Here is a 270,351-nt window from a genome sequence, read left to right on the forward strand (position 1 = left end):
TTTAAACGTTTGGTAGAAGTTAGTAGTGAAGAAGTTACTAGTCATCTGGGCCTAGACTTTTCTTTGTAAGTAGGTTTTTAATTTTTTTTTGAGACAGAGTCTCACTCTGTCGCCCAGGCTGGAGTGCAGTGGCATGATTTCGGCTCATTGCAACCTCCACCTACAGGGTTCAAGTTATTCTCTTGCCTCAGCCTCCCAAGCAGCTGGGACTATAGGTGCGTGCCACCATGCCTGGCTAATTTTGTATTTTTAGTAGAGAAGGGGTTTCATCATGATGGCCAGGCTGATCTCAAACTTTTGACCTCATGTGATCCGCCTGCCTTGGCCTCCCAAAGTGCTGGGATTACAGGTGTGAGCCACTGCACCTGGCCCATATTCACAGGTTCTGAGAGTTAGGACATGGACATCTTTGAGGGGCTACAATCTGCCGACCACAATAGGCCAGAACCCTGAACAGTTTACTTTTTAGGCATCATATTTGCTAAAAACAAAACAAACAAAAAAACCAAACAAAGAAGTAAAAATCAAAACAAACAAAAAACACAGAGCCATTTTTTGGAAAGACAATAATAGGAAGTCAAAATAATGTTAATTTTGGAGTTATTATTGTTTATTTTATTTTATTTTATTTTTGAGATGGAGTCTCCCTCTGTCCCAGGCTGGAGTGCAGTGGCGTGATCTCGGCTCACTGCAACTTCCGCCTCCCAGGTTCAAGTGATTCTCCTGCCTCAGCCTCCGGAGTAGCTGGGATTACAGGCGCATGCCACCACGCCCGGCTAATTTTTGTATTTTTAGTAGAGACGGGCTTTCAGTACGTTGGCCAGGCTGGTCTCGAACTCCTGACCTCATGATCCACCCGCCTCGGCCTCCCAAAGTGGTGGGATTACAGGCGTGAGCCACCACGCCCGGCAGCTTGAAGTTATTCTTACATGCTTTTGCAGATGTTAAAACGTTTGTTTTTTAAAATTCTCAACATTTAGATCTAGGACAGAGCACAATTTAAATACTTTCTAAAATTAAATTTGGCTGTTACATAAGATTCAGCATTGTTTACAGCAGCTTTTCTGTTTCATGCGTTATAATATAAGATAAAGTAGAAAGAACACCAAAGGTTTTCCTATGGTAAGTCATCAACAAACTAAGTGCGGGCCATTAGCAAGTAGCTCTTGATATCTTACAGTGGGCTGAACAACAAATACTTTCTCTTGAAGAATTTGGATCCCTGTTAGCTAAGCTTAAAGTTCCCACTATTTTATTTTATTATTTTATTTATTTTTTTTTTTTTGAGACGAAGTCTCACTCTTGTCCCCCAGGCTGGAGTGCAATGGCGCAATCTTGGCTCACTGCAACCTCCGCCTCCCAGGTTCAAGCAATTCTCCCTCAGCCTCCTGAGTAGCTGGGATTACAGGCATGTGCCACCACGCCAGGCTAGTTTTTTTTTGTTTTGTTTTGTTTTGTTTTGTTTTGTTTTGAGACAGAGTCTCGCTCTGTTGCCCAGGCTGGAGTGCAGTGGCGCGATCTTGGCTCACCGCAAGCTCCGCCTCCCGGGTTCACGCCATTCTTCTGCCTCAGCCTCTGGAGTAGCTAGGACTACAGTCACCTGCCACCACGCCCGGCTAATTTTTTTTTTATTTTTAGTAGAGACGGGGTTTCATTGTGTTAGCCAGGATGGTCTCAATCTCCTGACCTCGTGATCCGCCCGCCTCGGGCTCCCAAAGTGCTGGGATTACAGGCGTGAGCCACTGCGCCTGGCCACACCTGGCTAATTTTTGTATTTTTAGTAGAGACAGGGTTTCACCATGTTGGCCAGGCTGGTCTTGAACTCCTGACCTCAGGTGAGCCACCCGCCTCGGCCTCCCAAAGTGCTGGGATTACAGGCGTGAGCTACCGTGCCCATCCAAGTTCCCACTTTTTTTTTGAGATGGAGTCTCGCTCTGTCGTCCAGGCTGGAGTGCAATGGTGCGATCTCGGCACACTGCACCCTCCACCTCCCAGGTTCAAGTGATTCTCCTGCCTCAGCCTTCCCAGTAGCTGGGATTACAGGTGCCCACGACTACGCCTGGCTAATTTTTGTGTTTTTAGTAGAGACGGGGTTTCAACATATGTGTAGGGTCCAGCCCTACGGAGCTTAGCAGGTGTTCTCCCCCTGTGTGGAGACTAGAGATTGTAATAAATAAAGACACAAGACAAAGAGATAAAGAGAAAACAGCTGGGCCCCAGGGACCACTACCATCAAGACGTGGAGACCGTAGTGGCCCCAAATGGCTGGGCTCGCTGATATTTATTGTATACAAGACAAGGGGGCAGGGTAAGGAGGGTGAATCTTCTAAGTGATTGACAAGGTGAAGCAGGTCAGGTGATTACAGGATAGGGGGCCCTTCCCTTTTAGGTAGCCAAAGCAGAGAGAGAAGGCAGCGTACGTCAGCATTTTCTTCTCTGCTCTTATAAGAAAGATCAAAGACTTTAAGACTTTCACTGTTTCTTCTACCGCTATCTACTACGAATTTCAAAGAGGAACCAGGAGTACGGGAGGAGCATGAAAGTGGACAAGGAGCATGAGCATTGAAGCACAGCACCACAGGGAGGGGTTTAGGCTTCTGGATGACTGCGGGCAGGCCTGGATAATATCCAGCCTTCCACAAGAAGCTGGTGGAGCAGAGTGTCCCCTGACTCCTCCAAGGAAAGGAGACTCCCTTTCGCGGTCTGCTAAGTAACGGGTGCCTTCCCAGACGCTGCCGTTACCGCTTGACCAAAGAGCCCTGAAGTGGCCCTTATGCGGGCGTGACAGAGGTTCACCTCTTGCCTTCTAGGTCACTTCTCACAATGTCCCTTCAGCACCTGACCCTATACCCGCCGGTTATTCCTAGGTTATATTAGTAATGCAACAAAGAGTAATATTAAAAGCTAATGATTAATAATGCTTATAACAATGATTGATAATTGTTCATGACCATCTCTATATCTAATTTGTATTATGACTATTCTTATTCTAACTATTTTCTTTATTATACTGAAACAGTTTGTGCCTTCAATCTCCTGCCTCCACACCTAGGTAATCCTCCGCCCACACATATGTGGGGGAAAGGAAGCGAGATCAGACTGTTACTGTGTCTATGCAGAAAAAAAGAAGACATAAGAAACTCCATTTTGATCTGTACTAAGAAAAATTGTTCTGCTTTGAGATGCTGTTAACCTGTAACTTTAGTTCCAACCCTGTGCTCACAGAAACATGCGCTGTATTGAATCAAGGTTTAAGGGATTTAGGGCTGTGCAGGATGTGCCTTGTTAACTATATGTTTGCAGGCAGTATGCTTGGTAAAAGTCATCGCCATTCTCCATTCTCTATTAACCAGGGACACGATGCACTGTGCAAAGCCACAGGGACCTCTGCCCGAGAAAGCCTGGGTATTGTCTCCCCGACTGAGACAGCCTGAGATATGGCCTTGTGGGAAGGGAAAGACCTTACCGTCCCCCAGCCCGACACCCGTAAAGGGTCTGTGCTGAGAATTAGTAAAAGAGGAAGACCTCTTTGCGGTTGACATAAGAGGAAGGCCTCTGTTTCCCGTATGTCCCTGGGAATGGAATGTCTTGGTGTAAAGCCCACCAGTCATTCTATTCTGAGATAGGAGAAAACTGCCCTATGGCTGGAGGCGAGATATGCTAGCGGTGATACTGCTCTGTTACTCTTTGCTACACTGAGATGTTTGGGTAAAGAGAAACATAAATCCAGCCTACGTGCACATCCGGGCACAGTACCTTCCCTTGAACTTATTTATGACGCAGCTTCCTTTACTCACATGTTTTCCTGCTGACCTTCTTCCCACCATCACCCTGTTCTGCCGCAGTCCCCTTGCAGAGATAGTGAAAATAGTAATCAATAAATACTGAGGGAACTGAGAGACCAGCGCCGGTGCAGGTCCTCGTATACTGAGTGTGCCGGTCCCCTGGGCCCACTGTTCTTTCTCTATACTTTGTGTCTTATTTCTTTTCTCAGTCTCTCGTCTCCACCTGACGAGAAATACCCACAGGTGTGGAGGGGCAGGCCCCCTTCAAACATGTTGGTCAGGCTGACCTGGAACTCCTGACCTCAGGTGATCCTCCAGCCTCGGCCTCCCAAAGTGCTGAGATTACAAGCGTGAACCACTGTGCCTGGCCCTCACCCCAGTTTATAGATGGGGGACCTAACGCACCCAAAGGGAACTGTGTGAGTTCTCACATCCAATGAGGGGCTGAACCGTGATTGAAACCCAGCACCGTCTCACTGTGGCATCTCTGCCCTTGAGTTATCTCCCAAAGGCATCCCAACCAGACTTTTCATAACCGGTCCCAGAATCTCACCAGTGCTCCATAGCTGTGGTTGAGGCACTGTCCCCAAGCCTGGGTCCTGAGACCCTACCAGCAGAGGAACCACTGCCTGTCCAGCCCCTCCTACACAGCTCAGGGGCTGGATCCCCACCAGTGTGATGTGCTGATTGAGCTAACACCACTCCATGGCTGTCTACACAGGCACTGAGAGATGCAATCCGTTGGCTTGAGAGCCGGGCAGCTGAGCCCAGGAGAGCAGGGGCCCCTCCCAGCCCTTTGGCCTCTTCCAGACTTGCCCAGTTGCTCCTTCTCCCTCCCTCCTTTCCTGGGGTCACTTCTTCTTCCCTCCTCAGTCTCTCCTTCCTCCATTCCCTGGGTGCCCGCCCCTGCCCTGGGGTTCTGGACCTCCTTGGAACCTTGGATTCACTCTCTGCCTCTCACCCACGCTCTTTCTCTGGGGTGTCTCCTCGTGCTTCTCTCATGGTCACTTCACCAGGACCGACTCCTCCCCGGAGCCTGGAGGCACCCACTTGCTGGTGGGAGAGAGTGTCTGGCGTGGGGCCAGTCTCCCTCTCTGGGTCTCTGCCTCACTCCTCACTGCACCCTCTCATGCCTGTCAGTCTCGCTACCTCTCCCCCTTTTTGCCTCGGTTTCCCCATCCGTCTGTCCCTTCTTAAGCTCTCATCCTTACAATACGCTAGAAGGCAGGCTCTATTATCCTTTAGGATTTAGGTCTCTTTAGATATAAGGGCTCACAGGCTTGGAGGGTTTTAAGTGACTTACCCGGCGGCGGAGTACTGATCTTAGTAACGCCCGCCGCCCCGGACTGCCCCGCCCCTCCCTGGCCCCCCTCCCCGCCCCTCCCTGGCCCCCCTCCCCGCCCCTCCCTGGCCCCCCCTCCCCGCCCCTCCCTGGCCCCCCCTCCCCGCCCCTCCCTAGCCCCCCTCCCCGCCCCTCCCTAGCCTCCCTCTCCGCCCCTCCCTAGCCCCCCTCTCCGCCCCTCCCTAGCCCCCATCCCCGCCCCTCTCCCGCCCCTCCCTTGTCCCCGCCCCTTCCCGCCCCTTCCCGCCCCTTCCCGCCCCAACTCAGGTTCTGCCCCACCCCGCCCCAATTCAGGTCCTGCTCCGCCCCGACGTAGGCCCCGCCCTAGCCCCGGGCCCCGCCCCCGTCCGACGCAGGCCCCGCCCCCTCTCCGCCCCGCCCCAGCTCGGGCGGCCGGAGGACCGTGAGCTAAGGCGGCCGAGCCCGCGGCGGCGGTGGGGACGATGTGGTTCTTTGCCCGGGACCCGGTCCGGGACTTTCCGTTCGAGCTCATCCCGGAGCCCCCAGAGGGCGGCCTGCCCGGGCCCTGGGCCCTGCACCGCGGCCGCAAGAAGGTGAGTGCGGCCGAGCTCCGTAGGCCGCGGCCGACCTGGGCCTTGCCTATTCCGCGCCGCCGGCCCCGTCGCGTCGCGCCCGGCCTGACGTGGCGGCGGAACCAAGGGGTAGCAGGCCGGGGAGGGAGCGGGCAGTGCCTACGTGGCGGGCGGAGGGACCGAGGGACCGACAGGCGGACAGGGCCGGGGTCACGTGGGCCCGGCGAAGTGTCCCTAAGGCTGACCTGGGGAGAGACCTGGCTGCGGGCCCTTGTCTTCCGGCCACACAACAGCTCTGGGACCATCTCAGGCCCCGCTGCCCTCCCCTAGGCCACAGGCAGCCCCGTGTCCATCTTCGTCTATGATGTGAAGCCTGGCGCGGAAGAGCAGACCCAGGTGGCCAAAGCTGCCTTCAAGCGCCTCAAAACTCTACGGCACCCCAACATCCTGGCTTACATCGATGGACTGGAGGTACCTGCTGCCTTGCCTGCCCGTCTCTGCCCCTCACTATGTCTTGGTTACCCACTCCTGTCTCCCCTCCTGCCCTGTTTCCACCCTATGTGCCCCAGCACCCCCAGATTTGGTTTCCTCTTCCCCATCTCTCCCCACTTCAAGTCGCTTATCTCTCCTTCCTCTCTGCCCCTCCGCCCTTGATAACCCTGTGTCCCCTTCCCCAGACAGAAAAATGCCTCCACGTCGTGACAGAGGCTGTGACCCCGTTGGGAATATACCTCAAGGCGAGAGTGGAGGCTGGTGGCCTGAAGGAGCTGGAGATCTCCTGGGGGCTACACCAGATCGTGGTGAGGTGGGGGGCAGTGGTGATGAGAGCAGGGATGGGGGGTTGCAGGTGCTGGGGCGTGATGGCTCCTTCTGCCCCCAGAAAGCCCTCAGCTTCCTGGTCAACGACTGCAGCCTCATCCACAACAATGTCTGCATGGCCGCCGTGTTCGTGGACCGAGCTGGCGAGTGGAAGCTTGGGGGCCTGGACTACATGTATTCAGCCCAGGGCAACGGTGGGGGACCTCCCCGCAAGGGGATCCCCGAGCTTGAGCAGTATGACCCCCCGGAGTTGGCTGACAGCAGTGGCAGAGTGGTCAGAGAGAAGTGGTGGGTGACTGGGGGCAGCGCGCCCCAACCTGCCCTGTCCTGGAGGCCCCTGCAGCCTCAGGACTCCTAGACTAGTTGGCACTCCCCTGTTCCCTGCTGCCTGGCTGGGGAGGGAATCAGTGTCCTAGGAGTGAGGGACACTTCTCTGCCCCCAGGGTCCTCAGGGCGGTAGGGCAGGATGGACACAGCATTCGGGGTTGGGTGATTCTGAACTTGAAAGCTCTGTGACCTGGACAGATGTGCCTAGTTCTCTGAGCCTTGGTTTTTTTAATCTGTTAAGTGAGGCTAATGAAACCTGCCTCTTGGGACTGATGGCTCAGCTGAGGGACATAGCCAGGCCCTGGCATGCAGTGGGTGCCTGGTGCCCAAGGCAGGCTGGAGGCCTGTGCAGGTGGTTGGTGGGGCCCTAAGAGCTCTGGGTCACTGCCACAGGTCAGCAGACATGTGGCGCTTGGGCTGCCTCATTTGGGAAGTCTTCAATGGGCCCCTACCTCGGGCAGCAGCCCTACGCAACCCTGGGAAGGTAAGTTTCTTGCCCCTGGCTCTTTGCCCTGCCTCAGCCCCTCTGCCAGCTGGCTACCCCTGCCCTGACACTGACCCCTCCCCTACAGATCCCCAAATCGCTGGTGCCCCATTACTGTGAGCTGGTGGGAGCAAACCCCAAGGTGCGTCCCAACCCAGCCCGCTTCCTGCAGAACTGCCGGGCACCTGGTGGCTTCATGAGCAACCGCTTTGTAGAAACCAACCTCTTCCTGGAGGAGATTCAGGTGAGCCCCCAACCGACCCTGGGCTTCGACCCTACCTTTTTCATTCTGCCCCTACCCTGCTTTTCAGGGTACCTCACAATTGACCCTCAGGAGACAAGCATGGACTGTGGAGTTAGGCCAATCCGGGTTCAAACCCAGGCTCCAGCTCATACTCACTCTGTGACTTCCCTTGGCTGAAGTTCAGTCCCAATAATAGTACAGGTTGAGCATCCCTAATCCGAAAATGCATGATCTACTCCAAAACTGGAAACTTTTTGACCACCAACATTACAATCCAAGGAAATGCCCATTAGAGCATTTTGCATTTCAGATTTTTTTGGATTACAGATGTTAAATTGGAGCCAGGCGCGGTGGCTCATGCCTGTAATCCCAGCACTTTGGGAGGCTGAGGCGGGTGGATCACCTGAGGTCGGGAATTCGACACCAGCCTGACCAACATGGCGAAACCCCATCTCTACTAAAAATACAAAAAATCAGCTGGGCGGGCACCTGTAATCCCAGCTACTCAAGAGGCTGAGGTAGGAGAATCACTTGAACCCAGGAGACGGAGGTTGCAGTGAGCCGAGATCGCGCCACTGCACTCTAGCCCGGGCGACAGTGTGAGACTTCGTCTCAAAAAAAAAAAAAAGAAAGATGTTGAATTGGTATAATGCACATATTCCAAAATCCAAAAACATCTGAAATCTGAAATACTTCTGGTCCCAAACATTTTGGACAAGGGAGACTCAACTTGTACCTACTTCAAAGGGACCCAGTGAGGAGTCAGAATTGAAAATGTGTGGTGTAGTGTTCTGCGCCCAGCAGGCATTTAGGGCCAGCTCTGGTTACTCCAGTCACTCCACGTGTACATTCTGGCTCTGGTCCCCAGGGGTGTAACACCCTGTACTGGCTGAAGGGGGGTGGGCAGCATGTTGTGGAGGAAAGTGAGGCGGACCTAGATCACTGTCCTCAAGAATCTAGCAAAAAGTAAACAGACCAGATTCCTACCTTTGGGAACTCTTGCTGGGGAAGAGACAGAAAACATAAAAATCATAAATAAGAGCCGGGTGCAGTGGCTCACGCCTGTAATCCCAGCACTTTGGGAAGCTGAGGCAGGTGGATCACCTGAGGTCAGGAGTTCAATACCAGCTGACAACATGGAGAAACCCCATCTCTACTAAAAGTACAAAAATTAGCCGGCGTGGTGGCACATGCCTGTAATCCCAGCTACTCAGGAAGGCTGGGGCAGGAAAATCGCTTGAACCTGGGAGGTTGAGGTTGCAGTGAGCCAAGATTGTGCCATTGTATTCTAGCCTGGGCAACAAGAGCAAATCTCCGTCTCAAAACAAACAAACAAAAGAACACCATAAATAAGAAAACCAGCCAGTGCAGTGGCTCCCGCCTGTAACCCCAGCACTTTGGGAGGCCAGGGCTGGCGGATTATTTGAGGTCAGGAGTTTGAGACCAGCCTGACCAACATGGAGAAACCCCGTCTCTATTAAAAATACAAAAAACTAGCCAGGCATGGTGGCGCATACCTGTAATCCCGGCTACTCCGGAGGCTGAGGCGGGAGAATAGCTTGAACCTGGGAGGCAGGAGGTTGCAGTGAGCCGAGATCGCACCATTGCACTCCAGCCTGGGCAACAAGAGCAAAACTCAGTCTTAAAAAAAAAGAAAAGAAAAATCCAGTGCAGGAAGGAAAGTACTGGAGTGGGTATTCAGGGACGGGCTCTCTGAAGTGTGACATTGGAGCTGGGGCCTGAAGGACATGATGGTGGGAGCCAGAGGGATGGTACCTGGAGGAAGAGTTCCAGGCAGAGGTGACAGCACGTGGAGAGATACTGAGGAGGGAGCTTTGCCTCTGAACCTTGGTTTCCACATGTGTATAGTGAGGAGCATCTGGGTGCACTGGCCTGCAGGGTTGCTGTAGGGAGGAGGGAGGGAGGCTCTGCTCTATGCAATGCCCGGACCCAGCCGTGTGTGGGGAAGACAGCGGGGGCTGAGAATCAGAATCAGGAGCAGGGGAGGAGAGTGGCAGACACTCCACAGACCCTGACCCAGCAGAGGTCATGGAATCTTGACTCAGATGCTGTGGGGCGGGGAGGGCCTTTGGAGGGTGGAAACCTGGAAGGAGAAGCTGCTGGAAACGCTGAGGCCCCGTTGCCTCCTGGGCAGTGTCGGGGCAGCAGGAACTTTGTTACGTGGAGTTCTCCTCATACGGCTGGCTCTGCCAAGCTACCCTTCTCCTTAAAGTGTACCCCATAGGAAATAGGGTTTCGGGAGCCTCCAGGAGAACATGGGAGGGCAGTGCCCAGGGGCCCCTCTTCCCATTGTTAGGTGGAGTGGTGGGGAGAACCCAGCTGCTACTCTCTTGATGTATGACCTTGGATGTGATTTAGCCTCTCTGGGCCTTGGCCCCGCTGAACCATGTGATCAGAGCACCAAGCCGGCCTCCCACGCTGGTCTGAGCTGCTCAAGGGCCATCTAGGTCCTCCTTGTCCCAAGCCAGAGGTCGCCTCTCCCAGGCCAAGCTGCGGCTATGGGGGTGGTGGTACAACAGAGAGCACAGGGACTTTGGAACACAACACTGGGTCATGACCCCTGCCTGGCCACTCTTGGCTGCTGACCTTGACCCTCCGTCTCCTCCTTTGTGAATGGGGGGAGTGACAGCATCTTTTGAAGGGTACAGCACAGGAGAGGTGCCAAACCACTGAGTCAGACCCTCCTCTGACTGCTTCTTAGCTGTGTGACTTTGGACAAGCTCCTTGCCCTCTGTGTGCCTCAGCTTCCTTATTGGTAAAATGTGGATTACATTAGCACCTACCTGGTAAAGTTGTGAAGAGGACTGAGATAATCTGTGTAAAGGTTTTAGCACATAATCTGTGCTCCAGAAATATGAATTGGGGGTATTATGGCCTCAAAGGGGGGTTAGGAGGACTAAAGGAGACTGTTGAGCTTACAGGCTGGTCCATTTTGGCTCAGTGGGAGGATGAGGTCTGGGAGTAAAGTGTACCTAATCCTTGCCTTCCCACGGCCTACCAGGAACTTCCTGCCCAATCCAGCCAGGGCAGGGGAACCAAGTAAGCCCCTTCACCTCTTTGATCTTCAGTTTCCTCCTCTGTGCTCACATCCTGGGTGGCGAGCAGTAGAGGCAACACTGATAAAGGGCCTGATGCCCACAGTGATGCCTCTGCTGCCCCTAGTGGCTGCTCTCCCAGCAACAGGTCAGGTAGCCGCAATGGCAGCAACAGTCCCTAACCCACCGAGCATCTGCCGTGTGCCAGCCTGTTCTGCAGCTTTTATGTGCATTTTCTGGTTGAATCCCAGAACTATCCTGTAGATGGTAGAGCTGTTATCCCATTTTACATGGCAGGTAAGTGGGACAGTTGGGCTTTGAACCCAGGCAGCCAGGCTCCAGAGCCCATAAGGCCCATAAGCGTCACTTCTTGTCCTCACCCATGGCTGGGTTTGGGCTGCAACCAGGCTGATCTCTTCCCCGGGTCCCGTCCTCACTCCCCCAGATCAAAGAGCCAGCCGAGAAGCAAAAGTTCTTCCAGGAGCTGAGCAAGAGCCTGGACGCATTCCCTGAGGATTTCTGTCGGCACAAGGTGCTGCCCCAGCTGCTGACCGCCTTTGAGTTTGGCAATGCTGGGGCCGTTGTCCTCACGCCCCTCTTCAAGGTGAGTGGAACTGTGGGGTCCAGAAGGCTGGCTGGGTGCACAGGAACTGCCAAAGAGAAGGCCCTGGGGTAGGGCAGGCTGTTTAGGGCAGACCCAAGCCCATATGAGCAGGCGCTTCCTGCCAGTGTCTATAAATAGGTACCTGACCAGCTGTGCCCTGGGGAGGAGAGACTCTGCTGCTAAAATCCTTTTTTCCACAAACCTCTGGCTTCACAACCCTCAGCCCTTCCTCCATTTCTCCGGGTCTGACCTGTGCACCTTGGTTCCCAGGGCCCAGGGGATTACCTACTCACCACCCCACTTTGCCATCCTCCCTCCTGACTGCTTAGCACTCAGCTCACCTGACTTCTGGGGGCTGGATCTTCCACCCCTTCCTCAGACCCCAGCCCGCCTTTTTATGGGCACCTGGCATTCCCTGCCCTCCTCACCTTGGGGAGAACCCTTTCATCTGAAAGACTTGCCAGGAGGGGAGAAGACAACAAGCAAGTCCTGTATAGCTGAGAACCCCCAGAAATTGCAGGCAGAATTTCTGCATGTGGCATAAAGGTACCTGTTTGTAGGGAGGGGCCCAGAGCTTTCATCAGCCTCCTGAAAGAGGCCTTGGCCCAGAAAGGTTAAGGGCAAGGCTGAGATGGAATATGGGTAGAGGAGCTGCTGAGGAAATGCCTGCCCCCCACTCCGCCATCACTTCATTCCCACCCTGGGATATCAGCCCCAGGAATTTAGATGAGCCCAGCAAAGTCAGCCCATTCCTGTGAGCAGCTGAACCCGTCTTCCTGCCCTTTCAGGTGGGCAAGTTCCTGAGCGCTGAGGAGTATCAGCAGAAGATCATCCCTGTGGTGGTCAAGATGTTCTCATCCACTGACCGGGCCATGCGCATCCGCCTCCTGCAGCAGGTGAGGCCTCTGTACCAGACTCCGCGGTGGTCCACCCCACCCAGACCCCACCCTGGTGGCTGGGGAGGCACCTCCCCTGGCTGCACAGGGACCCCAGAAACCCCCCCCCCCCACCGAACGTACACACAACTGAGGGACCCACTGAGGCCAGGCTCTCAGAAAGTTGGCCACATACAGGGCTCCTTGGCAGTTTTGGGAATGGCCAGCTTGCCCAGGCTGCAGCGCTCTAATGCCCCCTCCTCTCCTGGCTCAGTCACTCTGGCCCTCTAGAGTGGGGATACAGTCTTTCTCCTGCCAACCCCAGGGCAGCTGGGAGCATCAGACAGGATGGATGGGATCTAGGAAGTACCAGTGGCTCCCAGTGCCATTCCCTCTGTGACCACCAAACACACCAGTCCTCCTCGTGGCACTGTGGGCAGGTGGGGAGGAGCAGGGCAGGGGTGATACCCTCGTTTATAGAAGAGGCTCAGGCTGGGCGCAGTGGCTCATGCCTGTAATCCCAGCACTTTGGGAGGGCTGAGGCAGGCAGATCACCTGAGGTCAGGAGTTTAAGACCAGCCTGGCCAACATAGTGAAACCCTGTCTCTACTAAAAATACAAAAATTAGCCAGGTGTGGTGGTGGGTGCCTGTAATCCCAGCTGCTCAGGAGGCTGAGGCAGGAGAATTGCTTGAACCTGGGAGGCAGAGGTTTCAGTGAGCTGAGATTGCGCCACTGCACTCCAGCCTCGGCGACAGAGCAAGACTCTGTCTCAGAAAAAAAAAAATAGAAGAGGCTCTGAGAGGGTGGCCAGATGAGCCGGACTATAAGCCAGGCCTTCCTAGCGCCCTCCTGGCCTTTCCTCACTCCTCCACCTGGGCCTGAGGCCAAACACCTGGGTGATGGCTCAGGAGGTTGACCTGGCTGGCCAGTGCCTGCTGGGTGGAAAAGCTAAGCCAGGAGCGGTTCCATGGCTATGGGGATAGAGTGGGAAGGGCTGACCATGTTGACACATCCCAACCTGGGCCACAGATGGAGCAGTTCATCCAGTACCTTGACGAGCCAACGGTCAACACCCAGATCTTCCCCCACGTCGTACATGGCTTCCTGGACACCAACCCTGCCATCCGGGAGCAGACGGTCAAGGTGGGTGTGGCCAGGCCCAGAGTGGCTACCCCTGGTTTTCCAAGGCTTGGAGGGGCTCACCCTAGACACAGAGGCCTTGGCTTTGGCCCATGGGTCCAAGCAGGCACTGTCCTTGCTGTGTGGATTCAGGCCATGGGTGCAGCTCGGCAGCTGGCGGGGGAGCACGTCCTCCATTCAGCAGACAACGAGCATCTGCCTGTTCCTGGCCCAAGCCCCATGCTGGGAGGCAGCATGCATGAGGTGCCCAGCCCCCTGCACTCATGGAGCTTCCTTTCCAGGGCACAGAGAGTGGGCTTGCCAGACAATACAACAGAATTAGAAAATATGTATTGTTGGCTGGTCGCGGTGGCTCACGCCCGTAATCCCTGCACTTTGGGAGGCTGAGGCAAGCGGATCACCTGAGGTCAGGAGTTCGAGACCAGCCTGACCAACATGGCGAAGCCCTGTCTCTACTAAAAAATACAAAACCATCTGGGGATGGTGGCGCATGCCTGTAATCCCAGCTACTCGGGAGGCTGAGGCAGGAGACTCAATTGAACCCGGGAGGCAGAGGTTGCAGTGAGCCGAGATCATGCCGTTGCACTCCAGCCTGGGCAACAAGAGGGAAACTCTGTTTCAAAAAAAAAAAAAAAAAGAAAGAAAATATGCATTGTTGGAAAGTGTGGGGAGAAGAGTTTGTGGTTTTAAAAACAGTGGTCAGGGGCTGGGCGCGGTGGCTCACGCCTGTGATCCCAGCACTTTGGTAGGCCGAGGTGGGAGGATCGCTTGAACCCAGGAGTTGGAGACCAGCCTGGTCATCATGGCCAAACCCCATCTCTACAAAAAAATACAAAAGTTAGCCGCGTATGGTGATGCACGCCTGTAGTCCCAGCTACTCGGGAGGCTGAGGCGGGTAGGTAGCTTGAGCCCAGGAGGTTGAGGCTGCATTGAGCTGTGATCGTGACACTGCATTCCAGCCTGGGCAACAGAGTGAAACCTCATCTCAAAATTTAAGAAATTATTTTAGGCTGGGCGTGGTGGCCCATGCCTGTAATCCCAGCACTTTCGGAGGCCGAGGCGGGTGGATCACCTGAGATCAGGAGTTTGAGACCAGCCTGGCCAACATGGTAAAACCCCATCTCTACTAAAAATACAAAAAATGGCTGGGCCCAGTTGCTCACACCTGTAATCCCAGACTTTGGGAGGCTGAGATGGGCGGATCACAAGGGCAGGAGATCAAGACCATCCTGGCTAACATGGTGAAACCCCGTCTCTACTAAAAGTACAAAAACAATCTAGCCGGGCATGGTGGTGGGCGCCTGTGGTCCCAGCTACTTGGGAGGCTGAGGCAGGAGAATGGTGTGAACCTCGGAGATGAAGCTTGCAGTGAGCCGAGATCGCGCCACTGCACTCCAGCCTGGGCGACAGAGCAAGACTCCGTCTCAAAAAAATAAAATAAAATAAAAATACAAAAAATTAGCTGGGCATGGTGGTGGGCGCCTGTAATCTCAGCCACTCAGGAGGCTGAGGCAGGAGAATTGCTTGAACCCAGGAGGCAGAGGTTGCAGTGAGTAGAGATCACACCACTGCACTCCAGCCTGGGTGACAGAGTGAGACGCCATCTCAAAAACAAAAAAGATATGGAGACGAGAGTGGCTCTGAGGCTTGTGGCCTGAGCAACTGGAAGGTTAGGAGTTGCTATTTACTGAGATGACGCAAGCATGTTGGGCCCCATCTTGGCTGTTTCTGTTAGGCAGCTGGATGGAGATGTCGAGTTGGCCACTGGTTATGCATGTGTGAAATTTAGGGAAGTCTGGGCTAGGGGTATGTGCCTGGGGGTTGTCAGCTCACAAGATGGCATTGAAAGCTGTGAAATGGCTGAGATCACCTAGGGCAAGAGTGTTAGAAAAGAGCCCTCTAGATTGGCTCTGGGTGTGTGAACGTTAGAGTCTCAGCAAAAGGAGCAGCCAGCCAGGTCAGAGGAGAACCAGGAGGGGCTGGTGTCCTGGAAGACCAGAGACCAAAGTTTCAGGGAGGGAAAACTCAGGGGTGTCAGAACTGCTGAGGGTCAAGTTTGGTGAGGATGGAGAACTGGCTGTTGAAATTAGTACCAGGGAGGGCATCAGTGACCTCACCCTGAGCCAGTTTGGCAGAGTGTGGGGCTGTTTGTGTGAGTCTAGGTGGAGTGCCATCAGGAGAACAGAGCAGAGAAAATGGGAAACAGGAGTGCAGATGGACTTTGGAGGTTTTGCTGTAAAGGGGGACAGAAATGGGGTCCCTTTCTTCAACATGCTGGACAGGGCCAGGCCCAGGCTGGGAGGTGGGTGGCCTTGCAGGCTTTGATGGGTGTGCTCTGGGATGAGGGCTGCCAGGAGGCTGTTCCTGCACAAGGCCCTTTGCCCGCCACAGCCCACAGTTCCCACTCATTTCTGCCCCACAGTCCATGCTGCTCCTGGCCCCAAAGCTGAACGAGGCCAACCTCAATGTGGAGCTGATGAAGCACTTTGCACGGCTACAGGCCAAGGATGAACAGGGCCCCATCCGCTGCAACACCACAGTCTGCCTGGGCAAAGTCGGCTCCTACCTCAGTGCTAGCGTGAGTGTCCTGCACAACTGCTGGAGCCCGGTCCCTGTTGCAGGACCACAGCCTCCTCCAGGGCCAGGAGTCTTGCGTGTGGGGGCCTTCATTCTCCCAGAGACCTAGGCCCTGCATGCTGTTGGCCCCATATCTGGGTTCCCAGAGGAGGAGTGAGTTGGCCGAGGTCACACAGCCAGGAGGGATCTGGCCCCATGGCCTGTGTGCATCCCCTCAGCCAGGGTTTGTAAGTTCAGTTGCTTGCCGTGCCCAGACAGTTAACAGGAATGAATGGTCAGCTGGGCAGGGAGGAAGGGAGCCTGTGTCTGAGCCCTGGGGACAGCTGCTGTTGTGGTCCCATGCCCTGAGGCAGTGTGGAGCCCAGTGATTTGGGAAGAGAAGCCCAGGTCAAGTTTTAGGTAAACTCTCCCCATTTAAGTGATTCATTCACATTTTTCAGATTCTGGGGGCCTATGGGTGGTCCCATTCTGGGAAGTAAGGGCTGGTGGTTCTGGGTCCCAACATTGACCCTACACTCAGGAGCCCTCTTTCCTGCTCCGTCGTAGACCAGACACAGGGTCCTTACCTCTGCCTTCAGCCGAGCCACTAAGGACCCATTTGCACCGTCCCGGGTTGCGGGAGTCCTGGGCTTTGCTGCCACCCACAACCTCTACTCAATGAACGACTGTGCCCACAAGATCCTGCCTGTGCTCTGCGGTCTCACTGTAGATCCTGAGAAATCCGTGCGAGACCAGGTGAGGCACAGCTGGGCCTGGGCCCTGGGCTGGGGCTGTAGGGGATGTCAGGCCCTAGCTGGCCTGGTAGGTTCTTGGGAACCCCAGAGACCCCAGCTCTGCCTCTTGTTACCCCACAGGCCTTCAAAGCCATTCGGAGCTTCCTGTCCAAATTGGAGTCTGTGTCGGAGGACCCGACCCAGCTGGAGGAAGTGGGTGAGTGGCCTACACTCATGTTCCCTCTTTCCCTGCCATGTCCTTGACTGTGACCTGTTTGTGTCCCGCCCCCACTGGAGTTTCTGAAAGGTCCTAGTGAGCAGACTTGACTCAGCTCCCCCTTCACAGATGGGAGAACTCAGGCCTGGAGAAGGGAGGGGCGGCTGCAGGGCACTGTCAGTTCCTGCTGTCCTGTCATCCATGGGTGCCTGACGTGCCCATACCCACCTCTCTCATGCCACTGCCCAGAGAAGGATGTCCATGCAGCCTCCAGCCCTGGCATGGGAGGAGCCGCAGCCAGCTGGGCAGGCTGGGCCGTGACTGGGGTCTCCTCACTCACCTCCAAGCTGATCCGTTCGCACCCAACCACTGCCCCCACAGAAACCAACATTCCCCAAAGACCCACGCCTGAAGGTGAGTGTCCTGGCCTGGCTGCATCAGTGGCTGAGAGGGCTGAGAGCTGCAGGCACCCAGGAACTCTTACTGTCTGACTCCCCCGGGGATGGTGAGGGGGATATAGGAGCTGGGGTAGGCTCCAGTCACCCTGTGGGCTACCTTGGTGCCCCTTCCCCCCAGTAGCCCCCTTCCCTTAGCAGCCTCTGCCCTGTCCCAAGACCCCCCTGAAAGCTCAGTGAGCCTCTGCTCCCCAGGAGTTCCTGCCCCGGCCCCCACCCCTGTTCTTGCCACCCCTACAACCTCAGACCACTGGGAGACGCAGGAGGAGGACAAGGACACAGCAGAGGACAGCAGTGCTGCTGACAGATGGGACGATGAAGACTGGGGCAGCCTGGAGGTGTGTGGGGCTGAGGGAGCCTCCCCAGGGGATCCCAGCTCAAATCCACAGGCTGCCATTCAGGGAGCTTCTATGGGGCCTGGCTGGAGCTGGCCTGTCCTCATCAGCACAGCATCCCTGGCACGTAGGCCTCATGGAGTGGCCATTGTAGGCCAGAGCCAGCAGCAGGCCCCATTCAACTCCAGCGGCCCCAGGGAGCAGGCTGGGCAGATGGTGCCTGGGGCATTCCCTGAACTTCCTCACTCTCACCTGCACCATCCCCCTTCCCCCTTCTCCAGTGCCCACCCAGCCATGGGGGTCAGCAAGGAGAGGCCACTCCTGGGTCTAGAACCAGACCAGTTCTGCTTGGGGGATGGGCTCAGGTTGGGCTGAGGGAGGACTGGGGCTGTCCTCAGAATGGGGCAGAGCTGGGGGCCCAATTTCCCCATCTGGCTGACAGCAGCAGTTTCTGGCCCCCAAGGCTGTTGGAAGGGGCATCTAGATCTCATTCCCCAGCCTTAAAGAGGGGTGAGGGTAGGCCAGGGTCAGCGTCCATTTAATAGATGGGAAACAGGGCCTGAGAAGCAAATGAGGAGGAAGGCAAAAGACAGTGGTGGGGTCCGTGGCTGGGACGATGCTGGGGCGGGCTCACTTGCCCTTTAGCGTGGGGTGGGAATCAGTGGTCCCTTCCCACACTGCAGCAGGAGGCTGAGTCTGTGCTGGCCCAGCAGGACGACTGGAGCACCGGGGGCCAAGTGAGCCGTGCTAGTCAGGTGAGCTGGGTCTGGCGGGGAGGTGTGTGTATGGGGCTCTTTCCTCCTTGGGCCCAGGGCTACTTCCCCCTCCCGCTCTTCTACAGGTCAGCAACTCCGACCACAAATCCTCCAAATCCCCAGAGTCCAACTGGAGCAGCTGGGAAGCTGAGGGCTCCTGGGAACAGGGCTGGCAGGAGCCAAGCTCCCAGGAGCCACCTCCTGACGGTACACGGCTGGCCAGCGAGTATAACTGGGGTGGCTCAGAGTCCAGCGACAAGGGTGACCCCTTCGCTACCCTGTCTGCACGTCCCAGCACCCAGGTACCCAGCACGGGTCTGGTGAGAGGGTAGAGATGGTGGACCTCAGCCAGAAGTGGGCCCCACTGTAGCCCACACTTCTCTTTACAGCCCAGGCCGGACTCTTGGGGTGAGGACAACTGGGAGGGCCTCGAGACTGACAGCCGTAAGTGCTTCCCCTGGGTGGGCTGAAGACTAGGGCTCCCCAACTAGCCCGCCCCTACAGGCCCCCTGCAGGCACTGGCTGGAGAGCTGAGACCGGGGCTCCCCTTCCTGACCCCAGGACAGGTCAAGGCTGAGCTGGCCCGGAAGAAGCGCGAGGAGCGGCGGCGGGAGATGGAGGCCAAACGCGCCGAGAGGAAGGTGGCCAAGGGCCCCATGAAGCTGGGAGCCCGGAAGCTGGACTGAACAGTGGCGGTGGCCCTTCCCGGCTGCGGAGAGCCCGCCCCGCAGATGTATTTATTGTACAAACCATGTGAGCCCGGCCGGCCCGGCCAGGCCATCTCACGTGTACATAATCAGAGCCACAATAAATTCTATTTCACACCCCTTGTGCCGGGCTCAGTCTAGCCCCTGGGAGGCGGCTGGGGTCTGGCCCCGCCCTGCACAGCCCGCGCCCACGTCAGACGTGAACATCAATTTGCTTCGAAAGCCAAGGATAAAGAGGCACGATCTGATTTATCAGTTTCTAGGAAACACCCTCTGGGAGGAAGGCAGGCAGCGCCCGCCGGAGACCTTACAACCGCCCGCTAACCGGGGAGGGGGGCCGGTAGGGGCGCCTCGGGTCTCAAGGCGCCGGGAGGGTCTGCGGGCCCCGAAGGTCCCTGGGTCCGAGCCATAAGTCGGGGCAGAAGTGAGGCCGAGCTCGCGGAAATCCCTCAGTGATCACCGAGGTCTGGGCCGAGGGCGGCGTCAGCGGCGGCGCTGGGGAACGCAGGCCCCGTGCGGGCGGCTGCGCGCGAAGCCGGCTTTGCAGACGCAGCGGAAGGAGCCGCTGGTGTTCACGCAGCGCTCGCTCTTGCACAGCAGCCCGCGCTGGTTCAGTTCTCGGCACTCGTCGATATCTGAAGGTAAGGGCGACAGGTGCGGCTTCGCTGAGCCTCCAGGCGGCTCCTCACCACCGGCCCCGCCCCTGCCCCCACCCCCGAAGCCCGGCTCACCCACGCAGCGGGCGCGGGAGGCGTCGAGCTGGAAGCCGCCGGGACACTCGCACACGGCGCCGCCCGGCCGCGGCACGCAGCGGCCACTCACGCAGCGACACTCGTCTGAATCCTCCTCTGAACTGTCCTCATCTGCGTGGCCCGGGACAATATGGACTTCAACACTGAGCCCCGGCCAAAGGCTACCAACCCCGCCACCGCCCGACCCGGCAGCACTCACCTCTTGGGGGCTTCCCCAGCAGCAGGGGGCTCGTGTCCCAGAAGGAATTGCTCTCGCTCTGCGATGTCGGGCACTGGGACCCTGGGAGGAGCAGAACTGGTCAGCGACGTCCGGGTCCCCGGGCCCTGGCCCCCATCCTCGCTCCCGGCCAACTCCTCCCCGACTGCCTTACCCGCGCCGCGCGGCGGGCACGGTCGGCATTGGGCGCCCCAGCCGCGGCCCTGGCGGCAGCAGCAGTCGTCGAAGGTGAGGGCAGGCCCGGCCAGGGGGCCAGCGCACATGCCGTCCTCTCCGCGCTGGCTCCAGCACACGTCGCGCCGCTCCGGGGCACGCTCTGCGGAAGACACCTGGCATCAGGGGAAGGGCCCAAGACAGGGACCGCCCGCCTCCGCCCCACCCCGCCTGCGCGGGGGCCACGTGACGGACAGGGCCCCGGAGTCGGCCAAGGCCAACCCTCGCCCTCACCGGCCGGGCTCTCGGAGAGCTGGCAATCGCGGCCGGAGGGCCCGGGCACCCACGGCGGGCGACACTCGCAGCGGTAGGAGCCCGGCAGGTTGACGCAGCGGCCAGGGCGGCAGGCTGCCGGGTCCTGGCACTCGTCCACGTCTACGAACAGCGAGGGGGTGGGTGGGGGCTGTCACAGCTCGGCCCGGGCCCCGCCCCTCCCGCGTACCCCACTCCCCGGCCCGGGCCTCACCCATCTCTTCCGGGCTCAGGCACTGGCGCTGCGCGGGACTGTACTCGGCTGGGGGCGTGCAGGCACAGCGGTAGCCGCCACGCGTGTTCTCACACACTCCGTTCCGGCAGTTGGACTCGTCCAGGCACTCGTCCACGTCTGCAGGGAGGAAAAGCGTGGGTAGCAGGGGCAGGCCCGGGATGGGCGCTGTGGCGCGTCTCCCTGCCGCTTCCCCACAGCCGCCGGGGGGCGGGGCTCACCCACGCATTCCAGCAGGTTCCCGTCGTAGTAGAAGCCCTGCTTGCAGTAGCACTCGTAGCCAGGCTGCGTGTTCACACACTTGCCCTCCTTGCAAATCTCCGACCCGAACAACATGCACTCGTCGATGTCTGCGGGGTGACAAACACTGGCCGCTCCGGTCCCGCGGCTGCAGCCCGGAGGCGTGGGCTGGGCGCACTACCAGAGCGAAGCCATCCCCGGGCGGGGCCTACGGGAGGGGCGGGGCCTGCGAGGAAGGTGCGGGCGGGGCTCACCCGGCGCGGGCAGCTGACCCAGCGAGCCCCGGCGAGATCTGGGCGAGCCCAACCCGGGGTGAGAGGGCGCAGGGCGCTTACCACGGTGGGCTGGGATGCCGTAGTTGACGATGTTGTTGTCCTGGGTGTAGCCCTTTCCGTCTGGGCAGAGGCTGTGGAACTCGGCTGCAGGGGCAGGGGCAGGGGCAGGGGCAGGGGCAGGGGCAGGGGCAGGGGCAGGGGCAGGGCGGCCGTGGGGAGGGAAGAGGAAGGACTGAGCGCGGGCGTGGGCTTAGGGCTGCAGCCCGCCGCCTATTTCCCAACCGCCAGGGGGCGCCATTTCCCACATTTGGCTTCCAGATGAAGAAACTGAAGATCTGGGAAGGGGCCTGCCCGGCTCCTGACCTGAGCTGTAGACTGGGCAGGGGTAGATTTCGCAGTGGTCGCCCCAGCCGGCCCCCAGAGAGCAGCAGCACTCCTGCTGGGTCACGTTGGTGGCCAATACGCTGTCGCAGAACACTGTGTCATCGAAGTTCAGGTAGCACTCCTTCTTGTGGTGGGGCTGCTCCACCTCTGAGGGGCAGACGGCAGCTCAGGGTCGTGCACAGACCCCCCTTGGCCCTGTCCACCCTGCCCACCCACCACAGGTCTTTCCCCCCACATTCCCTGGCTCCCCTTAGCCTCCTCCTGAGAGTTGGCTCTGTTCTCAACGTGGTGTTCTGGGCCCTTCATGGTCTGGCCCCACCAGACTCCCCCAGCCAAAAGGGATTTCTTCCGGTTCCCCAAATTTGGGAGGGTGGGGTCAGGACACATCCCTGAATCCCAGCTGCAGCTCAGGGGAGTTGTCCAGTCCGAGGGAGGAGCTGGGAGGACACTCACCCTCACAACCGTGCTGGTCCTGGGTGGGAGTGAAGCCCTCATCGCAGACACACACATAGGAGCCCTGAAGGTTCTTGCAGGCCCCATGGGGAAGGCACAGGCCCGGGTCCTGGCTGCACTCATCTATGTCTGCGGGGCAAGAATAGCGCAGCTGGAAACCCAGCCGCTCTTTCCCTGGGGCTGCACCTCAAGGGCCTCACACAAGTTCAGAACCTGAATTTCCACTTTGGTTTCAAAGTATTTACAGCAGGAAGTCTGCTGTGTCTGTGCATGTGTCTGAATGTGCATGTGGACATTCGCTGCTGTCCTTCATAACACCTTCAGTGGCTCCCACTAACCTTACAAAACCCAAAAGTATCAGAAGCCCAAATGGAAAGGCCTCAAATGCCTTTTGAGGCCTCAAATTGCATTTGAGGCCTTTCAAACTGAGCTTCCAATACCTTTAGGTCTCATCACGCCTTACTCTAGACCACCCTCCACTCCCCAACTCTGTGCTTAGGGCACCCTCCCCTCCTCTGTAAACACAGCTAGCTCCTTCCAGGTCTCTGTGCTTTGCAATTACTGCTCTTTGGTCCTGGAATGACTTCTCGTGCCTTGCCTTTCCCATGCCTAGGGAACTCCTACTTACGTTTCAGTCCAGTTCAACATTCACCTCCCCACTGCAATTAATCATTAGTCTATACCTTTCTTGGCACCCAGGACCCTGAACTGTCAGAATCAGTTTACATGTCGGCCTCCCCTAGCTGGGAGCCCTGGGTGATTGCTGATTACCTAGTACAAAGCACAGAACCTGGAAAATAGTAGGTGCTCAATAAACTTTTTCTTTTTCTTTTTTTTTTTGAGATGGAATCTCACTCTCTGCCCAGGCTGGAGTACAGTGGCATGATCTCAGCTCACTGCAACCTCCGCTTCCCATCTTCAAATAATTCTTCTGCCTCAGCCTCCCGAGTAGCTGGGACTACAGGTGTGCGCCATCACGCCCGGCTAATTTTTGTATTTTTAGTAGAGATGGGGTTTCACCATATTGGCCAGGCTGGTCTCGAACTCCTAACCTCATGATCCGCCCGCCTCAGCCTCCCAAAGTGCTGGGATTACAGGCGTGAGCCACCGCCCCCAGCCTGAGCCACTGCACTCAGCCTAAACTTTTGTTGGATGAATGCATGTGTATGGGTGAGTTGATGGGGAAGACCAATACATTAATATCTGTAAAGAGCTTAACAGAGTGCCTGGCACACAGTAAGCACCACGATAGCACTAACTGTCATGTTTACTGTGATCATTGTTATTCTAGGTGAAAGACTGGAAGGCTGAGCAGATGGATGGGTGGGTGAGTGGAAGGATGAATGGAAGGATGGATGGAAGGATGGATGGATAGAAGGATGGATGGATGGATGGATGGATGGATGGAAGGATGGAAGGATGGAAGGATGGATGGATGGATGGATGGATGGATGGATGTATGGAAGGATGGATGGATGGATGGATGGATGGAAGGATGGATGGATGGATGGATGGATGGATGGATGGATGGAAGGATGGATGGATGGATGGATGGATGGATGGATGGAGAAAGGCCACAGTGTGTCTAGGGAATTACTGCTCCCTGCCACATCCCTCAGGAACCCTCAGCCAGTCCCCCATACCTTGGCATTTCCTGCCACCCACCAGCCGATGCCCCTGGGGGCAAAGACATCTGTAGGAGCCATTGGTATTGATGCAGTCACCACCAATGCAGGCTGCAGGGAAGTCACACTCATCAATGTCTGTAGGGGATGGAAGGGGTGGAGAATCTCAGGGGCTGATCACCAACCCCAGCCTGAGGCAGCCAAAGCTTTCTCCCAGAGCCCTGGGTCAGTCCCACGCCCCTATGCCCCAACTGAGATCTGGATTAGGACTGGACCCTGGGGGGTGGGGGTCCTGGGGTAGGGAGGGACAGGTCAGCACCCCAGCTCTAAGATCCCTCACCCTCGCAGTGGCTCCGGTCCCTGGACAGATGGTAGCCAGAGAGGCACTGACACTGGAAAGATCCTGGCGTGTTGCTGCAGATGCCATTGTCACACACGTCCCCAGCCTCACACTCGTCCACATCTGCAGGGCACAGGGGGTGTCAGAGGACCAGGCTGGGTGGTCTTGGGTTTCTACTACTGTTTTCTCACTTCTGCGCATGTCCTGGAGCACCAGAGCTGAGGCCAGCAGCACTCAGAAGCACAGGCCTCACCCTGCTTCTGGGTGGCACACAGTGCCCTGATGACCAGGTCAGGTGCTGCCAGGGTCCCTAGGCCAGGTCTGATGCTAAAGAGCCTCCCCAGCCTCCCCCGCCCTCTCTCCCTGCCCCAGCCGCTTTCACTGCTGCTCCCACCCTTCCCTCACCTGCTGTGGCTCCCTTTTTCCTCTGGGGATAAACTCCCTATCCTTGTTCTTCCCACTTTCTTCTGCTCATGCAGTAAAGGAACTTGACCCTCCCCCGGGACACACTTTCCTGAGGCCTCTCTCGTGGAGCCAGTTGTTGCCCACATCCCAGACCCCTCCAAGCCAGAGCTCTGCCTCTGAGGTGCCGCCGGCCTCCTGCAGCCTCAGCCCTCCTGTGGCTCTCAGCACCCACCTTCCTCATTCCTCCTGCTCTGTTTTTCTCTCCATCCTGGGAGTTTCGAACATCCGCGTGGACAACCAGGTCAGCCTCTGACCTCACATTCCTGGATCTCTCGGCTTCCGTGAACTTCCCCTGACTCTCAGGGTCCCAAGGGGATTTTCATCACTCAGATCTGCTCCACCCTGGGGCCCTCAGAGGCTGCCTTCTTTCCACTGTTCTCAAGTCCTCACCTCTACCTTCTCTCTCACAGGGCTTGGTGGTCTCCCTCTCAGTCCTCCGAGCTTGCCTGACACCCCCAGACTCTGATAGTTCCCAGCTGGAGCCCAGGGCTTATCATCCCTAGGACTCCCGTCCCTGATCCATAAACACCTCTCCTTCCTCCTCACTGTCTGGCAATGCCCAGTCTCTGGTCAGAGCTGTGGCCTGTGGATCCTGGGTGCGGGGTGGGACTGGAGCAGCCACCAAGCTGAGCATGCTGGAACATACCCACACGCTTCAGCCTCAGTCCAGCAGAGCCTCGTGTGGCTGGCACCTCCCTCTCTGACTCCTCTAAAGCTTTGACTTCCATAAAGCCCCTAGGCAGCCCCATGCCCTGGGATACTTCCAAACCGCCACTGTTCTCCTGAGTCCCCTACTCAACCCAGGCCCTTCACTGTGTATTGAGAGAATTAAAGGTAATCCCCCTTAACCCACTGAACATCGTTATCTACATCCATTCCCCTCCTGCTCCTGTTACAGCAAGAGATGTCCCTTCTGCTGGCTCTCCTCCCTCCTCTCCTGACCCTGCTGCCCTCGTCTCCTGGTCTACTCTCCTGGCATCACCTCCTCAGCCTATACCAAAGCCCCACTTTGGAAGAGCAAGAGTCCCCAGGTCTTGTTCTTCTTCACTTTCTGCCCACATATCTCTGGCCTCTGTCCCCATCATATCCCAAAAGCTACCCTGCCAAGGCTACCAGGGACCTTCTTGCCAAGGAAGGCATCACTAGGATTTCCATGTAGGATTAGGGGGCAGACCCCTAAGTCTTGTCCTAAGACTTATTGTCTCACCAGTTATTATTTTACAAGAACCTCTCTACTGCACTTGGCTCATCCTCCTCCTTCCCTGGAAATATGTCCTCCCCAGCTTCCCAGATGGTGCCCCTCAGGCGCCCCTGCCATCCCTCCCCCACCATCTCCTCCAACGCCTTCCCCAGCCTGCCCCTGAACTGTCAGTGTCCACAAGGCTCTGCTAGATGCTCTGCTTACCCAACCCACCTTGGGTTGGCTAAGCAGGCCCACCCAAGACTCCATAGCTCCCCCGGTCCATGGTCCATCATTCCAGGTGGGTATGCTGGCATCTCCTGCTGAGAGGCTCACAGGCACAATCCATTCAATTTGTCCAATGTGGAGCTCAGCATTTTCCCTCCCAAACATGCCCACACATGAGGACCCATTCCCAGTGAGCAGCACCACCCCCTCACTCACCCAAACTGGAAATGGGGAGGGGTCATTATCACCCTCGCTTTCACTTGACATCCAGTTAAAAACCCAGGAGGTCTAATATTTCTCCAATATCATCGTCTCATGGCCATCCTGAGCCCACCACTCATCCTGTCCACCACTGTCTCCGCCCTAAGTCTCTGCAACAGACCTCCCTCCACAATCAGCAGCAGGGAACGTTCTAAAACAAATGGCAAATCTTGTCACTCTTACACTTAAAATGCTTCAGGTGCCCTCTAACACCTTCTGGGTGAAGCACAACCTCCTAGGCAGGAATTAGGGGGCCCTCCAAGGGATGGGGACCGGGCCCTCCCCGGCCAGCCTCAGCCCCCATAGCCTGATCATTCCTTACAGTTCCCCAACACCCCACCCTCTGTCTCACCTCTGATCTGCCAGTGCCAGCCCCTGTGCCTGCCATGCTGTTCCTCTCCTCCTTTCTTGCCCAATTCCTAGTGATTCTTTAAGATGACCCAGGCCTCCTTCCTCCCATCCCGCTGTGTCTCCAGGAAGCAGCCCAGCTCCATCCAGGCCCAGCACTGCATGCTACAGTCTGTCTTTCCTTCTCCAGTTTTCAATGAGTCCCAGCCCCCAGCCCCACCTCTTGGCGTATAATAAACAGGAGTGCAGGGGCGAGTACTATCGTCTGCCCTCATTCTTTGATATCTTTTTTCCTTCAAATTTAAGTAACATGCTTTGCAAACGCAGCTTCGAGCTCTGCCCCCTGAGACCCTTCCTACGTGGAAATTCTAGTGGTGCCTTTCTTGGCAAGGTTCGTTGAGAAAATGAGTGAGCAGAGTCACCCGGGGATGAATGAGCCACCTTCCACCCACTGTTTACAGACAGCGTGACCCGCTCCCCGGCTTCAGCGCGTAGGGGGCGGCGGAGGCCCGGGGCGGGGGTGCTGGCGCTCACCCAAGCAACTGCGGCCGTCGGGCGCGGGCGCGTAGCCCTGGGCACAGGTGCAGCGGAAGGAGCCCGGGAGGTTCTCGCACCAGCCAGGCGAGCAGGGGCTGCCCTCGGCGCACTCGTTCACGTCTGCGGCGGAAAGACCTAGCCTCGGACTCTGCCCCACCGGAAGGCGGACCACGCACCTCGCGGGGGTGTGGGTCTCTTCCCTGGAACGCGGGGTTGAGAGGGCAGCCTCTACTCCCGGAAGGCCCCGCCCCCAGACGCCAATCACCACCGCTACCCCGCCCCGCCCCCAGCGGAGCCAGACTGGGGGAGGCACCCGACGGCCCCACCCACTCGGTTCCGGGCCCCGCCCTCACCGCGACAGGCCCCGCCCCCCTGGCTGCGGTAGCCGGGCTGACAGGCGATGCACTTGAAGCTCCCGGGCTTGTTCTCGCATTTGCCATCCGGGCAAGAGCTTGGGTCCCGGCACTCGTCGATGTCTGCACGGGAGGGAGAAGGAAGAGGACCCATCTGGGGACAACGCGGGTGGCCCGGCTCCCAGCCTCCACAGCAGGGACTTCCTCCCACACAGATCAACGAGGTTCCCGGACCCCAACCTCTGAGAGACCCAGAGCCGAGCATAAAGGCCGGGTGCGGTGGCACACGCCTGTAATCCCAGCACTTTGGGAGGCCGAGGCGGGTGGATCACCTGAGGTCAGGAGTTCGAGACCAGCCTTGCCAACATGGCGAAACCCCGTCTCTACTAAAAATACAAAAATTAGGCGTGGTGGCAGGCGCCTGTAATCCCAGCTACTCGGGAGGCTGAGGCAGGAGAATCGCTTGAACCCGGGAGGCGGAGGTTGCAGTAAGCCAAGATCTCACCACCGCACTCCAGCCTGGGCGACAGAGTGAGACTCCGTCTCGGGAAAAAAAAAAAAAAATGCAGGCACCCCAGCCCCACCCCAGGTGGAGAGACAGCTAAGGAGCCCCTTCTTTGGTCTGAATGGGGTCCCCTCACCTTCGCACACAGGAGGCCGGGAGGCTTTGAGCCGGTAGCCGGGGTAGCAGTTGCACTTGTAGTGACCGGGAAAGTTGATGCAGAAGCCGCCGTCGCCGCACAGGTGGGGCTTGGCGCATTCGTTCAGGTCTGTGCGGGAGGAAGGGGCCACGAAGGGGGTGTAGGAGGCGGCGGGCAAGGGGAGGGATTACACGGCGGTCTGGAGGAGAGCCCGTCCCACCCAGGGCCGCCCCCGCCCTGGCGGCGCTCACCCACGCACGAGCGCCCCCCGGCGCCCACGTGCAGGCGGTAGCCGCGGTTGCAGTGGCAATTGTAGGAGCCGCCGGTGTTCATGCAGATGCCCCTCCCCGGGCCACAGGGCTCTGCCTCGCACTCGTTCACATCTGAGAAGAACGGGTAGGCCGAGAAAAGTCAAAGGAAGCGTCGTTATCTGGGGTCCCCCCCCCCCACCCACCTGCACGCCCGCCGCCTGCCCTGCGCTCACCCACGCAGTAGCGGTGCTGGGGATGTGACCGGTAGCCGGGGTTGCAGTGGCAGGAGTAGTCAGGGGGGCCCGGCACGCATTCTCCGTGGCCACAGATGTTCTGGTTCAGTCGGCACTCATCAGTCTCTGCGGGCATGGCCAGGTCAAGCGGCGGAGCAGGGAGCGCTCACCTTCTGCCATATCCCCAGGGCAGACCTCAACACCCCAGTCACACCATGACCTCAGGTTCCTGTACGCCCATACTCCAACTCCAGGATGTCCTATTTCTCTCTTTTAGATAACCCCAATATCAAGACCCCAGAAAGCTCCAAACTAGGACTCCAGGCCCCTGACAGCCGTATCACCCCACACCCAGGCCCGGATACTTCCATTCCCGGTTCACTCCAAGACCCTGACCCCACTCACCTCAAACCAAACCACATCCCCTCAGGGCCCCTCAGTCGTCCCAGTACTCCCACCCAAGGGACTAAAACTCCTTTCTCCCCAGTCGCCTCAATACCTTAAACTCTATAGCCTCGGTCACACCAGTGTCCTCTAGCCCAGTGACTCCATAAGCCCTTGCCCCGGGGACCCGACCCCCTATTCCAGAAGAGTTGATTACCCCCTCCCAAGACTAGCAGGAGCTGGTTTCCTGGGAATCCTAACTAGTGCCAAAGCTGTGCACAGGCAGTCAGATCCAGGAACCACCCCCCTCACTCTCTTTGTCACCAAGCCCAGGACTCCCTGCCTCCAGCCTCTCCCTCCTTTGGATCCTCACTGCTCACCAGTTTCATTTCCCACACCCCTTCCCCCTCACTCTCTTTGTCACCAAGCCCAGGACTCCCTGCCTCCAGCCTCTCCCTCCTTTGGATCCTCACTGCTCACCAGTTTCATTTCCCACACCCCTTCCCCCTCACTCCTGCCATGCAGCCTGGGCCATAACAGTGAACTCTGCTCTGCCCCAAACTCACCTGGCCAGTGGGCTTTGCAGGCTGTTCTCTTTGCCTGGAGTACCTCTCCTTAAGCTTCCTTAACAGCCCCTCCTTTGAGGGGCCTTGTCCACATTCCCAAAGCCCCCAAGAACAGCCATCTCCCACCTGAGCCCTAACCCCAGGAGCTCATGGAGGATCAGGGTTTCAGCTGGGTTGGCAGTTCCCTTGTGCTTTTGAAGCCCACACAGGCATGGGCTTGAACGCGGCTCAGCTGTGTGACCTGGGGCAGGTTACTGAACCTCTTTGAGGCTCAGCTTTCTCATCTGGAAAATGAGGCTAACAACGCTCACTTTGCAGAATATGAGAAGGTTAAATGGTATTTAGAACGTAAAACTCTTCAGACAGTACCTGGCACAGAGGGACTGCTCAGTCTGAGCTAGCAATTATGATGCTCAAAATCCTGCAGACACTGCCCATAGCCTCTGGCATTAAACTCAAGCCTCCTTGACAAGGCTCAGTGCACTGGACTTCCCCTGGTTCAGAGACACTGGCCTGTGTGTGGGTTCTCCCTCCTCCACCAGTGTTTCATGCTTCCATGCCTTTGCCCAACTTAACTTCCCTTGTGATATCCTTTTCCCAACCTGAATGCCCCTCCCTTCCTCATGTCTCTGGCATTTCTAACCATCTTTCTTTTTTTTTGAGATGGAGTCTCACTCTGTCCCCAGGCCGGAGTGCAGTGGCACGATCTCGGCTCACTGCAACCTCCATCTCCCAGGTTCAAGTGATTCTCCTGAGTAGCTGGGACTACAGGCATGCACCACCACGCCCAGCTAATCTTTTTTTTTTTTTTTTTTTTTTTTTTTTGTATTTTTAGTAGAGACTGGGTTTCACTATGTTGGCCAGGATGGTCTCAATCTCTTGACCTCGTGATCCACCCACCTCAGCCTCCCAAAGTGCTGAGATTACAGCCGTGAGCCACTGCACCCTGCCACAGTTTCCCAGTTTTCACAGGAAAACTCCCCAAGCCGGAAAAAAGAAAAAAAAAAGAGCATGGTGGCGCACACCTGTAATCCTGGCACTTTGGGAGGCCAAGGCTGGAAGATCACTTGAGCCCAGGAGGTCAAGGCTGCAGTGAGCCATGATCCTGCCACTGACTCCAGCCTAGGTCACAAGGTGAGACCCTGTCTCAAAAAACAAACTAAACAAATAAAAAGAAAGAAAGGAACCCAAATATTTCTTGAGCACCTACTATGTGCCAGGCACTGTTGAGGTGCTGGGGATACTGCATGAACAAAAACAGACAAAAATTTCCTATCCTTGCAGAGCAGACAGGCAACAAGCCGATCAATAAGCAGAATCTCCTATGTCTTATAAATGCTATGAAAAACTAAATCAGGGCCAGGCGTGGTGGCTCACACCTGTAATCCCAGCACTTCGGGAGGCCAAGGCGGGCGGATCACAAGGTCAGGAGATCAAGACCATCCTGACTAACATGGTGAAACCCCGTCTCTACTAAAAATACACAAAAAAATTAGCCGGGTGTGGTGGTGGGCGCCTGTAGTCCCAGCTACTCAGGAGGCTGAGGCAGGAGAATGGCGTGAACCCGGGAGGTGGAGCTTGCAGTGAGCCGAGATCGCGCCACTGCACTCCAGCCTGGGCGACAGAGCGAGACTCCGTCTCAATCTCAAAAAATAAAAAATAAAAATAAAAATAAATCAGAGTAGAAGGAAGGAGTTCTGAGGGTTGTGATAATAAGTAGGGTGGCAATGATAGAAGGCTTTCTGAACAGATTTTGAAAGATGGTTATGGGCTGGGAACAGTGGTTCATGCCTGTAATCCCAGCACTTTGGAAGGCCGACACGGGCGCATCACGAGGTCAAGAGATCAAGACCACCCTGGCCAACATGGTGAAACCCCGTCTCTACTAAAAAAAAAAAAAATTAGCTGGACGTGGTGCCACATGCCTGTAATCCCAGCTACTCGGGAGGCTGAGGCAGGAGAATCGCTTGAACCCGGGAGGCGGAGGCTGCGGTGAGCCGAGATTGCGCCACTGCACTCCCGCCTGGCGACAGAGCAAGACTCCGTCTCAAAAAAAACAAAAAACAAAAAACAAAAAAAACTGGAAACCTGCTAGACAAATTCTAAAAGACCTGTAACACTAGTAAGTATTTGTTGAATGAATGAACTCCCTCAGAATGGGCTAACCAGCATGCTACCTGGATCGTTTAGGGCAGTGGGATCTCTGGTGCTCACCAGGCTTCCCCAGTGCTCAGCCCTGGATACACGCTAGCCTATTATCGCTGGGGAATGCCTGGGGGCGGGAGGGAGGAGAGAAAACTAAACTGGGGGCGTGGCCTAGGCAGGGCGTGGCTTTGCTGGGCGGGCCTTACCTGTGACCTGGGTGGGAGCGATCTCTACGGCGCTGCGGGAAGGAGGCAAGTCCGGCAGGAACCAGCGCATGGTCGGGGGCGAGGGACGGGAGATCAGCTCTGCAGGCGGCAGTGCACTCTGGTCAGAGACGATATTGACTGAAGCCTCCCTTTCCACTTCAGTCTTGGCCCGGCGCCCCACCCCAGCTTGACTGTCCCCGAGTACTTAAACTGTGAACTCCCCACCCACCCAGTGATTTGGCCCTTGAGGACTCATCCCTACAGTGCCCAGCTCACCGGGGTAGGGCCGGGCAGGAGTCGTGGTGGCAGTTGGGTGGCTCTGCTGCACTGACCTCTCCTCACTCACCGGCTGCGGGTGACAGCAGCATGAGCCCTCCTGTCCCTCGCCTGCCCACCCCTCCCATCTGGGTTCTCATACTCACTGAGTCCGTGGTCACCCCTAAAAGGGAAGAAGATGGGGCCATGAAGTGTTGGGGCAGGAGAAGGGAGTCAGATCTGGGATCAGCAGCTGAGTATTTGTAGTTAGGGTCTCTGGGAGTTCAACAATCATGTCTCCAGGTCAAGGGTCAGGGGTTAGATTCTGGGGTTAGGGTGTGTTTGCATAGTAGTCACATGATCAGGTTGATGGGCCTTGGGTTACAGGTCAGGCTGTAGAAGGCTTAGGAGGTTATAGCTCAGGGTCAAATATCTGGGTCAGGGGTCAGAGGGTCAGGTGGGAGGTCAGTGGATGGGTCAGGGATAAGGAATTGGGGGTGAGACTGTGAGGTCAGATCTGTGGATCATGGGTCAAGGGGTCAGGCCTAGGGGCTTGGCATGGGTCAGGGATCAGAAGGGGTCAGGCTAGACCTCTCTCTTCCTCTGTGTCCTCAGGTGGTGGAGCCTGGCTAGGGCTCTCCGGAAGCTGCTGGGGCTTGGGTGGCCCGTCAGGGTGCAGGAAAAGGGAAAAGTCACTCTCGCCCTGAATGGTGAGCGTCTGGTGGGAGGTGAGAATGTGGTATCCCTTCCCAGCTGGGCAGATCTCCTTGAACGCAGCTGCAGTCAAGACAGCAGACACAAAAGTGAGCATTTCCTGGACAGGTGCATGGACCTATGAACCCCTACCCCCGGGTAACCCTGACTCACCGGTGCCATCTGTTGGGCAGCGCTGACACCGCGCGCCCCAGGCCTTGCCGACACTGCAGCAGCAGAGCTGGCGGGTCAGGCGGGTGGTCAGTGGGTGCTGGCACTGGTGCTCAGGGCTCACCAGGCGGAAACACAGGCTCTTCTCCTCCGGTTTGTCTGCTGCAGGGGCCAGTGGGGGGCATGGGCATCTGAGCCTGCACATTGCCCACGTCCCTCTGCCCAGCTGCTGCAGACCTTGCCTCTCTGGCCCAGACAACCCTTGATCCCCCATGTGGTCTCTGACCCCATATGACCCTGAACTCATGTGACCCCTGAAACTTATGTGACCACTGACCCCATTGACTCCCGATTCTAGCTATCCTGGACTTCACCACTCCTACTCATCAAGCCTATGTTCTGCATGACTCTGACTCTATGTAATCCCTGACCCCATGTGACTGCTAATGGCAGATCTCATGTGACCCCGGACCCTGCTGATCCCTGATCCTATTGGCTCTGGGCCTTGTTCCTCCTGCAGTCAACCCTTAACCCCACTCCGATCTCTTGCGATCTCTGATCCTTGCTCCCACCCTTGCCTTGTGACCTCCCAGGAACCTGAGCCCCAGGTCTCACCAATGCACTGTGTACGGGAGGGGCCTAAACTATGGCCAGGTGGGCAGACACAGCGATAGGAGCCAGGGTTGTTGAGGCAGTCACCATGGCGACACACGCCCGGCATTGCGCACTCGTTGATGTCTGTGGTAAGTGGAAGTTTGGCCCCTCTGGTCTGGGGCCATGGGGTGACAGCAGGCTGCTCCAAGAACCTCAGGGTCTTGCCCCAGCCCCACCTCCTCTCTCGCCCACCTTGGGACCCTCCCCACCCCCAGTGATGGTTGGCCTGCCCCTCCAGCCCACAGAATCTCCTAGCTGGCCATACCCTGGCAGTGGGTGCTGTTGAGCCTCTTGTAGCCCTGGGGACAGTCAGCGCCCACTTCCCCACGTACAGGCCCTGGCTTCTGCACTCCTGTGTCTGCAGAGAGAGGATAGCTTGGCAGGGGAGGGTGAGAAGGGAACTGGGGAGGGGCACAGCAGATGTAGAGAGGAATCTGGTGACCTGGGGACTCCCACTGCAGGGACGGGTGGGGTGGGTGGGGAGGGGCCACCAGATAGGGAACGCCCCCTGAGCCCAAGCACTCACACTGCAGCTGGGGACACTTGTGGCACTTGCTCTGGCCCCAGGCAGTGCCGATGCTACCGCAGCAGTCTTCCTGCTTGGTGAGGCCGGGGAGGGGGTTGCTGCCACACTAGGGGAAGGAGGGGGAGGTGGGGTCACAGAGCACCCCGCCCCGGTGCCGTCTGTTAGGGTTGGGCCTTTTCCTCTTCCCCCGCCCCTCAGTTTTCTGCTATCCGAGTGAGTTGGGGCAGAGCAACCCTGAGAGAAGGAAAGGCCGATCCCGACTGTGGATTCACTCACGGGCTGCTTGGGCAGAGTGTCCTGGAAGCAGCGGCCCAGGGGCTTCTGGGTGGGCGGCCGGGGGTGCGAGGGCTTGGGGTGCGGCAGCAGGTGCTGGGAGGGGGCTGCGCCCTCGGCGTTCGAGCTCTCAATGCGGTGCACCTGGACCGAGGCCTCGGGCGGGTGATGGACGCGCACATTCACCACGGGGGGCGGGGCCTGCACTGGGGGCGGGCGCGGTGGCCTCAGGGCTGCCCGCACCGCGCCGCGGGTCACCGCGCTGAGCTCCTCCAGGGCTGAACCTGCCCTGCCCTGGCCACCCTAGTGCCCACCCACTGGCGACCTTCCCGGGTTTGCCAGTTGCCTGGTACCTTCTGCTGAGATCTGTCCCGGGCCTAGGGGCACCAGGAAGGCTGCGTGCTGGGCAGGAGGCCCCTCCCCGGGCCCAGGAGGGTCAGCGATCACCTGGACGGCGTAGATGGCGTGCTTGCTGGCCACAGAGTCGCCCTCCGGAGCCAGGGGCGGCAGCGCCCCTGTGGACAGGGCCCCCGCCCTGCTCAGGCCTGGGCCTGAGCCGCCGGTACCCCCGCCGGCTCCTCCTGCGGGCACCTGGCAGAAGCGCCCAGTGAAGTCCGGGGGACACAGGCACTGGTTTCGCGAGGAGCACTGGCCGCCATTCATGCAGGGGAGAGGGCACACCACTGGGGAGAAGAGTGGGGTCAGGCCCTCACCCACATCCTGTCTCTTTCCCCTCCTCCCTACTTCCTTGCCACCCACTGGCTCTGTCCTCTTGGGAAGCCAGGTTTTGAGATACATCCTACATAGGGAAACTGCCCTCTCTAGGTTCCCCAACATCCTTACACCCATGTTGGGTTCTGGAGTCTCAAGTCCAGGATTTAAATCCTCCCTAAGCCATGTGCCAGCTGTGCGACCCTGAGCAACTCACGTCCCCTCCCTGTGCCCCAGCGTCCTCATCTGTAGAGATGTGTGGGTTAGATAAGGTAAGGGCTGTACAAATGCTTACCCCAGGGCCTGGTACACAAAGGGTGCTTAATAAGTGGTAGCAAATAATTATGGTGATCTGGCTTTCCCCTTGGGCCTTCCAAAGGTATTGGCTCCGTCCCTGGCACCTCCTCCTCTTCTCCCATAAACCCTTCCCTCCTTCAGGCCTCAGTCCTCTCTGCCTGCTCTCCACCCTCTCCCTCTTCACCATCCTGGGGCGCCCACCTCACCACTGCCAAAGATGTCCACATCTCAAGACACAGACACAGCCCCCAGCCTTTCCAGGGCTCTCTCAGGCACCTCTGCCCAGGACATACTGTCAGAAGTCAGCATCCTGCCTCCCCACCTCCTCTTCACCTGGCCACCAGGCATCCACAGCTGAGCCCCCACGGCTCCGTCCCTCCTGCTCTCCCCTGCCCAGTTACAGCCTCTAATGTCCCATGAACCTGCCTCCCCTCCTCCCTAGGGCCACTGCTCCTGCCCTGGCCCAGGCCTGGCCACCCAGACCCCTCCTTGGCTTCCAGCCTCTCTCCTGCTGGTCCACAATCTCAGTGTCGCAGAGAAACTTGCCTCAGGCAGAAGCTCACTCCATGGACCAGAACCTTTTCAGCCCATCCCCCTCTGCTCCTTCCCTGTGTACTGCACAACCCAGGACCCATCTCCCTCTTGCAAATGTGCCTGCCTCCTGCCTCCTGGCCTCATCCATGCCCTTCCCTCCACAACAGGGCCCCAGGTCCCCCGCTCTCTACATATGCAGATCTCATCCTTCCTAGCTCAGTGTCTCCACCAGGAGGGAGGCTTTCCTCCTATCCGGCCCCCCTGAGCTCCCTCTCCTGCCTTACCACCCACTGGCCAGCTCTGCCTGGCACCTGCTTGGCTATGTTCTTGTCTGTCTGCCTCCTTATAGAGGGTGCTCTGGAAGGCAGGGCCAGGCTGGCCTCAGCTCTGGGTCCCACAGGGGATTCGGGGGAATGAATGAAAGAATGACTGAGGGAGAGGATGGGACCTCTGTCTGTTTCTGTCCCATACTCACCTTCATCCTGTGCTACTACCAGCCTTGGGGCTCTGACTCATCCGAAAGCCCCAGCCCTTCTCCTGCCCACCCCATGGCTGCCCTCACTTCCCAGGGCAGGAGGGCAGGAGGGCGGGGGTGCTGCTCTCCTGGATGCCAGAAGGGCCTCACAGGGACAGCCCACATCCATGGCCCTCAGGGTCAGGCTAAGCACATCCCAGCCCAGCCCATCCTGCCTGGCCTCTTGGGGCCAGGCCTTACAGAGCAGAGGGGTGTGTCCTGGGCTGGGGGAGGTAGGATTCTCTTTTTCCTGTCTCCCAGTGAGTCACTCATAGCGGTGAGAGTGACCTCCCAATGACACCCGCCCACTGTGGCCTGGGCACCGAGCCTGGGGGATGTGGGCAGCACAGATGGAGACAGCAGCCTGGGCAGGATGGCCAGGGAGCCTGGGAGATGGACACACGTACACTCACATCCACAGTCCTCTTGTCACACACACACAGAGACTCATCCTGACACCAACACAGGTTCACATAAACATTCCCATACATTTGGCCGGGTACAGTGGCTCACACCTGTAATCCCAGCACTTTGGGAGGCCGAGGCAGGTAGATCACTCGAGATCAGGAGTTTGAGACCAGGCTGACCAACATGGTGAAACTCCATCTCTACTAAATACAAAAAAATTGGCCAGGCGTGGTGGCGCATGCCTGTAATCCCAGCTACTTGGGAGGCTGAGGCAGGAGAATCACTTGAACCCAGAAGGCGGAGGTTGCAGTGAGCTGAGATTGCGCCATTGCACTCCAGCCTGGGTAACAAGAGCAAAACTCCATCTCAAAAACACAAAAACAAAAACATTCCCACATACTCTCTAACAGCGACTAGAGACACACACCCAAGACAACACAAAGATGGGTACTTCACAGTGTGCCACGCCATGCCCATGGCATGACCCCAGACACAGGGGCAATATGCGCACAGACACACGCACGCACACCCCATCTCATGACAAATGTGAGCCACATGAGTGGGGTTCCTTAGCTCTGTGAGTGGGCGAGTGAATATAGGAATGTGTAAGAGGGGCTGTTTTGCTGGTGCCATCCTGGGCCTGGCCTAATTACCCTGTCCAGGAAGGTAATTACTGCTGGGACACCTCCCCGAGCCTGGCCCATGGGGCCTAGCAGGAGGATGACTGAGCCCCAGGCCTGGCCCTTTAAAGAGAGATGCTGGGGAGGGGGTGGACTCCAAGCTGAACTGGGGAGGGTGTAGGGGCTTGGGGGAGGATGAGGGGGGCCCTGAGGGCCTCTGAGGCAGGATGTTAGGAGCTTATGGGGAGGCATTGGAAAAGGAGAGGCTGAGAACCCCGAACTAGTCCCTACCTTCAGGCCTGCACCCTACTTTTAGGCCTCAACACCCTCCCTACTCAGACCTTGCCAGTAGCCGGCTCCCATCCCCAGCCCTGACCTTAGCTCCTCCTCCCAGGGAATGCAGGTGTCTACTCTGGCAGGCCTTACTTTAGACATTTTGTAAAGACTTTTCTTGTTTCTTCCAGCAAGTCTGCTTCTTGGGGGAATATTTAGCCCTTCTCTGAGGCTTCCTGTCCCTGGCTCACATTCCTCAAAAACCCTGTGTGCTCCTGCTCAGAACTCAGCACCTTCTGGGAAGCCAGTGTCATCCAGGACCTCTGCATTTCCCCACCCCTTAGGCCCCAACCCTAACGCAAAGCTTCAAAGTCCAGGCCTCCATGCAGCCCTCCAACTCTGGCCCCCAGAGTTCCAGCCTCCCAAGTTCCCTGAGGCCCCTGGTCCCCCAGGCCCTCGGATCTCTGCCCTTTATACCCTCAGCCCCCAGTCTCTAAGGCCAAGACCCCACTAGCTCTCCCACCGGGCCTGGTGCCTGTCCTTCCCCTGCCCCCAGCCGTGCCCCCGGCCCTCACCCACGCGGAAGCCGGAGCCCGTGAGCGTGTCTGTGCTGTGGCCGTTCTCTCCGATGAGCGTCATGTTGGAGCCCTGCTGACAACTGTCCCGACACTGGCCCTTGAGACAGGTCCGCTTGCAGATCACCGGCGCAAAGACCACCTTGAAGCGCTCGCGGGCCAGCGCCCCGCCCCCGCCTGCGCCCCGCTCGCCGGCCGGCCCCCCCTCGACCCTGCCGCCCAGGCCCAGCAGCAGCAGCAGCAGCAGCGCCAGCAGCCCCGCTGCCCCCGCCCCGCGCATCTCAGGGGCCAGGCCGCCAGCAGCCCCTCGGGGCCCGGGCATGCGGGGCCGCAGGACCCGGGGGAGGGGGGGCGCGCCCGGGCGGGGCGAGGGGCCCGCGCCCAAAGGGAGTAGAGGGCCGGGAGCCCCGGGAGAGGGTAGGGGGCAGCGGGGGAAGCGGGCGAGAGGGGACCGCGGGGGCCCGGCGGCAGGCGCGGAGATGGAGACTGGACCGCGGGGAGCGCAGAAACTTCCCAGCCCCAGGACGAAGCCCAGACCAGGCCCTGAACTCAGGCAGGAGCGAGGAGGCCGGAGCAAGTTGAGGCGGAGAGGAGGAGCGAGGGAGAGGAAGGCCGGGCGGCCGGCCCGCTCCGCGCCTCCCCCTGGCCGGGCTCCTCTCCCGCGGCCGCGGGGAGGCAGGGAGCGCGCGGGGAGGGCGCAGGGAGAAGTGAGCAGTTGTTTTCCCTGGCTGGAGCGCGGCGCGGCGGCGGCGAGGGGGGCTGGGACGCTGGCCCCGGGCCAGGGACACAGTTTTTTTTGTTTGTTTGTTTAAAGCGTCGTCTCTGCCGCCTGGAGAAGCGAGGGTGTGCAGGCTGGCGGAGGCTGGGGGGTGGGGGGTGGCGCGGGGACAGTCCCCACCCCAGATGCCCGCCCCCGCCGGAACCCACGGCCGCGCTGGGCCCTTTCCAGAGGGCCCTCACCTGGGACCGTCGGGCCGGCCGCGGATTCCTCCGGGCGGGGCGGGGCGGGGAGGCCTGCGTAGAGCGAGATACCGAGGCTGAGGGAGAGAGGTGGCCCTGCCGGGTCACACTGACGATGGAGGCCGGGTGGAGCCGGAGCCCAGACCTTCCAGCTCTTTCCCAGCCTCCCTTGCAAACGTGGGGGTCTCAGGGCCCCAAAGTAACTTCTCGTTAGTGCTGGCCCAATCCCCTCTGAGGAAAGGGCTAAAGGGTGGGGACAGCCTTTGGCCAGGGCTCACGGAGGTCCCAGGAGGAAGTCTGTGGGGTCCAGAAGAGGAGCAGAAAGAACAAAACTAGAACCCAGCTTCCCTGCCAGCCCCCTCGGAATGGCTTCCTGGTGCCCACCCTGCCACCTCCCCCCTTTCCCTTCGTCTGGCCGTGCTGGCGGGGCTGGCTCTGGGCCTCAGACACTCTGGAATCGCCAAGGTCTGAGCTCAGGGCCTGGCCCCCTTCCCAGGCTAACAGCCGGGAGGAGGAGGGCGCTGTTCGAGGGCCCAGGGGCTGGAGAGGGGCACAGCAGAGCCCCAGGGCAGGGGCTGGCAGCGGCTGGGGGTGGGGGTCTTCAGGTTGGCCATAGCTGGAGAGGAGCATAGTTCCAGACCAGGCTTGTCCACTGGTCTGGAAGGAAAGGCTGCAACGTGCGGGGGCCCAGGCCTTACTGTGGGGCCTGCCAGGAGACCCCAGGGTTCCGTCTCTGACTCACAGAACTCAGCAGGAGGTGGGGACGGCTAGGGCACATCCAGGAAAAGCGCTGCCAAGTCAGGGCGGCACCAGACCCTCTCCCGGACAGCACCCGGGGCAGCAGTCTAATTGGGGAGAGGAGGTTCAGGGACTCACTTTCAGGCACACCTGTCCAAGGAACTCTGTTTTTACTTTGAGCGTAAGTTGATGTGGGTAGCTTTAGGGGGACGCTTGGTAAGTCCCCCTTACTAAGCGGTGCAGGGCTGGGAGGAACAATCACATGTCCCCAGGGATCCCTGCTGCCAGAATCCAGGATGGGGTGTGAGGGGCAAGCCCCTGCTTCTTGGGGCCCTGGTCCACACTGAGGCAGGGAATAATGCTAGGTGCTGACCACCTGCCAGGCACAGGGCTGAGCATTGTATACTCATTTTTTCCTAACACTCATCTGAACCTGTCCTGACCCTGCCTAGAGCTGGCTGTGGCTCACCATGGAGCACAGCACAGTCAAACAGTCCAGGGTTGGATTCTTACTGTCTCTAAGCCCCAGTTTCCTTGCTTGTGAGATGGGTATCTATTCACTCAACATCTATGTTCAACTACTGGTAATAAAAAATAAAAAATTTAAAAATAAATGTAAAAAATTCACTCAACAAACTGAGACTCCACCACGTCCTAAGCTCTTGGCCACAAATAGAACCAGTCCTGCCTTCCTGGAGCTGCCGTACTAGGGGAGCTGGATATGTGCCAGATCAATTCACACAGAACTGTGGCTACAACAGAGGCTGGTACCGTGACAGAGAAGGGCAGGGAAGCAGGACAGGAGAGGGCTGGGACCTGGGAGACAAAGAGAGTCTTCCACTGGAAGCTGGAAGATGAGTAGGAGTGAGTCATACCTGTGGGCATCTGACCTCAGGGGAGGCTGCACGGGGAGGCTATCCAGAGAACTGAGGGAAGGCCAGTGGAACAACAGGGTGTGGTGGAGAGGGAGAGCTGAAGGTGTAGTGGTGGTGGGAGGGGCCAGCCATGGTGAGGAATTTGCTTTTATTCTCATTGCAGTGGGACTGTATCAGGGCAAGAGCGGGCACCCTGCCTTCATCCCAGGAGAGAGATCTCACTTGGCCCCGGGAGAGATGTATTTGGGAGGGGAGATGTAAAGACTGGGTGAAGTAGGGGTGCTGGAGAAGTAGGTGGCATGAATGGCCCCCAGGTTCCTGGCCTGATCTCTGGATGGGCGAAGAAGAGGGGAGGCAGAGGAGCTGGAAACATGGGGCAGGGTCCACAGCTCTGTTCTGGTCCTGCTGAGTTTGAGATGCTTGTGAGTCATCCAAGTGGAGGTGCCCGAACCCAGGAGTCTGCAGCTCAGACAGGATGTCTGGCCTGGAGACAGAGGCTTGGGGTTATACAGGGGGCATCTATGACAGCGGGAAAGGGTGGGCTTACTATGGAGAGAAGCCCAGGGTGCCCAGGGAGATCACTGTTCCCAGGTCAGGGAGAGGAGGCGGAGTCAGGCAGGGAGAGGAGGCGGAGTCAGGCAGGGAGAGGAGGCGGAGTCAGGCGAAAGACCAGAAAGAGCAGCTGGAGGGAGCAGAGAGGAAAACCAGGAGTGTGGCGGGGAAGAGCCAGGAGGACGGTGTGGCCCTCGGTGTCTAAAGCTGCTGCCAGTAGGATGGGGGGATGACAGCCCTTCTTCAGGGGCTGATGAGGGTACTCAGTGAGAAGGATCAATGAAAGTGTCCAGCCCAGTAATGATGCCCAACTCAAATGATACCCAACCAAATTCCTTCAGCTCTCAGGGCCTCCGCAGGAAATAGCTGAAACCACTGGGGCTAGCAACAGAGGGACATCACTCCAGTGCACATTGCTCCACTGGCATAACCAGGGACGGTGCCTGAGAGGTGTGGCCTGAAGCACAGCAGCAGCCCCTGGCCCTCTGCAGCCTGCAGGGAGGGCACTGGGGGAACAATTATCACCCTAATCTCTTCCTAGCCATGGGTCTCCAGCTGGGCCAACCGTGGGCTGAACCCAGAAGAAAGCCTGTGGGCTGAGAGGTCTGGGGGTACAGCAGGTGGAGCTTAGCTTTCCAGCGCAGCAGGGAGGTCAGGAATGCAGAAGGGGTCTGCAGGGCAAGCTGACAAAGCCCAACACACATGGTCTCTTTGGCCTGAACATCTTTTCTAACCTCATCACTACATGTGGCACCTCATTTGCCTAGAATCTGCCAGCACACTTTTTTTTTTTTTTTTTTTGAGACAGGGTCTCACTCTGTGCCAGGGCTGGAGTGCAGTGACATGATCTTGGCTCACTGCAGCCTCAACATCCCTTAAGCAGCCTCGAGGGATCCTCCCACCTAAACCCCCCTCCCACCGCCGCCTCAGTAGGTGGAACCATAGGTGCACAACCATGCTTCGCTCACTTTGGGATTTTTGGGGTTTTTTTGGATTTTTTTGGAGACAAGCTCTTGCTCTGCTGGAGTGCAGTGGTACGATCTCGGCTCCACTCTGCAACCTTCATCTCCCGGGTTCAAGCGATTCTCATACCTCAGCATCCCCAATCAGCTGGGACTACACGCTCATGCCACCACATCTGGCTAAATTCTTTTGTATTTTTAGTGGAGATGGGGTTTCACTATGTTGGCCAGACTGGACTCAAACTCCTGACCTCAAGTGAGCCACCTGCCTTGGCCTCCCAAAGTGCTGGGATTACAGGCGTGAGCTACCACACCTGGCTGCCGGCATACTTTTATTCCTCCATGATGTACATTCTCCTATAAGTCCAAGGAGACCATGATCTTCCTGATTACTTCAGATCATTCCTGGCAATAACAGGTCTTCCCACTGCTACTCTGCATCATCTGGTCCCTCCTCCTCCTGGTGCCGGAGTCACCTTTCAAAACCTAATTCCACCATGACTCTCCTCCTTAAAATACCTCCAGTGATTTCCCTTGCTCACCCAAGCCTGCCAGGTCCACTGTGCCTCAGAGTGGCTGAGCTCATTCCTCCGTCTGGGGATGCTCTTCTGCCAACTTCATGGTCCTCATGTCAGGGTTCCTGCAGATGCTTTTCTCTAAAACAGCCATCCCTTGGCCAGGCGTGGTGGCTCACGCCTGTAATCCCAGCACTTTGGGAGGCCTAGATGGGCAGATCAGTTGAGGTCAGGAGTTTGAGACCAGCCTGGCGAACATGGTAAAAACCTATCTCTATTAAAAATACAAAAATTAGCCGGGCTTGGTGGCGGGCGCCTGTAATCCCAGCTACTTGGGAGGCTGAGGCAGGAGAATCACTTGAACCTGGGAAGCAGAGGCTGCAGTAAGCTGAGATCACACCACTGCACTCCTGCCTCAGTGACAGAGCAGGACTGTGTCTCAAACATAAATAAAATAAAAATTAAAAAATTTAAAAAAATGAAATAGCCATCCCTAGCCCTCTGGGTCATATCACCTGTGTTTTTCCCTGGTATTCCACAAAATCTGAAGCATTCTTTGTGGATTTGTTGACTTGCTTATTGTCCAGCTTACCGCCCTCTCAGGGAGGGACAACCTTGTCTCCAGATCCCAGAACAAGGCTTGGCACAGATAGGGTGCCGAAGTTTGTTGATTGACTGCACAGAGAGGCCACAAGAGTGCCTACCATCTACCATGCACTTTACACTGTGGGGTCACGTCGTCCTCCCAGTGACCCTGCAAAGGGAAAACCAAGACTCTGAAAGATGAAATGACTAGACTCAGCTGGGCGCGGTGGCTCACGCATGTAATTGCAGCACTTTGGGAGGCCGAGGCAGGCGAATCACGAGGTCAGGAGATAGAGACTATCCTGGCTAATATGGTGAAACCCTGTCTCTACTAAAAAAAAAAAAAAAACAAAAAAATTAGCCGGGCATGTTGGCGGGCGCCTGTAGTCCCAGCTACTCGGGAGGCTGAGGCAGGAGAATGGCATGAACCCGGGAGGCGGAGCTTGCAGTGAGCCGAGATAGCGCCACTGCACTCCAGCCTCGGTGACAGACCGAGACTCTGTCTCAAAAAACAAAAACAAACAAACCAACCAACTGGACTCAGGTCACCTGGTGATTGAACCCAAGCCTGCCTGATCCAGAACCTATATATACAATGATCCTGGGGAGAGGAATGAGAGGTGTCCTGAAGGCATCAGGAGCCCTGACATTTGTTCACAAATGTCCTGAAGATAGGTGGGTAGGACCCTGAGGGCAATGAGGGGCTTTGCTGGAATGGGACAAGGAGGAGGAATAGGACCCAGGCCCAGGGAATGTTCGGGCTAGTCAAATGTTCTTGAGGTTCTTGGGTTCTTGAAGCCCAGAGAAGATATGGGACTTGACGAAGGTTACACAGCCAGCCATCAGCAGAGCCAGAACCTGAACTCAGGGCTCCTGATGCCATGTTAAGGGATTGGCTAGACAGGGTGACAGCAGCTGCATGATGAAAATTCTGTCTCAGGAGGCAGCATTGCAGTGGTTGTTTTCTAGCATTAGATCATACTGGCTGTGTCATGCACCAGCTAAGTGAATTGGGAAAATTCTTCAACTTCTCTATGCCTCAGTCCTCAACCCCCTACCCTTCCTTTTTTTTAGAGACAGTCTCTGTATATTGCTCAGTCAATATAGAGTCAAACTCTTGGCCTCAAGTGATCCTTCCCGCTCAGCCTCCTGAGTAGCTGTGATTACAGGCACACGACCCTGCACCTGGCTTTCCTCATTTTTAAACAGGGAATGAGGCCAGTCTCAGTGACTCACGCCTGTAATCTCAGCACTTTGGGAGACCGAGGCGAGCAGATTGCTTGAGGCCAGGAGTTCGAGACCGGCCTGGCCAACATGGCGAAACCCTGTCTCTGCTAAAAATACAAAACATTAGCTGGGTGTGGTGGCGCACACCTGTATTCCAGCTGCTTGGGAGGCTGAGGCACAAGAATCGCTTGAACCCAGGAGGCAGAGGCTGCAGTGAGCCGAGATGGCGCCACTGCACTCCAGCCTGGGTGACAGAGTGGGACTCTGTCTCAAAAAAAAAAAAAAAAAAAAAATAGGCCGGGCACGGTGGCTCACACCTGTAATCCGAGCACTTTGGGAGGCCGAGGCGGATGGATCACAAGGTCAGGAGATTGAGACCATCCTGGCCAACATGGTGAAACCCCATCTCTACTAAAAATGCAAAAATTAGCCAGACGTGGTGGTGCGCGTCTTAGTCCTCAGGAGGCTGAGGCAGGAGAATTGCTTGAACCCGGGAAGCAGAGGTTGCAGTGAGCCGAGATTGCGCCACTGCACTCCAGCCTGGCAACAGAGCAAGACCCCGTCCCCCCCACCAAAAAAAAAAAAAAAAAAATTAACAGGGAAGTCTGGATGTGGTAGCTCACACCTGTAATCCCAGCACTTTGGGAGGCCGAGGTGGGTGGATCACTTGAGGTCAGGAGTTCGAGACTAGCCTGGCCAACATGGTGAAACTCCATCTGCCAAAAATACAAAAATTGGCTGGATGTGGTGGTACATGCCTGTAATCCCAGCTACTCAGGAGGTAGAGGTTGCAGTGAACCGAGATCGTGCCACTGCACTCCAGCCTGGGCGACAGAATGAGACTCTGTCTCAAAAATAAAAATAAAAATAAAAATAAGCAGGGAATCAGTGGGCTGATATTTATGAAGCCCTTAGCAGATGCCTGCCACATAGTAAGCACTCAGGATATGTGAGACCTTTTCATCATTGTCTGGATCTGCAAGCCAAGATGGGCAGGGTGGTGAGAGACGGGCTGCTGGTGGAGAGCCACCGTGCCATGAGGGCTGACTGTGTGTCAGAGGCTGTGCCGCCTCCATGTGTTGTCCCTCTGAGTTCTGAATGTCTTTGGGAAGCTTCTAGGCTTTGAAGAAAGAAATGGCTCTTGGCGAGGGGGTGGGTGGGTAGAAGGGAAGGGGGTCACACTCATCAGTTTTTTTTTTTTTTTGAGACAGAGTCTCACTCTGTTGCCAGGCTGGAGTGCAGTGGCACAATCTCAGCTCACTGCAACCTCCACTTCCTGGGTTCAATCGATTCTTGTGTCACAGCTTCCTGAGTAGCTGGGATTACAGGCAGCCACCACCACCACTCCCAACTAATTTTTGTATTTTTAGTAGAGATGAGGTTTCACCATGTTGGTCAGGCTGATCTCCAACTCCTGGCCTCAGGTGATCTGCCCGCCTCGGCCTCCCAAAGTGTGGGATTACAGGCACGAACCACTGCGCCCGGCCTTGCTCATCAGTTTTAAAGATGAGGGATGGAAGTGATGAAGGCCTGGAGGGGACAAGGTTGCCCTAAAGCATTTCTCTCCAAAGACACTTTACTGAAAGTGGCTATTAAACCCCTCTAATGTGCCACTTACTGTGGGTAGTAAAACGATGGACACTGAGAGTTGGGATTGGAAATGAGATGAAACTACCTTCACGCTTGATAAATCAGGGGGCCCTTCTGCCCTGCCACTCTTCCCCGCCTTTTGAGCACGGGAGAAATCTACTGGTAAGAGCTCAGGCTCAAGAGGTGCACTGGCTGCCAGCCGGGAGCCCCAGCCCTGCCACTCCCAACTGGGTGACTGTGGATACATCTCTCACTACTCCAGGCCTCAGCCTCCTCATTTGCAAATTGGGAATGATGATAAGACCTAGCTGCCAGTGTTGTATTAAGGAATAAGCGAAATACTTCATAAAGAGCTCTTAACACAGTGCCTGGCCCAAAGAAAACACACACACCAAGTTGAGTGTGATTATTTTTATTGTTGTATCATCCAGCCACTTCCTGTTTCACAGAAATGTCAAGGTGATTCACATTGCAGTGAAAACCAAAAAAAAAAAAAAAAAAAAAAAAAAAAAAAAAAAAAAAGAATAGCTGACCCCTTTTCAGTGCCTGTGTGAAAATACAAATGATGAGTTACATTTTTCAGAGGCACAGCAACATGGCATAGGCCACTTGTTGTCATGTGAACCATCCCCACCAAATCAGCCAGCCCAGGGGGAGCTGTAATTGAGCTGTGCATGACTGAGCTGCTGTGGGGTGCTCTATCACCCAGAAAAGAGCCTAACTACAGCCATGTCATCGGTGCCACAAGGAGGGACCAATTTGGACTGGCTCACATGAAACTGTGATTCCCTTCCCTCCCCCTCCCCCTCCTCCTTTCCCTCCTTTCTCTTCCCTGACTCCATGCTCTGTTGCCCAGGCTGGAGTGCAGTGGCAGGATCTCCACTCACTGCAACCTCCGCCTCCCAGTTCAAGCAATTCCCCTGTCTCAGCCTCATGAGTAGCTGGAACTACAGGCTCGCACCACCATGCCCAGCTAGTTTTTGTATTTTTAGTAGAGACGGGGTTTCACTATGTTGGCCAGGCTGGTCTCGAACTCCTGACCTCAAGTGATCTGCCAGTCTTGACCTCCCAAAGTGCTGGGATTAAAGTTGTGAGCCACCATGCCTGGCTGAAGGTGTGATATATTGTCGGCAAGGGAAGGGTGTGAAAGAGCCCAAGCCCATTGCTCCACAGACACTGGCCTGTCCACTGTGACTGCCGCGAATAGGTTTTACCACCAACACCTGTGAGCACCTTCTATGTCAAGGACTGTGAAGCATCTGAGATCTTACCCACTTGCAAGCTACCAAGGTAGCCCGTCAGGTTCAAGAATGCTGGCAGAATACAGGAGAGTCCTGGGTCAGAGACAAAGGACTTGATCGCTGTGCAGCAAACAGCATGAGCACCAGCATATTTCCGTTAGTTCCTTTTGACCCTAAGTCCCATGGGGGTGATGCTGATGGGCTCAGGCAAGTGTGGGCACACAGAGTGAATTACATTGTGAGAGAGGACCCTAAGCTTAGGAAACTCAAAGCCAGTAAGCATGGCTGTCCTTTGCTCTGGAGGGAGATACTATCTCCATCTCCCATGGCTGTTCCCTAGATAAACATCTTTGAAGCTGGCGCGGTGGCTCAGGCCTGTAATCCTAACACTTTGGGAGGCTGAGGCGGGCAGATCACCTGAAGTCGGGAGCTTGAGACTAGTCTGGTCAACATGGTGAAACACCGTCTCTACTAGAAATAAAAATTAAAAAAATTGGCTGGGCGCGGTGGCTCATGCCTGTAATCCCAGCACTTTGGGAGGCCGAGACGGGCAGATCACGAGGTCAGGAGATCGAGACCATCCTGGCTAACACGGTGAAATCCTGTCTCTACTAAAAATGCAAAAAAAATTAATCGGGCATGGTGGCAGACACCTGTAGTCCCAGCTACTTGGGAGGCTGAGGCAGGAGAATGGCGTGAATCCAGGAGGCAGAGCTTGCAGTGAGCCAAGATCGCACCACTGCACTCCAGCCTGGGCAACAGAGCAAGATTCCGTCTCAAAAAAAAAAAAAAATTAGCCAGCTGTGGTGGCGCATGCCTGTAATCCCACTCCAGTGGGTGAGGCACAAGAATCGCTTGAACCTGGAAGGTGGAGGTGGCAGTGAGCCGAGATTGCGCCACTTCACTCCAGGTTGGGTGACAGAGACTCCATCTCAAAAAACAAACAAACAACAAATAGGCATAAGTGGCCCCATTTTTATTTTGAGTCAGGGTCTCGCTCTGTCACCCAGGTTGCAATGCAGAAGCCTGATCATGGCCCACTGCAGCCTGGATCTCCTGGGCTGGGAGCAATCCTCCCACTCAGCCTCCTGAGTAGCTGGGACTACAAGTGCATGCTACTGCACCAGCTAATTTAAAAAATACATATATTTTTTAGAGATGGGTTCTTACTATGCTGTCCAGGCTGGTCTCAAGCAATCCTCCTGCATGTCCTCCCAGAGTGCTGAGATTATAGGTGTGAGCCACCGCACCTGGTCTACTGGCCCTGTTTTACAGATGAGAAATTGAAGTCCACAGCGATGAAGTAAACTACTCCAGGTGATACAGTAAATAGATCCAGGATCAAACCCAGGCCTGCCTCATTCCAGTTCTGCGTCTTGTCCACCCTACAGTGGAACTTAAGATGGTGAGAGGCCCTGAGAAGAGAAAAGGGACAAGAGTCCTCTTCAGCAGTGGGAGAAGAGGGATGCAGGAAGGATGGGAGATGTGTGTGCATCTCTATATGTGTTGTCTGGATTTGGGGGGTCAAGGACCAGATTTATAGGACCTTGGAGACCATAACAAGGACTTTGGATTTTTGTCTAAGTGTGATGGGAGATGCCAAATGGCTTTTTTTTTTTTTTTTTAGATAGAGTCTCACTCTGTTGCCCAGGCTGGAGTGCAGTGGTGTGATCTCGGCTCACTGCAACTTCTGCCTCCCGGTTCAAGCAATTCTCCTGGTTCAGCCTCCCGAGTAGCTGGGATTACGGGCGCCCGCCACCACACCTGGCTAATTTTTGTACTTTTAGTAGAGAAGGGGTTTCACTATGTTGGCCAGGCTGGTCTTGAACTCCTGATCTCAAGACATCTGCCCGCCTCGGCCTCCCAGTGTGCTGGGGTTACAGGCGTGAGCCACAGTATCGGGCAGCCAGATGGTTTTTAGTACAAGAACGACACTGTATTTTAAAATAATTATTCAGTTTCCTGCTTATGTGGGGATATATAAGGTTGTCATGAGGAGTAAATTGGAGAGATTAAGTGAGAGGACTCATGTAAGGCTCTTTGTAGGTGCGAGGCAGAATAGACAGTTGAGTGGATATTGGCCATGATGGTGACATAGTCGGCGCACTGAGGAATTCAGGGTAGGGCTGGGAGCTGGAGACGGTAATAACCTGGGGGTCTGTGCATACAGGCTGGAGTCCAAGAGATGGTTCAGAGACAGTTCCTCTAGTCAGCCTAAGGCTAGGTGCTGTGGCTCTTCGCTGTAATCCGAGCACTTTGGGAGGCTGAGGTGTGAGGATCACTTGAGTCCAGGAGTTGGAGACCAGCCTGGGCAACATGACGAAACCCCATCTCTACAAAAAATACAAACCAAACCAAACAAACACACAAAAAACGGTGGCTCTATTCAGCCTGATAGAAACGACTTGTGGTACAGGCCCTAAGTCAGGTACGCTGCTGCCCAAGAGCCTGACTGGTAGATGGAGATGTGAAAGGGACACAGGGCTCTCCAGGTAAGCAGGAGGCAGCAAGAATGAGAGTTCCAGGGGTTCTACGTGGAAGGAAGAGGGGGCCAGGAGGAAGGGACTTCAGGTCAGATTGAGGGGGCATGCGCCATCCGGAAGAGGAGAATGTCGATGTAACTATGAAAGTCCAAGTCCTAGCTGCTTTTCCACTGCCCTGGTGTACAACCTCAGGCCCTGCAGACTGCACATCTGAGGATCCCTGCCTGCCCTGTCTGGCTTCTCTGAATCTAATAAGGGAGAAGATGCGTTTGAAAAAGAACACGGAAGAGGGAGAGAGAAAAAAAGCACCAAGGTCCATATTCAGAGAGCCCTGGTAATTTTAACTTGCAAATCACCCAAGAAGAGCCTAATGGTCCCAAGAGTATGTAGGAAGGCCCCAACCCGACCCGGCCCAGCACGCAGCACCCAAGGGCGGCTGGAAGCGTAATGCGCGTGGCCAGTACAGCGCTATTCAGTCTGCAGGCTTTTTGAGGATTTCAGCTTCAAAGAACGGTCGGCTTCGGGGCGAACTTTGCTTCAGTCCCATGCCTCGGGAGGCAGCGAGGAGACAGACTGGGACACCGAGCATGCAGAAGGGGAGTGGTCTTGAAATACGCGGAAAGCGAGAATGCACCCCTCCTGGCCAGCCTTGCCGGGCGAAGTGAGAAGTACTGAGGCCTGAGGAGCCTCCACGCGTGCGCAAAGGGCCGCTCGCTGTGATTACTGGGGTGGCGATGGTTGTGATGACGCCGCTGCCCCGCCTGCGCCGAAAGGGAAACCCCAGGGGAGGCGGAGGCCAGCGGGGATTTCTGAAGCCAAGTGGTCCCCTTCATCCACGACGGACAGGAAGGGCGACCCCCTGAGGCCACTTCCAGGTCTTGCGACCGGAGCAGAGTTACCAAGGAGACGCTCCTCCCGAGGCCTCGCGCGTCGGAAGCTTCTGTCCCCTGGATTCCGGTTGACGGACGCGTCCCCCGAGCAGGTTCTTGGTAGCAGCCGACACGCCCCACTCCGGGCACAGCGAGGTCTGAGGACCACGCTAAGGCGTCACGTCCGCCCCGATCCGCGGCCGCTATGGAACGGGCGGAGCCGCAGCGGAGGGCGCTCCGCTTTGACGTCACTTCCTGTGAGCCCGGAGGTGACAACGGCAACATGGCCCTGAACGGAGCTGGTGAGGACCTGGGCGGCAGGGCCTTGTGGCTGTGAGGTACGGGAGGCAGCCCGCTCCGGCAAGACCCCCAGTCCCTATGCCTCTCTTCCCCAGAAGTCGACGACTTCTCCTGGGAGCCCCCCACTGAGGCGGAGACGAAGGTGCTGCAGGCGCGACGGGAGCGGCAAGATCGCATCTCCCGGCTCATGGGCGACTATCTGCTGCGCGGTTACCGCATGCTGGGCGAGACGTGTGCGGACTGCGGGGTGAGGCGAGACTCGGGCGAGTGACCGGGGATGGGTCCGCGGGCCAGGCCACTCAGCCCTTCCCCGGCCCTCCCCTCTGGACCCCATTGCCGGCGTCTCATTCCGGCCCCGTGTGCTTTTTGGTCCGTAGACGATCCTCCTCCAAGACAAACAGCGGAAAATCTACTGCGTGGCTTGTCAGGAACTCGACTCAGACGTGGATAAAGATAATCCCGGTAAGGGTAAAAAATAATCCGGGAGAGGGGCCGGATATGCTTAGGGGGGAAGCGTGGTTAAGTGGTGATAGAGGCCCGAGAACAGTAGGCCTGAGAGGTGATAGTGGAGTCTCTGGGTGGGGTAGAAGTAAAATTATTTCTCCTTTAGGCTCTAAAGAGGACCCTTAACTCAATAAGAGCACCAAGCACCTCCTGTGTGCCAGCCACTGCGCGAGAGTCTGAGCTCAACCAGGCCCAGTACTGATGGAGAATTGAAGCTAGGGCATAAATGTGATACAAAGTAGAAAGTGGATGAGTTACCTTATAGAGGGACAGGGAAAACACCTCAAGCACAGAAAGAGCAGAGCAGAAAAGGAGATGGCTCAGGGCTGAGGTGGGCCAGGCATCCTGACCATTCCACCCACTTTCTCCTCTTTTTAGCTCTGAATGCCCAGGCTGCCCTCTCCCAAGCTCGGGAGCACCAGCTAGCCTCAGCCTCAGAGCTCCCCTTGGGCTCTCGACCTGCGCCCCAGCCCCCAGTACCTCGTCCGGAGCACTGTGAGGGAGCTGCAGCAGGACTCAAGGCAGCCCAGGGGCCACCTGCTCCTGTTGTGCCTCCAAATACAGATGTCATGGCCTGCACACAGACAGCCCTCTTGCAGAAGCTGACCTGGGCCTCTGCTGAACTGGGCTCTAGCACCTCCCTGGAGACTAGCATCCAGCTGTGTGGCCTTATCCGCGCATGTGCGGAGGCCCTGCGCAGCCTGCAGCAGCTGCAGCACTAAGAGAAGCCCCTGAGAAAAACCCTCTAGAAAAACAGCTGTTCCTCTGTGTGGTTTGTTCTTTTCCTGGTTCCGAGTGTGCATGCCAGCCCCAGCTCCACTCACCTTTTTCCAGCTTTTGGCCTCTTCACCTCTCCACTCTCTGCTCTCCTTGACGCCCTGAGATGAGTTGAGCTTGTTTCTTCTCAGTTTCCCCAGTCAGGATGAGGGAGTAGGTAGAGGACTATGTGATGCCCCTTTTCTAAGGAAGAAGCCATAGCCTTTTCAAAGGTAGCAGCCAGAGGGGTGGACCCTAGCCTTGTCTCTGGCAGCACCTCTGCAGCCTCTTCCGCCATCTGGTGTCCATTCCCCACCTGGAAGTGAGGTTTTGGGTTCCGCTCCCCTTGATAGATTCCCCTCCTTCCCCTGAGCATCCTGACTCTATCAGCCTATCCCATCTCATGCCCACCCCAGGTACTCAGACACCGACAGGAGTTTGTGGTGACCCCAGCGTCAGGTGGCACGTTAGGCACCAAGTGTGGACTTACCAGTCTCTTGACTCCACCGTTAGATCATTTTCCTTGGGAGGGTAATGGGCAGAACACTGTGTGGGGGCGGGGCGGGGCGCGGCGGGGAGACGGGGTAGCAAAAAGAACCGTGAAGAAACCACGCCTGCCCCCTTCGGCCTTTTCCCCCCCTCCGCCGCATTTTTCCATCTCCCCTTGAGTGAGTGGATGTCCCGTTGCCTTTTCTCAGCTTTGCGCGACGTGGTCCCACAACTGTTGCCTTTTTAAGAGAGGCCCGGCCCATCCAGAGGGGGTGGGGCAGAGGCGGAGTCTGAGGAGCTGGGGAAGGAACAAAGCGAGGCCTGCGGGCGGCGGCTGGGCTCCGGCGGGGCCGCGGGGTGCGGGGCCTGCGGGCGGCGGCCCGGGCGGAGCGTTGGAGGGAAGGAGGTGGCATCGCCGTCTGCGCCGGCCCCGGCCATGAACGGGCTGCCCTCGGCAGAGGCGCCGGGCGGGGCGGGCTGCGCTTTGGCCGGGCTCCCACCGCTGCCGCGCGGCCTCAGCGGCGTCCTTAATGCGAGCGGGGGCTCGTGGCGGGAGCTGGAGCGCGTCTACAGCCAGCGCAGCCGCATCCACGACGAGCTGAGCCGCGCCGCCCGCGCCCCGGACGGGCCCCGCCACGCTGCCGGCGCCGCCAACGCGGGACCCGCAGCCGGCCCGCGTCGTCCTGTCAACCTCGACTCAGCGCTGGCCGCGCTGCGCAAGGAGATGGTGAGTGGGTGGGCGCCGGGCCAGCTGGGCGGGGGGCTGACGCGGAACGCAGGGGACCGGGACAGGCGGCCTGGGTCTCAGAGGACTTGCAGGCACCAGTTGGGTTGCAAGGGTTATGGTAACAATAATTAGTGATAGTTACCAATTATGGCAGTAGTTACCATATATTTTCAAATGTTTTGCTGACGTTACTTCATTTCATCCGGCTAAGTGGATAACCCCATTTTTTGGGTGAGGGTCATGACTAAAGTTGCATAGCTTGCAGGTGGTGCCTGATGTCCACAAAAACTTTGTTTAGGAAGGTGGGGGGAAGATGGGCTGGGGCCCACTATTCCAGGGGGCGGGGCTGGGCTGGGGTGGCCTGGACCCCAACTCCAGCCCACCCTCAGTTGTCTGCAGGTGGGGCTGCGGCAGTTGGACATGTCCCTGTTGTGCCAGCTGTGGGGCCTGTACGAGTCAATCCAGGACTACAAACACCTGTGCCAAGACCTGAGCTTCTGCCAGGACCTGTCATCCTCCCTCCATTCGGACAGCTCCTACCCACCGGATGCGGGCCTGTCTGACGACGAGGAGCCTCCCGATGCCAGCCTGCCTCCTGACCCGCCACCCCTTACTGTGCCCCAGACGCACAATGCCCGTGACCAGTGGCTGCAGGATGCCTTCCACATCAGCCTCTGAAGAGCTGGGGGGCAGGGGGCATGCACCCATGCAAAAGGCTCAGAAACTCCCCCTCCGGCAAGCCCTCAGACTGCGGAGCCTGCGCCTTCCCCCATACCGCCTCACCTCACAGGAGGGCCAGGCATGTATTCCTCAGAGGCGAAACTGCCAAACCCTTTCTCCTGTCTTGGGTTGGCTGGCACTGGGGCGGGCACCTAGGGTACAGCCTCTGCTCATGGCACTGGGTCTCCAGTTCTTCCACATGTGTGCACCCCCAGCTTGGCCAACCCTCAGCCTTGCGGTGGGGCCCGAAGCATCTTCCCTTCCGCTTGGCGTCTCTGGGATTGGGATGAGTGCCTGGCTCCCATCTCCTCCTCACCTTTTGTTGCTAACGGCAGCTGCTGGCCCAGGGGCATCCCACCTCCGGGCTCTGGGTTCCTCTGCCCTGGAAGGGCTCCAGGACCCGTCCCAATACCCACCCACAGCCAGGAGGGCCAAGGCCCCGTGCTGGATATTTAAATTTAGGGGCCGGTCTCCAGGGCGCGTAGATAAATAAATACACTCAGCGTCGTTGTGCTCTGCCTGGCTGGCTCTGGGGCGGGAAGACCCCGGTGTTTGTGGCAGGTCAGGTGCGGCCCCGCGCTCTGCCAGCAGGTGGCGCCCGAGACCCCCGCCCCGCCCCGCGCAGAGTGAAGGCTCTGCCGTCCCGCCCGGGCGGGGTTGGGGGCGCTGCCGGCTGGCCGAGCCTGGCTCAGCCGCCGGGTGACTGCGGTCGAGTCACTTCCCCTCTCTCGCCCGCGACCTCCGAGTCCCCCGCCCCCTCCTCCCAGTTCGCTTCGGGCTTTCCCTGCCTGCCGGGAAGGAAGGAGAAGGAGCCGCCCACCTTGAGGAGGGAAACTTTCCACCCCGCGCGGGGCGGGGTTGAGGCGGCGCAGGAAATGGGTGGCCGGAGTCGGCGGAGCAAGGGGCCCTGGCGGGGGCGGGGGAGGCGCCTCCGGGAACGGCCTGGGACCTCACGCCCCGCTGGTGGGAGGGAGGGGTGGCAGAGGCCGAGGGGAGTGAAGTCGCGGCACCTCGGGCCTTCCCGGAGGCCAGGCATGAGACTCCGCGGCGGTGAAGTTTGATTGGGGTTCCAGGGACCCGTATTCCCCGCTCAATCTATGAAGACCGCAGGCTCTCCCCACAGCACTAGCGGTCTTTACAGTTATCTGTGGAAGGTTTCTTCTTAGGAAACCGGGGACCCACACCGCTGGGACTGAGAACCAAACCCAGTTGTCAAGCCCACCGGAAGAAGCCAGCACGTTCGGAGACAGTGGGTACTCAGCCCCCTACACGCGCACACGACACCCCACAACCTCCTGAAAAGAGGCGAAGCCGCACACCGAGGTGTGCGGACGAACAGCACATCCCCGCGCCCTGCTGCAGCCATTTGCCTCTTGGAGATGCAGCCCAGATGGCAGTCTTGGCACTCAGACATCCCGTTAAACCAAGTAGCAGTCACGCACCCGGCTCCTGTCCATTTACACACCTTGCAGAGCAGCGGGAAGGGGCAAACTGACCTGTTGCCCCAGGGCAGCTGACACCTGCAGAGGCTCATTACCATGCAGGGCCGGTGGGTAGGCGATAAGGGCTCTAATCTAGGGGTTCACAGCTGCTAACGCTCCAGGCAGGCTTTCCTGGGGAGGGAGAGTAAACACACACAAAAATGACACGTTTTCCCCATCCATTATAGCGCATCCCATTTAATAAGGAGGCATGGCAAAATCAGCCAGGCTTTTTGCTAAGTGCCTTCTGAGGTTCATCCTCTCAGGGATTCCCTAAAAGGCGGAACTACAATTATCCTCATTTAATAGACGTTGAAACTGAGGCTCAGAGTGTTAGCGCTTTGCCCAAGGTCACACTTGGTGGGAAGTCAGTTATGATTCTCCAGCTACTTGTCGGGGTTTGGGATTATCTTCCCACTTGACAGCAGAGTCAGGTTCTGAGGTTGGGCCACCGAGGTTACTGACGCCTTCCTGCTCTGGTTAAGACGTGGGTGGCTGCACCTTGGAGTTGAGGAGAGCTGGTCCTCGTCCACATTCACAGTATGACTCTGAGCAAGTCCCTTCCCCTTTCTGGGTCTCAGTTTTCCCAGCCGGTGAAAGGGGGCCAGCAGTACGTACCTCCCAGGGCTGCGGGCAGGAAGGGAGGCGGCCCAGGCAGCGCTCTCTAGGGTGGCACCAAGTTGCTGGTTGCCCTCTCTCCACGCAGCCTCTGCGCGCACCGAGCGGGCACTGCGGTCGGGCGACACCCCTTCCACGCCCCCCTCCCCCGCCCCCGCTCCCGCTCCCGCTCCCGGGTCGCGGCGCGAGGCCCCGGAAGCCGGGTCGCCCCGCCCCCGCGCTCCTGCCCCGGCCCCCGCCCCGCGCCGGAGCCCCGCCCGCCTTCCGACGGGGGTGCGGCTCCAGGAAACGGCGCGCTCCCAGCTCCGCGCTCGGCCACCCGACGCGCCCCAGGCGACCCCGCAGACTCAGCCAGACCACCCGGCGGGCCCCAGCGGCGGCAGCGGAGAGCGCGGTCCCGGGTCGGAGCCTGGGACACCTCCGCACGGACGGGGCGGGCGGCGCGGACAGGCCATGGGGACCCGGGCCGGGCCAGCGGTGGCGGGCCAGCGGGAGCCCCGGGCCTGAGAAGTGGGCGGCGGGGCGGCGGGGGCCATGACCTCGGTGTGGAAGCGCCTGCAGCGCGTGGGCAAGCGGGCGGCCAAGTTCCAGTTCGTGGCCTGTTACCACGAGCTGGTGTTGGAGTGCACCAAGAAATGGTGAGTGGGAGGGAGGCCGGGGGGCTCCCCCGAACTTGCTGGGACCTCATCCGGCCCTTTGAGGCTGAGAGGACTCTGCCCCCCAGCCCAATGACCAAATGGGCCCCCACCCCAGCTTGGGCCCTGGTTCCGTTCCCAGGCTCGGAGATTCAGAAGTGCCCTTGCAATTTGTGGGACCCCTGGAGTTGGGGGCGTGGGCAGCTTTCCCTGCGCGGGGGTCAGGACTTTCAGGCCTGAGGTTCTGCCTGTGTCCACTCCTTCGTCAGCTGCGGTCAGGGCTGGGGGAGGGAGGCCGCATGTCTTGTGCCAGAAAGGTGGTTCAGAGTGGCATTGGAAAAGGGATCAAGTTTTGAGGTCTGCAGGTGGCTAGGGCTGGGGCAGGAGCCTCCCTGACCTTACTTAGTCCAGTTAAGAACAGAGATGTTGCCCCCTCCTCCCCTGCCATCTTGTTGAGCCAGAAGAACCCCTCCAACTCCCGCCTCTTCAGCCAGAGTGCTGGGAGGCTGGAAACATCTCCACAATGTCCTTAAAAGGGGAAACTGAGTGCTGGGAGGATTGAGGAGGGAGGCGGGGAGCAGCTTAAAGGGGCCTGAGGACCTAGGAGGTTGTGGGTCCGGGAGGAGAGGGTTGTGGAGGGCAAGGTGGCAGGGTGAGGGGTGATTCACTAGAGGGTGCAGGCCCCAGCCTGGACTACCAACAGGCTCAGGGGCATCTCGTTCACATGCCGCCACCCATAGCTGCCCAGGCCCCTGCGTCACACCCTAAATATATGGGCTTGCTGGTGTCAGCTTCCCTTGGCTGGATTAGGGCACAGCTGTGGGGGCCTCACCCGCCAGGCGGGGCTAAATTTAGGCTCCCCAGGGGAAGGGCTGGGGCAGGAAGGGACCATGGGGTCCAGGGGGAGGGGAGTAAGCAGGAGGCTGGGGTCCCTTGGGCAGCTGCCATATCCTTGGCCTTGCCCACACTGGGCCTGCTAGAGGGCCATTCATGTCTTTCAGCAGAGCCCGGGAGAGCTTGGGGGCTGGCACTTGAACTCTGGCCTCTGGCTCCTGCTCCAGCATCCTGCGGGAGGCCAGGGAAACACTGGGCACAGCAGGCTGAGGGTGCCGGCAGTGTCAACGCAGCTGAGTCACAGGCGGCTGTGGGTAGGGCCTCCTGGGCTGCTTAGCCTGGAGCCCAGGCCGGGAAGCTGCCCCTGCCCAGGTTGCAGCTTCCCAGGAGGGCGTGCCCAGCCTGAGTCAGGCTGCCCAGCCAAGCCCTGCCCTCCCTAGGCACCCCCTGTCCGCTTCCCCTTTCTGGGAAGGCCCCTTAGTTACCCTTGCTCTGCCATCGCCGGCAATTTGGGCTTGGGGAAGGGAACTTGGCTCTGGGCTGGAGGGCTCTAGGCTCAACCGTGTAAACTTGTTTGGCTCCAGACCTCTGTGGGCCTCAGCATCCTCAGGGTTAACAGAGAGTCACTTATCCTGGCTTGGCCTCAGACGAACAGTGAGCTGGGCAAACCCCAGCATCACGAGAGGGTGCAGGCATGGGGCTGGGTACAGGCAAGGCCAGTTCGCATGCTGCCCTCAGCCGGATCGTCCCCTCAAGCATCACCCCTCCTGGGCAGCAGTTGAACATCTAACCCCAAGGGGCCCTCTGCCCCCAGGCCCAGCCATGAGTCCGCTCAGTGCCTGGGAATGGGCCCTGCGCAGCCATCTCTGTCCTCTGGCTTTGCCTCTGCCTCTCCTCCATGTCTGACCTGGCATATGCTGTTCAGCTTAGATGTCACCCCCTGGAAGTCTTTTCTGATTGCCCTCCAGGCTCCACTGTTATCATCTTGCTGAAAGCTGATCGTCCTTGGGACCCCTGCGCCCAGCAAAGGGCTGGACATGGTGGGCGAGGGATGGCGGTGTTGGTTAATGACAGGCTGACCCTCTGCTGCTTCTCCGGCCTCACCCCCAACTCTCTGCCCCTCTCTCTGATGTCACCCTCCAGCCGCAGACCCTTGGACTTGCCATTCCCTCTTTCTCCAGATCCTCACACAGCCCATCCCCCTGCCACTCATCTCTGCCCAGACACCCAACCTCAAGGAGACCCCCAAGGGGTTCCCTCACATCACCCTGGAGTTCGCTTGTTAATTTATTTTCCTTCTTGACTGGTAGTCTGCCCCCACCTCCATTGCCCTCACCGGAAAGGTCTTGTCTCTCTTTTGCCCTCCTCTGTCCCCAAAACTGGGCTGGGTTTATGGTGGGCGCTCCACAAACATCTTTGTGCGAAGGGACTTCTTTTATCCCTCGTCTTTGTCTCTCCCTGTGTCGGAGTCTGCGTGTGTGCACGATGCTCACATGCGCATCTGTGTCTGGCATCTCTTGCCGGGTTCTTGTGTTTCTGTGTATCTTGGTCTCTGTATGTGCCTGTCCCTTTCTCTCTTGCTGTCTTTCCTCATAGTCCCTGCCTGCCCACACTGTCTGGGCCTTTGCCCTTCTGCTCTGGCCCCACCCTACCTTAGCAGCTCCACCCTGCACCCTGTGGCCCCAGATAAGGGGCTGCCCAGGCCCTCTCCTGGAGGAGGGGGAGGTGGGCAGAAGGAAGACCCTGAGGGAGCTGGGGGAGGACGAAGAGGAGATGGGGAGGCAGGTGAGCCTGACCAAGCAGCCTGCTCCCTTTCTCCCTCCCCTTCCCCCTCCCCCAGGCAGCCAGATAAGCTGGTGGTGGTATGGACCCGTCGGAACCGACGCATCTGCTCCAAGGTGGGGAAGGATGGCAACTGGGGATCCAGATTAGGGATGGGGGCCAGTGGGAGGCTGATGGGGGCTGATGGGGGAGTGGAGTGAGGTTCAAGCACAGATCAGAATCCACAAAGGGGAGGGGAAGATGGTGTCAAGGTTGGTGATAGGGGGTGCAGGTGGGAGGGAAGAGTTAAGATTGGGGAAGGACTCAGATTGTCCCTTGTAGGCCCACAGCTGGCAGCCGGGCATCCAGAACCCATACCGGGGCACCGTGGTGTGGATGGTACCTGAGAATGTGGACATCTCTGTGACCCTCTACAGGGTGAGTCTCTAGCCCTCCAGCATGGATGGCAATTGCAACACAGGTCTCCTGGTAGGTTGTTCATCCAGATAGAAGAGGATGCGGGGGGTGAGGCCAAGAATTAGGGGGGCCTGCTCAGCATCACTGGCCCAGGAGGTCTCCTTGGAGGAGGCAGCATTTACCCAACACATGCAGCATGAGAGGCAGCTGGGACCAGAACCTGGGGTGCATCCCAGGAGGAGGTAGCAACCACCGCGTGCACCTGTAATCCCAGCTACTCGGGAGGCTGAGGCACGAGAATTGCTTGAACCTGGGAGGCAGAGGTTGCAGTGAGCCAAGATCGCACCCCTGCACTCCAGCCTCGACGACAGAGCAAGACTCTGTCTCAAAAAAAAAAAAAAAGCCACCACTACCAAGCACCTCCTGAGCCAGACAGGCTCTGCTCCCTTTGCTGCTGCCCCAGCAGCCCTGTACTCACCAGCACCCTTCTTCCCAGGACCCCCACGTGGACCAGTATGAGGCCAAAGAGTGGACATTTATTATTGAAAATGTGAGTGTCTGGAGTGGGCTCAGGTCTGGAATCTTGGAGACCCTGGGACAGCACTGATGCCCCTTCTCCTGGTCTCTCCCCTGGCCCACAGGAGTCTAAGGGGCAGCGGAAGGTGCTGGCCACGGCCGAGGTGGACCTGGCCCGCCATGCAGGGCCTGTGCCTGTCCAAGTCCCACTGAGGCTGCGGCTGAAGCCGAAGTCAGTGAAGGTGGTGCAGGCTGAGCTGAGCCTCACTCTTTCTGGGGTGCTGCTGCGGGAGGGCCGTGCCACGTGAGTGCCTACCTGCCCTCCTTGATCCTGGCCTGTGACCTCTGACCCCACCCTCACCTTTAACCTCTGCCTCCCAGGGACGATGACATGCAGAGTCTTGCAAGCCTCATGAGTGTGAAGCCTAGTGATGTGGGCAACTTGGATGACTTTGCTGAGAGTGATGAAGACGAGGCTCATGGCCCAGGAGCCCCAGAGGCCCGGGCTCGAGTCCCCCAGCCAGGTGGGCTCACAGCCTGCTGCGGATCGAGACTGCCAAGACCTGGGGAAGGAGGGTTGCCCAGGCCACCAGCCACTTGCTGTGCCTGCCCTGTGATGGGAACTCATTACTGCCCAGGCAGTCCCAACCAACCCAGCAGCCTCAATCGTCCCAACCTGGCTGCTGGTCCCACAATAGCCTTGGTGTTCAGCTGAGTCCTGGAGAATGGGTTCCCAATGTCTCGCTGGGCTCCTGGGTCCTCTCCTCATCCCTTTGTGGTGCTTGCCAGGCCCGTACCTGACCCAGGACAGCTGGGTCAGAAGCCCGGCTCCTGATCCCTCACCACCAGCCCTCCTGGGCCAGCTGGGGCTTCCTCATCCCTCCCTGCTGCTTGTCCAGGCTTTTTCTCTGTCCACTGTTGAGGTTCTCTCTTTCTCTCCACATCTGTGGGCCTGTCTCTTCTCGAAGGCCGGGGCGGTGCCCTGAGGCCAGGGCGTTTCCCGGGTAGGACCTGCACTGTAGTTGGGGGAGGGGGTCAGGCCTGCGGGGCCCTGCCCTGGGCTGACTCTGCCCTTCTCCCCTCTCCTACCACTCCCAGATCCCTCTCGAGAGCTGAAGACGCTTTGTGAGGAGGAGGAGGAAGGCCAAGGACGACCCCAGCAGGCAGGTGAGACCCAGGCTGGGGTTGGGGGTGGAGACTGGACCCCAGGTCACTGGGCCCAGGCCACAGTGTCCCCCTCTTTATTCTCAGTTGCCAGCCCTTCTAATGCTGAGGATACCAGCCCAGCCCCTGTGAGTGCTCCTGCACCCCCGGCCAGAACCTCCCGAGGCCAGGGGTCAGAACGAGCTAATGAAGCTGGGGGCCAGGTAGGCCCTGAGGCCCCAAGGCCCCCGGAAACCTCACCAGAGATGAGGTGAGCTTTGGAACCAGCCCCACCCCCCATTGCCCCCTGATAGGAGCTGCAGTTCTCACCCCCACCAACCTGCCTCCAGGGCCCCAACAGTCTGAAGGGTGGCGGATGGTGCTGAGAGTTGGGGCCAAAGCAGCCCCCCAACTCCCCCTCCTGCTCTCTTCTCAGGTCTTCAAGGCAGCCAGGCCAGGACACGGCCCCCACTCCAGCCCCTCGGCTCCGGAAAGGCTCTGATGCCCTCCGGCCCCCAGTGCCCCAGGGGGAAGATGAGGTCCCCAAAGCCTCAGGGGCTCCTCCAGCAGGATTGGGCTCTGCTAGGGAGACCCAGGCCCAGGCATGCCCTCAGGAAGGGACAGAAGCCCATGGAGCTAGGCTGGGCCCGAGCATTGAGGATAAAGGTTCTGGAGACCCTTTTGGAAGGCAGAGACTCAAGGCTGAAGAGATGGACACTGAGGACAGGCCAGAGGCCAGTGGGGTGGACACTGAGCCCAGGTCAGGAGGCAGAGAGGCAAACACTAAGAGGTCAGGAGTCAGAACTGGGGAGGCTGAAGAGAGTTCAGCAGTTTGTCAAGTGGATGCTGAGCAGAGGTCAAAGGTGAGACATGTGGACACTAAGGGACCAGAGGCGACAGGGGTGATGCCTGAGGCAAGATGCAGGGGGACCCCTGAGGCTCCTCCAAGGGGCTCTCAGGGGAGGCTGGGAGTCAGGACCAGGGATGAGGCTCCCGCAGGCCTGAGCCTGCCCCCAGTGGAGCCTGCAGGGCACTCTGGGCAACTTGGTGACCTCGAGGGGGCCAGGGCTGCTGCAGGCCAGGAGAGAGAGGGTGCAGAAGTGAGGGGCGGAGCCCCTGGTATTGAGGGGACAGGCCTGGAGCAGGGCCCCTCTGTTGGAGCAATAAGCACCAGGCCCCAGGTGAGCAGCTGGCAGGGGGCCCTGTTATCAACTGCCCAGGGGGCAATATCCAGGGGTCTGGGAGGCTGGGAGGCAGAAGCTGGGGGTTCAGGGGTCCTGGAAACAGAGACTGAGGTGGTAGGGTTGGAGGTGCTGGGAACCCAGGAGAAAGAAGTTGAGGGGTCAGGGTTCCCAGAGACTAGGACACTAGAAATTGAGATATTGGGGACCTTGGAGAAAGCGGCAGCAAGATCAAGGGTCCTGGAGTCAGAGGTTGCTGGGACAGCACAGTGTGAGGGACTGGAGACCCAGGAAACAGAGGTGGGGGTCATAGAGACCCCAGGGACAGAGACTGAGGTACTGGGGACCCAGAAAACAGAAGCTGGGGGTTCAGGAGTTTTGCAGACAAGAACTAAGATAGCAGAGACTGAGGTACTGGTGACCCAGGAGATATCTGGGGATTTAGGGCCACTGAAGATAGAAGATACAATACAGTCTGAGATGCTGGGGACCCAGGAGACAGAGGTGGAAGCTTCTAGGGTACCAGAGTCAGAGGCTGAGGGGACAGAGGCTAAAATATTAGGGACCCAGGAGATAACAGCTAGGGATTCAGCGGTCCCAGAGATAGAAGCAGAGATAGCAGAGTCTGACATATTGGTAGCCCAGGAGATAGAGGTGGGACTTTTGGGGGTTCCGGGAATAGAGACTGGGGCAGCAGAAGGTGCGATATTGGGGACCCAAGAGATAGCATCTAGGGATTCAGGGGTCCCAGGGTTAGAAGCTGATACAACAGGGATCCAGGTGAAAGAGGTTGGGGGTTCAGAGGTTCCAGAGATAGAGACTGGGACAGCAGAAACTGAGATATTGGGGACCCAAGAGATAGCATCTAGGAGTTCAGGGGTCCCAGGGCTAGAATCTGAGGTAGCTGGGGCTCAGGAGACAGAGGTGGGGGGTTCAGGGATCTCAGGGCCCGAGGCTGGAATGGCAGAGGCCCGAGTACTGATGACCCGAAAGACAGAAATTATAGTTCCAGAGGCTGAGAAGGAAGAGGCTCAGACTTCGGGGGTCCAGGAAGCAGAGACTAGAGTTGGGAGTGCTCTCAAATATGAGGCTTTAAGGGCCCCAGTCACTCAGCCAAGAGTTTTAGGATCCCAGGAAGCAAAAGCAGAGATTTCAGGAGTACAAGCGTCAGAGACTCAAGTTCTGAGAGTCCAGGAGGCAGAGGCTGGGGTTTGGGGGATGTCAGAGGGCAAATCTGGGGCTTGGGGGGCCCAGGAAGCAGAGATGAAGGTTTTAGAGTCTCCAGAGAACAAATCTGGTACTTTTAAGGCCCAGGAAGCGGAGGCTGGGGTCTTGGGAAATGAGAAGGGGAAAGAAGCTGAGGGAAGCCTCACAGAGGCCAGCCTGCCTGAAGCACAGGTGGCCAGTGGGGCAGGGGCTGGGGCGCCCAGGGCCTCTTCCCCAGAGAAGGCTGAAGAGGACAGGAGGCTGCCGGGCAGCCAGGTAGGGATGGGGGCCGCCGAGGGCCCAGTCTGCTGCTTCCCACTAACCTGGGGCTGAGCGAACGGCGGCTCTGCATGGACCCACCTGGTGGAATGGGATCGGGTGGGGTGGGGGGCTCAGCTTGAAGGAGCCCCCTCATCCCCTCCTCTCTCAGGATGCCCTGGCTCTCTTACCCCATCTTCCCTGGGCCGCATGGAGCTGGATACCTCTAAGCTGATTTTCTGGGCTGACTTTGAGGTGTGGCTGCTGGTGACCTCTGATCTTGTCTGGGGGCCACTGACCTTTTAGGTGACCTTGGCAGATAACCCTGGATCTGGAAACCCTTTTACCTGGCCCCAAGGCTCTATCCAGTGGTCTCTGGTGACCCCTGCAAGCTCAGAGATGGGGCTGTTGTGTGCCAGGCATGAGCTTCTCCAAGAGGCAGAGGGCACAGATCCCATTTATACATTCCCTAAGCCCACCCCTGTGTCCCCAGGCACCCCCTGCCCTGGTCAGCTCCAGCCAGTCCCTGCTGGAGTGGTGCCAGGAAGTCACCGCTGGCTACCGTGGCGTCCGCATCACCAACTTCACCACATCCTGGCGCAACGGCTTGGCCTTCTGTGCCATCCTGCACCGATTCTACCCAGCCAAGATGTGAGCTGCCAGAGGGGTGGGAACGAATGGGGGAGCCATCAGGGAGGGCAGTGTGGACCCAGCCTCTGACCAGCACACTCTCTGCAGTGACTATGCCTCGCTAGACCCACTCAACATCAAGCAGAACAACAAGCAGGTGAGATGGGGTGGGGGGCTGCCTGGAGGGAAGGAGGGTCTGGAGAGCCAGGATTTCAGTGTCAGATTTGGAGAAAGTGGACTGCCGGGCCCAGCAGTGGCTTCTGGAAGTTCTGCCACTTTTTACCCCTTTGGCCATTAAATTGTTTGTTTTCCTTATTTTCGTTTGTTTGTTTTAAAGCGTTTTTCCTCCCTTAGATGGTTTTTCAAAAACCACCCTTTGGTAACGGGGTGGACGGTGTGCCGTTGCTAAGCAACGCGAGGGCCGGCCCTGTTGCTGGATTTCCCTCGCTAGGAGGGGGCGGTGTTGCTAGGCAAAACCCGGGGTGCCAATCCCGGGGACCCCCTCCGTGGGGCGGCACCGCAGCGTTGCCGGGTGGCGCGGGCCACCGCCGCCGCTGACCCCGAGTGCACCCTTCCCCTAGGCCTTCGATGGCTTCGCGGCTCTGGGCGTGTCGCGGCTGCTGGAGCCCGCGGACATGGTGCTACTGTCGGTGCCCGACAAGCTCATCGTCATGACGTACCTGTGCCAGATCCGCGCCTTCTGCACCGGGCAGGAGCTGCAGCTGGTACAGCTGGAGGGCGGCGGCGGCACCGGCACGTACCGCGTGGGCAGCGCCCAGCCCAGCCCGCCCGACGACCTGGACGCCGGAGGCCTGGCGCAGCGGCTGCGCGGTCACGGGGCCGAGGGGCCCCAGGAGCCCAAGGAGGCCGCAGACCGCGCGGACGGGGCGGCCCCGGGGGTGGCCTCCAGGAACGCGGACGCGGGCCGCGCCTCCAAGGACGGCGGGGCCGAGGCCCCCCGAGAGTCGCGACCCGCGGAGGTCCCGGCCGAGGGGCTGGTGAACGGGGCGGGGGCGCCGGGCGGCGGCGGCGTGAGGCTGCGACGCCCCTCGGTCAACGGGGAGCCCGGGCCGGTGCCCCCGCCCCGCGCGCACGGCTCCTTCTCCCACGTGCGCGACGCCGACCTGCTCAAGAAGAGGCGCTCGCGGCTGCGGAACAGCAGCTCGTTCTCGGTGGACGATCCGGACGCGGGAGCCGCGGGAGCTGCGGCTGCAGTGAGTGTCAAGGCTCCTTCTTTCTTCCCCCGCCACAGCGCGGGGTCCCGGGAAGATGGGCAGAGAACGGGCGAGCCCCCAGGGGCCCCAAGGACAGAGCTGGCGCGAGGGTGACGGTTTCAGAGTGGCGGGGCTCGGCTGGACCCAGGAGGGGCTATCTGATCAGAGGGACCCTGGTGCTGTGGAAGAGTCATCTGGTGTGGTAGTGAGCTCCCCGTTAGGGGACGCATTTGAGCCAAGGGCCACCAGGCAGGGTCCCCAGCTTTGCCGCCAGCCTGGGATAAGTGCTTAGGGTTTTTAGTGCTTGGCACTTGGTGTGGGGAATCACAGGCTGCAGAAGTTCCCGGAGCATCCACGTTCCTGGCACTCTGCCCAGTGCTTGGTAGGCTGGAAGGTGGGTTTGGGCATTTCTTTCCCTGCAGGTGGCTCATCGTTAACCAGCAGCCACCCTGCCCCATGAGCTGGGTGCAGACTATCTGTACTCAAGGGGGATTCTCCAGGGCCTCCCAGCCCCAGGACTCTGGCGTACATCTTTAACCCCAGATGCTGGAGACCAGTCTCCTCTTTTCTTACAATGGAAGGTTGGAGATGTGAGATCGTGAGGGCCCGTGTCCCTGCTGTCATCCCCTATGGGTTGTAGGTCATCTCCTAGAGTGTTGTGTCACTGTGTTGAAGGGGACATGGTCCCAGAAAGAGCAGGGATTTGCTCAGTGACCCACAGCTGCTGGAGTCCAGGACACAGGCTTTCGAGCTGGAGTCCCAGCACTGCCCCATCCTGCCTGTCAACCAAGGGGCAGCTCTGCCAGGCTGTCCAGCTGGACCTTCAGCTGTCCAGGAATGACCTGTGCATTTGAAGGAAAGGAGTGAATTCATTGGGAAAGCCTTTCTGGAAGAAGCCACCATTTGAGCTAGGTTGATAAGATGGCCAGGTTTTTCCCAGGTGAAAAATGAATGGGGTTCTCAAATGGTGGGAACTGCATTAGCAAAAATGTGGCAGCAGGAAAGTTCAGGCCTCGTTTAGGGAACTGCCAGCCATCTCCTGGAAGGTCCATAAGTGGCAGTGAGGCCAGGCTGAGAGCAGGAGTCCTGGGTGTAGGGTCAGAGGCACAAGCATTGAGCCTGTGAGTGAGAGACAGAGGGCATGGGTGACACCCACCTGTAGGAGATGTGATACGCAGGAGTCAAGAGGACAAGGCCAGCTTTGGCCCATCTGTTGGCCTCATTAATGTGTGTCAGTGGCTCTTTAAATCTTAAAGGGGAGGTGCCAGCCTATGCCCGTCTGGGCCCAAGTTCCAGCATCTGGTCTTTCCAAGTCAGGCCTTCCCCCAGCTCTTGTCTCACAGGAGATATCTGACCCATGGGGCTGGAGGGGACTCCTCATTGGCCACCCCCATCCCTCATGCCCATTGTGTGCAGTGGGAGGTGGTCTGGCCTGGCCCCGCCCTTGGGAGCTCCCAAAGTCTTGGTCTTCCTGGAGGAGGGGCCAGGCATGAGGGTATTGAAAGAGGAATTTGAGGTCGGGCACCGTGGCTCATACCTGTAATCCCAGCACTTTGGGAGGCAGAGGTGGGCGGATCACGAGGTCAGGAGATCAAGACCATCCTGGCCAACATGGTGAAACCCCGTCTCTAATAAAATACAAAAAATTAGCCGGGCATGGTGGTACAGGCCTGTAGTCCCAGCTACTCAGGAGGCTGAGGCAGGGGAATTGTTTGAATCCTGGAGGCGGAGGTCTCAGTGAGCTAAGATTGTGCCACTGCACTCCAGCCTGGCGACAGAGCAAGACTCCGTCTCAAAAAAAAAAAAAAAAGAGGAATTTGAGTTAGACATGAGGAAGCACTGGAATTCCCACGAGGCCTGGCATGCGGAAGCTCCGCTGCTGCTGAGGCTGGATTTCTCCACTCTCCTGCCTCTGCCTGTCCCATCAGCTCAGCACTCTTTATGTGCCTGGCCTGCCCATGGACTCTTAGAGTGTGTATGAAAGTATTTTGCAAGGTGGCATTGAGGCCCCCTGCAAGTTGCTGTCAAAAAAGGGGAGATGTGTATTTCCCTAGATTCCTTTCTAGAAGCCCTGCAGCTCCCAGGTCACACAGGGCTGGGCTTTCTCCCATTTTACATACAAGGACACAAACAGAGGCCCCATGGGTGTGACTGGCCCCGAGGCACACAGCAAGTTGGTGGCCAAGCTTGGGAACAAACTGCTGGGTTAGACAACCCTGGGCCCTAGACCAGACCGTTTAGGAGCCTCATCTCTGACCCTCAGTTTCCTCATCTGTAAAGTGGGGAGGGTCATGGTCCCTGCCTCACAGGGCTGTTGGGAGGATTCAGTGAGTCAATGCACATAAAGTGCTTTAAGTGCCCGGCACAGAAACACTTGGTAGATATTAGCTGCTGTTATTAGTCAGTGTACCCTGACTGTATTTTCTGGGCCCAGCTCTGTGTAAGGGGGAGACATGGGAAACCAGCAGCTGTGACGGGGTGAGTGGGGGTTCGAGCTGTGATGGGGGAGGCCATGGGAGCAGCATCTGCCCAGCCTGGGGATCAGAGGAGGCTTCTGGAGACATGGAAGTCAGGGAGGGAGGCGGGAAGAGTGTGGGGGCCCCAGCAGGGGGGGTCTCTGGAGGAAGTAGGGCTGGGCTGGGTTGTGGAGGTCACGTTGGTACCAGGAAGCCCAAGATGGAGGCTGACTCCAGGCTGCGAAAGCTATTTTGGGAACTGAAAGTCGGCCACTGTGGCCAGGGGGCGGTGTCTAGGCGTGGCTCAGGGTGGTAGGAACATTGAGGCTGGGGCCGCCTGCGGCTTTGGCATGAGGCTGGGGGGCTGAGGAGAGATGTGAAACAGTTACACCGGAGGTGAAGGTGTCAGAGAGGCCTCTCAGTTTCAGCTTGAGTCAGCAGGCAGGCCATAGTGGTGGCTGGTGGGAAAGTCACCACTGCCCCAGGCCAGAGAGGATGGCCTCTGAGCCAGGGATGTCCAGGGCTGCCTCTCAGAGAGGTACAGGTGGGAGTGGACACGGGCAGGTCAACCACTGTCCCTGCCCCATGACCCCGACACAGGTCAGATGACCCAGATGTAGGGGGCCAGGGCAGGAGCAGTTGAGGGGCCAGGCTATCAGCTGAGTCGAAAGTTGGGGACCCCCAGGGCTGACAGTCCCAGCAAGTCACTAGGGGCGGGCAGGCACATGGGGTCAGCCCTGCCCTTCTACGCTAAAATTCAAAGATCCAGCCAGCCTGGCTTGTCCTGTGTGTGTGAGCATGCAGCAGCCGCTCCTGGGTGTGGGAACTGAAAAGGCAGCAGGGCACCCCCTTTTGGCCGGGAGGTGGAGGTGCTGGCTCAGGAGGGTCCAGGTCTGGGGAGCCCTGAGGACAGAAGGGGAGGGAGCCTGGTGGGGCCTCTGCAGGAGGCAGGGCTGGGCTGGGTCACACGGATGGGGCCATATGGGGCAGTGCAATGGTCACTGCATGGGGCCCTGGCCATGATGGAGAAGCCAGCACTAGGTGACAGAAGTCAGAGGTGGCCTGAGGGAGTTCCATGGAGGAGGAGTCGAGGCCGGGCGTGGTGGCTCACACCTGTAATCCCAGCACTTTGGGAGGCCAAAGTGGGCAGATCACCTGAGGTCAGGAGTTCGAGACCAGCCTGGCCAAGATGGTGAAACTCCGTCTCTACTAAAAATACAAAAATTAGCTGGGCGTGGTGGCGGGTGGCTACTTGGGAGGCTGAGGCAGGAGAATCACCTGAACCAGGAGGTGGAGGTTGCAGTGAGCCATGATCCTGCCACTGCACTCTAGCCAGGGCGACAGAGCGAGACTCCATCTCAAAAAAAGAGAGTAGGGAGGAAAGGCCTGGGTTGGGCCCTTCACAGACTCTCATCCTGTGAGGCCGGAGCTCAGCCCAGCCCCAGGAGGGGAATTGGGAGGCTCGGAGCCTGGGCGTGGATGAGCCCAGGGCCACAGGGCCAGGAAGGATGAAGGCTGTGGCCTTTGCTTGAGGAGGCATTTCCCTTGGAAGGAGGTGGGCCTGGGGGTTCTGTGCATGCAGGACTAGAGAAGGGGCAGGGGCGGGCAGGAGCTGGGGTCAAGGACCCCTCCTCCCCTCTGTATGAGTGGCTCTGGCTGGCCCCAGGCCCAGGCTGGTGGGAAACCCCTCCCAGCCCTCACTGGCCCCTTCTTCCACAGGAAGGCCAGGCCCCTGACCCCAGCCCTGCCCCGGGCCCACCCACAGCTGCAGCCTCTCAACAGCCCCCTGGTGAGTAGCAGGAGTGGTGACTATCTCAGTTCAGGCTGCTCACAAAGCCTGGACTGGGGACTTCCTGGGGGTGGGTGGTGGTTAGGGGGTGCCTTATCATCATCTCTGTCGGCAGGTGGGAGTTCCCCTTCGGAGGAGCCACCCCCAAGCCCAGGGGAGGAGGCTGGGCTGGTAAGGAGGGCTAAGTGGGAGGAGCTGATGGGTGAGCACCACCTATTCAGGGCCTGGGCTGAGTCCACCCTGTTCTCTGCCTTTTCCACCCCCAGCAACGGTTCCAGGACACAAGTCAGTATGTGTGTGCAGAGCTGCAGGCCCTGGAACAGGAGCAGAGGCAGATAGATGGGCGGGCGGCTGAGGTGGAGACGCAGCTGAGGAGCCTCATGGAGTCAGGTGGGGCATACATCTGGGGATCCCTTCCCCAACACATGCCACTAGGTCTGTCCAGCCCTGCAGCTGTTCCTGACCTTGGGAGGAGCTGGGAGGAGGCACGGCTGGCGTCAGCGTTCTCATTTTACAGCCAGGCATACTGAGGCCCTGAAGTGGCTTCCTTGAGGCACACAGTTCTGGCTTCTGGGATGTCAAAAGGGAGCAAACCCCCTCCCCCAACCCCCACCTGCCCTACCCTGACACCGGGGGCAGGGGGCAGGCCTGGTGACTGTCCCTGTCCAATGCAGGTGCCAACAAGCTGCAGGAGGAGGTGCTGATCCAGGAGTGGTTCACCCTGGTCAACAAGAAGAACGCTCTCATCCGGAGGCAGGACCAGCTGCAGCTGCTGTGAGTGCTGGCCCCGGGCCAGGAGAGCAGAGGGACTCTTAGCTACTTTGGTTAGAGTTCTTCACTACTTTCTTCTTCCTACAGAGATCTTTTTGACAAACGATTCCTCTTCCATCTTACTGTTTTTGTCTTAAACAAATTGCTGTTTAAAGTGTAAAACTGGCCAGGCACGGTGTCTCATGCCTGTAATCCCAGCACTTGGGGAGGCCGAGGCAGGCAGATCACCTGAGGTCAGGAGTTCAAGACCAGCCAACATGGTGAAACCCCATCTCTACTAAAAATACAAAAATTAGCCAAGTATGGTGGCACGCGCCTGTAATCCCAGCAATTTGGAAGGCTGAGGCAGGAGAATCGCTTGAACCTGGGAGGCAGAGGTCGCAGTGAGCCGAGATCAGACCATTACACTCTAGTCTGGGCAACAGAGCGAGACTCTGTCTCAAAAAATAAAAATTAAAACAAAAATTAAGGATAAAGCTCTTAAATTAGAACTATTTTTACTAATAAGAAAACCGGCTGGGCGCGGTGGCTCACGCCTGTAATCCCAGCACTTTGGGAGGCCGAGGCGGGCAGATCACAAGGTCAGGAGATTGAGACCATCTGGCTAACACAGTGAAACCCCGTCTCTACTAAAAATACAAAACATTAGCCAGGCGTGGTGGCGGGCGCCTGTAGTTCCAGCTTCTGGGAAGGCTGAGGCAGGAGAATCGCTTGAACCCTCCCGGGGTTCAGAGATTGCAGTGAGCTGAGATCGTGCCACTGCACTCCAGCCTTTACAGTAAGGAAAACAGAAGCCCAGAGAGATCTGATCTGGTTCCCATGTGGGGTCCGAAGCCACTCTGCGGCCATTGCCTTTGTCATCCTGCCGGGTGGAGACAGCTTTGCCTCCCTTTTGCGTTTGGGATCATTTTTCAGAATAACTGTAGCCAGTGCTTCCTGTTTATGAGTACTGTTCATCCAAATAATCCTTCGGGGGTCCTTCTGGGGGGTGTGTGGGAGGAGCAACACAAACACCCAGCAATTGGAGAAAACAGAAGAAAAGAGATAATGTGGTCTGGAGACTAGAGGATAGCTCTGCGGTCAGCCCTGCCCTCGGGAACTGCTGGGGAGGTGGGATGGGGTCAGGGAGTGGCCAGAGCCCGGGGCACTCTCTCCCTACGCCCCTTTTCCTGACCTGCCACCCCGCCCCCCGCCCCCCCCCTCCCCCCGCCACCTTCCAGCATCGAGGAGCAGGACTTGGAGCGAAGGTTCGAGCTGCTGAGCCGCGAGCTGCGGGCCATGCTGGCCATCGAAGGTGGGACATGGGCTCAGGGGCCGGGAGGCAAGACAGAGCCAGGGTGGAGGCGGCACAGCGCTGGGCCCGCGCCTCCTGACGCTTAACCGCTTCGACCCTCAGACTGGCAGAAAACGTCCGCTCAGCAGCACCGAGAGCAGCTCCTACTGGAGGAGCTGGTGTCGCTGGTGAACCAGCGCGATGAGCTAGTCCGGGACCTGGACCACAAGGAGCGGATGTGAGTGGCGCTGGGCGGCGCTGGGAGTTGGGAGGGTCCGGGACATGCTCCCGCAGAGGGCTGGGTGTGGACCCCGCCCAACGGAGCGCTTACTCGAACCCGTTCCCCCCAGCGCCCTGGAGGAGGACGAGCGCCTGGAGCGCGGCCTGGAACAGCGGCGCCGCAAGCTGAGCCGGCAGTTGAGCCGGCGGGAGCGCTGCGTGCTGAGCTGAGGCCGCCGGCCCGGGTGGCCCATAACTTCTCGCGCCCCCGGCGTCCGCCGCCGCCCCGGGCCTGCGCTGCGGAGGACCCGGCCGTCCCGGAGGCCGCGCGCGTGTCCGCTAGGGGCCGCCGGCGCCCTTCCCGGTACGGGGCAGGGCGGATCCCCGACCCCACGGGCGGGGCGGCCGCCGTATTTATTCGTCACCGAGGGTGTGTGCGCGCTCGCGGCGGGTGCGGGGTCCTCCCCGACGGCACGGCCGGGCCGGCGGCCTCGGGGAGAGGGATGCCTGGGCACTACCGCCCCGCGCCGGCTTGCCCTCCTGTTCTCCAGAGCAATAAAGTTGGACGAGACTACCCCAGCGCCGGCCTTTTCTCCGCTCCACCTGGGCTCTCAACAGGCGGAGGGGAGTGGGCCGAGGCTGAGGCGGGCGGCTCTGCCATCCTAAGCCGGAAGGTGCGGTTTCGAGGTTCCCAGGGCCAGCGGAGGCTGGACCTCGGCCTTCCCGGGATGGTGGCCGGTGGCTCAGGGAAGACCCATTCGAAATAGTTGAAAACAGCCGAAGTCGTTGCTCATTTTATGATTAACAGTATTCCCTGAGGCCTCCCGCCCACCCCCACCGCGGCCCCATCTCCAGATTCTTTCCCAGCCACTCCTGGCTGCTTCCTCCTCAGGTGCCGCCACCTTACGGAGCTGAACTCGGTCACCTGACGCTTCAGCAAGCAGGGGCTTGTCCTGAAGCTTGGGCCGCGGGCGGCAGGGTGCTCAGAGCCAGTTCATCCTGCCCTAGGATGCCACCTTGGTCCTCAGCAGTCACAGGACCACTGGGCCTGAAGAACTTCCCCATGGCACGGACCTGCGGCAGCTCAGAGAAGGTCTCCACTGCCAGCAGCATGGCCAAGAGTCCTAGAAGCAAGTAACCTGGGGAGGAGAAGGTGCTGGGGCAGCGCCTGGATTCTGGTGATGCTCCCCGCCCACCTCCCAGCGCGGTGACTTGCCCTGGCAGCTGGCACCACTCACCCCCTTCTCAACACTGCCACCAGAGCTCTTCGACTACCCCTCCCACACCGTGCCCTGGAGTGGGGTCCCTCCACCTGCAAGGCCCAGCCCCCCAGTGATTTATGGGAGTACTAGTCCAGGCTCCTCTTCCCCCTTCCCCAACACGCTCTTAGGTGGCTGGACTTACCAAGAAGTGCGAGCTGGCCCAGGTGGTAAATCACGGGGTGCAGGCTGCGGCCGTGGCCGGGCAGCAGGTCCTCCACGCCAATGGTGCTGAGCGAGCTGAAGCAGAAGTAGACGGCCCCCAGTAGGCTGCAGTCGCCCTGAAGGCCCCACAGCACCAGCGCTGGCAGCAGCACAAAGCTGCTGGCCACCAGCAGTCCCAGTGCAACTGCCTGCAGCAGCGCAGCCCTGGCTGGTGACAGCTGCCAGTGGACCGCTACCCAGGCACGTGGGCGGCTGAGCACAGGCAGCAGGCAATGGCGCAGGGTGGCCATGAGAGCTAAGGAGGCTGGCAGCCCCAGGGCTGCATAGACCATGCAGAAGGCCTTTCCGCCTGGCGATAGTGGGGCCATGTGGCCATAACCTGGAGAAGAGAGAGTCAGTGGACAGTGAGAGCTCTGAGTGCCATGTCTGCTGGGGTCCCTGCCTACCCCAATACCGCCTTCTGCAGAAGGCTGCCCTCTGGTGGCCTTGAACTGGCCAGGCCCAGGTTCTAGCTGGCTCTGCTCCTCTTCGTCAGGGGATCCCTTACCCTCTCTAGGCCATTCTTTTCTTTTTTGGAAAATGAAAGGATGAAAGAAGACAGTTCCTCAGGCCTTTTGTAGTTGGGACAATTCTGAGAACTGCGCTGCCCTTAACAGATACTCCCGATTCCACAGCTGGTGGAATATCATCCACTCTTTCCCCAAATGTGTGTCATGTCCTGTGTGCCAGGCTTTGTACTGGGATCTGAATCAGCCCAGGCCCTGCCCCTTCTGGTGGGGGAGTCGGGCAGGCAAATCATGAAGGGCTGCAAAGAGGCAGCATGGGCGAGAGAGGGCATGTGCCAGGCGGGGAGGGGTGGGAGTGCGGGGTGTGCTGGGAGAACAGGATCAGCTAATAATACAGAGCTGCAAACGCACATGCCTACCGGAGCCAGATGGGAGACAAACAGGAGTGGTGGGGACAGGGGTACACTGGAGAGTGTGAGCTGTATCCAAAGGGCAGGCCCCATTCTGCTCCAGTCAGGATGTTGCCTTGCAGGGATTCTGGCTCAGTGTGAGTGGGTTTCCTGATTTTCCAAAAGAAGTTGGAAATATGGGCTGGGCACAGTGGCTCACACCTGTAATCCCAGCACTTTGGGAGGCTGAGGTGGGTGGATCACTTGAGGTCAGGAGTTTGAGACCAGCCTGGCCAACATGGCAAAACCCCGTCTCTACTAAAAACACAAAAATTAGCCGGGCATGGTGGTGCATGTCTGTAGTCCCAGCTACTCAGGAGGCTGAGGCAGGAGAATTGCTAGAACCCGGGAGGTGGAAGTTGCAGTGAGCCAAGATCGCACCACCGCACCCCAGCCTGGGTGACAGGGTCAGACACCGTTTCAAAAAAGAAAAAGTTGGAAATACAAATTCCAATTCAAAAAATACTGAGACACTTTGTGGGGCAAAAAATACGAAAACCCAGGGCTGTGGGTCTCATTGCTGCTTTTCCCTGGGCCTGTGCCCACGCGATTTCTCTGCAGGACTCCCTCATCCCTGTCTGTGCCCTCCTGATCCACAAGCATCTCATGCCAACTTCCTCCCCTATCTTCCCTCACTCCCCCACCCGAGGCCATGGTCCTGATCTGTCCTTCCCAGGTTCCTTCTATTTGCTTCCATCCAAGAATCCATCCCACTGTATTGTATCCCCTATGTGGCCATAGGCTGTGGCATCTGGGCAGCTCTCCTGGGTATCAAAGGGTGCCTGGGGTGGGACTGGGAAGGCCACACCCTTCCTGGCAGCTGAAGTGGAGGCACCAGTTGGGGTGTGTTGGTGGGGAGCCCCAGCTGTGATGTCAGGCCTCACAGGGCCTGGGCTCCATCTGGCTCTTTGGGGCTGAAGGAAGGGCTGCATGAACCCCAAAGCCCCCAGGGAGCCACGGCCTCTTGGAGCCGCGCCCTCTTGGAGCTGCGCCCCCCGACTTGGCTGCCTGGCTCTCTTACCTGTGGTGGTGAGGATGCTGGCAGCGAAGAGCAGGGCTGAGGGAAGGTCCCAGGTCCTACCCTCTGAGCTGTTGCCCAGGCTGGACACCCCATGGGCCTGGGTGGCCAGGGCAGTGCCCAGCAGCTCTTCCAGAGCTCCAGGTGGCAGGCAGGCCCTATGCGCTGCCTGGAAGGCTGCCAGCTCTGCCCTGAGCTCAGCCTGAAGCCTGCATGCAGGAGGCCCCTCCAGGGCCTGGAACACCACAGCCCCAAGCCCCAGGGCCAGCAAGTGGGCCACAACCAGGAGCCCGTATCGGGCCCAGGGCCTTAGACCCCCCATGGCAGGCCGCTGGGGTGCTGTGGGAACTGGCGGCTCCACCTCAGGCACCTGGGAGGGGCTGGGCAGGGCGGGGCCAGGAGGAGGTGCTGTGTGGGTGGCTGGGACCCGGCTGGGGTGGCTGGGGTGTGAACAGGAGGGAGGTGAGCTGCATCACCCTTCCCAGGTCCTGGAGGCAAGACATTTGCCCATTTCACAGCAGCTGGGATGGTGGGGATGGGTGGAGGAAGGCGGCTGCGGTGAGGGGAGGAGGCGGAGGAAGCTGAAGCCTAGAGAGGACCTCACACTTATTCAAGGTCCTGCTCACTCAGGCACCCATACCGCATTCATTCATTCATTCATTCATTCATTCATTCAAGTGCTTAGGGAAGAGGACAGGCACAGGTCCTTTCCTTCCTGGTGTTTACACAAGAAACCTCTTAGCAAAGAAACATGGCAACCTCACATTGTCATGAGTTCCATGAAGGAAACACCCTGGGTGATGGGAGAGCTCTGCGGGGAGCGGGGAGGTTATCTCACTGGGAAAGCTCCGCTAAGGAGGTGACATTTCAGCTGGGAAGTAAGAGGCCAGTGAAGGTAGGAATGAGCTTGGGGTATGAGAGGAACAGAGGGCTGGCTGTGGCGGGGGACAGTTGGGGGTGAAGGGGGGATAAGGACACAGGCCCTTGAGGACAAATGTGGTCCAGGGAGACCTACGCTGGGCTACTGTAGGCGTCGTGGATGGAGTGATTTTGGCCTGGGTGGTATGGTGGGAGAGGAATGGTGGCAGCTGGGAAGGATCAGGTGGGGGTGGGAGGTGGGGAAAGGACTCCAGGGTGCCCAGAGCACCCGGGCAGATGATACCCTTGCACCCGATTGCCAGTTCTTCCCGAGAACGCTTTGTGCCTGCCCTCCTGACTCCCGGCCCCTGAACTGCAGACACAGAGTCTGGGCTGCCATGGGGCACCTGGGAGAGGGGAATGGGGAGCCTGGGTTCCAACTCCTCTAACCTCAGAGGGGCTGAGGACAGAGGCCGAGGAAGGGACCCTGCCCTAGGGTATGGTGTGGGAGTGCCAGAGCCCCCATGGCAGTGTGAAGAGAACTGTCAGGGGTGCCAGATGCCATGGCAAGTCACCATACTGGGAGGTGGGTGGAACTTACTACTCTTTTTTTTGAGATGGAGTCTCGCTCTGTCGCCCAGGCTGGAGTGCAGTGGTGCAATCTCGGCTTACTCAACCTTCGCCGCCCGGGTTCAAGCTATTCTCCTGCCTCAGCCTCCCGAGTAGCTGGGGCTACAGGCACCCGCCACCACGCCTGGTTAATTTTTGTATTTTTTTTTTTTTTCAGTAGAGACGGGGTTTCACCATATTGGCCAGGCTGGTCTTAAAATCCTGACCTTGTGATCTGTCCGTCTCGGCCTCCCAAAGTGCTGGGATTACAGGCGTGAGCCACTATGCCCGGCCTACGGTTTGTTTTTTTTTTTTTTTTTTGAGATGGAGTCTTGCTCTGTTGCCCAGGCTGGAGTGCAGTGGCGTGATTTTGGCTCACTGCAACCTCCACCTTCCAGGTTCAAGCAATTCTCCTGCCTCAGCCTCCAGAGTAGCTGGGACTACAGGCATGCACCACCACACCTGGCTAATTTTTGTATTTTTAGTAGAGATGGGGTTTCACCATGTGGCCAGGTTGGTCTTGAACTCCTGACCTCATGTGATCTGCCGGCCTCGGCCTCCCAAAGTGCTGTGATGACAGGAGTGAGCCACCGCACCTGGCCGAGAAGAGCCTTGAATGACTGACCAAGGCTGGTGGATTTGGTCCCAGGAGAGGCACGCAGTACAAGGCATCCAACTGCCTATTGTTGGGGCATCAGGACACCAGGGTTGTATGATAGGTTGGGTCACCTGGTTACCTCCAAGAAAGGTGACATGTGGGGAGACAGCTTTTGAGTTTATTTGGCTTCTGGCTTCATTGGATCCCGAGGCTAAGACTCCAACCCTGGCTGGGGCAGCAGGAAGGCACCCAGAGAGCCCTGGCCCCAGATGACTCCCAGGGCAGGAGGTCCATGCTGTAAGCCCTAGGGCAGGGGCCACAGTAGCAGGACTTGGTCAAAAGTGCTGGTGACAGCTGAGGCCGGCCCCTCTTCCCTGCACCTCCCCTCCTCCCTGCATCACCCCAGCAGGCAATTCCCTGAGACAGGCTCTGGTCCTCCCAACCAGCTGGGTACAGTGTCGGGCCCCAGTAGGGCAGGTAAGCTGGGGGGACCTACAGGTTTCAGGTGTGGGGGCGCAGGCCCCCCTTCCAGTGTGAAGGCTTCCTGTGCAGTGTAGTGTTCCTGACCCCCAAAGGGGGGTGGGGTCCCTGGGGAAACTGAGGCAGCTGCAGAGGCTGACTCAGCTCCTGTTCCAGTGTATGGTGTGACTCCTCCTAAGGCAGCTGGAGCTCGGGGGAGTGGCCTGGCCCACTCAAGGCCCCGCCTCCGGCACCCACGGGGCCTGGGCACCCATGTCTTTGGTCTGTGCCCTGCAGTCCTGGGGGCCCCCCCGGAAGGGGTTGGCAGGTGGGGAGTCCCAGAAGGGGTCTGAGTCTGGGAACAAGGTCCAGGGTGCCCGGCGGGGTGCAGGCTGTGGTGATGGCAGGGGAGAAGGCCGTGGCCCAGCTGACACAAAGCTCCAGGGATCAATGCGGCTGCGAAGGGGCGAGGGCCGAGGTCGGCTGATGAGGCCTAGGGGTGGTGAACGTGGGGTGCCTGGGGTGCCAGGAGCAGAGCGTGATGTCCCCGGTGGGGGTGAGACAGTGCCTCCTGTGAGGATATAGGAGGGGCACAGGGTCAGGCAACCCCCAACTGCTGAGGTCCCCAAGACACTGTCCTGCTCTGGGCCTCAGTTTCCCCATCTGCACAGTGACCTACTTGACTCAACTTCCACGGTCCTTCCTGCTCCGCGGTGCCTCTGTTTTTTGTAATGGTTGGGAGTGAGGCCTCTGCAGCAGGCTGGCCTGGATGTGGGTCCCGGCCCTGCCACTTACTAGCTGTGGGAGCTGTGGGTCCCTTAATCTCTGTGCCTTAAATTTCCTCATCTAAAAATGGGCATCTAGGAGCACTTAGTTCTCTGGTTGTTATGACTAAATGAGACCATCTCGGGAAAGCCTTGCAAAAAGTACTTGGCACAAGCAAGGAGCCAGGAGTTTGCTACGATTATGACTACATGTATGCTGTGTCGCCCAGGCTGGAGTGCAGTGTCATGATCAGTGCTCACTGCAGCCTCAACTTTTCAAGGCTCATGTGATCCTCCCAGAGTGCTGGGATCACAGGCGTGCACCACCGCCTGGCCCGATTACTTCTGTTATTTCACAGCAGGCATCGCCCCCACCTGCCTGGACCACCTGATAGCTGAACTTAGAACTCTGCTCCCTACATGCGTCTTCAGTACCCCGAGTGCCTGGTTCAGGGTCCAGCTGATGACTGTGGTCTCGGCCTTGCCTCCTTGCATGTCCCCACCAGCCACTCCTCCCTCCCTGGGAACCCCCGTCTCCCATATGCGAAGCAGGCCAGCTTCAGGCCACTCACCACGGGGCTCCTCCTCACGTCGGGGGCTCTTGGCTGACCGCTGGCCCGCAGGGATACCCAGGTCCAGCAACAGGGGTGCAGGAGTGGGCGGGGAGTCGGGCGTCTTGAGCGAGAAGCGGATGAGCGGCGAAGGGGGCGGCTCGGTCGGGCAGGGCGCGGGCGTTGGCGTGGGGGGTGTTGTCGGGGACTCCCCGCGCTCGCGTCCTGGGCCTCCCGGTGGCTGCAGGTCGCGGCCAAGGCCCAGCGAGGCGAGCAGGGCGGTGCCGCGCAGCAGCGCCCGCTGGATCAGCTTGGGCGTCCCAGAGCTGCTACCGCGCTCTGCGGGGACAGGCCTCTTGGGCTCCTCGGGCTCCAGGCTAGGCCGCGGGGGGTTACCTGCAGGCGGAGGCGGCACAGGTGAGGGTGTGGCTGGTGCATATTCCAGGTGAGGGCCCAAGACCTCTCCGTGGTCTTGGAACAAAGACTGAGTTCTGCCCTCTACTAGCATCTTCCCTGGTCCCACAGGTCCCACAGGTCCCACGGCCTCCCCATCACACACCCACATTCTGGCCTTTCACAAGATGGGCACTGGGAGGGGAGGGCAGTGCAGGTGGAGGAAGCGGCAGCAAAGCCCAATGGCAGCCAGCGACCCCAGACCCCAAAGATGGATGGGCAGTCCCAGCGGAGGCAGGCTGGGGCCAGGTCACTGTGGGCCTCCGTGGCCTGCCAGGGGCAACCTCCAGGCCCAGGGGCATGGCAGGTCCCACTGACTGGGACCGGCGCCCTGTGCTCTGTGCCCACCAGCTTCCTGGCTTGGCAGCCCTGCCCCTTCTGCCCACCCACCCCCGCTCCAGCTGTAGCTTATAAAATGCACACAGTCAACTCTAAGGTACATGGCAGCCCTGAGGGCATAAATCCCTGTCTCTGTTCTAGAAAGGAGGAAAATGAGGTTCAGAGGGGTCAGTACCTTGCCCGAGGTCACAGCTAATTTACAGAGTATGTATTTGTGCCAGGCCTGAGCTGAATGGCATAGGGGCATTATGTTGTCTGATCCTCATGCCCCAGGGGTTCCAGGCTCAGAGAGGTTGAGGGCTTGTGCGGAGCTGTACAGCCAGTGAAAGGTGGAGCCGGCCTCACCCCAGGCAAGGGCAGTAGAACCTTTGCTCTCCACCATTTCCCAACCAGACTCTGCCCTAGATTTCAAGATACTAGTGTCCTACCTTCCAGTCTAGGGTTGGCCTGACTCCATTCTAGATCACTTGGGCAGGGATGGGGAACCCCTCATTAACGACAAGGGACTCTAGGATGGGCTCTCACAAGCCCTGATTTTGTCAGATCCCTCCTTGGCTCTAGAAACTGCTGTGGCTCTCCATTGTCACTAGGAGAAAGTCTGGCCTCCTTGGCTGGTCCTCTGAAGCCCTCCCTGGCCTTGTCCCTCTGCCTTTCCCCTCCTGCCTGGACTGCAGCAGCGGGTTGGATGTCGGGAGGAAGAAATACAAGGCTGGGAAAAATGAGCTTCTACTATGAACCAGGACTCAGCTCACAGTCCCTTCTGTCAGCCCCAACCCTTACTCAGACTCTCTGCCTCTTACCTCACCCAACTCCCACCCCGGCCACTGCCACTGAAGGGACAAGGGCATCCTTCTAAAATGCAAACCTGTTAAAGACAGGTCTCTGCTTAAAAACTACCCATCACTTCCAGCTTCATTCACTCATTCATTCAATCAACATCTACTGACCCATGTGCCTTGGCCCCTGTCCGCAGCCCCAGTCCTGAGACTCCTTGGCTCTCAACTCTTCTCAGAGTTCAGCCAGGTTGCCTTTTCCTTGGGTATGGTGAGCTGCATGCCTGCGCACACACTATTCACTCTGGGTGGCTGACCTTTCCCACCTCAGCTTTCAGTGACCTCTTATGCACCATCCAAGACCAACTGGGATGTCACTTCCTCTGTGAAGCCCTCCCAGAATCTCCCTGAACCTACACAGTTATTGCTCACGTTATGCCTCATACAGGTACTACTGGACTTGTTTATGAGTCTGCCTCCTTCATCATATGAGGTCAGGGCAGTGTTTAACATGTTGATGCCTGGCTCTTAAAATGCAAATCCCTGGGCCAGGCGCGGTGGCTCACATCTGCAATACCAGCACTTTGGGAGGCCCAGGTGGGATGATCACGAGGTCAGGAGATCGAGACCATCCTGGCTAACACGGTGAAACCCTGTCTCTACTAAAAATACAAAAAATTAACCAGGCGTGGTGGCGGGCGCCTGTAGTCCCAGCTACTCAAGAGGCTGAGGCAGGAGAATGGCATGAACCCAGGAGGCGGAGCTTGCAGTGAGCCAAAATCATGCCACTGCACTCCAGCCTGGGCAACAGAGCGAGACTCCATCTCGAAAAAAAAAAAAGCAAATTCTTATTTGATGAAGAATCCATTTTTATAATCCTTGCACCAACCACGAGGTTATCATTATCACCCCCACTTCGCAGGTGAAGAACTGATCACTTACAGTGAGTTTAAACAGAAGAGGGGAAATCATGTTTAACAAAAAGAAAGAGTTGGCCGGGTGCGGTGGCTCACACCTGTAATCCCAGCACTTTGGGAGGCCAAGGTGGGCGGATCACGAGGTCAAGAAATCGAGACCATCCTGGCCAACATGGTGAAACCCTGTCTCTACTAAAAAATACAAAAATTAGCAGGGCATGGTGGCACGCACCTGTAGTCTCAGCTACTTGGGAGGCTGAGGCAGGAGAATTGCTTGAACCCAGGAGGTGGAGGTTACAGTGAGCCGAGATCCTGCCACTGCGCTCCAGCCTGGGTGACAGAGTGAGACTCCATCTCAAAAAAAAAAAAAAAAAAAAAGCAAGAGAGGCTGGGAGTGGTGGCTCAAGCCTATAATCCCAGCACTTTGGGAGGCCAAGTAGGGCAGATCACTTGAGGTCAGGAGCGCGAGACTAACCTGGCCAACATGGTCAAACCCTGTCTCTACTAAATACAAAAATTAGGCCGGGCATGGTGGTTCATGCTTGTAATCCCAGCACTTTGGGAAGCCAAAGCAGGTGACTCACTTGAGGTCAGGAGTTCGGGACCAGCCTGGTCAACATGGTGAAACCTCATCTCTACTAAAAATACAAAAATTAGTCGGGCATTGTGGCACATGCCTGTAATCCCTGCTACTTGGGAGGCTGAGGCAGGAGAATCACTTGAACCTGGGAGGTGGAGGTTGTAGTGAGCCAAGATTGCACCACTGCCCTCCAGCCTGGGCAATAGAATGACACTTCATCTCAAAAAAAAAAAAAAAATTAGCTGGGCATGGTGGCACATGCCTGTAATCCCAGCTACTGGGGAGGCTGAGGGAGAATTGCTTGAACGTGGGAGGCTGAAGTGAGCTGAGGTCGCACCACTGCACTCCAGCCTGGGTGACAGAACAAGACTCCTTCTCAAAAAAAAAAAAAAAAAAAAAAGAAAGAAAATAGCAAGAGCAAGCCGGATGTGGTGGCTCACACCTGTAATGCCAGCACTTTGGGAGGCTGGGGTGGGTGGACTACTTAAGCCCAGCACAGCCTGGGCAACATGGCAAAATCCCATCTCTACAAAAAATATAAAAATTAGCCAAGCATGGCATGCACCTGTAGTCCCTGCTACTCAGGAAGCTGAGGTGGGAGGATCACTTGAGCCTGGGAGGCAGTTTGCAGTGAGCCATGATCGTGCCATTGCAGTCCAGCCTGGGTAACAGAATGAGACTCTATCTTTAAAAAAATAAAAGAGAGAAATGAGACAAAGGGAAGAGAAGATAGGGTCCAGCAGACAAAATGAGAGTGAACAGAAGTTCCTGCAGTCAATGGCCTGAGAAACTGAGGTTCTGAAGGGTAAGGGACTTGGTCAACATAATCCAGCTAGGATTTGAATCTGCCTCTAAGCTTCCTGGCAGCAAGAGTTAGCAACTCTGTTGTTTAGGAGAAAGCTGCGTGACTCTTCTTGACCCAAAGATAGATAGATAGAGGCGAAACTGCTTCTGTGAGGCCTCACAGGGAGGACACGGCCACGTAGTTATTGGCTCTAAGGCAACAAGCTTCACAGGGCAGTTGCTATCAGTGTAGCTGAGTGCACCCTGCCAATGTGCCACTCCTTGCAGCCAGCTCTCCAGGGACCAGAACAGCCCACTGGGGACAGGGTGAGGGTGTGTGTGACTCTCCAGTGGTGTGGCTTATGCCGGGGACCATCTCACAGGGTCTGAGACCTCTGTGAAGCCCCATTATTTGATTCTTAGCTGGGTTTCTGGAGGTGGCTGTGAGGTCAATGTCATGTACTTTCATGGACCCAGATGATGCGTGGAGTGTGGGATTGGGCTAGGGGAACCAGATGCTCAGCCAGCCACTGAGCTGGGCAGCTGACATCCTTTCGGGGCAAGTGGCAATCCATTTCTTCATCAGCCAGGAAGGGCACTGGTGTAGAGGCCGACATACTTATCAAGAACAGTAACTACCATGGTTTCCAGTGCTTTCATGAAACCTCAGACATGTGGCCTTCTGGCCACACATCTGCAATTTCATATTGTGGGAGCATTCACTGTATCCCTGGGGGCTGCGGCTCTCTCAGTTTGCTGGGGCTGGACCAAGAAAGGAGGCATTTCAGATTTCTACAGGCACAGATGTCTACAGAAGTTATGATGCCATGAAATACTTCGAGGAGATGAGGAAGGCTGCTATCTCTCAGAATGCAAAGTGATTTTGGAATATGAAGAATTTCTTGGGTTGAATTACTTAGAAGTTTGTCACTGACCTGAACTATTCATGAATATATGGGCTAATAAGTAGTTTCTCTTGATAAATAATTAACAAATTCTTTGGATAAAAAAACATGGGGCAAGCTTGAGAATGATGGGGCCCTTGTGCCCCTGCTTCTCGGAGCTCAGGGCCAGAGAGTTCTGTGGAACAGTCAGGACCTGCTTCAGCCTACACACCTGGGTTGACAGGCTCTCAAGTTCTCCTTTGGCCCATCTGGCCTGGTACAATTTAGAGCAAGTGAATTCAAGAAGCCTCCTTGGCCTTCCAGCTCTCAGTTCAGTCCCTGCAGGACAGATACTGGGGGCAGTGCAGCTGCTGGAGCAGCAAATGGCGGGGCGGATGGAGGCCCAGGGCTCTGCCTCTGTGGTCAGACAGACAAGAGCAGATCAAATCCCTGCTCTACTGGGTGCCTTACACCAAACCACTTAATCTCTCTGTGCCTCAGTTTTCTCTGTTGTAAAATGCAGGCCAATACTACTACTCCCCTCACAGAACTGCTTGGCACATAGAGAACCAACAAAGGTTAGCTGTTGTTACAACTATCAAGTGTAGCTCAGGGAATGGTAGAGGCGATGGGCTGGGTGGGATGGGAGGAGTGAGTTTAAACGGCTTGCTGAACAGGACTCTTCTGAGAGCAGCTAAGCGGGTCCTACATTCTGGCTGTGAGCAGCAGGTGTGGGGGCTCTGAGGATGGTCCCTAGGTTGGCACAGGGACCCACAGGCAAGGGAGGCCATAACTCTCTGGCCTCAGTCAGAGCTGGGCAGTGTTGAGCTGAGTGAGCCCTCCTCCCTGCAATGCTGGAGCCCTGCCTTCTGCCTGACCCTCTGGCTTCCTAAGCAGTCTATACGCGAGAAGCCCTTTCTTCAAGTGAAAGCTTCTGAGCTCACTACGAGAGCATTGGAGCTGAAGCCTCTCTGGGTTCAAATCCTCAGCTGGGGGTTTGAGGTAGGTTACTTCACCTCTCAGAGCCTCAGTTTCCTTATCTGCAAAATGGGGTAATAGTAGCCCCTCTTCATCAATGCTTGGAGGGAATGCCTGGCACAGTAGGGCAGTTACCGTCGTGGAGAACGGAAAGGCCCCGAGCTATCCTGGATGTGGTGAGAATGGGTCCTGGATCCTGCCTGCTCGGCCTTCTCATTCTCTTCTTCACCTACAGGCTCCCAGAAGGGGCTCTGAGAAGCACAGTGTGGCTGACACGTGTCTGGCTCCACCCCACACAGGCTGATTCCTTCCCCCATCTGGGTCCAGCTTCCCTTGGGTACCAAATGCCAGGTGGGCTTCCTGTCTTTCTTTTCTCCCTGGAGCCTGCTAAAGGCACAGGGGCTGCCATGGGGCCAGGGAAGAGGCTTCTTGCAGGCCAGGTCTGAACAAGGGGATAAGACTCTGGACCCCGAGCCGAGGCCTGGGCTGTATGCCGCTTGATCGTGGGCCTGTAGGTCAGACCTGGGTTCCAGGATCGGCTCTGTCTTGTCTCAGCCTTGGTTTCCTAGTCTCTAGAATGAGAGCAACCAGGGCAGGACTCCTGCGTTGCCTACTAGCCTATCGTGGCCTCCCCAAGGTGCCCACGGAAGGAGCTCAGCCAGATCCTGCCGGGGGAGGAAGGCCACTCACCATTGAGTGCTGGGGGTGTGGAAGGAGATCCTAAGGGGGATGAGTCATCTGAATCCAGGTACCATGTGGCTTCGTCCATGCGGGACCTTCTCCTGGTGATGGGAGGGCAAGGAGGGGTGCTTTAGGAATTTCAGGACTTGGGGAAAGCAGATGATGCTGGGTCTGGGGGGCACTCAGGTACTCACCTCCCATTCTGGGCTTCCCCAGGCTTGGGGGAACTGGGACCCCAAGCCCAGCATGCTCGCCGCTCTCCATTGCTTGAGTCCTCCAGACGTCGGGGGGACTGGCGGCCCCATGCCTGGCCTGGCTCTGCAGGCTCCACTGCAGGGGAAACCGATGAAATCGGAGATAATCTTTATTCTCCCTCCATCATCACAGTCAGGCTTCAGGGATAACCTTTAGAGTATGGGGAGCAGGCTGGGCCCTGTACCATTCCCAGGGTGACCTTTGGGCAAGATAGATGGATTTGGGTCTTGGGGCCAACAGTGGGGTGGGGCATCTCATCTAGCCCTTCAGCTGACGTTTGCTGCTTAGTAATTAGTACAGACACTGACACCAACTGCCTGAGTTTGATTCTGGCTCTTCCACTTATTAACTGTGTAACAAGTTACTTTTTTCACTTTTCTCATCCATAAAACTTAGATTAACAATAAAAATAACTACCAAATAGAATTATTGCAAGAAATTAATATTAGCAAAGCATTTAGAAAATTAGTAGTACATAGTGTCATACAATTATTTGACTAAAAAAAAATAAGTAAAATTAATGCTGCTTGGGGAGTTCAGAGGTAACAGGCTAGACCTAAGGCAGGGAGCCTGGGGGCGGGGAGGAAGAGGGGATAGTGAGTGGGATCCACCTCCAAGAATAAGGTCTGACAGAGAATAAGGAGCTGGGGGGCGGAGAGGGGCATGACAGGTGAAGTTTCTTACACTGGATGGCTCGGAACCGGGGGAAGGTGGGCGAATCCCCAGGCCCGACCTCGAAGACGTTTCTCCTCCGGTCAAGGCCGGGTGAGGCCTGCACGGTGATGCGGTGCTTGAAGTCTGGGATTTGGGTTGGGGGGAGCAGGGTTCAGGTTTGTGATGAAGTAGAGCCAGGACCCCAACCTGCAGGGGCCCAAGGCCAGCTCCCAGGCCACATAGGGAGCGGCACGGTGGCTGTGAGACTGTGACCAGCCTCACTGCTTTCTTGAGCCCCTGGGTCTGGATAAGGAAAGCTACTCGTCTGAGTCGGAGATGCCCTGGCGCCGGCCGGCCCCGCCCCCTAGACCTTCCCAGAACTTTCGTGAACCCCACCCCTTCCCGATCGCAGCCACTCCCAGACCGACATGCAAATACTTCCGCCAGAACCCGCCCACAAACAGAAAAAAACACTCTGGCTCCACCCCTCCCAGCCTTCATCTCACGGGCCCACCCACAACACCCTAAACCAATCCCAGCGCGGTGAGCACACAGGCCTGGCTCCACCCCCACCCCCGCAGCCAATGGCGGGGGACGCCCCGGGGCCCGCCCCTCACCGAGTGGCATGCTGATACGCTCGCCGCCGTCGCGCGCCCGGAGCTTGCTGCGTTTGAATGTGCCGCGGCGGCGGCGCACGTGCGGTCGCTCGCGGTCCACCTGCTGCAGCAGCAGCGTCAGCTCGCGCTCGAACACCTCTAGCTCCCACTGGGCCAGCAGGTGCTCGCGCCGCCGCAGCTGCTCCGCCTGTGACCGCTGCTCGCGCGCCGCTCGCGTCAGCTCCTCCTCGCGGCTCAGTAGTTCCTGCGCCCGAGACAGCGAAGGTGGAGAGGTCAGCCTGGCACCGATCCCGGCAGCGCCCGCCCCGACTCTGCCCCAGGGAGATCGGGGAGACACTCCTTCCAACGCTGGGTTCCTTGATTCCTCGCACCTTTTCCTTGGCTCGCAGCTCGTCGAAGAGACCCTGGATCTCGCGCTTCCAGCCTTCCTGCATGGAATGGAAGGAGTCCCGCGGCATTTCCCGTAGGACCTGTGCCTCCAGCGCCTCCAACTGCTGCAGGATGGAGGCGAAGTCGGGCCTGCGGTGGGGGTCCTGCGCCCAGCAGTCTAGGGGCACGGCGTGCAGCGGGGACAGAATAAGAAGGGGTCCGTGGGTGGATGTGTCCTGGGCCAGGGAGCTCTGTACCTCACCTGCCCTCCCCGTCCTCTTACCGGCCATAAGCTGTGCGAAGGGCTCGGGGCAGGTGGATGGGATGGGCAGTGTGAGCTTGTTAACAGCTACGCCATAGGCCACAGCAAGGCAGTCAATGCCACGGTATGGCACCTCCCCGGTCAGCAGTTCCCACAGCAGCACCCCAAAACTGTGGGCGAGACAACAGGTCTGTGTTCCCTTTTCTCTCCCAACCCCCACCCCCTTACTGCCACTTCACCCAAAAGCAACTAGGAGCCAAGTGGTTTGGGTCCCTGTCCCTGGACTTGGCCCAGCCCTAGATTTAGGCAGCCACCTCTGCCCTCTGCAGCCCCTGTCCAGCCCCACCGAGGGCCGCACCTCCAGACGTCACTGCCCTTAGAGAAGGTGGAGGCCTTGATAACCTCAGGAGCCATCCAGGCGTAGGTGCCCGCGGCACTCATTTGTGTGGTTTTGTGCCACTCTCGGGCCAGGCCAAAGTCGGTGATCTTCAGGGTCTTGTGCTCCATGTCGTCACCCTCAATGGGCTGCAGCAGCAAAACTAGAGAAGAGGGGCCAGATTGTGGATGCTCCAGGATCAGGTGGTGGGGACAGGGTAAGAGCTGGGAGCAAACTCATCTGACGGACATCCTGGCTGGGTCCTGGGGGCACAGAGGTGACTTGGTCTAGATCTTGAGGACCTACTTGAGGTCAGACATTTCTTTTCTTTTCCTTTTTTTTTTTTTTTCCTTAAGATAGAGTTTTGCTCTTGTTGCCCAGGCTGGAGTGCAATGGCGTGATCTTGGCTCACTGCAACCTCCACCTCCTGGGTTCAAGTGATTGTCCTGCCCCAGCCTCCCGAGTAGTGGGATTATGGGCATGTGCCACCACGCCCGACTAATTTTGTATTTTTAGTAGAGACAGGGTTTCTCCATGTTGGTCAGGCTGGTCTCGAACTCCCAACCTCAGGTGATCTGCCCGCCTCGGCCTCCCAAAGTGCTGGGATTACAGGCGTGAGCCACTGCACCTGGCCGAGGCCAAACATTTCACACTCAACCCCAGCACTCAAAACCATTTATGAGCTAAATAATATTTTTCACGTTTCACAGATGAGGAAACCAAGCAGGGAAATGACTTGGCAGAGGTCATACAACAAATATAGCAGAGATTACAACCTGGTCTGTGTGGCTCTGAAACCAGTGTTCTAGCTTTTCCCTAATACTACACTGAAGCAAAACTGGCAAGGTGGCAGCTCTGGGCATTTATGGCTTTGATTTCAAGAGAGATTTGTGAGTCTCCTGTCATTTTGTTGAGGCAGGAGCGTGAATCAGAACCCCCCTTGGAGTGGGGAGCAAGAGGGAAGCTCTTGGTGAGAAAAGAAGCCCAGCAGGTACCACAGGCCCCTAGTGCCCACATCACACTGTGGCAAATGCAGCCACTCCCAAAGCAAAGACTCCAAAAGATACCTACCAATGCAGCTGGAAGGGAAGAGAAAGGGTGGGGTCCAAGAAAGTGATGGTTCTTGGCCACAAAGGGGAGGAGCCTGGGGTAAATGTAGGCGTGGATGGTCAGACTTGGCAGGGGCTCATGGCTTTAACCCAAATGGGGCCACCGTACTTGGTACAAAGAGGAGAAGCAGCAACTTGCATATGTCTCACCAGGACAGGAATGGCTCAAATGAGAGAAGTTTTCGAGGAATAGAAAGAGGACAAAGTCATAGAGTCATGAAGGGTCTGAAGGGCCCCTCTACTTTTCAGGTTACAGCCAACTGCACTGTGGAAGAGAAGCAATATCAAGTCAACCATGTTTCTGGACCCATGTCAGGGCACACCTCTCAGCTCTCCTGCCCTGTGTGACATGGCTGTCATGGGGGCAGCATAGGGCACAGGGGGTGGGGCAGATGGGAAGGGCACCTAATACAGCCTGGTGAGTCAGGAAAGACTTCCCAGAGGAGGTGGCAGAACCAGGGTGCTCATTTTTCAGGGCTTAAAGCAACAAGCCCTGATCCTGCTGCTGGCCAGGCCACCTGGGCCTTGAGGAGGCATCTGGCACTGCTGCCAGCTGTCCCCGCTGCCCCACCGTCCTCAGCCCCCACAGCCCCTGGCTGCTTGGCTCTGTTTCTGTGTCCTCCACCTTCAGCCATTTCGGCTCTGGTGCTTCTCAGAGCATGACCTCTCCTCAACCTCTGCCCACTGCCCCTGGCTGACTCAGCCTCTTCCAGGTACCAGCTCCCTCTCCCCACTGGCATCTTCCACATTTGCAACTGCAGGCCAGACAAATTGGTTCAGCAGCTCTACCTGATGTCCAGGTGCCCTTCATGACCACCTTTACTATCCCGGCATGCCCAGTAGATTTTCCTGCAATTTTTCCTAATCCAGAGAATGGTCTCAAAATCTACCCACTCCTCTGAGCCAGACCTTGGAGCTGAGTCCCGACACTTCATCAAGCTGAGGATGACAACAAAACCCTCCTCAGATGGCTGTCACGAGCATGAAACAAGACCACACTTTTAAAGTTTTTGCATGGGGGCTGCCACCTGGCAGAAGCATCCTAAAGGCCAGTTGTCCTAAAGCACTTATCGTATCTCCGCCCTCCTCTCCCTCCTCTGTCACTCCTTACTGCCAACTTTAAAACAGCCTCCGGTCTGGCTGCTGGAGGCTGGGGACCTGAGCATTTAGCAAGCCCCCGACGACAAGCTCATTCCAAAGGGGAAACACAGCAGGCTGGGGCAGTGGGTGGAGTGGAAATGGGCACCTCCCCTGGTGCCAGGGCCCACCTTCCCCTTTGAAGACCAACACTTGCTGCTTCTTGGCCTGTCTCTAGCCACTTGTGGCACCCCAGACTGGCAAAGTGCTGTTCCAGTATCTCAGGCCGGGTGGCCACTCTCCACCTTTTTCAGGTGGGGAATCTGAGGCCCAGAGAGGGGCAACAACTCACCCAAAGTTTCAGGACTTCTTTGTACTTGTGGTCTTTCTGCTACCTCCCCGCTCCTGGCTCTGCCAGCTGCTAAGCCCCATCCTCTGCTTTCTCTCCAAGCTCCTCTCTGTGCTTTCAACTATCCCAACTCGAACTGCTGTTCTGGTGTCTGATGTACATCCCAGGCATGGGAGGTCAGGGGTCACCCAGAGGAGAATGGGCCAGAGACCCCGAAACTGGGGGAAGCTCTCAGTGCCCCTTTAGGGCTCCCTGGCCTCTGACAGGGACCTGGCCACCAGCTCCCTCCCTGGGCTGGCCTCTGTGGGGCTCGGGAGTGGCCTGGGCAGCTCACGCCTCTTCCGCTTCCCTCCCATGGTCCCTACTTCTCCTTTCTGGGAGGCCTGGGCCAGGTCTCCCACTTGGGAGGGGGAGTCCTTTTGGGGAGAACTGGGGGAGGTCAGGCCCAGGCCGGGCTGGCTGGTCAGTCCTGTGACTCGTGGGCCTGGAGAATTCCCCCTCCTCTCCCCGCCAGGCTTCCTCACAAGGCCCCCATTGTCTAGGAAAATCATGCCATTGTTTCCTGCCTGTGCCCCCCCCCAGCCCAGGGACTCCCCCCACCCCAATCCTGCAGACAGCAACTTGGGCCTAGGACTGGGGTCTCCGAGGTTAAATGCCAGGCTCAGGGAGGCTGAGGGCACCTTGCCTGCCCTTTACCACCACCTCCCAGACTCTGAGAGGGAAGCAGGGGAACTAGAGGGGAGTGGGGGCGCAGTTCCAGGCTTCTTCCTCCCACAAGTCCTCCACCCCCAGCTCTTTCCTCCCCTGCAGGCAGCTGGGCTAGGGAGGGAGCAGGGGCTGAAGCAGGGACAGGAAGCCGGCTCAGGGGCAGCAGGAAACGCAGGAAGCAGTGGGGAGGGTGGGGAGCAGGGGCCTGGGCTATTGTTCCATTTTTTCTGGAAAGAAAACGGAGGAAAAACAGAAGATGGGAGTCCCCTCCCCCTGTGCCTTCGGGGAATCCCCCTCAGATTGGGGCAGGTAGTGGGGGTCCCTAGATAGTTAGAGCCCAGGGTTGAGGCTGAGAGGTGGGAACTGCACCCTACCAGGGATAAGAAGAGTGGGTAGGATGGTTGGCAGGCCTCCCCTGGCTCCCCCAGTCCTGGCAAGAACTTGGATATCTGGGGCTCAGCACTCTGTTTCCTGCAAGCCCCTTGTCCATGGTCAGCCCAGGCCAGGAGGCTCAAAATATCCACGTTGACCCCCCTCTAAGAATGTCTCATGCTTTTCCAGTGACCCCACTGAGCCTGGCCCCTCCTGCATTTCCTACTGCTGCTCTCCAGCCTGCACTCTGGGCTCTAGGAGGCCCCTGCTCCTGGTCCCTGCTGTGTACTGGGTCCTGCTTCCATGCCTTCTCTCTCTAAATGCTGCGTGCACCAGGAAACCCTCTGAAGCTGTCACTCACTTCTCTTGGGCCATGATGGGCAGCGTGTTGGGGGCTTGAAATGATGGGAGATGGAGTCTCCCTTAGCCCAGCACTCCCACCCCAAGCACTGATTCCAGGCTAGGCCCTCTTGGCGATCCAGCCCTCAAATGTCCATCTCCATGGCTGAGGACCCGCTGTGGGTTGGGGATCGCAGGTCGGGCTTGCCCAAGCTGTTGAGCTGTTTCACTCTCCCTTTTTACAGATTCTGAAATTGAGGCTCCGAGTTGGAGTAACCAGCTAGAGGTCATGAAGCCAGGGAGGGCTAGGCCAGAATTCCAGCCCTGGCCTTAGCCTTGACTGCCAAGGAGGGCTTCCCTCTCTGAGATATCTGTTCTGGAGGAGCTGCCCATGATGACGGGAGGGGAGGACAGAGCACCAACTCCACGAACATGAATTTAGGGGAGGAGAAGATGAGGAGCACGAGCTTCCAGAGGACTTCCTTGAGGTGGGAGCCATGGCTGGGCAGGATGCTTATGGCCCACCTGAGAGATACCAATTTCTTAACTTGTCCAAACCGCAGCTGCAGGCTGGGGTCAAGGACTTCTGAAGCTGGCACAGGAAGACTCTGCTGGGTGCCTGGGGCTCTGTTTGGGGGCTAGCTTGAGCCCATGGGCACCCCTGGTCAGCTGGGACCCCCTAGGGTGGGAGCTCCTACCTGCAGTAGACCCTAAGCTAGGCTCAGTGGAAGGTTGGGAGCAGGTGTGTACCAGAGCCATGCTACCCCCAACCATGCCCCCAGAAACTCACTGTTGTTGGACTTGAGATCACGGTGGATGACGGGCACCAGGGCCTCGCAGTGCAGGTAGTGCATCCCACGGGCAATCTGCACGGCCCAGTTGACCAGCACATGGGGAGGCACGCGCCGCCCGGCCAGAGCTCGGCTGAGGGGCCCACCGGCTGCATACTCCATCACCAGGCACAGGTTGGGCTCCTCCAGGCATACAGCCTTGAGGGCAATGATGTTGGGGTGTGCCAGCATGGCGAAGAGCCGGGCCTCCTGGCGAACGCTCTCGGCTGTCACACTGATGTCCTCATCGGGGTCCTGGCGAGCTGCCTTCACAGCCACCAGCTCGCCTCGCCAGCTGCCCCTGTACACCTTGCCGAAGCCTCCAATGCCGATCACCTCCTCCAGCCGCAGCTCCTGGAAGCTGGCCACCTCGCAGGGGGGCGGGCCGCCACCCCGAGACACATAGTTGGACGGGAAGATGCCCACCTGGCCACCCACCTGGCCCGCCCACCAGCCCTCGTCTCCTGAGATGGCTGCGTCCCGGGACAGCACCTCCACACGGTCACCCTTCCTCAGGGCCAGCTCATCCTGCCCACTGGGCTCGTAGTCGAACAGGGCTGTCCACACCGGGTTGGCATAACCCGCTGCCTTTGGAGACCCCTCAGGCCGGCCTCCTCCACTGCCCCCACCACCCCCGCTGCCACTGCCATTCCATGACCCTAGAGGGCTCTTGAGGAAGAGGCTCTTCAAGGGCTCCATGGCCGGGAGCCGGCGTTGGGATGTGTGGAGGACCTTCTCTGGGTGCCCGTGGTCCCCACCCCCCTGGCTGCTGAGGCCCTAGTCCCGGAACCTGGGCATCCGGGCCCTGGCCCTCAGCCCCAGACCCACGCCTCTCTGGGGAGCCAGGAGTGTCGCCTCCCGGCCCCCCGCATCTCGGGCTTCTGGAGGAGGGCACCCAGGGCAGTGTGGTCAGGCCGGGGGGGTGGGGCCCCGGGGCCTCCGGCGCCTCACCATGGCTAGCTTGGAGGGACCCGGGCTTCCCTCGGTTCTGGAGCAGTCCTGGGAGCCTGGCTCCGGCCCCCGCCAAGTGTAAGGTGGGGCCTTCAGGGGCAGCGCCTCAACTCCGGTTGGGTCTTTTTGCGCAGGGGGTGGAGGGAGCGTCCGCAGTTGGGCCGAGACTGCCTGTTCCTGGCCCCGTCTCCTTTGGCCCCGACGGCTCCGACCCCGCTCCCTTCTTCCTCCTCCCTTTGTACTTTGGCCCCGGGGGCGGGAGGCAGAGGTGGAGGGTGGAGTTTCACTTTTTTCCGCTCTTCTCCCTCCTGCAGGAAACAGCATCAGATGACGCGGGCAGCCTGCACCGCTCCCCTCCCAGAGGCTCCAGGCGGGGAGTTCCCGGGTAGGCGGGCCAGGAGAGGCAGAGAGGGAAAGGGCAGAACCAGATCCCCCATCACAGCAGGCTTTTGAGATCTAGAAAGAAAAGCCCCCAGCTGCGTGCTCTGCTGCCTAGGGTGGAGGTTGGTCCACCCTAAGGATGGGCCATCTCTGCCCTCTGTATCCGCATCGGCGTCAGCAAAACGGGGTTACAGAACCACACTTGGGAAGGGGGTGAACCCGAGTCTGGTCTTGGCTGCGAAGTTGTGGGACTGTGCGATCCATCGATTCTGAGCCTCATTATTTTCTTTCTTTCTTTTTTTTCTTTTTTCTTTTTTTGAGACGGAGTCTTGCTCTGTCGCCTAGGCTGGTATGCAATGGCGCAGTCTAAGCTCACTGCAACCTCCGCCTCCCGGGTTCAAGAGATTCTCCTGCCTCAGCCTCCCGAGTAGCTGGGACTACCGGCGCGTGGCACCACGGCCGGCTAATTTTTGTATTTTTAGTGGAGACGGGTTTCACCATGTTGGCCATGCTGGTCTCAAACCCCTGACCTCGTGATCCGCCCGCCTCGGCCTTCCAAAGTGTTGGGATTACAGGCGTGAGCCACCGCGCCCGGCCATTCTTTTCATATATGATATGAGAACGAGAAAGCTCTGCCTCGTAGAGCTAGTAGGATGGGGTGGGGAAGACTGGAGGACAGACGGAACTGGCTGCACCTCAAGCTCTTGGAGTGGATTGTCTAAGGCTCTCCTCTTCTCCTCACCTGGGAAACAATCCGCTTCTTCATATCCCTTCCCCATTGGCAGAAACCTGAGACTTGTCCAGAACTTTGCCCAGGATTGGATTCAGAATAGCTGAGTCGCCCTCACAACTTCTGGATAGGGCTGCCCCAATTGCTTTGAGCCTGTCACTTTAAGAAAGACGACGCTATCCTATTTCGACTATTCCTGCCTGTTACGGAAGGTTGTTCTCTACACCCTAGGTCTGAGCTGACCCGGAAGTAGACGCCGCTGGGAGAGAAATCGTTCGTGACGTACGAGGTCCAGCATTAAAGGGGGCGGGCCGAGAGGGGCGTGCTTTGGTAGTGCAGAACTCTCGCTGCTACTAGGGGAGTCCACGCCTCCACCTTTTCCCCGCCTCCTGTAACTCATTGGAAGAGCTGTGCGCCAATTACTTTGCCATTACCCAATGGCTACTCAACTGTCTCTTTGGTTCCGCCCAGTCGTCTACCCTGGGTTGGCAACGCCTGGGTCTACGCATGCGCCCAAACGCTTTTACGCTCGAACTTGCTTTAGTCCTGGACTCTGCGCACGCCCAAAGGGCACCCCTCGCGTCCTACCGCGCCATCACCTTTCTGCGCTTGCGCATTCATGCCGTCAAGTTTTCCTTTTCCGGGTCCCAATTGGAACCGTTGGGCGCATGCGCCACTGCAGGCTGGCGGTTCGCGGCTCCTTCTTCCGGCCTCCTCCTTAGGCCGGCACCAGCAGAAGCCGGGCGAGCGCGGAGCCCCAAGCGAGTGACCTGCGACCCCGAAAGTGGGCCCCAGATCCTGGGGTTCTCCCTGGTCCGGAGACTAGGGAGCTGTCGCCTGCACCCCGGGAGCACCCACCCCACGCCCACCTCTGGATGCCGCCGACGGGTGCCCGGCCCGTGCCCCGCGCCTGCCTGCCGGCTCGGTCCCTCGGAGCAATTCTGGGCCTGGAGTGGGGACCCGGACCCCGCCCCTGATGCAGCCCCACCCCCGCGTCCGGGCCTTGCACCGCTGACTGTCCCGGCCGGCCCCGCCCCCTGCTCGCACCCTCGCGCGGCCGAGCCCCCCTCCCCCGCTGGGGGAGGCCATGGCGTGAGCGTGAGGCCGGGCCCCGGGGCCCTCAGGCGCCAGACGGGGCATGGGCCGGGGGCCGCCCCCATGAGGGTCCCGGGAGGGGGGCGCGGGCAGCAGCGGCGGGGCCATGGGGTCGCAGGTGTTGCAGATCCTGCGCCAGGGGGTGTGGGCCTCGCTCACCGGCGGTTGGTTCTTCGACCCGCACCAGAGCACCTTCTCCAACTGCTTCCACCTCTATGTCTGGATCTTCCTGCTCATCTTTCCCTTCTTGCTGTACATGGTGAGACGCTACGGCCACCTGTAACTCCAGCCGGGAGAGGGAGGGCAGCCTGGCAGGGATTCGGGGCAGTGCCCTGGGCTCTGGGACGTGGAGAGAGAGGAATCACTGCAGAGTTTGGGTCTGTGTGGAAGAGGGGCCAAAGTCTTCCTTTCTTGGATCGAGTGACCTTGAACCCTACACCTAATCTCATCTAGCTAAGCAGAATACAGAGCCCTTTGCCGAGGTCTGTGTACTGGTTGTGTGGAGAGGTGATAAAATTTTCTTGTGAGTCTGTGAATCCCAGCTATGATGTTGATGGCAGGTACATCCTGTGGGGGCGAGGCTTTGTGAAAAGGGACCTGGCTTACTTTCATCTTCAGGTCCTGCCTCCCAGCTTGATGGTGGCCGGCGTGTACTGCCTCGTGGTGGCTGTCATCTTTGCTACTATCAAGACTGTCAATTATCGGCTTCATGCCATGTTTGACCAGGGCGAGATCGTGGAGAAGCGCAGCTCTACCATGGGGGAGCTGGAGGAAGAGCCTGCCCAGGGGGACAGCAATCCACCCAGGTGGGTGGGGTAGGGGCTGTGCTGGGGATTGAGGGTTTTTGGTGCCTGGGCCGGAACCTTGCAGGGTGGAGTAGGGGCTTAGGGAACATTGGCTCTCTGAGTGATTGTGAACACTTGTCCTGTGTTAGCCCTGGAATTGTAAAGTGATTTCTGAAGAAGAAGCAGTGACAAAGATGGGAGGAAGTAGCATACACAGAGGAGAGGTTAGCTCAAAGCTGCTGCTCTTTTTCACTGCCAGGGACCCCGGAGTGGAGATGACAGTGTTCCGGAAAGTCAGTTCCACACCCCCGGTGCGCTGCAGCTCCCAGCACTCTGTGTTTGGCTTCAACCAGGTCTCGGTGAGTGGGCCTGGACCTCAGCTTGTCCTCCTGTTCCTCTGCGAGCCAGTCCCTACTGTGGGTGCATCCTGAGCCTACTTCTTGCCTTGTTTGTTCCTTCACGGCTCTCTCTGTCTACTCAGGAGCTGCTGCCCCGAATGGAGGACTCTGGGCCCCTTAGAGGTAGGTGGCTGCTCTTCAGGGTTGGAGCATAGTGCTGTGGAACAGGGGCTGGCGTGCTGTGCCAGGGGGTCCTGCTGACACCTCTGGGGCCATGGTTGCAGACATCAAGGAGCTGGTGCGGGAGCAGGGCAGCAACAATGTGATCGTGACTTCTGCCGACCGAGAGATGCTGAAGCTCAGCTCGCAGGAGAAACTGAGTGCGTGGGCCTCATGGGGCCGAGGCTTGTGGGCTAGACCAGCTGTTTCGTCGTTGAATCCCCTCAACTTTGGCTCCATCCTGGGTCTCCTCTGTATTCCTCTGTGGGACCTCCCCAGTGTGCTGCTGTGGCTGGGCTCTCAGGGAAAGTACAGGGCATGAGACCTCCCTTAACCACTAGTTTTTTTTGCAGAAAACCCTTTTTTCATTTTCTGTCTCCCTTTCTTTTGGCAGTTGGAGACCTTCCCCAGACGCCTCCAGGGGCTGTCCCAGAACCCTCTCTTCCCAGTACAGACTCTTCAGAGCCTTCTCCCCTGGCTGGAGATGGAGCGCCCTGGAGTGGGAGCAGCATGGCTGACACTCCCATGAGCCCCCTGCTGAAGGGGAGCCTCAGCCAGGAGCTGAGCAAGAGCTTCCTGACCCTGACCCGGCCTGACCGGGCCCTGGTGAGGACCAGCAGTCGACGGGAACAACGCAGGGGGGCAGGTGGCTATCAGCCCCTTGACCGGCGGGGCTCAGGGGAGCCCACGCCCCAGAAAGCCGGCTCCTCAGACTCCTGCTTCAGCGGCACTGACAGGGAGACATTGAGCAGCTTCAAGAGTGAGAAGACCAACTCCACCCATCTGGACAGTCCCCCAGGGGGGCCAGCCCCTGAGGGCAGCGACACAGACCCACCCTCTGAGGCTGAGCTGCCTGCCTCACCAGACGCCGGGGTCCCCTCAGATGACACGCTGCGTTCCTTTGACACGGTCATTGGAGCAGGGACGCCACCGGGCCTGGCTGAGCCGCTCCTGGTCGTGCGGCCCAAGGACTTGGCCCTGCTACGGCCTAGCAAACGGCAGCCACCCCTGCGAAGACACTCTCCACCTGGCCGTGCGCCTCGACGGCCCCTGCTTGAAGGTGGGGGCTTCTTTGAGGATGAAGACACCAGTGAGGGCAGTGAACTGAGCCCAGCCTCCAGTCTCCGATCGCAGCGCCGCTATAGTACTGACAGCTCCTCTTCTACTTCCTGCTACTCCCCTGAGAGCTCCCGGGGTGCAGCAGGGGGACCCCGGAAGCGGAGGGCCCCCCATGGGGCTGAGGAGGGAACTGCTGTGCCCCCCAAGCGGCCATATGGGACCCAGCGGACGCCTAGTACCGCCAGCGCTAAAACACATGCCCGTGTGCTGAGCATGGATGGGGCTGGGGGTGATGTTCTGAGGCCCCCACTGGCTGGCTCCAAGGCAGAGCTGGAGGCCCAGGTTGGGGTGGAGCAGGCTGCTAGCGAGCCTGTTGTGCTGCCTGCTGAGGCGCGAAGGGGACCCGCTGCCAACCAGCCCGGCTGGCGGGGGGAGCTGCAGGAGGAAGGTGCTGTGGGGGGAGGTGAGTGCTTGCTCTAGAGGCAGGGGCTGGGAGACGTGAGCTACGGGCTTGGGGTTGGGCAAAGGGCAGGTAAGAATGGACCTGGTCAGTGTCAGCTCAGCCTCTGTCGTAGGCAGCAGATGGACGTGGGACTGGTGGTGATTGACATTGTCTGCCAAACCTCTTAGACATGGGGCTCAGCCACCTGGCTCCACATCCTTGATTAGCACCTGAGTCTCTGTCCCCTGAGGACTCTCATCATCCACACTCATCCTCCCACCACCAGTGGGGTGGGGCAGGGCCGATCAGTGTCATCCTTGTTTGCAAGTAACGAAACTGAGCATGGGGCTGTGTGACCTGGCTGGGCCTCAGAGCCGGGGCGTGGTTGTACTAGGCCTTTAGCTCCCTGGCGGAACACCATCCCCAGCCTTACTCCCCCAGCCCTGTCTGAGCATCTGTCACTTACATTTGGGGGCCTCTCTCTGGGCAGCGGCCGAGGAGACTGGCAGGCGGGACCGCTCAAGCAGTGTGAGGCGGACCCAGGCCATTCGGAGACGCCACAATGCAGGCAGCAACCCCACCCCTCCAGCCTCTGTCATGGGCTCGCCGCCCAGGTGAGCACCTTGCCAGCTGGGCCGAGGGGCACCGGGGGCCGGGGAGGGCCCGCAAGCTCTAGCTGGCGCTGACCTGGGGCTGACCCTCTCCAGCAGCCTGCAGGAGGCTCAGCGGGGCCGGGCTGCCTCCCACTCCCGGGCGCTGACGCTGCCCTCTGCGCTGCATTTCGCCTCTTCACTGTTGCTCACCCGGGCCGGTGCCAATGTGCATGAGGCCTGCACCTTTGATGACACCTCTGAGGGTGCTGTGCACTATTTCTACGATGAGAGCGGTGAGCCTTTCCCAAGCCCGGCGGCCCGGTGCCTCCCCGCCTTCCCCCAACAGCCTGAGTCCTCCCAGCAGTGGTGCTCGCTCGGCCCTGTGGCAGGTACACTGCTAATGCTGCCAGACATCATCTTGCAGCCTCTTTGAGGCACGGTGTCTCTGTCATCTTTTGCTCTGCTGATGAGGAAACAGAGGCTCAGCTAACAGTACAGGGGAGATCTAAAGCTAGGACAGGTGACTGCCGCGCCCAGGCTCTTGACCTATAGGCCCTTTCCTCTCCAGAGGCTGGGCTGCCCTCTCAGAGGACACAGCACAGGGTTCTACCTCATTTGATGGGTCTGGTGCCCACGTGAGCCGGGCCTTGGTGCTCCTGTCTCTGCCACGCTGCCTCATCTCCCATACCCTGCCCCAGGTGTGCGGCGTTCCTACACCTTTGGCCTGGCTGGAGGCGGCTACGAGAACCCTGTAGGGCAGCAAGGGGAGCAGACAGCTAATGGAGCCTGGTGAGTTCCCAAGCCTGGCCTCCCAAGCCATTGTCTTGGTGGCCTGCATCTCTGGGAAGTTCCCTGAGCCTGGAGTTTGCTCTCTTCCTGCTGGGCTTGGGCAGGGGCAGCTCAGACCTGCAGGGAGAGGATGGGGAGCAGCAAAGGACAGACCTCCTGGGGTCCCTGGCTTCATGACACTCCGGGCAGGAAGTTTCTAGGAAGCCCAGGGCACAGCCTCGACACTCGGGCCAGGGTCTGGGAGGGAGGCACTTCTGCCACCTGACCCCAGCACTTGTCCCTTGGGCCCTGGTTGGTCTCGGCACAGACAGCCCTACCTGCCTGGCCTTGGCCTCGACCCCACCCAGCCCCAGGGCTCGCCCGTGGGGGGATCCTGATGGCTGCTGTTCTCACAGGGACAGACACTCGCATTCCTCCAGCTTCCACTCGGCTGATGTCCCTGAGGCTACAGGCGGCCTGAACCTGCTGCAGCCGAGGCCTGTGGTTCTGCAGGGCATGCAGGTGCGCCGGGTGCCCCTGGAGATCCCGGAGGTGAGGAGCAGCCAGGGAAGGGCCGTGCTAGTGGGGCGTGACGGGGCGGGCAGATCACTGAGTCCGGCCTGCATAGAGAGCTTGCCCAGGCGCCCCAGGAGGGACGGGCAGTGCTGAGTGAGCGCTCCAGGGGCCCTACTGTGTCTGTCCTGATCTTTGATGTTGGCAGAGACTCTGGGTCTGAATGGCTGGAGAAGTCATTTATTTGCGTATTACGAATTCCTCTGGAGTACATTCCTAACTCTGGAGGGGCCCACAGTGAACAGGGGCCACGGGTGTTAATGATGATACTTGCGGAAGTGGCAGTGTTCTGTTGGCAAGCAGGGATCCTGTGGTGACTGTGCTGCCCTGCATACACTGTGCACGTGTGGCTGCTGGCGTGCTCTCTGTTAACGCTTCCTGTCTCAGTATAGTCATTACCAGTGCTCTTCGCTCTTAAGAATATCACAGTTTGGACAGTAGATTTATATAGTTAATCTATTAACACCAGAAGCGCTAAAAATGCATGAAACGCCATCTCAGAGCTTAAAGAATGATCATAAAAGGGTATCCGGCACCTGACCCTCAAGGCCACAGATAGGTTGGGCAGCCCCCAGAAGCTCCCACCTGCCCGCTTCTGGTTCATTTCTTCCGTGTAACCATGTGGGGTGGAAGCGTGGCCGGCGGCCGCCTCCGGAGGCAAGGGTTGCGCGCCTCTGGCTCGCCATTTTATCCTTGGAGCCCAGGGCAGGGCCGGGCCCATAGCTGGGGCCCCACAAGTGCTTGTTGAGTGAAGGATACAACAAATGAGAGAAGTCAAGTCATGTGCCCAGGGCCTCAGGGCTGGCATTGGCACCTAGGCCTGTCCTCAAGGCTGAGCCCTGCATGCACGCTCGGATGGGGTAGTCAGAGTGACAGTGACAGGCCCTGTCTGGGAGGAGGGTAGCATTTGTGCCAGGTCCCAAAGGACAAGTGGACTTCCTTGAGCTTCAGAAGAGGTGGGAGAGTTTGCCTGACTGGGGAAGACAGGCGTGGGAGCGGGTGACTCTAGGCAGCCCCTGCAGCCATTGGGCGACGTCCTGGGAACCTGGAGAGAGGAGGAGCCCTTTGGGATGAAGGGTTCGGGTGGGGTCCAGGGCCGCTAGACAGGGGACTTTATGTGCTGATGGAAATGGTCAACCAGACCGGTGTGCTGAAGGGGGGTAACAGTAGACCGTGTGGGGGGTGGCGGGGCTGACGGCCGCGGCTGTGGGGACTGCAGTTTGACCTGCTGGACCAGGACTCCCTGCACGAATCCCAGGAGCAGACACTGATGGAAGAAGCGCCACCCCGGGCCCAGCATAGTTACAAGTACTGGCTTCTCCCTGGCCGCTGGACCTCTGTGCGCTATGAGCGGCTTGCCCTGCTGGCTCTGCTGGACCGGTGAGTGTCCCGCGGCCTTGGCCCCCAATTCTTGGAAAGCCCCTGGACCTTGGCTCCCCAGACTCTGTACCTGTGGAGGCAGTCATGGCAGCAGAGAGCCTGACTCGGGGGAAGCTGAGGGCCTGTCGTTGGCTGGAGTCTGCAGTGGTGGTTTCTATGGTTCATTTGTGGTGTAAAGGGGTGGCGAAGTGGGTGGTGCTGTATTAAATCTGTCTATTCCAAAGTCCTGCTGAGAAAAAAAACTTTTTTTGAGACGGAGTCTCTCTCTGTCGTCCAGGCTGGAGTGCAGTGGCATGATCTCGGCTCACTGCAAGCTCCGCCTCCTAGGTTCACGCCATTCTCCTGCCTCAGCCTCCTGAGTAGCTGGGACTACAGGTGCCCGCCACCACACCTGGCTAATTTTTGTATTTTTTTTTTTTAGTAGAGATGGGGTTTCACAGTGTTAACCAAGATGGTCTTGATCTCCTGACCTCGTGATCTGCCCGCCTCGGCCTCCCAAAGTGCTGGGATTACAGGCGTGAGCTACCGCGCCCGGCCATCCTATTCACTTTTTTTTTTTATTAGCTTCTGTTGATTTGAAAATCGAGTGCTGTAACCTAGAAAAGCTCACAGACCAGTTATCTCACCTTTCCCATTTCTCAGAGGGGACACCGAGTCCCAGAAAATCCAATAGAGAAGTCAGATGACTTCTACCCATTGTAGAGAACTTGGGCCTAGAGCCCATGTGGCTTCCCATCCATCTGGGTTTCTCTAGGCACAGGGACTGGGTGCTGGTCCCATGTGCATAGCGTGGCACGCCCGAGGCTGCATGCATGATGTAGCCACGTGCAGTTAACTCAGTCTCAGCTGGGGATGGATGAATCCCGGGAGTAATGGCACCCTGAGCTCTCAGCCCTCAATGTCCAGAGCAGGCAAAGATTGGGAAGGAGAGAGCAATACAATGGTCGCTGGAGCAGGGGCTGCTGGGCCGCGTCTTCGCAAAGTTATAGGTGTTCGCATCTTCAGAGGACAAGGGTCTGGCATGGGCACGGTCCCAGAGCTGGGCCTTTAGGGCAAGATCCATCTTCCCCACTGCCCCACTGGAAGGTGAGGCAGGACGGGCACGCCCTGACTAGGCTGTCCCTGCAGGACGCGGGGAGTGCTGGAGAACATCTTCGGCGTGGGCCTGAGCAGCCTTGTGGCCTTCCTGGGCTACCTGCTGCTGCTCAAGGGCTTCTTCACTGACATCTGGGTCTTCCAGTTCTGCCTGGTCATCGCCTCCTGCCAGTACTCCTTGCTGAAGGTCAGGCCCGGCTTTCTGTGTTTCCTTCCCCACCCGACTTTTCCCAAGATTGCCCTTCCCACAACTCCAGTTTTAAGGAGTATAAGCTGAAAAGTAGATAATTTGTCTAAGGTTCCCTAGAGCTGGCCAGCTCTTTTACAAGCAAGAAAACTGAGGCTCAGGACAGTTCGGGGGCCTGACCTGGTCACTCATAACTGCCTAGTGGTGGAGCTGAACAGGTCCGGGGCCTCTGACCATCCCGTGGGCATCGGCTCTAGTTGCCAACGTAGCCCTGTCTCTTCCAGAGCGTGCAGCCTGATGCGGCGTCCCCCATGCACGTGAGTACCCATGGAGCAGCGCCTCTGGCCAGGAGGCCCCGGGAGGGGCTGAGACCAGGTGGGGAGGAGGGTAGGGCATGGAGGGCTGGGGCTCCCTCACCACCCCCATCGCCCCCACCTGGCCAGGCTCTCCAGCTTGGACCCAGGGCCAGGCCTGGGGCCCTTGAGTGTGTGCATGTGTCAGAGGTGTGGCCAGTCGGGGAGACCCGGCTCCTCATGGGCTGACCCCTCAGGGCCACAACTGGGTGATCGCGTACAGCCGTCCTGTCTACTTCTGCATCTGCTGTCTGCTCATCTGGCTGCTGGACGCCTTGGGCTCAGCTCAGCCCTTCCCACCTGTCTCCCTCTACGGCCTCACGCTCTTCTCTGCCTCCTTCTTCTTCTGTGCCCGAGACGTGGCCACTGGTGAGGCTGGGGCAGGGATGAGGTGGCCCAGGAGAGTGAGTCCCTGAGGGTGGGCCGCGGGAAGCCAGCAGGCTGACCAGGCCTTCGTGTCCCCTCCCTGCCAGTGTTCACCCTGTGCTTCCCCTTCGTCTTCCTCCTGGGCCTCCTGCCCCAGGTCAACACCTGCCTCATGTACCTGCTGGAACAAATAGATATGCACGGCTTCGGGGGCACAGGTATGATGCCCACAGGTGGCTCAGGGGTGGGGCCCGTGTGGAGGCCCAGGAGGGCCCTCGGATTGGGTCCTTGGCTCCACCCTTGCGGAACCTTCTCCTGCGTCTGTACTGCAGACTCAAGGTTTCTGCCTTCTCCCCTTTCCTTCCCTCCCCAGGCAAGTGGTTTAAATCTGAGAATCTTGGAAGCTCTGAAGACCGCTTGGGGCTTGGGGCAGCAGAGAACAATGGGCTGGGGGTGCCTTTCCAGGGAGGCCAGCCTCTGGGAGTTGAGGGGAAGCGCGGCTAGGGTTGAGGCGGGGTACCTGCAGGTGAGAGCTGGGCTGTACTTCTCCCTTCCACACAGCCGCCACCAGCCCGCTCACGGCAGTCTTCAGCCTCTCCCGCAGCCTGCTGGCTGCTGCCCTGCTCTACGGCCTCTGCCTTGGGGCCATCAAGGTAGGGGTGCCTTGCGAGGTGGGGGCATGCTGCAGTGTGTAAGGGTGGTTGGGGCGGGGCTGTGAACTGGGCTCAGCAGTGGCTTCTCACACGGGGGCAGCCCGGGCCCCATGCTTACCTCACCTCCCCTGACCAGCATGGATTCTCTCCCCAGACTCCGTGGCCAGAGCAGCACGTCCCTGTCCTCTTCTCAGTCTTCTGTGGCCTCCTGGTGGCGCTGTCCTACCACCTGAGCCGGCAGAGCAGCGACCCCACCGTGCTCTGGTGGGTGTGCTCCGGGTCGTGTGTTTGTGTCTGCCCAGTAGGGGTTTGTGGTCTGTGCATGTGCCCGTGACTGGGGCCGGGGGGAAGGAGGGGCGGCCTCCTCCTGACTCTTCCTCACCCCCAGGTCTCTGATCCGGAGCAAGCTCTTCCCTGAGCTGGAGGAGCGCAGCTTGGAGACAGCCCGGGCCGAGCCCCCGGACCCCTTGCCGGACAAGATGCGCCAGTCGGTGGTGAGGGGGCGGGGGGTGGGGGTCTGTGGGGAGGTGGTGACAGGTCCTGGGGGTCCTGGGAGGGGCATGTCCAGCCTGGGCTGCTGGGCAGCTGAGTGTCTCTCCTGGCCGGGCAGCTGAATGCCTCTCCTGGCCTTGCAGCGTGAGGTCTTGCACTCCGACCTGGTGATGTGTGTGGTGATCGCCGTGCTCACCTTTGCCATCAGCGCCAGCACCGTCTTTATTGCCCTGAAGGTTTGTGTGGCATGGGTTGCCGCTGCCTCTCGCTGTCTTGGCGGGAGCCTGCTCAATCTGAGCACCGTGGGCAGCCCCTCCCCGGCCTGTGCCGGGTGGCCCTCTGTGGTCCCTTGGCCTGCTCCCATCAGCTGAGCCTCTGGCTTCTCCCTCCTGCAGTCGGTGCTTGGTTTCGTGTTATACGCACTGGCTGGGGCCGTGGGCTTCTTCACACATTACCTGCTGCCACAACTCCGCAAACAGCTGCCCTGGTTCTGCCTGTCACAGCCCGTGCTGAAGCCGCTGGAGTACAGCCAGTATGAAGTGCGCGGTGAGTGCCCACCCCTGATGGCCACGCCTGGGCAGTGGTTCGGGCTGCAGCCTGGCTGGTGGGAGCTGTGGTCCTCTCGGCTCAGGAGTGCCAGCAGGGGGCACTCGCTGCCCACACTACCCTTTCTGCACCCTCCCTGCCCTCTGTCCGTGTTGCCCGGCTGCGCTCTCCACCGACTCCTCCTCGTGCCCTGCTGTGCCCTTCCCTTGCCTGCGTTGCCCTGGTCCTGCCCTCCTTCCTGTCTGTGAGAAGACGGAGAATTAGAACCCCAGGGCCCTGAAGGGATCTCTTGTCCAGAATTAAACACTGATCACCAGTGGACCAGAGCTGCCTGGAGCACATTTTCACTGGGCTGCGTAATGGTTTTTAAAAAATCCTGGAGCCTGTATTTTAGCATCTCGATTTGAGATATGAAGATCCATGTTTCTTGGGTTTTTCTTAAACGACAGAAGATTTTGCCTCCCAGACTAGCATCCCTCTGTGGCTACAACCAGCCTGAACCGAGGGGTCTGCCCTTTAGAAGGGCCCAGCTCACGGGCTCACTGTGCACTCAGGCCCTAGGCAGCCTGCTGTACGTGGGTGTTTGCGATTTCAGCATTGGCCTTGTTTTCACAGACAGCAGAGCAGAGCACCTGCCATAAAGCAAGCCTCGATGTGCTAAGTGGCATGTGGAGCCCTTGCCCTGCTGGGGCTCGCTGCTCCCATTTGAGCTGCCACAGATCAGCCCCTCCCCGCAGGGTCTCCGAGGAGTCAGGACCGCACAGCCTGCCCTCCTAGGGAAGGACTTCCTCAGGGAAGGCAGGCATGTGGAAGCCAGGTGCTGAGTCCTGGCCTCTCCGCACAGGTGCCGCCCAGGTGATGTGGTTTGAGAAGCTGTATGCTGGCCTGCAGTGCGTAGAGAAGTACCTCATCTACCCCGCCGTGGTGCTCAACGCCCTCACGGTGGACGCCCACACAGTCGTCAGCCACCCGGACAAGTACTGCCTCTAGTGAGGACCACCCCACCCTCAACGATCCCATCGTCCGCTTTCCCTTTTGATCTATGGGGAAACTGAGGCCTAGAGAGGGAATGAGTCATGTCTAAGGTTGTTTAGCAAGCTAAAGCAGGACCCCAGCTCCTGACACGCCATCCCAGGAAGTGGTTGCTTCTTCAAAGGCAAATGTGTTCCCACCACTCCCTTTGGAAGAGCAGAGACTAAGAGTCACGGGCCCAAAAGAGCAGGGACCAGCCCAGCAGAGCAGAGGCCAGGGGTTGCTCTCCGGCCAGAGTAGGCGAGGGATGGGACACCTATACCCACTGCCCCGGTCCCCTACCAAGCACCCGATGCCTGCCCCTTGCCCACAGCTGCCGGGCGCTGCTGATGACCATGGCTGGGCTGAAGCTGCTGCGCTCAGCTTTCTGCTGCCCCCCACAGCAGTACCTGACGTTGGCCTTCACCGTCCTGCTCTTCCACTTTGACTACCCGCGCCTCTCCCAGGGCTTTCTGCTTGACTACTTCCTCATGTCCCTGCTTTGCAGCAAGGTGAGTTGGTGGCTGTGGCCCAGACCCCAGGCTGTCCAATGGGAGCAGAGCCAACTTCTACCTGGGTGGGAAGAGAATTTCCTGAGGGCCTGTGGCCACCACTCTGTATCAGCCCCGTGGGCCTTTGCAGCAGCCTCTCAAGGAAGGGGTTACTTCCACCCTCTACAGAGAGGAAGCTGAGGCTGAAGGAGGTTGAGGGACTTGCCTCAGGCTTCCAGAGAATTGGTGGTCAGCCAGGATTTGAACCCAGGCCTGTCTGACCCCACGACCACCTCCTCAGAAATGGTTAGGGTAATCAGGACCTGGCGTTATCCTCTGGACGTGGACCTCTGAGTTCTGCGCTCTTTTGCCACCCTGGATCCAGAGCAGTCCGAGCTGAGTTTCAGAAGCCCCTAGTGCCTGGGCGTGTATAGGTGCTCTGCCGGCTGTGGCATTGCCACGGCTTGGGGGGCTCTTTGAACTAAGGAACCATGCTCCTGCACTCTACTGGAGGCCAGCAGTGGTACCTGGAACCCCAGGCAGGCCTGAGCCTTTTTCTCCCTCACGTGGACATTCTGTTCTTGTTTTCTGGCCTGGCCCAGGATGGCGGTCATCCACACTGCGTACCCTCTGAGGGCAGGGCCTGTGGCTGTCCTCAATTTTTAGTACTACAGTCTAGCTTCAGCCTCACCAGTGACCTAGTGGCATGACCTGAGGAAGTCATTTATCTTCACTGTCTTCACTGAACCTCAACTTTCCCATCTGTGAAATGGGGCCAGCAATAGGAATAAGAAGCTCACAGGGTACTTGTGTGAACTAAATGGCCACAGCCCCCTTTGAGCTCAGGCAGGGGTTGCTAATGGCATCAGGTGCCTTGAGCCATGTCCAGAGCACAAGGGCTGGCAGTGACCTTGAGCTTGGCCCCCGTGGGCCAAGCCAGTGCGATGACCCAAGCCTCTGAATGGGGCCTGGCATCCGGGGGCTTCCATGAGTGACCCTGCATGTCTTTTTTCTTCTCCCTGTTGGCCCTGCCAGCTGTGGGACTTGCTGTACAAGCTGCGTTTCGTGCTGACCTACATCGCGCCCTGGCAGATCACCTGGGGCTCGGCTTTCCACGCTTTTGCCCAGCCGTTTGCCGTGCCACGTATCCAGCCTGTGTTTGGGTGGGAGTGTGCAGGGAGGGCTATGGCCTGGGGCAGTGGGGGGTGGTGGGGGGCTGGGAGGTCCTGTTGCCCGCCGCCTCCTTGACTGTGGCTCAGACTCTGCCATGCTGTTCGTCCAGGCCCTGCTCTCGGGGCTCTTCTCCACGCCTCTCAACCCACTGCTAGGCAGTGCCGTCTTCATCATGTCCTACGCTCGGCCCCTCAAGTTCTGGGAGCGCGACTACAAGTGAGTCTCACAGGAGGCGGGAGCATGCCCAGCAGGGCAGGAAGGGAGAGGTTTGGAGCCCAGGCTGGAGGCCACCCACAGAGGGGCCCACAGCAGGTATGGGAGGGCTTGGTCACAGTGGGGACACATGAGGCGGCAGATCCGATGCGGGGAGAGCCTGCACCAGGCCAAGGCCTCAGGCTCACAGCTTGGGGATAGTGGGGTCTGGGGATGAGCTCAGCCTCCCAGCTTCCTGGCTATGTGTCCTGTGTGAGTCCCTTCATGTACCTGAGCCTCAGTCTCCTCATCTGCCTGCATAACGGGGCTGTCCTGGATGGCGCTGACCTTGTGGCACAGGGAGAGCGTGAGCAGGGTGCACCCTCTCTTCACCTTCTCGGCCAACCGCCTTGTTGCACTCTCTCCGAACAGCACTAAACGTGTGGATCATTCCAACACCCGCCTGGTCACACAGCTGGACCGGAACCCTGGTGTGTACCCAGCCATCCAAGGGGCTTTAGGGCAGGGCCTCCTTGGGGAGGGAGCCTCGCTAACTTGTCACTTTGTCTATTTGCCCGTCTGTTCTGGGTCTTAGGCGCTGATGACAACAACCTCAACTCCATCTTCTATGAGCACTTGACACGTTCGCTGCAGCACACGCTGTGTGGGGACCTGGTGCTGGGCCGCTGGGGCAACTATGGCCCTGGTGACTGCTTCGTCCTGGCCTCCGACTACCTCAACGCCCTGGTGCACCTCATCGAGGTTGGCAATGGCCTCGTCACCTTCCAGCTGCGTGGCCTTGAGTTCCGGGGTGAGCCACAGGACCAGGCTCGGGTGGGCAGGCACGGCTCGGGCCTGATGTGGGAGCTGTGTTCAATAGCACGTGCGAAGGAGGTCCAGTCCAGCTCTGTCCAGGCTGGCGGGTGGCCTTGGGCAAGGCACTCCTCCTCCCTGGGCCTGCGTTTCCCAGTCTGAGCAATGAGGTGGCAGGGTGTCTTGGCCAAGCCCTGTGCCTGCTCCAACTTTAGGTCCCAGTGACTCTACAGATCACTACAGTGAGGGCCTGGGCCTGGAGGTCTGAGTTCTCACACCCAGTCTGCTCTGTGGTCTCAGGCTTGGCCCATGGGTTGGGCGCCATGAGTGAGCCAGCTCCTTCCTCTCAGGAAGGCGTGTGTGTTGGATGCCTGAGAGTGCAGAGGGGCCAGACGGTGTCCCTGCTCCCTCCCGCCCTGCCCTTGGATGCTGGGAGTTGGGAGGAGAAAGGCAGGCGCTCCTTCGTGAATCTTGGCATCCAATAAGGTTGACTCCCCTGGCGTCCAGGGGGGTGAATGGCAGCAGGTCTCTGATGCCATGTTGGTCACTCTCCCAGGACAGGGCAGGTAGGGATTGTCCTAGCAGCCCCTGACTGCACACCCCTCCTCCACAGGCACTTACTGCCAGCAGCGCGAGGTGGAGGCCATCACTGAGGGTGTGGAGGAGGACGAGGGCTGTTGCTGCTGTGAACCTGGCCACCTGCCACGGGTCCTGTCCTTCAATGCAGCCTTTGGGCAGCGCTGGCTGGCTTGGGAGGTAACAGCCAGCAAGTACGTGCTGGAGGGCTATAGCATTAGTGACAATAATGCTGCCTCCATGCTGCAGGTTTTCGACCTCCGCAAGATCCTCATCACCTACTATGTCAAGGTACGGTGGGCAGGTGTGGCCGGGCAGCAGGGCCCTTGCGGGTGAGCGCTCGCTGACCAGAGGCCCCAGTACCCCCTTTCTGGGTTGTTGGGAGCCTGTTTTGTCCAAGGGAAGCTGAGGCCTCAGAGAGTTTAAGTGTCCCCTGAGGTGCCACTGCCAGACCTCAGGTTGCAGGGGCCTCTGTGCCCATATGGCTCTGATAGGTGCCCAGGCAAGGAAGGCTTGCTTTGGGCAGTGAGTATGGGGCAGCTGGGCAGTTGCAGAGGTCAGCCTTTGAAACCACCAGTCCCTGCCCCCAGCTCTCCCAGCACAGAGCAGTGGTAGAGCTAACAGTTGTCACGTTAACGATCGTCATGGGAGCAGCTGCTTGAGCAGTAGCATTTACCACGGGTGGGCGCTATGCTGGGCATCTCTCCTGAGCTGGGTGGAGTCCCCCACCCTTTGAGAGGGGCCCTGCTATCTCACAGATGTGGAAATTGGCTTGCAGAGGTTCCAGAATCTGAAGAAAATGGCCAAGCCAGGCCTTGAACCCAGGCTGGCCCTGAGCCACAGAGCTTTCCTGCCTTAGCCTGGGGGCTCTGAGCCAGGCCTGAGGATCTTGAGACCTCTTGGGGGTGGGAGGGGGTTGGTGAGGCAATGTGGGGTACATAAGGAGCCCTGGAATGGGGGTTCTGATCAGCCTGGAATGTTTCTTCCCTGTGTGCCTCAGCTTACCCCTTGAGAGTGGGGGTTATTGCAGTTCTCTGAGATGGCAGAAATGTTGAGGCTTGGCCAGGCGTGGTGGCTCATGCCTTTAATCCCAGCACTTTGGGAGGCCGAGGCAGGTGGATCACTTGAGGTCAAGAGTTTGAGACTAGCCTGGCCAATGTGGCGAAACCCCATCTCTACTAAAATACAAAATAATTAGCCGGGTGTGATGGCGGGCACTCGTAGTCCCAGCTACTTGGGACGCTGAGACAGGAGAATTGCTTGAACCTGGGAGGCAGAGGTTGCAGCAAGCCGAGATCGTGCTACTGCACTCCAGCCTGGGCAACAGAGCAAGACTGTCTCAAAAAAAAAAAAAGGAATTTTGAGGCTTGTGGTGCTCAGAATAAGGGTACTGGGAGTGGGGTGGCCTGCTGATCACCGTGCAGGCTCCCACGTGCCTTCTTAGGATCTACCCTGGCGCTCCCTGTGTTGGGCTCGGTGGGTGGCCTACTGGGGCCCAGGTGAGCCTGCCACCTGGGTTCTCTCTGGAGCAGTTTCACGAGGCCCTGGCTGTCCTTCTCCAAAGGAAATCCTGTCCACACCATATATCAGAGGAGCTGTCATCTGTCATTCCTTCTGCCCTCCCAGCCGCTCCTAGGCAAGGATTTGTGAGGCCACCCCCCTTTCATCAAGAAGGAGGCTGTGTCTAGAGACGGACATTCCCAGTCCCAGGTCACCCAGAGGTCATGGCCCGGTCCACCTTCCGGTCCCATCTTGAGAGAGGTGCCCTTGCCCAGGTTGCCCTGCTGTGCCTGCTAGGCTAGGGCCAGCAGGTTGAGATGCACCTGGCCAGGTCTCTTGTCCCATGGGGAAGCTGACTGGCCACATCTAAGGCTGCCTCAAAGGCTGGGCAGAATTTGAGTCTGGAGGAAGTGCTTGGAGGACCTGGGGTGGCTCCGCTGAGGATGTGGACCCAGGGTGAAGCTTGGAAGGACAAGTCAGGGCTGCCAGGGGTGGGGCAGGGGGAGGTGGGTGTGCTGGGGAGCCTGGTGCATCTGGGGAAGTGTCCCAGCTGCAGGGATAGGTCCTTTCCAGCCTTCGAGGTTGGCCAGTCGAGGCGGAGCCCCTCCTGTTAGCTTTGCCCTTCCCATGGGAGTTACTGGGCTCTCAGACCTGCTCCTGCAGCTGGGAAGGGCCACAAGAGCAGGAAAAGGCACTGTGGCTTGAGGCTGCACGGAGTCTGGGCAGTGCTTCCCGGGAAGCACCTTGGGCAGAGCCCAGCTCGCAGTGAGCGCTCACAGGCGGAGGGGCTGCTGGTATTGCCCCCCGTCTTCATTTTCTTCCTGAGATGACCGTGAGTGTTGTGTCAGAGAAAAGGATGGCGCTGGTGAAGGTTAACCAAGCACCTGATATGTGCCAGGCCAGCTCCTCTCCCTGTCCCTGAAGCTTTTCTTTTTTAAATTTTTTTTTGAAACAAGATCTCATTCTGTCACCCAGGCTGGAGTGCAGTGGTGCCATTTGGGCTCACTGCAGTGTCCACCTCCCAGGTTCAAGTAATCCTCCCACCTCAGCCTCCCAGGTAGCTGGGACTACAGGCATGCACCACCATGCCTGGCTAATTTTTGTATTTTTTGTAGAGATGGGGTTTTGCCATGTTGTCCAGGCTGGTCTTGAACTCCTGGGTTCAAGCGATCCTCCCACCTCCGCCTCCCGAAGTGCTGGGATCACAGGTGTGAGCCACCCTGTCTGGCCGAAGCTTTTCTTTTCTGGGTCTTTTTAGCAGCTCTGGTGGTGCCTGGATTGTAGAGGCGAGCTATGGGCAAGAAAGTCAGTCTGGAGCGGGTCTGCCCTGGCAAAGGGCCTGCCTCTTTAGCTCCATCTTAGGGTGGCACATGGAATCCCCATCACCTCACTGGCTGCCCTGCCGGCCTTAACCCGCCCGTGCATCCTGGCCATGCCAGCTACCTGTCTTCCAAAGCTCCTGTACTTTTGCCTGAGTCCCTGCTTATAACCAACAGGGCCTTTTAACAAGAGGTCCAGGAGCCCCCAGCTTTGGGTACCACATGTGCCCATGGCCTTTTTCTGAGGCGAGGCATGATGGCTGTCATGCTTCAGCTGCCTAAAGGGACCTGTGACCCAGGTGCTCTGAGGCAGGCCCACTACTTCAGCCTGCCCTTCCGGCCCCGAGATCTGGATCCCACAATGTCATGATGGGGAAGGTCCGGGGTTCAGGCAGCAGTTCAGTCTGTTCTGCCCCACTCGCTCCCCGCCCCCTGCCCATGTGACATCTGGATGCTCCCGCGCTCGGGGTTATGTTTGTGCAGGAACACCAGCTCCTGCTGCTACCTGGCCCACGGGCTGCACAGGCACTGAAGGTTCACCTGAGGGCCACACCATAGTGTCGGGGCCAGCCAGAGGCGGGTGGGGGACAGGGTTCAGGGCAGGTGGGGCCAGCTCCACCTTGATGACTTGGAAGCTGAGGTGGTAAATGTTGAGCGTGATGATCTTGTTCTCGTTGGGGGCTGCCATTTGTTTGAGCCTCAATTTCTCATACAAACGGGGCATATTCTAGGGCAGAGGCAGGCAGATGCTGCTTGTGAGTGCTAGCCCCAGCACAGGACTTCCTGCTCTGTAAGTGGGTGCTTCCTGGTGGCTTTGTCACTCCTCCCTGGCCTAGGGGAAGGAGCCAACTTGCCTGGTTGCTCTTGAGAGCTGAGATGGCTCTAGGAGCGGGGCATCCCAGAAAGCGGACTTCAGCTCAGTCTCGGGGAGGAGCCTCTGAACCTCCATGCTTTCTCCTCCAGTGGCCAGGGCCGGGACCCCGGCCTGACGCCTGCCCCTCCTCTCCCAGAGCATCATCTACTACGTGAGCCGCTCACCAAAGCTGGAGGTGTGGCTCAGCCATGAGGGCATCACGGCAGCCCTGAGGCCTGTGCGGGCGCCTGGCTATGCCGACTCAGATCCCACCTTCTCGCTGAGCGTGGATGAGGACTATGACCTCCGCCTGTCTGGCCTCTCGCTGCCCTCCTTTTGTGCCGTGCACCTCGAGTGGATCCAGTACTGCGCCTCCCGGCGCAGCCAGGTCAGGCTCCACTACCTGAGGCTGCCACCTGGGGCTGTGGGACCTGGGCTTCCCTGCTCCCCTTCTCCCCATTTGGTTTCCTCTCACTCTGAGCCTCCCTTGGCCTGAGCCCCAGCCCCCACTCCAAGGTCCCTGTCCCAGGTCTGAGCCGGGCTCTGGGACGGGGGTCCTTATGCCACAGCCCGTGGACCAGGATTGGAACTCCCCGCTGGTCACGCTGTGTTTTGGCCTGTGTGTGCTGGGCCGCCGGGCCCTGGGGACAGCCTCTCACAGCATGTCTGCAAGGTGAGTGCTCGGGTGTCCCGCGGGGCCTACTGCCGTCCCCACCCCACCTCTTCCACGAAGAGCACTGTGGTCTCTGGCCGCAGTGGCCACAGAAACTGCAGTGGCCCTTCCTGTTGGGGTACCTCTTCTCCCATAGGCAGGGCACTTCCTGGTCATGACCTTGCCTGCTCCTCAGTGCTCTGTGAGAGACATGGGCAGAGATTGGCCTCTTTGTCAAGATGGGGAAACTGAGGCTCAGCGTGAGGAAAGGCCTCTGCTTGGATCACTCTGAAGCCTTACCCCTGGGTCCTCGACACCCCTCTCTCCCCTCCCTGTTTTTCCTCCCACTTAGCCTGGAGCCCTTCCTCTACGGCCTGCACGCCCTGTTCAAGGGGGATTTTCGCATCACCTCCCCACGTGACGAGTGGGTCTTTGCCGACATGGACCTGCTTCACCGCGTTGTGGCGCCTGGGGTTCGCATGGCCCTCAAGCTTCACCAGGTTGGGGAGGGGTGTGCCCAGCAGCATGGGCAGGTGGGGGACGAAGCCTCTCTCCAGGGCAGGGGCCACTGACCCCTGTTCCCGTCTTCTCTACCAGGACCACTTCACGTCCCCAGATGAATATGAGGAGCCAGCAGCCCTATACGATGCCATTGCGGCCAACGAGGAGCGGCTGGTCATCTCACATGAGGGTGACCCGGCATGGCGCAGCGCCATCCTCAGCAACACGCCCTCCCTGCTGGCGCTGCGCCATGTCCTGGATGATGCCTCCGACGAGTACAAGATCATCATGCTCAACCGGCGCCACCTCAGCTTCCGAGTCATCAAGGTTGGGCCGACCCCACCTGCCCTAAACCCTGCCCCAAACCCCCTTGGGCCGGCCCCCTGACCCTGGCGTGTGGCTCTCAGGTGAACCGGGAGTGCGTGCGCGGCCTGTGGGCCGGGCAGCAGCAGGAGCTGGTGTTCTTGCGCAACCGCAACCCCGAGCGTGGCAGCATCCAGAATGCCAAGCAGGCGCTTCGCAACATGATCAACTCCTCCTGTGACCAGCCGCTGGGCTACCCCATCTACGTGTCGCCTCTCACCACCTCGCTGGCTGGCAGCCACCCCCAGCTACGGGCACTGTGGGGTGGCCCCATCAGCCTGGGTGCCATTGCCCGCTGGCTCCTGCGCAGCTGGGAGAGGTGAGGCCTCGGGAAGGGGTGACGTGTGGCGCGGGAGGAAGCTGAGGTGCAGTACGTCCCTCCTGGGTCTCAGAGGGAGGACGTGCTGGAGCCAGGGCTTGAATCCCGAGAGATGACCCCCTCCCAGAGCTGACCTGCCCCTCCTAGATGTCACCTTACCCCCAGAGCTGACAGTGGCCTTTAGTCATCAAGCACTGTTGACAACGCACCCTCAAAAGACTCTGCAAAGTAGGTGGCAGCTTCTTAGAGGGGAGGATCCTGGGGCTCAGAGGTGTTAGATGACTTGTCCTGGGGCTGAGGACTCATGCTTGTGAGGCCTCTGGCCTCAGCCGTGTCCCTCCTGATCCCTTTTCTACCTCTCCACCCCCAGGCTTCACAAGGGCTGTGGCGCCGGCTGCAATAGTGGCGGGAACGTGGATGATTCAGACTGTAGTGGGGGTGGTGGCCTGACCTCCCTCAGCAATAACCCCCCCGTGGCACACCCCACACCTGAGAACACGGCAGGTGAGCAGGCAAGGCTGGGCTGAACCCGTGGGTGAGGAGTGCAGCCCAGCTGAGGTCTCTGCTGTCTTATCTGTCTCCTACAGGCAATGGTGACCAACCCCTCCCACCAGGCCCTGGCTGGGGGCCGCGGTCCTCCCTGAGTGGCTCTGGTGATGGGCGGCCCCCACCTTTGCTGCAGTGGCCTCCCCCTCGGCTCCCTGGACCACCCCCTGCATCGCCTATCCCCACAGAGGGTCCCCGGACCTCACGGCCCCCTGGCCCGGGTCTCCTCAGTTCTGAGGGCCCCAGTGGGAAGTGGAGCCTGGGGGGCCGGAAGGGGCTGGGAGGATCTGACGGGGAGCCAGCCTCAGGGAGCCCCAAAGGAGGTACCCCCAAATCTCAGGTAAGGCACCTGTGGGAGGGTTGGGTCCCAGAAGGCTAAGGCCTGCTCACCCGCCAACCTCTCTCCCCTCCCCCAGGCGCCTCTAGACCTCAGCCTCAGCCTCAGCCTCAGTCCCGATGTCAGCACTGAGGCCTCACCCCCCAGAGCTTCCCAGGACATTCCTTGCTTGGACAGCAGTGCCCCTGAGAGTGGCACACCTATGGGTGCCCTGGGCAACTGGCCTGCCCCTATTGAGGAGCGTGAGAGCCCGGCAGCCCAGCCCCTGCTGGAACACCAGTACTGAGCTACCTGGCGCCCACTGGACCTCCTCCTAGGATTCAGTAACAGACCTGCTCTGCTGCCTCTCTGCTGGACCACAGAACTGAGTGGCTTTGGCCTCCATGTCTGAACCCTGACCTTTGGCTGCCTTGGCCAGAGTACCAAAACTGAGTGACCCAGACCTCTGACCTTGACCCCTGATCTCTCTCATCCCCAGTCCAGGGCCTGGGCTCCCCAGATGGAGGCAGTCAGCCTCCCAGCCAGACCCTAAGAGCCAAACCATGGGCTGGTCCCACTTGGAGCCTGTGGCCAGGACCACCTCAGCCCCTGGGCCTGCACTGCCTGCAGGGGTGGCCCCCTTGGCCTGGACCTGGGGCCTGAATTGTGGGAAGGGTGGTTTCTTTCTTTCCTTTTTTTTTTTTTTTTTTGTTCTTTTTTTTTTTTTTTTTTTGTGCTTCGGAGACATCAGAATTAATAACACTATTTTTGATTTTGGTTGGCAGTTTCTTTTTCTACCTGGGAATGGGTACATGATAGTACAGGCGGCCAAGTTGGGATGGACAAGCACACAGAGGGGTGAAGGATGTGGGGCTGAAGTCTAGTAGAGATCAAGGGCAGCCCAAGGTGGGGTTCAGGTAGAACCGGGTCCTCTTCACTGCATGGCTGCTCCCTTTTCAAGCCTTTATCTGAAGGGTATTGTCTGCCATTTCCCACCATATGGTCAGACTTCCAGGTCTGGTGGCTCCTACATTTATCAGGCTTGTCCTTGGCCAAAGCCTTTCTCTGGACCTCAGTTGCTCCAGGGCGTAAAGAGATGACACCTATCTAAGGTGTTTTTAGAATAAATGAGAGCGTGCTAGTGGAACGGTTGCCCAGGGCCCAGTGCTTAGCAAGTGCTCCATAAAATAGTGGCAGACTCTTGAGCACCTGCTGTATGCTGGCCGGGAGCTGGACGCTAGGTGGCCTCCGCTAGCCCTCCCGGTTGGTCTGGAAGGCAGGCACAAGTTTCTCAGCAGAGGAAATGGCCTTAGAATGAGCACTGCTCGGTGCTGACCTCCGCCAGGCCTGGAATCCCCGCTGCTGCGCTTCCCGCTGCAGACAGCTCCCGGCGGGCCCCGCCTCCCTGCATGGCCCCGCCTCCCTGCATGGCCCCGCCCCCAGGCGGAGCGGGCGCCGGGAGCGGTAGCGGGAGAGCGGCAGCGGGACCCCAGCGCGGGCGGCGGCGGCTGGGCGGGAGCCCCAGAGGTACTGGCGGGAGCAGGGGACGGGAGGCACTGCTGTCGGGCCCGACAGGGGAGAGGTGGCCTAGCCGTAGGCCCGGGTGATGTGTATGGGAGTGGGGTCGTCGCCACGTTCGCCGCCAGCACCCTCCCAACTTCTCTCCGGGCTCCAGCTCAGTCCCGAGTCAATATGTCCAGCCCCCTGTTTCTGACCAGCCGTTCCTACTCTCTCTGTGTGACGGCTTAGCCTGGCCAGCCAGCCGGTGAGTGGAGGCGGCGGCTCCTGACTCCTGGTGGCGGCACTGTGACCCCCTCCCCCTCAACACTGCAAGTGTGTGCGGGGCTCCCCCTTATTTTGAGGCTCCTCTTCTTCTTAGGCGGCCTCCACCCCAGTCCCTGGCCTGGCCTGGGAGGAAACATCTGTCGCGCCCCCTGGCAGCCGAAATGGGGTCATGACCTCCAGATGTGCTGGGAAGTGGCCAGCTCCTCCTCCTGGGGCAGCCAGGCCTTCCGGATCTATGGGGGCGGGGCCGGCCCTTCCCCCCACCCCTAGTGACACAGGCCCGGAGGAATGTCCTGGCCTCAATGGACCCTGTGTGAAGCTTCAGGGTGGGGGGCAGAGCCCAAGAACACCCCTCAAGGCAGCGCCAGAGCCTGGCACTGGGCCACAGCAAGAGGCAGCGCACAGGCTGGGTGCACACATGCACAGATCTCACTTCCAAGCGTGCAGAGCTCAGCCCACACGGAGCGGGGCTTGCACAGACCCCCTCCCTCATGCCCTCCTACTCCTTCACACACTATAGCCCAGGCCCGAGCGCTGAATGTGCCCAGAGCTTGGCTCATGGAGCCAGGGGCTACACCCATCACACACACACATAGCTAGCAACACTCACCTCACTCTTCTCAGTCAGCAGCCTTGGGAGGGGACAGAAATAATTAAACCCAATTTTTTTCTTTGTTTTTTTGGAGACAGTCTCACTGTGTCCCGCAGGCTGGAGTTCAGTGGCGCGATCTCGGCTCACTGCAACCTCTGCCTCCCAGGTTTAAGCGATTCTCCTGCCTCAGCCTCCTGAGTAGCTGGGACTACAGGCGTGCACCACCACACCCGGCTAATTTTTATATTTTTAGTAGAGACAGGGTTTCACCATGTTAGCTAGGCTGGTCTTGAACTCCTGACCTCAGGTGATCCCCCCGCCTTGGCCTCCCAAAGTGCTGGGATTACAGGCCTCAGCCACCGCACCCGGCCAGTTAACCCCATTTTAGAGATGAGAAAACAGAGGCTCAAGGTCAGCATGGGAGTTTATTCAGGAGAAATCAAGGTAGAAGGCACCTGGGCTGGGGAGCCCTTGCTCGGTTCTGGAGGCCCCAGACGAGGGGTGTGTGGAGCCCCTCCTCCACCCCCCTCCGGCCCAGCCCCGCATGATGTTGCTGGATGCTGCATGAAGACCCACCATTAGATGCCTGTACCCTCAGTGGAGGTTCCCCAGCTCCCTGTCCTCACTGCCTACTCCATCCAGGGCTTGCCTGGGCGTGGCTTCCCTCAAGTTCTCACACCACCATTTGCACCTGCCTCTGGCGTCACGTTTCCGCACTTAGCAGGTCCCTGGGGCTTTGGGTGTCTCAATCTTGCATCCTGTGAGACCTTGAACCTCAGCCCAACACCCACCCCCCAAAACCTACGCACAGACAGCAGTGGGCAGGTGCAGCCCTGCTTAGGGCCTGGAGATGGGCAGACCCAGGCTCACATCCTACCTCTGACACGGAATTGCTTCAGGCAAGAGCATCTCCTCTGGACCTCATTTGACCATCTGTCACATGGGGTTCAGACCTCCCTGTCTGCATCAGTGAGACCAGGTAGGCAGAGGTCCCTATGGGTCCCTGTCATTGTGACTCCTCTTGCCCCCAAGCCTGGGCACAGTAGCCTGCAAGAAGGTGAGTTGGCCTGTCCTTCAGGCCAGGGTGACTGGGGTCCCATGACAGCTGCTGTGACCCCAGCACCTTCCTCAGGATGTGGGGGCCTGGCAGAGGGCTGGGCCCACAGTTGGGGCTACTTCCTGTGCTGAACGAAGTCCTCTTGCCATTCCTGCTGCCCTGCCGCTGCCCCCCTGGGAACCCATGTGTCCTTGTGGTATTGAGGCCTTGAGGTCCAGGGCACTGAGATCAGACCTCTCTGGGTGATCAGCTCTCCAGGGACCCTGAAGGAAGTGGGAGGGGCAGGGAGGAAGGTCTCTGGGGACAGGACGTCCTCCCTTTGTTAAGTGGGCAGGACCCAGACACCAGTGGCCCCTGGGTTTCCCATCCCAGCCAATACAAGTCATCTGTCCGGTTGGGCTAGGTCCTGGTGGGACCCTTACTCTGGGCCCAGGCCAAAGCTAAGGTGTGTGGGTGGCGACTGGGGGACCCTGGCAGTCCCAGGGCTGCCCAGGCTCCAGGACCCTCAGGACCAAGACCCAACAGCCCAGCCTCTAGCCCTGCCCAGCTAAGCTGGGTAGGGGGCTGGAAACTTTAGGCCTAGGCAGACAAGGAAGTGGCCTGGAAAGCGGAAGCAGCTTTGATGGTCTCGGAGGGGGCCGGAAGCCAACACGGGTGGTGGAGGACCAGGCTGGGGGCCTGGGTTCCTGTTTTCTGCCCAGGCCCCTCTGAGCAGCCCCCTCCTCCTTCAGGGCAGGAACTGCTCCCACAACCTCAGGCTGGGCACCAAACACCCGTGCCCGCCAATGCGGCCCAGCCCCCGGAGAGTCAGGCCCACAGAGCATGCCCATGTGGGCCGGCGGTGTGGGGAGCCCTCGGCGGGGCATGGCCCCTGCGTCCACAGATGACCTCTTTGCCCGCAAGCTGCGCCAGCCAGCAAGGCCCCCGCTGACACCGCACACCTTCGAGCCGAGGCCAGTCCGGGGCCCGCTCCTGCGCAGCGGCAGCGATGCAGGCGAGGCCAGGCCCCCCACGCCAGCCAGCCCCCGTGCCCGTGCCCACAGCCACGAAGAGGCCAGCCGACCTGCAGCCACTTCTACCCGGCTCTTCACTGACCCACTGGCACTGCTGGGGCTGCCAGCAGAGGAACCAGAGCCTGCCTTCCCACCAGTGCTTGAGCCTCGATGGTTTGCCCACTATGACGTGCAAAGCCTGCTCTTTGATTGGGCTCCGAGGTCTCAGGGGATGGGGAGCCACTCAGAGGCCAGCTCTGGGACCCTGGCTTCAGCCGAGGACCAGGCTGCCAGCTCGGACCTGCTGCATGGGGCACCTGGCTTTGTGTGTGAGCTCGGGGGTGAGGGTGAGCTAGGCCTGGGTGGACCAGCATCCCCACCTGTGCCCCCTGCACTGCCCAACGCGGCCGTGTCCATCCTGGAGGAGCCACAGAACCGAACCTCGGCCTACAGCCTGGAGCACGCAGACCTGGGTGCTGGCTACTACCGCAAATACTTCTATGGCAAAGGTGAGGAAAGGCAGTTCCAGGGAGTGGAGGAGGGGGGCTGAAGAAGAGGTCCCTGTCACCTGCAGTGCACACAGTAGGGCTCATGAACTGTCCATTTCCTGTAAAGTCCCTGGCCCTGGGAGGGCTCAAGAGCTGAGCTGGGGTCCTCCTGGACCTACTTTCAACCACCTTCTTAAGGCTAATCCCTGGCTCCTCACCCCCAGCCAGGGTTGGTCCCTCTGCCTCCGTATTGGTTCATCCTCCATCTGGTTCAACCTGCCAGGCTGGGAGAGATTCCCTATGGGCTTTTCTGTGGGGTGAAAACTCAGGCCTCAAATCCCTGCATCCGTGAACGTTGTTCGCACCAGCACTGCGGAGAGAGGGCTCCAGGACATAGAAGGGAGAATGAGGGCGTGGTGGGTGGAGCCAAGGCAGGATTTAGGCCTGGGAGCTGGCCGCGTGGGTCTAGGTCTGGGTCTGGGTCCACCTCTGGGTCAGGGTTGGGATCAAGATATTGAACTCGGGGCTACAGAGGGGCGGGACTTAGTCTAAGGTCAACATTTGGTGGTGAGATGAAGCCTAGGGCGGAGCTTAGTGATGCGCGTGGTCGAGCGGGGGCGGGGCTGCCAGAGGGCGGGACCGATCGTTTTATTCGGCGCGGTCCCCCAGAACATCAGAACTTCTTCGGGATGGACGAGTCGCTGGGCCCGGTGGCAGTGAGCCTGCGGCGGGAGGAGAAGGAGGGCAGCGGAGGGGGCACCCTGCACAGCTACCGCGTCATCGTGCGGACCACGCAGGTGGGCCGGGATCGCGGGATCAGGACGTGGGTTGCCTCCCCGACACCTTGTATGCATCCTGAGTGCCCTTACACCCCTTCCTCAGCTCCGGACCCTCCGTGGCACCATCTCGGAGGACGCGCTGCCGCCGGGGCCCCCACGGGGTCTGTCCCCAAGGAAACTTCTGGAGCACGTGGCGCCGCAGCTGAGCCCCAGCTGCCTGCGCCTGGGCTCAGCTTCACCCAAGGTACCACGGACGCTGCTCACACTGGATGAGCAAGTGGTGAGTGGCGGGCCGCGGAGCCCCCAGCCGTACAGCTGGCCCCAGTCTGAACCCAGCCTGCCCAGCTCCCAAACCCCTAGCCTTGACCCTGATCCTGGGCTGGATGGTGACCCCAGAAGAGCTGGCTTTTCAGAGACAAGGCATCAGAGGTCATCTGGAGCCTTGCGTCTCAAAGTGAGCTCTGTGGACCAGCAGTATCCACATCATGTAGAAATGCAGATTATGGGGCCCCACCCCAGACCATCTGAATCAGAGTCTGCACTTTATTTATTTATTTATTTTGAGATGGAGTCTCGCTCTGTCACCCAGGCTGGAGTGCAATGGTGCAATCTCAGCTCACTGCAACCTCTGCCTTCCGGGTTCAAGAGATTCTCCTGCCTCAGCCTCCTGAGTAGCTGGGATTACAGGTGCATGCCACCACGCCCAGCTAATTTTTGTATTTGTAGTAGAGATGGGGTTTTACCATGTTGGCCATGCTGGTTTTGAACTCCTGACCTTGTGATCTGCCCACCTCGGCCTCCCAAAGTGCTGGGATTACAGGCATGAGCCACTGCCCTCGGCCCAGAGTCTGCATTTTAAAAAGATGTTTGCAGCCCTAGATGCCCTGGTCTGACTCACCCCACTGGTCCTGCAGTTCCCGCATCATTCCTGGCCAATTTCCCCCACAGCCCCTGCTGGGTTTCCTCTAACATGTGGTGCTCACAGCTTCCTGGAGCGGCTCCTTCCATCCCCCACTCCATGCTGAAAGCTGCCCATTGGCTGAGTCTTCTCCTCTGTATCATTCAACCCATCAGTCATTCAACAAACATTTCTTAGACCTTTTTGGTGCCAGGCCTCAGACTGGATGCTGGGGACAGGTCTAGACCAGGTGCTTTGCTTGAGTAGCTCACAGCTGGGTGGGAGAAAGAGACCCACAGAGAACTTTTGAAACACAGGAGCAGTACTGGAACACTGAAAGGGAATGTTGAGGGCTCCCTGGGCCACGACGGTAGTGATGAGAGCCCTTCTTTGGCCAGGGTTTTCCAGCATGGAGAACACAAAAGGGCTCAAGCCCGGATAAGCAGGTGTTTTATGGTCAGAAGGAATAACTTGTGCAAAGGCTTGGAGAATGAGAGCATGGCACATTAGGCAGTCAGTTCAGCGTGGCTGGGGTTGGGATTGTGGGGAGGGGCGGGGGAGAAGCTTGCATTTGTTCCCGTGGGCACTGGGGAGCCATGGAGGGATACGGTGCAGATCTGAGAGGGGCAGCTCTCTGGCTGCAGCATCGGGACTAGACTGTATGGGGCGGGGATGCCAGGCTGAAGGCTACTGCAGTTGCCCAGGCTAGACACAGTGGCAGCGATAGTGGAGGTGAAGAGGAGGTGACAGTCCAGGAAGGACTGGGTAGTCATGTGGCTGACTGGAAGGGGTGAAGTGCTAGGATTTCCCAGCTTCTTGGCTCCCAGGAGTGGTGCTTTAAGGAGGAGGAGCAGGGTGGGGGAGTCACAGCAAGGTGAGACATTAGGCAGCCAGAGAAAAAGGCCCGGGGTTTGGTAGGCCGGTCTGAATGGGAGGCGGAGATGGGGGTGTCATCCTTGCTGCAGCCAGGGAGGGGGAGGAGCATGGGTGGAGAAGAGGCCCAGGCAGAAGAGGGCGGGGTTCCTGGGGCCCTAGGCAAGGTGAGTTTCCAGCTATCCCCAGTGCCACCTATGGCTGAGAGGGTACCAGGATAAGGCCACATCTGGGGGCCATATGGGGAGTGGGGGGTGCAGGGGGTTGGGAGGAATGAAATCGAAGTGGGGACTGTAAGTGCAGACAAGTTTAGTTGTAGAAAAGGGAGGTGACCGCTGGAGGGGAGCCTGTGCTGTTTGGAGGAGTTCAGAGCACCTTGAGCTGGGCATGGTTATCCAGTTATCCGCAGAGGGAAGAGCCGGGAAGAGGGCACAGAAACGGGAGCATGGGGGGCAGAGGTGGTGCCTGGCCTGCAGGGGCTGGGGTGGGGGTGCCTTGGATTCGGGGATGCCTTGGATTCAGGGGTGCAGAGGACAGTCCAGCCTTGAGATAAGGAGGATGATAATGTGTATGTTTATTGGAAGGGTCCTTTCTGTGAATCACCTTCTCTACTGCCACATGGGAACCAGCCTCCTCCCATCCCTTCCTACCTGTGCCCTCCCAAGCACGAGGAGCACAACAGACTGTACTCACCTGACAGGCAAGGGCACAAGTGGCTCAGAGAGGGCTGGTGCTCAGCCCCCAGGCCAGCGCTCAGCCCCCAGGCCAGCGTCCCATCCATTCCCTAAGAGCTGGTGGGGTGGGGCTGCAGGGGACTGAGACCTATGCCTTCTGTCTCCCACCCACAGCTGAGCTTCCAACGCAAGGTGGGCGTCCTGTACTGCCGGGCGGGCCAGGGCTCGGAGGAGGAGATGTACAACAACCAGGAGGCGGGACCGGCCTTCATGCAGTTTCTCACCTTGCTGGGCAATGTGGTGCGGCTCAAAGGCTTTGAGAGTTACCGGGCCCAGCTAGACACCAAAAGTGAGGCCCAGGGGCAGGAGGGGTGGGAGCAGATCTGTGCTGAAGGGGTGAGCACAAATTGCCTTGTCACTCCTTTGTCCGTACAATCCTGGGGCTGGGGACTGGAGAGTTCTTTGGGTGAGCTAAGGATCTGAGTCAGGGCTATGAGGGCCAAGCTATGGGCTGAAAAGAGGGGCTGGGACTGTCCCTCAAGGCCCAAGTACCCTACTGCCTGAGCTGGGGCTAAAGTGGTTTGGGGGCACTACCCCTCCACCAAACACATTCCAGCAGCTCAGCCTCGTGGAAGAGAGGTGCCCCTACCTCCCTGGTGGAAGGGGCCCCAGGACCCCTGGGAGGTGTTGTACTGAGCACCCCCTGCCTGCTTTTCACTTTCCCAGCATGCCACACATGCTTGGGCCTGGAGTGACACCTGTCCTAGGACACCTGACCCTGCCCTCCCTCTGAGACCACTTCTCATTTCTGTCTTCATTCTATTTCAACTCTCCCATCCTGACCCCCCTTCACTCTGGCATGGGGCTGGAGCCTGTGGAGGGAGAGGAGGAGGGGCACCCAGGGCTGAGGCCCTTGAATCTCGCTGGCTGGGCATTGGCTGGTGGCATGACTGGTTGTCCACCTGCTGTTTGGGGCACAGAGGCTCCTGTGTACAGGCAGGAATGGCAAGTTCAAGCCACTTAGATTCCCCTTGTTTTCTCCTTCTGTGTCCCTAACTCCCTGGCCACAGCGGATTCCACAGGCACGCACTCCCTCTACACCACGTACCAGGACCACGAGATCATGTTCCACGTGTCCACTATGCTGCCTTACACCCCTAATAACCAGCAGCAGGTGTGAGGGGGACCAACGTGGGGGTGGGGCTTCCGGGAACCATGGAGGGCCCTGCATGGTCCATGACGTTTGAGCTTTGGCCGGAGCTCTGTTGGCCCCAACAGCCCGCCCCTCTGGTGGCCCCTTCCCAAAGACAAACACCCTAGGTCTTCACCAGGGGCAGTGGGGGAGCCATTGGTGCCTTGGCTTTCTCCTGCCTGAATGAGGAGGGGTTTGGGGCACAGAAGGCCTCATCACGAGCCCCTACTATCCAACCCCTAGCTCCTCCGGAAGCGCCACATTGGCAACGACATTGTGACCATCGTGTTCCAGGAGCCTGGCAGCAAGCCCTTCTGCCCCACCACCATCCGCTCGCACTTCCAGCACGTGTTCCTAGTGGTACGGGCACACGCACCCTGCACGCCACACACCTCCTACAGGTGGGCACCGGAGTGGTCCCAGGTCTCCCGTGGGCATGGAGTCCTGCCGCCCCTCACTACCCGCCTCCCTCCCCGCAGGGTGGCCGTGAGCCGCACCCAGGACACCCCTGCCTTCGGGCCAGCTCTGCCTGCTGGCGGAGGCCCCTTCGCAGCCAACGCCGACTTCCGGGCCTTCCTGCTGGCCAAAGCGCTGAATGGTGAGCAGGCGGCCGGCCACGCGCGCCAGTTCCACGCCATGGCCACGCGCACCCGCCAGCAGTACCTGCAAGACCTGGCCACCAACGAGGTGACCACTACGTCGCTGGACTCGGCTTCACGCTTCGGCCTGCCCTCCCTGGGTGGGAGGCGCCGGGCGGCCCCTCGGGGCCCGGGCGCCGAGCTGCAGGCAGCGGGCTCACTGGTGTGGGGAGTGCGCGCGGCGCCCGGGGCGCGGGTCGCCGCCGGGGCTCAGGCGAGCGGCCCCGAAGGCGTCGAGGTGCCCTGCCTGCTGGGCATCTCGGCCGAGGCTCTGGTGCTGGTGGCGCCGCGCGACGGCCGCGTAGTGTTCAATTGCGCCTGTCGCGACGTGCTGGCCTGGACCTTCTCCGAGCAGCAGCTGGACCTGTACCACGGCCGCGGGGAGGCGATCACGCTGCGCTTCGACGGGTCCCCCGGCCAAGCCGTGGGCGAGGTGGTGGCGCGCCTGCAGGTGAGCCGGAGCGGTAAACTGGGGCCCCTGAGCGCGGCGGGGCGGAGCCTGCTTTGGACCCCTCCCTCCCGCCGCCTTTGTCCCCTACTCCTGCGGAAGGGAAAGTCGAGGAGGGCAGAGCCAGCCCCGGGGCTTGGCAAGGCCGGAACTGGTGCCCTCGGGTAAGCGACTTCTGGTCTTCATCCCTCGGGCGGTGGCACACGCGGCCCTCGGGGACTGTGGAAAGTTCCGTGTGGCCTGGGACGCAGTCCAGGGGGCGGGCGCTGGGGCGGCCCCACCTCCCGGCAGCCCCGCCCACTCGTCCCGCCCCGCCCGCAGCTGGTGAGCCGTGGCTGCGAGACTCGCGAGCTGGCGCTGCCCCGCGACGGTCAAGGCCGCCTGGGCTTCGAGGTGGACGCCGAGGGCTTCGTCACGCACGTGGAGCGCTTCACGTTCGCCGAGACGGCGGGGCTGCGGCCCGGGGCGCGCCTGCTGCGCGTGTGCGGCCAGACGCTGCCCAACCTCCGGCCCGAGGCCGCTGCCCAGCTGCTGCGCTCGGCGCCCAAGGTCTGCGTCACCGTCCTGCCCCCCGACGAGAGCGGCCGGCCCCGCAGGTCAGGGTGCCGGGGACGCGGGGAGGTGGGAGGGCCGGCAGTTGGCCACCGCGCAGTCTGCGCCTCCCGGGTCGCCATCAGCAGTTTCAGGAACCCAGTGTGGATACCTTTCCTTCTGGAAAGAATCTCCCGTCTCTTAGCCCGTCTGAGCCTGTCTCTTCCTGTCTCTGTCTCTCTCTCTTTCTCCGTCCTTCCTTCCTCTCTCTCTCCTCTCTCTCTCTCTTTTTTTTTTTTTTTTTTTTTTTTTGAGACGCAGTTTCGCTCTTGTTGCCCGGGCTGGAGTGCAATGGCGTGATTTCGGCTTACTGCAACATCTGCCTCCCGGGTTCAAGCAGTTCTCCTGCCTCAGCCTCCCTTGTAGCTGGGATTACAGGCGTGCACCACCACGGCCGGCTAATTTTTTCTATTTTTAGTAGAGATGGGGTTTCACCATGTTGGCCAGGCTGGTCTCGAACTCCTGACCTCAGGTGATCCACCTGCCTCGCCCTCCCAAAGTTCTGGGATTACAGGCGTGAGTCACCGCGCCCTGAACCTCTTTCTTCATATGTAGAATGGGACCAGTTAAGCGCGTTGCTCCCACTGCTTAAAAGATCAAATAGCAGCCCCCACTATCTTTTTTTTTAAGTATTGGCACCCGCCCACCCAACACACACACTACACACTATTGATAACTTCCTGTGCTAAGCCAGGGGTAGGCAAACATTTTCTGTAAATGGCCAAATAATAAATATTTTAGGCTTTCTGGACCATCTGGTCTCTGCCGCAGCTACTCTGTCGTTAGGTAAATGAATAAATAAATGTGCCTGTGTCTTGCTAAAACTTTATAGACACTGAAATTTGGATTTTACATGATTTTAACTTATCATGAAATATTCTTTTGATTTTTCCACTAGTTAAAAATGTAAAATCCGGACCGGGCGCGGTGGCTCATGCTTGTAATCCCAGCACTTTGGGAGGCTGAGGCGGGTGGCTCACCTGAGGTCAGGAGTTCAAGACCAGCCTGGCCAACATGCTGAAACCCGTCTCTAGTAAAAATACAAAAATTAGCCGGGTGTGATGGCAGGCACCTGTAATCCCAGCTACTTGGGAGGCTGAGGCAGGAAAATCACTTGAACCCAGGAGGCGGAGGAGGTTGCCATGAGCTGTGATCGTGCCATTGCACTCCAGCCTGGGCAACAAGAGCAAAACTCCATCTCAAAAAAAAAAAAGTAAAATCCATGCTTAGCTCGCAGTACAGAAACTGGCACATCTGCTTTAGAAAAGAAAAGGAAAAGGCACAGGCTGGATTTGGCTACAGACAGTAGTTTTGGGATTTAAGCAATTTACACGTGTTATTTAAATCCTCACAGCACACTGTGAGGTTCATACTATTATCCCCATTTCACAGATGGAGAAATTGATGTTCAGAGTAATTTGCTTGGGATATACAGGGGCAGCACTGGAATTTGAGCCATGGTCTGGAAAAATGGCCAGTAACCAGGCAGACATTTTTCACTGTTGTCAGGAAGCCGGGGAGCTCTCCTGCTCCTGGAAGTGAGACTGGCGGGCTGGGGGTGGGGCTGGTGATGCAGGACGCTGGGGACTGGAGAAGTCCTGCCTGACCCTGTCCCACCCCACAGGAGTTTTTCGGAGCTGTACACGCTATCGCTGCAGGAGCCCAGCCGGCGGGGGGCCCCAGATCCTGTGCAGGATGAGGTCCAGGGGGTGACCCTGCTGCCCACCACAAAGCAGCTGCTGCACCTGTGCCTGCAAGATGGTGGCAGTCCTCCAGGGCCTGGGGATCTGGCCGAGGAGAGAACTGAGTTCCTGCACAGCCAGAACTCGCTGTCACCACGCAGGTGCACACTCTTGGCCTTCCCTCTCCTCCAGGCCTCTGGGAAAGCGGCTTCCCTTTCTGAGCCACCCCTGCTCTCCCCAGCTCTCTGTCCGATGAGGCCCCAGTCCTGCCCAACACCACCCCGGACCTCCTCCTGGCCACCACAGCCAAGCCATCAGTACCCAGTGCTGACAGTGAGACACCCCTGACCCAGGTGAGCAGAAACCAGGCTCTGGAGCCCAACAGCACAGTGGTGACAGTGGGCATCACTGAATCTGTATCCACTTCTGTGGCACAGGACAGGACAGGCAGTCCCAGTGGCTCTGAGGACAAGGGCAACCCGGCGCCAGAGCTGAGGGCCTCCTTTCTGCCACGTACCTTGTCTCTGCGGAACTCCATCAGCAGGAGTGAGTCTGGACCCAGGAGAGCAGGGGAGGGGTCGGGGGGTGCTCCTGGGCTTCCCCAGCTCAGCCTGCTCCTTGTGCCCACAGTCATGTCGGAGGCGGGCAGTGGGACCCTGGAGGACGAGTGGCAGGCCATCTCGGAGATTGCCTCCACTTGCAACACTATTCTGGAGTCGCTGTCCCGAGAGGGTGAGGCCACCAGGGTGCTGCGGTAAGCCTGGGCAGTGCTCTTGCCCCCTTTCTGACCTGCCCACCTGATCCCTTTGTCCCCACAGGACAGCCCATCCCAGAGAGTGGAGACCCTAAGGGAACTCCAAAATCTGATGCTGAGTAAGCTCCCCAACTCCCCACAGCCGCTTTACCTGCCCACATGACCCCCGCTTCGTGCCTGTCTGCTGGGGTGGAGCTCTGTCCTGGGCTCTGCTGCCACATATGCCTAGAAGACCAGCGGGGCCTAGAAGACCCCTCTCATTAGGTGGGGCTGGCAGTCAGCTGGTGCACTGCCCCCTGCCTTGGTCCTGCTGAGTCTTGACCCCCATGTCTTCAGGCCAGAGCCTGGGAACCTCTCAGAGAAGGTCTCTCACTTGGAGTCCATGCTCAGGAAGCTGCAGGAGGACCTGCAGAAGGTGAGGGGTGGGCTGAGCTTGGGGGGAGTCACAGGGCTGCCCCAGGAAAGGGGCTGGCGGCTCTGACTCCTGTCTCCCCGGCACCCCAGGAGAAGGCGGACAGGGCGGCCCTGGAGGAGGAGGTGCGGAGCCTGAGACACAACAACCGGCGGCTGCAGGCGGAGTCTGAGAGTGCAGCCACACGCCTGCTCCTGGCCTCCAAGCAGCTGGGCTCACCCACCACTGACCTGGCCTGAGCCATCTGGAACCACCTGGGCCCCTGAGGGCACCGTGGTCACACTGGGCCCTCCTCAGGAACTCTCCCTGCGCAGAGGCGCGTCTTAGCACTGCCCCCCTCCCTAGCCCCTTATTTGGTGGCGGAAGTGGCCTCCACCCCTTCCCTGTTTGTAAATATTCTGTGGAGAAAAGAGGACTTCAGGGAGCAAAAAAAGCCACTGCTGTCTGTGTCTGAACATGTGTCCAAGACAGGGCAGGGCAAGGGGTTTTGCCTCCAGAGGCCCCAGCCAAACTCCTCGGACCAGTCAGGACAGGCCCTGGGAACACTGGCTCAGAGATGGGCTGGCACTCACTGAGGGGTCCCTGAGGCCAGGCCACTGCTTGGCTTCTCTCCCACAACGTTTATTTGGTTCCGCAGGGAAGCAGGTGGCCACACCCCACAGCTACCCTGGCCATGCATCACAAGGCCCTGTGCCTCAGTGCAGGCCTCACTCTTCTCTCTGAAGCCACTGAGCCCCCAGGCCTTGTCCTTTCTCTACCCACCTGGCCACTTCTTGCAGGGCCCAATTCCAGAGGCGGTGGCATCTCCGCCTCAGTTGACTGGGGCTGTTTCTATGTCCTGGAGGAAACGGGCCCTTGACCCACTTCCCTCCTCACCAGCCTATGGTCCTCTCTGTTCCTCGCGAGGCCAGGCCTTCCCCGAAGTGGCATCATCAAGTCCAAACTTGGGACTTTGTCTAAATCCTTTGTTTTCTGGACCTGAGGCCCAGATAGGGCAGACTTGCCCAGCATCTCATGCCTATTCCAGTCCCTTCCCTAGGCTGGCTGAAACTCCATGGTGAGACCTAGGCCCTGGGTCTGTTAACTTAGGTGCTGGCAGGATGAGCTAGGCTCGGAGAAACAGAGCGTCTGAGGATCAGGAAGGCTTCATGGAGGAAGTAATATGAGGGCTGAGTTTTGAAGGTTGGGTAGGAGTTCACCAGGCAGAGACGTCAGAGGTATCCTGGTAGGACCAGTCTGGCTGAGGCCTCCTGGACTAGAGCCAAGGCACACCCAGGAACCCAGCATCAAAGAAGCCGGATCAGAAAGGGTTGTGAAGGTGCACTAGGGATCCTGGGTTAGCAGTTCCCAAGATTGCCACTTTTTCCTGGTTGTGGACTAGTGTGGAAGGCTCTGGTCACTGAGGGTATGTCTGCAGAAAACTCGGATCTGGTCTTGTGGTTGATGTTTGAAGGGAGGTTGATGGGGTGAGATCTGGAAATCAGAGCTCTTTGGCTGCAGGGAGGCGGCTGTAGCCGCAGTCCAGTGGGAGGTCTAGTGGTGACTTAAACTCAGTGATAGCGGTGACAGTGGGGAGAAGTGGCAGATTTTCCAGGACCTCGTGGAAGGACTGGACGCAAGTTACTAAGGGAAGAGGCGGCATCTATGGTAGTGGCTAGGTTTCCGGCTGGAGCCCTTGGAAGGTGGCAGGGCCAGGGCTGACAGGGAAAAGGAGAGGCAGGCTGGGGATGGCTGAGGTCATTTGGAACAGGATGAGTTTGAGAGGCCCGAGGACGTCAGAGTGGAGATGTCCAGGGGCTGGTGCGCAGGGGAGAGAGATCTGGGTTGGATACGAGGACCTGGAGCTGCTGAGCCATGAGCATGATGGGGTCATTCAAGAATGAGAGAAGAACCAGGAGAGGTCTTCGTGGGTCACGGGAGGTCGCGGGACCGAGAAAGCCAAGACGAGGGAGGCGCAGCCTGGGCTGCAGGGCCTTGGCTCCCTGGTTTCCCTCTGGGCCTCGGGTCGCGGACCTCCGGTCGGGGTCCCTGCGCAGCTCAGCCGTCGGCTTCCTCAGCGTTAGGAGCCTTCTCACACCGCCCGCTTCCTCCCCGGCCCCGCCTCCCAGGCGCTCCCCGGCAGCCTCCCCCGGGTCCTGACCTGGCCACCCCGAGCCCGGGCTCCGCCCCTCGCGTGGGAGCTCCGCCGAGGCCCGCCCTCGCTCCAAGCCCCGCCCCTAGTCGCCCCCCGGAGCCAGAGCCCCGGGGAAAGCGCCACTTCCTCGACGGAGTTGGCCTGCCGTCTCGCAGGCGCCGCCCGTCGGAACCTGCACCCAGGGCCTTTTCTGTTCCTAGGAGACTCGCTGAATTTTGGGACGCGTCCCGCTGACGATAACTCCTTTTCCCCTGCTATTGTCCTCCCGCGACGGTGCGAAGCCCAAAGGAAGACGCCATCGGCCTCGGCGGGGATTTTCCCCAGACGCTGGACCCGGCCTCCGGTTGCCGAGGGCTCCTTGGGCGCCTGCGCAGTCGAGAAGGGGGCCCACGCCGGCCGGCGCTTTTTGCTGCTGCGCTTGCGCTGGGGCAAAGCGGAAGTACGTCCAGCTGTAGCCCTGTGGGCTGCGGCTGGGCCTTTGTTTTGGCTTCCTGAGGCTGTGGATTGAAGATTTCACCGTTCCTCCCAGAACAGAGTATCAAAGCATCGGTGGGCGGGGTAGATCTTTACCTGGCACCACACATTCCCCAAGAAAAGCACACACTCCCTGGGCCACCCAAGGAATTTGGCCCCATCACATCTTTCAAACATCGTTTCTCTTACCTCTGACGCTGGCTAGTCCCTCTTTGAGATCCACGCTCAGCTGATCTAAGACCTGGAGCTAATGGGGCCTCTTGGAAGACTCCTGAAACTGCTCCATCCCCACAGCCAGCGGGCTCTACTAGGCTCTCAGTATGCTAGGACTCTTGCCTTAGCTGCCCGTTTTCATCCACTGGACGGTAACTCGGGGTTTCCAAGGGCATTCTCAGACTGCAAGCTCTCAGAGGACAGTGCACGCATTCACCCAGCTCTCTACCACCAATGTCTGGCCTGATGTGACTAGCAAAATATGTGCTCAGTGTTTGCTGAAAAAAAGCGGATCTCTAGCCAGCTTGGCAACAGATTTATTAGTTCAGAGTAGAAAGAGCAAGAGTCCAAGTGCTTTGATTGTTCGGTAAAAACTATGCCTCCTGACTGGAGAGCTGCCAGCCTGCTCTCCCCCACTCTTAACAACTTGCCCTACTATTAAGGCACTTGAGAAGAGGGAGAGCAGGGAAGTCCCATACCAAACCCCTTCAGGATCCTGGAGAGAGCCAGTGCTGTTACACTGGTTTCCTTCAGCCACGGTTGAGCAAGTAAAGAGCCGGCAGAGACCTCTGTAGGGCAGGAAGGCCAGCCCCTCAGACGCTGGTGTTAGGCACAGGGACAATGCCAGTGCCATACAGGGGCTGGTACCTGGGGCGTTATTTTGATTAAGCTGTAATGAATCCATGATGGAAGACACTTGATAAGGCTTTGTGGGCTCAAAGGCCTTACCTCCAGCCTGCTTCTGTCTCTAGGAGAGTACCAGAAGCTGGAAGATGGGGATGGGGGACCCCAGAGTTCCCTACAGAGAAGGGAGCTGACCATCAGGACAGGGGAAAAGTTTGAGTTTCCCCAGCTCCCCCCTTTCCAGAGAAGTTAATGCTTCTGCTTAAGCACCTCCAAAAAGAGAGAGATACAGATACTGACAATAAAAGAATAAAATATGCCTCCCCCCTCCAAGGAAGACATCCGCAAAGTTGGGGGCAGTTGGAACACACCCCGCCAGAATCCGTAAGTGCTTTTGGAGGGCTTCAATCCCCTGCAACCCAGTGCTCTGGGGAGGGCAGGCGTCAACCCCTTAGGAGCTGATCTGACTCAGCAGGGCTGAGAAGTCCATGTCCGCAATGGAGGAGAAGTCTTCATCTCCTGAAAGGAGGCCATTGGGGAGCCCCGGGGCCCCCAGTGGAGCAGGAGCTGGGTCAGGGGGCCTCTGGGCCCCTGTCACTAGGCGAGTTATAGCCTCAGGGTACTCCATCAGCATGGGCTCAGTTGTGTGGGGGGCCACAGGTATGCCCTGGTTCAGCAGCTGCTGAAACTCGGAGTTGTCGACGGATGCCAGGTCTGTGAACACGGCTGGGTCTGTGCTGTTGCCAAGCAAGGCCCCCAGGTCTTCATCATCAAACTGCAGCTGCAGCAGGGCCTCTGACAGCGTTCCTTCCCCAGCCTGGGTGGGCTTGGGGGCAGGTGGGGCCACAGCCTGAGGAGGGCCTGGGGCTAGGACTGGGACAGGGGCTGGGGCCTGGGCCAGAGCTGATACCATGGCTGGAGCAGGGGCAGGGGCTGGAGCCTGGGGCAGGACTTGGGGAGGGGCCGGGGCCAAGGCCGAGGCCTGGCTGATCTGCCCAGAAGGAAACACCATGGTGGGAAACTCATCATAGTTGATGGTGCTCAGGGATGACGTAAAGGGATAGGGCTGGGGTGCTGGAGGAGAGAGACAGACAGGCAGGGGTCAGAGAAAGCCCTAGAGATCCACCCCGTCCTCTGTACCCCAGCCCCTCTTCATGGTGCTTAGGCTCAATCCCTCTCTAGGGAGTCACTGCCAACACCCTATCTCCTTCCTCTTACCCCATCTGACCCAGCCTGTAGGGTCTAGTTCTAGCTACACCTCCACCTTGGAGTCCTCCCTGACTACTCAAGCCCACGAAACTCTTCCAGCCTTTTAGAGGAAGGGACACTTGGAGAGATAAGCTGGACTCCTCAGTTTACAGCTGAAAAACTAAGTCCTGAGAGGCAATGAGCCCATGGAGCACCAAGTGAGCAGCAGCCTGAAGTGGAGAGCTTGTCAGTTTTTGAGCCTCGCACCGGCACACACATCTTGCTAATTTAGAGGTGATTTTTGTTCCCCCAATTCAAGTGAGAGATGAGAGCAGAGATTCTGCATTTTTAACTTCTGATTCCCAAGATACCCAATATAGAATTTAAGTGGCACGGTGGTTCCCAGGCTTCAGTGTGCATTAGCATCCCAGGAAGTCGCTGGTTCCTGCGCCATCCTTTCAAAGTCTCTGATTCAGTAGGTCTGTAATGGGGCCCAAGAGTCTGCATCTCCACTGCTCCTCAGCTGAACAGAGCTGAACCTGTCGTTCCAGTGGGACAAAAGGAAATCCTTACCTGGCTTGGGGACAGAAGCTGAGCTGCGGGAAGGCACAGCAATGCGTCGAGGTGGAGGCCGGGGGTCGGTGGGTCCTGTAGGGCAAGGGCTAGGTCAGTTCTCAGCCCCAGGGTGTCCCCTCCCTGCCCACTGCCTTCCTCTCTGGCTTTCCCAGTCCCCATCTCACCGCTGAAAGGACTCTTCTTCATGATGCTCTTGAAGGTCTCATATGTCCTTTTACGTTTCTCCTCAATCCGGTGACGATCGTCTGGGAAAGTAAGGGGGAGAAGTGGGACTTGCTCTCCTCAGGTGGGCCCCCGACGCTCTCAAAGGCCCCTCAGGAGGAAGGCGAGGAGCCAGGCTTTCCCAAGACCCATTCTCCCAACCTTCTCTGCCAATGAGAAGGGATGTGTGACACTCAGCAGTTCTGAGAATCCCACAGCTTTTGGAGGCCTCTGTTGGCTGAAATCTGCCCCTCTAAGACCACATGGTGAGGCCGAGTACAGGGGCCATGCTCTGGGGAAAGAGGAGCCCTGGGGGGCCCCAGCCTCCAGCTCACACCTTCCTGCACTGCTCACATCCTGGCTCATTGTCAGCCTCCACCCAGGCCTGGCGAGAATTTCTTGGCACTCTGGGGCAGCTGAGGCACAACTGCCTTAAGACTTCAACAGAGACTCTTATTCTTATCTCTAATGGTTTCATATTTTAGTCAGAGCTTTCAGAACTTTCTAATTACAATGGTACTTCAGTAGCTCCAAAGCACTTCAATTCCATCAATTCAAAGACAACCTCATCATCCCTCAAAAACTAGGTTCTTTCTCCTGTATTCCCTGACCATCCATCTGCCATCTGCCCTGTCACCAAAGCTAGAAACCTTGGAATGATTATCTTCTTTTCTCTCACTCTCCACCAGTAACTTGACACATATTTATCAAGCACCTACTATGTGCCAGCCTCCCTTCTAGACACTGGGGATGTAGCCGTGAGTAAGCACACAAGGTGTCTGCTCCCAAAAAGTTGGCATCCTAGTGAAAAAGTGAGAGGGACACAACCATATATACAAACCAGAAAATCTCGGCCAGGCATGGTGGCTCACGCCTGTAATCCCAGCACTTTGGGAGGTCGAGGCGGGTGGATCACGAGGTCAAGAGATCGAGACCACCCTGGCCAACATGGTGAAAACCCCGTCTCTACTAAAAATACAAAAAATTAGCCGGATGTGGTGGCGGGCACCTGTAGTCCCAGCTACTCGGGAGGCTGAGGCAGGGAGAATCACTTGAACCCGGGAGGTGGAGGTTGCAGTGAGCTGAGATTGCGCCACTGCACTCCAGCCTGGGCGACAGGAGTGAGACTCTGTCTCAAACAAACAAACAAAAAAAAACCAAACCAGAAAATCTCAAGTGACGGTGGTCCAGGGACGATATGGTGATGTAACAATACCGGAAGTGAGGTCAGGACAGTCTAAATGTAGAGGGAAGGACTAATTTAGAGGTCAGGGAAGGACTGGCATGAGCCACTTGCATTAAAACCCTGGGCATTCCAAGCAGAGGCAACAGCTAGACACAGGTCCTGAGGTGAGACTGAGCTTGCTCTATAAGACGCAAAATGGCTGCAGGGCTGAAGGGTAACTGAGGACAGTGGTGGAGATGTGATCTTGCTCTGCTATTCCTTCTGTAAGGTTTGTGCCGCATCTTCTCTTCCTGGACTACAGCAACATTTCCAGAATGGCCTCCCTGCTTTGAGTCTCTCTGTCTCTGATCTTCTACACGTGGCCTCCTGAGTCAACTTCCAAATCTGCTCCTGTCACCTCTCTGCTTAGAGGCCTTCAGCTTAACCAGGCCCTCCTATCTCTGAGCCTGCTCACTGCCCAACATCAGCTCAAACCACGAAGGTGGCTCTGAACAGGCCGTGCAGTTGCCAACACCCCTTCCCTTCCAGGTGCTGGGCCACCTGGCTGGAGAACACACTTCCGTGTCTTTCTCCAGCTTCAATGCCACCTTCTCCATGCAGCTGTCTCCAGCTCCCCGGAGGCCACTGTGCCCCCGTGCTTCTCTGCGCACACCTCCATTTCACATGTCATTCCGTGACTTAAGGATCTGTTTTGCACATTTGTCTTCCTCAAGTGACTGAGACTCTGAAGGGCAGGGAGCATGTCTTACTCATTTTTTGTATTCACAATACCTGGCACAGGCCCTGGTACCAAGTGGACACTCAAACCTCAACCAAAATGTGGCTGGGCTGTATGGTAGTGACAAGACAACCAGTGTGGCAAAAGGACCCTGAAGCCAATGGCCTGGGTTCCAACGCTGACTCTGCTAGACTCTGCTACTTACTAGCCACGTGAACCCAGGCAAGTTGGACACTATCTCCTACTTCAAAAGGGTCATGAGATTAAAATCAGGTAATCCAGTGAAGTGCCTGGAATAGGGGCAGATGTGTAGTACTAGCTCAATGTCTGAGGTATCATTATTATTAAATGAGGCAAGAAATGGATTCCAGTTTCTTGGACCCCAAGCTCTGACTCCAGCTTCTGGCCCTCAACTACAGCCCCAGACATGCAGTCTTGGCCTCTCTCTCACGGCACAGAGCCCAGCTGCCCTGATGCTGCCACCCCAGCTGTGTACCTGTATCTGGCAGGTACTGGAATTCCATGGGCTCACTGAGCTCCCGGTCGGAAGGCCGCCGCAGCTGCATGGAGACACGCACAGGAGCCTGCAGGCTGGGGTCTGCGTAGGGAGGGGTCCGGAACACAATGGCCACTTGTCGGTGCACGTCAGCTTGCGAAAAGGAGCCTCGGGCCTCCCAGCCTGGTCCCGTGAAATACACCTCAATGTCCTCTGCAGGAGATGCGGTGGCAGTGTGGGTCAGTGTGTCTAACCCTCCATGGTCTCCCCCTCAACTTCTGATGCTTGTCTTCTGATACATCACCCTTCGGCCCACCTGAGGCCCCCGAGACACAGGAGGAAGTATCCAAAGCCAGTTACCTGACACTCCCCTTCTCTGCTCAGCTTCACCCCTTGCTCCCAAGAGCCCACCCCTGCCTCCTGATGTATACCTTTCTGCACCTTGTCACACAGTAGGAAGATCTCATCCCCACCGAGGCAGCTGCCAGAGTTTCGGTTCACTCGGCAGATCTTGAGCTCGGCAGTGTTGGGGGCACCTGAGGCAGTGAAAACAAGGAAGGATGACCTGAGCCACGAGAGGTCCCCAGGGTGGCCTGCAGGAGATGCAACTTCCCTGCCCAGCCCAGAGTCAAGGTTGCCCAGAGCTTGCCACCTACACCTTTGCAGCCAAAGTCAGACCTTCTTATTAGCTCCTCACCCCAACCGATTCAACAAGTATTTGCCTACTGTGCGCTCAACACTGATCTAAGCAAGAATACGACCACATACAAAACCCAAACCTCTCTGCTCTCCCGGAGCTTATAGTCCAGTGGGTGCCAATCTGATCACACTCTTTCTCCACCTGACCAAAGCAATCTTTAAGGCCAGTCCATACCCACCTTGGCAATGAGCCCTTCCCTCTTGACCCCCAGTTTATCCTGGTTTCCCATCCTTGGGGCTCCAGATTCGTTTTATTTCCATTCATCCTGCTGGTTACTTAATTAAAGACTGCAGCTGATCAGTCAGCCCAATTCATCTGTGGGCTTCCATCACTGAATCATCATTCTCGAACACTATCTTGTTCCTGGGAGTTCATTTCCTAGAGTCATTATCGCAGTTGTGGGCACACCACCTTCTCATCACACAATACTGAAAATGCCCATCTCCCATCAGACTCTCTGCTAGACTTCCTGCCAGGCCAGAGCTACTCCTCAAGGACAGCTCTGGGTCTTCTTTGCCCTCTCTCCCCAGCCAACAAAGAGCTGGGCAGAGAAGAGGAGACAAATACACAAGATGATTGAATGAGGCCAGAGCGCCTCTTGCAGGCCACACTCACCCCAACCCCCTTCCTCCTATTCAGGCCCACCCGCTCCCCTTCTTGCATCTCCCTCGCTACTCACGATTGTCAAAGATAGGATGAGAAAGGACAGGCGGCAGGCGGAGGGGCCTGCCTGATGGGTCCCGCACTGTCACCTGGAAGCAGAGCCGCACAGCATTCAGGTCGTAGTCCCCACGCTGCTCTTCTATAGGAACTGCCAAGAAAACAGGCGATCAGGAGAGCAGGGGAAGTGGGGATATAGGTGCTATCAGTGGGGGCAGAGAGCTCTGCGCTGGGAGGGCCGCTGGTGCGTGTGTGAAACACAAGTCCTAGAGGAGGCAGAACCCAGCACTGACTCCACTGTGGCCTGAATGTCATGTCCCCTCCTGGGACTCAGTTTCCCAATGGAAAAGTGGGAGAGTACTGAATGGGCACCAAGATTCCAGCTTTACTGTGTCTTGGCCAGTGAGGGAGATGCAGGAAAGGCGGGCTGGGGAGGGTGACAGAGGGTGCGGGTGTGGCAGGCAGGTTTGCCCTCACCTTGGAAGGGGTTGTTGTTGGTCTGGATGCGCTGACTGATAGCCTGCTCCAGGTCCCGCTTCTTCACACACTGGATTCCCAGGTTCTGGAAACTGAGCGCCCCCAGTTGTCTGTCCCACTGTCTCTCACAGAGCCCGGACCTTCCTGCCTTGCCCAGCCTGCTCCTTCCTACTCTGCCCACCCCTAGATCATCGCTCCATGCCTAACCCTCTCCAGTGGCTTCCTACTGTGCTGCAACGAACCCTGTCCCTTCACTCAGCTGACAAGCACCTCCGTGCCCCTGCCCCTGCCAGCCTCCCTGTGGGCTCCCTGCTTACAGCCACCGGGGCTCCTTTTCCACTCTCTAAACACAGGACACTCATTCCCACCTCAAGGCCTTTGCACTTGTTTGGTCGGCTTGGAATGTTCTTTTCCTACTTCTCTCCTCCTTCTCACCATTCAAGTCTTAGCTGAGGGAGGCCTTCCCTGACCTCCCAATCTAAAGTCATCACACACCAGCTCCCCTAACTCCCCCACCCCAGGTTATCCTTCTATCCTATGACCTTGTTTTATTTTCAGGACTGAAACTGTTACTCTGACAGCACCTTGTTTATTTATCTGTGTATTTATTTATTTTTAAGAGACACAGTGTCGGGCCGGGTGCAGTGGCTCAAGCCTGTAATCCCAGCACTTTGGGAGGCCAAGACAGGCAGATCACGAGGTCAGGAGATTGAGACCATCCTGGCTAACACGGTGAAACCCTGTCTCTACTAAAAAATACAAAAAATTAGCCAGGCGTGGTGGCAGGCACCTGTAGTCCCAGCTACTCGGGAAGCTGAGGCAGGAGAATGGCAATGAACCCGGAAGGTGGAGGTTGCAGTGAGCTGAGATCGTGCCACTGCATTCCAGTCTGGGGACAGAGCAAGACTCTGTCTTAAAAAAAAAAAAAAAAAAAAAAGACAAGGTGTCGCCCTGCCACCCAAGTGCAGTGGTGCAATCATAGCTTGCCGCAGCAGTGACCTCCTGGGCTCAGGCGATCCTCCCACCTCAGCCTCCCTGGGACTATAGGCGCATGCCACCATACCCAGCTAATTTCTTATTTTTTGTAGACATGGGGTCTCACTATGTTGCCTTGGCTAGTCTTGAATTCCTAGGCTCAAGAGATCTTCCTGCCTTGGCCTCCCGAAGTGCTAGGATTATAAGCATGAGCCACTATGCCCCGCCTGTATATTTTTTTACAGCCTGTCTCTGTCAACTGCAATGTCAACTCCAGGGGAGAGTGCTGGTTCAACAGTTTTCTTCCTCAAACAAGAGACGTGACTCTGAGGGACTTGTCCTTCCAGCTACAGGGGTCAGGAATTCAGAAGTGATTAGGGACCCATCCGTATCCCCTGGAGCTCTTATCTGCTAGAGTAGACGTACAAATAGATAATTTCAAGACAAAAGGAGTTTACGTGCAGAGCTGAGTCAGGGCAAGGAGTGAGGAATTCTGCCCTGTGTCCAGAAAGGAGTAACACTGTAGCGGCTACTTCATAGCCCGCCTCCTGTCCCCTCATGCTGGGCCTCCTAGCCTGCAGGGACCTCACCTGTGGATGCAGCGGTCCGGGCAGAGCTCAGCCTCATAGAAGCCATCCCGGCAGTCCTTTCCTACAAGCTCGTGGGGGTGAGGCCGGTGAGGAGGGTCCTTGGTGACCAGGGAGATGCGTACTGTCCCTGGTCCTGTGTAGCCATTGATCTGTCCAAAGTACAGAGACCCAGACATCCAAACCTGACTCCCAAACACAGAGGGCTGGGGTTCCACAGTCCCTTCCCCGCACACCCTGGCGCAGTGCTGACCTTGATGGTGGGGTGGGTCTTGGTGGTATCTGTGCTCCTCTCGCCTGGGATGCTGCCCGCGGAGCGCCCCTCGCACTTGTAGCGGAAGCGCATGCCCCGCTGCTTGGGCTGCTCAATGATCTCCACATAGGGGCCAGAGGCCTGGGCTGGCTCTGCCAGGGGACACCGCAGCCCCATTAGGCGTCTGCCCCCACTGCCCTACCCCAGGGAGCACCTCCCCGACCGCCACGAGGGCCACTTACCTGCCGGGAAGATGAGGGGGAACAGTTCTGAAAGGGGAGGGAGATCAGTGTCAGCACACACCCAATGCCCATTCTCACAAGGGGGAATCTGCTCTCCACGGAGAGGAGAAGCCAGGCTCCCTCCCAGGGGAACTGAGTCAGGACCTGCTCCCTAGAACCTGCGGTGAAACTAAGGGGTGGAGGAAAGGAACCAGAAACACCTGCTTCTTGAGGGAAAACGGGGTAAGGAATCCTTCTTCTCCCGAGGGAAGCTGAATCAGGGCCTGTTGTACTTTCTTAAGGAAAACTGAGGGAGGGCACGCCCCACCTCCCTCCAGAGAGGAAACTGAATCAGATGCGTTCTCCCCTAATAGAGAAACGAAGCCAGAGCTGCCCCCGTGGACGGTGTGGAGGGAAACTGAGTCAAGGTTCCCTCTGCTCCCCCACCCAGGGAGGATGCTGAGTCAAGGGCCACCCCCTCCACCCAGAGGGGAAACTGAGTCAGACCCCTCCCCGCCTGCCCCGCCCCGCGCCACCATCCGGCAGGCCGACCGCTCCCTGCGCAGCGCCCGTCCGCGCAGGAAGGGGCGGAAAGCGGCGCGGGGGCTCCCGCCACAGCCGCGGCGGCCCCGGCGATGCCACCCCGCAGGGTCAGAGGGCGACCTCACCGTCCATGGCCGGGGTCCCGGGGGCGGGGCCGGGGTCGCAGCTGGGCCCGCGGCGTGCACTACAGACGAGCCATTCGCCAGAGGCGGAAATGCGCCGCGCGCGCCCGCCGTCGCGTCACTGCCCGGAATCCGGCCGCGCCTGCGCGCTGCCCCGCCGCCGCCCGGCGCAGGGGCCGGGAGCAAGTGCGCGCCGCGCGGAGGACGAAGAGGCTGCACGCACAGCCGCTGCCGGGGGTCGGGGCCAAGTGCGCGCCTCGCCGAGGACGAAGAGGCTGGCGTGCCGGTGGCTCGGCTAGCTCCCGGGTCCCGGCCCCGCCTGGAGGGTGGGTCCGCCGATTACTCACTTTGTTTTTAGGGGATTTCAGGGCCCCCTCCCGCCGATCGGCGGAGTTTGGTGATGTCACTCTGGGCCGGGTCTGGAGCAAAGCCAGGGCTACTGGACTGCGGCCGCCCGCCCCGCGCAGGGAAAGGCCCGACCGGGCCTTCTGCGCCGCAGAGGCCGGGTGGTTGAACTCCGCGCGGGTTTCCTAATCGCTAAAGGTGCCTTTCGGTGGAGGCTGTCTCAGAAGCACGTTAAAATGTCCTACCCACCCCAATCTAGATGCGGCTGTGGGGGAAGGGGAGCGGCCGGACCTCCCAGCCTGACAGTGCATCAAGAGCTTTGCGGAGCCTACAGCCCGGATGGGACGACTGAGGCCCTCCCGCTGGCGAGCTGGCCGAGGGCTCGTCCCTCTCCAGCTAAAGCGCCAGCTTACGATACAGCCAAACTGCCGGCTCTCATCGGCTATGGGAGCAGGAGGCCCCCAGGGGTAAATCCCGGAGCCTCGTCTCTGAAGCCTGGCGCTTGTGTCTCAGAAGGTGCGGGACCCACAGGGGACACTTGAATCAGCAGGGTCACGACCCCCCACCCCCCTGCCCCCGCTTGTGTTTGCCCTGGACCTCCAGCTAGGGCTGACCACTAATTCTGTCATGTGACCCCACAGTGCAGGTAGCTCCCCCAAGACCAAGCCCAAGGCGCGTCCGTGTGGAGGCTGGGGCCGGCGCAGCCCCACCCCAGGCCTCATCCCCAAAGGAGGATGCTCCACTGCAGGGGGCGGGGTCTTCTCCAGATGGAGAAAGACTTTTTTATTTTCTCTGAATTCGTTTTAAATTAGGAAATCATGTGGGAATTGGAAAAGATTGGAAATTCTGACTTGTTTCCCAGGCTCTGAAGAAACAGGAAGAGAAAAGTGAAAATAGAGTTAGCACCCCGCCCACTCATTTCAGTTTCTCCAGTGGCTGGCCCTGATTAGAAAAGTGTTTACTTTTGGCAGGGGGCGGGGGAGGCCGACTTCAGGTGACAGAATGGATTAATTAAAATCTTTGGTTAATGATATACAATTATCATTGAACCTTGCATGGATCCTCTTCTTAAAATTCATGTATATTTATAACTTTTAAATTAATACGATAAACACCCATGTACCCATTGCAAAACTCAAGGGGCCACCACCATCCAGAATTCTGTATTGTATTGTATTTATTTATTTATTTATTTATTTTTTGAGACACGGTCTGTCTCTGTCGCCCAGGCTGGAGTGCAGTGGCACAATCTCGGCTCACTGCAGCCTCTACCTCCTGGGCTCAAGCAATCCTCCCACTTCAGCCTCCTGCATAGCTGGGACTACGGGAGCACACCACCATGCCTGGCTAAGTTTTTGTATTTTTTGTAAAGAAGTGGTTTAACCTTGTTGTCCAGGCTAGTCTTGAACTCCTGAGCTCAACTTTCCTCCCCCCTTGGCCTCACAAAGTGCTGGGATTACAGGCGTGAGCCACCACGCTGGGCCAGAATTCTGTATTTTTTAAATTAATTAATTAATTTATTGTAAATAGAGATGGGTCTCACTGTGTTGCCCAGGCTGGTCTCAAACTCCTGGGCTCAAGCGATCCTCCCACCTCAGCCTCCCAAAGTGGGATTACAGGCATGAGCCACCACGCCTGGCCCAGAATTCTGTATTTTAAAGAAAAAAGAGTTATATCTGCATGCCTACACAATATATCTTTTGGTTTTCCTTAGTTTTGAACTTTTTTTTTTTTTTGAGACAAAGTCTCACTCTGTCACGCAGGCTGGAATGCAGTGGCATTCTGCTTACTGCAACCTCCGCCTCCTAGGTTCAAGCGATTCTCCTGCCTCAGCCTCCTGAGTAGCTGGGATTAAAGGGGCCAACCACCACGCCCAGCTAATTTTTGTATTTTGTTAGTAGAGATGGGGTTTCACCATGTTGGCCAGGCTGGTCTCGAACTCCTGACCTCAGGTGATTCGCCAGCCTCTGCCTCCCAAAGTGCTGAGATTACAGGTGTGAGCCACCGCACCCGGCCAGTTTTGAACTTCTATGAAGAGGGCATCATATGATTTGTTGTTCTTTGTTACTTGCTTTTTTCACTCAACCTGTTACTATGATTCATGTTTCACAGTTAATTCACTGTTTCACTGCTGTATACTATTTTGTTGTGTAAATATACCACAGTTTGTTTATTCATCCTGAAGACAGGCATTTTTTTTTTTTTTTTTTTTTTTTTTTTTTTGAGATGGAGTTTCTCTCTTGTGGCCCAGGCTGGAGTGCAATAGCACCATCTCGGCTCACTGCAACCTCTGCCTCCCAGGTTCAAGTGATTCTCCTGCCTCAGCCTCCTGAGTAGCTAGGATTACAGGTATGCATCACCATGCCCGGCTAATTTTGTTTTTTTTTTTTCTTTTGAGACAGAGTTTCACTCTTGTTGCCCAGGCAGGTGTGCAATGGCACAATCTCGGCTCACAGTAACCTCTGCCTCCCGGGTTCAAGTGATTCTCCTGCCTCAGCCACCTGAGTAGCTGGGATTACAGGTGCCTGCCACCATACCCGGCTAACTTTTTGTATTTTTAGTAGAGACGGGGTTTCACCATGTTGGCCAGGCTGGTCTCAAACTCCTGACCTTAGGTGATCCACCCGCCTCAGCCTCTGAAAATGTTGGGATTACAGGCATGAACCACTGCATCCGACTAATTTTATACTTTTAGTAGAGACAGGGTTTCACCATGTTGGCCAGGGTGGTCTCTAACTCCTGACCTCAGGTGATCTGCCCGTCTCGGCCTCCCAAAGTGCTATTACAGGCGTGAGCCACCGTGCTCAGCCATGGGCATTTGGACTTCTAATTTTTTGCTGCCATAAGCTTTAGAGCACTGAGCTAATATGTAAAAACAGCAGTCGTGTAGTTTTTAAAACTTAGTCTGGGGTTAAAGAAGTATGTAAACAACTATGTTTTCTTAAAGATTTATAGGAGCATTGTGACTGGACCAAGGACAAAGAAGTTCCCAACCTCCTCGGACCCTCGCTGCTGCCCAGATGTCTGCCATGGGGTACTTCTTGACCACACCCTCCTTCTCTTCCCTGCCCTTAACATAGAAAGAGCCTAAGATTGTACTGACTTAAAATGGTACTTTAGAACGCTAGTACACCATCCTCTCAGTCTTGCTGGCTTTCAAAATAAATCAGTAAACCTACTTTTTCTCCCACCAACGCCCCTATCAGTTGGGATCCTATTACCTCGGCCTCCCAGGTAGCTGGGACTATAAGCACTCACCAGCACACCCAGCTAATTAAAAAGAAAACAATTTTTTGAGGCAGGGTCTCACTCTGTCGCCATGCTGGAATGCTGTGGCGTGACTCGTTGCTCACTGCAGCCTCAAACTCCTGGGCTCAAGCAATCCTCCCACCTTAGCCTCCCAAGTAGCTAGGACTAACAGCGTGCACCACCACACTCAGCTAATTTCTTTTTTTTTAATTTTTAGTAGACACAAGATCTTGCTATGTTGCCAAGGCTGGTCTCGAACCTCTGAGCTCAGGCGATCCTTCTGTCTCAGCCTCCCAAAATGTTAGGATTACAGGCATGAACTACCAAACCCAGCTGAGTTTTTTAAAATCTTAATGAATGCATGGATTTAAATATATTAGCTGTGTTTTAATCAAGTATAGTTATTGAAATTCAAATTATTCATCTTTGGTTAGGGAGAACTTCTTCAAGTTGGTTGTTCTTCAGTCCTTTTGACACAATTCCAATATATGAGTCTTTGTGGCTCATACCTGTAATCCCAGCACTTTGGAAGGCTGAATGGGGAAGACTGATTGAGGCCAGGAGTTTAAGACCAGCCTGGTCAACATGGCCAGATCCCTATGTCTATTAAAAAAAAATTAAAAAAAGCAATTACAGTAGCCTGTGATAGCTTCTTTGCTGTCTGGTATGAAAAGATATTTCTTTTCTTTTTTCTTTTTTTTTTTGAGATGGAGTTTCGCTCTTACTGCCCAGGCTGGAGTGCAATGGTGCAATCTCGGCTCACTGCAACCTCTGCCTCCCAGGTGCAAGCAATTATCCTGCCTCAGCCTCCCAAGTAGCTGGGATTACGGGAGTGTGCCACCACACCCAGCTAATTTTTGTATTTTTAGTAGAGATGGGGTTTCCATATTGGTCAGGTTGGTCTCGAACTCCTGACCTCAGGTGATCCACCTGCCTTGGCCTCCCACAGTGCTGGGATTACAGGCATGAGCCACAGCGCCTGGCCTGAAAAGATATTTCTAGACTCATCTAGTAAATTTTCTGTCCCAGATCTGGAATCAGACAGCTTTCCAAGGAGTCCTGATTTCTCTTAGTAGGAAATGATATTTAAAGACTACAGCTTGAGTACTTCGGATACTTATTGCTACTGAGTCAGTCATTGTAGATGTTTTCGGTGAATAGTTAGTACTTTTTTTTTTTTTTTTTTTTGAGACAGAGTTTCACTCTCGTTGCCCAGGCTGGAGTGCAATGGCATGATCTCGGCTCACTGCAACCTCTGCCTCCCGGGTTCAAGTGATTCTCCTGCCTCAGCCTTCCGAGTTGCTGGGATTACAGGCATGCGCTACCACGCCCGGCTAATTTTGTATTGTTAGTAGAGACAGGGTTTCTCCATGTTGGTCAGGCTGGTCTCCAACTCCTGACCTCAAGTGACCTGCCCGCCTCGGCCTCCCAAAGTGTTGGAATTACAGGCGTGAGCCACCATGCCCAGCCAGTAATTTTTTAAAAAATGGGAGTCTTGCTCTGTCATCCAGGCTGGATTGCAGTGGTGGTGTGATCATAGCCCATTGCAGGCTCGAACTCCTAGGCTCGAGTGATTCTCCCTCCTCAGGTCCCCCAGTAGCTGGGACTATAGGCACACACCACCATGCTCAGCTAATTTTTTATTTTTTAGTAGAGAAGAGGTTTCACTATGTTGCCCAGGCTCATCTTGTACTCCTGGGCTCTAGCACTTCTCTTGCCTCAGCCTCCCAAAGTGTTGGAATTACAGGCATGAGCCACTGTGCCCAGCCTAGCTGGTAATTTTTTTTTTTTGAGATAGAGTCTTGCTCATTCGCCAGGCTGGAGTGCAGTGGCGCGATCTCGGCTCACTGCAACCTCTGCCTCCCAGGTTCAAGCAATTCCCCTGCCTCAGCCTGCTGAGTAGCTGGGACTACAGGCACGCGCCACCACGCCCTGCTAATTTTTTTGTATTTTAGTAGAGACACGGTTTCACCATGTTGGCCAGGATGGTCTCGATCTCCTGTCCTGACCTTGTCATCTGCCTGCCTTGGCCTCCCAAAGTGCTGGGATTACAGGCGTGAGCTACCGCACCTGGCTGTAATTTTTTTAAAATACGAAATGCATCAGGAGTTCATACTAATGTTTCATTTTCAAATTTAGAGTTATAGGGTTTTTAAATTTTTATTTATTTATTATTATTATTATTTTTTGAGATGGAGTCTTGCTCTGTTGCCCAGGCTGACTGTAACCTCTGCCTTCTGGGTTCTCTGCCTCAGCCTCCTGAGTAGCTGGAATTACAGGCACCTGCCACAATGCCTGGCTAATTTTTATATTTTTAGTAGAGACGGGGTTTCACCATCTTGGCCAGGCTGGTTTTACACTCCTGACCTCGTGATCCACCTGCCTCAGCCTCCCAAAGTGCAGCAGGGATTACGGGTGTGAGCCACCATGCCCAGCTAGAATTACAGGGTTTTAACTTAACCTTAGTCACTTTACATGTTTCTCCCATGTCAAAAATCTTGATTTTCTTTTGAGGGAATAGAAAAGTCCACTCTAAATTAAGTCCATATGGAGTCTCAAGGGACCCAAATAACCAAAACAATCTTAAAAAAGAGAAACAAAGGTGGAGGACTCATACTTCCTGATTTCAAAACTTACTACAAAGCTACAGTAATCAAAACAGTGTGATTCTAGCATAAAGACAGACATATAGGCCGGGCATGGTGGCTCACGTCTGTAATCCCAGCACTTTGGGAGGCTGAGGCGGGCGGATCACCTGAGGTCGGGAGTTCAAGACCAGCCTAACTAACATGGAGAAACCCCGTCTCTACTAAAAATACAAAATTAGCCGGGCATGGTGGCCCATGCCTGAAATTCCAGCTACTTGGGAGGCTGAGGCAGGAGAATCGCTTGAACCCGGGAGGTGGAGATTGCAGTGAGCCGAGATTGAGCCATTACACTCCAGCCTGGGCAACAAGAGTGAAACTCTGTCTCCAAAAAAAAATAAAGACAGACATATGACCAATTGTACAGAATAGGGAGCCCATAAAAATAAAACCTTTCCGTATACGGCTGAATGATTTTCAACAAGGGCGCCAAGACCATTCACTGGGGGAAAGGACAATCTTTTCAACAAATGGTTTTGGGAAAATTGGGTATCCACATGCAAAAGAATGAAGTTGACCCTTACCTAACACTATATACAAAAATTAACTCAAAATGGATCAAATGGCTGGACCTGGTGACTCACATCAGTAATTCCCGCACTTTGGGAAGCCAAGTCGGGAAGATCACTTGAGCCCAGGAGTTTGAAACCAGCCTGGTCAACATAGTGAGATCCTATCTCTACAAAAGAAAAAAAAAAAAAGAAAAAAATTAGCTGGGCATGGTGGTGCAGCATGCCTGTAGTCCCAGCTACTCAGGAGGTTGAGACAGATTGCTTGAGCCCAGGAGTTCGAGTTCACGGCAGTGAGCCATGCCACTGCACTCCAGCCTAAGCGACAGAGTGTGACACTGTCTCAAAAAAATAAAGAACTGGGGCTGGGCGCGGTGGCTCACGCCTGTAATCCCAGCACTTTGGGAGGCCGAGGTGGGCGGATCACGAGGTCAGGAGATCGAGACCATCCTGGCTAAAACGGTGAAACCCTGTCTCTACTAAAAATACAAAATAATTAGCCGGGCACGGTGGCGGGCGCCTGTAGTCCCAGCTAGTCAGGAGGCTGAGGCAGGAGAATGGCGTGAACCCAGGAGGTGGAGCTTGCAGTGAGCCGAGATTGCGCCACTGCACTCCAGCCTGGCCGACAGAGCGAGACCTTGTCTCAAAAAAAAAAAAAATAAATAAAATAAAGAACTAAAAAGGGACCAAATACCTAAATGTAGGACCTAAAACTATAAACTCAGAAAAAAACATAGTGCCCCATGTTTTTGATTGTTTATATGTTATTATGTTTTTATTGTTTATATGTTATCATTTATGTTGTGTAATATTCATGACATTGAATTTGGCAGTGATTTCTTGGATACAACATAAAAGCACAGACCACAAAAGAAAAAAATAAATTAGGCTTATAAATATTAAAAACTTTTGTACATCAAATACAATATACTGAAGTAAAAAATCAACCCACAGAATGGTAGGAAATATTTCAAATTACATATCTGATAAGGATTAATACCCAGAACATATAAAGAACTAATAATAGGCCGGGCTCCGTGGCTCACGCCTGTAATCCCAGCACTTTGGGAGGCCGAGGCGGGCGGATCACGAGGTCAGGAGATCGAAACCATCCTGGCTAACACGGTGAAACCCCATCTCTACTAGAAATACAAAAAATTAGCCGGGCTGGTGGCGGGCGCCTGTAGTCCCAGCTACTCGGGAGGCTGAGGCAGGAGAATGGCATGAACCTGGGAGGCGGAGCTTGCGGTGAGCCGAGATCGTGCCATTGCACTCCAGCCTGGGCGACAGAGCAAGACTCCGTCTCAAAAAAAAAAAAAAAAAAAGAACTAATAACAAGAAAAAACCCAAATAATTCAAAAATCGGCAAAAGATTTGAAGACATTTCTCCAAAGAAGATATACAAATGGCCAATAGTACATGAGAAGATGCTCCACATCATTAGCTATCAGGAAAGTGCAAATAAAAACCACAAAGAGGCTGTGTGCGGTGGCTCACGCCTGTAATCCCAGCACTTTGGGAGGCCAAGGCGGGTGGATCACGAGGTCAGGAGATCAGGACCATCCTGGCTAACATGGTGAAACCCCATTTCTACTAGAAATACAAAAAATTAGCCGGTCCTGGTGGCGGGCGCCTGTAGTCCCAGCTACTCGGGAGGCTGAGGCAGGAGAATGGTGTGAACCCGGGAGGCGGAGCTTGCAGTGAGCCGAGATCGCGCCACTGCACTCCAGCCTGGGCAACAGAACGAGACTCCACCTCAAAACAAACAAACAAACAAAAACCAAAACAAAAACACACAAAGAGATACCACTTCACACCCATTAGGATGGCTGTTATCAGAAAAATAAGGTAACAGCTGTTTGCTGAGAAATGTGGAGATGTGGAGAACATGTGGAGAAATTGGAACACTTCTGAATTGCTGGTGGGAATGTAAAACGGTGCAGTCGCTCTGGAAAACAGTATGGCGGTTCCTCAAAAGAATTAAACCAGAATTAACACATGATCCAGAAATTTCATAGTACTCAAAACTACTGAAAGCAGGAACTCAAATTGATATCTGTACACCAGTGTTCATAGCGGCATTATTCACAATAGCCAAAAGGCGGAAACAACCCAAATGTCCATTGACGCATGACCAGTGTGATAGTTAATTTCATGTGTCAACTTGACCAGCCCAGGGAATACCCGGATAGCTGGTAGAAAATTATTTCTGGGTATGTCTGTGAGAGTGTTTCTGGAAGAGGTTAGTATTTGAATCAGACTGAGTAAAAGGATCCACCCTATCCAACATAGGTGGCCATCATCGAATCCACTGAGGGCGCAAATAGAACAAAAAGGTGAAGAAAAGGTGAATTCTCTCCTTTCTTGAGCTGGGACATCCAACTTCTCAGACATCAGAGCTCCTGGAGGCCTTCAGACTCCGAGACATTACACCATTGGCTCACCTGGTCCTCAGGTCTTTGGACTTGGAGTGAATTAAACCATTGGCTTTCCAGGTCTTCCAGCTTGCAGATGGCAGATTGTGGGACTTTTCAGCCTCCATAACTTTGTCATCCAATTCCCATAATAAATCGCCTCTTATATATCTGTATCCGTTTGGTTCTGTTCTGGAGATCCCGGATTAATGCAAATGGATTAAAAAAATGCGGCCGGGCACGGCGGCTCATGCCTGTAATCCCAGCACTTTGGGAGGCCGAGGCGGGTGGATCACTTGAGGCCAGGAGTTCAAGACCAGCCTGGCCAACATGGTGAAACCCCACGAAACCCTGTCTCTACTAAAAAAAAAATACAAAATTAGCTGGGTGTAGTGGCGCATGCCTGTAATCCCAGCTACTTGGCGGGCTGAGGCAGGAGGATTGCGCGAACCCAGGAGACGGAGGTTGTAGTGAGCTGAGATCACACCACTGCACTCCAGCTTGGGTGACAGAGTGAGACTCCATCTCAAAAACAAAACAAAACCAAACCCCAAAATGTGGTATATACATGCAAGGGAATATTATTCAGCCTTAAGGAAGGGAATTCTGATACATGCTATATTGAGGAGCCTTGAAGGCAACATGCTAAGTCAAAGAATCCAGACACAAAAGTACAAATGTTATATGATTCTACTTATGTGAGATACCTACAATAGTCAAATTCGTAGAGAAAGGAAGTAGAATACCCATTACAAGAAGCTGGAGAGAAGGGGAAATGGTGAGTTAATGCTTAACAGATGCAGAGTTTATGTTGGGGATGATGAAAAGATTCTGGAGCAGGATAGTGGTGATTGATGGTAGCACACAGTGTGAATGTACTAAGTGCCATTCAGTGGCACACTTATAAATGGGTAACATGGTAGATTTTATGTTATATATATTTAACCACAATTTTAAAAATCTCAATTCTTTCTCTGTTTTTTTATTTAATTTTAGAAATGGGGTCTTGCTCTGTTCAGCCCAGGCTGATCTTGAACTCCTTGGCTCTGGGCTCAACCAATCCTCCCACCTCAGCCTCCCAAAGTGCTGGGATTACAGATATGAGCTACTGCACCCAGCCTCAGTTCTCAGTGACACCAACCCATTACTCATTTGCTTTATCTCACACTGTATACAAAACAGTTTCAGAATAATGATACCAACTCTACCTCCATAATGATTTTTTTCTTTTTTTATTTTTCATAAAACTTATGATTCAACATAATATGATTTCTGAAAATATATTTTTGTAGTTCTTGTCCTTAGGTTATAGCCCACTAGGGATGATAGTCAGATAACTTTGTTTTGAATCTCTTTGAATAGTTAATCTCCATAAAGTTATACCAGCAAATTGATACATAGTTTTATTTTCCTTTTTTAGGAATTGCTTTTTAAAGTTTTATTTTTCTTCATAATGATGTGAAATATTATATCGTTCCAAAGTCAAATCTATATAACAAGATATAGTAAAAGAAGTCTTGTTTCTATCCCTGTCCTCTCCAACCTGCTGTCTCCCTTCCCCTATAGGTAACTAATTTTTTTTTTTGAGACGGGATCTTGCTCTGTTGCCCAGGCTGGGGCAATAGTGCAATCATAGCTCACTGTAGCCCCAAACTTCTGGGCTCAAGGGATCCTCACCCTTCAGTCTTCAGAGGAGACTGAGGAGACTGAGGCCTGAGACTACAGGCACTCACTATAACACCCCACTAATTTTTTTATTTTTATTTTTATTAATTAATTAATTTATTTATTTATTTATTTATTTATTTGAGATGGAGTCTCGCTCTGTCGCCCAGGCTGGAGTGCAGTGGCGTGATCTCGGCTCACTGCAAGCTCCGCCTCCCAGGTTCATGCCATTCTCCTGCCTCAGCCTCCCGAGTAGCTGGGACTACAGGTGCCCGCCACCATGCCTGGCTAATTTTTATTTTTATTTTTATTTTTAGTAGAGATGGGGTTTCACCGTGTTAGCCAAGATGGTCTCAATCTCCTGACCTCATGATCCGCCCGCCTCAGCCTCCCAAAGTGCTGGGATTACAGGCGTGGGCCACCACGCCCAGCTAACACCCCACTAATTTTTAAAAAAAATTTTAGTAGAGATGAGGTCTCGCTTTGTTGCCGAAGCTGGTCTCAGACTCCTGGGCCCAAGTAATACTTCCACCTCGGCCTCCTCCCAAAGAGCTGAGATTACAGGTGTGAGCCACCACACTCAGACTGATAACCACTTTTTTCTTTTTTTTTTCTTTTTCTTTTCTTTTTTGTTTTTTGAGACAGAGTCTCGCTCTGTCGTCCAGGCTGGAGTGCAGTGGTGCAATCTTGGCTCACTGCAAGCTCCACCTCCCGGGTTCTCGCCATTCTCCTGCCTCAGCCTCCTGAGTAGCTGGGACTACAGGTGTCCGCCACCACACCTGGCTAATTTTTTGTATTTCTAGTAGGGACGGGATTTCACCATGTTAGCCAGGATGGTCTCGATCTCCTGAGTTTGTGATCTGCCCGCCTTGGCCTCCCAAAGTGCTGGGATTACAGGCGTGAGCCACCGCGCCCGGCCACTTTTTTCTATTTCATCATGTGTTTTTTTCCTTCTCCTTCTTCTTCTTCTTCTTTTTTTTTTTTTTTTTTTTTTTTTTTAAGATGGAGTCTCACTCTGTGGCCCAGGCAGGAGTGCAGTGGCATGATCTCAGCTCATTGCAACCTCTGCCTCCCGGGTTCAAGCAATAATCGCTCCTGCCTCAGCCTCCCAAGTAGCTGGGACTACAGGCGTGCACCACCATGCCCAGCTAATTTTTGTATTTCTAGTAGAGGTGGGGTTTCACCATGTTGACCAGGCTGGTCTTGAACTCCTGACTTCAGGTGATCTGCCCCTCTTGGCCTCCCAAAGTGCTGGGATTACAGGTGTGAGTCACCACACTCGGCCTCTTCTTTCTTCTTAAAAAATATATTTTATATCCAGAGTTTCTTAGATAAATTGTAGTATGAGGATGTCTTTTGAGGAACAGAAATCCTGAGTTTTAATATGGTAAAATTATTCAATTTTAAATGAATTTTTGTGGGCTGCACCTGGCCCACAGTTTATTAATCCATTTGCATTAGTCCAGGGTCTCCAGAAAGAACCAAACAGATAAGAGGTGATTTATTATGGAAATTGGTTGACAAGGTTATGGAGGCTGAGAAGCCCCACAATCTGCCATCTGCAAAAATTTTTAAATGAATGCTTGAACCTGGGAGGCAGAGGTTGCAGTGAAAATTCTTCTATAAGAGTTCTCTAATCAAGATCAGAAAGACCGATCTTGATTGAATCTCCTAGACTTAAGTGATCCTCCTACCTTGGCCTCCCAAAGTGCTAGTATTACAGATGTGAGCCACCACACCTGGCCAATTTCTTTAATATACATGAATATTTAGTATTTATAGGATTATTCCATTTTTCTTGAGTCAATGGAATATTACCATTCCGGCTGCTATAACAAAATACCTTAGATTAGGTAATTAACAAACAACAAATTTATTGCTTGCTTTCCAGAGGCTGGGAAGTCCAAGTCAAGGTGCCAGCAGGTTCAGTGTCTGGTGAGGGCTTGTTCTCTGCTTCAAATATGGTGCCTTCTTTTTTTTTTTTTTTCCCCCAAGACGGAGTCTTGCTGTGTCGCTCAGGCTGGAGTGCAGTGGCTCGATCTCGGCTTACTGCAACTTCTGCTTCCTGGGTTCAAGCAATTCTCCCTGTCTCAGGCTCCCAAGTAGTTGGGATTACAGGTGCCCACCACCACAGCCGGCTATTTTTGTTTTCTTTTTTTGTTGTTTGTTTGTTTTGAGACAGAGTTTCACTCTTATTGCCCAGGCTGGAGTGCAATGGTGCGATCTCGGCTCACTTCAACCTCTGCCTTCTGGGTTCAAGCAATTCTCCTGCCAAAGCTTCCTGAGTAGCTGGGATTCAGGCATGTGCCACCACCTCCAGCTAATTTTGTGCTTTTAGTAGAGACAGGGTTTCTCCATGTTGGTCAGGCTGGTCTCGAACTCCCAAATTTAGGTAATCTGCCCCCCTCGGCCTCCCAAAGTGTTAGGATTACAGGCGTGAGCCACTGTGCCCGGCCAATATGGTGCCTTTTTACTGTGTCCTCAAGCGGCAGAAGGGGCAAAAGTATCTTCTATTAATATAAGGGCACTAATCGCACTCTCAGGACTTAATCACCTCCCACTTCTGATCACCTTGGGGTTTAGGTTTCAGCAGGGCACTAGGTTTTCAAATTTATTTGTGTTAAGGACAGTTCTCATATGTTTTTAGCATCTTCAGCTAGACATGGTGGCTCACACCTGTAATCCCAGGACTTTGAGAGGCCGAGGTGGGAGGATCGCTTGAGGCCAGGAGTTCAAGACCAGCCTGACCAACATGGAAAAACCCCATCTCTACTAAAAATACAAAATTACCTGGGCGTGGTGGCACATGTTTATAATCCCAGCTACTTGGGAGGCTCAGGCAGGAGAATCACTTGAAGCTGGGAGGCGGAGGTTGTGGTGAGCCGAGATCATGCCATTGCACTTCAGCCTGGGTTACAGAGCAAGACTCCATCTCAAAAAAAAAAAATAATAATAATAATTAGCTGGGTGTGGTGGTGCATACCTGTGGTCCCAGCTACTCAGGAGGCTGAAGTGGGAAGATCACTTGGGCCAAGGAAGTCAAGGCTGCAGTGAGTTATGATTGTGCCACTCCAGCCTAGGTAACAGAGTGAGACCCTGCCTCAAACAAACAAACAAACAAAAACCCAAAACATACACACACACACACACACACACACACACACACCCCATCTGGCCGGGTGTGGTGGCTCACGCCTGTAATCCCAGCACTTTGGGAGGATGAGGCAGGCAGATCACCTGAGATCAGGAGTTCAAGACCAGCCTGGCCAATACCACAAAACCCCGTCTCCACTAAAAATACAAAAATTAGCTGGGCGAGGTGGTGCACACCTCTAATCCCAGGTACTCCGGAGTCTGAGGCACGAGAATCGCTTGAACCTGGGAGTCGGAGGTTGCAGTGAGCTGACTGCAACTCCCTTTAGTAGAGGCTGCACTCCAGCCTGGGCGACAGAGCGAGACTCCATCTCAAAAAATAACAACAACAAATCTGCTATATCTGTGATTATATTTCCCTTTCATTCATTAGAGTATTGATTTGTTCTTACTCTTTTTATTGTCAGAGATTTGAGGGTTTTTTTGAGAATCTTTTCACATGTTATTTCTTATCCATGTATCTTTTTTTTTTTGAGACATACAACCTTGCTGAACTCACATATTAGTTCTTGTACCTCCATTTTTTGTAAATCCTTAGGATTTTCTACATAGATGATCATGTTGTCTGTAAATAAAAGCAGCTTTACCTTTTCCTTTCCAATCTGAATGCCTTTTAATTCTCTTTTAAAAACAAAACAAGCTGGATGCGATGGCTCATGCCTGTAATCCCAGCACTTTGGGAGGCCGAGGCACGGGTGGATCACAAGGTCAGGAGTTTGAGACCAGCCTGGCCAACATAGTGAAACCTCGTCTCTACTAAAAATACAAAAATTAGCTGGGCATGGTGGCAGGCGTCTGTATATCCCAGCTACTCAGGAGGCTGAGGCAGGAGAATTGCTTGAAACCGGAAGGCGGAGGTTGCAGTGAGCCAAGATCACGCCACGGCACTCCAGCCTGGGCAAAAGAGCAAAACTCCGTCTCAAAAACAAACAAACAAACAAAAAAACCCAAAACAAAACTACTCCATTGGTTAGAACTTCTAGTACAAGTTTGAAAAGAAGTGGTAACAGTGGAAATTCTTGTCTTTTCCAGATCTTATAAGAAAAGCGTTCTTGTTCCTCATTAAGATGTTAATTGCGGCTCGCCCTCGCCCTCGCCCTCGCCCTCGCCCTCGCCCTCTCCCTCTCCCCACGGTCTCCCTCTCCCCACGGTCTCCCTCTCCCTCTCTTTCCACGGTCTCCCTCTGATGCCGAGCCGAAGCTGGACTGTACTGCTGCCATCTCGGCTCACTGCAACCTCCCTGCCTGATTCTCCTGCCTCAGCCTGCCCAGTGCCTGCGATTACAGGCGCGCGCTGCCACGCCTGACTGGTTTTCGTACTTTTTTGGCGGAGACGGGGTTTCGCTGTGTTGGCCGGGCTGGTCTCCAGCTCCTAACCGCGAGTGATCCGCCAGCCTCGGCCTCCCGAGGTGCCGGGATTACAGACGGAGTCTGGTTCACTCAGTGCTCAATGGTGCCCAGGCTGGAGTGCAGTGGCGTGATCGCGGCTCGCTACAACCTCCACCTCCCAGCCGCCTGCCTTGGCCTCCCAAAGTGCCGAGATTGCAGCCTCTGCCCGTCTGCCACCCCGTCTGGGAAGTGAGGAGCGTCTCTGCCCGGCCGCCCATCGTCTGGGACGTGAGGAGCCCCTCTGCCTGGCTGCCCAGTCTGGAAAGTGAGGAGCCTCTTTGCCCGGCCGCCATCTCATCTAGGAAGTGAGGAGCGTCTCTGCCCGGCCGCCCATCGTCTGAGATGTGGGGAGCACCTCTGCCCCGCCGCCCCATCTGGGATGTGAGGAGCGCCTCTGCCCCGCCACGACCCCGTCTGGGAGGTGAGGAGCGTCTCTGCCCGGCCGCCCATCGTCTGAGATGTGGGGAGCACCTCTGCCCCGCCGCCCCATCTGGGATGTGAGGAGCGCCTCTGCCCGGCCACGACCCCGTCTGGGAGGTGAGGAGCGTCTCTGCCCGGCCGCCCCGTCTGAGAAGTGAGGAGACCCTCCGCCTGGCAGCCACCCCGTCTGGGAGGTGAGGAGCGTCTCTGCCCGGCCGCCCCGTCTGAGAAGTGAGGAGCCCCTCCGCCCGGCAGCCACCCCGTCTGGGAAGTGAGGAGCGTCTCCGCCCGGCAACCACCCCATCCGGGAGGGAGGTGGGGGGGTCAGCCCCACGCCCGGCCAGCCGCCCCGTCCGGGAGGGAGGTGGGGGGGTCAGCCCCCCGCCCGGCCAGCCGCCCCGTCCGGGAGGTGAGGGGCGCCTCTGCCCAGCCGCCCCTACTGGGAAGTGAGGGGCCCCTCTGCCCGGCCAGCCGCCCCGTCTGGGAGGGAGGTGGGGGGGTCAGTCCCCCGCCCGGCCAGCCGCCCCATCCGGGAGGGAGGTGGTGCGGGTCAGCCCCCTGCCCGGCCAGCCGCCCCGTCCGGGAGGTGAGGGGCGCCTCTGCCCGGCCGCCCCTACTGGGATGTGAGGAGCCCCTCTGCCCGGCCACCACCCCGTCTGGGAGGTATACCCAACAGCTCATTGAGAACGGGCCGGGATGACAATGGCGGTTTTGTGGAACAGAAAGGGGGGAAAGGTGGGGAAAAGATTGAGAAATCGGATGGTTGCCTTGTCTGTGTAGAAAGAAGTAGACATGGGAGACTTTTCATTTTGTTCTGTACTAAGAAAAATTCTTTTGCCTTGGGACCCTGTTGATCGGTGACCTTACCCCCAACCCCGTGCTCTCTGAAACATGTGCTGTGTCCACTCAGGGTTAAATGGATTAAGGGCGGTGCAAGATGTGCTTTGTTAAACAGATGCTTGAAGGCAGCATGCTAGTTAAGAATCATCACCACTCCCTAATCTCAAGTACCCAGGGACACAAACACTGCGGAAGGCCGCAGGGTCCTCTGCCTAGGAAAACCAGAGACCTTTGTTCACTTGTTTATCTGCTGACCTTCCCTCCACTATTGTCCTATGACCCTGCCAAATCCCCCTCTGCGAGAAACACCCAAGAATGATCAATTAAAAAAAAAAAAAGATCATAAAACAAAAGCCAATTAAAGAAACAATAAAAAAAGATGTTAATTGCAGGTGTTTCATATATGCCTTTAATAGGCTGAGGAATTCCTTTCTAGCTCTAGTTTGCTGAGAGTTTTGATGGTGATTACTGGATTTTGCCAAATGCCTTGTTTATTTTATTTTATTATTTATTTATTTATTTTTGACACGGAGTTTTGCTCTTGTTGTCCAGGCTGGAGTGCAATGGCGCAATCTTGGCTCACCGCAACCTCTGCCTCCTGGGTTCAAGCGATTCTCCTGCCTCAGCCTCCCAAGTAGTTGGGATTACAGGCATGCGCCACCACACCCGGCTAATTGTGTATTTTTAGTAGAGACGGGGTTTCTCCATGCTGGTTAGGCTGGTCTCGAACTCCCAACCTCAGGTGATCCGCCTGCCTGGGCCTCCCAAAGTGCTGGGATTACAGGCATGAACCACCGCGCCCAGCCCCAAATACCTTAATATGTTCAATATGGTCTTACTATATTACGATAATATTGAACATATATATTTGACTCAATAAAGTCTTAATGTAAGACACTATCTTAACTGCTCTACTCACATCCCTACAGCAAAAAGGACTTTAAAAAACAGTTTGGCTTTGAGAATAGAAATGTTATCTGAAACGTTAGTCCTTTCAAATAATCAGGCCCATGGCTGGCTGGGCATGGTGCCTCACACTTGTAATGCCAGTGCTTTGGGAGGCTGAGGTGGGAGATTGCTTGAAGCCAGGAGTTCAAGACCAGCCTGGGAGACATAGTGACCTCCATCTCTAGAAAATTTTTTTTTTTTTGAGACGGAGTCTCACTCTGTCCCCCAGGCTGGAGTGCAGTGGCTCGATCTCAGCTCACTGCAACCTCTGCCTTCTGGGTTCAAGTGATTCTTATGGCTCAGCCTCCTGAGAAGCTGTGATTACAGCTGCCTGCCACCATGCCTGGCTGATCTTTGTATTTTTAGTAGAGATGGGGTTTCGCCATGTTGGCCAGGCTGGTCTGTAACTCCTGACCTCAAGTGATCCATGGGCCTTGGCCTTCCAAAGTGCTGGAATTACAGGTGTAAGCCACCGAGCCTGGCCTCAGGTTGACAGTCTTTATCTTACCACTCATGATCTACATAGACTTGTAGCTGAATTTTGCAGATTCACTTTTGTTTTAATTAAATAAATTAAACATTGGCCAGGTGCAGTGGCTCACACTTTTTATTTTTATTTTTATTTTTTAAGACAGTCTCGCTCTGTTGCCTATGCTGGAGTGCAGTGGCGCAATCTCGGCTCACTGCAACCTCCGCCTCCCAGGTTCAAGCGATTCTTCTGTCTGCCTCAGCCTCCGGAGTAGCTGGGAGTACAGGCACATGCCACCACACCCGGCTAATTTTTTGTATTTTTAGTAGAGATGGGGTTTCACTGCGTTAGCCAGGATGGTGTCCATCTCCTGGCCTTATGATCCGCCCGCCTCGGCTTCCCAAAGTGTTGTGATTACAGGCGTGAGCCACCATGCCCGGCCATTTTTTTTTTTTTTTTTGAGATGGAGTTTCACTTTTGTTGCCCAGGCTGGAGTGCAATGGCACGATCTTTGCTCACTGCAACATCTGCCTCCGGAGTTCAAGTGATTCTCCTGCCTCAGCCTCCCGAGTAGCTGGGATTACAGGCATGCGCCACCATGCCTGGCTAATTTTTTGTATTTTTAGTAGAGATGGGGTTTCTTTTTTTTTGAGACGGAGTCTCGCTCTGTCACCCAGGCTGGAGTGCAGTGGTGCAGTCTCGGCTCACTGCAACCTCCGCCTCCCGGGTTCAGGCGATTCTCCTGCCTCACCCTTCCAAGTAGCCAGGACTGTAGGCATATGCCACCACGCCCAGCTAATTTTTGTATTTTTTAGTAGAGATGAAGTTTCACCATGGTGGCCAGACTGGTCTGAAACTCCTGACCTCAAGTGACCTGCCCGCGTCGGCCTCCCAAAGTGTTGGGATTACAGACGTGAGCCACCATGCCCAGCCAAATATTGGGCTTGATTAAAGAAGGTTTTACTGACAGTAACAAAACAAAACAAACAAAACTAAGAAAATAACACTGGCTGGGTATGGTGGCACATGCCTCTAATCCCAGCACTTTGGGAGGCCAAGGCAGGAGGAATAACCTGGACAACATACTGAGACCTCGTCTCTACAAAAAATTTGAAACATTAGCTGAGTCTGATGGCCTACAAAAAATACTAAACTTAGCTGCGTGTGGTGTCACACATCTGTAGTCCCAGTTAGTTGGGAGGTGGAGGTGGGAGGATTGCTTGACCCTGGGTAACAATGTGAGACCCTGTCTCAAAAAAAAAAAAAAAAGTGATGAAGGCACTCTTTATTGCAGAAATTCCCTCTGTTTACATTGCTAGCAATGTTTCCTAGCCAGTCCTGGAGTGAGAACAAATTCTTCCCTCCATTCACCTCTCCTTCCCTATTTCTCTTAATTGATTTTTTTTTTTTTTTTTTTGAGACGGAGTCTCGCTCTGTCGCCCAGACTGGAGTGCAGTGGCACAATCTCGACTCACTGCAAGCTCCGCCTCCCGGGTTCACACCATTCTCCTGCCTTAGCCTCCCAAGTAGCTGGGACTACAGGCGCCTGCCACCACGCCTGGCTAATTTTTTTGTATTTTTGGTAAAGACGGAGTTTCACCGTGTTGGCCAGGCTGGTCTTGATCTCCTGACCTCGTGATCCGCCTGCCTTGGCCTCCCAAAGTGCTGGGATTACAGGCGTGAGCCACCGCGCCTGGCCTCTCTTAATTGATTTTTGACAAGTTTTCCAAGGAAACTTAATGGGGGAAAGTTTAATCTTTTTGAGAAATGGTGCTGGAACAATAGGGAAAAATAGTGAAACTTGGTCTTTCCCTTATGCCATATACAGGAAGTTGTTTCTTGTTTCTGCTGATATGCACTCATGGTCGTTTACCTTCATGGGTTTGGTGGGTGGTTGTGAGGTCAAATAACAGTTCTGTGGGTTCACCTTGGGAACGCTTCCTTCCACAGAGGGCTTGTTTCTGCTTCTGCTCCATCTTCTGCCATTAGGACTGGTAGGGTGAGGAGGTATGGGAGCACTGGATCCATTTTGGAACTAATTTGACCTCTCTTGTGAGTTTAGCTCTAAATAACAGTCTCAAAGTCAGCATTTCATCATTGTTCTTGTTCTGGGAATTTACAAACATTGGCCTAAGGTTAACTACATTTGCTCTTTTATTTATTTTTATTTTTTTGAGACAGAGTCTTACTCTGTCACCCAGGCTGGAGTGCAGCAGCATGATTTCCGTTCACTGCAACCTCCACCTCCTGGGTTCAAGTGATTCCCCTGCCTCAGCATCCTGAGTAGCTGGGATTACAGGTATGCGCCACCATGCCCAGCTAATTTTGTTGTTGTTGTTGTTTTGTTTTGTTGTTGTTTTTGAGACAGCATCTCACTCTGTAGCCCAGGCTGGAGTGCAATGGCGTGATCTCACTCACTGCTACGTCCGCCTCCCAGGTCCCGGTTCAAGCAATTCTCCTGACTCAGCCTCCCAAGTAGCTGGGATTACAGGTGCGTGCCACCATACCCAGCTAATTTTTTTTGGATTATTAGTAGAGACGGGGTTTCACCATGTTGGCCAGGCTGGTTTTGAACTCCTGACCTTATGATCCACCTACCTCGGCCTCCCAAAATCCGAGGATTACAGGCATGAGCCACCACGCCGGTCCAACCTGGCTAATTTTTATGTTTTTAGTAGAGACAGGGTTTCACCATGTTGGCCAAGCTAGTCTCAAACTCCTGACCTCAGGTGATCTGCCCACCTCAGCCTCCCAAAGTGCTAGGATTATAGGCATGAGCCACTGTGCCTGGCCCATTTGCTACATTTTTTTTTTTTGAGATGGAGTCTTACTGTGTTGCCCAGGCTGGAGTGCAGTGGCGCAATCTCGGCTCACTGCAAGCTCTGCCTCCTGGGTTCACGCCATTCTCCTGCCTCAGCCTCCTGAGCAGCTGGGACTACAGGCGCTGACCACCACGCCTGGCTAATTTTTTGTATTTTTTGATAGAGACGGGGTTTCATCGTGCTAGCCAGGATGGTCTCGATCTTCTGACCTTGTGATCCGCCTGCCTCGGCCTCCCAAAGTGCTGGGATTACAGGCGTGAGTCACTACGCCTGGCCCCATTTGCTACTTTTTTTTCTTTTTTCTTTTTTTTTTTTTTGAGATGGAGTCTCGCTCTTTCACCCAGGCTGAGTGCAGTGGCATGATCTCGGCTCACTGCAAGCTCCGCCTCCCGGGTTCATGCCATTCTCCTGCCTCAGCCTCCCAAGTAGCTGGGACTACAGGAGCCCGCCACCACCCCCGGCTAATTTTTTGTATTTTTAGTAGAGACGGGGTTTCACTGTGTTAGCCAGGATGGTCTCGATCTCCTGACCTTGTGATCCGCCCACCTCGGCCTCCCAAAGCACTGGGATTACAGGTGTGAGCCACCGCGACTGGCCTTTTGCTACATTTTAAAAAACTGTTGGCCAGGTGTAGTAGCTCATGCCTGTAATCCCAGCACTTTGGGAGGCCGAGGTGGGCGGGTCACGAGGTCAGGAGATCAAGACCATCCTGGCTAACACGGTGAAACCCCGTCTCTACCAAAAATACAAAAAACTAGCCAGGTGTGGTGGCGGGTGCCTGTAGTCCCAGCTACTTGGGAGGCTGAGGCAGAAGAATTGCTTGTACCCGGGAGGCGGAGCTTGCAGTGAGCTGAGATCACGCCACTGCACTCCAGCCTGGGCGACAGAGACTCCATCTCAAAAAAACCCAAAAAACAAAAGCAAACAAACAAACAATAAATAAATAAATAAATAAGTAAAAAACTGGTGAGCCAGGCACAGTGGCTCAGACCTGTAATCCTGTAACTGAAACACAGGTTCGGTTGCTCACTGCTTGCAGAGTCCAATTAATAAGAATGAGGTCTGGTTTAAAGAAACTGACTTTTTATTCCAAAGCCAGCTAGGGGAAGAAGTACAGGCTTCCTGCCTTAAGGGTACCACTTTGCCTTCAGAGCAGAAAGCTGATGCTTTTAAAGATGGGGGTGCTGGCATGCTGGCATGAAATGCACGCAGGGGAGGAAGCAAACAAGTGGGGGTTCGCGTACTCGCTTCAGTGCCTTATCTACCAGGTGGTCAAGCTGGTGGCTGCTGGTGCCTTTGTGGGCAGGACTAGATGGTAAAAGTGGCCCAAAACTCTCCAAATGGGAGAGATTTTTGTAGTGGGCATACTTTGGGTTGTAGATGGACTATTGTTGTAATGTAGGTTCTTGAGGCAACCTCCTGGTGGGAGAGATTTCATAGCGGGTACACTTTGGTTTGTAAATTGACTGTTATCTGTTGAGGCAGTCCCCTGGTCAGACAGAGTTCTGCCCTGGAGCTTCTAAGCACCTAGTTAGATGAACTTGCCCTGTAGGGAGTGTGTGGTGAAGTGGAGGTAAAAGTGTATAATTGCATTTCTAAAGGGCTACATAGGAAGTGGGGAATGGGGGAAATGGAGAAAACAGAAAATAAGATAAAATAATTTTAAAATAGTAGTAATTCATTATCTTTTTCTTTGAAAACTGGGGGTACTTGGTTACAATTCCCCACCGTCAAGTTCCGTTCCATTTCTTTGGGATTTAGACACCATATTCATTCTGGCTACTTCCTGGTGAAAGGGGTTGTAGGTCATTGGGTGTCAAAGAGGAACTGAACTATTTGAAGTTGGAAATCTTCACAAATGCCCGGTCTTACAGATGATATTTGCTGGAACATTATGGTGCGAGGTGTGGAAATTCTCTGGGAAAGCCTGTCATGCAGTCTCATACAGAGGATGCCACAGCAGTAAAATCCACACTGGAGAAGTGTACCTGTTTTTGCAACTAGGGCTAGAGTAGTAAGTAGCTTCCATCCCCAGGATGGTCCTGACCCGAACCAGGTGCCATCCATGGATCTAACGACCATGTGGGGGCAGACATAGCTTTGATTTGCTGGTGCATATCTTGCAGGGCTATCTGAGACATTTCCAAATTATCTGGGATGTATACACAGCAGTTAGTCTTAATTATAAGGCAGGTTCCCCACTATCCATTGTAAACAGATATGATGACAGATTGGCTAAATATGGATTTAACAGGTTACAGGAAAAGCTATAAACACTCATGAAGGTGATCATAAGTCCTGTCTAGTTCTTGAGAATGGATCAGTTTGGTTAAATAGTTGCATCCCATCCAGGAGGTGGCATTGCAGATGGGCTAGGCATTTACATGTGATGAAAGCAAACAGATTTTTAATAAGAGGCATTTCTGGCCAGGTGCAGTGGCTCACACCTGTAATCCCAGCACTTTGGGAGGCCGAGGTGTGTGGATCACAAGGTCAGGAGTTCGAGACCAGCCTGGCCAATATGGCGAAACCCTGTCTCTACTAAAAATACAAAAATTAGCCGGGCGTGGTGGTGGGCACCTGTAGTTCCAGCTACTCGGGAGGCTGAGGCAGGAGAATCACTTGAACCTGGGAGGCAGAGGTTGCAGTGAGCTGAGATCAAGCTACTGCACTCCAGCCTGAGCGACAGAGTGAGATTCCATCTCAAAATAAAAACAGGCATTTCTATGAAAACAGAAGAAAAACAAAGGTTAATTTTGGGCACAATTTTTCCAGATGTTAGCCTCTATGGAAACAGAAGAAAAACAAAGGTTAATGTTAGGCACAATATATCCAGATGTTAGATTCAAAGCATCTTTAATCACAGAGGAGGAAGGGGGTGGCCATCTGATGTGTTTTTCTCACCTGTATTACAAGGAATAATGTAGTAGTACTTTCATTGAGTTCAAATCAGAACAATGGAAGAATAATTTGAAAGCATTAATTTAGTAACCCATAGCCTGGAAAGAATTCAAGATTTAATCCAAGTTGTGGAAAATTATAAAAACTCAAAAACAACAGACAAGACTGGAATCTAACAACAGGTTTACTATAATTTTTTTTTTTTTTTTTTTTGAGACAGAGTATCGCTCTGTTTCCCAGGCTGGAGAGCAGTGGCACAATCTCGGCCCACTGCAGCCTCTGCTTCCCAGGTTCAAATGATTCTCGTGCCTCAGGCTCCCAAGTAGCTGGGATTACAAGCGTGTGCCACCACACCCAGCAAATTTTTTGTATTTTTAGTAGAGATGAGGTTTTACCATGTTGGCCAGGCTGGTCTCAAACTCCTGGCCTCAAGTGATCTGCCTGCCTTGGTCTTCCAAAGTGCTGGGATTACAGGTGTGAGCCACTGCTCCCGGCCTATAGTTTTTTTCCAAAACATAATTTTTATCTCTCTAATCCCAATTTTGCTAAAGACAAATCATAGTAGGACAAATTTATTTGCAAAATAAGTTTTAATCTTATTTTACGAAGTATTTTAACTTCAGACCTCTTGTTTGATGGAGAGACACATAGAATGCTCACTCATGTTATCAACTTAGGCTCAAAAGCCCTTCAAGCTATGGAAATAAAATATTGCCTCCTTCCACAAGAGAAATAATTACCCCCACCCCTTCAACCAGGAGGCTTAGTCTTACTAAAAATGTGGAAAGAAGGAACCCCTAAGGATCAATTACAACCAAAATGGAAGGGACCCTAACAGATGTTGCTAAGTATCCCCACTGCTGCTAAACTTCAAGAAATAACTTGCTGGGTACACCTATCCAGGATTAAACCTGTTTGGTTTTTGTTTTTTTTTTTGAGAAGGAGTCTTGCTTTGTCGCTCAGGCTGGAATGCAGTGGTGAGATCTCGGCTCACTGCAACCTCCGCCTCCTAGGTTCAAGCAATTCTCCTGCCTCAGCCTCCCAAATAGCTGGGATTACAGGCATGCGTCACCACGACTGGCTAATTTTTGTATTTTTAGTAGAGACAGGGTTTCACCATGTTGGCCAGGCTGGTCTCGAACTCCTGACCTTAAATGATCTGCCTGTCTCGGCCTCTCAAAGTGCTGGGATTACAGGCGTGAGCCACCATGCCCGGCCTAAACCTGTTCCTTATGAGTTGCAGGCACAAAAGCCAAGATCATGCCACTGCACTCCACCCTGGGTGACAGAGTGAGACTCCATCCCCCGCTCAAAAAAAGAAAAAAAAAGAATCAACACTCAGCCAGAAATGGTAATGTGATGCTGTGGGTGGGAATAGGAGCATTCATTTTTCTCTTCTTCCTGACTGTAATACTTCTTTTCTACTGCTTTTGCCAACTGCCTCCTCCTAGGAAACACCTACTTTGTCTTCATTGGGTATAGATGTCACTCTAAGGCTTTGCTCTCCTAGTTACCCTGATTGACTGTGACTGGGAACAAAATTCCATAGTAAATATTTCAAAAATTATAGCATCAGGGAATCATCTTCACGGTTGATGGATTTGTCATCAACGTCCCCAGGAGAGAGAGTTGTACCTTCTGTCCCATCCAGAAAATCTATCATCTCCCCAGGCTTCCTAACTAACCATAGCAATCCCAAGGTACCTAGAACCCCAACTTGTTAGGTGGAACTCTCCTCCACTTGACAGATTCCACCTGAATCCCCCTACCACTATTGCCTGGACCTGGGAAGCTGGGTATGTCTATCTCCAGTGCACTAATGATTCTGTCTTTTGCACTCACTGTTGTGTTAATGACATAAAAGCAGAAGTTTCCCTGCAATGCTCTGATCCAACTGTAGTTGCCAAGTTCCCAAGTTCCCAAGGCCTCAGCGAGATAAATGGGATTCCACTTGTGAGTGAGGAAACCATATATGGTGCCTTCTCCCAGATGAGACCACACAGGGGAAAAACAACTGCCTGGTCTAGGAAGGGGGGAGTACTGGCCGGGCACGGTGGCTCACGCCTGTAATCCCAGGTGCTGGCACTTTGGGAGGCAGAGGTGGGCGGATCATGAGGTCAGGAGTTCGAGACCATCCTGGCCAACATGGTGAAACCCCATCTCTACAAAAATACAAAAAATTAGCCAGGCGTGCTAGTGTGTGCCTGTAATCCCAGCTACTCGGGAGGCTGAGGCAGGAGAATTGGTTGAATCTGGGAGGCGGAGGTTACAGTGAGCCGAGATCATGCAACTGTACTCCAGCTTGGCAACAGAGCAAGACTCCATCTCAAAAAAAAAAAAAAAAAAAAAAAAAAAAGAGGGGCGTATTGCCCTTTCTGGAAAACAGAGATTGTTTGGCCACTCCTATCGCAGCAGGGGAAAAATATCTCTATAGACCCACTGGGCAGCAAAGGGTTAACATCACACCCCATAGGGCTTCTGTTTGTGACCCAACTGGTTTCATTTTTGTGTGTCAATGACTGGGAAGAAGTCAATCCTGTAACCACTCCTGAGTCCCAGGGAGTCACCTGTTCTTTTAGGAGTAGCTTTCCTTTGTATATCAAAAACTTGGAAGAGAGAGGAATGTACATTGGCTACTCCTGCCCCTCCAGGGGTCACAGTCTATAGCCCCATGAGACCTAGGAATACCAGAAATAAATGAGCAATAGGATTAATTCTGGTAGGAATTGGGTGGCAATAAGACAGGGGCAAAGTGGCACCCTGGGGCAGCTTTGCTTACCACGAGTCAACCCTAAAGAACTTGACTCAGGCCGGGCGCGGTGGCTCACGCCTGTAATCTCAGCACTTTGGGAGGCTGAGGCGGGCGGATCACAAGGTCAGGAGATCGAGACCATCCTGGCTAACATGGTGAAACCCTGTCTCTATTAAAAATACAAAAAAATTAGCTGGGCGTGGTGGTGGGCGCCTGTAGTCCCAGCTACACGGGAGGCTGAGGCAGGAGAATGGCGTGAACCTGGGAGGCGGAGCTTGCAGTGAGCCAAGATTGCGCCACCCCACTCCAGCCTGGGCAACAGAGCGAGACCCTGTCTCAAAAAAAAAAAAAAAGAACTTGACTCAAACTCTAGAATCCCCAGTTACCAACACAGGTGAGGCATTAAAGGGAAGTCAAGAGTCCCTAGGCTCTTTGGCAAATGTAGTTCTTGGAAACAGACTAGCATTGGATTATTTACTAACTGAACAAGGTGGAGTCTGTGCAACTGTGAATAAAACCTGCTGCACATATATTACCAACTCTGGACAGGTTGAGATTAACATTCAGAAGATCTATGAGCAAGCTACCTGGCTACATAAACAGGGCACTGACCCCAATTCTATCTGGTTGACTATCAAAAATGCTCTCCCAAGCTCACCTGGTTCTTACCTCTCCTAGGACCTCTGATAGCTGTCTTGTTATTACTAATCTTTGGCCCTTGCTTGTTTAACCTCTTAGTAATGTTTGTGTCTTCTAGATTACAGAAGTTCCAGGTAAAGACAATGCTGGCACAAGGCTTCCAACCCATCCAACTTCTGACCTGGAGAATAAAAACATCCTGCCTTTTGGCCCCTTAGATCAGGTATCTGGAGATTTTTACCCTTCCAGTACTAGGCAGGGGCTATGCCCATCAACTCAGCAGGAAGTTTTAATAGTTATAGAAAATGGACCTCTACCCTTCTGTAGCCCCCTTAAGAGTAAAGAGGAGTATCTAATCTCTGAGGGGGGAATGAGGTAGGAGTCAGGACTTGACTCCTGAGGTGGGGCTTGAACTCTGGACCAGGCTGAAGACCAGCTGAAACAGGGAGGAGGCAAAAGCACCTCTCCATAAGACACACTCACCAGTGCCATGTCACTTGACCATTGCCATGACTGCACCTGGAAGTTACCACCCCTTTCCAGAAATACCACCCCTTTTCTAGAAAATTCCAAATAACTTGCCCCTTAATTTGCATATAATTAAAAGTGGACATGTATATGTCTGCAGAACTGCCTCTGAGCTGCTGCTCTTGACACACTGCCTATGGGGTGGCCCTGCTCTGCAGAGCAGTTATGGAGTGGTAACACTGCCACCTCAGTAAAGCTGTTTTCTTCTACCACTGGCTTCTCTTGAATTCTTTCCTGAGCAAAGCCAGGAACCTTCCCAGGCTAAGCCCCAGTTTTGAAGCTCGCTTGCCCTCCAACAGTTTAATATACCAACTAGGGCGAATATGTCTCTTTAGGTCTTTAGGGTACCTAATATCAAAAAGCGTTAACCAGATAAAAACAAGACTTAATTTAGAATTTGACTTTGGAAAGTTTGTCATATATCAAAGGTTTAAACACTTGATATTACAAAATAGAATCCCAGGTCATTAGAAGTCATTTATGTAGCCAAAATGATAACTGAAAAAAATTTTAAAGGCAAAAATCTTTACTTCTTGACTGATGGTAGACTCGACTTTCCAAACAAGACTCTAAAGACAGCATGAGGCCAACCAGATCTGTCTCTTTTCCATCCCCTTTTTTTCTGTTGTTTATTCAAATGACAAACAATGTTTTGGGTTTTTTTGTTGTTGTTGTGACAGGGTCTCACTCTGTCACCCAGGCTATAGTGCAGTGGTGTGATTTTGGCTTTCTGTAGCCTCAACCTCCCAGGCTCAAGCAGTCCTCCCGTATGAGTGGCTGGAACTATAGGTGTCTGCCACCATGACCAGCTAATTTTTGTATTTTTGGTAGAGACGGGGTTTCACCATGTTGCCCAGGCTAGCAAAATGTTTTATTACCTTTTAATATTACACAAAAATTTGTTCAAAAGAGCAAGTCAAATTTCACCTTTGCTTTAGTGTACTATTAATGTTAAACCCAATTCTTTTTTTTTTTTTTTTTTTGAGATGGAGTTTCGCTCTTGTTGCCCAGGCTGGAGTGCAATAGTGTGATCTCGGCTCACTGCAACCTCCACCTCCCGGGTTCAAGTGATTCTCCCGCCTCAGCCTCCCAAGTAGCGGGGATTACAGGCAGGCACCACCATGCCTGGCTAATTTTTGTATTTTTAGTAGAGATGGGGTTTCACTATATTGGTCAGGCTGGTCTCGATCTCCTGACCTCAGGTGATCTGCCCACCTCAGCCTCCCAAAGTGCTGGGATTACAGGCGTGAGACACCGTGCCTGGCCTGTTAAACCCAATTCTTAATAAAACCTTATAAACAAATCTATCTAATATTAATTAGTTTTAATAAAATAAAATTTTGGGCCGGGCATGGTGGCTCATGCCTGTATTCCCGGTACTTTGGGAGGCTGAGGCGGGTGGATCACTTGAGGTCAGGAGTTCAAGACCAGCCTGGCCAACATGGCACAACCCCATTTCTACTAAAAATACAAAAAATAGCTGGGCATGGTGGTAGGCACCTGTAATCCCAGCTACTCGGGAGGTTTTGGCACGAGAATTTCTTGAACCCAGGAGGCGGAGGTTGCAGTGAGCCGAAATCGTGCCATTGCATTCCAGCCTGGGCGACAGACCAAGATGCCATCCCAAAATAAACAAACAAGCAAACAAATAAATAAATAAAAAGAGGAAGGAGGAACAGACAGGAGTAAATGGAGAATCAGACAGGATTCCATTGACTGAGGAGTTTTTAGAGGGACAGCAGGGGCTTCAAAGCACTATCTGTACACATATGGCCCAAATATCAGCTTTAATTAAGTCAGTTTCTAACTATAGAGCTCTCAAAAGAAAAACCCTTTTTAAATCTTTTATTACCAGATTTTAGCCAGCACAAATGACTGATATTTCTGACTTTTGAACTTTTTTTTTTTTTTAACTAAATGTAACCTCCTACATGAAATCAATAAGCCTTAACTAAAGGTATGACTTAACCACAGGTGCACAAGGTATTTTCAAAGAGATGGCAAGCGTTTTTTTTTTTTTTTTCTTTTGAGACGGAGTCTTGCTCTGTCGCCCAGGCTGGAGTGCAGTGGCATGATCTCGGCTCACTGCAAGCTCCACCTCCCGGGTTCACACCATTCTCCTGCCTCAGCCTCCCAAGTAGCTGGGACTACAGGCGCCCACCACCATGCCCGGCTAATTTTTTGTATTTTAGTAGAGACAGGGTTTCACTGTGTTAGCCAGGATGGTCTTGATCTCCTGACCTCATGATCCACCCGCCTCGGCCTCCCAAAGTGCTGGGATTACAGGCATGAGCCACCGCGCCCGGCCATGGCAAGCATTTTTTACGTGATCTAGAGTTGCCCCAGAGGTAGCTCAGAGAAAGAAAAATTTCAAGACAGGAAATCAGAATCTGTCCACGGAGGGAAAATGAATCAATAAATGGCAAAAGTCAACAAATAACAAACCAGAAAAGACTCATTCCCTAAATCATGAACTGGACCCAGGCTGCCATTGTGAAAGGCTGAACCTTAGCTATTGAGCTACAGCATGGGGGAGACACCATTGTTCTTCCCAGAAGGAGCCTAGAGCAGGCACTGGTGAGCTTGCAAAGGATTTTAACTCCTCAAAAGAATTAAGGTGGAACATGACATCATGCGCCCTTTTCAGACCCAAGAGTCAAAGCCCTGTGACTTAACAGCACAAGGGGTTTAAAAGCAATACAGAAGGTTACATGGGCGTAATAACCTTTCCAAGTCCATAATTTGAATTAGATTTTTTTTTTTTGAGATAGGGTCTTGCTCTGTTGCCCAGGCTGGAGTGCAGTGGTGCAACACGGCTCAGTGCAGCCTCGACCTTCCAGGTTCAAGTGATCCTCCCACCTCAGCCTCCCAAAGTTTGAGGATTACAGGCATGAGGCCCCGCACCCAGCCTGAATGAGCTTTTAGATAACTTTTGAATTAGACAAAATTATTCTTCTTCTCAATAAGAACACATCTTCTTCTTTTTTTTTTTTTTTTTTTTTTTTTTGAGACGGAGTCTCACTCTGTGCCCAGGCTGGAGTGCAGTGGCGTGATCTGGGCTCACTGCAATCTCCGCCTCCTGAGTTCAAGTGATTCTCCTGCCTCAGCCTCCTGAGTAGCTGGGACTACAGGTGTGCCCCATCAAACCCAGCTAATTTTTGTATTTTTAGTAGAGACGGGGTTTCACCATGTTGGCCAGGATGGTCTCGATCTCTTGACCTCATGATCCACCCGCCTTGGCCTCCCAAAGTGCTGGGATTACAGGCGTGAGCCACCGCGCCCGGCTAAGAACACGTCTTCTTTGGCACATTTTATATAAACTTGGGAAGCAAGAAATCCTGAACTGCCTATCAGATATTAGCATTTTATAGATGAGAACCATTCAACAACTTTTGGAACGTTTTCCATACGATTACCCTTTCTTAATTGGAAATGACATAGACATCCGATAAGCGTCCAACATGATTTTAAGATTTTAAATTATACAAAAGTTTACTTACAAGAATGTATCTCATTTGTATGTACCCAATTTTCCCATTTTTAATTGTTTATTTAGATTACTTCTGAAAACTGCGATATTACACAAAGGTGGTCATTATTTAAAATTATTCCCCTGTTAACCATTTTTAAAGGCTGTGAGCATTGGGTGTTTAAGAAACTTAAAGTCAAACACATAGGCATTCTGTTGATAACTCAGAAGATTTAGCTGTTTTCATTGAACTAGTAATAACAAATTAGTCTCATTTGTTAAAAAAAAAAATACAGACTCACCACTTTATAAAAGGTAGCTGAATCCACACTATTCTTTCATGAAATTGGAATGTTTACATGGCTAAATAAACTTTGTTCACCCCAGTATATAATCCAGTGAAAGCTATGAATTAAAATTTGGGTAGGCCAGGCGTGGTGGCTCACGCCTGTAATCCAGGCCATTTGGGAGGCCGAGGTGGGTGGATCACAAGGTCAGGAGTTCGAGACCAGCCTGGCCAATATGGTGAAACCCTGTCTCTACTAAAAATACAAAAATTAGCCGTGTGTGGTGGCATGAGCCTGTAGTCCCAGCTACTCAGGAGGCTGAGGCAGAAGAATCGCTTGAACCTGAGAGGTGGAGATTGCAGTGAGCTGAGATCGCACCACTGCCCTCCAGCCTGGTGACACAGCGAGACTCTGTCTCAAAAAAAAAAATTAATTAAAAAAAAATTTTGGGTAAAGCAGTCTCTGTGGCGGTTTGGTCTTTAAAAACACCTCTTTTGCCCGTTTTTCCTTCAGTTTCAAACTCGTTTCTAGCATTCACATTCTAGCTAGTCCGCAAACAATGAGTCTTATCTCAGCACCAGCAACTTAGTAACAGCAGATGTAAAGCAGGCAGAAAAGAAGACAGAGAAAGCCAACCTGGCAGGCCTCTGCATAGGAGCCGGGATTCACAAGTGGGACACAAGAAAGAAAGGAGAGGAAGAAAAAAAGGTAAAGTGACCGAAAGGAAACTCATGAGCCTTCCAGCCACCACAGTTAGTAGACGTTGGTTCAGCCTTTCGCGAGCGCCTCACTTCTCACTTCCTGGACAGGAAGCACAGCAGGTTTATCCAGATGAACTGAGAAGGTCAGGTGGTGCGGGGAGGGGCAGGGAGATGGCCATCCAGAATACCACTGCCCCCCAAGCCCGGGGCTGAGATGAGCGAAGATGTGCCTCTGTTGGAGACCAGGAGGTGGGTATTCAGGAATGCTACCTGGCACCTGGCTGGAAAAGAAAAGCTAGTTCCCTGTAAGGAGTGTTCTCAATGTTCTGTCTATGATGGCCTTGTTATTTTATTACCTTTAGAAATTGAGTCCTGTTCTTGTTACAGCAGTCACACTGCTGGGAAGTGGCTAAATAGTAATATCAATAAATAGATGAGGCCAGGTACGGTGGCTCACGCCTGTAATCCCAGCGCTTTGGGAGGCCGAGGTGGGCAGATTACCTGAGGTCAGGAGTTTGAGACCAGGCTGGCCAACATGGTGAGTCCCCATCTCTACTAAAAATACAAAAATTAGCCATGCATGGTGGTGCATGCCTGTAATCCCAGCTACTCGGGAGGCTGAGACAGGAGAATTGCTTGAATCTGGGAGGTGAAGGTTGCAGTGAGCCGAGATCATGCCACTGCATTCCAGCCTGGGTGACAGAGTAAGACTCTGTCTCAAAAAAAAAAAAAAAAAAAAAAAGAGTCCTCTTGGAAAACAAAACAACCAAAACAAAACAAAAACCCCACCATTCTTGTTTGTCTTCCATGAGGGAAAGTCTCCGTAGCCCATGTGGGCAGCTCTCCTGGATAATCAGGAGGGTGAAATTGAAGGTAGAGAGTCAAGAAAAGGGCCAGAGCCCACACACGGTCATACATTCACATTTGCAAACAAACAGTGTGCTTCCCAATGAGTCTCCAATTGATGGGCTGGGTAAGGCCCTGAATCCCCCTCCTCAGATCCAAATGGCTTCATGGGCAGCTGAGTTTGAGCTAAGCAAAGCTCTTATGGTTCCACATGCACAAACAAATATAAATGCATAAAATGCTCAAATGGTGTCAATAGCAGCCAAATCTTAAGTAGAGCAGGGCCCCCAGTGACACCGCAAAAGAGGTAGAGGGTGGTCAGATGCACTCCAAATAACTCACCCAGTTCCAAAGTTTGCTGTCTTCTTCAGAGGTCACTTGCTTTGTACCAGTGAAACACTGAAGGTGGCAGATGTCATGCTGGGAGGTGAAAGGAAGACTCTTCCAAAAACAAAAGCATTTTTGGTAGCTGCCGGGAAGTTCCATGATGTTCCTGTTGCTAGCTATGAGCGGCTGGCACTCACAGGTGACCCCATGCCTCACCCAGGAGCGTAACTAGGCTATCCAGCTCAGACTCACCTAGGGCGGGCAGTACTTCCCCATATGGGTCACCAAAATTGTAACTGAAATGCAGGTTCAGTCGCTTGCTGCTTGCAGAGTCCAGTTAATGAGAGTAAGGTCTGGTATAAAGAAAGAGACTTTTTCTTCCAAAGCTAACTTAGGGGAAGAAGTACAGGCTTCCTGCCTTAAGGGCAGTACTTTGGCTTTGGAGCAGAAAGCGGGCGCTTTTAATATGGGAGAGGAAGCAAGCAGGTGCGGGATCTGCTGACTCCCTTTGGTGCCTTATCTACTGGGCAGTCACGTTGGTAACTGCTGGCATCTTCATGGGTTGTAAAAGTGGCCAAAGACTTTCCAGGTGGGAGACAGTCTTGTAGTGGGCATACTTGAGGTCGTAGATGGACTGTTGTCTCTTGAGGCAACCTCCTAGTGGGAGAGAGTTTCATAGTGGGCATACTTTGGGTTGCAAATGGACTGTTATCTCTGAGACAGTCGCTTGGTGGGAGAGCGTTCTGCCCTGGAGCCTCTAAGCACATGGTTAGATGAACTTGTCCTGTGGGGAGTGTCTGGTGAAGGGGAGCTGAAAGGTTATAATTGCATTGGTTAATTAGGAAGTGGCGAATAGGAGAAATGGAGAAAAGAGAAAAGAAGAGAAAAGAAGAAAAAAAGAATAGTAACTTATTCTCTTTTTCTAAGAAAAATGGGAATACTTGGTTAAAATCACAGCACTTTTTTGGGAGACTGAGGCAGGCTTGGTGGCATGCAGCTGTAATCCCAGCTACTCAGGAGGCTGAGGTGGGAGAATCACTTGAGCCTGGGAAGTTGGGGCTCCAGTGAGCTGTGATTGTGCCACTGCACCCCAGCCTAGGTGACAGAATTAGACCCTGTCTCAAAAAATAAAATAATAAAAAAACCCTGAAAGTTTATTGTCATTATTGATGTACTTACTATTTCCACAAATGATCCAGTTTAACAGAGTTTAGGTTAATAAAACAATGTAAGTATTGTCAGTAGCACAATCTAGAGGGCTTTTTTTTTTTTTTTTTTTTTTTTGAGACAGAGTCTTGCTCTGTTGCCCAGGCTGGAGTGCAGTGGTGTGATCTTGGCTCACTGACACCTCCACCTCCTGGGTTCATGCGATTCTCTTGCCTCAGCCACCCTAGTAGCTGGGATTACAGGCGCCTGCCACCACGCCTGGCTCATTTTTGTATTTTTAGTAGAGATGGGGTTTCACCATGTTGGCCAGGCTGGTCTGGACCTCCTAACCTCAAGTGATCTGCCTGCCTCAGCCTACCAAAGTGCTGGGATTACAGGCATGAGCCACTGTGCCCAGCCCCAGATAGCTTTTTTGTTGGAGATGTTTGTTCTAAGAGGGAAGAAACTAGGCCTGAAGACTTTCTGTGTGCATAAGTGACTTGGAATCAAGATATCTGTCATTTTGTATTTAACACAAATGAGAAACATCGGTACCAGTTATGGATTTAATATCTGTTTCTGTAGCTCTTTTAAAAACACCACCTTTTGCATCTCTGGATATTGCTCTCCACTCCCCATGATTATTTGGAAGTATATGAATCCAAATTGTATGAAATTGCTAGGCACACTCCCATGGTGGCATATGTCTACAGTTCTAGCTACTGGGAAGCCTGAGGCGGGAGGCTCGCTTCAGCCCTGGAGTTCTAGGCTACAGTGCACTATGCCCATTGGGTGTCTGCACCAAGTTCAGCTTCAATAGGGTGACCTTCTGGGAGCAGGACCACCACGTTGCCTAAGAGGGGTGAACCTGTCCAAGTCGGAAAGGAGTGGATCCAAACTCCTGAGCTGATCAGTAGTGGGATCGTGCCTGTGAGCAGCCGCAGTACTCCAGCCTGAGCAACATAGCAAGACCCTGTCTCTTAAAAAAAATTATATCATACTAGAAAAGTGCACTTTGGGTATCTAAAGAAGCACTCATGCACCTTTCTGTCTGCCAAGCAGTTTGTTTACATGTGGTCCGTCCTGGTTCACTGGGCCCTAGGAACCAGCCCCCTCTGGCCCATCTCCAGCATGGTAACAATAGCCAATGTTTATTGAGTCTAGGCTGTGTGCCAGATGTTGATCTAAAATAGATGTTGCTCTAAATAATAGGCTATTGTTTGAGGCTGAGTGCAGTGGGTGATGCCTATAATCCCAGCACTTTGGAGGTCGCAGCGGTAGGATTGCTTCAGGTCAGGAGTTTGAGACCAGCCGGGGCAACAAACTGAGACCCTGTTTATATAAAAAACAAAGAAACCCGGAAATGAGCAGGGCGTGGTGGTGCACATCTGTGGTCCCACCTACTCGGGAGGCTGAGGTGGGAGGATCGCTTGAGCCCAGGAGTTTGAGGTTGCAGCAAGCCACTGCACTCCAGCTTGGGTTACAGAGCAAGACCCGGACTCAAGGGAAAAAAAAAAGGTTATTATTTGAATCTAATGCTTACAGCCAGCCTTTGAGGTGATACCATTAGTACCTTCACATTATAGATGAGGTAACAGGTTTAGAGACATTGAGTAGCATGCCCAAATCATGCAGATTAATGGAGGACCCAGGATTTAAACCTAGATCTGTCTGACTGCCATCTCTCTCTCTCTCTTTCACATTAAAAAAAAAAAATGGAGAGGGGGGATGGCTATGTTGCCCAGGCTGATCCTGAAATCCTAGGCTCAAGCAATCCTCCCACCTCAGCCTCCCAGGTAGCTGGGACTACAGGCCCACACCACTATCCCTGGCTAATTTTTGTATTTTTTGTAGAGATGCGGGTTTTTACCATGTTGCCCCGGCTGGTCCTGAACTCCTGGGCTCAAGCAATCCTCCCGCCTTGGCCTCCCAAAGTGTTGGGATTACAGGTGTGAGCCACTGCTCTTGGCTGAAAGCTGCCATCTCAATTGCCATTACCTACCACAATGGGACCCAGAAGCCTAGTTCTGGACACAGTGGCTGCAAGGACCCTCAGGGGCCCTTCAGGTCTGCTTGAAGTAAGCCATTTTCCACAGTGTCATTCCGGGTCCACCCCTGGCCCCAGCATGGTCAGCTCAGGTGACACGATGGTGTCAGCAGCTCTGGCTGGTCAAGGCCCTTTCTGTTGTAGGGTGGAATCCATCCCCCTTTAGCTTCCATGGGATGGTCAGCCTTCTGCCCTTTGGGGCTGTAGAGAAGACACGTGGCTCCTTCTCACCCTAGGGAATCCCTTCAGATCCTGGCTCGTTCACTCAGCAGATATTTACTGTGTGTCCACAATGTGCCCAGGATAGAGGAGTGGACAAGAAGAAGTCATAAGGCCTGGCGGAGTTGACATTTTAAAGAGACAGAAAGTAAGTCCCATGTTGGCAGAGACAGGCCCCACCCCCTTGATCTAGAGCCTCTCTGGATCATTTCAGCTTTCTAGATCGGAGACCCATTGGAAATGTGGTCCCAGATAAGGTAGCCACATGAAGAATAGGGCCATGGGGCTGGCTGGGGTGACCCCACATAAGAAGCCTTGGCTGGTCCAGGGTTTGGAGAGGCCATGTGTCCAGGGCAGTCCTAGAGCTTAATCTGGCCAAATTCCAGTGAAAAGGAAAAAAAAAAAATCCTGCTTCCCCATCACCAAACACTAAATAAGCAGACAGAGAGACAAGCCCAATCCACTGGCCTCCCCACCTCCTCCCAAACTCCAGAGCTCCCTCCCTGTCTGCTGCCTCCTCTAGCCAGCGCCCGTGGGCATTTCTGACCAAACTCACATTCTGCCTTCTCCAGCCTGAAATCTGGCTTACCTATTCTCTCTTTTTTTTTTTTTGAGACAGCGTCTCGCTCTTTCACCCAGGCCGGACTGCAGTGGCGCGATCTCGGCTCACTGCAAGCTCCGCCTCCCAGGTTCACACCATTCTCTTGCCTCAGCCTCTCGAGTAGCTGAGACTACAGGCGCCCGCCGCCGCGCACGGCTATTTTTTTGTATTTTTAGTAGAGACGAAGTTTCGCCGTGTTAGCCAGGATGGTCTCGATCTCCTGACCTCGTGATCCGCCCGCCTCAGCCTCCCAAAGTGCTGGGATTACAGGCGTGAACCACCGCGCCCGGCCATGGCTTACCTATTCTCAATACATTCATCCCCACTCTCAGACTCTCCCCCTATCTCGGGCCTCTTTTACCTCCCAAATCTCTCTCCAGCCCTGCCAGAGTCCAAAATCAAGCATCAGCGCTGTTCCCCGCCCAACTTCCACCCTCCCTCACTCCCCCTCAACCCGATTCTAACAGACACCCAAACAGGAGAACACAGTGTGAGATTACATCACAGCTCACACACACACACACACACACACACACACACAGACACAGATGCACAAACACACACAGACACACACACACATACATTTCCTGTTGTCCTGTGACCCTCCCACTCCAGTCCCTGACTCAGGACACAGTAGAACAAAAGAGCTCACGATGCCGGTTTCAGTGTCATAAACAATAGATATGGGCCGGCACAGTGGCTCATGCCTGTAATCTCGGCACTTTGGGAGGCCAAGGTGGGTGGATGGCTTGAGGCCAGGAGTTCCAGACCCACCTAGGCAGCATGGCCAAACTCTGTCTCTACAAAAAATACAAAGATTAGCCAGGTGTGGTGACATGTACCTTTGGTCCCAGATACTTAGGAGGCTGAGCGGGGAGGATCACCTGAGCCCTGAAGGTTGAGGCTGCAGTGAGCCATGATCACACCACTGCACTCCAGCCTGGGAGACAGAGTGAGATGCTGTCTAAAAAACAGAACAAAACAAAAACTCCCCCAAACCCAAAAAGATTTGGAAGAATAAATGCTCAGATATTGAGCCAGTCACCTTACCACTGCCCACCAAGGTGATTATGAAAGGATGAGGAAAGGGGAAGAGAGGAACAGCAGAGGTTGTAGAAAGGAGCAGAGGAGTTGGGGTGTCCCCAGGAAGAGCCCATGTCCCAGCCCCCACCACCTCACTGGCCAATGAGAGTCCTCACACCAAATGTCAAAAACCCTGGACCATCTGGGGGGTGGCCAACAGTGAATCCCAAAGACCAAGTCAGGGGCATAGAACAACTTTTTGCAGGGTCAATACAACAGAGACCTCTCACAAGCGAGTGTCCTGCTTTAAACAATTGCCCAAATATAGTTAGTGGGGATTCAAAGCAAACACTACAAAAGAAATATATATTTCAGAGTGGAAAATAAAATGAAATAAAATGGCCAACAGAAAAATTAAATGGCATGAGAGGAGAAGGGACCAAGAGAAGGGGCAACAAGGGTGCAATTGGTCAGGCACGCTTTGAGGGACTTTGAATTGACTATTTAGCCAACAGCCTTATTTCCTGGATCACCTGATATGGAGGAGAGGAGGCAAAGGGGACAGTCACCTGTCCACAAGAGCCAAAATGGTGCTGGCGAGTCTCTAACATGGGGCCCAGTGAAGGTCTCCTCCCCAGATTTCCCCAGCTTGGGCGAGCTTGGCTGCCAAAGGGGGATCAGCAGGTATACCAGCAACATGCCAGCTGGAATAGTGGGTCCCACAGAAGGCAGTGCTGCTATGGCTGCTCGCCCATCTGCTTGGCTCCACTGGTTGCCAGGAAAGACAGTGGCTCTTTTTTTTTTTGAGACAGAGTCTCATTCTGTTGCCCAGGCTAGAGTGCAGTGGTGCAATCTCGGCTCACTGCAACCTCCACCTCGTGGGTTCAAGCGATTCTCCTGCCTCAGCCTCCTGAGTAGCTGGGATTATAGTTGTGCACCATCATGTCAGGATAATTTTTATATTTTTAGTAGAGATGGGGTTTCACTATGTTGGCCAGGCTGGTCTCAAACTCCTGACCTCAGGTGATCCACTGGCCTTGGCCTCCCAAAGTGTCGGGATTACAGGAGTGAGCCACTGTGCCTGGCCAAGACAGTGGCTCTTAAAAATGAACCTTTGGGGTAGTGCTACACCTCTGCAGTGTTAGAAGCTCTGCAGCTTTGATTGCTTGTAGCACTGATCACCTGCTGTCTCTTGCTGATCACCGTCTTGACATCTCTCGCCACCTCTCTCCAACTGCCACCTCCTGCCATCTCTCTGCTGTCTCACTGTCTTGCCAGTTGCTCTCACCACTTCTCTCTAATTGCTATCTATTGCTGTCTTTCTGTCCTGTCTCACCATCCCGCCAATTGCTGACCAACAATTGCCAGTTTTCTCCTTTCTACTGTCTTGCTGCCTGTCTGCTAATTGCCAGTCACTGCCATCTCTGTTGTCTTTGTGGTCTTCATGGTCACCAGGTGATGCAGAACAGGTGAGCCCCAAAATTGGGGCTTAGCCTGGGAGGGTTCTTGGCTTCACACAGGAAGGAATTCAAGAGCAAGACAGTGGTATTAGAGAGCAGTTTTTTAATTGAATGGTACTGCTCTTTGTGGAGCAGGGATAACTCAGGCAGTGCACCTGCAGCAGGCAACCTATGGGCTCTTGGCAACGGTATTTATATTCGCTTATACTCATTTTTAATTATATGCAAATAGAAGGGTGAGTTAATGCAAATTGATGGAGGGGTTATTTAGAACCTTTTAGGAAAGGGTTGGTGACTTCTGGGTCATTGGTGTGGAAAGATGTAACTTCTGGGTCATTGCCATGGCATTTGTAAACTGTCATTACACTGGTGGGAGTGTCTTATGCTAAGGAACAATGAGGGCAGCTAGGGATTGCTTTTGTCACCATCTGCTGATTCTTTCCAAACAAGACCTGCTGGTCTCCTCTCTCGATTTTAACACTATTAATTCTCTGATTTCATGTGTATGGGATGTCTTCCCATTTGTTTGTGTCCTCTTCAATTTCTTTCATCAGTGTTTTGTAGTTTTCATTGTAGAGCTAGTTCACCTTCTTGGTTAGATTTATTCCTAGACTTTTTTTTTTGCAGCAAGATAAATGGGCTTCTTCATTTCTTTTTTTTCATGATATGTTTTACACATTCTCTCTTTTTTTTTTCTTTTTTTTTTTAGTATTTATTGATCATTCTTGGGTGTTTCTCAGAGAGGGGGATTTGGCAGGGTCATAGGACAATAGTGGAGGGAAGGTCAGCAGATAAACATGTGAACAAGGGTCTCTGGTTTTCCTAGGCAGAGGACCCTGCGGCCTTCCGCAGTGTTTGTGTCCCTGGGTACTTGAGATTAGGGAGTGGTGATGATTCTTAACGAGTATGCTGCCTTCAAGCATCTGTTTAACAAAGCACATCTTGCACCGCCCTTAATCCATTTAACCCTGAGTGGACACAGCACATGTTTCAGAGAGCATGGGGTTGGGGGTAAGGTTATAGATCAACAGCATCCCAAGGCAGAAGAATTTTTCTTAGTACAGAACAAAATGGAGTCTCCTATGTCTACTTCTTTCTACACAGACACCGCAACAATCTGATTTCTCTTTCTTTTCCCCACATTTCCCCACTTTCTATTCGACAAAACCGCCATCGTCATCATGGCCCGTTCTCAATGAGCTGTTGGGCACACCTCCCAGACGGGGTGGCTGCTGGGCGGAGATGCTCCTCACTTCCCAGATGAGGCGGCTGCTGGGCGGAGGGGCTCCTCACTTTTCAGGCGGGGCGGCCGGGCAGAGATGCTCCTCACCTCCCAGACGGGGTGGCGGTCGGGCAGAGACACTCCTCAGTTCCCAGACGGGGTCGCGGCCGGGCAGAGGCGCTCCCCACATCTCAGATGATGGGCGGCCGGGCAAAGACGCTCCTCACTTCCCAGACGGGGTGGCGGCCGGGAAGAGGCGCTCCTCACTTCCCAGACTGGGCGGCCAGGCAGAGGGCCTCCTCACATCCCAGATGATGGGCGGCCAGGCAGAGACGCTCCTCACTTCCCAGACGGGGTGGTGGCCGGGCAGAGGCTGCAATCTTGGCACTTTGGGAGGCCAAGGCAGGCGGCTGGGAGGTGGAGGTTGTAGCGAGCGGAGATCACGCCACTGCACTCCAGCCTGGGCAACATTGAGCACTGAGTGAGCGAGACCCTGTCTGCAATCCTGGCACCTCAGGAGGCCGATGTGGGCAGATCACTCGCGGTCAGGAGCTGGAGACCAGCCTGGCCAACACAGCAAAACCCCATCTCCACCAAAAAATACAAAAACCAGTCAGGCGTGGCGGCGTGCGCCTGCAATCCCAGGCACTCGGCAGGCTGAGGCAGGAGAATCAGGCAGGGAGGTTGCAGTGAGCCGAGATGGTGGCAGCACTGTCCAGCCTCAGCTTGGCATCAGAGGGAGACCGTGGAGAAAGAGGGAAAGGGAGACTGTGGAGAGGGAGAGGGAGACTGTGGAGAGGGAGAGGGAGAGGGAGACCATGGAGGGGGGGGGGGAAGAGAGAGAGAGAGAGAGAGAGGGCTTCTTCATTTCTTTCTGAGCTAGCTCATTATTGGTATGTAGAAATGCTATTGATTTTTGTATGTTGATTTTGTATCCTGCAACTTTACTGAATTTATTATTAATTCTAGGAGTTTTTTGGTGGAGTCTTTAGGTTTTCCTAAATATATGATCATATCATCAGCAAGGAGGGATAGTTTGACTTTGTCTTTTTCAATTTGGATGCCACTCATTTCTTTTTCTTGCCTGATTGCTCTGGCTAGGATTTCCATCATTGTATTGAATAGGGGTGATGAAAGCGGGCATTCTTGTCTTATTCCAGATCTTAGATAAAAGACTTTCAGATTTTCCCCATTCAGCGTGCTGTTAGCTGTGGGTTTGTCATATCAATAAATTGTTATGAAGTAAGTTCTTTCTTTTTTTTTTTTTTTGAGACGGAGTCTTGCTGTTGCCCAGGCTGGAGTGCAGTGGTGCGATCTCGGCTCACTGCAGGCTCCAACCCCCGGGGTTCACGCCATTCTCCTGCCTCAGCCTCCCGAGTAGCTGGGACTACAGGTGCCCACCACCTTGCCCAACTAATTTTTTTGTATTTTTAGTAGAGACGGGGTTTCACCCTGTTAGCCAGGATGGTCTCGATCTCCTGACCTCGTGATCTGCCCACCTCGGCCTCCCAAAGTGCTGGGATTACAGGTGTGAGCCACTGTGCCCGGCTGAAGTAAGTTTTTTCTATTCCTAGTTTGTTTAGAGGTTTTATCATGAAAGGATATGGAATTTTATTAAATGCAATTTAATAATTGTTTCAGTTGAGATAATCATATGGTTTTTGTCTGTGTCTCCTGGGCTCAAGTGATCCTCTTGCATCAGTCTCGAGTAGTTAGAACTACAGGCGTATGGCACCACACATGGCTAATATTTTATTTTATTTTTGTAGAGATGGGGTCTTGCTACATTGCCCAGGCCATTCTCAAATTCCTGCCTCAAGTTATCCTCCTGTCTCAGCCTCCCAAAGTGCTGGGATTACAGGTGTGAGCCATTGAATTTCTGTATACCATTTAGAATCAGCTTGTCAATTTCTACCAATCCAGTCTGCTGAGATTTTGATTGGTATTCTTGTTTGAATCTATAAAACTGAATCTCATTCTCAAAATGAGAAAGGCTTCTTGGAAGCAGTACATATTTTAATCAAATGTCTAGAATATGTCATTATTAACTGTTGCCATGGAGCAATGTGATGTAATCTGAACAACTGTTAAAATCAAACCCTTAATTCCAAAAAACGAAAGATAAGCTGTGGTGAGAATGCGAAGAAATTGGAGCCCTAGTGCCTTGCTGGTGGGCATGCAAGAAGGTATAGCCACTGTGGAAGACAGCCTGGCAATTCTTCAAAACTTTAAACACAGAACTATCCTATGATCAAGCAATTCCAATTCTAGGTATATATCCAAAAGAACTGGGCCGGGAGCGGTGGCTCATGCCTGTAATCCCAGCACTTTGGGAGGCCGAGGCAGTGGAACACGAGGTCAGGAGTTCAAGACCAGCCTGACCAACATGGTGAAACCTCGTCTCTAGTAAAAACACAAAAATCAGCCCAGCATGGTGGTGCGCACCTGTAATCCCAGCTCCTCAAGAGGCTGAGGCAGGAGAATCATTTGAACCGGGGAGACGGAGGTTGCAGTGAGCCAAGATCGTGCCATTGCACTCCAGCCTGGGCCATAGAGCGAGACTCCATCTCAAAAACAAAACAAAACAAAACAAAACAAACAAAACAAAACCTGAAGGCAAGAACTTCAACAGATATTTGTACACCAATGTTGATAGCAACATTATTTACAATAGCCAAAATGTGGAAACAATTCAAATGTCTATCCACAGATGAACGGAGAAACACGATGCAGTGTATACATACAAGGGAATATTCTGTGGCAATCTGAAGGAATGAAACTTTGGCATATGCTACAGCATGGATCAACCTATGTCACATTATGCCAAGTGACATAAGCCAGACACAGAGGGACACATATTGTGTGATTTTACTTATATGAAATACCTAGAATTAGCAAATTCATGAAAACAAAAGTAGAATAGAGATTACCAGGGGCTGAGGGGAGGGGAATGGGAAGTTTTGCTTAATGGATACGGAATTTATGTTGGGGACAATGAAAAAATTCCAGAGCTGGAAAATGGTGATAGTTACATGACATTGTAGATGTGCTGAATGGCAGTGAATTGCACACTTAAAATCAGCCAGACAGGCCAGGTGCGGTGGCTCATGCCTGTGTGAAAGGAATTTCTCCTTTCAGTTCTGTCAGTTTTTGCTTCATGCATTTTGAATTATTGAATGCATACTGTTATGACTTTGATGTTTTCTTAATGAAATGACTCCTTTATAAAGATAAAATGTCTCTTTTAATTCTCAGTAGTATTCTTTGTTTCTCATATGGCGCTCACCCATCAAGTCAAATGACTGATGTATCTCCAGGTCATTCTGTCCTTGCCCTCCAGCTCCACCTTGGATGGGAGTCTACATCTCAGAAGCTCCTGAGATTATGTTCCCTACCGCCCTAGGCATGATGGATCTCAAATCAGAGATTAAGTTTAGTTATGGAGAAAATAAAATTAAGAAAGTAAAAGTTCTCTGCTTTGTTGTGTTATGACTACTGGCTGGAGGCTGCGTGCTCTTTAATGTCACAGACAAGTGCCACCCTGTTCCTCCCATGCTCCCTGCATGCCAGCTGGTCCCACAGTGTCTCTTTCTTTCTTGACTTCCTTTTTTTTTTGTGAGGCAGGGTCTCACTCTGTCACCCAAGCTGGAGTGCAGTGGCACGATCTCAGCTCACTGCAACCTCTGCCTCCCTGGTTCAAGTGATTCTCCTGCCTCAGCCTCCTGAGTAGCTGGGACTACAGGCATGTGCCATCACACCCAGCTATTTTTGTATTTTTAGTAGAGATGGGGTTTCACCATGTTGCCCAGGCTGGTCTTGAACTCCTGACCTCAAGTAATCCGCCTGCCTCAGCCTCCCAAAGTACTCGGATTATAGGTGTGAGCCACCACGCCCAGCCACATGTGGCATTTTAATTCGGCAGGAAAGAGTGGAATTATGTAACGAGAGGCGCTGCAGTCAGCTCACTCCCTATCTGGAAGAAAATGCACCTGGGCCTGTCTCTTACAGTAGCCCACAAAACAAATTCCAGAAGAGATTTATTAAATAAAAAAAAAAAAAAAAACACTATAATATGAATCTTGTAAAAAAAATGTAAAATATGAGAAGACCTTCTCAACCAAGACTGGAAACACAGAAGTTATGAAATTTGACAATTTATTTATTTACTTATTTATTTATTTAGAGACAGAGTCTTGCTCTGTCACCCAGGCTGGAGTACAGTAGCCCAATCTCGGCTCACTGCAAGCTCCGCCTCCCAGGTTCACGCCATTCTCCTGCCTCAGCCTTCCGAGTAGCTGGGACTACAGGTGTCTGCCACAACGCCCAGCTAATTTTTTGTATTTTTTAGTAGAGACAGGGTTTCACCATGTTAGCCAGGATGGTCTCGATTTCCTGACCTCATGATCCGCCTGCCTCAGACTCCCAAAGTGGTGGGATTACAGGTGTGAGCCACTGCGCCGGCCGAAATGTGACTATTTAAATGTATGCATGCCAAAAGAGGCTGGAGACAAACTATAGGGACAAAGGAGAAACTCAGAAAAAATGTTTACACAGCTGAAGGCAATAGCAATAAAAGGGGTTTTTGCAAATCAAGAAGTGGACAACGCAACAGAAAAGTGGGCTAAACATATAGAGAAGCAATTCACATAAGAAAAGTTCCAGTGGCCAACAAAGAAAAGAAAAGGTGCTGCTTAATCTGGCTAAAAGATTGGGGAATGCAAAGTAAAGTTATACTACTATGCCCATCAGCTTGGCAAGAATTAAAAAGGCTTTGTGGCCAGGCATGGTGGCTCATGCCTATAATATTAGCACTTTGGGAGGCCAAAGCAGGAGGATTGCTCAAGCCAGGAGCTGGGGTACATGTTCTCAGGACATCTTGAGACTGCGCCTCAGGACAAAAAAAAAATACATCTATATCTATATCTATATATGATATATATATGATATATAGATATAGATATATGATATGGTTATATATCTATGATATATATATATATATATATATATACTATATCTATCTATATATCCTATATATAATATATGGTTAGGCTTTGTATTCCCACCCAAATCTCATCTTGAATTGTAATCACCAGGTGGAGGTAATTGAATCACTGGGGCAGCTTCCCCCATGCTGTCCTCATGATAGTGAGTGAATTCGCATGAGAGCTGATGGTTTTATAAGAGGCTCTTTCCCCTTCGCTCGGCGCTTCTCCTTCCTGCTACCTCATGAAGAAGGCGCCTTGCTTCCCCTTCACCCTCTGCCTTGATTGTAAGTTTCCTGAGGCCTCCCCAGCCATCCTGAACTGTGAGTCAATTAAACCTCTTTCCTTTATAAATTACCCAGTCTCAGGCTGTTCTTTATAGCAGCATGGAAATCGACTAATACTATATATATACTTATATATGTTTTATGTATAATATACATATATATATGAGCTTTAACATCTATTAATGATGGGGATATGGGGAGATGGAAATTTTCATACTTTTTTGTGGATAAGAGATGTTAATTTTTAAAAACTTAGCTAATATCTAGTAAAATAGAACGTTCTTACATTTTCAGCCCAGCAATCTCATTTATGCGACTCCATCCCTTAGACCCTATGAGGAATTTATTGTTCACGTTGTCATAAAACTGGGAATAAAGCAAAGGCCCACAGAGAGCCACATTCCACACTGTGGAGTATTAAAGCCATTAAAAAGAGCAAAGAATGTTCCACAAGCTACTGTTGAACAAGAAAAGTGCATTTGGTAAAAGCAATTGTGACTAAAAACAAAACACTAGACACATCCCGTGTATATACATTTACAGAGACTCCAATTAGATATAGGTTTATTCTTACTTATAAGAGTATGGGTAAAATACAGAAGATACATATCAGGGTGTTAATCTGGGTTACCTAGGGGTAGAGTGGGAAATATGGGTGGAGAGAGGGAGAAGTCAAGCAAGAAAGACAAAGAAAAAATAGACTGCATTAAAAAACATGTATTATGAGCTGGGCGCAGTGGCTCATGCCTGTAATCCCAGCATTTTGGGAGGCTGAGGTGGGCAAATTACTTGTGTGGGTGGCAAGCCACCCAGGCGACGAGGCAAGAGACAGAGGACACGAGCTGTTCCAGTATAATAAAATATAAAACAAGAACAGTTATACCAGATATAGATCTTAGATATGATTATATATGAATATCATTAATTAGTTTGTAGCAATTACTTTTTATTCCAATATTATAATAATCCTCGCTCTATAATCATAGCCTAGGAAAAACCAGGCCATACAGAGATAGGAGCTGAGGGGACATAGTGAGGTGTGACCAGAAGACCAGAGTGCGAGCCTTCTGTTATGCCCGGACAGGGCCACCAGAGGGCTCCTTGGTCTAGCGGTGACACCAGCGTCTGGGAAGACGCCCGTTGCCAGGCAGACCGTGGTCTAGCGGTAGCGTAAGTGTCAAGGGAAAACACCTGCTACTTAGCAGACCGGGAAAGGGAGTCTCCTTTTCCCTGCAGGAGTTTAGAGAAGACTCTGCTCCTCCACCTCTTGTGGAGGGCCTGACATCAGTCAGGCCTGCCCGCAGTTATCCGGAGGCCTAACTGTCTCCCTCTGATGCTGTGCTTCAGTGGTCACGCTCCTAGTCCGCCTGCATGTTCTATCCTGTACACCTGGCTCTGCCTTCTAGATAGCAGTAGTAAATTAGTGAAAGTACTAAAAGTCTCTGATATGCAGAAATAATGGCGTAAGCTGTCTTTCTGTCTCCTCTCCCTCTCTGCCTCGGCTGCCAGGGAGGGAAGGGCCCCCTGTCCAGTGGACACGTGACCCACGTGACCTTACCTATCATTGGAGATGACCCACATTCTTTACCCTGCCCCTTCTGCCTTGTATCCAATAAATAACAGCGCAGCCAGACATTCGGGGCCACTGCCGGTCTCCGCGCATTGGTGGTAGTGGTCCCCCGGGCCCAGCTGCCTTTTCATTTCTCTCTTTGTCTTGCATCTTTATTTCTACACTCTCTCGATGCCGCACACGGGGAGAGACCCACTGACCCTGTGGGGCTGGTCCCTACAGCTTGAGTCTAGGAGTTCAAGACAAGCCTGGCCAACATGGCGAAACCCCATCTCCACAGAAAACACAAAAATGAGCCAGGCATGGTGGTGCATGACTGGAGTAGTCCCAGCTACTCCAGAGGCTGAGGTGAGAGGATCACTTGAGCCTGGGAGGTGGAGGCTTCAGTGAGCCAAGATGGCACCACTGCACCCCAGCCTGAGCAACAGAATGAGACCCCGTCTCAAAAACAAACATGTATTATGACCATATGTTCATCAGAGTTCAGAGAAACAGAAGCAATGGGAGATTTTATATAGATATATATGGAGAGAGAGAGAGAGAGACATATATGAAACTGGTCCATGCAATCATGGCGGCTGAGGCTGGGGAGTCCCACAATCTGTTGTCTGTAGCTGGAGACCCAGGAAAGCTGGAGGTGTAAGTTCCAGTCTGAGGTTAGGAGATTGGTGTCCTAGCTCCAGCAGTCAGACAGAGAGAGAAAACACTCTCTTCCTTCACCTTTTTGTGCTATTCAGTCTCTGACTATGATGCTCACCTGCACTGGGGAGGGTCCTCTGCTTTCCTCAATCTATCCATTCAAATGCTAATATCATCTGAAAACACCCCACAGACACACCCAGGAATAATGTTTAATCAATTATCTGGGCACCCCATAACCCAGTCGATACTTAAAATTAACCATCAAGACTATATATGCATTTATAGAAAAATATATATGAAATGTATCTAAAAACATTTTAAATTTAAAAGTCTGCCCTCCCTCAGAGTGGTCTCACCCCACGGACAAGGGAGTTTACCCTCCAACTCCCATCAGGCATTGGCTGAGAGTTGCTTCAGGAGGTGTTAACTCGTCACACTTCTGGCCTTCTGGATGCATAGGCTGGACACACTCCTACAGCCAGGTGAAGCCCCAAACAAAGTTGCAGGTATATGTGTGAGATACCTTGATCAGGGATGTGGGGGTTGGGGGCAGAGCACTATCAGACATGTTGCGTTTTTGCAACAATGGGCATAAGAAGGATATTTGAAAATCTTTAAGCACACTATTAGTGGTTAAGAAGACCTATTGATTTTTGGATGCCCATCATGTGCTGAATACCATGCCCGACCCCCAAGTTCATCATCTCTAGGTGTTACCATGATTGTCCCTATGATAAAGCAACCAATGTGTCTCCGTGAATTCTGCAAACTCTGCTGAAAATGGCAAAATGGAGTTGGGGTCCCCTGTGCTGATGACATTTAGAATGGAAAGCAAGTGCTATTTTGAAGATGACTCAGTCTGAGGAGGCGCTAGTTTTCTCAAGCAAACACTTTTGTAACACCCTTCCAGCCAAAACTCTGAGCTAACGTAGAAGGGTGAGTCCTGTCTTTCTCCTTGCTATCCACTTTGCATGTGGCCCAGCAGGGATGGTGACATTGCTGAGGGTGGACAATCTATACCTGTCCTCTTCTCTCCCAAACTCCAAAAATGTAAGTGCCCTAAGGGCAAGAGGTCTTTATTTATTTTGAGACAGGGTCTGTCTGTCACTCAGGGTGGAGTGCAGTGGCACGATCTCGGCTCACTGCAGCCTGGAACTCCTAGGCTCAAGCGATCCTCCCTCCTCTGCCTCCTGAGTAGCTGGGAACACAAGCGAGGGCCACCGCCACGCCTGGCTAATTCAAAAAAAGAAATTTTGTAGAGACAGAGTCTCGCTCTGTTGCCGAGGCTGGTCTGTAACTCCTGGGCTCAAGTGATCCTCCCACCTCAGCCTCCCAGTGTTAGGATCACAGCCGTGAGCCACTGGACCAAAAAAAAGAGAAACCTAATATACAAAACAACAGCAGGGTGCTATGGCCCTAGCACTTTGGGAGGCTGAGGCAGGCAGATTGCAGGCAGGAGTTTGAGGCCAGCCTGAGCAACATCTTTTTCTTTTCTTTCTTTCTTTATTTTATTTTATTTATTTATTTATTTATTTATTTATTGAGACGCAGTCTCCCTCTGTTGCCCAGGCTGGAGTGCACTGGCACAATCTTGGCTCACTGCAACCTCTGCCTCCTGGGTTCAAGCGATTCTCCCGCCTCAGCCTCCTGAATAGCTGGGACTACAGGCAGATGCCACCACGCCCAGCTAATTTTTGTATTTTTAGTAGAGATGTGGTTTCACTATATTGGCCAGGCTGGTCTCGAACTCCTGACCTTGTGATCTGCCTGCCTTGGCCTCCCAAAGTGCTGGGATTACAGGAGCGAGCCACTGCGCACGGCCTCTTTTTTTTCCTTCTGAGACACAGTCTTGTTCTGTTGCCCAGGCTGGAGTGAAGTGGCACGATCTTGGCTGACTGTAACCTCTGCCTCCTGGGTTCCAGCGATTCTCTCGCCTCAGCCTCCTGAGTAGCTGGGATTACAGGCGGATGCCACCGTGCCCAGCTAACTTTTGTATTTTTAGTAGAGACGGTGTTTTACCATGTTGGCCAGGCTGGTCTTGAACGCCTGACCTCAAGTTGTCCGCCTGCCTCGGTGTCAGAGGTGCATGAACCAGAGCAACTCTATCTTGAATAGGAGCTGGGTAAAATGAGGCCGAGACCTACTGGGCTGCATTCCCAGACGGTTAAGACATTCTAAGTCACAAGATAAGATAGGTCGGTACAAGATACAGGTCATAAAGACCTTGCTGATAAAACAGGTTGCAGTAAGAAAGCCGACTAAAACCCACCAAAACCAAGATGGCCACTAGAGTGACCTCTGGTTGTCCTCACTGCTGCACTCCTACCAGTGCCATGGCAACGGCAGGAAGTTACCGTATATGGTCTAAAAAGGGGAGGCATGAATAATCCGCCCCTTGCTTAGCAGATCATCAAGAAATAACCAGAAAAATGGGCAACCAGCATTAAGTTCCTTTACTTTCCTAACAAACTTGCTTTCACTTTATGACCTCGCCCTGAATTCTTTTTTTTTTTTTTTTTTTTTGAGACGGAGTCTTGTTCTGTTCCCAGGCTGGAGTGCAGTGGCCTGATCTTGGCTCACTGCAGCCTCCGCCTCCTGGGTTCTCCTGCCTCAGCTTCCCGAGTAGCTGGGATTACAGGCGCGCACCACCACGCCTGCCTAATTTTTGTATTTTTAGTAGAGATGGGGTTTCATCATGTTGGTCAGGCTGGTCTCGAACTCCTGACCTCAGGTTATCCACCTGCCCGGCCTCCCGAAGTGCTGGACTCGCCCTGAATTCTTCATTGCACGAGATCCAAGAACCCTCTCTTGGGGTCTGGATTGGGACCCCTTTCCTTTAACACTGGGATTATAGGCGTAAGCCACCATGTTCAGCCACCTTTGAGGCAGGAAAATAGGGTCTGGAGGCAGGGAACATATAAGGCCGATTCACACTTCAGTTATGACGGGAAATATCCTCTCCTTAGGGTGTACACCCTAAATGACTTTGTAACTTTACTTCATCCTCTTCATTTACATATGGCATATCCCAAATAACCAATGGAATCCTCCAAAGGGTATTTAAACTCCAACAAATTCTGTAACTGGGCCCTTGAGCACCTATGCTCAGCCGGCCCCAACACTGGAGTGTACTTTCATTTTCAATAAATCGTTCATTCCTTCCTTGCTTTTATGTTTGTGCATTTTGTCCAATCCTTTTTTTTTTTCTTTTTCTTTTTCTTTGAGACAGAGTCTTGCTCTGTCTGGAGTGCAGTGGCGCAATCTCGGCTCACTGCAAGCTCCGCCTCCCGGGTTCACGCCGTTCTCCTGCCTCTGCCTCCCGAGTAGCTGGGACTACCGGCGCCTGCCACCACGCCCAGCTAATTTTTTGTATTTTTTTTAGTAGAGACAGGGTTTCACCGTGTTGGCCAGGATGGTCTTAATCTCCTGACCTCGTGATCCGCCCGCCTCGGCCTCCCAAAGTGCTGGGATTATAGGCGTGAGCCACCGCGCCCAGCCGTTTTGTCCAATTATTTTAGATGCCAATAACCTGGACACCCTCCACCGGTGACACCTTCACAGTTTTGAGGAGTATTCATGGGGTATTTTGTAAAATGTTTCTCAATTGGGATTTGTCTGATGTTTTTCTCATGATTAGACTGGAGGCAGCTGGGATTACAGGTGTGAGCCACCATGCCCAGTCTCCAAACCCTGTTTACACAAAAATTTTAAAAAATTAGCCAGGCTTGGTGGTGCGCGCCTGTAGTCCCAGCTACTAGAGAGCCTGAGGTGGATCACTTGATCCTGGGAGGGGGAGGCTGCAGTGAGCGGAGATTGTGCCTCGCTGGCTGCACTCCAGCCCGGGCGAGAGAGCCAGACCTTGTCTTAAAAAAAAAAAAAAAAAAGCCTAATATGGCTGAGTGCGGTGGCTTACGCCTGTAATCCCAGTACTTTGTGAGGCCGAGGCGGGCGGATCACGAGGTCAAGAGATCTAGACCATCCTGGCCAACATGGTGAAACCCCGCCTCTACTAAAAATACAAAAATTAGTTGGGTACTCGGGAGGCTGAGGCAGGAGAATCGCTTGAACCCGGGAGGCGGGTGTTACAGGGAGCTGAGATCGCGCCACTGCACTCCTGCCTGGCGACAGAGCGAGACTCCGTCTCAAAAATAAATAAATAAAAATTTAAAAAGCCTAATATACAAAATAAAGCTAGGAATCTTCCCTGAGTCCTCTTGCCTACGAAATGAAGTCCACAGACTTGGGGGAGCGTTCGAGCCCTTCTAAGCCCACTTCCTTTCTCCGGCCTCTCGCGCCCAGTTGACTCCCGGCAACACCTCCCGCCGCCACAAGGAGACGCCCGAGGACTTCCCTCCGTCAAAGCCAAAAACGGTATTGCCACGTGACCCGCTCCGCATACACGTGACCAGCTTCGCACCCGGTGGGCGTCACGTGACGGACTCAGTAGCCCGCCACTCGCTGTGCACGTTATGGGGTTTCCACCTAGGGCTCGGCCTGAGGCTTGTAACACTCCGTTTTTCCCCGAGTCACAGGGGCAGTCTGGCCCCTCGCAGCTGGGTCGCGGTGTCTCTCAAAGGTCCCCCTCTACAGGGGCTTCGTGAGGCCCGGGCCCACAGGGGGTTCGGTCCCGGAAGTGACGTCTCCCAGAGGGGCCGGAAGTGGCAGTGGAGGGAGGGAAGATGGCGGAGGTGGTGAGTCCGGTGCCCGGGGCGGGGCGGAGGGAGCCAGGGGAGGTGGGTAGAGCCCGAGGCCCCCCAGTAGCCGACCCTGGCGTCGCGCTGTCTCCCCAGGGGGAGATAATCGAGGGCTGCCGCCTACCCGTGCTGCGGCGGAACCAGGACAACGAAGATGAGTGGCGTGAGTGACGTTGGGGGGCGGGGCTAAGGAACCTGAGGGCGAGGGGCGGGAGGGAGTCAACTGAAATCCCGGGATGGGGAGGGGCCTCTGGAATTATGGGGCCGGCGAGGCGCAGATACTTTGATGAAGAGGCGTGGCTCTTAGCTGCTCCGAGAGGTACAGGGCGGGGCCTGGAAAGGGGTGGCACTTGTGACTGAAGGAGGCTTAGGAGAGACCTAAGTGCTGGAGCTTAAGGATCCGGCCTGGGGGTGGAGTTCAGGTCGTGGAAGGGTGTAGTCTCATAGCCTGGCCCGTCTAAGGCCCCTGTCTATGCTATTCTCATAGCCCTGGCCGAGATCCTGAGCGTGAAGGACATCAGTGGCCGGAAGCTTTTCTACGTCCATTACATTGACTGTGAGTTCTGGGCCTGAGGTGGGGCATCAGGGTAGGGTTGGGGGACAGTCTTTGGCATTCTGTCCTGAGCCATCCCCACTGCTACAGTCAACAAACGTCTGGATGAATGGGTGACACACGAGCGGCTGGACCTAAAGAAGATCCAGTTCCCCAAGAAAGAGGCCAAGACCCCCACCAAGAACGGACTTCCTGGGTCCCGTCCCGGCTCTCCAGAGAGAGAGGTGGTGAGTAGGTCCCCCACTTCACCTTTTCTCTCCTGCCTCCTATTTCTCGTCTGTTGGCATTAGGGGCTCCTGGATGGGCAGGAGGCGGCTCCCTCTCAACCTGACTTCATCTTGCAAAGGATGGGGGCCAAATTGCACATGTAGCTCCCAGAGTCCAGTAGCTAGTCCTGTGTCCTTCAGAAGGCGAGGGTGGGGTTTGATAATTTTGAGGTGAGGGACTCCTCTTCCCCTTCCCCATCCCACTGCCATCCCCGCCCCAGAGGAAGACCCTGGACCTATCTCTACAGCCGGCCTCGGCCCAGGCCAGCGGGAAGACCTTGCCAATCCCGGTCCAGATCACACTCCGCTTCAACCTGCCCAAGGAGCGGGAGGCCATTCCCGGTGGCGAGCCTGACCAGCCGCTCTCCTCCAGCTCCTGCCTGCAGCCCAACCACCGCTCAACGGTACCCTCAGCAATTCCAGGGACCTTGCTTTCTTCTCAGGTCCCACCTTCTCTACCTTCTGACCCACCTTTGTTGGTTTCTCTCTGCAGAAACGGAAGGTGGAGGTGGTTTCACCAGCAACTCCAGTGCCCAGCGAGACAGCCCCGGCCTCGGTTTTTCCCCAGGTGAGTTCCCCAAACCATCTCTTGTTCCCTTCCTCTTTTTTACCCTCTGGTGGCTTCTTTCAAGCTCATTTCACAGCCATCCCTTCTTTTCCTACTATCTCGGCAGAATGGAGCAGCCCGTAGGGCAGTGGCAGCCCAGCCAGGACGGAAGCGAAAATCGAATTGTTTGGGCACTGATGAGGTGGGTCTGGGGAGCAGCAGAAGGGAACTGGGTGAAAAGGAAGGGATGCAGGCAGGGCGGAGAGTTATTTAGTGATGAGTTTAAAAATAAAGAAGGGGTGGTGGGCAGAGCTAGTGTTGGTGGGATTAGGAGACAGGCAGAACATGGTTCAAATGAGTCATTGGGGCCGGGCGCCATGGCTCATACCTGTAATCCCAGCACTTTGGGAGTCCAACCAAGGCCGGCGGATCACCTGAGGTCAGGAGTTTGAGACCAGCCTGGCCAACATGGTGAAACCTTGTTTCTACTAGAAATACAAAAATTAGCCAGGCGTGGTGGCGGGCGCCTGTAATCCCAGCTCGGAAAGCTGAGGCAGGAGAACTGCTTGAACCCCGGAGGTGGAGGTTGCAGTGAGCCAAGATCGCGCCACTGCCCTCCAACCTGGGCGACAGACTGAGACTCCATCTCAAAAATGGGGTCGTTGGGTGATCTTTTCCACATCGTCGATCCCTTAGGGTTTCAGGTTTTTTATCTGGAAATTGGGGATCATGGTACCTCCCCCATAGGGTTGCTGTTAGGCTTGAAGGAAACCTGTCAAAGGGCTGTGAGCTGTGGTGTCCTGCTGAGCTGTCTCTTACAACCTGGTATTTTCCACTGGCCCTGGGCAGGACTCCCAGGACAGCTCTGATGGAATACCGTCAGCACCACGCATGACTGGCAGCCTGGTGTCTGATCGAAGCCACGACGACATCGTCACCCGGATGAAGAACATTGAGTGCATTGAGCTGGGCCGGCACCGCCTCAAGCCGTGGTACTTCTCCCCGTACCCACAGGAACTCACCACATTGCCTGTCCTCTACCTGTGCGAGTTCTGCCTCAAGTACGGCCGTAGTCTCAAGTGTCTTCAGCGTCATTTGGTATGAGGGGTCCAGGGAGGCTGCCTTCCCAGCACCCTCCACGTTGCCCTTGTTCCTGATCCTCCTCTCTTCCCCAGACCAAGTGCGACCTACGACATCCTCCAGGCAATGAGATTTACCGCAAGGGTACCATCTCCTTCTTTGAGATTGATGGACGTAAGAACAAGGTTAGTGCTTGAGAGGCAGTGAGGCGCTGGGGTGAATCAAATGACAGCTTCTTCTTGCTCAGGTAAACACTGACCAGTCAAGCCAGCAGATCAGTCCAGCCCATTTTTATTGAGTTCCTGCTGTCTGGCAGGTGCTGGTAGCCAGGAATGAGACAGTCTCTGTTCTCTGACAGCTTAGTCCATGGGAGAGACAGTCATACCAATGACCTCTAGCTCCCAGTGTCCTAAGTGTCATGAAACAGAGGGTAGGTTAGCAGGACCCAAAAGAGGTGGTCAGCAGAGCTTCATAGAGGGTTACCTTTCAGCCTTGGTGGATGACAAAGTGGCTGAGGGGATTTCTCGCAGTGGTGTTCTGAGGAGTAGGCATGGATGCACAAAGATGGTCTTTGTGAAAGGCAGAGATCATTCTGGCTGGGAGGCAGAAAAGGGAGGATGAGGGAAGGCTCTTACACAGGACAGAGCTTAGGTGATGAAGATGCTGTGTTAACCACCATTCTGTAATTATTAATGTGGACCTCGGCATCCAAGTGGCAGTACCCAGCAGCAGGCGGTTAAAAAGCAATTCCTGGGCTGGGCGCGGTGGCTCACACCTGTAATCCCAGCACTTTGGGAGGCTGAGGCGGGCGGATCACAAGGTCAGGAGATGGAGACCATCCTGGCTAACACGGTGAAACCCTGTCTCTACTAAAAAGTACAAAAAATTAGCCGGGCGTGGTGGCGGGTGCCTGTAGTCCCAGCTACTCGGGAGGCTGAGGCAGGAGAATGGCGTGAACCCAGGAGGCAGAGTTTGCAGTGAGCCGAGATTGCACCACTGCATTCCAGCCTGGGAGACAACAAGACTTCGTCTAAAAAAATAATAATAAAATAAAAAGCAATTTCTGGCTGGGCACAGTGGCTCATACCTGTAACCCCAGCACTTTGGGAGGCCAAGGTGGGCCAATCACTTGAGCCCAGAATTTCGAGACCAGCCTGGGCAACATGGAGAAACCCCCAGGTACTCGGGAGGCTGAGTTGGGAGAATCACCTGAGCCTGGGAAGTCAAGGCTGCAGTGACCCATGATTGCATGATTGCACCACTGCACTCCAGCCTGGGTGACAGGAGTGAGACCCTGTGTCAAAAAAAACTCACAATGTCTGAAATGCAGGAGAAATCGTGTGCAGAAGTAAAGCAGCAGGATTCATAATTTTGCTGGGGTAACCCCTAAGGCAGTTATTTTGTTAAATTCCAGAATTCCTTAAGTCTGTTGTAGAGTAGCCGATCAGTTCCCAGGAGGTGTGACTGTGGATGTAGAATGTTAGGTTTTTTAACAGCTAGACTCCCAAGACTGTCAGGGAGTCAGTGGTCAGAGTCTCACTTTGGACACATTAGTTCGTTGGCTGCTGTTAAAAAACATTAAAAGGCAGTGGTCTCTCCTGGTCAGGCTTAGATGGAGGTGTGCGGAGCAAGGCGGGAAACTTGCCTGACTGAGCAGGGAGGCACTCAGATACCATCACACATCTGGCACACAGGCTTTTCAACACTGAGGAGCAGCCCTGCCTAAGCTGTGGGCTGGCGGAGTGGGTCAGGCCCAGCCAGGGAAGAACACTCATCACCTAGCAGCCTGGGGCATAGCACGAACAGTGAAGCTCCTGGTCGACCCTGAACCGCTGGCCAGGCTCAAAGCGGGATACCCAGAGTGGTGACAAACCTTTTCTCTTGCAGAGTTATTCCCAGAACCTGTGTCTTTTGGCCAAGTGTTTCCTTGACCATAAGACACTGTACTATGACACAGACCCTTTCCTCTTCTACGTCATGACGGAGTATGACTGTAAGGGCTTCCACATCGTGGGTTACTTCTCCAAGGTCAGTGCCTGCCCAAGCTGTCCCTGTGCCCTGTCCTGAGCCAGATCCCTTCCCTGACACTCACCTGCCACCCTTCTCCAGGAGAAAGAATCGACGGAGGACTACAATGTGGCCTGCATCCTAACCCTGCCTCCCTACCAGCGCCGGGGCTACGGCAAGCTGCTGATCGAGTTCAGTGAGTATGTGTGCTGCGGCCAGGGGGTAGTGGACCCACCATCAGTGCCTCACGGGCAGATGTGCCAGGCTACTGTGATTCTCAACCCTGGCTGTGCAGCCCAGCCTCTAGGGGAGCCAGCCAGAAATAACAGTGGCACTTTACCGGGGTTCTCCCCATTCAGGCTGACTGCCCTGCTTATCTGGGGTAGGTTCTCAGCCCCCCGGTTTGCTCCTTGGCCAGGGTTCTAAGTGCCACTCAGCTTTCCCCAAATCTGACTTACATGCTCCTGCCTGGGGCCATGGGCAGAAGGTTAGTGAGCCGCTGGTGCTCATGTATGTGGTAACGTGTGCCATGATACAAGTCCTGGGGCAAGGACCAGTGGCTAATGTCCCCAGTTGTCCCCTGAGCCTTGCAGGCAGGTATCCAAAATGCTGTCAGCAGATAGACGTAAGCATGTTGTCCCTCTCTCCTTGTGTCCAGTGAGGTCAGTCTCTTAAAGCCAGAAGGGACTCTGACCTTCATCACACATGGGCTCTTCAGTGCCCTCCCCAACCCTGAGGCCCCTTCTTCCCAGCCTCTTACTCCCCATCACCCCCCATTCTGTCTATCTCACCACTCACTTGGAATAACCAAGCTCTGACCTGAGAAACAAGGAGGAAGTTCTAGCTGTTGGCCTGGTGAAGACACAGAGGCTTTACCTGATCAAGGTTATGGTCCATTCAAGAAATTTTATTGGTTAAATGATGCCCAGATGGGGTCACATCCTCAGAACTTCTCAGCCTGGTAGCACAAGTGGATGCTTGAAGAAACTCAGTCTTGGAGCTCAGACAGCAATGGAGACGGGATGTGAGTGGGACCAGCAAGGGGCTAAGGTCCATTATGAGGGTGAGGAAGGGCTTCTAGAAGTAACAAACATCCCAGGTCCCTGACTGGGGAGAATGAAGACACTGACCAAGAGATGTGAAGCCACTCAGGGCTGTGCAGGGTCTGAGGATCTCACTGGGGACGGCCTAACTGGGGACAGCCTCCCAGTGGCCAGCTATCAGCACGAGTTGGAGGGAAAGAGCCATGGTGGGGGTCAGTCACCGGGCTCCGAGGAATGGTCTCCCCGACTTAGGAAGCACCTTTGTTCACCTTTTCTCCTTGCATCCTCACAACCACCCAGTCAGGCCACTCAGGTCTTACAGCAGGTGACACTCCCAAGATCCCAGCTAGGAGGACTTTGAGAATTCAAGCATTCTCAGGTCTGGATTAGAGACAGGAATCTGTCTCCACTTCCTTACATGCCTAGACACAGAGCCCGGGATGGCAAAGGAAAATTGGAGGCCCCTTCTTCCCATGAGCCATTTTCTCTGCATCCCCTGCCCATAAGCCTTCACTGGCCTCTGATCACCCTCATGGTTGACTGCAGCTGCTCCTCTCAGTGCCCTCATGCCCTCCACTGTGCTCAGCACACGGGAAGAGTGAATACTCAGTTCTTCCTGAGGGAACTGAGGCACAGAGAAGTGGAGGGCACAGAACTGCCAAGTGGCAGGGCCATGATAGGAACTAGGCAGCCTGCCTTGGCAACCTGTGTTTTTAAATGTTGCTTATGTTCATCTGTGACCTCTTACTCACCCTCTCCTGCTCCATTGCTTTAGGCTATGAACTCTCCAAAGTGGAAGGGAAAACAGGGACCCCTGAGAAGCCCCTCTCAGACCTTGGCCTCCTATCCTATCGAAGCTACTGGTCCCAGACCATCCTGGAGATCCTGATGGGGCTGAAGTCGGAGAGCGGGGAGAGGCCACAGATCACCATCAAGTGAGCCTGGCGCTGTCTACCTGGGGGTACATGGCATGGCTTGTCTGTTCCTGGGCTTTCTCACTCTCTCGGGGCTCCTGGGGACAGATAAAGGTCCTCAGGGAACCTGACCTGTGCTCTCCCACAGTGAGATTAGTGAAATCACCAGCATCAAGAAGGAGGATGTCATCTCCACTCTGCAGTACCTCAATCTCATCAACTACTACAAGGTAGGGAGGCAGGCAGGGGAGACAGGTGTGTGGGATGCAGAGTGCAGTCCCCTGTGGGCTGACCACCTGCTGAACCCATCTCCTCTGCCCAGGGCCAGTATATCCTCACACTGTCGGAGGACATCGTGGATGGCCATGAGCGGGCCATGCTCAAGCGGCTCCTGCGGATCGACTCCAAGTGTCTGCACTTCACTCCCAAGGACTGGAGCAAGAGGGGGAAGTGGTGACCAGACACTGCCCACTGCAGTGCCAAGACGGCAGCAGGACTGGGGCTGATAGCCCACCCCGCCCCCATTGCAGCTCCCACAAAGCACTCTAAGGGAGATGGGGCTGAGGACAGCTCAAAAAGGAGAGGACAGGCCTGGCAGGGGCCCACTGGTGCCCGGCACCAAGGCGAACTCCGGGCTCAGACCAACTCCAAGGTCAGCTGGCCACAGGCCCAGGCCTGCTCTGAAGCAGGGACCAGAGGGAGCCAGGCAGCTGTGTACAGTGAGAAGGGATCCGGATGGGGGAGCTCTGTACAGAGGGCTGGTGATTGTAAAAATTTCTTTTGTAAAGTAGAAGTTGGGGGTGGGGTGGGTGCTGGCTGCAAAAATTTCTGGCTTCTCTTACCCCTATTGCCCCGCGCAATAAATTGTTTCTATATGCCAGAGCCATGCAGAGTTCTTGGGGGGGGGAGGGGGAAAGGGCCCATGCTGGCTTAGGGGCTCTAAGGCGCCCAGACTCACAGGTGCTGTGAAGAGCTCCTTTATTGGGGTGATGGAATCGGTTCCAAAGAGCTGGTTTACTGCTGTGAAGGGATCGCAGCTTTGAATTTCAAGCTCTGGTTCTCAGTCCTCGGGCACCTGTGCGTGAATCTGCAACAGGAGTCGCCTCTACTGTTGGACTTGTAAGACAGGGCGGCAAGCTGGCCCCCATACCCGAGGAAGGACCCAGCTCTTCAGAATAACCGCTTCTAGACATGCTAGGAAGAGTGGTCAGGGAGCTACGCTTCCCACACACTACCCAGTAGAATCCTCCAGGCTCCGTCTGCGCAATTGTGCTCCCCAGGCCATCCACCCGGGGGCAAGACGGAACTCCTCGTCTACTCACCGCTGCCGCAAGGCTGGGCCAAGTTAAGGCCCCACGCACTTTGGCATCCGGGCCAGGGATGGTCTCCAGACCCCACAGGGTGAAGCGGCTGAAGCTGGCAGTGGCTCCAATGAAGCGGTCCTGGGGAAGGGGCCTGGCTCAGCATCGGGACTACAGCTCCCGCCCGCACCCCCTTTCAACCCTATCCCTTTGCTCACGAAGTCCCGCTCCAGCGGCTCCTCTTCTTGGTCGTCAGTCCCGGAATCCCCCAAGGGGTCTGGCTTCCCCATCGACACCACCTTCTCTTCCGTCACCATCACGTATCCAACGAGGCCAGGCGGCACCGCCACCTCTTCTCCCCGTAGACAGCGGCCCCGAAACGACACTTCGAGTCCTGCAGCGGAAGGCGCAAAGGGCCTCAGGCAGGACCCACGCTGGGTCGAGCCCGGAGCTGCCCTCCCGCCACCTCTGGACGGACCACGATCCCCAGGAGCCCAGGCGATGAGAAGCGCGCGGGCCGGCGCGGGGGCTGCCGGGAGCCGTAGTCCGGCCGCAGCGCTCACCCTCGGGGCCCTGGCGGATGGCGGGCGTGAAGAAGCGCCCCACCGGGGCGGGCCCGTCCACCGCAACCTCGCAGGGCAGCAGATGCAGTGTGGCGGGTACGGCGTCGCGCAATGTGGCGGAGCGCAAGTGGACGCGGTGCTTCTCGATGGCCGCTTCGTCGCCGCTCTCCATGCTCGCTCCTACGCGACGCCAGGGCTCGCGAGCTGACACTGAAGTTGGCGCGGAAAGCGCGCAGGGCCTCTCAGGAAGCCTCCGCGGGGCGTCACGGGAAGCCGCCGCGGAGCTTCACGGGAAGTGTAGTCCCCTTACCCCTAACGCTTTCCCTGGGTTCAACTCCTAGGGTTTTCCAGTTGTGTTTTGTTTTTTTCCTTCCTTCCTTCCCCGCTCCCCTCCTTCCTCCCTCCCCCCTCCCCCTCTCCCTCCCCCTCCCCCCCTCCCTGCCTCCCTTCCTTCCCCCCTTCCCTTCCCTTCCTTCCCTTCCTTCCCTCTTTCTTTCTTCTTCTTATTTATTATTATTATTTTTTGACAGAGTCTCGTTTTGTCGCCCAGGCTGGAGTGCCAGGCACGATCTCAGCTCACTGCAACCTCCGCCTCCCGGGTTCAAGCGATTCTCCTGCCTCAGCCTCCGGAGTAGCTGGGATTACAGGCGCACACCACCACGCCCACCTAATTTTTGTATTTTTAGTAGAGACGGGGTTTCGCCATGTTGGCCAGGCTGGTCTCGAACTCCTGACCTCAGGCGATCCTTCAGCCTCGGCCTTCCGAAGTACTTGGATTACAGGCGTGAGACACCGCGCCCAGCCGGGTTTTTTTCTTTTATTGTTTTTAATGGCACATGTCGTTGTAAAAATCTAAAACGATTCTGAAAAGTACTCTTTTTATATTGATTCGTAGGTAGGTTATTCATTTTTAGTTTATTAGGGACATCAACCCTTTTCTTAAATGCATTGAAAATGTTTTATCTGTGGTCTGTCTTGCAAACCTGTGTAAAGGTGATTTTTGCTGGACAAGGACTTATTTTTGTTGTTGTTTGTCTGGTCTTTTAGACAAGGTCTCACTCGCCTAGGCTGGAGTGCAGTGGTTTGATTGGCTCACTGCAGCCTCGACCTCCCAGGCTTAATCCATCCTCCAGCCTCAGCCTCCTGTGTAGCTGGAACCACAGGCCTGCGCCACCATGCAGCTAATTTTTGTATTTTTGGTAGAGGCGGAGTTTTGCCATGTTGCCCAGGCTGGTCTTGAACTCCTGGACTCAAGTGATCTGCCCGCCTTGGCCTCCCAAATGACGCTGGAATTACAGGCGTGAGCCACTGCACCCAGGACAAAGACTAATTTTTTGTAGTCAAATTTATCAACATTTTTCAGTCTTTTAGATTTCACAATTCTCTCTCTTTGGTTTCTCAGCTCTTCTCTAATGTTTATTTGTTCAGACACCCAACTTAGATATATTTTTTCAAGTTCTCACATAAACACAAAACTGGAAATTTAGATTTAAATTGCGTTTAATTTATACATCCCTGCACATCTGGGAGCTGGCCTTGGTATTCTGTTGAACATAAACAATTTCAGAGAACATCAGCATCGGACAAGGTCACTCTGTGACCGTGAGGGAGCAAGACAGAAACAGAACCACTCCATCGTCACATCTGAATGCTGGCAAAGGTGAACACTGTCCAAACCACAAAAGGCATGAAACATCCCTCTTTCTCCCATAAGAGAGTGACTGTTGTTTCCTTACCAATTACAGCATTAGCCTCCAACTAATCTTCTCTCCTTCTGGGCAAGACTCATTAAGATAGTCCGTCATAGACATACCCCCACCTCTGACAGCATCCAAGCCAGAGAGAAGCCTGGCTTCCCTAAACCCTGACTGAAATCACTGAACATGGGCACAAATCCTCCTTTAAGTCCTTTCTAGCATGCTCTTATTGAAATTCCCCAGAGTGCAGGAGTAATATACCCAATTTGTTCAACTGCAGATATATTCCTGGTGGTCTTTCACTAGAGTGGCAGATTAATTTAGAAAAAGGCTTGCTTTAGTTTTCTATCAGGAAAGACATAATTCCATTTATTCACATCTCCTTGGATATTTGTACAGTTGTGAGGTTTTGTTCATATATAATAGTTATTAATACATATTGTAAAGTTTATTTCTTCCTAGCTTATATTAATAATTGTTTCTATTAAGAACTGAGGGGCTGGGCATGATGATTCACGCCTGTAATTCCAGTGCTTTAGGAGGCCAAGATGGGGGAGGATTGCTTGAAGCCAGGAGTTTGAGACCAGCCTGGGAAACATAGCAAGACTCCATTCCTACAAAGAAAAAAATTTTTTTTAACATGAGTGGGGCACAGTGGCATGTGCCTGTAGTCCCAGCTACTCAAGAAGCTAAGGTGGGAAGATCACTTAAGCCCAGGAGGTTGAGGCTGCCGTTCGAGTCACGATTGCACCACTGCACACCAGCCTGGGTTACGGAGGGAGACCCTTTCTCTAAAAACCAAAATTGGGGCTTTTATTTTTTTCATTTTATTTTCTGACTGATTTTCTTTTTAATCTATAGCAGGGGTTGGCAAACTTTTTCTGTAAGGGGTCAAATAGTAAATATTTTAGGTTTTGTGGACTTTATGGCTTCTGTCGCAGCTACTCAACTTCACCGTTATAGCATGAAAGCAGCCATAGACAATACATAAATGAATGAGCATTGTTGTGTTCCAGTAAATCTTTGCAGAAACAGACAAGGGGTTGGATTTGAACCACAGGCCGTAGTTTTCAGACCCCTTGTCTATAGCAAACCTGTTGATTTTTATATGTCCATTCTTAAACTAGATATCGACTGAATTATTTTGTTCCTAATGATTTTTATTTTATTTTCTTAAGATCCCCAGAATTAGTCACCTCTCTTTCAAATAATGATAATTTTTACCTCACCATTACATCTTCTTTTTGTTTTTTTTTTTTTGTTTGTTTTCATTACACCTTGTAATTTGTTTTCATTTCTAATTGCCTTGGCCAGTACTTGCAGAACAGTCTCTCAAATGTTACTGGTATCAGAGGACAACATTGTCTTTTTCCTGAAACTTTCACGGGAGTGCTTCTGCTGTTTCACCAATAATCATGAAACTGCCTTTTGACTTGTTATATATGTCTCATTAAAGCTGTACTACTAAGAGCTTTTAAAAATTGGGAGTAGATGTTGGATCTTATTTTTTATTTTTATGTTTTTGGTTTTGCAAGTTTCCTGTAGTCTGGATATTAGTAATTGCATTCCTATAGTGTCAAGGTAATCTATACCTGTATTTTCTGTAATTACATCTAGAAGCTTAATTCGATTCTTTGGGGAGGGGAGGGGGCAAGACTACTTCATGGGTGGTTTTGTGTTTTTCCCTCTTTTTGTGAGGTTAGCAGCCATAGATGATCATTGCCTAGATCCTTTAATTCATTAGAGGTTAAAACGCGTGTGCGCACACACACACACACACACACACACACATTTTTGGGACAGAGTCTCACCTGGTAGCCCAGGCTGGAGTGCGGTGGCGCAATCACAGCTCACTCAGCTCAACCTCTGTCTCCCGGGTTCAAGCAATTCTCCTGCCTCGGCCTCCCGAGTAGCTGGGATTACAGGCGCATGCCACCATGCCAGGCTAATTTTTGTATTTTTAGTAGCGATGGGGTTTTACCATGTTGGCCAGGCTGGTCTCCAACTCCTGACCTCAAGTGATCTGCTCCCCTCCGTTGGGCTCCCAAAGTGCTGGGATCGCAGGCGTGAGGCATGGTGCCCAGCCTAAAACTGATATTCTAAGTCCTCTCATTTCTTCTTCATTTACTAGCTGAAATAGGTCTATAAAGAAAAACTCTCCCCATCAGCCATTTGATTGCCTGTTGGTACAGTGAGGATAAGAAAGACAAAATAATTAGGCCGGGCACAGTGGCTCACGCTCGTAATCCCAGCACTTTGGGAAGCTGAGGTGGGTGGATCACTTGAGGTCAGGAGTTCGAGACCAGCCTGGCCAACACGGTGAAACCTTGTCTCTACTAAAAAATACAAAAATTAGCCGGGCGTGGTGGCGCATGCCTGTAATCCCAGCTACTCAGGAGGCTGAGGCAGGAGAACTGCTTGAACCCAGGAGGTGGAGGTTGCAGTGAACTGAGATCGAGCCACTGCACTCCAGCCTGGGCGACAGAGCGAGACTGCATCTCAAAAAAAATCCTTTTATTTTCCAGTTCTTAAAATAGTGATTTGTTGCCCTAGCATATTCCAGTGGTGATCTTTTAAAAATGTTAAATAAATATTAAATAAATAAATATAAATAAAAATAATAAATAATGGATTAACACTTTTATGTTTCACATAATTGTGGTTATTATTATTTTTGAGTTGCCAATTTCCCCATCTTCTGCCAGTGGAAGCCTCTTCAAGTTATCTCCTGAATCTTTCGATATGACCCTAGTGATCTTTTATACATATCTTTGTTTTCCAGTACCACAAGATGTTCCTGGCTCATCTTGTACATTTCCTGCCCCAGACTTGGAATTATACATCTCTCCAAAGATCGCTGGTTCCCTTCAGTGGGAAATGATATTTAGTAATCCAGTCTGATACTAGATGTATTCATTGCTACTGAGCCTTTGTTTCTAGATGTTTCCAGGGGACAAAGCTAGGAAATATGCATTTTTTTCCTTTCCATTTTTTTTTTTGAGACAGAGTCCGCTCTGTCAGCCAGGCTGGAGTGCAGTGGCACAATCTCGGCTCACTGCAACCTCCGTCTCCTGGGCTCAAGCAATTCTCCTGCCTCAGCCTCCCGAGTAGCTGGGACTACAGGCGCACGCCACCATGCCTGGCTAATTTTTGTATTTTTAGTAGAGACAGGGTTTGGATTACTAAAAAGCCTGCACAGTGATAACAGACCCTCCTTCACAGCTAGGGTGACCCAGCAGGTTTCCTCAGACTCAGGCATTATCTATCATCCTCACTCCTCCTGGAGACCTCAATCCTCAGGTACAGTAGAAAAACCCAACCATGTTGTTGTTTTTTGTTTGTTTGTTTTTTGAGACAGAGTCTCGCTCTGTTGCCCAGTCTGGAGTGCAGTGGCTCCATCTTGGCTCACTGCAAGCTCCACCTCCCAGGTTCACACCATTCTCCTGCCTCAGCCTCCCGAGTAGCTGGGACTACAGGCGCCCGCCACCGCGCCCAGCTAATTCTTTGTGTCTTTAGTAGAGACGGGGTTTCACCGTGTTAGCCAGGATGGTCTCGATCTCCTGACCTCGTGATCCGCCCGCCTTGGCCTCCCAAAGTGCTGGGATTACAAGTGTGAGCCACCACGCCCGGCCAGGAGGCTTAGTCTTAATAAAAACTTGGAAAGAAAGATTCCCCCGAGGATCAATTACAACCGAAATGACAGAGCCCCTATCAGGTGTTGTTGAGTATCCCCTCTGCTGCTAAACTTCAGGGAATAACTTGTTGGGTACACCTGTCTAGGATTAAACCTGTTTCTTATGAGTCACAGGCACAAAAGCAGGATACCACAACCTACATCTGTGAACCTTTGGAGGACCTCTGCTACCTATTTAAAATAATCAATATTCAGCCATAAGTGGTAATGTGACGCTGTGGGTGGGAACGTTTTGCTCTTCTTCCTGATTGTAATACTTCTTTTCTGTCGCTTTGGGCAACTACCTCCTCCCAGGAAACATCTCTTGTCCTTGTTGGGTGTAGAGGCCACTCTAAGGCCCAAGTGGATACCATGTGCCACCGTTAATCCTGTTTGCTCTCCCAATTAACCTAATCCCGTGTAAGTGGGAACAAAACTTTATAGTAAATATTTCAAAAATTATAGTTTTAGGAAATCATCTTCATGGTTGCTGGATTTGTCATCAACATCCCCAGGATAGAGAATTTCACCTTCTGGCCGATCCAAAAACTCTCTTGGCTAACTCCCTAGCCCTCTTCACCATCCATAGCAATCTCAAAGTACCCAGACCCCGACCATTAGGTGGAACTTTCTCTTATGCACTTGATGGATTCTACCTGAAACCCCCACCACTATTGCCTGGACCTGGGAAGGCGTGTGTCTAGATCTCCAGGGCACTAATGATTCTATCTTTTGCAACCACTGTTGTGTTAATGACACAAAAGTGGAAGTTTCCCCACAATGCTGTGACCCAACTCTAGTTGCCAAGTTCCCAAGGCCACAGCAACATAAATAAGATTCCACTTGTGAGCAAGGAGACCATATACAGTGCCTTCTCCCACATCAGAACATACAGAGAAAAAAACAACTGCCTGATATGGGAAGGTGGGATTACCACCCCCTTCTGGAAAACAAGGGCTGACCTAGAGGAAGCTTCTCCACTCCTTGAATCTACATCTGGTTCGGACTGCCTACCTCCACTCCTGCCTCCATCGTGTCCATCACGGTGACCCAGAAGCCCTACAAGGCATCCATCTCTGGCCCCTGGGCCTTCAGCAGCTGCTCCTACACCAGCGGTCCCGGTGCCCACATCAGCTCCTTGAGCTTCTCCCGAGTGGGCAGCAGCAGCAGCTTCTGGAGTGGCCTAGGCACCAGCATGAGTCTAGGTGGTGGCTATGGTGGGGCAGTGGTATGGGGTGGGGGTGGGCGACACAGCCATCACGGTGAACCAGAGTCTGCTGAGCCCCCTTAAGCTGGACCTGGACCCCAACATCCAGGCTGTGCATACCCAGGAGAAGGAGCAGATCAAGACCCTCAACAAGTTTGCCTCCTTCATCGACAAGGTGCAGTTCCTGGAGCAGCAGAACAAATGCTGGAGACTAAGTGGAGCCTCGTGCAGCAGCAGAAGACAGCTGGGAGCAACATGGACAGCATGTTTTAGAGCCACATCCACAGCCTTGGGCAGCAGCTGGACACTGGGCCAGGAGAAGCTGAAGCTGGAGGCAGAGCTTGGCAACACGCAGGGGCTGCTGGAAGACTTCAACGATAAGTACCAGGATGAGATCAACGAGCGGACAGAGATGGGGAATGAATTTGCCTTCATCGAGAAGGATGTGGATGGAGCTTACATGAACAAGGCAGTGCTGGAGTCTCACCTGGAAGGGCTGACTGACAAGATCAACTTCCCCAGAGAGCTGTGTGAAGAGGAGATCTGGAAGCTGCAGTCCCAGATCTCGGACACGTCTGTGGTGCTGTCCATGGACAACAGCCGCTCCCTGGAGGTGGATGGCATCATCGCGGAGGTCAAGGCCCAGTATGAGGAGATCGCCCACTGCGGCCAGGCAAGGCTAAGAGTCTGCACCAGATCAAGGATGAGGAGTTGCAGACACTGGCTGGGAAGCACGGGGATGACCTGCGTCGCAGGAAGATGGAGAACTCTGAGATGATCCGCAACATCAGCGGGGTCCATGCTGAGATTGAGGGCCTCCGAGGCCATCGCGGATGCTGAGCAGTGTGGGGAGCTGGTGGAGCTGGAGGCCGCCCTGTAGCAGGCCAAGCAGGACCTGGCGCCGCAGTTGCTTGAGTAGACAGCTGAGCTCGGCCTCTGGGGGCCTCACAAGCCCTGGCCTCAGCTACGGCCTGGGCCCCAACCTTGACTCTGGCAGGGATTTCAGCTCCTTCAGCCGCACCAGCTCCTCCAGGACCATGGTTGGGAAGCTGGTGTCCGAGTCCTCTGATGTCCTGCCCAAGCGAACAACTATGGCAGTCCCTCCCAGCCTACCCGCTCCTGCAGCTGCCCCAGAGCTTGTGGGGGAGGCCGCTGTGCAGGAAAGCACAGGGAACAGGAGACCCACTTGAGGCTCAGCCCTCCTCCACAGCCCACTTGTGCGGGGTAACTCCCTTGCCCATGCCTCCATCGCAAAACAATTCCACTGTTTTGTTTTGTTTTGTTTTTTCAAGATAAAGCCTCAGCTAGCTCTGCCAACTGTCAAAAAGCAAAAAACAAACAAAACCCAGAAAACCCTACCAGGGTTGTTTGGTGCCCCCCGTTGGAATGGGGGGAGATATCTTGTATCTCCACAGACCCAACTTAGTGGCAAAAGATAGACATCACACCTCACAGGGCCTCTATTGCACCCCAAATGGGTTCGTTTTCATTTGTGGTCATAAGTGGGAAGAAGTCACATCCCATAACCACTCCTAACTCCCCAGGGGACCTCCTGTTCTTTTAGGAGTAGCTTTCCTTTGTATATCAAAAACTTGGAACAGGGGTGAGTGTATGTTGGCCACCCTTTGGCCTTCCGGGGGTCACCATATAAAACCCTGTAAGACCGAGGAATACCAGAAATGAATGATCAATAGGATTAATTCTGACAGGAACTGGAGTGGCATTAGAACTAGTGGCCCCCTGGGGTGGCTTTGCCTACCACGAGTTGGCCCTAAAGAACTGACTCAAACCCTGGAATCATTAGCCACCAACACAGGTCAGGCATTAAAAGGAATTCAAGGATTCCTAGACTCTTTGGCAAATGTAGTTCTTGATAAGAGACTAGCATTGGATTATTTACTAGCTGAACAAGGTGGGGGCTGTGCAGTTATGAATAAAACCTGGACAGGTTGAGATTAACATTCACATGATCTATGAGCAATCTATCTGGTCACATAGATGCTGGGTCACTGACTCCAGCTATATCTGCTCGACTATCAAAAATGCCCTTCCGGCCAGGCACAGTGGCTCATGTCTGTAATCCCAGCACTTGGGAGGCCGAGGCAGGTGAATTGCCTGAAGTCAGGAGTTCGAGACCAGCCTGGCCAACATGGTGAATCCATCTCTACTAAAAATACAAAAATTAGACGTACGTGGTGGCGGGCGCCTATAATCCCAGCTACTTGGGAGGCTGAGGCAGGAGAATTGCTTGAACCCGGGAGGCAGAGGTTGCAATGAGCTGAGATCGCGCCATTGAACTCCAGCCTGGGCAACAAGAGCAAGACTTCATCTCAAAAAAAGAAAAAAAAAAAAAGCCCTCCAAAGTCTCACTTGGTTCTTACCTCTCCTAGGACCTTTGGTAGCTGTCTTGTTATTACTAATCTTTGGCCCTTGCTTTTTTAACCTCTTTTTTTTTGAGATGGAGTTTTGCTCTTTGTTGCCCAGGCTAGAGTGCAATGGCACGATCTCAGCTCACTGCAACCTCTCCCTCCTGGGTTCAAACGATTCTCCTGCCTCAGCCTCCCGAGTAGCTGGGATTACAGGTGTGAGCCACCACAGCTGGCTAATTTTTTTTTTTTTTTTTTTATTGATCATTCTTGGGTGTTTCTCACAGAGGGGGATTTGGCAGGGTCATAGGACAATAGTGGAGGGAAGGTCAGCAGATAAACAAGTGAACAAAGGTCTCTGGTTTTCCTAGGCAGAGGACCCTGCGGCCTTCCGCAGTGTTTGTGTCCCTGGGTACTTGAGATTAGGGAGTGGTGATGACTCTTAACGAGCATGCTGCCTTCAAGCATCTGTTTAACAAAGCACATCTTGCACCGCCCTTAATCCATTTAACCCTGAGTGGACACAGCACATGTTTCAGAGAACACAGGGTTGGGGGTAAGTTCACAGATCAACAGGATCCCAAGGCCGAAGAATTTTTCTTAGTACAGAACAAAATGAAAAGTTTCCCATGTCTACTTCTTTCTACACAGACACCGCAACCATCCGATTTCTCAATCTTTTCCCCACCTTTCCCCCCTTTCTATTCTACAAAACCGCCATTGTCATCATGGCCTGTTCTCAATGAGCTGTTGGGTACACCTCCCAGACGGGGGTGGCAGCCGGGGAGGGGCTCCTCACTTCCCAGTAGGGGTGGCTGGGCAGAGGCACCCCTCACCTCCCGGATGGGGCGGCTGGCCGGGCCGGGGGCTGACCCCCCCACCTCCCTCCCAGACGGGGTGGTTGCCGGGTGGAGGATCTCCTCACTTCTCAGACGGGGCGGCCGGGCAGAGACGCTCCTCACCTCCCAGACGGGGTCGCGGCCGGGCAGAGGCGCTCCTCACATCCCAGATGGGGCGGTGGGGCAGAGGCGCTCCCCACATCTCAGACGATGGGCGGCCGGGCAGAGACGCTCCTCACTTCCTAGATGGGATGGCGGCCGGGAAGAGGCGCTCCTCACTTCCTAGATGGGATGGCGGCCGGGCAGAGACGCTCCTCATTTTCCAGACCGGGCAGCCAGGCAGAGGGGCTCCTCACGTCCCAGACAGGGTGGCGGCCGGGCAGAGGCTGCACTCTCGGCACTTTGGGAGGCCAAGGCAGGCGGCTGGGAGGTGGAGGTTGTAGCGAGCCGAGATCACGCCACTGCACTCCAGCCTGGGCACCATTGAGCACTGAGTGAACCAGACTCCGTCTGCAATCCCGGCACCTCGGGAGGCCGAGGCTGGCGGATCACTCGCGGTTAGGAGCTGGAGACCAGCCCGGCCAACACAGCGAAGCCCCGTCTCCACCAAAAAAATAGGAAAACCAGTCAGGCGTGGCGGCGCGCGCCTGCAATCACAGGCACTCGGCAAGCTGAGGCAGGAGAACCAGGCAGGGAGGTTGCAGTGAGCCGAGACGGCAGCAGTACAGTCCAGCTTCGGCTGGGCATCAGAAGGAGACCGTGGAAAGAGAGGGAGAGGGAGACCGTGGGGAGAGGGAGAGAGAGGGAGAGAGAGGGAGAGGGAGAGGGAGAGGGAGAGGGAGAGGGAGAGGGAGCGGGAGCGGGAGCGGGAGAGGGAGAGGGGCCTAATTTTTGAATTATTAGTAGAGATGGGGTTTCACCATGTTGTTTCACCATGGGCTGGTCTCGAACTCCTGACCTCAGGTGATCTGCCCACCTCGGCCTCCCAAAGTGCTGGAATTACAGGCATGAGCCACCACTCCCGGCCTGCTTGTTTAACCTCTTAATAAAGTTTGTGTCTTCTAGGTTACAACAGTTCCAGGTAAAGACAATGCTGGCACAAGGTTTCTAACCCATCCATCTTCTGACCTAGAGAATGAAAGCATCCTGCCTTTGGGCCGCCTTGGGTCAGGTATCTGGAGATTTTTACTCCTCTAGTGCTATGCAGGGCCTATTCCCATAAACTCAGCAGGGAGCAGTTACAGAACATGGACCTCCACCCTTTTGCAACCCCTTTCAGATTAAGGAGGAGTATCTGATCTCTGAGGGGAGAATGAGGTAGGAGGCAGGTGGGACTCGACTCTGGGCCAGGTTGAAGACTGGTTGAAACTGGGAAGAGTCTGTGTGTGGTGGCTCACGCCTGTAATGCCAGCACTTTGGGAGGCCGAGCTGGGTACATCACTTGAGGCCAGGAGTTCAAGACCAGCCTGGCCAATATGGTGAAACACCGTCTCTACTAAAAATATAAAAAATTATACAAAAATTAGCCAGGTGTGGTGGCGGGCGCCTGTAGTCCCAGCTACTCAGGAGGCTGAGACAGGAGAATCACTTGAACCTGGGAGACGGAGGTTGCAGTGAGCTGAGATTTCATCACTGCACTCCAGCCTGGCTGCATTTCAAAAGAAAAGAAACTGGGAAGAGACACTGAAGGCACCTTTCCATAAGACATGGCCACTAATGCCATGACTGTTTACCATTGCCATGGCAACACCTGAAAGTTACTGCCCATTTTTGAGCTATTTTAAAATAACCGACCCCTTAATTAGCATACCATTAAGAGTGGGTATAAATATAACTGCAAAAGTGCCCCTAGGCTGCTACTCTCAGCACACTGCCTATGAGGTAGCCCTGCATGGCAGGAGCAGTCACGGAGCTGTGATGTTGCCACTGCTTCAATAAAGCTGTTTTCTTCTACCCCCGGCTTGCTCTTGAATTCCTTCCTGAGTGAAGCCAAGAATTTGCCCTGCCTCACCTTGAGATACCATAAACATTTTAGGATGGTTATTTAAGAAATGTCAGTGAAAAACATCATCATGACTTTGATAGGGATTGCATTGAATATGTAGGTTGCTTTGGGTAGTATTCACATCTTAGCAATATTAACTCTTCCAATCCACAAACATGGGAAGTGTTTCCATTAATTTATGCCTTCTTTAATTTCTTTCAGCAATGTTTTGTAGTTTCTATTGTATAAGTCTTTTACCTGTTGGTTAATTCCTAAATATTTTATTTTATTTAATTATTTGATTTATTTTATTTTATTTTATTTTACTTTTTGAGATGGAGTTTCCCTCTTGTCGCCCAGGCTGGAGTGCAGTGGCACGATCTCGGCTCACTGCAACCTCCGCCTCCTGGGTTCAAGCGATTCTCCTGCCTCATTCTCCCGAGTAGCTGGGATCACAGGCGACTGCCACCATGCCTGGCTAATTTTTGTATTTTTAGTAGAGACGGGGTTTTGCCATGTTGGCCAGGCTGGTCTTGAACTCCTGACCTCAGGTGATCCACCCACCTCAGCCTCCCAAAGTGCTGGGATTACAGGCATAAGCTACCGCACCCGGCCAATATTTAATTCTTTTTAATGCGTTGTAAATGGAATTGTTTTTAAATTTCCTTTTCAGATTGTTAGCACATAGAAATGCGACTTTTTGTGTGTTTACGTTGTATGTGCTACTTTGTTGAAATCATTTATTAATTCTAACAGGTTTTTTTTTTTTTTGATGTGTGGAACCTTTAGAATTTTCTACATAAAAGATCATATCAGGCCTGAGCCTGGTGGCTTATAACAGTAATCATAGCAAATTGGGAGGCTGGGGTGGGAGAATCACGTGAGGCCAGGAGTTTAAGGATGCAGTGAGCCATGATTGTGCCACTGCACTCTAGCCTGGGTAATAGAGTAAGACCCCAACTAAAAAAAAAAGGATCAATATAATCAGTGAACAGAGATGATTTTACTTCTTCCTTTCCAATGTGGATGCCTTTTATTTCTTTTTCTTGCCTAATTGCTCTGGCTAGAATGTTCAGTGCTATGTTGAATGGAAATAGTGAAAGCAAGCATCCTTGCTTTGTTCCTGATATTAGAGGAAATGTTTTCAATGTTTCACCATTGAGTATGGTGTTCACTGTGGGTGTTTTATATATGGCTTTTTTATTATGGTGAGGGTGTATACTTCTATTTCTAGTTTGTTGAGTGTTTATTTTTATCATGAAAAGGTGTTGAATTTTGTCAAATGCTTTTGCTGTTAGAAGGGGAAGGGTCTGTATACCGAAAACTATAAAACACTGATGAAAGAAATGGAAGGAGGCTGGGCACGGTGGCTCATACCTGTAATCCCAACACTTTGGGAGGGCGAGGTGGGCGGATCACGAGGTCAGGAGTTCGAGACCAGCCTTTCTAATATGCTGAAACCCTGTCTCTACTAAAAATACAAAAAGTAGCCAGGCGTGGTGGCGCATGTGTGTGGTCCTGGCTACTCAGGAGGCTGAGGCAGAAGAATCACTTGAACTCAGGAGGTGGAGGTTGCAGTGAGCTGAGATCGTGCCGCTGCACTCCAGCCTGGGTAACAGAGTGAGACTCCATCTCAAAAAAAAAAAAAAAAAAAGGAAATGGAAGGAAACACATATAAATGCAAAGATATCCCATGTTCATGGATTGGAATAATTAGTATTGTTAAAATGTCCATAGTAACCAAACTACCCAAATCCACAGATTCAATGCAATCCTTATCAAAATTCCAGTCTTTTTTATAAAAAAGAAAAAACAATCCTCAAGTCCACATGGAACCACAAAAGACCCCAAACAGTCAAAGCAATCTTGAGCAAAATAACAAATCTGGAGGCATCATACTCCCTGATTTCAAAATATATTATAAAGTTACTGTAATCAAAATAGCATGATACTGCCATTAAAAAAAAGATATATCAACACATGGAACAGGATATAATGCCCCCAAAATAAACCCATACATTTATGGCAAATTGATTTTTGACAAAGATGCCAAGAATATACAATTTGAAAAGGATACTCTCTTCCATAAATGGTATTGAGAATGCAGAAGATGAAACTAGACTCTTATCTTACACTATATATAAAAATAAACTCAAAATGGATTAAAGACTTAAATATAAAACAAACTGTAAAACTACTAGAAAAAACATAGAGGAAAAGATCCATGACATTGGTCTGAGCAATGGATTTTTGAAAATGACCCTGAAAGCACAGGCAACAAAAGCAAAAATAGACAAATGGGATGGTATCAAACTAAAAAGCCTCTGGGCAGCAAAGGAATCAATTAACAGAGTGGAGACAAAAACAGAATGGGAGAAAATATTTGCAAACCATATATCTGATAAGCAGTTAATATCCAAAATATATAACTCAAACAACTCAATGGCAAGAAAACAAATAACCCAGTGAATTAATGGGCAAAGGACCTGAACAGACATTTCTCAAAATACATATGAATGGCCAAAGGCATATGAAAAAATGCTCAACGTGACTAATCATTAGGGAAATGCAAACCACAATGAGATATCACCTCACATGTGTTAGAATGGCTATTATTAAAAAGATGAGGCTGGGCACGGTGGCTCATGCCTATAATCCTAGCATTCTGGGAGGCCAAGGCAAGCAGATCACCTGAGGTCAGGAGTTCTAGACCAGCCTGACCAACACGGTGAAAACCCATCTCTACTAAAAATTAAAAAAAAAAATTAGCCTGGCATGGTGATGCACACCTGGAGTCCCAGCTACTTGGGAGGCTAACGCAGGAGAATCACTTGAACCCGGGAGGCGGAGATTGAAGTGAGCGGAGATCTCACTACTGCACTCCAGCCTGGGCGACAGGGTGAAACTGCGTCTCAAAAAAACAAACAAATAAATAAAAATAAGAAAATAAAAAAATAAAAAGATGAAAGAAAAAGTGTTGGCGAGGATGTGGAGAGAAGGGCACTCTTGTACACTGTCAGTAGAAATGTAAATTAGTGCAGCCCTTATATAAAAGAGTATGAAGGTTCCTAAAAAACTCAAAATAGAACTACCATATGATCCAGCAATCCCATTGCTGGGTATATATTTAAAGGAACTGAAATGAATATGTTGAAGAGACATCTACAATCTCATATTCATCACAGCATTATTCACAATAGCCAAGATATGGAATCAACCTATGTGTCCACTGGTGGATGAAAGAATAAGGAAAATGTGGTGTATATACAAAACAGAATACTATTCAGCCTTTTTTTTTTTTTTTTTTTTTTTGGAAAAAGGGAATTCTGGCTGGGCGCGGTGGCTCGTGCCTATAATCCCAGCACTTTGGGAAGCCGAGGTGGGCGGATCACTTGAGGTCAGGAGTTTGAGACCAGCCTGGCCAACTTGGTGAAACTCTGTCTGTACTAAAAATACAAAAATTAGCTGGGCGTGGTGGTGCGCACCTGTAATCCCAGCTACTCAGGAGGTTGAGGCATGAGAATCACTTGAACCAGGAGGTAGACGTTGCAGTGAGCCAAGACCATACCACTGCACTCCAGCTTGGGAGGCAGAGTGAAACTGCATCAAAAAAAAAAAAAAAAGGAAATTCTATTATTTGCCACAACAGGGATGAACCTGGAGAACATTATGTTCAGTGAAATAAGCCAGGCAGAGAGAGACAAATACCACATGATCTCACTTATATGCAAGATCTAAAACTGTCCACCTCATAGCCAGCTGCAGTGGCTCATGCCTGTAATCCCAGTGCTTTGGGAGGCTAACATGAGAGGATTTCTTTTTCTTTTTTTTTTTTTTGAGATGGAGTCTTGCTCTGTTGCCAGGCTGGAGTGCAGTGGTGTGATCTTGGCTCACTGCAACCTCCACCTCCTGGGTTCAAGCGAGTCTCCTGCCTCAGTTTCCTGAGTAGCTGGGACTATAGGCACGTGCCACCACACCCAGCTAATTTTTGTATTTTTAATAGAGACGGGGTTTCACCATGTTGGCCAGGATGGTCTCAATCTCTTGACCTCATGATCCACCCACCTTGGCCTCCCAAAGTGCTGGGATTATAGGTGTGAGCCACTGCGCCCAGCTGTGAGAGGATTTCTTGAGGCCAAGAGTTTCAGACCAGCCTGGGCAACATAGTGAGACCCCATCTCTACCCCCCCAAAAAAATTAGTCAGGTGTGGTGATGCACACCTGTAGCTCCAGCTACTGGAGAGGCTGATGCAGGAGGATCACTTGAGCCCAGGAGTTCAAGACTACAGTGAGCCATGATTGTGCCACTACACTCCAGCCTGGGTGGCAGAGTAAGACCCCATCTCTAATACAATACAGTAATATAAAAATGTTGTAGAATGCAAAGTATTGTTCCTGGGTGTGTCTGTGAGGGTGTTGCCAAAGGAGATTAACATTTGAGTCAGTGGACTGGGAGAAGCAGACCCACCCTTAGTCTGGCGTGGCACCATCTAATCAGCTGCCAGCACAGCTAGATTAAAGCAGGCAGAAGAACATGGAAGGACCTGACTTGCTGAGTCTTCCGGCTTTCATCTTTCTCCCTTGCTGGATGTTTCCTGCCCTCGAACATCAGACTCCAAGTTCTTCAGCTTTTGGACTCTTGGACTTACACCAGTGGTTTGCGGCTCTCGGGCCTTCGTTCACAGACTGAAGGCTGCACTGTTGGCTTCCCTACTTTTGAGGTTTTGGGTCTTGGACTGGCTTCCCTGATCCTCACCTTGCAGACAGCCTATTGTGGGACTTCACCTTGTGATCATGTGAATCAATACTCCTCAATAAACTCCCCTTCATATATACATCTATCCTATTAGTTCTGTCCCTCTAGAGAACTCTAATATACCTGTCTAACTGAAACTTTGTACCTTTTGAGCAATATCTTCCCATTTCCCGCTCTCCCATGCCCCTAGCCTCTGGTAATCTCTGGATACCTGATCTAAGGGGTCCAACAGGATATTTTCATTTTTCAGGTCATAAGATGGGATGGGTTGAAACCTTGTGCCAGCATCATCTTTATGTGGAATCTAGAAGACATAAACTTAAGTAGGAGGTCAACAGGAAAATTATAATTTGGAGGATGAGAAAATTAATGCATCTATGCCCATGGCATCATGTTTTTTATCTTTGTGTTTGTGAAACAACAGCTTTAAGTCTTATAGGAGCTCACAAGTGTAAATCATGGTGTCCTCCTCTTATGCCGTCAGGGATTCATAGGAAACAGATTTAATCTTGGACAGGTGTACCCAACTAGTGATTCCCTGAAGTTTAACAGCAGGGAAGGTACTTAACAATACCTGATAGGGGCTCTTCCATTTGGGTTGTAATTGATCCTCTGCGGATCCTTTTTAACAAAAAGTTTTTTGTAAGACTAGGTGTTCAGGTTGAACAGAGGAGCTATTTCTTTCCTATGTGGGAAAGGGAAGTACTTTGTTTTTATAATTTTTGAAGGGCCTTTGTGCCTAGCCTAAATTCTAAGGGGTGGCACAGTGAGGCATGTTTGGCCCCGTTTCCTGTCATGGTCTGACTTCTTTTTTTTGAAGGCTTCTTTGGAATTCCCTTTGGCTAAGGGACTTAGAGTCAAAAGACTTATAGCCAATTAAACATCCTAGGTCAGAAGGAAATGGAGGTGAGCAGGCACTCATTTGCCCTTAAAATCTTTTAAAGCAATATAAGAGTCAAAAACTAAATGCCAATAATAAGGTTATATGTAAAAAAAAAAAAAAAAAACAGCATAGAATCAAGCTGTATTCGGGGAAAACACTGTTTTCGCAGACCTCTAAGACAAAACATTTTAGTACCAGGGCCCAATAGTCAGAACCAGAGGAAAAAAAGTCACAATGTTGATGAAAAGGTTGATGGAAAGAGCCATCATCCCAGGCCTTCTTAAAGGGAGAAAGAATTGAAAGTAGTGAGACACAACAACAGTTGAATCTCTGAGACATGAATCCAAGACATTTTAAAATAAACCAGGTAGATTATTAAAAGCAAAACTTCCTGTAATTTAGCAAATCAATACCTTAAGAAAACCTGTTGCCAATATATAGACCATTCTCTAGAAAGTCTACCACAGTTTTCCTTTAGTCATAGTCAGCTTAAGCTTAATCATACACAAAATTCCCCTTCACAAACCCCATCATGACCCACATGGACCATCTACAACATGCTTGGACTTTCTGACTTGTCCTATAGGACCCCTTCCTTAAAGAACTAATCATTTTACTCTAGGATAAGAATTTACTACACAAGATCCCTCCTCATATAAAATAACTTTGTATCCTTCCTTGTATCCTTCTTTGTATCCTTCCTTGTATCCTTCTTTGTATTCTTCCTTGCAAAAAGTACATCTATCCATAACTTTCTTCATATCTCTCTTTTCTACTTACTGGTTCCTTCATATTTTGAACCTCTCTTTTAATAACTTCCAAATTAGACAAAAATTATTATTTTTCCCAATAAAAAACACACTTTCTTTGGCTTATTTTATATAAATCTAAAGAGCAAGAAATTCTGAACTGCTCATCAGACATTGGCACTCTATAGATGAGAACTATTTCACAACTTCAAGATTTTCAACTATACATAAGCTCGCTGTTTAAAAGCCATCCTAACCATTCTAAAGGCTACAAACATCAGAGGTCCATCTAGGTAAAAATCTTAAATTTTAGAAGACATAACATTCCCTTCAGACTAATAAATTTAGACTAGTCTTATTTTTTAATTTATGAATTCTCTTTTATTTATAAGCCAATTTGATAGCATGCTAAACACAACACACATCACACAAATGAAGTGACCTACACAAGACAGATGGATCCAAGTTACTTATAAAATTCGGACCTGTCTATCTCAATACATTTTGTTAGCCCAGATACGTAGGGAAGACAGGAAGAGGCAGAGAAGGGACCCCATAGCATCAAATAAGGAAGGGAGGTGGTAAACCGTGTTGCTCAAGGGGAGGTCTCAGAGTCCTTGAGCTACCAGAGCATCTAGCAGTGGAGACACCAAAGAAAAATGTTCTGGCGGCCACTTGTCTTCCACTGCAAAAAGCTGTCCATTGGGTCAAGGGTCCAGGAATCTGAGTAATTTTACTTGAGCAAGGTGGCTCATTGGGACATATGGAAGAAGGTTAGTTCTAATATTGACGGGGAGCTTTTTCCCTCGTTTGCTGGGGATGGTTAGGACATTCTCACTGTGAATGGTCCTTTTGCTTATAGTAGGCACACTGATTCTGGACCAGGAGCCAGTGAGTTGGGGGCTCTCATCTGGGCATCCCACATGGTGATCTTGTGACACTTTCTCAGGATAGGTAATTCTAAGGTGGCAGGGGACTTAAAGTAACAGCTAACAATTGCACTTTTTGGCTATTTCTTTTCTTTTTTGAGACAGGGTCTCACTCCAGTTGCCCAGGCTGGAGTTGCAGTGGCATTATCTCAGCTTACTGCAGCCTCAACCTCCTGGGCTCAGGTGATTCTCCCACCTCAGCCTCCTCAGTATCTAGGACCACAGGCATACACCACCATGCACAGTGAATTTTTTGTATTTTTAGTAGAGACAGAGTTTCATCATGTTGCCTGGGCTAGAGCTGTTTCTTTTGTCTTTTTTTTCAACTCTTTTTCCCTGTCCCTGTTGTTGTAAATTTTAAAGGCCAAGTTTAAATATTGGCTCATAGGGGTTTAAGCTTCCATTGTTGCTGTTTGTACCTTCCTCCTAATGTCAGGGGCAACTTGAGTAATAAAATGCATACCCAGAAGAGTTTGCCCTTCTGGGGAGTCTGGGTCTGCGTTAGTATATTTCCTGAGTGCCTCAACAAAACAACCTTGAAATAGAGTGGGATTTTCATCTTTTCCCTGAGTTATTTCTCTAACTTTGCCATAATTGGCTGGCTTAACTACACACTTTTTCCTCCACTTTTTTTTCCGGCATGGCACAGCAGGGAGACAACAATACTTGCAAGTCATGGCAAGTTAAATTTAAAACATTGTCAACAAATTCTTCTATAAACTTTTCTAGATTTTCTGAAAACTGGCCAAATTTTTTGCATAAAGCCAAATCTGACATAGAAAATGGCACATGTATTCTAAGTATCATCCCATTTCCATCAGTTACCTCCTACAATGGACACAAGTTTTATTTTAGAGGCTAATATGGGGCCCCACTCCTGGTGGTACTGGTTGGGCTTACTACCTTGGGAAGTGAGGAATATAGGCTGGGGCTAGTTGGATACGGGTGCCTGATAAACTTGGGGTGGACTTCCTCAGAACTGGGGGACTGAGGAGACTCCAGGAAAGATGTAGGCCTTCTAGTGGGAACAGCTAGGAGGGAAACCCTTAGGCATGGCTTCTGGGTTCCTGGGAGTAATATGAGCCAATAAAGGACCATAAAAGCCTGTACATAAAGGACCTCCTCCCATTTTCCTTATTTTATATAGAATAAGTCCAATTGTAAAATAGCGTCACAATATATAGAACCAAATCTATATATTAGGCCTAATCTCTTGGTTTTCTAATTTGTTTTGGACCCAAGTGGTGCTACAATAGAAAATGAGTTTCTTTTTCTTTAGGTTGAATTTGAATTTGCTCCAACAGCCTAAAAGACACCCTAGTGGTAAGTCTTCTGGGATGTTCATCATTGTCTCGATGTCTAACAAGGATTTATACTGGACATAGAAGTTTTTCTTTTCTTTTCTTTTTCTTTTTTCTTTTCTTTTCTCTTTTTTTTTTTTTTTTTTTTTGAGATGGAATTTTGCTCTTGTTGCCCAGGCTATAGTGCAATGGCACAATCTTGGCTCACTGCCACCTCCGTTTCCCGGATTCAAGCAGTTCTCCTGCCTCAGCCTCCTGAGTAGCTGGGATTACAGACGTGCTCCACCACGCCTGGCTAATTTTGTATTTTTTTTACTAGAGATGGAATTTCACCATGTTGGTCAGGCTGGTCTCGAACTCCTGACCTCAAGTAATCCACCCGCCTCGGCCTCCCAAAGTGTTGGGATTACAGGCGTGAGCCACTGCGCCTAGCCAGAAGTTTTTCTAAGTCTAGTGAGAGGGAAAACAACTGGGATCTCATTATTTTTCCCTTTTAGATTCTCACTTCCTGCAGAGGTGTAAGCAAGGCATTATGAAAGTGGATTATAGGCATTTTCCAGTGGATGAAGTATGACAAAGAAAGTATTTTTATCAAGCAAAGTGTAGAAGGAAAAGTGTAAATGAAGTGACAAGAAAAGAAAATGCTGTTACAGAAAATAACTTTAACTTTAAGGCAGAAAACAAGAAAAGGCAAGACCGAGATTCCCCTAGGGTGGGCCTCTGTCCCACAATCCTGAGAGACAGTACCAATGCCAAAACACTTGGAGTGCCCAGGGGGCAGCCAGCAGTGAACCCCAAAGGCCTAGTTGGGGCTACAGAACAACATGACTCTGGTGTCCCAGGGTCAACACAACAGGGGACCTCTCAAAGACAAGTGTTCTGCCTTAAACAACTGCCCAAATACAGTTTATCAGGGAACTAAAGCAAAAACTACAAATGAAACATACATTTCAGAGAAAAAATTAAAATAAAATAAAAGGCTGGGCATGGTGGCTCATGCCTGTAATCTTTGCACTTTGGGAGGCTAAGGCAGGTGGATTGCTTGAGCTCAGGAGTTCGAGACCAGCCTGGGCAACATGGTGAAACCCTGTCTCTACCAAAAATACAAAAAATTAACCAAGTGTGGTGGCATGCACCTGTGGTCCCAGCTACTCAGGAAGCTGAGGTGGGAGGATCGCTTGAGCCCAGGAGGTGGAGGTTGCAGTGAGCCAAGATCATGCCACTGCAGTCCAGCTTGGACACAGAGTGAGACTCCATCTCAAACAATGAAGACATAAAGAAAAAGAAAAAGAAAAATATTTAAAATAAAAAATAAATGAAATGGCAATGGAAAAATGAAAAGATGTTAGGGAAAGGACCGAGAGAAGGAGTGACAAGGACGTAGTTGGTCAGGTATGCCATGGGAGACTTTGAAATGACAATCTAGCCCAAAGCCTTATTTCCTGGCTTACTCAATATCAAGGGGCAGAGGGGACAGTCACCCATCTGCAGGAGCCAAAATGGACTAGTCAGTCTGCAACCTGGGGCCTGGGTTAAGGGCTCCTCCCCAAGTTTCCTCAGCTTGAACAGGCTCAGCTACCACGGGGGGTACTGGCGCACAGGCCAGTGATCTGCTGGTCAGTGTGGTGGGTCCCACACAAGGCAGTGGCTCTGTGGCTGCTCACCTGCCTACTTGGCTCCACTGCCTGCCAGGAAAGGTAATGGCTCTTAAAAGAGCCTTTGGCTAGTCTTACAGCTCTGCAGCTTGTATTGCTGTAGCACCAATCACCATCTCACCTACTCTCATTCATCGCTGTCTTGCTGCCTCTCATTGCCTCTCTCTTATTGCTGCCCCTTCACTGTCCACCGCCTTGCCAATCTCTGTCTAGCTGATCGCCATTTCTCACTGTCTCTCATCGTCTCACCTCTCTGCCAATCATGGATCACCAGTCTCACTGTCAATCACTGTCTCTCACCATCTGTCCACTGATTGCTGCCGTCTCTGCTGTCACATCACTTCTCTGCTGATCGCTGGTCACCACTGTCTCACTGCCACTTCACCAGTCACCAATAGCTGTCATCTCTGCTGTCTTTGTCATCTTTGTGGTCACCAGATGATACAGGACAGGTAAGCCCCAAAACTGGGGCTGAGCTTGGGTGAGTTCTTGGCTTCACCCAGGAAAGAATTCAAGGGTGAGCCAGTGGTGTTAGACAGCAGCAACTTTTACTGAATGGTGCTGCTCCTTGCAGACCATGACTAACTCATTGGCAGTGCACCCAGAGTAAGAAATGTATGGGTTTGGCCAGGCATGGTGGCTCACATCTGTAATTCCAGCACTTTGGGAGGCCGAGGCAGGCACATCACTTGAGGTCAGGAGTTCCAGACCATCCTGGCCAACATTTTGAAACCTCGTGTCTACTAAAAATACAAAAATTAGCTGGGTGTGGTGGTGAGCGCCTGTAATCCAAGCTACTCGGGAGGCTGAGGCAGTAGAATCACTTAAACCCAGGAGGCAGAAGTTGCAGTGAGCCAAGATGGTGCATTGCACTCCAGCCTGAGCGACAGAGTGAGACTCCGTCTCAAAACAAAACAAAACAAAAAATGCCAGGCATGGTGGCTCACGCCTGTAATCCCAGCACTTTGGGAGGCTGAGTTGGGTGGATCATGAGGTCAGGAGTTCAAGACCAGCCCGGCCAACATAGTGAAACCCCGTCTCTACTAAAAATACAAAAATTATCCAGGCGTGGTGGCGGATGCCTGTCCCAGATACTTGGGAAGCTGACACAGGAGAATCTCTTGAACCCAGGAGTCGGAGGTTGCAGTGAGCCAAGATCACACCGCTGCACTCCAGCCTGGATGACATGGTGAGACTTTATCTCAAAAAAGAAAAAAAAGAAAGAAATATATGGGGTCTTGACAACTGTGCTTATATTCACTTAAATGCATTTTCAATTATATTCAAATTAAGGAGTGAGTCAATTCAAATTGAGGGGCTGGTTATTTAGAACTTTCTAGGAAAGGGGCAGTAACTTCCAAGTTGTTGGCATGGAAAGGGGTGGTAGCTTCCAGGTCATTGCCATGGCATTTCTAAATGGTCACGGTACTTGTGGGAGTGTCTTATGCTAATGAATAATGAGGGCAGCCAGGGATCACTTTCCTTGCCATCTGCTGGTTCCTGCCAGTTTCCTCACTTTATCCTGTCTAGATCAGATCCTGTTTTGGTCAGCAGTGTTGTGATCAGAAAACAAGTCCTACTGGTCTCCTACCTCAGAAAGAGCATAGGATTGGCTAATTTGAATAACTCTGGTGGGTTTGGGGGCATAGGGGCTGTCCCTTGTTGTCTAGCACCTGGCCCTGATTTGATTCAGGGCAGGAGAAATGTTGGTTTGGTGTTTGAGGGTTACATAAGAAAGTAGTTCAGAGTATGGGCTCTGGATCACAGGAAAGATGGAAACAACTTTAGCCATTAGTTTGGCCCTTAGGTTAATGGATGCCAAATAGACAAATACAGAATCTAAGTAATCACAGTACAGTGCTCTGAACCAATGACCTATATGTGATGTTTTTTCTCTTTTGGTCACAATACAACAGTCTAGGAACCAAGGGTTAGAGGTGGGAGTGGCTTCTGTTACTTATATACAATGACCATCTGTCTTAGTCTGTTTGGGCTGCTAAAACAAAACCCCATACACTGGGTAGTTTATAAACAACAGAAGTTTATTTCTCACAGTCTGAAGGCTGGGAAGTCCAAGATCAAGACACTATCAGATTCGGTATCTGCCAAGGACCCATTTCCTGGTTCACAGATGGCACCTTCTTGCCGTATCGTCGCATGGTGGAAGGGGCAAGGCAGCTTTCTTGGCCCTTTTTTTTTTTTTTTTTTTTGAGACGGAGTCTCGCTCTGTCACCCAGGCTAGAGTGCAGTGGCGTGATCTCGGCTCACTGCAAGCTCTGCCTCCTGGGTTCATGCCATTCTCCTGCCTCAGCCTCCGGAGCAGCTGGAACTACAGGCGCCCGCCACCACGCCTGGCTGATTTTTTTGTATTTTTAGTAGAGATGGGGGTCTCACCGTGTTAGCCAGGATGGTCTCGATCTCCTGATCTTGTGATCCGCCCGCCTCAGCCTCCCAAAGTGCTGGGATTACAGGCGTGAGCCACCGCACCCTCTTGGCCCTTTTTAATAAGGGCACTGATCTCATTCATGACAGTTCCACCCTCATGACTAATCATCTCACCCCAAGCACTATCTCCTAGTTCCATCGCCTTTAGGGTTGGGATTTCAACCTGTGAATTTTAGGGAGACAAACATTTAGACCATACCACCATCTCATTACTTTTTTCAACTCTTATTGAACATAGTTTTGGACTTAGAGAGAACTTGCAAAAGTAGTACAAAGAGTTCTTAAATGTTCCTCACCTGGCTTCTCCTAATGGCAGCGGCAGCCCATCGGGAGCCGCAGCTGCGAAGATGCAGGCTGCAGCGTGGGAGTCGCAGAGGAGGAGGCACAGCCGGGGCTGTGTGGCCCAAGGGGCCAGCGGGAGCTGGGAACAGGTGAAAGCCTCACCCCCTGCCGAGTTGGCAGGGCAGGAGCCAGTGCCCCTGGTGCAGCCGCAGCCACCCAGCTGCAGCTCCAGACCCCAGCATCCCTGCGCTCTTCAGGGCCCAGGAAGCCTTTTGCCCCCACAGGCTTAAAAGTGCCTGCTCCCGCTCCCTGGCCTCTCCCCACTCCTGGCACCCGCTCTGGGGTGGAGCAAAGTTGTGGCCCAGCCTGGGTGCTGTGCACACTCGAGGTGGCATTGACACACCAGCCCTCTGCCACCTTGGCCACCTCCAGACTTTGGGCACTGATAAGCATGGGAGGGAGGCCAAGGCGGGGCTGGGTTCGGGCCTGCAGTCTCCCCTCAGCATGAACAGCCTGGGCACCGCGGACAGGACAGCATGTTGATGGTGGCAGGAGGCAGACAGGCTCCTGGGCGGAAAGGGGTGGTCCCGGTGAAACCCTACCTTCAAGCCAGAAATGGCCTGAAGCCTGGGAGCTGGGCTGCCAGTTCTGGGTGGAGTCCGAAGTCCTGAGTGAGAATTTACGGTGCTTTTTCCAGGCCCGCCCATGGCCGTCCATGGGCCAATCAGCACGCACTTCCTCCCTTCTGATCCTATAAATACCCAGGACTCAGCCAGACTCCAACCGACTTCGGGACTACCAGCAGAGGGAAGCAGCGGCCGACTTCGGGCTTCCTGGACTCTTCAGGATGACCTGTCTGCAGAAAGGAGCTACCCACTGGGGGTCTCTCCTCTGCTGAGAGCTGGTCACTCGGGGAGCAACATGCCTGTAGAAAGGAGCTACCCATTTCGGGTCTCCTGAGAGCTGTTCTGTCGCTTAGTGAAGCTCCTCTCCACTTTGCTCACCCTCCAGTTGTCCATGTACTTCATTCTTCCTGGTCACACGACAAGAACTTAGGACCTGCCAAATGGCAGGACTGAAAGAGCTGTAACACAAACAGGGCTAAAACACGTCCCTGCCGTATCCCCCAACCCTTGCCATGTTGTGAGAGACGAGGAGAGAAGAGCTGAGGCCCTTCCGGGACTGCAGACCTAGGGGCTCCCCAAACCAGGGGCCGTGACAGCCTCTTTGGGGCTCTGCAGTTCCTGGCATCTCCAAGCTTCTGGGTGCCACTGTGTTCCCCTCGTCCAGACACGGGTGCCCGCAGCGGAAGCTGTGTGTGTTACATCTGGTCCAGCCGCAGCCTCGCATGGAGCCGGCACCTGTGCTGACACCCAGAGCTGCCTGCCCTGCGGCAGCGGCCGGTGTGCCTGTTCCGCGCGGTGGCTGGACCCCACACTCGCTGGTTCACACACCCCTGGCTTGGCCCTTGGCAGGTGTGGGATCTGTGCTGGTAGCACTAGCCAAATGCAGCCTCCCAGGCCGGGTGTGTGGAATAAGCCCAGTGGGTGCAAAACCCAAGGACAGGCGCCGCGGGCCATGGAGGTTTCCAGCTGGCAAAGCGACACCCTAGGGATACTGTGACACTAATGTTATCATCTTCCATATCCATAGTCCAATGATCAAAACCAGGAAACCTGCACTGATAAAATAAGACTAACTGATCTGTAGTCATTACTAGAATTTTGCCAGTTTTTCCATTAATGCCCTTTTTCTGGTCCAGGATTGACTCCAGGGTCTCACATTGCGTCTAGTTTCCGTGCCTTCTAGTCTTCTGTGACAGTTCCTCTGTGATTCTGTGATGACTGTGACTTAAGCACTGACCATTATTTTGTAGAGTATCTCTCCATTAGGATTTGGTTGATGTCTTCTCCTAATTAGATGGTCGGTATTTCTGGCAAGAATGTCACGTAAGTGCTGTTGCACCCTTCTCAATGCAGCACATTACTGCTCCTATTCCTGGTGCTTTGATCACTTGCTTAAAGTTGTGTCTGTCTTCTGTCAGAGTTCTCCACTGTGAAGTTACTAGTCTTTATTTTGTAATCATAAGTGTCTTGTAGAGAACTATTTTGAGACTATGCAAATAACCTGTTCCTCACCATGCTTTTGCCCCCAGATTTAAGCATTGATTCATGATTCTTGCCTGAAACAATTATTATTATGGTGTTTCCCTAATGGTGATTTTCTATTTCCATCATTCTTTCTACATTTCTTTTCTTTTTGGAGATAGCGTTTCACTTTGCTGCACAAGCTGGAGTGCAGTAGTGCAATCATGGCTCACTGCAGCCTTGACCTTCTGGGCTCAAGCAATCCTCCTGCCTCAGCTTCCCAAGTAACTAGGACTACAGGGACACACTACCATGCCCAACTAATTTTTAAATTTTTTTTTGTAGAGATGAGGTCTCATTATATTGCCCAGGCTATACATTTTAAAATTTGCATTCTGGGGCTGTTCTTTCTCCCTAATTTATTTATTTATTCAATGATTTATTTACATCAACATGGGCTCATGGATATTTACTCTAAAGATTTTAATTTAGGTCAGGCGTGGTGGCTCACGCCTGTAATCCCGGTAATTTGAGAGGCTGAGTTGGGCAGATTACTTGAGTCCAAGAGTTTGAGATGAGTCTGGGCAACATGCTGAGACCCTGTCTCTACTAAAACTACAAAAAAATTAGCCAGGTGTGGTGGTGCAAGCCTGTAGTTCCTGCTACTCAGGAGATTGAGGTAGGAGGATCACTTGAGCCTGGGAGGTCGAGGCTGCAGTGAGCCCTGATTGTGCCACTGCACTCCAGCCTGGGCGATAGAGTGAGACCCTGCCTCAAAAAAAAAAATTTTTTTTAATTTATTACTCTCATTATTTATTTTGTTGCTCATCTTGTTCCAGATTTGGCCATTGAGATGTCTTTCAATTTTGCTGCTTTTGTACGTTCATCATTAAAAAATTTTTATATCAATATTTATTTCACCTACCATAAAATTCTCCCTTTTAGTTGGGCATGGTGGCATGCATCTGTAGTCTCAGCTACTCAGGAGACTGAGGTGGAAGGATCACTTGCCTCCAGGAGTTCAAGATCAGTCTTGGCAACATAGCAAGACCCCATCTCAAAAAAAATTCCTTTTAAAGTGTAAAATTTAGTTATTTTAATATATTTATAAGATTCTGGAGTCATCACAACTATCTAATTCCAAAATATTTTCACTACCCTCAAAGGAAATGCCATATTATTTCTCACAATTTTTTGTTTTGTTTTGTTTTGAGACAGAGTCTCGCTCTTTCACCCAGGTCACTTCCATTTCTCATTTTCCCAGCCTCTGGTAACCACGAATTTACTTTCTTTATGGATTTGCCTATTTTGGACATTTCATATAAATGAAACCATATAATATGTGGCTTTTGTGTCTGGCTTCTTCCTTCATTTAGCATAATATTTTCAAGGTTTAACCATGATGCAGGATGTATTAGTATTTCATTCCTTTTCATGGTTGAATAATACGACATTATATGGCTATACTACATGTTGTTTATCCATTCACCCATTGATGTATATTGGGTTGTGCTATGGTTAGAGCATTTGTGTCCCCTCCAAACTTCATGTTGAAACTTAATCCCCGATGCAGTAGTATTGACAGGGAGGGTCTTTGGGAGCTGATTAGGCCATGAGTGCACCACCGAGGACACAACAATAAGGTGCCACCTCAGAAGCAGAGACTGGACCTTACCAGACACCATGCCTGCTGGAGATTTGATCTTGGATGTCCTAGCTTCCAGAACTGTGAGAAATAATATTTTATTGTTTATAAATCACCCAGTCTGTAGTATTTTGTTATAGCAGCACAAGTGGACTAAGACAGGTTGTTTCCACTTTTGGGTCTTTGTGAATAATGCTATCATGAACACAGATATAGACGTTTCTGTGTGAATACACGTTTTCAATTATCTTGGGTATATACCTAGGAGTGTGTATCAGTTTGCTAGGGCTGCCATAACAAAATACCACAGGCTGGGTGACCTAATAAACAGAGATTTCTTTAATCATAGGTCTAGAGGCTAGAAATACATCAAGATCACGGTTAATTTCTGGTGAGATCTCTCTTTCTGGCTTGTAGACAGTCACCTCCTCACTGTGTCTTCACATGGTCTTCTCTGTGCATGTGTGGAGAGAGAGCTCTCTGGTCTCTCTTCAGTTTCTTATATGGACACCAATCCTACAGAATTAGAGCCCCGTCCTTATGATTCACGTAACATGAATCACCTCCCTAAGGGCCCTGCCTCCAAATATAGTCACATTGGGGGTTAGGGCTTTAACATATGAATTTGGGGTGGGGGACCAAATCAGCCTATAACAGGGAGTGGAATTGCTGGGTTACATAGTAACTTTGTTTAAGTTTTTGAGGAACTACCAAACAGTTTTCCAAAGCATTTTCATCATTCTATATCACCACCAGCAATATATGAGGGTTCCAATTAGTCCATGTCTTCACCAGTACTTGATACTGTCTGTCCTTTTAATGGTAGCTATTCTAGTGTTTGTAAGGTGCAATCTCATTGTGTTTTCCTATCTTGCATTTCCCTAATGAATTATTTTGTGCATCTTTTCATATTCTTATTGGACACTTGTACATCTTTGGAGAAATGTCTATTCAAGTCGTTTGCTCATTTTTTGATGAAATAATTTATCTTTTTGTTGTTGAATTGCAAGAAATCTTCCTTCATATTTTCCAGATATCAAACCCTTAATCTGTTTTATGATTATCAAATATTTTATCCCTCTTTGCAGGTTGCCTTTTTATTGTTGATAGTGTTCTTTGATGCACAATTTAATATTTTGATGGAGTCCAATTCACATATTTTTATATTTTTTCTTTTGTTGCTTATGCTTTTGGTATCATATCTAAGAAACTATTGCCAAATCTAAGCCCATAAAATTTTACCCCTATTTTTTATTCTAAGCATTTTATAGTTTTAGCTCTTATAGTTAAGTCTTTGATCCATTTTGAGTTAATTTTGTATATGGTGTGAGGTGGGTGTCCAATTTTATTCTTTTGAATGTGGATATCCCTTTGTCCTAGCTCCATTTGTTGATGAGATTGTTCTTTCACCCTTAAATAGTCTTGGCACCCTTGTCAAACATTAATTGACCATAAATGAGTGTTTATCTCTGGGCTCTCAAATTTTTTCCATTTGTCTATATGTCAATTTTATGCTAGCAACACTGTTTTGATTATTGTAGCTTTGTACTAAGTTTTGAGATCAAGAAGTGTGAATCATTTTTCTAAATTTTTATTTTTAGAGCAGTTTCAGATTCACAGCAAAATCAAGCAGAAGATACAGAGATTTTCTATAGACCCTCTGCTCCCACACATGCACAGCCTCTCCAACTATCAATACCCCACACCAGAACACCAGAGTGGTAGTTTTTTATCCTGGTGGATTCGAGGCTGGAGTTGCCCCAAAAGCTGAGGTATGGGAATTGCCCCAAACTGTCAGAATCCAAAGAAAGAAGAACTAAATGCTAGGGTGGTTAGTCCATTTCTCAGGGAAACTTACAGAGTGCTGCAGTGTATCATCACAACAGACAGCAAGAAAAAAGGATGGTCTGTCTACCTAGGCATGCCTGCAACAAGGGGGTTGGAGTATGAGTTTACATGTTGGTTTAAAGAGCCTGGCTCAGTGCTTGGGCTTGTTTCCTTCAGGGTTTTGAGCAACAACCTAAACACCTTATTCAGTGCCTGGGAATATTCAAGTCCCCGGCTTGGGGTCAAGCCAGCAGGGTAAAACATACAGATGCCAAGGCACTCTGTTTCTCTGTCAGAACAAGAGAAAAAGTGAGGGGGAACTGGGAGGTCTTACATTAGTTACAATTGATGAACATACGTTGGCACATCATTATTATCCAACATCTATAGTTTACATTGAGGCTCACTCCAGGTGGTGTATATTCTATAGGTTTTGACAAATATATAATGATCTGTATCCACCATTATAGTATTAGATAGCATAGTTTCACCGCCCTGAAACTCCTCTGTACTCCCTGTATTCATCCCTCTTTCTCCCTTAACCTCTGGCAACCACTGATCCTTTTGCTGTTGCATAGTTTTACCATTTTCAAAATGTCATGTAGTTGGAATCCTACAGCATGTAGCCTTTTCAGATTGGTTTCTTTCACTTAGTGATACGCATTTAAGGTTCTTTCATGTCACTTAATGGCTTGATAGTACATTTCTTTTTAGCACTGAATAATATTCCATTATCTGTTCACCTACTGAAGGACATCTTGGTTGCTTCCAAGTTTTGGCAATTATAAATAAAGCTGCTAAAACATCCATGTGCATGTTTGTGTGTGTGTGTGTACACAAGTTTTCAACTCATTTGAATAAAAGGAGTGCAACTGCTGGTTAATATGGTAAGAATATGTCTAATTTTGTAAGAAACCACCAAATTATTTTCCAAAGTGGCTGTACCATTTTGCATTCCCACTTGCAATGAATGAGAGTTCTATTACTACACATTCTCACCAGGTTTGGTGTTGTCAGCGTTTTGGGGTTTTGCCATTATAATAGGTGTGGGGTGGTATCTCATTATTTTAATTTGCAATTTCCTAATGACATATGAGGTTGAACATCTTTTTATATGCTTATTGCCATTTGTATATTTTCTTTTGAGGTGCCTCTTCAGGATATTTTGCTCATTTTTAAATCAGGTTGTTTTTTTTCTTACTGTTGAGTTTTAAGTTTTAAGCGTTCTTTGTATATTTTCTCTTCTTTTCTTTCCTTTTTTTTCTTTTTTTTTTCTTTAGATGAAGTCTCGCTCTGTCGCCTAGGCTGGAGTGCAGTGGCACGATCTCTGCTCACTGCAACCTCTGCCTCCCAGGTCAAGTGATTCTCCTGCCTCAGCCTCTTGAGTAGCTGGTACTACAGGTGTGCGCCACCATGCCTGGCTATTTTTTTTGTATTTTTAGGAAAGACAGGGTTTTTCCATGTTGGTCAGGCTGGTCTCAAACTCCTGACCTCAAATGATCTGCCTGCCTTGGCTTCCCAAAGTGCTGGGATTATGGGCATAAACCACCACTCTTTGTATATTTTCCATAACAGTACTTTTTCAGAAATGTCTTTTGCAAATATTTTTCTCCCAGTCTGTGGATTGTCTTCTCATTTTCTTGACATTGTATTTTACAGAGCAGGTTTTTAATTTTAATGAAGTCCAACTTATCAATTATTTCTTTTGTGGATCAGGCCTTTGGTGTTATATCTAAAAAGTATTTGCCATACCCAAGGTCATCTAGATTTGTTCCTATGTTATCTTCTATGAGTTTTACAGTTTTGTATTTTACATTTAGGTCTATGATCCATTTCAAGTTAATTTTTGTGGAGGGTTTAAGGTTTGTGTCTAGATTCTTTTTTCTTTTTCTTTTTTTCTTTTTTGCATGTGATGGCCAGTTGTCCCAGCACCATTTGTTGCACAGACTATCTTTGCTCTATTTGTATTGCCTTTGCCCCTTTGTTAATGATCAGGTGGCTATATTTATGTGAGTCTGTTTCTGGGCTCTTTATCCTAGTCCATTGATGGATTTGTCTGCTCTTTTGCCAGTACCACAGTGTCTTGATTACTGTAGCTATATAGTAAGTCCAGAAGTTGAATGGTGTTAGTCCTCTGAGTTTGTTCTCCTTTAATATTGTGATGGCTACTCTGGGTATCTTTGGTGGTGGTGATGTTTGTTTTAAATGTCTCCATATAAACTTCAGAATCAGTTTGTCAATACAAAAAATAACTTGCTAGAATATTGATTGGGATTGCATTGAATCTATAGACCAAGTTAGGAAGAACTGATATCTTAACAATATTGAGTCTTCCTAACCATGAACATGGAACATTATTCTATTTATTTAGTACTTCTTTGTTTTCTTTCATCAGAGTTTCATAGTTTTTAAAAAATATATAAATCTTATACATATTTTGTTAGATTTGTACTTAAATATTTCATTCTAGAGGGAGCTGATGTAAATGATACCGTGTTGTGTGTGTTTGTTTGTTTTGAGACAGGATCTCAGTCTGTCACTGAGGCTGGAGCGCAGTGGTGTGATCATAGCTCACTGAATCCTCAGCCTCCTGGGCTCAAGCAATTCTCCCATCTCAGCCTCCCCGATAGCTGGAACTACAGGCACATGCCCCATACCCAGCTAATTTTTTTTGGTAGAGATGGGGTCTCATCATGTTGCCCAGGCTGGTCTCAAACTCCTGGGCTCAAGCAATCCTCCTGCCTTGGCCTCCCAAAGTGCTGGGATTACAGGTGTGATCCACTGTGCCCAGCCTGCATTTTTTATATTTTTTATTTTTTATTTTTTAGGTACATAGTAGGTGTATATATTTATGGGTTACATGAGATGTTTTGATACAGGCATGCAATGCATAATAATCATATTCAGGTAAATAGGGTATTCATCACTGCAAGCATTGAACCTTTATGTTTCAAACAATCCAATTATACTCTATTAATTATTTTTAAATGTACAATTAAATTATTTTTTGCTATAGTTACCTTATTGTGCTAGCAAATAGTAGGTCTTATTTATTCTTTCTATTTTTTTGTACCCATCAACCATCTCCCCTTCCATCACCAGCCCCCACCGCCAACTACCCTTCCTGGTCTCTGGCAACCATCCTTCTCCTATCTCCATGAGTTCAATTGTTTTCATTTTTAGCCCCCACAGATAAGTGAGAACAGGTAATGTTTGTCTTTCTGTGCCTGGCTTATTTCACTTAACATAATGTTCCCCAGTTCCATCCATTTTATTGCAAATGACAGGATCTCATTCTTTTCCATAGCTGTATAATACTCCATTGTGTATATGTACCACATTTTCTTAATCCATTTATCTGTTAATGGACATTTAGGTTGCTCTGGAGTCTTAGCTATTGTGAATAGTGCTGTAATAAACATGGAAATGCAGACATCTCTTTGAAATACTGATTTCCTTTTCTGCGGGTATATATCTAGAAGTGGGATTGCTGGATCATATGGTAGCTCTGTTTTTAGTTTTTTGAGGGAACTCCACAATGTTTTCCACAGTGGTTGCACTAATTTACATTCCCACCAACAGTGTACAAGGGTTGCCTTTTCTCCACATCCTCGCCAGTATGTGTTATTACCTGTCTTTTGAATAAAAGCCATTTTAACTGGGGTAAGGTAATATCTCATTGTAGTTTTGATTTGCTTTTCTCTGATGATCAACTATGTAGAGCACCTTTTCATATGCCTGTTTGCCATTTGTGTGTCTTTATTTGAGAAATATCTATTCAGATCTCTGGCCAACTTTTAATCAGATTATTAGATTTCTTTTCTACAGAGTGGTTTGAACTCCTTATATATTCTGTCAGATGGTGTGATGGTTAATACTGAGTGTCAGCTTGATTGAAGGTTACAAAGTATTGATCCTGGGTGTGTCTTTGAGGGTGCTGCCAAAAGAGATTAACATTTGAGTCAGTGGGCTGGGGAAAGCAGATCCACCCTTAATCTGGTGGGCACAATCTAATCAGCTGCCACTGAATATAAAGCAGGCAGAAAAACGTGAAAAGGAGAGACAGCCTTCGCCTCCCAGCCTTCATCTTTTTCCTGTGCTGGATGCTTCTTGCCCTCGCACATCGGACTCCAGGTTCTTCAGTTCTGGGACTCAGACTGGCTCTCCTTGCTTCTCAGCTTGCAGAAAGCCTATTGTGGGACCTTGTGATCATGTAATAAACTCCCCTTTATATATATAGAGAGAAAGAACACTGACTAGTACAGATGGGAAGTTTGCAAATATTTTCTCCCATTCTATGGGTTGTCCCTTCCCTTTGTTGACTGTTTCTTTTGTTGTGCAGTAGCTGTTTAACTTGACGTAATTCCATTTATACATTTTTTCTTTGGTTGCCTATACCTGTGGGGTATTGCTCAAGAAGTCTTTGCCCACTTTGATGTCCTGGAGAGTTTCCCCAGTGTTTTCTTTTTGTAGTTTCATAATATTCAGTCTTAAATGTTTTTATTTCATTTTGATTTGATTTTTTTGGCAAGAGATAGGGGTCTAGTTTCATTCTTATGCGTATGGATATCCAGTTTTCTCAGCACCACTTATTGAAGAGACTGTCCTTTCCTCAATATATATTCTTGGAAACTTTGTCAAAAACGAGTTCACTGTAGATGTATGAATTTATTTCTAGGTTTTTGACTCTGTTCCACTGGTTTATGTATCTGTTTTTATGCCAGTGCCATGCCGTTTGGTTACTATAGCTCTGTAGTATAATTTGAAATCAGATAATGTGATTCCTCTAGTTTTGTCCTTTTTGCTTAGGATAGCTTTGGCTATTCTGGGTCTTTTGTGATTCCATACATATTTTAGGATTGTTTTTCTATTTCTGTGAAGAATGTCATTGGTATTTTGACAGGAATTGCATTAAATCTATTGGACATTTTAACAATGTTGATTCTTCCTATCCATGAACATGAAATATCTTTCCATTTTTTGTGTCCTCTTCAATTTCTTTTCTTTTCTTTTTTGAAATAGGGTCTCACTCTGTCACCCAGGCCAGAGTGCAGTGGTGTGATCATGGCTTGCCAAAGCCTTGATTTCTCAGGCTCAAGTAATCCTCCTGCCTCAGGCTCCTGAGTAGTTGGGCCTGCAGGTGCAAACCACCATGCCCAGCTAATTTTTCTTTTTTGTATTTTTTGTAGAGTTGAAGTTTCACCATGTTGCCCAGGCTGGTCTCGAACTCCTGGACTCAAGAGATCCACCTACCTTGGCCCCCCAAAGTGCTGGGATTACAGGCTTCAGCCGCCATTCCCAGCCTCACTTCAGTTTCTTGCATGAATGTTTTATAGTTTTCATTGTAGAGATCTTTCATTTCTTTGGTTAATTCCTAAGTATTTTATTTTATTTGTAGCTATCCAGCCTGTGTTTTTAATTTCAGATTCCACTTGTTCATTGATGGTATATAGGAAAGCAATTGATATTTTTATATTAATCTTGCATGCTGCAATGTTGCTATAACTGCTCATTAGTCCCAAGGGTTTGTTGTTGCTGATTTTTCCAGATTTTCTACATAGACAATCATGCCATCTTTACCACCTTTCTTCCTTCCCAATCTGTATACTTCTATTTCTTTTTCTTGTCTTAGCATTAGCTAGGACTTCCAGCATAATATTGAAAGGAGTGGGGAGAGAGGACTTTCTTGCCTTTTTTCTGATCTTAGCAGGAAAGCTTCTAGTTTCTCACTGTTAAGTAAAATATTAGCTATACGGTTTTTGTACCTTTTAAAAATCAAGTTGAGGAAGTTCCCCTTTATTCCTAGTTTACTGAGAGTTTTTTTAATCACAAATGGGTGCTGAATTTTTTCAAATGCTTTTTCTGCATGTATTGAATTATCATTTGATATTTCTCTTTTAGATGTGATGGATTACATTAATTGATTGCATACCTGGGATAAATCCCATTTGGTCATGGCATATAATTATCTTTATGTATCATTGGATTTGATTTGCTAATATTTTGTTGAGGATTCCTGTACCTATGGTTATGAGGGATATGGATCTGTAGAGTTATTCTGGTAATGTCTTTATCTGGTTTTAGTATTAGATGCTGACCTCATAGAATGAATTAGGAAGTGTTTTCTCTGCTTATATCTTCTGGAAGAGATTTCACAGAACTGGCATAATTTCTTTCTTAAATGTTTGGTAGAATTCACCAGTGAACTCATCAGGCCTGCTGCTTTCTGTTTTGGAAGATTATTAATTATTGATTATTATGGTCTGAATGTTAACAAAATTCATATGTTAAACCTAATTACCAATGTAATAGTATTAAGAGGTGGGCTCTTTAGTCTTTAGGAGATGATTAGGTCATAAGGGTGGAATAGAACTAATGTCTTTTTTTTTTTTTTGAGACAGAGTCTTGCTCTGTCGCCCAGGCTGGAGTGCAGTGGCGCAATATCGGCTCACTGCAAGCTCCGCCTCCCGGGTTCACGCCGTTCTCCTGCCTCAGCCTCCCGAGTAGCTGGGACTACAGGTGCCTGCCACCACGCCCGGCTAATTTTTTGTATTTTTGGTAGAGACCAGTCTGGGTGACATAGCGATATCCCATCTCTAAAAAAAAAAAAAAAAAAAAAAAAATCCTCTAAACACTGCTTTTGCTGCATTTCACAAATTTTGATAAGCATATTTTTATTTTCTTTTAGTTCAAAATATTTTTTAATTTCTCTAAGTTTTCTTCTTTGAGTCATGTGTTAGTTTTAAGTATGTTGCTTAATCTACAAGTACGGGGATTTTTCAGCCATCTTTCTGTTATTGATTTCTAGTTTAATTCCATTGTGGTCTGAGAGAAGAAATTGCATGGTTTCTATTGTTTTAAATTTGTTAAAATGTGTTTTATGGCTCAGAATGTGGTCTATCTGGTGAATATTCCATTTGGTCTTGAAAAGAATGTGTATTCTGCTGTTGTGGGATGAACTATTCTATAGATGTCAACTGTATTCTTTCTTAAACTTTTTTTTCTTTTTTTTTTTTTGAGACAGAGTCTTGCTCAGTCACCCAGGCTGGAGTGCAGTGGCGCAATCTCAGCTCACTGCAAGATCTGCCTCCCGGGTTCACACCATTCTCCTGCTTCAGCTTCCCGAGTAGCTGGGACTACAGGCGCCCGCCACCACGCCCGGCTAATTTGTTTTGTATTTTTAGTAGAGACGGGGTTTCACCGTGTTAGGCAGGATGGTCTCGATCTCCTGACCTCGTGATCCACCCACCTCGACCTCCCAAAGTGCTGGGATTACAGGCGTGAGCCACCAGACCCGGCTAGATGTCAACTGTATTCTGTTAACTGGCAGTGCTGTTGAATTCAACTACATCCTTACTGATATTCTGCCTAGCAGACCTGTCTATTTCTGTAGAGGAGTGCTCTTTTTCAAGATTGTTTTAGCTATTTAGGACCCCTTGCAATTCCATGTGGATTTTAGGATCAACTTTTCCATTTCTTCATAAAAGACCATTGGGACTGTCATAGGGATTGCGTTGCGTTTATAGATTACTTTGGGGATTACGGCCATCTTAACAATATTAAGTCTTTCAATCCATGTACATGAATGTCTTTCCATTATTTATGTCTTCTTTATTTCTTTTAGCATGTTTTTTAATTTTTGGTATACAACTCTTGTATTTCCTCAATTAGATTTATTCCCAAGTATTTTATTCTTTTTGCTGCTATTATAAATTTAATTGTTTTTGTAATTTCCTTTTGGAATTGTTCATTGCTAGCATATATTATAGCGATACAATTCATTTTTGCCTATTGATCTTATATCCGAAAACTTTGCCGAGTTCATTTATTAACTCTACTAGTTTTTTGTGGATTCTTTAGGACTTTTTCATAAAAGATCACGTCATCTGTTAAGAGATATTCTTACTTCTTCCTTTCTGATCTATATGCCTTTTATTTATTTTCCTTACCTAATTACTCTGGCCAGAACTTACAGGACAGTGTTGAGTAAAAGTGTTAAAAGTGGACATCCAGGCCGGACACGGTGGCTCACCCCTGTAATCCCAGCACTTTGGGAGGCCGAGGCAGGTGGATCACAAGGTCAGGAGATCGAGACCATCCTGGCTAACACGGTGAAACCCCCGTCTCTACTAAAAATACAAAAAATTATCCAGGTGTGGTGGCGGGCTCCTGTAGTCCCAGCTACTCGGGAGGCTGAGGCAGGAGAATGGTGGGAATCCGGGAGGCGTCTTGCAGTGAGCCGAGATAGCGCCACTGCACTGCAGCCTGGGTGACAGAGCGAGACTCCGTCTCAAAAACAAACAAACAAAAACAAAAACAAAAAAGTGGACATCCACTGGGCACGGTGGTTCATGCCTGTAATCCCAGCACTTTGGGAGGCCAAGGTGGGAGGATTGCTTGAGCCCAGGAGTTGTAGACCAGCCTGGGTAACATGGTGAGGCCTCATTTCTTTTTTGTCTTTTTTTTTTTTTGGAGATGGAGTCTCGCTCTGTCACCCCGGCTGTAGTGCAGTGGCGTGATCTTGGCTCACTGCAAGCTCTGTCTCCCGGGTTCACGGGCACCACACCCGGCTATTTTTTTGATATTTTTAGTAGAGACAAGGTTTCACCGTATTAGCCAGGATGGTCTCTATCTCCTGACCTTGTGATCCACCCGCCTCGGCCTCCCAAAGTGCTGGGATTACAGGCATGAGCCATTGCGCCTGGACAGAAGACCTCATTTCTATTAAAAAAAAAAAAAAATCAGCCAGGCATGGTGGTGTGTGCCTGTGCCTGTAGTTCCAGCTACTTGAGAGTCTGAGGTAGGAGGATCACTTGAGCCCATGGAGATCCAGGCTGCAGTGAGTTTTTAATTTAATTTAATTTTTTGAGACAGGATGTTGCTCTGTTGCCCAGGCGACAGAAAGAAAAAAAAGAGACATCCTTGTCTTATTCCTGATCTTAGGCAAAAAGTTCTCAGTCTTTCACCACCGAGTATGAGGTTTTTTTTTTTTTTTTTTTGAGACAGAGTCTCGCTCTGTTGCCCAGTCTGGAGTGCAGTGGTTCCATCTTGGCTCACTGCAAGCTCCGCCTCCCGGGTTCACGCCATTCTCCTGCCTCAGCCTCCCAAGTAGCTGGAACTACAGGCGCCCGCCACCACGCCTGGCTAATTTTTTGTGTTTTTTAGTAGAGACGGGGTTTCACCGTGTTAGCCAGGATGGTCTCGATCTCCTGACCTCATGATCCGCCCGCCTCAGCCTCCCAAAGTGCTGGGATTACAGGCGTGAGCCACGGCGCCCGGCCGAGATTTTTTTAATAAGTGCCTTTTATCATGTTGAAGAAGCTCTCTTCTATTTCTAATTTGTAAAAATTTTTTATCATGAAAGGGGGTTGGAGTTTATCAAATACTTTTTCTGCGTCAGTTGAGATGATCATTTTTTGTTCCCTTAAGTTTTAAGAGTTCTTTAGCCCTTGGTCTGTTGTAAATATTTTCTCCCATTTCATCAGTTGTCTTTTTATTCACATGTAGTTGTAAGTAATAATACAGATCTCTTTACCCTTAAACCCGTTTCCCCCAACAATAACATCTTGTAAAACTATGGTATGATATCATAACTAGGATATTGGTATTGATACAGTCAAGATACTGATCATTTCCATGATCACTTCCCTCTCACTCACACCCACTCCTTAACCTCTGGCAATCACTAATCTGTTCTCCACGTCTACGATTTTTGTCATTTTGAGAATGGACTATAAATGGAATCATATAGTTTGTAATATTGTAGGGTTACCTTTTTTTCACTCAACATAATCCCCTGGAGATTCATTCGGGTTGTCATGTGTATCAGTAGTTTGTTCCTTTTTTATTGCTGAGTAGTATTCTATGGTGCAGATGTACCAAAATTTGTTAACCATTCACCCATTGAAGGACATCTGATTTGTTTCCAGTTTTTAGCTATTATGACCAAGGATGCTATGAGCATTCATGTGTGGGTTTTTTGTTAATATGTTTTCATTTCTCTGGGATAAATGCCCAAGAGTGTAATTGGTTGGTTGTATGGTGGTTGCATGTTTAGCTTTATAAAAAACTGCCAAGCTCGGCCAGGCGCCATGGCTCATACCTGTAATCCTAGCACTTTGGGAGGCCAAAGTGGGTGGATCACTTGAGCTCAGGAGTTTGAGTCCAGCCTGGACAAGATGGCAAAATCCTGTATCTACTGAAAATACAAAAATTAGCCAGGCATTGTGCTGCATGCCTGTGGCCCAGCTACTTGGAAGGCTGAGGTGGGAGGATCACTTGAGCCTGGGAGGCCGAGGTTGCAGTGAGCTGAGATTGCACCACTGCACTCCAGCCTGGGTGACAGAGCGAGACCCCGACTCTAAAACAAAACAAAAAACCTACAGATCAATTTAGGGAGAATTGAAAATTGCTATGTTACATCTTCAAATACAGGAACACAATATCCCTCTCCATTTATTTAAATCTTTTCTTTCATTAGCACTTTGTAATTTTCAATTTTCAGCATACATATCCTACACATATCTTGTTAGGCTTATACCTGAGCGTTTTATTTTCTTTGGAATGATTGTACATGGTTTTGTGTTTTACATTTTGGTTTCCATATGTTCATTGTTAGTATATAAAAATGTGAGTGATTTTTATGTTACTCTTCATCTGCAACTTTGCTGAACTCAATTAGTTCTAGGAGGTTTTCTGTTTTCTTTTTAGTTTGTTTATGGTGATTTTTGCCATGCAATTTAAAAAATATAGTCAAGCTATCATTCTCTTATTTTATTGTCTGTGGATTTTTTGTTTTTTTGAGACAGGGTTTCCCTCTGTCACCCAGGCTAGAGTGCAGTGGTGTAATCTTGGCTCACTGCAACCTCTGCCTCCTAGGCTCAAGGGATCCTCCCACCTCAGCCTCCTGAGTAGCTGGGACCACAGGCAGAAACCACTACGCTCAGCTGATTTTTGTACTTTTTGTAGAGAAGGTGTTTCACTGTATTGCCCAGGCTGGTCTCCAACTCCTGGCCTCAAGTGATCTGCCCACCTCAGCCTCCCAAAGTGCTGGGACTACAGGTGTGTGCCACTGTGCCTAGTGGATTTTATTTTTAACATGAAGTCTCACTCTGTTGGCCAGGCTGAAATGCAGTAGCGTAATTTTAACTCACTGCAACTTTGAACTTCTGGGCTCAAGCAATCCTCATGCCTCTGCCTCCCAAGTAGCTAGGACTACTGACATGTGCCACCATGCCCGAATAACTTTTTAATTTTTTGTAGAGACAGGATCTGGCTTTGTTGCCTGGGCTGGTCTCAGGCAACCTCTTGACCTCAAGTGATCCTCCCACCTCAGCCTCCCAAAGTGCTGGGATTACAGGCGTCAGCCACTGCATCTGACCTATTTGTTTTAAGCAGTCAGAAATTCAGTGGATATATTTTGTATTAATGTCTGACAGAGCTAGTCTTCACCATAGTTATTCCTTTTTTTTGGTATTTTTCTGGGTATTCTTGCATTTTTTCTATGTAAATATTAGTTACCAATTATGTAATGCCATATAAAAGCTTATTGGTATTTTTATTGGGATTGCATTAAATTTATAAAGTAACTTAAGAAAAGCCAACATCTTTATAATGTTGAGTTCTACCCGTTTATGTAAGTCTATCTTTGTGACTTTCAGGAGTATTTTAAAATTTCCTCATGTAAGTTTTGCACATTTCCTGATACTTTTATTTCTAAGTATTCAATCTTCTTCAATACTATGTAAATGAATTTTATCATTATGCCCTCTGATTATTGTTTGTTTGTATGAAAGTTATTGATTTTTGTATGTTAGCTTTGTATGCTGTCACTTTACTGAGTTTTTTAGTTAATTTTATTTTTGATTTGAGTTTTTCCAGCACTGTTGGCAAATAGAGATAATTTTACTTCCTCTTTACCAATCTTATGCTTTGAATTGATTTATCATGTTGAATTGCAATGGCTAATATCTCTAGACAATGTTGAATAGTAGCAGAGATGGTGAGCATCTTTGTGTTGTTCCTGAGCCAAGTGAAAAATGGTTTTAGTATTTCCCTATTAAGTAAGATGCTGGCTAAAGCTTGATGTTGGGATATAATAAGAAATTCTGTCCCATTTTGTGGCATAGAACTTCTAATCCTTTGGAATTTCCTGAGCTATAGGAGCATGTATTTTCCCCGAAAATCTATTTATTAGGAAGAATGAATTTTCATAATTCTAGTAGCAAATCATACTACAGAAGTATCAGATAGAATTCTCATAGCCTTGATATATTGTCTCAATGTTATAAGAAGTTGACCTCCAAATCAACAATCATAGTCAACTGAAAAATATCATTTGTTGATATCTTTCAGAGGCCAAGACATGATTTTCTGACTTTTAAACCTTTTATTCTCCACTTAGTGGCATAAAGGAATCTCTATTATTCAAAACTAATCTGAAAGTGAATAGTTATATAGTGGCTACAGAAAATTTTACTTTTTTTTTTTTTTTAGATGGATCATCCAGGTTGGAGTGCAGTGGTGTGATCTTGGCTCACTGCAACCTCTGCCTTCCAGTTTCAAGCAATTCTCCCGCCTCAGCCTCCCGAATAGCTGGGATTACAGGTGCATGCCACCACACCTGGCTACTTCTTGTATTTTTAGTAGAGATGGGATTTCACCATATTGGCCAGGCTGGTCTCGAACTCCTGACCTTGTAATCCCCGGCCTCAGCCTCCCAAAGTGCTGGAATTACAGGTGTGAGCCACTGGGCCTGGTCGAAATATTTTCTATATACATATTAAATGTGATTCTCTGTTCATTGCCTGATTCTCACCAAATAGGGCAAGTAATTAAGGTTTCGCAAACACCTTGTTAGAATGGGCAACATTACATCAGAGGAGAATCGTCATGTTATTTGAAGTTGGTTTACCACTCTGCACCTCACTCTTATGTAGAAACTTGACTGACCACAAACACAAATGTTTTAACATTTAAATATCTGTGTATTCATTTTTATACTTCTTGAAAGTACTTCTAGGAGTACAAACATGAACTGCTAACAAGTCCTTTTTCCCCCAGATGGCAATATTATTGTGGGGGTTGGAGCATCTTCTGTCCTAACAAGAGGACCGACTCTTGCTGGCTCCTGGATGAGGCCTGGTCGCCAGAAAGATCAAGCCATAATGAGAAGCTTGGACCTTTCAGTCCCACCCCCCATTCTTCAGGAAGGGGAGAGAGGCTGGAGACTGAGTTAATAATCAACCATGCCTGGGTGATGAAGCCTCCATAAAAATCCTGGAACTACAGAATCTGGAGAGCTATTGGGCTGCTGAACACGTGAAGGTGCCTAGATGGTGGCACATCCCAGAGAGGGCAGGGAAGCTTAGCGGGTCTTCCCACATGGTTTGCCCTGTGCATCTGTATCCTGTTTAATAGTCTTTAGAATAAACGGGTAAACATAAGTAAAGTTTCCCTGAGTTCTGTGAGCTGGCCTAGAAATTATCAAACTCCAGGATGGGGTTGTGGGAACCCCTATTTATAGCTCATTGGACAGAGGCACAGGTCACAGCCTGCGGCTTGCGACTGGCTTCTGAGGTGTGGGCAGTCTTGCAGGACTGAGCCCTTAACCTGTGGGTTCTGACTGTAACTCCAGGTAGATGGTGTCAGAATTGAATTAAATTCTAAGACACCCTGTTAGTGTCCACTAGAGAACTGTTTGGTGTGTGGGTTTGATCACCCACACATTTTGGTGATCAGAAGCATTGTATGTTGAGTGTGAATGTAGAAGGAAAAACAGTCCATTGTTTCCTAACTCATACAAAGGCTAAGGTGCTGTATGTGGGCAGTCTTTGATTTGCCCAGTCCCCATATGGACATATTTCGCTTACCACATTTTAGTTAAATAACTCCAATCCTCCCCACCAGCATGGTTCAAACTTCATTTACCATGGAATTTTAACGCATTGTGTAAGGTGCAAACCTTGCTGCTGGCTCTTTAGTCCAAAAAAATGACATAAATAACAGATGGGCATCATGATTAGGACATCACTGCTTTCGAAGACTAGTGGTGATTGGCTGGTCAGTGCCGGTGTGTTATTCAGCTCATGCAGACGTCAGACAAGTGTATAGGTGGGTTGCCTCCTCATCTCTCAGTGATCAACAGATATAACATTTTATGAAATTCAATGATTGGGCTGGGCGCAGTGGCTCACACCTGCAATCCCAGCACTTTGGGAGGCTGAGGCGGATGGATCACTTGAGGTCAGGAGTTCAAGACCATCCTGGCCAACATGGTGAAACCCTGTCTCTACTAAAAATACAAAAATTAGCCAGGCGTAGTGGTGGGCGCCTATAATCCCAGCTACTCAGAGGCTGAGGCAGGAGAATCACTTAAACCTGGGAGGCAGAGGTTGTCGTGAGCCGAGATTGTGCCACCGCACTCCAGCCTGGGTGACAGAGCGAGACTCCATCCATATCAAAAAAAAAAAAAAAAATTGGATGGATAATTGGAAGGGGGAATGGCTAACAAATATAAAAGTGCAGCAAAAAAAAATGAGGATGATAAGACTGGAAGTGAAATTGTATATGAAGCTGTGGCATGAACTATATCGAAAGTCTGATGAATATCATGATATGGTTTGGATGCTTGTCCCCTCCAATTCTCATGTTGAAATGTGACCCCCCCCAATGTTGGAGGTGGGTCTTAGTGGGAGGTGTTGGGCTATGGGAGTGGATCCCTCAGGAATGGCTTGGTGCCCTCTTCGAGGTAATGAGTGGTAGCAAATTCACACAAGAACTGGTTATTTAAAAGAGTGTGGCAGCTCCCCCTCCCTCTCTCTTGCTCCCTCTCTTGCCATGTGATATACTGCTCCCTCTTTGCCCTCTGCCATGATTGTAAGCTTCCTGAGGCCTCACCAGAAGCAGGTGCTGGTGCCATGCTTCTCGTACAGACTGTAGAACCGTGACCCAAATAAACGTCTTTTTTGTATAAATTACCTAGTCTCCAGTGTTACTTTAGAGCAACAAAAAATAAACTAATACATATAATAAACAAGGTAAAGTTGCTTCAACATATTTTTTTTTAAATTTTTTTCTTTTAATTTACTTTTTTTTCTTTGTTGCCTGGGCTAGTCTCGAACTCCTGAGCTCAAGCAATCCTCCCACCTCAGCCTCCCAAAGTGCTGGGATTACAGGCATGAGCCGCCACGCCCAGGCTGCTTCAACTTTTTTTAGTTTAAATTGCACTGGAAACAGAAGTCGTTCGTGGTTGAAATGGAATGTTTACTTCTATGTTGAACTGAAGACTGTAATTTGTTAACAATCCCCATCGGTTTGTCCAGCATTCAGGCTGAAGCATTGAAGTTAATTGCCACATTGACAGAAAACAGTAATTTCAAGGAGACTGCAGAAACTTTTACTAATGGTAAAGAGTGGTTTGTTTCATCATTTCAGAAGTTGGCATGAATTGATTAATGTGAAACTGTCAAGCACAGATGAGGATGTTGCTGTGAAATCTACCCCCGGATGTCAAGGATTTTTTTTTTTTGTCAGTGTCTCGTTCTGTTGCCCAAACTGTACTGCAGTGGCACAATCATGGCTCACTGCAGCCTCAAACTCCTGAGCTCAAGCAATCCTCCTGCCTCAGCCTCCCAAGTAGCTTAGATGCTAGGCATGTGCCACCACACCCAGCTAGGTTTTTACATTTTTTTAGAGGCCAGGGGCGGTGGCTCATGCCTGTAATCCCAGCACTTTGGGAGGCCATGGCTGGCGGATCACCTAAGGTCAGGAGTTTGAGACCAGGCTGGCCAACATGGTGAAACCCCGTCTCTACTAAAAATACAAAAATTAGGCCAAGCGTGGTGGCACACGACTGTAATCCCAACACTTTGGGAGGCCAAGGAGGGCAGGTCACCAGGTCAGGAGTTCGAGACCAGCCTGGCCAGCATAGTGAAACCCCATCTCTACTAAAAATACAAAAAAAAATTTTTTTTTCTAGAAATGGGGTCTCACTATATTGCCCAGGCTGGTCTTGAACTCCTGAGCTCAGGCAATCCTCCCGCCTTAGCCTCCCAAAGCGTTAAGGACTATAGGCATGAGCTACCACATCCAGCTGATTTTGTTTTTTTAACTAAGCACTATACTAACGAGGATCAAGGATAATTATTACGGCCGGCAGTGGTTACAAAAAGGATAAAGATATCCTAGAAGAAATGCCGCTGGCAAAAAGTTTAAAAGAACTTGGAGATATTTCACAACATTGGAAGTACAAAGGATAAGATGTTGAAAGTTGATCCAAACTTAGAAAGGAGTATGACAATTTGCCAAGGCATGGAAAACGTGTTTTTTTTTTTTCTTTTGAGACGGAGTCTCGCTCTTGTTGCCCAGGCTGGAGTGCAATAGCGCAATCTCGGGTCACTGCAACCTCCACCTTCCAGGTTCAAGTGATTCTCCTGCCTCAGCCTCCTGAGTAGCTGGGATTATAGGCGCCCACCACAACACCCAGCTAATTTTTGTATCTTTAGTAGAGACGGGGTTTCACCATGTTGGCCAGGCTGGTCTTAAACTCCTGACCTCAAGTGGTCTGCCCGCCTTGCCCTCCCAAAGTGCTGGGATTACAGGCATGAGTCACCGTGCCCGGCCTTCTTTTTCTTTTTTTTTTGAGACAAGGCCTCACCCTGTCACCCAGGCTGGAGTGCAGTGGTGTGATCATGGCTTACTGCAACCTTGAACTCCTAGGCTCAAGCTGCCATCCTCCTGCCTCAGCCTCCTGAGCAGCTAGGACTGCAGGCATGCGCCACCACACTTGGCTGTTTTTTTTTTTTTTTTAAATTTTTGTAGAGACAGGGTCTCACTATGTTGTCCAGGCTGTTCTCAAACACCTGGCCTCAAGCTATCTTCCTGCCTTGACCTCCCAAAGTGCTGGAATTACAGGTGTGAGCCACCACACTCAGCCCATATATAGTATTTATAATTGTTCTCTTTGGTGTGGATGAAACACATCTCTATCAGACTGGCTCATGGGTGCAGAATTCCATAGGTACTTACTGAAAAAACAGAAAATTGTTTCCTATAACCATGATACTTGAAGGATAGTTTGTTTGAATATAAAATCCTGGCTCACACTTGTAAAGGTGTAATGTCTAAAACCTGCTGCTCCATTGCTCTCTTGCTTTGTATGCTGGTTTAAAAAGTCTGCTGTTGGCCTGGCGCAGTGGCTCACGCCTGTAATCCCAGCACTTTGGGAGTTGGAGGCCGGCGGATCATGAGGTCAGGAGATCGAGACAATCCGGCTAACATGGTGAAACCCCGTCTCTACTAAAAAAATATAAAAAATTAGCCGGGCGTGGTGGTGGGCACCTGTAGTCCCAGCTACTCGGGAGGCTGATGCAGGAGAATGGTGTGAACCTGGGAGGTGGAGGTTGCAGTGAGCCGACATCACACCACTGCACTCCAGCCTGGGCGACAGAGTGAGACTCTGTCTCAAAAAAAAAAAAAAAGTCTGCTGTCATTCTCATTATTTCATTATTTTGCCTTTGTGAGTTATTTGATCTTTTTGCCTGGAGTCCTTGAGGGTTTTTTTAAAAGTCTTTGAGGCCGGGCACAGTGGCTCACACCTGTAATCCCAGTACTTTGGGAGGCTGAGATGGGCAGATTACCTGACGTCAGGAGTTCCAGACCAGCCTGGCCAACATGGCGAAACCTCGTCTCTACCAAAAATACAAAAATTATCCGGGCATGGTGTCAGTTGACTGTAATCCCAGTTACTCGGGAGGCTGAGGCAGGACAATCACTTGAATGCAGGAGGTGGAGGTTGCAGTGAGCCGAGATCATGCCACTGCACTCCAGCCTGGTTGACAGAGTGAGACTCCGTTTCAAAAAAAATAAAATAAAATAAAAAGAGTCTTTGAAATTAGAGTTTTACTAGGATATGTTTCAAAGTTGATCACACTGAGTGAATCTGCCCACATTCCCAGTGGGCTCTTCCAATGTGCAGAGTTTTTGCTCCTGGACAGTTTTCTTACAGTGTTAAATATTAGTTGTGGTTTACTTGTTTATTTTTTCTTCAGGGACTCCAATAATACACATGTGATTCCTTCTTTGAGTATATTGTTTCCATTACTTTCTTTGGACCCAGCCTACTTCTTTATCTCATTTTCATTCTCTTGCTTGGTTACCTGTATTCCTTCAATGCCCCTTATTAAATTTTTATTTTAATTTATTCTCCCTTGGGCATCTTGTAATTTAATCTTTACTTCTAGATAATTTTGTCTGTTTATTCCATTTCTTTCCTGAGTTCAACCAAATCTATTTTCATTTCTTCCTCTATTTTGTCTATTTCTGTTCTTTGTTTTTAAATTTCCCACCCAAAATGGTTTTGCATGTCTTCAAATGCTTGTTTTGCATATATTTGGTTCTGTTTAGTGTTGTAGTACAGCTTTCTTCTTCTTCATGGCTATTGTTTCAGAGGTTTGTGTGAATTTTCCTTGGTTCATATGTGATGAAATTCATTTTCTGATATTTTGCAATAGCTGTATGAACCTATCTTTTCATTATTCATTTTTGTGGTATTGGGTGTTTTACAAGATCCCTAGATAATGCGCCCTCTTCTGGCAACATTGTGAAGTCCAGAAGCTTTAGTGAATTTGTTTTTGCAGGGGTGGGGGTTGTGGGCCTTCTTTTTTTTTTTGTCTTGGAGGGCAATTAAACTTCTCCATTTGCTTCTCTCTTCACACCCAAATGCCAAAGGACACTTTTCCTTTCTTTTGTGGGTAGTTGCTCCCCAAGGATCTATGTGTTTCCAAGACTGTGGCTTCACATTTCACGTATAACTTTTTTTTGAGACAAAGTCTCGCTCTGTCTGTCATCCAGGCTGGAGTGCAGTGGCACAATCTCAGCTCACTGCAACCTCCACCTCCTGGGTTCAAGCGATTCTCCTGCCTCAGCCTCCTGAGTAGCTGGGACTACAGGCACATGCCACCATACCTGGCTAATTTTGTATTTTTAGTAGAGATGGGATTTCACCATGTTGGCCAGGCTGGTCTCAAACTCCTGACCTCAGGTGATCCACCCGTCTTGGCCTCCCAAAGTGCTGGGATTACAGGTGTGAGCCACCGTGCCTGGCCTCACATGTACTTTTAAACCCTCTACCTATTGTCCCAGCTCTGATACTACTGCAGACACTTTTGAACATTTTCAGGCTCAAGTTGTACTTATGTACTTAGTGTTTTTGGTGAGTTCTTAGATCAAGCTTAAGCCCCATTACAACTCCCTCCTCTCCTTTGCCCCAGTTTTCCTCAGCCAGTCTTGTGGCAGGTGGGGCTGGAATGGGTGCGTGGGAAGGAGAGTCTAAGCTGTCACTTGTTTTTCCCTTTCTTTTCTTCTCTTCTCTTTCTTTTTTCTCTCTTTCTTGTCTCACTCTGTCACCCAGGCTGGAGTGCAGTGGTGCAATCAAAGCTCAGTACAGCCTGGACCTCCTAGGCTCAAATAATCCTCATATCTCAGCCTCCCAAGTAGCTAGAACTGCAGGTGCACACAACCACACCCAGCTAATTTTTGTATTTTTTGTAAAGACAGGTTTTCACCATGTTGCCCAGGCTAGTTTCGAACTCCTGGGCTCAAGGAATCTGTCCACCTCAACCTCCCAAAGTGCTGGGATTACAAACGTGAGTCACCACGCCCGGCCAGGTAATTTCTATGTTATTTGTTTTTCTTGTTCTTTTTAAGTTTGAGCATTCTTGTCTCCAAGTTATCCTGAGGGCTTGCTGTTGCATAATTTTATCTTTTCTCCTCATTCCATATTGTTTTTCTAGGCGACACTGGGGACCTACACTGCTACCATTGTCCTCCTACCTGAAAGCCTCTGACAAAATATTGTCTTCCCATTCCATTGAAGGTTCAGAGGCCTCAGTGTCCAAGGGAGAACGCCGCCAGGAATGGACACTGCATAGCTTTTTTTGAACTGGAAGTAAAGGCTGTCCCGCTGTCGCTTTGCCTCGGGACCAAGAGCTCTAAGAGGAAGACTGACCCTGACTATCCACTGAGAAGCTGTTGCTGCCATACAACGGAGACAAGGAGTCCATCATATCCAGGGGATCCCCTGAAATATCTCTGAGGATTGCCAGGTTCAGTGACAGTGTTAATGAAAGCCTCAAGTGACCCAATACAAGCAGAATAACCAAGGACTCAGACCCTTCAGGAATGAAGTTTGGGTCACCTCATGAAGTAAAGGAACCAAAGGAACATAGAATGGGTATGGAAGAAAGAAGTTGTAAATATCAACCCAGGGTTAACAGATAAAATACAGGATGCTCAGTGTTAAAAGGAAAACTTTAGCTCAGGTAAGTTTCACAGTGTTTAACTGAGCAAAGAACAATTCAAGAATCAGGCAGCCTCTCATGCCAGAGTGGGCTCAGAGACTCCAGTGCAGCCACGTGGTGGAAGATTTATGGACAGAAAGGAAAATGAAGTACAGAAAACACAAGTGAGATATAGAAACCAGCCAGATTGGTTACAGATTGGTGTTTGTCTTATCTGAACACAGTTTGAACAGTTGGCCACCTTTGATTAGCCAAAACTCAGTGATTGCCACAAGCGTTGGCTACAGTCTGTTTACAAGTCCATTTAGGTTATAGTTTACAATGTACAGAGAAACCTTTAGGCCAAACTTAAAATATGTAAGGAGGCAGCTTTAGGCTAAACAAGATTTAACACTGGTTATAGCCCGGGCACAGTGGCTCACACCTGTAACCCCAGCACCTTGGGAGGCTGAGGCGGGTGGATCACTTGAGGCCAGGAGTTGGAGACCAGTCTGGCCATCATGGCAAAACCTTGTCTTTACTAAAAATACAAGAATTAGCCAGGTGTGGTGGCACATGCCTGTTATCTCAGCTACTCAGGAGGTTGAGGCACAAGAATAGGTTGAACCCAGGAGGCGGAGGTTGCAGTGAGCCAAGATCACACCACTGCACTCCAGACTGGGCAACAGAGCAAGACTGTCTCAAAAAAAAAAAAAAGAAAAAAACAAAAACAAAAACAAAAACCCACCACTTATATCTGAACCTTGGAGAAACAACTACTGGTTTTTTAGTGTAAGTATGTCCTATTAACAACTAAAAAATTCATTGCTTCTCCAAAATTCAAACTTAAATGCACATCCTATATAATATTTTTATTTGCTAAACCTAGGAACCCTAATTAGGGCCTCGTAACGCATTGCACAAAAGATTCATACTTTCTTCCTTGCATGTAAAATAGAGATTAACCGATATCTTTCCCCATCTTTTCCCTTGTTTCATATAAAGTGTATTATTGATAATTGTTAACGAAAAAAAGAAACTCAAGATACACAATTTATAAATTTTGAGAGGAGGAGACTTTATTTCTTATAAAGGGTTAGGCTGGGCCTGGTGGTTCACACCTATAATCCCAGCACTTTGGGAGGCCAAGGCAGGAGGATCACTTGAACCCAGGAGGCCTTAACCAGCCTCGACAACATAGTAAGACCCCATCTCTACAAAAAATTTTACAAATTAGCCAGGTGTGGTGGCATGCACCTGTAGTCTTAGCTACCCCGGAGGCTGAGGCAGGAGGATCACTTTTGCCCAGGAGTTTGAGGTTGTAGTGAGCTATGATCGCACCACTGCACTCCAGCCTCAGAAAGGGAGTGAGACCCACTGGGAAGCATGTCTCCAGCCAAGACCAGAGACAGGCACTTCAAAGAAGGAGGGGTTAGGGTAGGAGCTTCATGCTCAATGGATTGACTAAACATACACATTCAATAGGTTACATGAGGAGCTATGAATATTCATGAAAGTGGTTCTGACACATGCATATTGAACAAACATGCATGTAACATACAACCCATGGTCACTTTGGGGTGGAGACTTAACATTTAAATGTATTATAATTAGGCCCTATATGGCAAAAGGTCTTTTCAGGACACAAAGGCATGCAAGTGCAGGAGCTCTGTAAGCCAGCCAGAACCATGATGGGTGGTCACCTTGTCAGGAAAAAGTTACTGAAATCAGTCACTTGTCCAACCAAAGCTGTAGTTATGGCTGGTGGAACAGTGGTTGGAGGTCAGTTAGTCAGCATCTGATGAAGCTGAAAATGTTATTAATATTGCTTATCTCAAAGCCAGTGCTTGGACCGGGTGCGGTGGCTCACGCCTGTAATCCCAACACTTTGGGAGGCTGAGGCGGGCAGATCACCTGAGGTCAGGAGTTCAAGACCAGCCTGGCCAATATGGTGAAACCCCATCTCTACTAAAAATACAAAAATTAGCCAGGTGTGGTGGCAGACACCTGTAATCCCAGTTACTCAGGAGGCTGAGGCAGGAGAATCACTTGAACCCAGGAGGCAGAGGTTGCAGTGAGCCAAGATCACGCCACTGCACTCCAGCCTGGGCGACAGAGTAAGACTCCGTCTCAAAACAAACAAACAAAAAAAAGTGGTTTTTGTTTTGTTTTGTTTTTAAGCTTTTTAGCTGCTACAGGGGAAAAAAAAACAAAAACAAAAAACCTTGTGCAGTTAGAACATAGTTTATTCATAAGTTGGGGGCAGGGGAGGCGGGGCATGAAGGCGGGCCCTACATGACTTAACCCTTGCTTGGCATGGCCTTAGGTCCTGTTTACAATTTGGTATCTTATTGCCACAGAGTCTGTTCTGTCCATCTCATGATCCCTATTTTGTTCATTCATGCTGGGCAGCTCTGTCTAAACCATAAAGGGATGGCGTATAACAAGTTGCATCTGACCTCCCAACCCATCAGGGTCAGGAATTGTTTTAAGTTTTTTCTGAGATTCCCTTGGCCACGAGGTGGCGTCTGTTCAGTTGGTGGGGTTTTAGGATTTTTAGTTTACATAACTGATTTGATAATCCAGGGCATTTGTTACAGCGTATCCAGGTGAGATTATGACTCAACTATTTAGCACCTCCATCTCAACATGTACTTCCCCAATGGTCATGGCAGAGGAAGAGAGGGCTGGAAAATTGAGCACTGGCAATGACATATTTTGCCCCAAAACTGACCCCTTCACATTTCTTTTTTCTTTTTTGAGACGGAGTCCTGCTCTGTCATCCAGGCTGGAGTGTAGTGGCCCAATCTCAGTTCACTGCAACCTCCACCTCCCGGGTTCAAGCGATTCTCCTGCCTCAGCCTCCTGAGTAGCTGGGATTATGGGCACGCCACCACACCAGGCTAATTTTTGTACTTTTAGTAGAGACGGGTTTCACCATGTTGGCCAGGCTGGTCTCAAATTCCTCACCTCAGGTGATCAACCCGCCTCGGCCTCCCAAAGTGCTGGGATTACAGGTGTGAGCCACCGCCCCTGGCCCTTGACTCCCTTCACATTTCATTAGCCAGAGCTGGGCTTGTGGCCAGACCTGCCTTGAAGGAGGCAAGGAAGGGTATGTGAACATGAGCAACGTCCACACAGGTGGACAAGGTGACCCATGTGACTTTGGTTCCCTCTCTTTAGGAAGAATTTTTGGTTGTACTTGGGACAGTTACAGGCATGCTGCTATTGCCATGATCTTCGGGAAGCTGAAGTGATGCGCAGCAGTGTGTGATTCTGAGGACACAGAGGGCTGGGGTCTAGGAGCTATCTCAGGTGGGCTCAGTCAGTGCCATCCTCCCTTTTGGTGCCTCCCTAGAAGTGCTGAGAAGATGCAAAACCAAAAGCTTTTACTCCAACATTGCTTAGCCAAGCTAAGCACATGCATTCCCTATGATTCAGCAATTCTGCTCCTAGCATGTATCCCAGAGAATTGTCCCATGGGTCCATGGGGCATATAAGAATGGCCATTGTAGCAAAGTTCTGGTTGGGGTAGGGGGGGCTGAAGGTCATCTGGTGTCCACAACTGGAGGAATGGATGGATAAAATGGGATGGATGCACAAGTGGGCAGACAGATGGGTGAAAGGATGGTCAGTCCTTACATGGACCAGTTTCCTTACTCTTAGGCTAAGGATTAGCATCTCCAGGCAAAAAGAAAGCATTTCTGGATTCCCTTGCCACTGGAGTTCCGTGGAAGAGAGAAATGGAGTCCACTAATGAGATGTCCTTTGAAGGATATGGATGGAGGACACAGGGCCAAGGAAGTTTGCTCTGCGGGCCCAGCCTTGGAGATGTTCAGTCCTTCTGCAGCAGCACCATGCTTCTGGCTTTGTGGGTGTCAGGAGGCAGGAGTGGCAGTCCCACCCCATGTCCCAGGGCCCAAGCCCAGCTTCCTGAGTGCTTAGAGGGGGTGGATGGCAGGCAGGACAGTACGTTCTGATCCCAGCTCCAGTGGGAGCTTCCTGGAGGCGACTTCTCCAGCCTCCCCGTGTACTTTAAGTACCCTGATTCCCTTAAATCCCCTTCTGCCAAAAACAGCTGGAGAAGTTTCTGTTTCCTGAAACTGACCCCTTCCTGATTTGGAAATGACTTGCCGAGGTGACAAAGCAAGTTATTGCCACATCTCAAGTTTGAGACAGGCCTCCTGACTCCACCTATTAACAGTACCACTGTCCCAGGCCCTTTTTTTCTTTTTTTGAGACAGAGCCTTGCTCTGTCGCCCAGGCTGGAGTGCAGTGGCGTGATCTCGGCTTACTGCAACTTCTGCCTCCCTGGTTCAAGCAATTCTCCTGCCTCAGCCTCCCAAGTAGCTGGGATTACAGGCACCCGCCACCACGCCCGGCTAATTTTTGTATTTTTATTAGACACAGGGTTTCGCCATGCTGGCCAGGCTGATCTCGAACTTCTGGCCTCAGGTGATCCACCCGCCTCAGCCTCTCGAAGTGCTGGGATTACAGGCATGAGCCACCGCACCCAGCCCAGGCCCGTCTTTCCTCTCCTAGTCTGCCCCAATCAGAAGGATCAGGAGGGGTAAAGCTGGCCCATGGGGAACCTGTGGCTGGGAGCCCATGAGGCAGGGGCAGCAGAAGAGGGCAGAGACGGTTGGGACCTCTGTGGCCCTGACTGAGGTCTGCTCTGATGGCATGGTAATGGAAACCTGCTACCAGATGACAAAACACTATTACCAAACAGCTGGGTGACCTTAGGAAAATCACTCAACCGCTCCTGCCTACAGATTTCCTCATCTGCGGGGCCCTGCAGAGCTGTTGCAAGGATGAAATGAGGCAACGTACATGTGCCTGGCAGCACAGCTGACCCCACACAGCTCAATCCTCAGTGTTTGCATGTTTGGGGAAAAAAAAACAACAACTAGAGGAACTAGTTCTTCTTACCTGGGAAGATTCCTAAGCACAAATTAGGTTTCTTAGGGCCTGAGATTAGAAAAAACTTGGTCTCAGACCCTAGACCTTAGTAGCAGGCCCTTCCTAGAGCTGGCTCTAATTGGCACAGCTTGGGAAGCTCTCCACCTGGCCACTGCAGTCTTTCTATTTCTGGCTTAGGCCCACTGGCCTGCCTGGCGTGAGCTCCCTGGGGCAGGGAGCTTGCAAACCTTGGGAGTTGAGAAGCGCTGGCTTGGCCAGGTGTGGGGGCTCACACCAGTAATCCCAACACTTTGGTGAGGCTGAGGCAGAAGAGTCACTTAAGCCCAGGAGTTCGAGACCAGCCTAGGAAACAGGGAGATCCTGTCTGCAAAAAATACAGTGGTGACTCACACCTGTAGTCCCAGCTACTCGGGAGGCAGGCTGAGATGGGAGGATCACCTGAGCCTGAGAGGCAGAGTCTGCAATGATCCCTAATCATACCACTGCACTCCAGAGCGCCAGAGTGAGATCCTGTCTTTAACCCCTCCCCGAAAAAAAAAGAAAGAAAAGTACTGTCCAACAGGTCAGGTCCACACTCTAGCTTCAGCCTTCTTCCTAAATCACTGAGTGGCCTTGGGCAAGGCCAGACCCTCTCTGGGACGCAGAAAGGAGATTTTTCCCCTGCCTCCTGGGCAGGGATTCTGGAGAGTGCTAGTGTGTCTGGGTGAGAAGGAACTCTGTAGCTCTGCAGTGCCGGGTTCTGTCTGGAAGCCTTCTTGGGGCCTATGACCCTGCTATGGTTTGAATGTTTTGTCCCCTCCCACGCTCACGTTGAAATGCGATTGCCACTGTAACAGTATAAGATTAGACCCTAAGAGGTGGTCAGGCCACGAGGGCTCTGCCCTCCTGCGTGGACTCAGGCCATTATCTTGGGAGTGGGTTCGCTCTCTCCCCTCACTCCTGTCACTCTGTCCTCTGTCATGGGAAGATGCAGAAGGGTCCTCACTGGGCTCCGGGCCCTCCACTATGGACTTCCCAGCCTCCAGAGCTCTGAGCCAATACATTTCTGTTTATTATAACTTACCCCGTCTCAGGGATCTTGCTAGAGCAGCAAAAACAGACTAAGACAGACCCTCACCCCCAGGAGCCTGCTCCCAACCGGGGCCCAAAAGAAAACAAGCCAGCGAGGGCACTGCGGAATGCACGGTTTTGGCGACAGAGCTACAGGAGTGTGCCTTGGCCCCCATAAGGGCCACAGTCCTGCCCCCACCTGGTCTCCCGGGGCTCAGACAGCAGCCGCCAGCCCACGGAGGTAGTCCCCCGCCAGGGGCAGCACGGCCCAGTCATCGGTCCGCAGGGCCACAGGCACTCCATCTGCCAGGGCCGCCTCCAGCCGCAGCAGCAGCTTTGAGTCTGGGGGCAGGTGGATCGCTACACAGTAGCTGGTAGGAGGCTGGGCCACCACCACGAAAGGCTCCAGGTGGCGGGACACCAAGCCCTCCAGGCCCTGTGGCCCAAGTGGACACCACACACGACTCTCAGCACCCTCTGGCAGGCAGGAATCCCAGAGCTCCTCAAAGAAGCCCAGCCCGGCCCCCTCTGGAGGCTGCGGGAAAGGCAGAAAGAGGTCGGCAAAGTTCACGAACAGGGGTGGCAAGTGGGCATGGCACGTGAGACCAGTGGATGTGGTGTAAAGGGCATGGACATCCAGCCGTGCGGGGGCCGGGCATCGGGGCTGCAGCGGTAGGAGCAGAGGGCGGGCAGGGCGGCCAGGACACAGGCAGGGCACATGGACAGCCTCCAGGGGTGCATACAGCTGTCCTTCCACACGGAAGCGCAGCTCCAGAGAGTAGATGGGCTCCAGCGCCTCCGGCTGGAGCTTCAACACTGGGAGTGGGCCCTTGACCCGATGGGACCCCATGCTCAGCCGTACCAGGGCCGGGGCCTCCTGCACCATCAGTGCTGCCACAAAGCCCTGGTTCTCGGCCACCAGTGAAGAGGCCAGTGCAGGTGCGGCAAGCGAGGGGCCCAGGGCCACCCCCAACTTGGGTGCTGCCAGGTGTGCCAGCAGGATGTAGTAGAGGCGGGCGTGGTCACGCCCATCAGGGTCCTCCAGCTGCCTGGCCAGCACCTGCAGCAAGTCGACCAGGCCGCCCCTCACCCCTGCCCGCAGCAGCGCCCGGCAGACCCACAGCAGGCCCTGCTGTAGGTCCCAGTTCGTGCAGTGGGCAGCCGCGGCCTGTAGAAAGTTGAGGGTAGCACTCTGGGCATCTCCATCTGCCACCTTTGCCAGCATCTGCAAGTGCCAGCAAAGAGCTTCATCCTTGCCCGGCCTGGACACCACCACCTGCCGCAACACCACCTTCAGGGGCTCCCTCAGCTCAGAGTCCACCTGATCCAAGAGGTCCACAAAGTGGGGAGCCAGCATGGGCCGGGCTTGGTACAGCTGGGCCAGTCCGTGGATCAAGGGGGTCAGCACCGTAGGTTGCCCAGCCAGGCAGCAGGCCACCAGATATGAGGCCTGGAAGCAGAGAGTGGCCAAGGCCCGGGGGCCCCCATCCAGGGCTGCCCGCTGCCGCAAGCCAGCCAGCAGCTCTTCCAGGTAGTGCCGTGGGCTTGGAAGCTGGCCTTTCTCCTCTTCTTCCTCCTCAGCACAGAGCAGGCACAGTAAATGCAGGCGGGCCAGGAGGGCCATTGGGTCATGCAGGAGACTGGGCAGGAGACCACGGCATAGCTGGGGCCCTAGCAGCAGTGGGGCAGCCTCCTCACCTTCAGGGCCCAGCGGCCAGTTCTCAGGGAAGCTCAGGACGCAGTGCAGGTAAAAGAGATGGGTGGGCGGAGGCAGAGCAGGGTGCTGGGCAGCCAAGGTGAGCCGGCGGAGCAGCAACGCTTCATCCTGGGCTGTGAACAGGGCCTCACCAAAGGCCGCCTTGAGCGCAAGCACGGCGTGCAACAGTGTCAGCTGTGCTGTGCCTAGCAGCCGTACCAGCTGCGGCTTGAAGAGTGCCGGTGGCTGTCCCTGCAGACCCCGCAGGGCCCAGCCCAGCAGCCACAGGAGCTGGGCCTGGGCCACAGGAGTGAGCAGATAGGAGGTGTCCAGAAGCTGGATCACCGCAGCCCGCAGCTCCCGCGCCTCCTCAGGGCTGTGCTCTCGTGCTGTAAGGCTATGCTCCCCCTCTCCCTCCTCAGCTGCCGGCCAGCTGGGTGCCTGGGGCTGAAGACGTCCATCGCCCTCCTCCACTAGTGTCCAATCCCAGGGACCACCCCCAGTTGGGGAGACCTTATCCGTGAGCAGTCCCCCCAGGCCAGCCCCAACCCGGGACTGGAGCACCAAGGTGTTGCGCAAAGCGAGGGCCAGCAACAGGCTGAGTGGCTGGACAGGGCCTTCCTGCCCCAGCAGGCCCCGCAGCAACCCCAGGGAGCCCCCCAGCAGCCCGGGCTTGCAGCTCTCTAGCTCTCGCAGGCACTCGCAGGCGGTGGCCTGCAAGGGGCGCTGTTCCGAGGCGGGGACAAAGCCTCGCCCCAGATCGCTACCCGCGGCCAGGCCGAGCAGTAGGGGCAGGAGCCGGCAGGAGGCGCCCGAGGTGGGGCCCAGCGCGCCGCCCGCCGCCAGGGCAGTGGTGGCCGCCAGCAGCAGTGGCCGACGGAGAGCTGAGGGCCGCGGGGGTAGGAGGACCAAGGTGTCCAACAGGGAGGTGGCGGCCACCTCGGCCGCAGAGGCGTCGGGCCACATCTGCGCAGGGTACTCCATGCTCAGGGCCAGCAGGGAAACCTGGATGGGGGATTAGGAGGGAATCACGAAGATGAGGTTCATGACGCGGCGGGCTGGGGTGACCCTGCGGAAAGGGGCAGGGGACGCGTGGGGGCCTACCTTGGTCTGTTCGCTCAGCTTCTCACTTCTCAGGTCGCCCAGCAGGTCGCGACCCAAATCCTCCCCCTCGGGACCTGCCATGAAGGCGGACGGGCTGGCCCGGAAGGCCCCCAAGCGCTGGGCCCAGGCGTCCCGGCTCAGGGGCCCCATGGTGAGGCGCGCGGGCCCCTGCGCAGGGAAGAGGGACCCTCAGGCCGCAGCCACCGGGAGCGCGGGGCCCGCTGCCGACCCCGAGGGGCTGCGGTCACCCCCAGCCGCCGCGCAGATGCCGGCGGGACCCGCGCCCGGCTCCCACGGTGAGACCAGGGCTCTCGGGGCCGACACCAGAGCTGGACGCCGGGGCCCCCGCGGGACGGGACAGGAGCGGGGCGGGGGAAGGTGCGTGCGGAGAGCTCGTTAGGCCGCCTCCCTCCCGCCCGCGGCCCGCACCGAAACCACAGCGCCACCCCGGCCCCCGGCGCCGGCGGTAACGGGCCGCGCTCGCCAGTTGACTCAGCCGCCGCGGGCGCTCAGGCCGGCCGGCTCCTTCCGGGCTGGCGGCGCGGGGCGGGGCGCGGCGCGGGGGCGGCCGAGTCCGGGCGGGGAGGGGCGGGGCGTAACGGGGCCACCGCCTCCCGCAGGTGCCGACTCGCAGGTTTCGCGGGGGCTGACTAACTGTCCCGCCGCGCAGGCCCCCTTCCCCGAAACCGCCGCAGGCCGGGGCAGGAAAGGCGGAGGGGAGTGGGTAGGGGCGACGGAGCGGGGTGGGCCTGGGCCCCAGATGCCGGGTACCGCGGCGCAGGGCTGCGATCCCGCGGCCCTCGGCGGACAGCGGCCCGGTCCCACCAGCGCCCGCCAAGCCGCGCAGGGCGGCAGCCAGCGCGCCCCCCGCCGGCGCCCGGGCACACCGCACCCTGCGCCAGACGCGCGGCCCCGGGGGGCGTGGGTGCGGGTCCTGGGGCTCCCGGAGTGGCCGCTGGGGGTGAGCAAGGTGCGGTCGCAGGGCGCCCGCAGGAAAAGCGCCCCAGCTGAACCGGTCCGGCGGGCGCCGCAGGGCTTGGCTTCGCTTCCCTGACGCCTGCCCGGGTCCCCAGCCCGCTCGGCTTGGGGGCGAGGAGCCGGCGCCGCGGTTGCGGCCAGCCAGGAGCTTCTGACCTTTGTTTGCCCGAGGCCGCGCTGGCGGCCCGCAGGGGTCGTGACGGCGAGGGCGGGGCAGGGCCCTAAGTCGAAAACAACGGGATCCATACTCGGGAAGTGCGGGCTGTCAGGGCCTGGCCGGTCACGGGGCTCGAGGCATGCCTAGCGATGGGGAAAACAGGCCCGGGAGGAGGGCGGCCTTGCCAACCGAGACCTGGGGCCAAGCCGGGCCGGAACCCAGCACTCCTAACTTCAGTTGGCTGGATTCTGGCTGTTTGGGGGCATTCGGGGGTCTGGGCCGCGGTCTCTCCCAGGCCAGAGGCCCAGGTTGCAGGTGCCCCACGGACCGCCGGTTTCCAGGACACAGAACCGCCGGCGCCCAAACCCCACCACCCACCTCTTGCTCCAATTAGCCGCTTTGAAGATGAAACAGGCCTGAGCCCCCATGCAAGCCAGTGCCAGCTGGCCTCTCCCTACCCCATCCTGCTCCAGATGGGAGGTGGTGGAGAGTTGAGGGGTGGAGAGTGCCAAAAAGGAGGCTGTCTGGGTGCCCTTGGGGATGGAGAGATAGAGACCCACCCGGAGGGACAGGTCCAGCCAGAAGGCCCGGTCCCGGCTCCTCTAGGCCCTGGCTCCACAGTTGACTCACAGGCGGCAGCCCCAAACCACTTCCCTCTAGGTGCCTCAGTTTCCCCATCTATAAAATGTGAGTGATAACTCCCACCCAAGAGGCTGTGGGGTGAGGCAGCCTGGCTAATTAAACCCAAGATGAAAGAGGCAGGATGAGAGCAGCCCTGGGGAGGGGAGACAGCCTGCAGTAGGAGCCAGTCTGGTTTCTCTGTCTGAGCCCAGAGGGTGCTGGTAACTGCACATCCCTGGCCCTCACCACCCTCACGGTGAGGCAGGAATGATCATTAAACTTCTTGCAGAGTTGAGAAGACAGGTTTCCAAGGATCAGGGGGCCTGACACTGGCTCTGGCCCCGGCTCAGCCTCTGACAGCGTGGCCTCTGCACACCTCCTGCCTGAGTCTTGACTCCTTGAGGCTGAGGGTCTGGAGGGAGGGAACCCACTTGTGGTCTCCAATACTGCAGTGGACGAATCCGCATGGACTTACTGAGGCTCACAGCAAGCCCAGGTACCGAGGGTGGGCATCAGATGAGGAAAGGGAAGCCCACAGAGGTACTGTCTCTCAGTCACAGAGCCCCTCAGAGGTGGAGCCTCGACTTCCACAAACAGCCCCTTGTTGCATCTGACCTGGTCCTCCCCCCACACCAGGTACCCTCGGCCCTCTTGGGTGTCCAGGTCCCTGGATGGGCCCTGTTCTCACCTGTCTGCTCCCCTATTGGCGGGTGGTGCTGGCTCTGTCCCTGGCAAGGCCAGGCATGGAGCTGAGCTCAGACTGTCATCGGACTCACCCGGGACAGCAACATCCCAGTCGAGGGCCCAGATGTGGGCCACTGCCGGATGCTGAGCTGAGAATTCCCCACTCCATGCCCTCCCTCATTTCTTCTCCTGCTGAGTTTCTGTCCTCCCCATGCAGCCCAGTTGTGGGCAGACACTAAACACAAGGCTTGTAAAAGGGAAAGTCAGCTTCCCAAGGGGTCCTGAGCCTCAGTTTTCTCATCTGTAAAATCAGGCTACAACAAACACACCCTCGCAGCACTGGCTGCTGGGGATACAGGAAGGCTTAGGAAAGAATGAGTCAATAGGCAAAGCCATGGAGATAGAGCAGATAGTGGGTGCCGGGCCAGGGGGAAGGGAGACACAGTGACAGCTAATGAGTACAGAGTTTTCTTTGGGGCCATGAAAATGTTCTGAGATTTAGTGATGATGGTTGTACAGCTCTGTGAGGTTACTAAAAACCAGTGAATTGTACATCTTATAAAAGGGTGAATTTGATGGTATATGAATTCTATCTAAATAAAGCTATTTAAAATGGTGTTTAAAAAGGGGTCCCACCCCAGACCAGCAGGGGCACAAAAAGTAAAAATAAAAAATAAGGCCGGGCACGGTGGCTCACTCCTGTAATCCCAGCACTTTGGGAGGCTGAGGCGGGCAGATCACGAGGTCAGGAGATTGAGACCATCCTGGAGAACATGGTGAAACCCCGTCTCTACTAAAAATACAAAAAAAATTAGCCGGGCATGGTGGCGGGCGCCTGTAGTCCCAGCTACTCAGGAGGCTGAGGCAGGAGAATGGCGTGAACCAGGGGGTCGGAGCTTGCAGTGAGCCGAGATCACGCCACTGCTCTCCAGCCTGGGCGACAGGGAGACTCCGTCTCAAAAAAATAAATACATAAAAATAAAAAAGTAAAATAAAAAGGGGTCCCTCAAGTTCAGAACTTGCACTGGTGGGGAGGAGAACCAACAATAAACAAGAAAGACAAACGAAACGCCACGGAGTCAAAGTTGTGGCAAAGAAAATAGGATAGTGGGACAGAGGTGGCAGGGGACAAGGATTTAGCTGGGGTGGATGGAGAGGCCCCTCAGAAGAGGGGACATTTGGTTGAAACCTGAATGAAGAAAGGTGGCCAGTAATCCAGTAGGGAAAAGTGTTCCAGGCAGAAGGAGCATCGGGAGGAGGGGCCAGAGCTGGGAACAGGCCAAGGCTTGTTCAGGGGACGCGGGAGACAGCAGTGTGGCTGGCATACAGGGACCCAGCTGGAAGGGAATTGGGAGGTCAGCGGTGGCCCCAGCACGCCAGGCCTCAGGCTCTTATTCCAGCTGCAGTGAAGCCACTGGAGGGTGTGAGCCGAGGGGAGGCCTGGCCTGGGTTTTAACAGCACCTCGTGTGGCCCACCTGCCTCTCCAGCCTCAGCTCCCCTACCCTCTCTTCCCGCCACCGCACGGCCAGGTTGCATTTGGGTTCGCGGTACACACTAGGCTCACTCCTGCTCAGGGCCTTCGCATCAGCTGTTCCTTCTGCTGGTCATGGTCTTCTCCACTCTGCACAGCTGGCTCCTCCCTCTCATTCAGGCCTCAGCACCCCTACCTGCCACCATCACATTCTCTCGCCAAATGTTCTGTGTGCATCTTAGGCTTCTGCTTACTTGTTTCCTTATTTCTTTGTCTGCCTTGCCTTGTAGAATCTCAGTGCCTGGCACAGCAGGTTCTCAGGAATTAAGGGATGAATTACGGGATGAATGAACGCCATCTAGCTGGCACTGTGCTGCTAGATGAACAGAGATGTACTGCTAGATGTGGTGAACAAAGCATAGGACGCCAGCCTTCGTGACACTCACAGTTCAACTCTGTGTTTCCCCGCCGTCACATACATCGTCTGTCTCCTGAGCTGCCCGTGAAGACAGCCACACCACACACCGCGGCCTGTAGGTCAAACCTAACCCACAAAGGTGTTTTGTTGGACCCATTCCATGTTTTAAAATTTTTTGATTAGCTGGGTGTGGTGGCAAACACCTGTAGTCCCAGCTACTCAGGAGGCTGAGGCAGGAGGATCACTTGAGCCCAGTAATTCGAGATTGCACCACTGTGCTCCAGCCCAGGCGACCTGGTGAGACCCCAACTCTTAACATTATTTTAAAAATTAAAAAATTGAGCTAACATTTAAAAATTAGTTGATTTCACTTACAAATCTGGACTTCTGGCTTCTCTTGGAAAATGGAAAGCTGTGGCCACGTGGGGTTTGTGCACCTGAATGACAGGATTGTGACTGCCGTTTAGATAGGCACATTCTCTCCCGTCCCCCCAACTCTGTTCTTCCCGACGGCCAGGGCCAGTTGTGTTTTATCACTGAATTTGTAGTATTGTCTTCCCATATCTATGTCTCCACCAAAAGTTGGACTGTGAAAGGTGAATGGGTCACAGGAGTCAAGAAAAGAGGATATTCATTCATTCAACAAACATTTATTGATAACCCACTTTGTGCCACGCACAGCTGTAGATGCTGGAGATATAGCAGTAGACAACACCGCCTCCCACCTGGGGCCCCATTCCACATCCTGTAACTCACTTGTGCAGGGAGGGGTTCCCCTGGCCGGCTTCACTTTATTTACCCAGTGTCCTGTCCCTCTGGACATTGGAGTTGCTCCCTTGATAGGGGAGGCCGGCCCCTTGTGTCTAGGGAGATCTGTGAAGACTTCACCATAGTATCCACCAAGCACCCACTGTGTACCAGCCCATCAGGGCTTGGCACAACAAAACTGCTCAATCAATATTTGTTGAATGAATGAACTAACTGCACCTCTCTCCTAGACAGATTGTGTTTAAGGTTGTTTCTCCTGGATTCACCTCAAAAGATAGGCACATACCAGGTGTTCACTTAATGTCAGTTGAACTCAAAGGTCTGGCTGGGATCAGAGTGGAGGTCACAGCCCTTAGAAAGGCAGGGGAAGAGGCAAACACGAACGCCCCATCCCTGCCCTTAAGTAGGTCAGCGAGTGAAGGAAGCCCAGCCAGCGCCCAAGTGTCACGATGAGAGAGTGTGGGCTTCATGGAGGCCTCTGAGGAGCGGGGGCATCCCTCCACGTGGGCCTGGGGCCTGAGGAGAGTATGAAGAGTGGCTGGGGGCACGGGTCCCAGGCTGAACCTCAGCCCAGGGCAGGCCGTTGGTAGGAAGCTCTCCGCGGTGGCCGCAGCAGGGCAAAGGCGGCTGAGCCTTTCCCGGTCTGAGGTCCCCAGCCCTCCGCGCTCCACCAGCCTGGCTGCACCTGAAATCCACCCATTTGGGACAAGGAGGAGTTTTTTTGAGGATGCATAAGTCCCACTGGCCAAGACGCGGGCTCTCGGCGCACTCCGCGCAGTTGAAGCCACTTCCTCCGTGAAGCCCTCCGGGCAGAAGGCGGGTTCTCCGACGGGTACCCGGTCGCGCGGTCCGTGCCTCCCCACACAC

The 270,351-nt window shown here is 53.3% G+C and overlaps 13 protein-coding genes, 1 long non-coding RNA gene and 2 pseudogenes across 54 annotated transcripts; 9 read left to right on the forward strand and 7 right to left on the reverse strand.

Annotated features, from left to right (window-relative positions):
- Positions 1–5,448: 5,448 nt before the first annotated feature.
- SCYL1 (SCY1 like pseudokinase 1) lies at positions 5,449–19,087 on the forward strand. 13 transcript variants are annotated; one of them, XM_004051510.5, is made up of 18 exons: positions 5,449–5,681; positions 5,991–6,131; positions 6,338–6,460; positions 6,541–6,767; positions 7,200–7,290; positions 7,379–7,534; positions 11,036–11,194; positions 11,983–12,090; positions 13,101–13,214; positions 15,634–15,789; positions 16,335–16,523; positions 16,643–16,718; positions 16,968–17,132; positions 17,369–17,511; positions 18,192–18,263; positions 18,350–18,565; positions 18,653–18,707; positions 18,825–19,087. In XM_004051510.5, the coding sequence occupies exons 1-18, from the start codon at positions 5,571–5,573 to the stop codon at positions 18,947–18,949; spliced, it is 2,427 nt and encodes an 808-aa protein (XP_004051558.2). In that variant the 5' UTR covers positions 5,449–5,570; the 3' UTR covers positions 18,950–19,087. The 13 variants fall into 13 exon arrangements, with proteins under 13 accessions (XP_004051558.2, XP_063566756.1, XP_063566758.1 ...); XM_063710686.1 differs by having other exon boundaries at positions 5,490–5,681; positions 18,195–18,263; positions 18,387–18,565; positions 18,825–18,923; XM_063710688.1 differs by having other exon boundaries at positions 5,490–5,681; positions 17,420–17,511; positions 18,387–18,565; positions 18,825–18,923.
- Positions 19,088–19,200: 113 nt separating this feature from the next.
- LTBP3 (latent transforming growth factor beta binding protein 3) lies at positions 19,201–39,026 on the reverse strand. Of its 6 annotated transcripts, none has more exons than XM_063710680.1 (28): positions 38,256–39,021; positions 34,677–35,006; positions 34,327–34,556; positions 34,051–34,156; positions 33,790–33,882; positions 33,486–33,608; positions 32,874–33,032; positions 32,598–32,783; positions 32,174–32,190; positions 32,028–32,100; positions 31,752–31,850; positions 28,451–28,576; positions 28,218–28,349; positions 27,967–28,095; positions 27,326–27,448; positions 26,970–27,092; positions 23,954–24,076; positions 23,632–23,751; positions 21,989–22,117; positions 21,515–21,682; positions 21,212–21,295; positions 20,858–20,986; positions 20,619–20,756; positions 20,387–20,527; positions 20,094–20,255; positions 19,922–20,002; positions 19,702–19,833; positions 19,201–19,605 (listed from the first exon to the last, which is right to left on the reverse strand). In XM_063710680.1, exons 1-28 carry the CDS (start codon positions 38,575–38,577, stop codon positions 19,454–19,456), a joined length of 3,930 nt encoding a protein of 1,309 aa, XP_063566750.1. In that variant the 5' UTR covers positions 38,578–39,021; the 3' UTR covers positions 19,201–19,453. The 6 variants fall into 6 exon arrangements, with proteins under 6 accessions (XP_063566750.1, XP_018891466.2, XP_063566751.1 ...); XM_019035921.4 differs by having other exon boundaries at positions 34,327–34,529; positions 38,256–39,017; XM_063710681.1 differs by lacking the exon at positions 21,212–21,295 and having other exon boundaries at positions 38,256–39,026.
- On the reverse strand, positions 31,480–31,522 carry LOC115936355 (uncharacterized; annotated as a pseudogene).
- An 11,994-nt stretch (positions 39,027–51,020) lies between the features above and the next one.
- ZNRD2 (zinc ribbon domain containing 2) lies at positions 51,021–52,412 on the forward strand. Its single transcript, XM_063693250.1, has 4 exons — positions 51,021–51,154; positions 51,248–51,399; positions 51,530–51,614; positions 52,035–52,412. The coding sequence occupies exons 1-4, from the start codon at positions 51,058–51,060 to the stop codon at positions 52,376–52,378; spliced, it is 678 nt and encodes a 225-aa protein (XP_063549320.1). The 5' UTR covers positions 51,021–51,057; the 3' UTR covers positions 52,379–52,412.
- On the forward strand, positions 51,529–54,855 carry FAM89B (family with sequence similarity 89 member B). Of its 2 annotated transcripts, none has more exons than XM_019035929.4 (3): positions 51,529–51,614; positions 53,111–53,628; positions 54,018–54,855. In XM_019035929.4, the coding sequence occupies exons 2-3, from the start codon at positions 53,338–53,340 to the stop codon at positions 54,189–54,191; spliced, it is 465 nt and encodes a 154-aa protein (XP_018891474.1). In that variant the 5' UTR covers positions 51,529–51,614; positions 53,111–53,337; the 3' UTR covers positions 54,192–54,855. The 2 variants fall into 2 exon arrangements, with proteins under 2 accessions (XP_018891474.1, XP_018891472.1); XM_019035927.4 differs by having other exon boundaries at positions 54,028–54,855.
- A 1,840-nt stretch (positions 54,856–56,695) lies between these two features.
- Positions 56,696–73,324, forward strand: EHBP1L1 (EH domain binding protein 1 like 1). 4 transcript variants are annotated; one of them, XM_031016455.3, is made up of 20 exons: positions 56,702–57,085; positions 59,757–59,814; positions 60,020–60,115; positions 60,591–60,644; positions 60,736–60,914; positions 60,992–61,134; positions 61,709–61,777; positions 61,862–62,024; positions 62,190–62,616; positions 64,243–64,416; positions 64,892–65,049; positions 65,137–65,185; positions 65,610–66,242; positions 70,418–70,487; positions 70,603–70,658; positions 70,754–70,877; positions 71,162–71,261; positions 72,479–72,552; positions 72,655–72,769; positions 72,882–73,324. In XM_031016455.3, exons 1-20 carry the CDS (start codon positions 56,982–56,984, stop codon positions 72,979–72,981), a joined length of 2,946 nt encoding a protein of 981 aa, XP_030872315.1. In that variant the 5' UTR covers positions 56,702–56,981; the 3' UTR covers positions 72,982–73,324. The 4 variants fall into 4 exon arrangements, with proteins under 4 accessions (XP_030872314.1, XP_030872315.1, XP_030872316.1 ...); XM_031016454.3 differs by having other exon boundaries at positions 56,696–57,085; positions 62,190–64,416; XM_031016456.3 differs by lacking the exon at positions 64,243–64,416 and having other exon boundaries at positions 56,703–57,085.
- A 190-nt stretch (positions 73,325–73,514) lies between these two features.
- On the reverse strand, positions 73,515–78,258 carry KCNK7 (potassium two pore domain channel subfamily K member 7). The gene is made up of 3 exons (XM_004051517.4): positions 76,151–78,258; positions 74,155–74,553; positions 73,515–73,889 (listed from the first exon to the last, which is right to left on the reverse strand). The coding sequence occupies exons 1-3, from the start codon at positions 76,467–76,469 to the stop codon at positions 73,684–73,686; spliced, it is 924 nt and encodes a 307-aa protein (XP_004051565.1). The 5' UTR covers positions 76,470–78,258; the 3' UTR covers positions 73,515–73,683.
- Positions 78,259–78,370: 112 nt separating this feature from the next.
- Positions 78,371–96,008, reverse strand: MAP3K11 (mitogen-activated protein kinase kinase kinase 11). The gene is made up of 10 exons (XM_004051516.5): positions 93,652–96,008; positions 88,890–89,070; positions 88,553–88,701; positions 88,272–88,447; positions 87,901–88,144; positions 87,314–87,427; positions 86,569–86,704; positions 86,384–86,475; positions 80,008–80,382; positions 78,371–79,242 (listed from the first exon to the last, which is right to left on the reverse strand). The coding sequence occupies exons 1-10, from the start codon at positions 94,388–94,390 to the stop codon at positions 78,905–78,907; spliced, it is 2,544 nt and encodes an 847-aa protein (XP_004051564.1). The 5' UTR covers positions 94,391–96,008; the 3' UTR covers positions 78,371–78,904.
- A 942-nt stretch (positions 96,009–96,950) lies between these two features.
- Positions 96,951–118,099, forward strand: PCNX3 (pecanex 3). Of its 6 annotated transcripts, none has more exons than XM_019036732.4 (35): positions 96,951–97,107; positions 97,467–97,654; positions 97,893–97,992; positions 98,115–98,154; positions 98,256–98,351; positions 98,585–99,712; positions 100,182–100,305; positions 100,399–100,577; positions 100,983–101,073; positions 101,469–101,604; positions 102,845–103,005; positions 104,134–104,287; positions 104,572–104,604; positions 104,838–105,009; positions 105,114–105,224; positions 105,568–105,659; positions 105,814–105,923; positions 106,048–106,153; positions 106,295–106,387; positions 106,547–106,697; positions 107,542–107,686; positions 108,043–108,220; positions 109,235–109,343; positions 109,459–109,588; positions 109,997–110,055; positions 110,160–110,375; positions 110,991–111,244; positions 114,783–115,013; positions 115,195–115,298; positions 115,630–115,777; positions 115,875–116,105; positions 116,186–116,460; positions 116,831–116,964; positions 117,048–117,346; positions 117,423–118,099. In XM_019036732.4, the coding sequence occupies exons 1-35, from the start codon at positions 96,955–96,957 to the stop codon at positions 117,627–117,629; spliced, it is 6,138 nt and encodes a 2,045-aa protein (XP_018892277.1). In that variant the 5' UTR covers positions 96,951–96,954; the 3' UTR covers positions 117,630–118,099. The 6 variants fall into 6 exon arrangements, with proteins under 6 accessions (XP_018892277.1, XP_055210481.1, XP_004051561.1 ...); XM_055354506.2 differs by having other exon boundaries at positions 102,863–103,005; XM_004051513.5 differs by having other exon boundaries at positions 102,884–103,005.
- Positions 118,100–118,187: 88 nt separating this feature from the next.
- SIPA1 (signal-induced proliferation-associated 1) lies at positions 118,188–134,230 on the forward strand. 3 transcript variants are annotated; one of them, XM_004051514.5, is made up of 16 exons: positions 118,188–118,849; positions 121,488–122,257; positions 122,906–123,033; positions 123,119–123,295; positions 125,635–125,809; positions 126,531–126,634; positions 126,896–127,053; positions 127,132–127,741; positions 128,060–128,334; positions 129,954–130,172; positions 130,253–130,364; positions 130,449–130,557; positions 130,642–130,743; positions 130,830–130,884; positions 131,102–131,180; positions 131,270–134,230. In XM_004051514.5, the coding sequence occupies exons 2-16, from the start codon at positions 121,579–121,581 to the stop codon at positions 131,414–131,416; spliced, it is 3,129 nt and encodes a 1,042-aa protein (XP_004051562.3). In that variant the 5' UTR covers positions 118,188–118,849; positions 121,488–121,578; the 3' UTR covers positions 131,417–134,230. The 3 variants fall into 3 exon arrangements, with proteins under 3 accessions (XP_004051562.3, XP_055210486.1, XP_063549319.1); XM_055354511.2 differs by lacking the exon at positions 118,188–118,849 and adding an exon at positions 118,877–120,678; XM_063693249.1 differs by lacking the exon at positions 118,188–118,849 and having other exon boundaries at positions 120,686–122,257.
- Positions 134,231–134,299: 69 nt separating this feature from the next.
- On the reverse strand, positions 134,300–143,864 carry RELA (RELA proto-oncogene, NF-kB subunit). 2 transcript variants are annotated; one of them, XM_019036857.4, is made up of 11 exons: positions 143,529–143,864; positions 142,882–142,908; positions 142,640–142,791; positions 142,390–142,538; positions 140,825–140,916; positions 140,367–140,498; positions 139,419–139,523; positions 138,988–139,200; positions 136,551–136,631; positions 136,384–136,458; positions 134,300–135,696 (listed from the first exon to the last, which is right to left on the reverse strand). In XM_019036857.4, exons 1-11 carry the CDS (start codon positions 143,533–143,535, stop codon positions 135,074–135,076), a joined length of 1,656 nt encoding a protein of 551 aa, XP_018892402.1. In that variant the 5' UTR covers positions 143,536–143,864; the 3' UTR covers positions 134,300–135,073. The 2 variants fall into 2 exon arrangements, with proteins under 2 accessions (XP_018892402.1, XP_055210487.1); XM_055354512.2 differs by lacking the exon at positions 143,529–143,864 and adding an exon at positions 143,082–143,290.
- Positions 143,731–152,855, forward strand: LOC129525253 (uncharacterized). Of its 2 annotated transcripts, XR_008669418.2 has the most exons (5): positions 143,731–143,851; positions 144,130–144,386; positions 146,122–146,219; positions 146,818–146,904; positions 152,566–152,855. It is a non-coding gene; the product is annotated as an uncharacterized lncRNA (long non-coding RNA). The 2 variants fall into 2 exon arrangements; XR_010129128.1 differs by lacking the exon at positions 144,130–144,386.
- Positions 152,856–196,434: 43,579 nt separating this feature from the next.
- KAT5 (lysine acetyltransferase 5) lies at positions 196,435–204,025 on the forward strand. Of its 10 annotated transcripts, none has more exons than XM_055354514.2 (14): positions 196,435–196,732; positions 196,832–196,898; positions 197,223–197,291; positions 197,379–197,515; positions 197,776–197,958; positions 198,048–198,122; positions 198,229–198,303; positions 198,951–199,199; positions 199,277–199,366; positions 201,069–201,209; positions 201,291–201,384; positions 203,007–203,166; positions 203,294–203,375; positions 203,468–204,025. In XM_055354514.2, the coding sequence occupies exons 1-14, from the start codon at positions 196,721–196,723 to the stop codon at positions 203,600–203,602; spliced, it is 1,569 nt and encodes a 522-aa protein (XP_055210489.1). In that variant the 5' UTR covers positions 196,435–196,720; the 3' UTR covers positions 203,603–204,025. The 10 variants fall into 10 exon arrangements, with proteins under 10 accessions (XP_055210489.1, XP_018892729.1, XP_018892726.1 ...); XM_019037181.4 differs by having other exon boundaries at positions 196,436–196,732; positions 197,803–197,958; XM_019037184.4 differs by lacking the exon at positions 197,776–197,958.
- Positions 202,078–205,394, reverse strand: RNASEH2C (ribonuclease H2 subunit C). 2 transcript variants are annotated; one of them, XM_031016008.3, is made up of 4 exons: positions 205,010–205,394; positions 204,665–204,840; positions 204,468–204,587; positions 202,078–204,232 (listed from the first exon to the last, which is right to left on the reverse strand). In XM_031016008.3, the coding sequence occupies exons 1-4, from the start codon at positions 205,179–205,181 to the stop codon at positions 204,206–204,208; spliced, it is 495 nt and encodes a 164-aa protein (XP_030871868.1). In that variant the 5' UTR covers positions 205,182–205,394; the 3' UTR covers positions 202,078–204,205. The 2 variants fall into 2 exon arrangements, with proteins under 2 accessions (XP_030871868.1, XP_063566762.1); XM_063710692.1 differs by having other exon boundaries at positions 204,107–204,587; positions 205,010–205,275.
- A 5,976-nt stretch (positions 205,395–211,370) lies between these two features.
- On the forward strand, positions 211,371–212,539 carry LOC101135833 (keratin, type II cytoskeletal 8-like; annotated as a pseudogene).
- Positions 212,540–261,564: 49,025 nt separating this feature from the next.
- AP5B1 (adaptor related protein complex 5 subunit beta 1) lies at positions 261,565–264,929 on the reverse strand. Its single transcript, XM_004051523.5, has 2 exons — positions 264,387–264,929; positions 261,565–264,287 (listed from the first exon to the last, which is right to left on the reverse strand). The coding sequence occupies exons 1-2, from the start codon at positions 264,534–264,536 to the stop codon at positions 261,801–261,803; spliced, it is 2,637 nt and encodes an 878-aa protein (XP_004051571.1). The 5' UTR covers positions 264,537–264,929; the 3' UTR covers positions 261,565–261,800.
- Positions 264,930–270,351: the final 5,422 nt, after the last annotated feature.

Source organism: Gorilla gorilla, chromosome 9, assembly GCF_029281585.2.
Source record: "Gorilla gorilla gorilla isolate KB3781 chromosome 9, NHGRI_mGorGor1-v2.1_pri, whole genome shotgun sequence".
NCBI classification, from domain to species: Eukaryota; Metazoa; Chordata; class Mammalia; order Primates; family Hominidae; genus Gorilla; species Gorilla gorilla.

Excerpts from the sequence above, each read along its gene's own strand:
- ZNRD2 (XM_063693250.1), top strand. The coding sequence starts at position 51,058 with ATGGAACGGGCGGAGCCGCAGCGGAGGGCGCTCCGCTTTGACGTCACT. Across the intron at positions 51,155-51,247 it reads CATGGCCCTGAACGGAGCTG|AAGTCGACGACTTCTCCTGG; the intron begins GTGAGGACCTGG and ends TCTCTTCCCCAG. Across the intron at positions 51,400-51,529 it reads AGACGTGTGCGGACTGCGGG|ACGATCCTCCTCCAAGACAA; the intron begins GTGAGGCGAGAC and ends TTTGGTCCGTAG.
- LTBP3 (XM_063710680.1), bottom strand. The coding sequence starts at position 38,577 with ATGCCCGGGCCCCGAGGGGCTGCTGGCGGCCTGGCCCCTGAGATGCGC. Across the intron at positions 28,096-28,217 it reads CGGGGGGCGCTCGTGCGTGG|ACCTGAACGAATGCGCCAAG; the intron begins GTGAGCGCCGCC and ends CCTCCCGCACAG. Across the intron at positions 19,834-19,921 it reads GCTGGGGAAGCCCCCAAGAG|ATGAGGACAGTTCAGAGGAG; the intron begins GTGAGTGCTGCC and ends CGGGCCACGCAG.
- PCNX3 (XM_019036732.4), top strand. The coding sequence starts at position 96,955 with ATGGGGTCGCAGGTGTTGCAGATCCTGCGCCAGGGGGTGTGGGCCTCG. Across the intron at positions 97,655-97,892 it reads GGGGACAGCAATCCACCCAG|GGACCCCGGAGTGGAGATGA; the intron begins GTGGGTGGGGTA and ends TTTCACTGCCAG. Across the intron at positions 101,074-101,468 it reads CAGACAGCTAATGGAGCCTG|GGACAGACACTCGCATTCCT; the intron begins GTGAGTTCCCAA and ends CTGTTCTCACAG.
- SCYL1 (XM_004051510.5), top strand. The coding sequence starts at position 5,571 with ATGTGGTTCTTTGCCCGGGACCCGGTCCGGGACTTTCCGTTCGAGCTC. Across the intron at positions 5,682-5,990 it reads TGCACCGCGGCCGCAAGAAG|GCCACAGGCAGCCCCGTGTC; the intron begins GTGAGTGCGGCC and ends GCCCTCCCCTAG. Across the intron at positions 6,768-7,199 it reads AGAGTGGTCAGAGAGAAGTG|GTCAGCAGACATGTGGCGCT; the intron begins GTGGGTGACTGG and ends TCACTGCCACAG.
- AP5B1 (XM_004051523.5), bottom strand. The coding sequence starts at position 264,536 with ATGGGGCCCCTGAGCCGGGACGCCTGGGCCCAGCGCTTGGGGGCCTTC. Across the intron at positions 264,288-264,386 it reads AGCTGAGCGAACAGACCAAG|GTTTCCCTGCTGGCCCTGAG; the intron begins GTAGGCCCCCAC and ends TCCCCCATCCAG.
- RELA (XM_019036857.4), bottom strand. Across the intron at positions 142,539-142,639 it reads AGACCCACCCCACCATCAAG|ATCAATGGCTACACAGGACC; the intron begins GTCAGCACTGCG and ends TACTTTGGACAG. Across the intron at positions 139,524-140,366 it reads TCATCCTATCTTTGACAATC|GTGCCCCCAACACTGCCGAG; the intron begins GTGAGTAGCGAG and ends TCACTGCCTCAG.
- EHBP1L1 (XM_031016454.3), top strand. The coding sequence starts at position 56,982 with ATGACCTCGGTGTGGAAGCGCCTGCAGCGCGTGGGCAAGCGGGCGGCC. Across the intron at positions 60,915-60,991 it reads CTGCGGGAGGGCCGTGCCAC|GGACGATGACATGCAGAGTC; the intron begins GTGAGTGCCTAC and ends TCTGCCTCCCAG. Across the intron at positions 71,262-72,478 it reads CAGGACCAGCTGCAGCTGCT|CATCGAGGAGCAGGACTTGG; the intron begins GTGAGTGCTGGC and ends GCCACCTTCCAG.
- KCNK7 (XM_004051517.4), bottom strand. The coding sequence starts at position 76,469 with ATGGGGGGTCTAAGGCCCTGGGCCCGATACGGGCTCCTGGTTGTGGCC. Across the intron at positions 74,554-76,150 it reads CAGCATCCTCACCACCACAG|GTTATGGCCACATGGCCCCA; the intron begins GTAAGAGAGCCA and ends TCTCTTCTCCAG. Across the intron at positions 73,890-74,154 it reads GGGCCAGCTCGCACTTCTTG|GTTACTTGCTTCTAGGACTC; the intron begins GTAAGTCCAGCC and ends TCTCCTCCCCAG.
- FAM89B (XM_019035927.4), top strand. The coding sequence starts at position 53,338 with ATGAACGGGCTGCCCTCGGCAGAGGCGCCGGGCGGGGCGGGCTGCGCT. Across the intron at positions 53,629-54,027 it reads CCGCGCTGCGCAAGGAGATG|GTGGGGCTGCGGCAGTTGGA; the intron begins GTGAGTGGGTGG and ends AGTTGTCTGCAG.
- KAT5 (XM_055354513.2), top strand. The coding sequence starts at position 196,721 with ATGGCGGAGGTGGTGAGTCCGGTGCCCGGGGCGGGGCGGAGGGAGCCA. Across the intron at positions 197,516-197,775 it reads GCTCTCCAGAGAGAGAGGTG|AGGAAGACCCTGGACCTATC; the intron begins GTGAGTAGGTCC and ends TCCCCGCCCCAG. Across the intron at positions 199,367-201,068 it reads TTGATGGACGTAAGAACAAG|AGTTATTCCCAGAACCTGTG; the intron begins GTTAGTGCTTGA and ends TTTCTCTTGCAG.
- RNASEH2C (XM_063710692.1), bottom strand. The coding sequence starts at position 205,181 with ATGGAGAGCGGCGACGAAGCGGCCATCGAGAAGCACCGCGTCCACTTG. Across the intron at positions 204,841-205,009 it reads CATCCGCCAGGGCCCCGAGG|GACTCGAAGTGTCGTTTCGG; the intron begins GTGAGCGCTGCG and ends CTTCCGCTGCAG. Across the intron at positions 204,588-204,664 it reads AGCCGCTGGAGCGGGACTTC|GACCGCTTCATTGGAGCCAC; the intron begins GTGAGCAAAGGG and ends CCCCTTCCCCAG.
- MAP3K11 (XM_004051516.5), bottom strand. The coding sequence starts at position 94,390 with ATGGAGCCCTTGAAGAGCCTCTTCCTCAAGAGCCCTCTAGGGTCATGG. Across the intron at positions 88,702-88,889 it reads AAGGGCAGTGACGTCTGGAG|TTTTGGGGTGCTGCTGTGGG; the intron begins GTGCGGCCCTCG and ends TCTCGCCCACAG. Across the intron at positions 80,383-86,383 it reads CACACCCCCAGCACTCAATG|GTAACCCCCCGCGGCCTAGC; the intron begins GTGAGTGGCCTT and ends CTCCGCCTGCAG.
- SIPA1 (XM_004051514.5), top strand. The coding sequence starts at position 121,579 with ATGCCCATGTGGGCCGGCGGTGTGGGGAGCCCTCGGCGGGGCATGGCC. Across the intron at positions 123,296-125,634 it reads TCACACTGGATGAGCAAGTG|CTGAGCTTCCAACGCAAGGT; the intron begins GTGAGTGGCGGG and ends TCCCACCCACAG. Across the intron at positions 130,744-130,829 it reads GGAGTCGCTGTCCCGAGAGG|GACAGCCCATCCCAGAGAGT; the intron begins GTGAGGCCACCA and ends TTGTCCCCACAG.